We start from the raw sequence: 208,624 nt of genomic DNA, 5'->3' as shown, positions 1-208,624 counted from the left end.
ACAGACTTGAAAAGAAACAGCAAAATAATGACTGTAAAAATCAATCCGATCATGAGCAATTATTATGATTACTAAACTCCTTATTAGTTTGTATAGTGTGTCAGAATTTTGAACTTTTATATCAGGACATCATAAAAATGATCTACTCCATACTCTGTTTTCAAATTATGTAAATATATCCTGAGATGAACAACAACATTCACACTTACATTATTTATTGAAAAAACAAAACCCCAAAATGCACACACAGTGTGCGAAAACAAAGTATACCCCATGATTCAATTCAATTCAGTTTTATTCATATAGCGCCAAATCACAACAGAAATCATATGACCCTCGATGAGCAAGCAACAGTGGGAAGGAAAACCTCCCTTTTAACAGGAAGAAACCTCCTGCACATCCATGCTCATGGCCATCTGCCATGACCTGTTATCAATAATAACTTGAAATAACAATTTTCTGTAATTGATTAAATATTAATATATTTCTTTTTTTAAACACATAATTAAACTTCAGAACATAAATCTAGCATACTTTTGTTTTACTCTGACTGTAAATGCTTCTATTAAAGGCATGTTATACAAGCATTGTTTAAATAAACAATTACAAAATACACATTAATAAAATAAATCAAATAACTTAATTAGATATTTATGGCAATCCAACATGTTATTTCTTACCCTGTGCCATTTGTGCCATGTAAAAATTTTAGTTTAATTTCTTTTTAATACAGAATCAGGACTAAACAAAAGAAAGAAGTTGACACTGTTCACTTTATGGAACTAATGCAGAAGACGACTATTATCACTAAATCCTATTTTTTAACCATGTGGTCTCATTGAGATCGGAGTGATGATGGAAACAGTTGTTAATGTTAATTAAATAACTACTTAGTGGTTCAAGACACCGTCTGTATTGTCTGTGGATATCAGGCTGCTGTGGCTCAGGTGGTATAGTGTTGGCCATTAATCACAGGGACCCTCCACGTGGCCAAGCAACTGGCTTCTTATGACAAGTGATCGCCTTACAGGAAAACTCTGTCTCCATTGCTGCACGACTGTCTGCGTGAATGGGAAACACTTTGGAAAGCTCTTTCCAGATTCAAGCTAAAGATAAAGTGAGCTACATTACTGTGAACTTACCATTATTACGTTTAACCCCCAAAACCATCAAAGAAACCTTTTTACAATGTCTGCTGGTGTAATTACTCGATAATATCATGTGAAATGTTGAAGTATTTTTCAGTAATGACTGAAGTGAAACTACATCATAAAATCACAATGCTTTAATGTTTAATTTTGTGACAGCGTCTCAAAGTGCAGTTATTCTTTGCAGAAACCCTGCCTTTGGCATTTTTCATTACTGGTAATTGGGAGTTGAAGAACCTGGACGGTAATAGGACAGTGTTCAGTTTCCACACAGAGACTAAGAAATGAATGGCGATATTAATGAACTCCTGCATTTTAAAAGAGGTGAAGGCAGGTATTTTTGAACAGCTCCCATTGCAGTAGTTTCTCTGTGCTGGAGTGAGTCCAATTACAATACACTTTGCTGTCTTCAAAATTACTCAGAGGTAAAGCTTAAGATAGTATGAACCGTTGTCTTTGGAGTCTTTTATCTCCGCATAGTGAAGAACGGCTCCTGGGACCTTCTGAGGGGAATAATGCTTAGCACTGCTTAAATGCATACAGAGATTAATTTCATATTCCCGTTGAGGTTTCTGTTTCACTCAGAATTATGACTGTGACCTTGACAACGGCTAACGTTTAGCCTCAACTTAGACAGGAGCTTTAATCATCACAGTGCAGATGCAGCCAAAGCCTTGTGGCATTCATCAAGTTGTTCACGGTAAAGGAAGTGTTTTTACAAGCTTTACTCTGAACACAGGGCATGTCTTTGAAAACTGACAATTACTGTGAAGTGCAAGAGGTCATTTTTAACTAAATAAGGCTTATTGCTACATTAACACTGCATGAAACAAACCTTGGCCTGACAGGATTTTTTCTTTAATTTAGCAGTTAGTTTAAAACAGTACATTCAAAGTTTTTTAATAATTCTTTTGCCTTGGTATGTTGTTATTATTCCCATGCAGTTAGCAGGTGTTGTGTGGGGTGGGGGGTGGGGGGGCCTTCAGCCCACAAAGGCCACCCCACCAGACTTGCTGTAAAACCACCACACCTGGTGCAGGACCTTTTGTTACCTGTGTACCCCCTGTCCCCCACTAATAGCTATTTCCATTCACCTGGGGCCCGTTCTTCGTACGTCGCTCACTACATCCAAGATCAAATGACACATCCAAGACCAAACCATCGCGCTAACCGTGAGCTCGCTAATCCGGTTCCCCGAACACACCTGCTGTTGACGATTAGTACAGCTGGCTGAAGTAATGTGCGATCACTGGGTGTCGTAAAAGGGGATGGGGCAATTGTGGCTCAAGAGTTGGGAGTTCGCCTTGTAATCGGAAGGTTGCCGGTTCGAGCCCCGGCTTGGACAGTCTCGGTTGTAGTGTCCTTGGGTAAGACACTTCACCCATTGCCTCAAGTGCTGCATTATCTTTAGTTACATTGATGTTATTTATTTATGGTGAAACAGTGGTGGAATATCGCTGTTGCTTTCGTATAAATGAAGCGGACATACCTGCGTGGCCGCGATCTAATCCTGTTTACATAAAGTAAACCTGCTCCCGAGCAGGTTTACGCTTACGGCTCTGTTGCTATGACAGCAAGTCCCGGATGAGCTTCGGGGAACCGAACGATCCAGGATCACGCGAAATCGTCAACAATCTAATCCAGCTAACTTACTTAGCGAGGTACGAAGAACAGGCCCCTGGTGTTTATACATGTTGTTTAGCTTTGCAGGTAAGTTTTTTGCAGCACTGTTTTGGTTTGATCACTTTGTTTGATCAAGTTTGATCAAGTGATCAAGTTTCATTTTTCTGCTCCACACTGATTCAATCTCTGCCTTTACTTTTCTACAGTGTTGTTTGTTTTGCAGCACCACTGGATTACTTTATTATACTAATTTCTTAGCACCAACAGTGCTTATTCTGGACACCTTGACTGCTGTGGTTATGTAAGTGGAATGTAGTGGTAACCCTTTTCTGGGTAGTAGCACTTAGACAACAATCAGAATTGCATTAACAGCTCATAATGTTGCATTTCACTGTTGCTCAAAGGAAGAGGTGCAACACAAACATGCAGGTTTGAATACTAAGCTTTGTCTTTTGTAACACATCCCTGTGTCAGCACACGCTTGTAGATTTGAAGTCTCCAGCACGTTGTGAACTCTTGGTCCGATTTCCTCCTACACAAACTTAAAAGTCACATATCTGCTACACACAGGTAAGTACATATACAAATAATTACTCATATGAGCCGAAGTACGAGCTGGTAGGGCTGACAACAACAGGTAGCTCAGGTCAAGTGCTGCTGTTGACCCGCACAGTTTAAAAACACAAAGACATTAAGAATGATAACATGAACATCTGAGTGAACATTCACTGCCTAGATCCAACGGTAAGGTTAAGGACCCGCATTTATTCAGGACTATGCTTCTATTCTCTCTTTTTTTTTTTCATTTTCAGACAAAAAAGAGAACAGTCAGCTCTACTGAGAACCAAACTAAGAAACCCTGCTGTCCCAAATGTGCTTTCAACATTTCTTGATGTGTGCTTTCAGAAATTAATGGCGTCTGAAGGCTTTCCCCAATCGGACACACCTCTCGAACCTCTTGGAGACAGCAGCGTGGGGCTTCTCAATCTCTTTCTGTCTGCACACAACTTTTTAGTCCCTCTGAGAATGGTGTAAACAGTCTCATCAATATAGTGTTCACCACTGTCTACCCACCCACTGCTTCCAGATTATCAGACAGGACTAGAGCACAGGTTTTACGATAAATCATCTCATCCTTTCCCTCCTTGACTTTCCTTTTCACTCACCCTCATTTTTCATCACTCTGAGACTCCCTCCTCATTCATTCACTGATCACTCTTCTACTACAGGGAAATGTTGATCACCTTAGGAGACTAAGGCAACTTCTGTATACACACAGTGCTAGGAAAAAGCATTTTTGCCTGGTTTGATTTCTTTATTTTTTGCATATCGGTCAAACTTACACATTTCAGATTAAGCAAATTTTAATATTAGACAAATCCATCCATCCATTCGCTTCCACTTATCCTTTTTCAGGGTCACGTGGGGTGCTGGAGCCTATCCCAGGTGTCTTAGGGCAAGAGGCAGGGTACACCCTGGGCAGGTCACCGGTCTGTCACAGGTCTAACATAGACAGAGACAACTAATCGCACTCACGTTCACTCCCCCATTCACACATATGGGCAATTTAGTGGTTGCAATTAACCTAACCCCACTAACTGCATCTCTTTGGACCGTGGGAGGAAGCTGGAGTACCCGGGGAGAACCCACGCAAACATGGGGAGAACATGCAAACTCCACACAGAAAGACCCTGGATGGTGGAATTGAATTGTGTAAATTGTGAGTTTCCTTCTCACTTACTTTTATCTTTATATCCACTCTTGGAAACTTGGAAACACACAGTGAATTATTCCAGAGGGTGTAGCACACAACAGACGACTATCCTGTCAAACAATGAGAGGAAATGTGCACTAATTCTTAAAATATGAAAAATTCAGCAAATGCTTATATTAAACCTGACTGCTAAATGCTTTTATGTTGGGTCATAATAATGAATCATTGTCCTAATTTTTTTTTTTCAGTTCATGCAACAGCTTTAGCAATGCTGCCATCGCTTTCAATTTTGAGAGATGAGTTCCATTCTATTTACTGACCCACTTATTATGGCTCACACAAACATGGCTGCCACCGCTAAGACCATCCCTACTACTCCCCATGGGCACTGACCCATTTGCCAGAGAAGCCAACCCTCAAAATTTCACATTTTCAGATCACATACAGTAAGTCATGCTTAAATCCGTTCTCTAATATTTCTCCTCTGCTGCACACCACCATCTAATATCCATCCCTTCCAATTCCCACCCCCTTTTTTTCTCCCCATAGCTTTCCGGTGCAAGGTAGGTGTTCTGCTTAACATTAGCTCCTGACTAAGGTCTGACACATCTCTGCATCCAGGGCAAACCGACTGCCAGTTCCATTTATGACAGAAGTCAATATATTATTCATGCCTCTTAATTAAGCAGTGAAGCAGCAGCTTATATGAATAACATGCAGAACATCGAGTTCTTGGATGGCACTTTGAATGCAACTTTGCCACCACATACACAAGAAGACACGATAAGAAATGGCACTGAGACAGACATCGCAAAGGAGGTGGTGCTTTTATCTACAAGAAATTATGTTATTATGATCATTTGAGGAAACTTACAAATGAGAACAGAGTGCTCATTATCATGATTGCACACAGACTGACTGATATTAAAGACTGTGAATGTTATACAGGACTTTAAGAACGCACGAAACTCCAGAAGATAAACAGCTTCCATTAACCATAAGATTTACCCACACAGCTACCTCTAGGGTTTAAAGAAAATGGTCCACACAAGAGAAAATATCAAATAGCAGCACTTTTGTGGGCAAAATATTTCTTGTTGGAGGGGAATTCAGACTGCTTTGAGCTGAGAGGAATTTCTTAATGTTATAACAAAGGCAAGGAGAAGAGCATCTCGGCACAACTGGTTGAATCTTTAAGCAGATAGATTACAGCAACCCAAGACCACACAGTGTAGTCCCCATCAGCTAAGAACAGGAAACTGAGGTTACAACTCACATGGACTTAACAAAAGTTGGATCACAAATTGTAAAAATCTTACCTGGTATGAGTTTCAGTGTCTGTTGTCACATTCTGATGGTAGGGTCAAAGTTTGGTGCAAACAACATGAAAGCGTGGATGCATCCTGCCTCGGATCAAAGGTTCAGGCAGCTGCTGCCAGTTTAAAAGGGTGTTGGACAAATTCTGTGCACACTTTCAGCCCCTTAGTACTAACTGAGCATCCTTTACACAACACAGCCTACCTGAGTGTTGTTACCGACCAATTCCATCCTACACTGCATCAACCTTCTGATGGATGCTTCAGGACGCTGCTATCATGAAGAGGCATCTGACAAATCTGCAGCAACTGTGTGACGTTATCAAGCCAACATGGGCCAAAATCTCTCAGGATTGTTTCCAGCACCTTGTTGAATCTGTGCCATGAAGAATGAAAGCAGTTCTGAAGGTAAAACCCAAGATGTACTTAATAAAGGTTACTTTTATAGTGATATGGCAACAGATTTCATTATTGATCATACAGTTTTTATGTTTATGCTCTAGTAAACGTTCAGTTCTGTAGTGGAGTAGAAATATAAAGTGATATAAGGTAAGATATAAGGTAAGTACTTTATTTAGTGCAGTGCTTAATATAGCAAACCTTTTTTAAAAAAGCCTACATTGTTTGTTTATGTTTGATTAATGACCTTATGACTAGTTAATTTCCTGCTGTTTAATCAATCCTTGTAGCTCGCATTGTAATCGATATTTGGAATCTGTGGAGAAGAATAAATTCTTGGACTTCTGTTTGACACAGTAATAAAGTTATTATTTATTGTTTATAATGGACAGTCTAATGAATTAAAATGTGGTTACAACCGTTTCTGCACATTTGCGTCTCTGTGAACATCAGTAAGTGTAGACACGTGCTGCAAATGTATATTTAGAGCAGATAAATCCAGGCTGTTTCGGGAAGCCAGGCTGTTTTAGTCTTTGATATTAAACAGAAAAAAAGGAGAAGTGTACTGTACCTGTTGGCTCTAGAGCCATATGCCTCTGACACGGTAGTATGCAGAACCTCACTTCTCGTCTTTCGTTCTTTTTTTTTTCCCCGAGTACAGATCAGTGTGGTGACAAGCCTAACATCCACTGCACTGGCTCACTAGATTCCTCTCTATCTCAAGTCAAGTGGTGGGTCAAAAAGGATAAAACCGTTTTCTTTCTCTTCTCTGATGCATGCTAATGCACAGTCTGTCAGTACTGAGGTGGTAAGGCCCTCAGGGAGGGTTTTCACTGAACTTCTTGCACGGAATTTCTTGTCTGTAGAAAGATCAGGGAGGGTAATCTCTGTCTCTGCTATCCAGGATTGTTCTGCTGTGTAATTCAGTCTTTATCCTAAATCCAGGGAGAGAAAGACAGTGGAGAGAGAGACAAAGACAGAGGGGGAAAGATTTATTTGAAAATGTCTAATGCAAAGGGTTTAGGGCATTGAGAGGAAGACACTTTTTAGGATGATACTAGATGGAAATACATTTCCACAAAAACTCATTATACAGGGAAAACTTGTCCAATAAAGTAGCGGATAGCCAAGATTTTTAATCACTGAACTGCAGCTGTCAATTGAGCATTTCAGAGACAATGTTTATGTTATGGGAATGACCTTGGTGAGTCAGTCTATCACAATATGGAAGCTCCAGTGTTGGTTTGAAATGAAGCATAAACACACAGTGAGTGGGTGCAACACTCTGCATCTGTTCCTATTGGTTTAATGAGTACAACCTACGTGCCAGTGAGCCACAACATTAAAACTACCAACAGAAATGATTGATAATCTTCGTACAAATCAATCTTCTGAGAAATAGCTAGATAACTTCAGCTTTAACTCAGGATTTTCAGGGTTACAAATGTGTTTCACTACCTCTCTCCATGGTAACGTGTTTTGCTGAGATAAGAGTTCAGCACATACTAAACCAACACCTACTGACTAATCAATTCACCATTCGTTAAAGATCCTATGGACCCTGGTGCACAGAAAGTAGGAGGCCCTGCAGTTTATTTGAGATAGTTTGCAGGTTTTTATCTGTCTTTGATCATCAATAAGAAACTTGGAGCAACTTTAGTTTTTGCTTTTCTCTTGCTGGTTGAAGCAATTTTGATCCTTTTAAAAAGAAAAAAAAAATCTATATCTTAATCTAATAATATGATTCTGAAATAGCACCGCAAGTCTTGCACTTGTTGCCCTTTTATAAAACGACCCCATTGTCGATGAGAGTCCCTAAACATGGGGCTGGTGCGTGGTAGAAAAACGTATCCCAACATAGAGCAAAAAAATGTGAGCAGGAATGGCTCGAAGACCACAACAAAGAGCCCAAAGCATCGACACAACCTCCAAAGGTTCAGGGTTATGGGGCACACTGGAACGAGTCCAGTCCCTGGAGGCCTTCACTCTGCAACCCAAAGGACCTGATGCATGCCCCAAAATCCTGTCTACCGTGCCCCGCGTGCTCAAAGACAGTTTTGTTACAAGAGACCTGCACAATATTAAACAAGTGGTTTTAATGGCGTGGCTAATGGGTATATATAAAAATATATTAATATATATGCATACAAAAACTTATTTATGTCTTATTATACAGTACTAGGTTAAACCCATTTAATTGCCCACTCCCATGTGGGAGTGAAAATTGAAAACCAAGGTTTAATTTCATAGGTCTCTATTTTCAAGGGACTTTTTCACTGTCTCTAAAGCCCTCACACAATTACTTGTCATGTAAAAAGCAATTACAATCCGTGCCTGGATGAAATGTGTCATCAGAGAATCCATTAACAATGTCCTCAGACCTTAATATTTACAGTCACCACCCTACTTTCAGAGGCAACACTGAGTTTTATGAGTTGTGAAGGACAGTTAAAAGGCACATAGTCGTTGTTAGATCTGTTGTTTTAGGCAGTCTGTTTGAGGCAAGTAGGATTTCATAAAGGTATTAATTGCAAAGTTATTATATTACATAAAATTATACAAGTGTTCCTGTTGCGTTCCTTTATTTGACATCAACAAAAGCCACTTTCTTTGTACATTGTATTTATTTAATTAAACCAGTGTGAGGATTGTGTAGGTGAACTACAAAAAGTATGTATGCAGAAAACAGTAGATTATCTCCTCTAAGGAGATGAAAAGCGGTATAAATAAAGCTCAAAATTAAAGCCTATTATACCTTAGGAGCTCACTAGTATGTAGTACTCACTATTTTTCTTTCTTTTTACATTTCTGGTGTAGAAATGTTAAATCAGTCCGCTGTAATGCTTGTGTTTCTGTCTAAAACTAGAACCCGCTAACAAGGGTGGCCCATTCTTTCAAAAACTGAAGCAACTACACTTAACACCTGTTCTCACATCACAGTTAGATCATATCGTCTCACAGCACGAAGACCACAGGTAGATTTTAATAGCAGTAATGATGGCTTGGTTGTTCCACTATAGTGAACTGGAATAGATTACTGGTGCAGCAGCTCCTCAAAATGGAATACAGCTATCAAACAAGGCCCTAATGACCAGTTACCATCTTATCTTAAAAACATCATAGTAGCATACTATCCCAATATCAAACCCTACTTTCAGAGGACAGGCTTACTTGTTGTTTCCAGAGCCTTCAGCAATAAGGCTGACTTTCGGTGGAAGAAGAACACCTGTTTTCCTCCCATGATGCATTAAGCATCTTTTCTATACTCTCCTCTCTTTCACGTCACATTGGCTGTCATTAAATTTGCAAAGTGTTTGCTCGAAGGGGAGTTGCTATTTATTGTAAGACCTTGAGTTAGTCGGTGTTAATGTAGAAAGGTTAGGTCCACAATTTGACTAAGGAGTGTCAATTGTGACATGAATTACAATAATTCTGTGTGATATGCAACCATATAATACTGGATTCACATTTAAGTTTATTACAAGATCAAATATTTATCTAAATTTTCACCTAGAAAAAAAAAATGTTAACACAAATTGGGAAAACTGGAAAATTGGCTTCAGACCCTGTGCTTCTTACACATGAAGTATGCAGCTGGGCACTTTTTCTATGTGTTGGTTGCTAACGTTGAGGTTTGGAAGCACAGCCCGTTTTAAAAAATGGTCATCCATGTAGCCACTGTGACATAAGTCACTCGTTAGCGCTGTCCCTTTGTGAAGACTAACTCAGAATTGTAGCTGTTTTTCCCACCTTGCTGTTTGGGAATCAGATGTAATGAAGATGGTAGTGACCTCCAGTTATTCTTTTTATTTTGGCACTAATTTGTTTCTTGTGACTTGTATTTAGTTTTACTTCCTTTTGTCATGACCTTGGTTTGCTTATGTTTGCCTGCTGTTTCCTATCTCCCTGATTGTCTTGTGTCTATTTATGTCCTAATTCTCTCTTTCTCATTTCATGCTTTGAATGATTTTTTTTTAATTGATGAGCTTTGTAGGTTTTGCACCTTGTGAACTTTGACTGCCTACCTTAAAAATGTCAGCTTTATGTTTACCTAATTTGGCTGTGAGTCCTGTTTTTTGCTGAACCTTCAGACATGAAGCATAGAGCAAGTGACTTCATTTATTTCAGCGCCATTTCAACATCATACTGTATTTCGTTTGCACCACAATGAAACAGAATTAATTCTTTTACAGTCACAAGGGTTTTTTTTTCTAAGAACAATTCAAAATTATCAAGTGGATCATGCAGGAAAAACTCAGCTCTGCCTTTGAAATCCATGTATTTTGTATTTCATCTGGAGTTTGGCCCTTTCACACTGCTTTATCCATAATTGAAGCACATAAATAATTGTACAGACAGAAAGCGTGATTGTAATGAATAATTCTGGTTCAGATGTGAAGCTGTTTCGTGTTGTCCCCATTGATACTGTCATGTGAAAATGAATAAATGGATGTTTGGGGGAGCTACTCCGATGTGTTGAATGCAGCAAGGCAGCAGGGTTTTTTAGTTTCTGCCTTTTTTCTCTGTCAGAAACTCTCTGTCAGTTCTGCTGCCTCCACTAACAAAATGTGACACTGACGCAGGTTTGACAACTGATAGATTACAAGTAGCAGTTAGTACATTGATCTCACCTGTAGTCGACGGCGCTTGACGCTACCTGTTTCTTGCCTGTTTCTCCTTTTCTTTCACTTAATCTTTCACCCTCAGAAACAGGAGTGCAGTAAAATTTACACCGTATGGCTCATTATTGGAACAAAGCAAACTTTTGTGTTTTTTATGGACCAAAAACTACATTACTGTTACCAAGCAGCAAAGGGGACATATTTGCACAGCTGCAAATGATATATGACCATCTAACATTTGTACATGTGTATTGTCATCTCATTATGCCTTTCTCCTCCTCCTCCATCACAGCTCCCTCATTTCCACCTCATCCACTTCCTCCTCACCTCAAGCCTCATCTCCAGAAGTGGTCAGAACTCTAATACACAAAAATGTGCATAAACATCATATTTATTCCTGATATTGACGGAATTACTTATTATCAGCAGATTAGACAGGCAACTCTTCCTGTCCCCTTACAGTTGACAGCAAACAGCTAAACAACAACAGCTGGTTATAAGCTAACATAATGGCAGCTAATGTTAGGCTTGAGTGTCCTACAAACCATACTTGCCCTCTGATAAACAGTTTGATTAGATTCCCAAATTTCCTGAGAGGTTGTTGACTAAGTGTCTGAGTCCAACAATGTTAGATAAACTTCAGAGACGGTTTCATTAATGTTAGCTAACAGTGGCTAACAACAGCGGCTAACAACAGCGGCTAACAACAGCAGCTAACAACAGCGGCTAACGACAGCTAACACCATTACAAAAAAGTTCAGAATATCACCAACAACTGCTATCAGGATGAAGTGAGCTTCACTGACTCATCGACTCTTTACACAAAATTTTATAGCATCCTCCAGAATAAATAGACATGACACACATTGACAGCTGAGGTACACAGCAGACTGACAGCCTACGCTGACTACAGATGAACAGCAGCCAGAGCTTTTACTGCATTGGCCACCATAGCTAGGAGTATGCACTTAAACTGGAAGGGGTAAGAAAACAAAATTCAATTGACTGCAACTGATCAATCTACTGAGATCTAGCAGGAATATATAAAACACTGTACCTTTAAAGTTTTCCCAGTTCCTTATTTATATGAGTTAAATGGAAATTTATTATTTGCATTTAATTATTATTATGTTTTAATAGATTCTGAGTAGCTTCATACTGTCTTGTATCTTGTATCAGCAGCATTGTGGTGCAGAGTTTTGCACTTGTTCTCTATCTTTTCTCCAGGTGTTTCACTTTCCTCTTACAGTTCAATTGCTTGAACGTTAAATGGTGATTTCAGGTACCCAGCATACTCGGTTTTCCACCATTTCTAAAAGGTCGATTGTTGTACAAAACCATAAGTTCAATACTGGTCTTCAGTATTGAACCTCTGGTGACAATACAGAAAGGATACAAAGAAGCACCTGCTCTCAAGAGTTCAGCAGCACTAACTTAGAGTGTACTGCCCCATGCTGTCAAAGTCTAAAAGGCACAATAATAAAGTACTTTATTTTCTGAGTGATGATGCTGGTAGAATGAGCATTTGCTTAAATCTCTACCAAATGTGTTTCTGCTATCAATACTTTTTAATATTTGTACTTTTTTCTCCAGTTTTGAATGTTCAACTCACAGTGCCAGAGTAAGTCTCAAAACATATCACAAGTAATTTGTTTTTGTCACATTCCTAGTGTTCAAAGCAATTTGCAAAAGAATGTCACCCCGTCTTAAACAGGTGAGAATAAAGTACATGAGCCAAATGGGTGAGAAAAGTGAGTTAGTGTTAATATGGTACAAATGAAGTGAAAGAAAAGGCAGACCAGACTGTTTTTAAATTGAGCTTGATTTGAATTCATTAGTTTTCATGCAGTAATAATTTTGAAAGGGAATTCATTTTATAAGCATGGGTCTGTAATTTAGCCAGGAACTATAATTGCTCCACCTCTGAACATACTTTCCCCAAAGCATTTACATCCAAAACAAGATCTCCATACTTTAGTGGAAATAAGTTTCTTGTGTTGCAGTCCTGCTTTTAATAACCTGATATGTAAATGTTTTCATACAAATCCTAACACAATCTGCCCTCTGAAAGGTAACCCTAACACGATTATAGCCACGTTAGTTCAACAACAGAAGAAACTGTCGTGCTTGGTTTGAAGGTTTTCCAGTCGGTAGAGATTTAACTGTAACATGCTGTTTTTTGTCATATGTCAGGATAATTATTTCAAATGTTAGCACTGCATTATCATACTGTGTTTAAGACCCCGAGACAAGCTCGAGTTAGTGTGTGTAGATGTTAATTGCTTGGTAATAATGAAATGCCAGTCATGCAAAGCATTCTCATTAGGTTCCCTTTTGGGCTGCTTTACATGACCAGGAGAAGCATGCAACTCTAGAGAAGACAATTTGACATGTCACAGTGAGGAAATTACAGTGCAGATAAAATGCATCACAGCTGATTTCTATTCAGCTGATGCAAGTTTTTTTTTTTAAAGGGATTTTTCCAGTTCAAGCACTGTCATGTTTGAAAGGCAAATAATCTTAATAACGGGTGCTTTTCAAACTTTAACAAGTCAAAATGTCAGCTGTGAAAACTGCCCATAGTTTTAATGAGTTCATTCTTCCTTTGTGTTCTACTGCAGGTTTATCTTATTAACCGTTGAAGATGCTCATTAGATTTTCTAAATAATGCTCAATGCTTAGTATTGAAGCAGTTCTGTATTAGACATAGATACTAGTTGACAAGCAAATGCATAGCTATTGTAACACAGTTTAACTGACACTAGGTAATCTATTTTTCACTCATATTTTCCAATTAACAGTGCTGCCTATACCATTCAAGAGTAACTGACAATAGGTAATCCTATTGTAAAAAAAAGTCTTGTGCATATACAATATATACAGTATATGGACAAAAGTATTGGGGCACATCTCCTAATCTTTGATTTTTTTATTTTTAGTCCCATTGGCAGTGATGTACAAAATCATGCGTCAAGCCCTTTACAAACATGTTAATTTAAAAACACTGCTCATTTGAGCGTGATAGGATACCACCATCGCAACAAGTTCCTCCCCTTCTTGGTATTCCTACTGCAGGTGGTATTATTATAAAATGGAAGCGTTTAACCTCCCGTGTTCATTAACATCAGCACAAAAGCCGTGCACCAGGAGCTACGTTGCATGAGCAGCTCCTGTATCTGTAATAAGTAACTGGCTCAGTACTTATAGTGTATTCATAGCCATATGTCCATGTCCATATAGTGTATTTGTTACAGTTGTCTGGTCAGAAGCCATGAAACTATCACTTCCACCAAAGATATCTGGAAGGTAATCTTCCGTAATTCAAAGGTATTTGCATGAATAAAATGTTTTTGCATTTTTTAAATGGTAATTTATGCTCTGAGAATTGCACCTGTTAATACAGTAGTAATATAAATGTGGAAGCTCTCTATAAATCAGCCTGGGGAAACAAAAAGTAGGGGGAGGTCCTTGTTATATGCAAAGCTGGCTGATTTTCTAGGGAAAAAAAAAAAACATATATTAGCTTAAACACGTCTGAAGCCAATTTAGAAATGCTAAAACTCTGAAGGCAGCATAGAAATAAATGATCTGATTTTTCTTCCTAGTCTCACAAACATTGGAGGCATGGATCCACAGTAAAGCAATAAAAAGAAATACACAGCAGCATGGGAGAAAAACCCCAGAAAACTTTTTTTTTAAATAAATGTTTATTTTTTACCATTGTATTATCTTCTGTATACAAGAATGTGTAACAAAAGCCAAATAAGCAATCCATTTTAGTCTTTTAAAAAATGGTAAGGCATGTCTGCTTGTATAACCATCAACTTCGACCCCCCCCCCCCCCCCAAAAAAAAAAAAACTTTGAACAACGTGCACCAACAGTTCCAAAACGCTTGATGTGCTCCTTATTTATCAGATTTTGCAAATCACAGCAGTACCACACTCACAGCATATGTTTTAGCAAAAGTGCAGCAAATGATTAACATCAAAATGAAGATTCTTGCATAAAACACTCTTTAAAAACCTCACATCACCTTTCCCCCCCTTTTTTTTTTAAATGCCAAAATGAATGAATGAGAGAAAAACAAAAACAAAACAAGTTTAGCACTGAATCGTGTCAAACTGTGAATGCGTGACCGTGGTAACGTATCACGCCAGGAAAGAGAGGAGTACACAAGGCAGTGGAGAATGGCAGACATTCCTCTTGTAATGAGAGAAGACTGTTGTTTAGACAGACACAAGCTCTTTGGAAAAAACTGCACCAAACTTCCAAAACATTCTTTTCTTAATTCACTTTCTTGACTTTGTCTGAAGAACACTGCTAAAGCCCAGCCTCATCTTAGTCATCCAAAAACTCTTGTTGCTGCAGTCACAGATCTTGTAGAGGCTCTAATGGGTGCATTCGACCTTTGTATGGCTGCAGATGCTTTGAGTTTTTACACTTTGGAGAAATAAAACTGAGCTGTTAAGCCCCACTGAGGAGCAGCAGTGCCAAAGCTTAAACAATGCCGTATCTGAAGCCACACGGCTAACTTCCTGCCTTATTATCAAGCACACACCGCACTGATTGTTCCGCCTCACTACCGACCCTGACTCAGAAATATCTGCCTCCACAATGTTTTGGCTGCGTTTGACTCCAAGTAAAACCCACTAACTTGCACTTATAATTGAGTTTTATTCCTGTTGCGCAGCATATTCATTTAATTTGCCAATTATGAAATCACCAAAACACAAAGCGCGTTTAAAAAAAAAAAAAAAAAGACAAGGAAAAAACATTTTTGCCATTACGGTCGAAACGTTCTAGATATTCTTGCTTAAGTGTAAACGTCCAGAGCTAAAATTAATTATCAGTCCACACTTCAACAGCCTCCATGTAACAAACCATGACTTTTACATGAAACCTCCTTCACTTCAATTATCGCGTCCTCAGGGCGGTACTCCTGGGTGAGTAAAGATGAGGAAAACCAGCACTGCACAGGACTGACAGCTAGTTACTTCAACGGCATTTAATTCAACATTCACCATGTTATAAATAGTTACAGCGTGACGTCCTCTCAACTCCCCGTCTGACCCACTGAAACAGCAGCAGCTGATGCTTCTGCTGGTCGTCTGTCTGTGACCACAGGATACGTGAGCAATTCTAAAAAGCTGTTAGTGCAACACAGTGACTCGTATAACTTCTGTATAAAAACGATTTAAACACAGTCGAGTCATCTAACTGTGTTTATGTTTAAAGTTTCCAATGCACCCCTCGTCCCGTCTCATGCAGGCTTTGACCTTGACAGGCTCCAAAGACTTGCTCAGTCATCCGTTTTAGTGTGCACTAAAAATTTCCATGTACCTTTTCAAACCCGGGGCTTTAAAATGTGCATCGCATCCTCTCTCCGGCACCAATGAGTTGCTCAGTTATTACGGCAGTGAAGCGAATGTAGACGGGTCTCCTGCATGCACAGTTTTGGTGGGTATTGGGGAAGTCTTCTCAGTCTCCCAGGGCTGCTTCCAGGCATTGTTGGTGACTAATTAACACAGGTAGAAATCACCCCAGTGTTGACTCACTGCTCCCTTTTTAATGGGTGCTTTGCAGTTTACTCATTAGAGCATTAACTATGATCTCAGACCCTCACTGGACCATAACTGCCAGCTGCAAAATGGTTATTTTGACATGCATGTTGGCATTTAGACATTTTTGAGTGCACAGCATAGAAGGAAAACACAAACGGATTTTATACATACACACACACTTATATATATATATATATGTGTGTGTGTGTAGATAGATAGAGTGAGTGAGTGAGTTCAGGCACACTGTTTCTTTATCGATTTGTCTTAGCAAAGAATGTAGGCGGTAGTTCCATTTTGTATCCAGATGTACAGCACATTTTAAAGAAATTTCTAAAAAAAACAAAAAACAAAACCCAAACAAACCAAAAAAAACAAGCACACAAAACATCTTTTTGTTTTCTATCCCCCTGCTGTCATGTGAATATTAGAAACTAAGCATTAGGGTAAACAGCAGATAGTGCTAAATGTTTAGTCACACATCAGGCTGCATAATGGGATGACATATAGTAATTAAAATAAAAGCGGTACCGTGAAAAGATGGAAAACGCCATTAGATAGTGAGGAAAATGTGTATACGCTTCTTTTATAGAGTAATAGAAAGAAGATTAAAGTCTCTTCATATGTCACACGCTTGTTTTGCATCATGATTTATCCTCCAAATCTGTTTACGATTTACTTGTCAGCTTTTGTTTTGCTCTATGCGCTAACGTTTCACCTCAGTCAGGGTGAACCCTTGTGATTTTCAACCAGTTTTGATGACAGGTGAATGGAACTGCTCTGCCTTCGTGTTTCTGTGCACAATTAGTTATTGGGTGGCCTTTTGTTAATCGCTTCAGTGTTGTCTTTAGTCATGCTTTGGTTAAACACAGTTGCTGTGCTACACATATAAGGTTTGCTGCTCAGTGATTTAATTGCTATGCTGTTGGGGTTTTTGTGTTTTTTTTAAGTAGGAGGCTGCTGTTCAGTCACCTTATCCTAAAACCATTTCGATAAGAAGTGAGGTGAAAGAGGTCAACTGTGGGAGCTTCCTGTGGTGCTCAGTTTCTCTTTCGTGAGTCATATGAGCACACCGAGGGTAGATTTCCCTTATGGTGTTTTCTGTGAAGAGATCCATGACGCTTGCACAAACTTTGTGCTTTTCTATCCCCTCTTCACGCTGTGGAGACGAGGAAAACTCGTGCCCCGAATTTTCTTTATTAAGCTTTTGTACATGAAACACATGATCTCTTTAGCTGCTCATAGCTCCTATTGATTTGTCTATTTGTGTATTTACTGGAAGGTCTCTGTTGAAGTAATGGGCTTGTGTATTGTGAAAACATTTCAGGTACTTATGAGCTGATGAGATTCAATCCTCCAGGCACACTCGTGATGGCTTCAACAATATTCACGCTACATATTGCAAGATATTGTATCCGAAGGCTACATTTCTCTGCGACTAGATGTTAAAGCCATTAGTTGCAGATGAATTGTCAAAAAAAAAAAGTCCCATCTTTTTTTCTAAACCCTTTCCCTTGATCTTAATAGAAAATGTCATAAGGTAAAATGTGGAGGAGAATTAATGAGAACTTAGAACTTAGTGCTAATTGAATCTCACTTGGCAGATTGGTGTTATCAAGTTGTTGCTGAGTACTTTAAAACTATCGTTTCTCTAGTATAACAAAAAAGAAAAAGTCCTTCTTGAATACTTACATAAAGCTTGAGCCTATCTGAGCTGACACAGGGCAAAAGGTGAGGTCATCTGGCATGATGTGATAGACAAAGTGTCAGTTCAATGAAAAAGCGTGCTTTTTAAAAAATCTTTTTTTACCAATGTTGGAACTGAATTTTTTTTTAAAGACTGCAGGCTAACAGTTATTAAACTGAAACAACAGAGTGCTCACATTAATAACGGCTGCGTGCGCTCAAACCCCGAGGAACTGAGAGACAGCATTAACTCATTTCCTTTCATAAAGTATGGTGCAGTGCATCTCATGCTAAAGGAGACAGAACAGGAAGTGCATTACTTTAGCATTCGGCGAATGTGACCAGTTCTTATTATGGCCGCCACTTATAGCCTTTCACTCAGCTATGAACCCTTCTGGTATACAGTTCGACATCAACCACTGTGTTGTGTTTGTGAAGTGCTTTGCTCCCTGAGCCTCTTGAGTCTGCTAAAGGTCAAAGCCTGCAGGACACAGAATGAAAGTTACGAATAGTTACCTTAGTTGTACGAGTACATTTGGAGCCCTCTGGCCTCGGAACTCTTTTTTAAAAGTTGCTGACTTTGTACGCGTCCTCTAAGAGAACACGACCAATTACACCGCATGTAGCCTGTAGGGGGCATAGGTCTGCTCTCATTAACCAAAGAACATGCAAATTTCAGTATGATGCATTGCAAGACATGAGGGGTAACCAGCAGAGGATATCAGAGGTTACGACGGGTAACTTTACATGTATGCAAATAAACAAGTAACATAAAGCAAAATTCATCAGTGTGGCAGCCAAGAAAATTAAGGAAATTAAAATTTCATAAGGATATATCTATTATTACTCTCCTCCAAGTCCTCTGAGAATAACAGAACCAGCGTGAGTGCATGTTAACTACCCAGACAGACGAAAGTAAATTAGATACCTGAACGCTGTTAACAGGCAATTAGTGCTGCTGCAGAACCATTCTTAGTTTTTATTTAACAGATGATCAAATAATTTGTAGAAACAATGACACAGTTGTTAAAAAAAAAGTATCCATTGCCAGTAAGATTACATTACAGTACCTTCCACTGTAACACATACTGTAACTGCTTATAAGTACAATACAATCAATTAAATGATCTGAAAATATAGATCGTTTTCTCTGTGGGGTGGATGTTTTCTGTAGCTGTAGAAACTTATGAAGCCAACAAAAATAATCTGTGCAAAGTAGTTCTCTTAGTGCAGTACGATAGCACTTTCTAAAGAGATAATCAAATGTGCAACAATAATGTGGCTGTAAGACCTGCTGCTTCCTGAAGCCACGTCGATATGACCAAACGGGAAACCAGGCGAACTGCTAGCACTGTACAACCTGCACAATCACTCCAAAAAACTGTGTAGCCTGCATAAAAACGGGAAAAAAAAGAATGTTTTGTCAGTTAACATCATATCCACGCATGCACACAGTAAAACTTTCTCCTTTTGATTTTGTTTTTCCTTTTGGGGGAGAAGACTAATAGGATAAAATAGGTGTCGTCTCGTTTTCTCCATTCATCATACAAAGGAAAAGAAAAATAGATTCCCTTTTATCTGGAACAAAAAATCACTGACAGAACCATCTTTAGAGGGTTTCATTTCTAAAAGATGTTTTGGGCTTTTTTTACCCTCCAAAACTCACTTTAGAATAATGAGAAAACACATTTTCTTTATTTTGATGTGAAAGCTGGTTCACTGATGGCACCAAGCATTCTTTGGGGGACAAGCGGGATGCAGCACTGCACTCACTTTCACTCCTACCACACCATACAGTAAGCCATTCTCAACAGGTTTCCAGGAGGCTCTACATGTCCAGTGAGGGAACAGCAGTACAACTTGCTGTTAAACATACTGTTACGTAACAGTAAAAAAAAGTCAGTGGTAATGCGGGCCACACTGTATTATCTCCACTGAGTCTGCATCGCCCAAAGCGGGAGTGTGAGGGCAACCGTCAGCAGCAGTACGGAGGGTCCGCAGGAAACTGACTTGCCCGCGGCTGCTGCGCGCTCATCGCTTCTGTCAGCTCCGATCACGGGAGCCTCTGTTCCAACAAAAATAAACTCTGTTGTGCAGCCGTCGGAGCAACCGCTGCCGCTGCCGGAGCTGCTGCCCTCGTCACCTGCAGCAACACAAATTAAAAATTAGATGAAAATAACATTATCAGAAGCAGCTACCGAGTGCGGTTCATTGCAGAGGGGAAGAGAAAGCGCACAATCGAGCCCCGGTCACACGAGAATGTGGCAGAAAAAGAAGAAACAAAAAGCTCACCCACACACATCCTACTGATATATTCAACAGTGGGTGTTATAATTTGGTTAGTCGCTTCGGTTGTTTGAAATGTTTTGTTCAGTTCAAATATTCACAATTACTGACTATCTACTATGCTATTATTTTTTTTTTTCTTGGCAAAGCTGTAGCATCATTGTTTAAATAACCCTCAGTATTTAGATTAGTGAGCGACTGAAGGTTGCGACGCTTTCAGCTTTGGCACAGATTCCTGCAGTCTTCAGCTCAACAGCAGGTTTTAAACAGCTGCTTCAACTATTCAATTCAGTTTTGTATGAACGGAAAACTGTTTAATTGGTTAACTGCTCAACAGCAAACTTTAGGCACTGGAGTTGTTACAGTGAACATAAAGATACAAAGTATCCTCTAAACTCTTGCTGATGAACAAGCTTTACCCTACAGTGCCTGAACCATGAAACAAATGCCAGAAAAATCTAAAGTTTTTAAAAATAAATAGCAATTTGCATACTTAATTCGAATCAGTTGTGCTATATCTGACTTTTTTGTCCAATTTATTGCTCACAGCCTAATTATCTTAAATAAACTAAAACATACAAGGGTTTAAGGTTAGGGTTTAAAAAATGACACTGACGGTATAAAAACCGTATCCAATCTAATACACTTGGTGTTATTGTACAGGGTAATTATGCAAATACATAAAGAAAATCTATGAAATCTGAATTTAAATACAGCAGTACAATCCATTCTTGTCAGCGAATGCCTGCTTTCTACCATAAAAACCAGGAGGAGAAATGAGGTTGTAAATTGTTCTAGCACCTCAAAGCAACAGCTTCACACATTAATTACAGTATGTTGGGAAAAGAAGGCTGAAATATGTTATGATTAAAATTTCACAGACTTTCTCAAATGTCCTACAAGCACTTCTTTACTCATTACCCTAATATTGCCTCCACATGCATTTACTTGTTGATTCGGGGGAAGGGGACCCACGGAGTCTGCACATGATTTTTGTCGTTGTGGTAATTCAGGAGGGTTTCTTCGATCTGAGGTGCTGGTGGTTCATAAGCTGAACACCTTATTAATGACTACTTGTATGGCTAAAGCAGCTGTTGAACTAAGACTTTGCCGGCTTGTGTACCTAATGAGACACTGAGTTCAATTTTTTTGTACAACACACGCCGGCTTCTTTTTTTGGAACAGCTTGACAGCGTGAGGTTAAAAATTAAAGTGAACGGTACAACAAAGCTAATGAGTTGGGTTCATTTTGTTCTGTTTGGGACTCTCGGCTCCTTCAAAGGTACTGTCGAGACAGTTCCTATTGTTCAGTGTGGCAAATTTACATGTCAAAGTTAACCACAGACCTCAATTTTAAAAACATACAAAGATTTAGTTAGCAGCCATGAAAAGATCTGCTTCTCAGGGCAATTCTGTTTGATTATCTGATCTCAAGTGCTGGTGTAAAAGTTTCCTTTACAGCTGACAGTGCCAGGCTTTCCTCGCTCAGTTTAAAATGGTGGGAAATGTGATTGTGAACGGCAAAGTGCGGGAGAAAGTCTCACCAACAAATCACGCGTAAACGTCCTTTTTTTTTTACGGTTTTCTTGCCTCCCTTGCCAACCTATGCAATAATTTCGGGCGCTTTAGCGCCGGATCTACAATGCTGAAGTAGACACCGCTCCCAAGAGAAAAACAAACATGACAGCAGCAAAGATGGAGCTGAAGTACAAATTATGGTGGCAGCAGTCATGCAGCCACATGTTTTGTTTGTAGCTCGCCGAATTTCTCCCATCTTGTCAGCTTAAGAGGATCCACAGAATCAGAAAGAATGGTTTCTGTCATAGCAGCATTTGAGATGTGCATCTTCCTAAACATAGGCTTGGTTGTCTGTCATTGTCTGTGTCACCACACCTAGAGCTATTTATTCTCCTAATAAATGTCAGTCTTGCTTCAGTGCAACACTAAACATCCTGCAGAGTTGTATACCGAGTTCCTACATGAATGACAACTGAGATCTTATTTCAGTAGTAACAGTGTATATATTTGTCACAGTGCCGCGTGTGGTGTAATGTAGTCCATATCAAAAGTAACATGCAGTGAGGGAAAGCTTTTCTTGATCTATTTTACTTATTGTTAGATTGCTTCCACCCACAGATTGAGCTGTGAGCGTGTGTGTAATTGATAGAGTGCAAAAATAAGCAAATAAGAAAGCTTACTGGAGTCCTGGAAGTAGATGTCATTTCCGTTGTATGCGTTCTTCAGCTTGTTGGTCATGACACGTAGCGCCATGATCTGTTGCCGAATCAGCGTGTCGGGCCTGGTGATATCCACTTCCACCTCTGGGTTGTTCACCTGGTTGGTTAGACCCTCCTTCACCACTTCAGGAAAATATCTGGACACAGCGACACATCAAAAAACTTGAAAGCATCGTCGAGTATTTGGGGACATATGTTGATGACAGTCAAGTCAGAACTGATGGAAAAAAATAAAAATAAATAATATTAAATAAATAAACTAATGTAAAAAATCTGTACTGACACATCCTTTAGTAAATAATTTATTATCACTATGTTTATGAAAAATATTCATGAATTATGTTGTTCTATGTATGCTTGATAGTTTGGCTGCAACAACAGAAAGCCATCATCACTGACGCTAAATCTACTGTGAGGCGGCTCACAGAGCTTAACACTGTGTAACTTCAGACCATGCACACTGACAGACAAACCGAGAATAAAGCATTCCTATTTATATCACGTGTTTTCGGTGTAACTGGTGAAATGTGATTCTCAGTTTGCTTGTTGTCACACAGAAGAATAAAGAAATCTCTCCAATAATATCCCTAATGTGATATTCATATATACATAAGTCTTGTAGTCTTATACAGTCCTGTGAAAAAGAAAGTTTTCACCAAACTATCTGAAGTCTTGTTAAAAACTAAGTACACTGTTACTGTTTCCAGAGGGTAACCAGAAACCAAATTTACTTACTGATCAACAGCAAGCGTGAGCACCTCTATAAGAGCAGAAGTTTGGCAGTTTGATGGTAGGTTAAAACAATGCCACAATATTCCCAGGAGTGGAAACCCCCAGGAAATTCACCCCAATGTCAGACCGAGCAATTCTCAGAGAAATAAGCAGAAAATCCAAGAGCTACCTCTTTGACTCTACAGGCCTCGATTAGCATGTTAAATGTTAAAGTTATTAACACTGCAGTTAGAAAAGACCGAACATGACTTCTCTTATTTGCCACAGGACCCTGGACACCTTTCAGTCATGGGTCGACCATGAACATACAGAAAACAAGTGCTTTAAAGTACTACGACTGCAGGTAGTTGAATCTTGGTGTATTAGTATTTCAAAGAACTGCACACAGTCCTGTGAAAACTTTCTTTTCCACACGGCTGCTTGTCTCATATAATCATTTATTCGTGAAGGTAACAATCACTCAGTTCTTTTACGCATGTTTTATGACATAAAGGTGAAAATGGCCACTTTAATTAGTAGATCAGCGGTCCCCAACACCCGGGCCTCGGACCGGTCCGTGAGTCGTTTGGTACCGGGCCGCGAGAGTTGAGACTCAGGTGTGAAATGTGTTGTTTTCAGGGTTTTTATCGGTTTTTAGTTATTTTGTTATCGTTTTTAGCGTTAACTCGGTTTTCCTGGGTCTTTTCACGTGTGTTATGATATGTGTTACGGTATCGGTACTAGTTTTATTTTGTTGTATTTATCCACGACACCTTAAAGGCTGGTCCGTGAAAATATTGTCGGGCATAAACCGGTCCGTGGCGCAAAAACGGTTGGGGACCACTGTAGTAGATCATAGCACGAGACACATAATGTGTCGAAAACATAACTATTTACCAAGGATTTTTCTTTTTCTCTTCCATAAGGGTAATTTCCATGCAGCATATCTCTTAAATGCAGCATGTGCGCTCATGATTTGGGACGACAAGCTGAGTCCCAAAGTAGACCAAGTGAAATTAGACAGAATTACAAGAGCTGTTCTTTCTAATGGCAGATGCTTAAATCAGACAAAACACAGGAGTGCAATCAGGCTTAACGGTCTATTTCATGTTGGGAGTGGTTGCACTTCACACAAAGAGCTCTTAACATGCCCGAAGCACACAAATGTCTGTTTTGTCTGTTGTAACTTAGTGAATCAAGAATTATTTAACTGCTTTGCAGCGATGCAATCTGTGCTTCATCATCTTCTCCAATCATTTTGTATTTTATTTAATAACTTAAAGGTGAACAGAGCTGGTCATAGTCCGTTTTCAAATAAGAAGAGAATCCAATGATTTTACACACTTCTAACGCAGTTTGACTGTTACTGATGTTTTATTATCAATTTACTCACCAGATTTAGAGTGGCGTTTAAAAATGTTACTGGCACAAACAATTGTCTTTTATTGCACCATCTGCTGATTTTGTTTCTTGGAGAGGGCTAAAGTGATGAGCTTATATATTTTCTCTGGTTCACGGTTACAGACACGACACAGTGACCAATCAACTGTACGGTTTAGCTTCACACTGCAAACTGAACGCCGGTGACAAGAAGTGTTGGAGCGCTCCTCTGGGTGTTACAGCCTTCAGGGATTATATACTGTACAAGTTCTCCATAAGAGTACTAACCCATTGTACTTACAGAGAGAGAGAGAGCGAGCGATAATCTCTGAACAGAGTGTGGTTATTTTAATCCCTGGCAGGCAATATGTGATAACAGGAGAGATCGTGTGACTTTGCTGTGCTTATAAAGAGTACCAGAAGTCCTCACCTGCCCTTAGTGTGGCTGTTCCAGCACTGCTCCTCATCGGGCTCTGTGAGTTTGCCCTTGGCACAGATGTCATCTGGCAAGTTGGACCAGAACCTTTTGGACTCCTTGAGTTTCTCTTTGATGTCAATCACCTGCCATGGGCCAAAACAGTGAGCAGAATTATATTACATTTCTAATATTTGTTCCACACTGCTTCAGTAATATTAAGGTCTGCTCCCTCACTCCATGACAGACATTACACTGTGTTGTAAAGATGGCTGTAGACACTCGCTGTTGGAGCTCTCACCTGACCTCCTCCATACATATTGACAATGATTTAAAGCAAAATGTTCAAATTTAGATTCATCACTACACAAGACCCTTTGACACTGATTTTCAGTCAGTATTGTGCAATTCAGCACACCTCAGCCTTTTCTCCCCTTTCCCCCTTCTTATAAAGGGCTTCTTGACAGCCAGCCTTCCACTGAGACCATTTCTGATGAGGCTTCAGAGAACAGTAGATGGATCAGCTGAAGGGTCAGATACATCTCTTGGGTCCTGTATCTTTGTTGGTTTTTTTCCCCCTGTTTCTTAAGGGCATGACTTTCAGATACTGTTCATCTGCTGTATATAGTTTTCAGGCTTCTCCCTTCTTTCTTGTCCAATTTAAAAAAAAACAAAAAACACACTGCACATTCGTTGACATGTGCCAAGTTTTCAGCAAATTGATCTTTGGGAATCACCAAAATATTACCCTATATCTGTCAAACTGTACTATTGTTGACATTTTTGTAAATTCAGAAAATGAAAAATCTCTGTTGCTCAAGAGCTCCTTAAAAACTACAGCAAAGTTTGGCTCCTGTGAAGCAAAAATGAGAGAAATGAGCAAACTATAAAGGAAAGACTTTTGCACAGTAGTGTGAATCAAGTTAAGGCTTACTAGTGTGAATGACACCTTGAATTAGGTTAGGTTAGGTTAGTTAGGTTAGAATGAATATCACTTCTGTACAGAACCACAAGTTTAAAAGGTCTCAACAGAGTTTTCAGATTAAAAAAAGTAATTTGAAGAAAACAAAGATCCAAATAAATTTTCATAATAAAACTGTGATAAAAAATATGACTGATATTTTTCTAGAAATGGAAAAAACACACACACACTTAGAAAACACTTCAATATTTCCTTCTTTGCACATGAGTGAGGCACGTCGTGACTTTAAACAGTCATGTTGCACAAGCCTGTTTTTAGTTTATTCCATTAGGACAGTGGTCCCCGACCTTTTTTGCGCCACGGACCGGTTTATGCCCGACAATATTTTCACGGACCGGACTTTAAGGTGTCGCGGATAAATACAACAAAATAAAACTAGTGCCGGTACCGAAAAAAAGAAGATTTATTCATAACACACGTGAAAAGACCCAGGAAAACCGAATTAACGATAAAAATGATAACAACATAACGCTAAAAACCGATAGAAACCCTGAAAACCATGCATTTCACACCCAAGCCTCAAGTCTCGCGGCCCGGTACCAAACGGCCCGGGGGTTGGGGACCGCTGCATTAGGAGACCAGTACTCCAACCAACCCCTTTTTCATTCCATTTAGTTTTGAATCCACTTCCATCCATATTGTGTTCATCTGTGATTCATACAAGGCAGACTTGAGATTTCAAATTTGATATCTGGCATGAGTGTTCACCCCCAACCGATTCCATCTGGGCTCAGCAAGACGTTTGAGCGCGTGATCAGAGAAACGGGGGAAAAAACTCCACAAGGACTCATCATGGACAGAAATCTACTGTGTTGCTTTTGTCATTTTTATAGAATTAGTAACAATCATGAAGACGGAATCAAGTTATTTTAAATCCTAACAGATGGAGTAACATATTGCTTTATTATTTATACTCATATAGAAGTCCATAAACGTCTTCGTGTTTAGCTTGTTGATGAAGCACACAGATCCTTGAGCACATAACAATTAGCTCTAATAAAAAAGCAAGACGATGCACAGTTTGCAGTATGAAATTTAAACCTTTGTGAGCAGCGGAAAATTTGCTTAATTGTCTGTTTTAGAATTAGATAAAAACACTGACGCCACTCTTACTGCTATTCGTTACACTGTGAGATGAAGCATCTTGATCTGATTCCGTCTTTGTGGTCTTAGAGTTGTCAGTTTTCCAATATTGAGAGAAAACTTTGTCCTCAAGACCATCGCTTATTTAAAGAAGAATATCAGAGTGGTTATAACGTTCAGCAGAACAGTGAGATAATTACACTAAACATCAAAGTAAAGCTTCAAGAGAATCTCTTTAAACAAAGAAAAATAATTTTTAGGAGCTCAGACCTCAACTCAGTATGGAGATACTGTGTGACGATCTCCAGAGAGCTGCTCACAGCAGGCGACCTGAGCATTAGTGCTGGGAAATATGGCTAAAAAATGGCAAATGTACGAGAGAAAGAAAACTTTAACAAAGTATAACATTAAAGTGAAGACATGGGCAATTGTGCACAATTAGTTTAAACACATTGTCTATCTACTACAGGCCTGTATTAGACACGTTTGTTCATTGATTCTCTGCGTGTGTGTGTGTGTGTGTGTCTGTCTGTGTGTCTGTCTGTGTGTCTGTGTGCGTTCGTGTTAATATATATTTTATGTATATAAAAAAAAAACATTGTTGATGGGTCACAACCTTCACTTTGAAATTCTATTGCTTTTCACAGTGTTGCAATTTTTTTGAAAATTGTTTTGGACTTGAACCAATTTCAGCTGCTGAATACCTCGAGGCTCTTCAAAGCATAGACTGCAAAATATCTGTCTCATACAATTTACAGCCATATATTTCTAAAAAAAACCCCATCATGTTATCGAATGCAATACCCAAAACGTCTCTTCTTAATCTTAGTTATATTCAAACGGAGTTGCCAAAGTATACAAACGCATATATTTCAACTTTAGAGGTAAACCCTGTGATATTAATAATGACTGCTCAGTCAGGAGGAGTGACTGCCTTCACTGGAACCTTTACATCAGACAGCTGAAACAGTGGTTGATAGACATATTACAGTCCAGGCACAGTAATATGGTAGAAACAAACCAATAAGGAGAATTACTTATTTTGTACTCGTCTATAATTCAGCTCCATGAATCAACTAGTGAACTGTGACTGACACATGCTAACAACTCTCTCTTGGTGGTAAAGCTTCATGAACAGATGGAGTCTGGTCATGTGACAAGTGAATCTACTAACACATGAGCTCAGTAATGATACAACATACAGCATGCGATAAAGGTGAAAGCTCCAGAAAAAGCAAGTGAGTGGGCCTTCTTTACCTTTAGGCCAACTATAGAAATGATGACAAATTGCAAATGAATCCTGGGTGGATGAAATCCTAAACACTGCCAGTGTACTGTATTAGACAGTCCTCCTTCTGTATGTTTTGAGCCAGGCTTGGTGTGATTGTAAGCTGTAGTTCGGCTTTCTTACTTGGACATTGCCTTACTTTTTACTCATTTTCATACCTGGCTATTTTCACAGGGTTTGATTTGTTAAGCCACTTAACAATGACCCATGAATCATTCAGGTATAAAGGTACCTAACTCTAGGGATGAAATGTATGTGTTGATGCATAACAGACAACTTAGCAAAGAACCAATTTTTTTTGTATCTTTAGGCAGCAAAGTATATCATAGTTAGTTGAAAAAAATCCAAACAAAACACTGTTTGACAGGCATAAAATAGTATTTTTGTACCAACAAGCTGATGCCCAAAGAGTTCTTAGCTGAAAACTTGGCATATCTTGGCGTGGTCTGCAGTGTGTCCATAACAAATTGAGAAAACTGCACAAGTGGAGGACAAAAGAAGAAGTGGCAGGCCTAAAAAACAACCTACAGCAGATGAACAGCATCTGAGAGCGATGTTCTTAAGAAAGAGAACAAAATCCTGCAACAACCTAACACAGGACTAGAGAAATGGCCTCTCAACCGATCTGTCTACTGTTCAGTGACGCCTCAGAGATGGTCTCAGAGGAAGTACATGGGAAGAAAAGGTTGAAATACACTAAATTATACAAGAACTTGGTATCAGTGGCAGCAGGTCTTATGGAGTGATGATCCAAATTTGAATTTTTGGGCTCAAATTGTCACCTGGAGGTCAGGAGAGAAGCACAACAGCAAGTTTATAAAGTCATCTGTTAAACACGGTGGTGGCTCTGTCATGGTTCGGGGGTGAACTTTTGTCAGTGGTGTTGGGGATCTTGTCACGAATGCAGAAAGGTAACATTAGATTTTAGATCTACCATCCAATATTAACTGGAAAACGTTTGATTAGCAACAGTTTCACTTTTTAGCATAGCATACTGCCAAAATAAACATATAAAAATTCACTATGAAACACTATCAGTAATGGTTTGGCCTCCACAGAGAACTTTCCATTATTGAAATCATGGGATTAATGATGAGTGTGGTCATCTTGACAAAAAACAGGACAAAAGGCAGCCAACATCCGAAGAAAAGCTTTGAATGTCCTACAAGAAGCCTGGAGAACTATTCCTGAGGACTGTTTGAAGAAAAAACAATGCCTAAATTAACTGCCTGAGAGTTCAGGCTGTGTTGAAGAATAAAGTCGTCATACAAAATATTGACTTTCAGGCTCGTAAAATTGTGCAAACTCTGTTTGTTTGCATTTTGTCTGTGAAGGTTCTCAGTCATCCAGGTCATCTTAGTCTAAGGAGCTTGGAAAGAAAAGCGTCTGGACTTCTTTAAGTTGCTTGAAGACGTTTCACCTCTCGTCCGAGAAGCTTCTTCAGTTCTAGGGTCAAATGGTGGAGAGTCCCAGAATTAAACCCAGTGGGAGTTTCCCCCCAAAGAGGGACAAAAGGACCCCCTTGATGATCCTGTACCTAATCACATGAGCCAAGGTGTGAAAACGGGTGTGGGTCACAATCAGCCAGGGTTTCGGGTGAGCTCATTGTGAAACATATCCCCACCCTAGCATGCAATTTCCTGAGGCCCAGGATGTGAGTGGGCATTAAGACGTCTGGGAAGGGAACTGAAAACTGGATTATAGATGGCAGACAGTTGGTGTCGTAAACCACCGCCTCTGTTCAAAGATGGTCGCTCACAGTGGACGTAATTGGCTTCTTTCACTCCTCTTTCAAACCATCTGTCCTCTCTGTCCAAAATGTGAACATTGGCATCCTCGAAAGAGTGACCTTTGTCCTTTAGATGCAGATGGACTGCTGAGTCTTGTCCTGTGGAGGTGGCTCTTCTGTGTTGTGCCATGCGTTTGTGAAGTGGCTGTTTGGTCTCTCCAATGTAGAGGTCTGAGCATTCCTCGCTGCACTGTACAGCATACACCACATTGTTAAGTTTGTGTTTTGGAGTTTTGTCTTTCGGGTGAACCAGTTTTTGTCTGAGTGTGTTGCTGGGTCTGAAATACACTCGGATGTCATGCTTGGAGAAAAACTCTCCTGAGTTTCTCTGATACACTGGCTACATAGGGGATGACAATGTTGTTGCGTCTGTCTTTCTTATCCTCCCTCGCTGGTGTCTGGTCTTCTTTTCTGTGCCTCTTTGCTGACTTTAAGAATGCCCATTTAGGATAGCCGCACGTTTTGAGTGCTTCCTTTACATGTGTGTGTTCCTTCTTTTTTCCTTCAGGCTTAGAGGGAACATGTTCTGCCCGGTGGTGTAGGGTCCTGATTACTCCAAGTTTGTGTTCCAGAGGGTGATGGGAGTCAAAGAGGAGGTACTGGTCCGTATGTGTGGGCTTCCGGTAAACTTCGATGTTGAGGTTGCCGTTCTCTTCAATGTGCACAGTGCAGTCCAGGAAAGGCAAACAGTTGTCCTTTGTGTCTTCCCTGGTGAACTTGATGTTTTTATCTATGGCGTTGATGTGCGCAGTGAAGGATTCCACTTTTTGTGTCTTGATTTTGACCCAGGTGTCGTCTACATATCTGTACCAGTGGCTGGGTACTCTTCCTTTGAAAGAGCCAAGAGCCTTCCTTTCCACTTCCTCCATGTAAAGGTTGGCTACAATAGGTGACACAGGGGAGCCCATGGCACAGACATGTTTTTGTCTGTAGAAGCCTTCGTTGTATTTGAAGTATGTTGTGTTAAGGCAGAGGTCTAACAGTGTGCAAATCTGATCGGGTGTGAAGTTGGTCCTGTCTTCCAAGGAGCTGTCTTCTTCTAGTCGTTTTCTGACAGTCTCCACGGCCTCCGTGGTGGGTATGCAAGTGAAGAGAGAGACTACATCAAAGGACACCATGGTTTCATCTGGATCCAGGGTAAGTTTCTGGACCTTGTCGGTGAAGTCGGTGGAGTTCTTGATGTGGTGTGCGGTGTTCCCCACGAGAGGTGCAAGGATGGTAGCAAGGTGTTTTGCAATGTTATAAGTGGCTGAGTTTATGCTACTGACTATGGGTCTGAGTGGGATCCCTTCCTTGTGGATTTTAGGAAGTCCGTAAATGCAGGGTAAGGCATCCCCTGGATAAAGGCGGTGATATGTACGGCTGTCAATGATTTTGTCCTTTTCAAGGTCTTGAAGGCAAGCTATAACTTTCTTTTTGTAGCTGCTTGTAGCTTGTAGCTTTGCATTTTGCTTTTTCCCCATATATGTTTACATATGCATCAAGAAACCACTTCATCTATTTCTCATTTTCCAAGCACAATATAAAGAAATGAGTGGTGACTCAGTATTTCCTTTAAAAGACTTTTATCTTCATGACAATTTTGCAAAATCAGTCTGGAGTGGAGATCACATGACATGACTGAAGGGTCTAAAAACAGCTAGAAACAATGTTAGAGCTGCTATTTCCCAGTTTAAATGATGAACTTTGATACAGTCAAAAACACTTTTTAATGTATAAACTATTTATTTGTGAATCCAATTTAATTCTTACATGAAACCTTTTACATTTTTCAGCTAAATGAAAAATACTGCTAGCAGACTTTAGCTTGGTTATAGTCAGTTACATTGCTTCTCTCTGACCAGACTGAAATCTCATAAGAAAAAGAGGCAATGTAGCCTGCAGGCTTAATAAAAAAATTATATTGTATTTAGGGAATTAAATGCTCTGACGCTCTTGAGGCTAGGCAACGCGAGGAAGCTGTTGTATATAGTACACTAGTTATGCCAGGCTCACATAATAGTGTGCTTATATTTGCACTTACGTCAGTGCAGACAAATGAATTTTGGGATCCACAGTTTAAGTTCTGTGAATAATAAAAATAATAGCAATAATCTAAGGTTGTGCAGCAGCTGTTTGTTTCATATGTATACAAAAGAACTGCCTTATATCTTTCAGCTGTCTATCACAGACACACTTTGTGAGTTAGAACTAGAAAATGTTGCTTTTGCAAGATGGGGCTTTTTGTGTGAGACTGGATGAGAAAGAGAGAGAGCTGAGAGACTAGAGCAGCTATCAGGTCATATCTACCGAGCCTGAGGTAATAACCCAGTGAGCAGCAACGTTTCTTTATCTTGGCTTTGGCTCCAGGCCACAGTAACATTCAGCAAAGCCACAGCTGCACAGACTAAATACCTCATACAGTGTAACTCTGATGTTCTTGAGGGAGGTCTAAAATATGATAACTTACTAGTTGTTGTTATGACAGATATTTAATAGTGTAACACATCTGCATCTCACAGCTGCTATTGCTTAAAACGAACCTTCACCGAGACAGATCTTTACACAGATACCTTGATGTCAAATACGCTCTACCCACTGAATTTTCATTAGCATTGTCCGCTATAGTCACACTGCAGAATTCTAATCAGTATTTTGCATTTTTACTAGTTCTACAGTTGTCTATAAGTTCAAGTTTCCCACATACAGTTAACACTGCAGTCCCTCCATTTCTCAGTGGATTTTTTTTGTCCTGTATTTTCATCCTGTTCTCAAAGAAAGACTTTACGCTGTGTTCTGGTGCTGATATATGTTTATTTTCATAAACATATATGATCTGACAGTAAATACACTGAGACTGCTTGAACTTGAATCATGTATACTGCTTCATAGGGTGTGCATGCTGTGAAATGCAACATAAAGGTATGGTCAATTCATTTCCTGTACTACGTATAACTTTTCTACTCTTCTGGATCACTCAAAAACATTTTTCCATGCATATAAGCACTGCATAGTGTTTCTTGGTATGGAACCCAGCACTTTATCCATCACTTACTTGTTCTAGATTTTTTGTTTGACTGAACACATCTGTCTGGTGAGGTTTCACTATTTTTGGGAGGTCTGAATGTGTCAGGGTAGAACATAATGTTGGACCATCTTCTATTTTACCTCTGTGGAGGTCTCAAGGACAGCCTCTGTGATTGTTGTTTAGTATAGGAGATAGTGCTGAGCATCACTGTGTTCCCTTATCTAAAAGGGATGCAGGAACGGGAATAAAGAAAAGCCTCTGTGGAAGGATAACCTTCAGTATGGGCATGACCCTACCTGCTGCAACGTGTGTGCTCATCTCTTCTTAATACGGAGAATTTTCAGTTAGGATGCTAGGTCCACTTTTTTCTTAATAATTTGCCTCTGTACCACATGACAGTGGATTTAAAATAAAAGATAAAGATTCAGTTAAAATGAATTTTTTTAAAACTATTTCGAAATTACAAAAATGCAGTGAGCCATTTTCTGATGCCGAGTCATCAATGTGATATGTACTTATTTATGTTTGACTTCTAACTTCCCATCATCCAAACATGGCTGGTCAGGGACAGCAAATGGGCTGGATGTTGCACGTGGATGAACAATGCCCAGGTCTACTTTCAAGGGAACACTGGTGAGTATTTTTTTTCTTCCCAGAAAACTGACATCAATCAGCAAAACACCAGAGCTGCTTTTAACTGTAGCATCTTTTTTTATGTTGCTCAGCTAGCTTCTGCATGCCTTTTTCTTTTCTTCCGGAATAACACATAATCACCCAAAGTGTATTAAGCATCCAGCGTCCTCGGCATCAGGATTCTGAGAATCAGGAAAAATACTACTCTGAAACACATGTAAACTGTAAGTAACCAAAACACCAGATCTATTTGTCTGGTGACGTGTGTGTTTTCAGTGTGCTAGGTGCTTGTGCATGTTCAGTTCTTTTCATTCGGATAACCCAAAATGTATCTGTCTCAAAACTCGTGAGGGGGCACATGTGTATTCATGTGCAAGTGTGAACACACACACACACACACACACACACACACACACACACACACACACACACACACACACACACACACATAATGTCCTTGTTACACTGGGGATTTGAGAGAAGTGTATACAGTGAAGCCTCGGGTCTTAACAGGACATGAAAGGGCCTGTACCAACAGGATGCCACTGCAGGAGACTGCCCTCATATTTGATGTGGTAATCCTGTCATGGAGACACCAAAGCTGGTTAGGTTTAACACATGCTGGTGTGGCTCTGATTCACAATAGCCCATAGCGTCCTGGCACTAACAAAACAATATGGACCAGATCACAATGTGCTTGGTTATTTTTGCTCAAACTTTAAAATTTAACAACAGTAATGTGATATTGATACGGTCCATTCTGACAGCTAAGCATCTGCAAGCAGGAGCATTTCAGGTGAACTGGAGAAAGGAAGGAAGGATCATTCCAATGTACACATATAAGTAAATAAATCCATTTATGATTCATTGTGAAGTGAAAGCTTATGGAAGTTTAATTCAGAGTTTTCCATCTGTATAACTCGATGTACGGTCTACATAAACAATGTCTAAAGTTCAGTAACAGTTCAGTTCAGTACAGTCATTTCAACTGCACAAATACAGCAGTAAACAAACACTCGTTCATGAATAAATAACTGCAAGCATACACACATAAGCACACAAACACACAGCATACTAAGGGCAAATTGTGAAGACAAAAATCTAAGCATGAGTCTTTATATGAGTACCTAGGGCAGTGAGTTTGACTCCAGCTAGAATAGCTGCTGCTTTCACCACACATCTATGCTGCAGCTGCAAGATTAGATGCTGCTGAACCTTCAGCATTTCTCTCCGTCTCACTGGGAGCCCAGAGGTTACTGCTGCGCTGCTTTAAAAAACCCTTTAAATAACTGATAATATCACTGGTAGGTTCAAAACTATATCACTGACAAGAGTGACGCAGGTTGCTTCTACATGCAGTTATTAGGCATAAACTGATAATAGCTGCAGTCTAACACAATTAGCAATCCTGTAATAATTCATCAGGGTTATTGTGTTTAAGGTTTATTTATTTATTTTTAAATTAACACCTATTTGAGAGGTGTTAATTTAGCTGCACAGAGACCGCACTTCCTGGTGCAACACTGGTTCTTATATTTGACATCTTAAGTTATTACATGTAACAAGTGAAATGTGAATTGGATGTAATTATTTCATAAAGTCACAACCTTTAACTTAAATGAGACCATGCTTAATTTTTAAGAAAATCAGAGAAACTAACTCACATTTGTGATGTTGTGTTGTTAGTCACAGTTAACTCAACACACAACTCAATCTGCAAAATATAACCACATTTGCAAGGATGTAAATTACAGAAGAACACAATGATTTGCAAATCTTGTGAACTGACAATAATCAAAGGAAAACAAATATAAATGTTTAAGATGAGACATCTTAACACATCATGAAAAATATTAGCTAATTATGAACAACACATCTTTAAAAAATTGGGGCGTAGGGAAGCAAAATGCTGGAAAAGAAAGTGGTACTAAAAAGAAGCACCTGCAAAAACATTTTGCAACTAACTACAGTTAATAGGCAGAAGTCAGAAACATGATCGGGTTTAAAAAGAGGATCTTAGAGAGTTTCTCAGGAGTAAAGATGGGCAGGAGTTCATTAACCTGCATTTATCTAGAAATTGTAGAACAATAAAAAAAAAAACCAACTTAAAATTGTCAAAAATATTTCACCATCTACAGCACAGAAAAGCTTCAGAGGATTATGGGAGTCAGGAGAAATCTCTGTGCGCAAGAGACAAGGCCAGAATCAGTATTGGAAGCCTGAGATTTTAAAGCCTTCAGGCCACACTGCATTAAAACCAGGAATGAGCTTATTTAAACTGGGCATGGAAATTCATGCATGGGCTCATAAACTCTTCCAGAAATTGTTGCCTGCAATGCTGTATAGTGCCATCCACAAATGCAGGTTAAAGCTCTATCATGCAAAGAAGAAACAACACTTGAATGCGATCTGGAAACACTATTAACTCCATCATCTTCTCAAAGCTTATTTAAACTGAACTGGACTGAGGCAAAAACTGTTCTGTGGTCCGACGAACTGAAATGTCAAATTGTTTCTGGAAAACATGGACGCCAATGTCCTGCAGACCAAAGAGGAGAGGAACCATCTGACTTGTTATTTGGAAAGGCACCATCGAGGCTCTTTATAGTTCAAGGTAAAGCCCTGTATATTTATTATTAGCCACCAAGCAAAGGTTCCAGTGCCTATATTCACCTTGAAAGTCTGACCTAATCCTACGCTGAGAGGACTGTTTGTCATCATTAATAATCAATGAATTATCCTCTTCACATAGGTCAAATTTGTAGTGCCTCCACAAACGTCTGCCTTAACTGGTAGCTTGTAGAGAGGGACCGATAACCTCAACAACAAACTACCAGGTGTGATGATGCAACATTAAGATGGATAAAATACTTTAATTTTAATGTAAACAGTTTAATTTTTAAAAAACTGGAAATGAGCTTAAAGAGTTAAATATAACTATACTTTAACATTAAGATCTCAGGGTGATTTTTTTCAAAACTACTACTAACAATAATGCCACATCAACATCACAAGGTTACACCAAATGTCAAACAGGACCTCTATTCCATTAAATCGTTTATACAAACAAAGCTTAATTCCAGTCTGCCTTCCTCTGGTTTTGCTGAATCCTGGAAGTGGTGTCAAGTGGCTGATGAGCATTCGGCGCATGCAGCAAGCAGGGCAAACTCCAGCAATGCATGTTAATTCAGGTCCAGTAATTTTAATTAGGGCTTTCACAGGTCAGATCCACCAGCTTCAATTCCAAATTTCAGCCACAGAACTGTCTGTAGATATGAGCAGTACAACCTTCTTAAACAGTTTTTGTTTGTTGTGTTGAGTTTGTTGTCTCAGCATATCACATGCATATAGCCCTGAAATATGATCAGCGCTATAAGTAAGTGCCAATATTTCTGCTAATATGTGCCTGCTTGTCACGATGAAGTGCTGTATACAGACGGGAAGCAGACTTATAGCTCACCGAAGCACAGATTAAACAAAGGGACCGGCCCCTGCTTCCTCCCTGCCTTTTCTGTTAACAAGTGTTATACCCTTCCCAAGCACACACATGCACCATTAACAAAGCCAATCTTAATCGATTTCACAAAAAACCCCCACTGTGATTCATCATGAGTCACTCTGTTTGAGAAGAAAGCATCAATCGCAATCAAAACACACAGCACCAGTTTTTCCCTCATTCCAAATGACTCACACAACAAGCAATTTTATGAGAAATAAATAAGAAAAACCAACAAAGTAATACACGAATGTCTTTTAAAAAAAGAGCCCGTATGAACACTACATGGTAAAACAGTGAAATCAGAGAAAATTGACTACATGACTGTTAAAGATCCCTTTTAATAAAAGAGGATGCTGAGGCACTCCTCTGCTTTCACTTTGCAGCAGCAGTGTCCCTTTATCAGATGCCCAATACGACACATTCATATTGGGCTTTGCAAGATGATCTCATGGTCTGTTTGGGCTCATGTTGATTTATAAGCCCGGAACGTGCTTTAACTAGTTTCAATAGAACTAAAATCAATACAGATTTTCAGAGCGAGCCTGTGTCAAAAGCTAAAATTGGGATAATGTGTTTGCACACTGTAGATGCAGTGAGACGTCTGCACTATAGAGACAATCTAGAAATCCTTAAAATACCACCTTAAAATATCAAAAAGGAAACAGTAATCAGTCCGACTCACACAAAGTCACACATGATGATTTCCTGGATGTTCAAAGTTAAATATAATACCTTCTTCGTCTTCAGAGCACATGTTCTCAACCAGTTCCTTAATTTAGTACAGTTTGAGTTGTATGGGCACACAATCATACCCCAAAATGCGAAAGTTTTAGTTATTTCACCTGAGAGTTTTTCTTAATTTTCCAAGGGTTCACTCATTAAAAAAAAACACGATATCATTTACTTCTATGCACCAACCCAAATTAGGCAATATGAATGTGTGCAAATGTTGTGGTGTTCTGGCTTCCGTCGCCGGGCTTCCCTTAATCAAAACTGATCAACACAACACACGCACAGGTTTGCATGTAATTATCATTATTGCTTATTTTGTCATAAATATTTAACTTTAGAAAACAATCATTTACAACAGGTTTCAAGCCTATGGGCTCCATGCAAACACCGCCTACAAATATTTATTAGGGCTATTTAATAATTCATTTAATTGAATGAATTAGGCATGGTAAATTGAATGTAGCAGTCAGAGTTAATGCTTTGCATTGTTTTGTTTTTTTTTTACTGATAGTGATAATGAAGCTTATGCAGAAGTTCAATGAGTAAGACCTGTGTTTGCTCCTCTGCCTGGATTCCTGGCCGCCCGGACCTCCGGTCTATTATTTAAATCACTTCTGCCTCACTTCTGTCGTCATCACCGTGGCCCAACCATTTTTTCTTCAGTGAGAACTGAGCCTTAGTTTTGCATGCTTTAAATCTATTCTCATTCTGCCTCTCACTCTCTCAGCCTGCCTCCTCCCCATCTCCACCTCATCCTGGTCATTCATCCAAGTTCCCATCTGCTTGATAACCACCACCGCCAGCATCTAGATTCTGGGGGGTCCTGTCCTACTTCCTACCACTGTTGGAACCTGTCAAATTCATCTGAGCCTAATCGCTAAAATGTTTATGACTCAAACACTGTACTTCGATGAATCATCTTGTTCTTTCAAATGGTCATTCCTTATTGAATTACCAGTCAAAAAACTGATTGGCACTAGGGTCCCGAGTAAATGGCCAGAGCAAAAACAAAAATCTTTGGAGTCACTGACAATCAGAACCTATGGCTTGAATAGTGAAGATGCTTGGATACTAGCCAAGGTATGGACAGGCCAACTGGCTCAAGCTATGGCAAGAATTCAACAATTCCACATAGAGATATCTAAGAGCTCAACATCCTATAATGGAGAATTTTAAACATGTTTTGAAGTCGGACCTTGAGAGGGGAACAGAAAGCAGAGGAGAGTCCATCCTTGCTGCTGCAGGACTAAGAGGGCCTAGAAGCATCTGTGTTGTTCATTTTTTAATTTAAACAGAAAGAACAGTTACTACAAACAGATGTCAGGTTGTGTGGAACTGAAGCCTCTGATCAGTAGTGCTTCTTTATGGAAACAGGATTCTAGCAAGATGAGAAGAGCAGCAGTTTTCAGGAATTTAAGACAAGAATTCTCCTTCAGATGTCATCTAAACTTTTAATGCAGCATCTACCTGAAGTGCTGTGCCATCAGAGTTGAAACAACCCTGTATTACCTTACGGCTGTAAACCCAAGGACTTTGATGAATTTAGTATAAATATGGATTTCAGACATAGCTCATCATTAGATGTTTAAAATGTTCCCGTGGCTGTTAAAGTCAGGTCATTTCTAAATAAGCTAAACATCCCAGTTACCAGTGCTGTGACTTTCACAACAGGTGAACTTGTTAATGTAATATTTTGATCCTCTTCCTGATTATGTATACAGCTAATTACACAATTAGCAGAGGCTCTGTAAGCGTAATGAAATCTCCCACACATCTGTTAATTCCTGCAACAGGCAGCAAGCGATAGTTAGCATGCAGTTTGCAACTTATCCCCATGACAACAGCTTTATGCAGTAGCTGTTGTCATTTTCAACAGCCCTGTGCGCGTGTTTATGTACACTTGTTATTTCTGTAATTATATGCGCAATAATTCTCTTACACAAAAATGCTCAGCTTACTTTGTATTAACTGTAACATCTGTTAGATCTTATTGTTGACGTAAATGTTCTCAAACATTTATCTTCAGTGGGAGAAAATACACAAGACAACTTATATAATCCACATGGATGCACAGTTTTCTTTTTTTTTAAAGAAACATTGTGGGTGGCTGCTTTAACAGCTGTAAATATAAAAGTATTGAAATTTCATAGCAGGAAAAAGTCCAGGGAGAAAACCCTGGTGTGTCTAAACAATTAAAGCCATAGCAGATGCAGCAGCAGGAGATTACAGACTAAACGGGCTTGTTCCACCACAATAATACCGGATACGTGTTTACAATGCACCTGTGAACTGCCAGAAGCTTTCTGATTTGTGTTCCTGTATTTCCTTAAAAAAAGACCAGTATAGTATGATATAACACTAAAACAACCCAGATTACATAAATACTTTAAAATAAATAATTTGTTAATTTGTTTTAATGAAGTAAATACGTCTCAATATTACCTGACTCCATAAATCTCATACTGACTGCTTTAATATAAAACTTTAATGTAACCTATTTCTAGGTATATTTGTGATATTTATACTGGAAAGAGCTTAATTCATGTTACTGTGAAACAGAAAAAACAGACCTCAAATGACGCAGATACTGAGCAGCTTTAGTACAGCACATTCATGTTAAACAAACCGTGACCTGACTAATGTAAGCACAGATGGAAGTTTCATACACAGCTGGTTTTGTGTCCCATCCCAAGGGTAAACCTACCATTTGGGGGAGGGGGCTTTATAAACAGATGCTTCTCTGTAGCATAAAGTTACTACACTAACTTCATGGAATAAATTAGTTCAAATCTCTTGCATATTTTAAACTCTCGAGGCAGGAAACGTTAAATAAAAGCAAACACGTTGATGTAGGGGGGGAAAGCCCCTTTATCAATGCACTTCCCACAGAAACTAAGATTAATAAAAAGGAATGAATTTATAATGCGGATTATGCTGGTGCTGACTGATCATCGGGGAAAGCCGGCTCAGCTGTTAAACACCTTGGTTCAAGAGAGGGCGCCTTGATCATTTAAATCATCTATTGGAATTATTCTTATAACGGTTCATGCACGAACCAGAATCTTAAAATCATGTCTCACCTTATTTGTTTATATTTTGTATAAAAAAATGAGAAATATGTGCAGCGGTACTGAAACATATGCAAACATAAATGGAAATGCAGCATTTCAAACTGTTCTAACAAGACTGGAAGTCATTATTTGGCAAGACCGCATTTATTCTTCAATACACCCTGAACTCACTCAAACAAACTTTCTTTTAATTTCTGTAAGCAGCCTTCAGGAATAGTTCTCCAGGCTTCTTGAAGGACTTATTTGGATGTTGGCTGCCTTTTTGTTCTGTTCTCTAGCAAGATGATCCCACACTGCTTCAATGATGTTGAGGTCCCTGCTCTGGAGAGACCTGGAGAACCACTACACACCATGCCGAGATATTCCACGAGTTTACCTAATAGCACTTAGAGGCTTAGGGACTAGTTTATGCCTGTCATACTGTGCTATATTTAAATGTTGCATTTTTTCAAGATTAAAAAAAACCCTATGTGCCTAAAGTTACAATTTAAAACTGAGTCTTTGGAAATTTTCTGCTATGTGTAGATGCAAAACTGGTTCACCCTTGAGTTAGATAACTTTTATATGTTTCATGACTCATAAGTGAGTATTGAGTAGCTTCACAAAGAAAAATAAAAACTTCCTCTAAAAACGGTCAGGTACAAGGACTGGACTGAAAATGAATAAAAAAGCAGGCCATGTCCAAAGAAAAACTTTGAAAGACCTTCAGAAAGTTTGGGCAACTGTTGTTTAAAACCACACCAAGTCTGGATCACTGGAAGCAAAAGAGAGCTGTATACTAGCCTAAAAAGCTATTGTAATGTCATACTTTAACAACTACAAGTACATAAAACAGCCTGTTTGCAGTGGGGCACAAATTTAGAGCGAGATTTAACACACACCCACAAAAAGCCACCATCTAGCTTTAACTGACCAGTTATTAACAAATATCATTGTATCAGTACTTAAACACTATGAACACATTCAGCAAAGAAAATTTGAATCATCTTAGAGTAAACTTCAATCACCAATAAAAAGCATCACATAAAAAGAACAGATACCGCTGGAAAGAATGTGTGCATTGACCAATCTTCACCAAAAATGTGTTATGTAACCTTGATAAATATGCAAAGATATCCTGCAGGATCACTTAAAGTCCTGGAGTTTCTAGGTCACATGGACACCACCAGGAACCGGCTAATGGTATTGTGGCTTGAACCCGTCTGCACCGGGGGATTTAAATTATATAAAGCATAGCAAAGATGGGCTTTGAAAAAGTCGGGAAATCTCCAAAGAGAACCAACACAAATGGTCACTTCCTTGTTATGCTCACAGCAATTGGGTTAGCTTACTTCAAACACAATGGCCCTGCATTTTGTGATTCAGTTCTTTGAATAATGCTCTAAATAGGATTTTCTTGGCCACACTGGTTTATTTCAGTTTGCCTGCCAGCCTATGTAGATGAGTTAAGCTCACAAGGCTCTGCAGTGCTAAATCAAGGTAAACACCTTCTACCTTTAGGCAGGAGTGATAACCACACAATGTCAAGGGAAACAGTAGTGGGCTAAACAGCCTGATGATGAGAAGAGATGCTAGAGCCGAGGCAGATTCCAATAAATGCTGCACCTTTCTGGCGGCATATACACACAAACTGCTCAGAGGGTAAAGCAGCCAGGTTTAGCTGAGCAGTCTGGGCCCAAATTTAGCTCGAGATGGGAAATTCTCATTTACACTGAAACTGAAGATGAAAACAAGAAAGGTTGAGCTTTCTTCATTACTGTGGCGAGATAGTGAATAAATGATGTATGATAGATCACTGTTTACCTCATGGACATTTCGCTTCTTTGACGGCACTGGCCATGAATAATGGGAGGACAGATGTTAGATTACAAGGAAATTTTCCATCACTGTTAAACGACAGAGTATAGTGACTAGTTAATTAATCAGCAGACTGAAAGTGTACAGTATACTTTATGTATATGTAGCAGCATGCTGAATAAGCTGGTTTGTCCATATCCATTTAGATCATATGCAAGGGAGAGATATCAAGAGTTGGACAATGTCTCATCAGTATCACGTATTATCAATTATTGTGTGTTTTTATATCACATTAACTAATCCAAATAACACTAGCATGCCAGACTGACATTTGTTTTTGTCCAAGGAATGCAATCTTGTGATGGCATGCACACATGGGAGGTGAGCTTGATGAAGGATACAGCATGACAAAGAGGCAGAGAAGGAGACAACAGGTTTTATTGTGATTTCCCTCCAGTAAAAAATGCAAAGAACATTGTTGTCAGCTATAAACTTTGTGCCAGCAGCAAAATGTGTTCAACCATGAAAAATACAGCATCAAATGTATTGAAGCATTTGATATAACAGCACACGAGCAATATAGAAAACAAAACCACAGTGGTGATGGAAAGGAGACCTGGATTTTAAAGCCATGCACACTGATGGGTAAACAAAGGAAAGAATCAGAAGAAGCTTGTTGGTGGTTTGCCATTATGCCATTTGGATGATTAACAATAAAATTGGTTAAAAGGGTCTGGATCTCTCTCTCTCTCTCTCTCTCTCTCTCTCTCTTTATCTATCTATCTATCTATCTATCTATCTATCTATCTATCTATCTATCTATCTATCTATCTATCTTACATCTATCTTTCTATCTAGATCATTCATTCATTCATTGTTGAATTGTGGGAAACCTAATATAGTGTTATCCCTGCTTTAAAAATCAGGAATACCAGAAGTAGAAGCAGCCTGTTAACTAAGCACAGCTGTTGTTGTTTGTTTTTTCATTTTGCATTTCTTGTAAGAACTATATTTTTGAAAATGTCACACATTTCACCAATTTTTGCTTGTCTCAGACAGATTTATGAACTCTGAAACAAAGTCCACATATGTCTCATGTCTGGATTTGAAAGAGTGTCACTGATCTCATTCTAGTTCTTGGGTGAAACTTGAAATCTGACAGAAGATTTCACGCCATCTATGTCAAAGAATTTTAAACTCTGCTGGTTTTGTCAGTAGAAAATCATACGGTGCTCTTGCACTGCAGTGAAAGATTTGTAAGGAGCTCCGAGAATAGAGAGCAGAGAAAGCCCAGAAGAGCTTGCAAATAACCCAGGCAGAGTAGCTGGAAACCAGCAAACAACAAAACATCACCATGGTTTTGTAATTTACTGGAGTATCTCCCTGCAGCACGCACCATACTGTGCACATTTCCCAACCAGCTGTCCACCACAATAGGTGTCTAGCTTCGTTCTTTCCTCCTTCGGCGGCAGAACAAGCGCACTGACAGAGAGTCCTGCGAGCTAGTCGTTCTTTCAATATTATAGTGAAATATATTTTTACTCATTTGTGTGTTTCTGTGAAAATGGGAACATTAAAAAGCGCAAAACCACCACAGTGGAAGAAAATATTTCACCGCTTAATACACGATCAGTGATGCATCATTTAGTGTGCGCTCTGCTAAGTTGGCAAAGTGAAAAAGTATTGGAAAAAAAGACTGCTTATTGTGAAGAATGCAGACATCCTTCGGCAATTGCTCAATTGGGCTTAGCATAAGAACGAAGCAAGACATAAAACTAAAAGGATACATGAAATGAAAGAGAAAGCTATACCAAATTAAGCGTGTTGAAGCAAAGGAACTGGTGCAATGGAAAACAAAGTAATGAAGCTGACTTTAAACAGAAAGGAGTTAGAAGGTGGCCACATTGATCTGTTGTGTCTGTCCATGTTCATTAATTCTAATTCATTTTGTGAGACAGGTTTCTGTTGAGCGAGCATGTCTGATTACACATCAGTCACTGTCAGATTTTCATCACTTTTGACAGACAGAATTACCTCTGGACAGTTAAATTCATTGCCCTCTACATAGCCATAGAGGGTAGTCCTGAGACAACCAGTTCATACCATCCCATTATTGTAAATTCTTTGTTAATAATAAGTATTATATGAAGATTTAAAATAGGCCTGGTGAGGTGCTGGACTGGCTAAAAGTTTTCCATCTCAGTCTTTAGTTTAATTTAAACTGAGGAGTGTGTTCTGTACGTGAAAACAGACCCACTAAGACAGAAAATCTTCTGCACTTGTGTGGTTTCACCCCATGTACAAAATAGAGATGAATTATCAGTGAATTTTACTTTTTATCTCTCAGATCCTTTGAGTTAATAACATGTGTGACCATCTGTGTGAAAAAATGCATTAAGTGAACTCAAATTAACTCAAGATATCACCCTACAGACTACAGACATGGATACATAATGTCTCCCTTTAAACACACGTATAGAGAGAATCACACGCTCTTAAGTGGCTAAACTATAGCGCTTTCTGTTCTATTTAAAAAAAGAAACTGAGTCAAGACACTGCTGAGATTCTTTTCCCCAGATTTTTGTCAGCATAATCTAAAATAGAGTTTAGAAACCCCAAAAGCACTCAAGCCCTTTGGTTGTTACTGCTTCTAAAACATTAGCTCAGCATGCCCAGTTTTCCGAATTAGCATGCCAGTGAGATTAACTGGTCTTAACACTTGTTCTTTTTTGCCTGCTGATCTGCACAGGCTATTAAAGAGAAAAACTGTAGAGAACAGATCTGCATTACATGCCAGAATTTCATTAGGGCTGTAACTCGATCCATTTTATGGCATGACTCATGGATTTACCCAATTTGGCTCTGCTACCATCGGTCATAATTGGCAGTTGTGTCTACAATTGCACTGGGCGGAGTGATTTCTATATGACTGATTATTCTGGCAGAAAGAAACTTTCATGTGGGAATAGTGATGCCGGCTGCCATTCAGAAGCTGAGGGATGCTCAGATCAACTCTTTTCATGCATTCAAATTGACAGTGTGTTCAGCTAAATCTCTATAAATCCCTCCATTCTTTCAGTATACTGTGGCTATGTAACAGTTGCACAATAAAGTACATATAGGTTGATGCCTTTCAGCACTGGATTACCATGATTGATTAAGAAATAAAACAGTGATCATTTATTTAACACTTTTTCCTTCCTGAGAAAAATGCCATTTGCCAGATCGTTTCCTGGCCCTGGCACTCTGCTAAAAGAATGTGAAATGGAGCATGGAGAAAGGCCTGGCCACTGCTAATGACTGATTTACTTTCTTTTCAACTGCATCCCCATTTCAACAGTGCACAACAATAAACAACCCATTAGGGAGACTCAAAATAGTTAGAATTTAGTCGAATAAATCAACAACTGAATCATCTAACATCCATCATTGTTTTCTATTTTTTTTTTTTTGTTGAATGGAGGCACCGACATTAATGCCGGGTCAGCAATGCTAAGCAGACAGAGAACAAAGTAATTTCTGTCAGAACTGTGCTATCAGACATCTGTCAAAATAAAAACAGAATAAAAATACTACAAATGCAAGGAACACACCATCAGCATCCTCTTAAATCTGAACATGGAACACATAGTTGATGATATGCTCAAATACTGCTGTGTATACTGAACAAAAGGCTTTAGTGCAACACTAAATGAAGAGGAGTCGGCTGAATGGCAAGAACAACATCCAGGCTATCAACACCTTCACTCTGCCGGTGGTCAGGTATCCTGCTTGGATAATACGCTTGCCAAAGAAGAAGACAGAAGCCACTGATATCAAGAAGAGGAAACTCCTTACAATGCATGAAGGTTTCAACCAAATCCAGCACCCTGAGACTGTATGCTAAGCGGAAGGAAGCCGAGGTCTAGTGAGTGTCAGTACCAAAGTCCAGGATTAGACAACGAACATCCACGAGTACATCAGGAAGATAGGGACAACTGACCATGTGTTTAGTGAATACCTAACGCAGCAGAAACCCAAGAAAGACGAGGAGCGAGAGGAGGAACCGTCATGGAAGGACAGGCCCTTGCACGGTGGTCCTGGGGTCTATCACACCAGGCAAGACCCCAGGTGCAGGCTGTGTAAAGATGCCCCTGATACAATCCAACACATAACAGCATGGTGCAAGATGCTAGCAGGCAGGGCATATATGGAACGCCATAACCAAGTGGCCAGCATAGTTTACAGGATCCTGTGAGACTTCCAGATACAGACGGACAAACTGGTGATGGCTAACCAACCGGAGATAGTAGTAGACAAGCAGAGGAAGACGGCCATAGTGATAGATGTAGCGATAATGAATGACAGCAACATCAAGAAGAACAGTGGTCCTAGTGGTATTCGGAGCACTCAGTAAAGTGACCTCCAAGCTAGGCGAGTGGCTCCAGCAGATCCCAGGAACAACATCTGAGCTCATCCAAGGTCCCTCAAGCTCTCAGGCAGAGGACCCAATATATATATATATGTAAGCAAGACAGTGAAGCTGCCCTTGCTCAGTGTGAGAGGAGACCTTCTTTGAATTACAAAGAGTTCATTCAGTTCCAGTAATGAATGAGTCATACAGGAAGACATATTTCACTGAAAGCACGCTATGGCCACACCATTCATATATATCATGCATTGTCAGTAAATTAGGATTCAGTTAAACCCCAATTAAGCTTCAAAGAAAAAAAAAAGAACACGCTAGCCATCAGCTCAAAAAGGCAGTGTTTTTACCAGTAGCTGTATTTGTATATGTAAGCCAGGACAGATGTGTGCTCAGCTGTTAGGACTTTGACAGTCTGAACCACCGAGTTAGGCTTTCAGCTTAAAATCATTCAGAGTGAGGCAGATGAGATAGTGGAGTACTCAATATATATCGTAGCACTAATTCAGCATTTATAATGCCTTGGGCCTTAACGTCAATATTTTAGTTCTTTAGTGTTTTGGTCTGAGTTTGTAAAGCTCACAGCTTTTACTTCAAATACCACAGACAATTGAAGAAAGACTGCGCCACTAAACTGCACCTTTTGACCATTCCTTGACTTGAATGTGTGCTGAAGTCAGTCCCAGACACTGATTATGTAATCAGCAGCTGCTTTTACAAATCAGACCGTAATCACATCCAGAGTGTGAGAGAGAAGCGAAAAAAGGACTCAGACATTTCACCTTCCAATCGAAAGCACAAAGACCTTCAAATGCTGAATGTTTGAAGACTTCAAGAGTTTGAAGACTTTTGGAAGACATTACCATCACAATTATTTAGAAAGAGTTTACATATTCTTTCTGATTACTCTGGTTTTCTCCTACAGTCCAAAGGCATGCTTGTTAGTTAATTAGGCTACGTTCACACTGCAGGTCTTAATGCTCAATTCCGATTTTTTGATCAAATCCGATTTTTTTGTCTCCTCGTTCACACTACAAATAAAATGCGACAGCAAACGCGCTCTAGTGTGAACGCTCAAAGCGGCCCGCATGCGCAAAAGAAGATGTCACACACAACGCGCTCTGTTTAGACCAAGAACAAACAGTTTGACTGATGGCCGTTAATATAAAGACTTCGGACTTTACGTTTCCCAATTTTTGCTTTAAGTTATTTTGTTATTTACATAATAATGTAAATAACCTAATAATGATCCTTATTGCTGTTTAAGAGAGGAGCGGTGCTTCAAAGGATAGCTGCAGATTTCTGTCAGAATCTGCAGATTATACAGTACAAATAAAATGTTTACGTTGTCTTCCCAACAGTTTCACTGACATCTACACTGGATGGCTAGGAAGCGTTCGCGATGTCTTCTCGGGCGCTGATAATTGGCTTCAGTCTTGTGTCGGTGACGTAAAAGGCGGATTTAATGCGACTTGACCGTTCAAACAGCAGTCGCTTTCTAAAACATCGGATATGTATCGGATTCAGTACCACATACGAAAGTGACCCAGATCGGATTTGAAAATATCGGATTTGCGCCGTTCACACTGTCATAGCATGATCGGATATGGGTCGCATAGGGTCAAAAAAATCGGATTTGATGCGCTTTCGCCTGCAATGTGAACGTAGCCTTAGTGATTCTAAATTGGCCACAGGTCTGTCTCTTTGTGCCCTGCGATAGAACAGAGACCTGTCGGGAGTGCACGCCGCCTGTCACCCTGTGACAGCCAAGGGATAAATAATTAATTCATTACAATCAATGCCTTTCATGCAGTACAGTGTGCACACTAGGGTTGTCATGATACTAGAATTTCAAACTCAGTACCGATCCCCAGAAAAATACTTGCTACGCCAAACCATTTTTCACAATGGAGGAAAAAAAATGATAAAATTGACAGACATATTTTAAAGAATGCATATTTCCTGTGGTTCTTGGCACTATATTTCATTGCTAATTAAATGAGGTTATCAAGGAACTTTACACTGTTTCTGTGTAGATGCTGGTAGACTGCTCTCACCTTCAATCTGCATTATTAGTAAATCAGGACTTTAAGGGAAATATATCACTTTCTATAGACAAATAACTACATTATCCCGTTATGTGAATATTAATATTACAGACCAGTAGAACTGATAACATTTACTGCCGAGCTCCAAGATTAATGTTGTTATGTTATTATTAGCCATTGCCGCTAGCTGCCACCTCAACAATAACAGGAGGGGAATGTCATGCGGCGGCTGTGTGAAGGCAAGAGAGGACCCAAATGCACGGCTCTAGACACACGGGGATGAACTCAAAGGCCGGTCTTTATTAACAGGAACATAAGAAGTCATATAAAACTATACTGGGAGCAACTAAAAGCTGAGGCGCTGGGAAGACACGGAAAATGCACACAACCTAGAGGGACGACGCAACACAGAACAAAGGGACACTCTGACATAAATACACAGAAGGTAACGAGGGGAGTGGGAACACACGGGGAACACAGCTGAAGACAATTACTCATGGCCGAGCAGGGAGGACACGAAACTGACGATACTGACACCAAGATGTGGACCTTAAACAACACAGTACACAGAGATGAGCACGGAGAGAGAGAGGCAGAGAAGAAGGATGAATACGAGGGGATGAGGAGAACACAGAACACATAGGGTGGGAACACGGTACCAGAGCAAACACCACAATAAAAACATGGACACAGAGGGAATCCAAATACCAAACCAAACAATCCAATGGACATAAGAAACAAAATACAAAACTACAGAAAAACTAAGAACACTGGGTCAAAATGACCCAGGACCATGACAGTACCCCCCCCTCAAGGGCTGGCTCCAGACAGCCCAAACACAGGAAAACAAAACCCAAACAGAAAACGACCCAGGGCGGGCGGCGGGGGCCTAGGACGGAGGGCTCGGAACAAAAAACAAAAACGAACAACAGAAAACACAGGAGCACAAGACCAAAGGTCAAAGAAAGTTCAGGGGGCCGACCATGCGGAAGGCAACGGCGGAGACATGGAACCAGTTCAGGGGGCCGACCATGCGGAAGGCAACGGCGGCGATGCGGAAACAGTTCAGGAGGCCGGCCGTGCGCAAGGCAACGGCGGCGACGTGGAAACAGTTCAGGAGGCCGGCCGTGCGCAAGGCAACGGCGGCGGCGAAGGAGACAATGGAGCAGTTCAGGAGGCCGACCGCGCGGAAGGCAGCGGCGGCGGCGAAGGAGACGACGGAGCAGTTCAGGGGGCCGACCGCGCGGAAGGCAGCGGCGGCGGCGAAGGAGACGACGGAGCAGTTCAGGGGGCCGACCGCGCGGAAGGCAGCGGCGGCCCTCCAGTCTCAGGCGTGCTGGCCATGGCCTGGTGGGCACAGGACCAGACGAGGCAGGACCAGACGAGGCAGGACCAGACGGTGGCGATGCGGGGGCCGGACCAGGCGAAGCACAGGCAGAGGCTGGCCCAGGCGTAGCAGAAGCACAGGCAGAGGCTGGCCCAGGCGTAACAGAAGCACAAGCGGATGCAGCTGGACCAGGCGTTGACGAGGCGGTCGCAGGTGGCGGCTGGACAGGCTCCTCGGGCCCTCCAGCTGACGTGGCAGGTGGCTGAACGGGCTCCTTGGGCCCTCCAGCTGACGTGGCAGGTGGCTGAACGGGCTCCTCGGGCCCTCCAGCGGAGACAGGTGGCTGAACGGGCCCCTCGGGCCCTCCAGCGGAGACAGGTGGCTGAACGGGCCCCTCGGACCCTCCAGCGGAGACAGGTGGCTGAACGGGCCCCTCGGACCCTCCAGCGGAGACAGGTGGCTGAACGGGCTCCTCGGGCCCTCCAGCGGAGACAGGAGGCTGAACGGGCCCCTCGGACCCTCCAGCGGAGACAGGAGGCTGAACGGGCCCCTCGGACCCTCCAGCGGAGACAGGAGGCTGAACGGGCCCCTCGGACCCTTCAGCGGAGACGAGGTGCTGGCCGGGCTCAGCGGAACCCCCAGCGGACGAGGTAGATGGCGGCGTGGGAGCCGCGGAGTCCTGGATGAGCTCATCCGAGCTTCCAGCAGGAGCTGATGTAGAGCCAGAGAGGTTTGGGACCCCTGGCTGAATGTTAAGCCGAACAGAAGACCGTATTGCTATCGGGGACTGGGCCAATGGTTCAGGTGCGAGCTGAGCTACTGGAGATGCGGATGAGAGTGGGAGCTGAGCTACTGATGGTGGTGAAGTAGATCACTGCACGGGAGACTGAACTGATGTCTGTTGTAACGGAGGTGGTGAGAGTGGAGTAGGCAGTGGAGTTGATGACTTCACAGGAGAATGAACCAGAGGTGAGTGCACAGGAGACTGAGCTAGAGGTGGTAGTGATAGTTGAGGGGAAAGTGGAGCTGGTGATTGAGTGGATGACTGTGCTAAAGGAGGCTGCACTGGGGACACTGGAGACTGCACTGGGGAAAGCAGAGCTGCAGGAGACTGCGCTAGAGACTGCAGTGATGGTTGTAGTGGAGGTGTGACGGGTGGAGGAGTGGCTGAAGTGGCTGCGGGTCGGGCGGCTAACGGCTCAGCTACAGAGTGTATTAATGGCAGGGTTATGGGTGAATGACTGACTGAGGGGCATCCTGTGCAGCTGAGTGCAATGATGGGTGTGGGAGCGGATGTAGGACAGGTGGCAGTGTCAGTTCCTCTGGGCCTACAACGCAGTTGAAAGGTGCAGGCACCTGCTGGACACCAGTCGCTCCCACCTGAGGAGTAGGTACAGGTGCAGAGACTGGCTGGGTCCTGGCGGGCCCCACCTCAGCGGTTGGCACAGATTTCGGCAGGGACTGGGCGGCTGCTGTCCCCACCCGAGGAGCCGATACGGGTGCAGGGACCAGCAGAGCCTCAGTTGACCCGGAAACCGGAACAGGGACCAGCTGGGCGCCAGCCCCCCTCACCTGGGGAATTGAGACAGGTGCAGGTGAGTGCTGGGCCGCAGTTATCCCTAGAACACAAGGGGCCTGGGAGGCGGGCCTAGAAAGAACAGTCTGCAAGAGATCGATTCCCTGCCCTGAGTGAGCGGATGAGGAACAGCGCTCTGACTTCGTAGCGTTAAGTGTACTAAAGCTGTAGCTTACAGGCACTAATGCATCACCTTCAGTGTGTACAGACTCTAGAGAAATGTGATCAGCTGATGCACCAACAGTCTTAGAGCTTCTTTCTTCGGAGCTAACCGTACTTATACTGACAGAGGAGGGGTTAATAGCCGATGTAAACATAGGTCTGTGCACCGGAGAGGCAGATGAAACAAAGTCTTTTACCACCGGATCGCCGGAAGCAGTAAACCTAGGGTAAACAGTGGTGGGTGTAGAGCCCCCTGACTCAAGAACATTTGAATCAGTACATACGTCAGAATGGACAATCCCCGGGGGTGATGGCTCAGAAGCAACGAGCTGGGGTCGAGCTATCACAGGAACATTTACAGTCTTGGATTTTACTGTTTTACCATCTAAGGGGGCAGGTAGTAAAGCCCCAGGGGTGAGCTTAACTGCAAAACAATCATCCTCAGCAGACACACAGGTAAAGGGCACAGAGACAGGTGTCTCTAACTCAGGAAATGCTGACTTCGAGTTTTTAGACCTAGGAAACACTAGCGAAGGATGATCTTTCTCGAATATGAGTCCAAACGTAGGAGAAACTGTCTCTGAGTTGACCCTCCGGGCAGTACAATGGTTCATAAGAAGTTCGGGTTCAGATTCAACGTTTACAGACCGTGAGCCTTTAGCGTCTACGGCAAGAGTCACAGAGTTTGCATTCCTGCATTCAGAGTAGTGAGACCTAGCCTCAGAGTGAACAGAGAAAGTGTCTTTGTCACTCACCCCAGCCGGCTGCCCAGTAGTCCCGGAATCCGACTGAGGAGAGGACCGGCGACGGCGTCTCCTCCTTAATGAGGGAACGGAGGTGACGGGGAAAACCGGTGATGATGCGGGGGTGACGGTCTCCTCTTCATCATCCGACCACATCGCTGCTAGGAGAGCAGCGGGAGAGCGACGGTCAGAGCTGAGAGGGGATGGAGAAGGGCTCTGCGGCAGCGGCGCCAAAAAACCCTCTCGTTTTAGCAGCTGCTGTTGCGACACCGAGAGCCCCGTCTGCTGCTGCGGTACCGTCGCGGCGAGCTTAGTTTGCTGCTGCTGCGGCGGCTGATGGGCGGAGATCTCCGTCTGCAGTCGCTGTGGCGTGGAATCCCGGGAACGGACATTGTCTGCCAGCTCACGGGCTTGTAATGCCTCCTTAGCTCGGCTCAATTCGTCGATAAAGCCTTCATAGCAGGTGAGCTGCTGAAGGAAAGGGTTTCCCTCGATTATTGCCTTTATGGCGTTAAGTCCGACGGAAATTGTCCGTGAGTCCGAGGCGTGGGTTATTCGTTGCACCAGACTCTGTACACGGAGAATATCTCCCTCACGGGCGGAGCCTGCTGGGTCCATTTCGTGGTTGCGTCGTTCTGTCATGCGGCGGCTGTGTGAAGGCAAGAGAGGACCCAAATGCACGGCTCTAGACACACGGGGATGAACTCAAAGGCCGGTCTTTATTAACAGGAACATAAGAAGTCATATAAAACTATACTGGGAGCAACTAAAAGCTGAGGCGCTGGGAAGACACGGAAAATGCACACAACCTAGAGGGACGACGCAACACAGAACAAAGGGACACTCTGACATAAATACACAGAAGGTAACGAGGGGAGTGGGAACACACGGGGAACACAGCTGAAGACAATTACTCATGGCCGAGCAGGGAGGACACGAAACTGAAAATACTGACACCAAGATGTGGACCTTAAACACAACACAGTACACAGAGATGAGCACGGAGAGAGAGAGGCAGAGAGAGAGGCAGAGAAGAAGGATGAATACGAGGGGATGAGGAGAACACAGAACACATAGGGTGGGAACACGGTACCAGAGCAAACACCACAATAAAAACATGGACACAGAGGGAATCCAAATACCAAACCAAACAATCCAATGGACATAAGAAACAAAATACAAAACTACAGAAAAACTAAGAACACTGGGTCAAAATGACCCAGGACCATGACAGGGAAGGATAATGTGGGTGATATTTCCATCGGCTAACTGCAATGTGTGTGTGAGACAGGTAAGCATTCAAAATAACTCAAATACTTCAACATTGTCTCAAAATTCTTGATAAAGACTGAAATGTCAGCCTTTAAGCTTCGCCAAGCTTGTTCTATTCAGGTGTTTAGCTGCTAGCGTTATGAGGGGCTCTGTGAAGATGGCACTGTTAATATTGCAAATGAGTATCTGATCCAATAGTAATATTTAGCATCAATTAGTATCCAAGGATCAGTTTTTTGACAACTCTACGCGGCACTAATGCTGCCTACGCGGCACTAATGCTGCCTTCTGTACTGAAAAAAAAAAAATCAAGTATTGTTACCTTTCCAGAATTTTGTTACCAAAAGGTGCTATAAGACATACCTAATACATGCATTTTTAACTTCTATATGTAAGTGCTAAAAAAACACAAAGAATATTAAACTTGAACTTATGTAACAGACTGAGTCACTGTTTGCTACAGCAGCTAGACTAAGTACTATACAGTAGCTGTAGCTGTAGCTGCGTATATCAACAATTTTGCAGTTCTTTAAGTCTTTCAGATTTTCCTGGATGATATATGATAGACTCAATTAATTTGCTCAGCTTGTCTACACCTATACAAGGAATACAAAAAGTCATGCACAACACAAGCAAAAACAATGGGGAATACTCATGCATAAAAGGGTCGCAACAGGGTTAATGTGAATAAAACCTACAATACAAACAAATAATTTAAAGCCTCAGATCAAGCAGAGCAGCAGTAGAAACACAATATAGGAAACCCAAAGAGAAAGCCATCCAACGCTGTAGGGCAAGTTCTGACAGCTGAACCATCTTTCTGCCAATGTAACCCATGTTAGACCAAATGTGAGGCAGAAAAACACAGTTGTAAATATTGGTTTCAGCTGTTCATAGTTTCAGTGTAGTTACCAAGTTACCAAGAAACAAAAATACTAAGTAAAAATAAAGCAGACATGCCACAAACAAGCAATCAATATCAGTTCTAAATAATGTGGCAAAGTGAAGCACTATTGGCAGGTTGATTAAAACACCACGAGACACATGACATTGTGAATGTAAGAGGAGGAATGGAAAGCTTACACTGTGTTGCATTGTCCTCCAGACAGCCCTCTGAGAGCAGCAGAGAAATGAAGAAGAAAGAGATTTAATTGGACATCAGAGAAATAGAGAGACTGAGAGAGAGAATAGGGCCAAAATAATGACTAGTTAGTGAAGCAAAAAGTTAAATGATAAATGGTGCTGCTAAAATATTCTATTCACCAGCCTATGAGATTGAGTACCTCAAACCATTTTATTCACAATACATTTTCCAGTGTGAAATCAGCTGCTATCAAGTCTGATCAATGCACAGATCACCACCTGCATACAAACAGCAGCCTAATGTGGGAACGCAGGCTGAAGTGGTCTAATGACAGTGGTTGTTTCAAGCAATGCAATGCAATCAGTTTAGCAAAGTACGCCAACTTTTTAATACTTCAGTGTTTCACATGTATTTGTACTGTAAGTATTACACATAACACACCTAATAAATTTACACAGTGAGATGCAAGTACATTGAAGAACGGGTTAGATATGTTTTCCTGAGCTACCCAGTTCCCACTTCTTGGAACAACTTTTCAAATCTTTTGCAAGCAGCAGGCTGGAGTGCATGTAAGCATACATTATTAAAGATAGTGAAACCAGTGGGTTTTCTCTAAATGCACTTTTGCCTTTTAGATTTTTCCCACACATTTTAATGTGCATGTTATGAATCAGAAAAAAGTGGATTTGGTTCTAATTTTCAAATGAGGCCTGAGTGTAAAGATACGGAGTGTTCAAGAATAACACTTTAAAGGTTCTGGACATCTTTTATACAGTCACTGTGGTATTCCTAACAATTACAGCTATTTTTGGAGTAAAGACTACTTATGGAGACTCTCTGCTGCCTGTAATCACGTCTCTGCTCCTTCCTTTTTTCCATTTTAATCCCATGGAACAACTTGCACAGTTGAAGATTATAAAATGTACCTTTTATTTTAAAAGACAATACTGTGTTTAATAAACAGATTTACTTGTTGGAGTGAGGATTACATAAAAAAAAACATCGTCTAAATGGATTGGCGAGAGGAAAAATTCACAGCATAAGGAGCTATTTTCTAGCCTGTGTGAGTGCACACTTCAGCTGATATTCTGTTAGTATTACTTCACAATTGTCTTTTAACTGAATTTACTTAAAGCAGTAACTGTCGAGAAACATAACATATTCATTAAAGATTTGGTAGAAGGCCATATCGTGTTAAACAGCAGGAATAGTAACAATTTCAGACTTTTATGAGTAAAAAACAATAAAATATATCCACTCATTAGGTACACCTTTTCAACTTGTGTTAAAGAATAACACAACTATCTAATCAGAAGGTCACAAAGCAACAATGCAATGCATTTAGGGATATACAGATGAGTCCAACTGAGCATCAGAATTGGGAAGAAATGTGTTTTGAACGTGGCATGGTTGCTGGTGCCAGACAGGCTAGTCTGAGTATTTCAGAAACTGCTCATCTCCTGGGATCCCCCCCTCCCCAGAACTATCTCTATAGTTTACAGACAACAGTCAAAAACGAGAAAATATCCAGTAAGATGCAGTTCTATGCCTTGTTGATGCCAGAGGTCAGAGTAGAGTGGCTAGACTGCTTCAAGTTGATAGGAAGGCAACAGCAACTCGAATAAATACTCGTTACAGCCAACGTATGGAGAAAGGTGTCTCTGAATGCACAACACATCAAACCTACAGCAGCAGAAAACCACACCTGGTGCCACAGAAGACTGGAAAAATGCCACCTGGTCTGATGAGTCTCCATTTCTGCTGAGACGTTCAGACGGCAGGGCCAGAATTTGGTGTAAACAACATGAAGGAGGATTGTTCCTTAGCATGTCTATCTCTTTATGGCCACAGTGCTTTATGTTAGGCATGCCTACTCATACAAGTGTGTCATATCCATAAGAATAAGTCAGCTTGACATGAAACACACACAGCTTAGTTAATATCAGGTGCATCGCTTTTGCTGCTACATGACAGCAGCACATATTTTGTAGCAACAGGGGAAAAGATGAGGAGTCGTGGGCTGTGAGGCCCGGTTTAACATCGTATCAACTTATGGGCTTCTGCGCAGCTCTATAGCGAAGCTTGACGTTGACAGCCTCCTACACAATGTGCCTCAGTAGCATCAGGGGGCTCCGCAGACCTTTTTTGTAGCCTCAATTAATGTCTTAGCATTTTTTCATCATTCTGACGTTTGGTGGGTGGATGTTGAATCTTTTGTACGCTGTTGTTCAAGATGGCGCCGAGTATGGCAGCCTCGTCGCGAGCTCCCCCAAGCAACGGCTTTCTTCTGTGTTTAATTTTACTTTTCCTTTATTTTTTCACGAGCAGCACTTGTCTCCTTGTGTACGACCGACAAACCTTACTGGACATAAAAGACGGTCTTTCTTGTAACTTTCCGGAGTTCAAGTTTTGCAACACGGACGCTCCGTTTGCAGACCCCCCATTCATCTCACCTGAGACGCCTTTGTTCTCTGGCCCTGGAGGCCGCAAACGCCGACGCAGAGGGAGAAGATCTGGCGTTCTGGTTCGACTGAGACGGCGCACTTACAGACCACCGTTACCCAGTTTATTACTGGCTAATATGCAGTCTCTGGAGAACAAGCTGTGCGAGCTTCGGGCACGGATCTCATTCCAGCGAGAGATGCGGGACTGCTGCGTGATCTGCCTCACAGAAACCTGGCTATCGGACAAAGTACCGGACTCCGCAATACAACTGCCGGGGTTCTCTGTGCACCGCGCGGACAGGTCACAGGATCTTACTGGGAAAAGCAGAGGCGGTGGTGTGTGTTTCATGATCAACAACAGCTGGTGTGATTATGCGAACGTGCACCCGGTCAAATCCTTCTGCTCCCCGGACCTGGAGTACCTGATGATTAAGTGCCGGCCATTCTGGCTACCGAGGGAATTTACAGCAGTGATTATTACGGCTGTTTACATTCCCCCACAAGCCGACACTGACCGTGCACTCAGGGAACTGTACAGCGCGATCAGCAGCGAGGAAACCGCACACCCAGAGGCAGCGTTTATCACAGCCGGAGACTTTAATAAGGGAAACCTGAAGAAAGTCTCACCAAAACTCCATCAACACATCCTTTTCAACACACGTGGAAACCGGCTACTCGACCACTGTTACACCTCTTTCCGGGATGCATACAAAGCCCTCCCCCGCGCCCCATTCGGCCAATCAGATCACTGCTCCATCCTGCTCCTGCCCGCCTACAGGCAGAAGCTGAAACAGGAAGCTCCAACCCGGAGGGCGGTGCACTGTTGGACGGACCAATCGGAGTCTGCGCTGCGGGACTGTTTTGATCACGCGGACTGGGAAATGTTTCACGTGGCCGCCAGAGACATTGATGAATACACAGACTCAGTCTGTGGATTTATCAGGAAATGCGTGGAAGATGTCGTCCCATCCAGAACAGTCAAATCCTTCCCAAATCAAAAACCCTGGATTAACGGAGATGTTCGCGCGGCACTGGCGGCACGGAACACCGCCTTTGCCTCCGCGAACACATCGGACTACAAACACGCACATTACCAACTCCGGAAGACGATCAAAGCAGCCAAACGTGAGTACAGGGACAGGGTGGAGCAACAGTTTGACAACCCTCGGAGTATGTGGCAGGGACTAAACACGATCACAGACTTTAGAGGGAAAACCAGCACACCGCAGACCACGGCCTCTCTGTGTGAGGATCTAAACGTATTCTACGCTAGATTCGACACAGCGAACACCATGAGACCGGACAGTGTGCGCACCGCGGATGACGTCAGTGCGCACACTGTGTCTGAGGAGGATGTGCGGAAGTGCTTCAGGAAGGTGAACGCACGCAAAGCTACTGGTCCGGACGGGATTCCCGGCCGCGTCCTCAGGTCATGCGCGGCTCAGCTGGCTGGAGTGTTCACGCACATCTTCAACCTTTCCCTCTCTCTGTCTGTAGTCCCAGCCTGCTTCAAAATGGCCACCATCGTCCCTGTACCCAAATCCTCCACCATCTCCTCATTGAACGACTGGCGACCTGTAGCCCTGACCCCCATCGTAAGCAAATGCTTCGAGAAGCTGGTCAGGGACTTCATCTGCTCTGCACTACCCGACTCACTGGACCCTCTACAGTTTGCATACCGCCACAACAGGTCCACTGATGATGCCATAGCCCTGACACTACACACTGCCCTGTCACACCTGGAGAAGAGAGACACGTATGTGAGGATGCTGTTTGTAGATTACAGCTCAGCATTCAATACCATCGTTCCCTCGAAGCTGGACAGGAAACTGCAGGATCTAGGACTGAGCAGCTCCCTCTGCAGCTGGATCCTTAGCTTCCTGTCTGACAGACGCCAGGTGGTCAGACTGGGCAGCATCACCTCATCCCCCATCACACTGAACACTGGTGCTCCACAGGGGTGTGTACTGAGCCCTCTCCTGTACTCACTCTACACCTACGACTGCACAGCCACTAACAGCTCCAACATCATTGTGAAGTTTGCGGACGACACTACAGTGGTGGGTCTTATCACCAACGGTGATGAGATGGCTTACAGGGAGGAGGTCAGCGCCCTGACCCACTGGTGTCAAGACAACCATCTCACCCTCAACGTCGCAAAGACAAAGGAGTTGATAGTGGACTTCCGGAGGTGCAGAGAAGTACACACCCCCATCACCATCAACGGCGCTGCTGTGGAGAGAGTGAGCAGCTTCCGGTTCCTTGGAGTACATCTGGCTGAGGATCTTACGTGGTCAGTACACACAAACAAAACAGTGAAGAAGGCGCAGCAGCGCCTCTTCTTTCTCAGGAGACTGAAAAGATTCGGCATGAGCCCCCGCATCCTCAGGACCTTCTATCACTGTGCCATTGAGAGCATCCTCACTGGATGCATCACCACCTGGTATGGCAACAGCACCGCCTACAACTGCAAAGCTCTCCAGCGAGTAGTGCGGTGCTCTGAACGGATAATTGGAGGTGAGCTTCCCTCCCTCCAAGACATCTACAGGAAGCGGTGCCTGAGGAAAGCGGGGAGGATCATCAAGGACTCCAGTCACCCCAGCCATAAACTGTTCAGACTGCTTCCATCAGGAAGGAGGTTCTGCAGCATCCGGTCCCGTACCAGCAGACTGAGAGACAGCTTCTTCCATCAGGCCATCAGACTGCTGAACACGTCATAGACACCTCAGCTTCACTACTGGAACTTCAACATTATGCACTCCACACTGTATATAAATGCCACTTGTTTTGCACATATTCAACTCTGTATATTTTATATATTTTATTATTATTATTATTATTATTATTATTATTTATTTATTTATTTATTTTTTTACTATTTAATTTGTAAAAATGTGTATACACACACACACACACACACACACGTAGGAAAATATTTAGTATACACATCCAGAAATGCATACACTATTATATATTGTACATATATTTATTAGTTTCAGGTTGGCCATTCTTGTATTTTGCTCGTTTGTGTTGTTGTGTTTGCACATCTCTGTTGCTTGTGGGGCTCGCACACAAGAATTTCACTCGCATGTGCTGTGCCAGTGTGCCTGCACATGTGATGTGACAATAAAAGTGATTTGATTTGATTTGATTTTGAACATTTTGCACATTTTGGGATAAGGCTTGGGCTTTACCCTTCTCTCATGCTCACGAGGAATATGTATTAAACAACATGTCCAGCTTGTGTTGAAAAAGCGTGTGCTGTTGTGATTTTTCTCTGTAACCATCAGCAGTGAGTGAAAGAACAGAAATATTTTAAGTCCGAGTACAGCAGCAGTGGAAGTCACACAGCACCTGGGGGCTATATGGACTATATGAACAAGCCTCTATTTTTTCTGGCCTTTTGACATGAGCCCCAGTAAGTCGACCTTAAACTCAGCATGCCACCACCGAGTCTGCCTCTGCCAATAAAATTTCAAAAACACTCCACTTCTGTACAGTGGAAATCAGTTGAGCTTTTGAAAAATATGAGAAAGGAAGCGTGTTCTGCATCCTTTGTTGGCAGAATCCTGACTTCTTTACTGGAAATCATCATGCATTAGCACCGCATGAGTTAGGCTTTAAAGTCAAGGCTTTGTATTCGAGGTTTGCTTTAGGAATGGATCAGTTCTTCCACATAAATTATTTCATCTTTCAGTCATCTCTGGAGCTGTTTATATCACAAAGGTAATTATTATTTCATTTAATTTTTATAACTGCATTTTTCAATCCAGGTTTACAGTACTGGCGAAATTATCTAGTCTCGGTGCATACCAGTCTATCCAGGCTTGTTCCAGCTGCAGTGGTTGGCCTCTCCTCAGGGGTGTAGGGCCTGAAACGCCCACTGAACACATCTGAGATGCCCCGCACAGACCTGCCTATTCCTGATGGCTTTGGTTGGCCACACCCTTGAAAGACCTAAAAACAGAAGAGAGGTACACAAAGTTACCGCAGAGAAAAGGCAGACGCCAGGGAAAAGAGGATAAACTGCCCAGTTTTGTAATAATAATGCAATATTTCCCCATAATAATGACAGCGAACTTTGCAGTGATAAATAATTTAGTTGTCAGCATTCAGAGGATGCACAAAACTGCACTGAGCCAGGGCTGAGTCTGTTACTTTGTAGATTACACATCCATTTTGATCCCACAAAACTTGTACTTTGCTCTACCACTGATATTTCTCCCTCTGTCAATTTGCTCTCAGCACCATTTCTGCTCTGTGATTTGAGACAGCCAAACTGTAGAGAGCCGTCCTGAAACCAATACTGTCTATCAGTGATGAGTCTCTTTTTAAATGAAGTGTGATATTGTTGGGAGAAAAGGAATTAACCCTTGATATGTTGTTACTCAGTCGTCCTAGCGAGATATAAAATTAAGAAAATCTGACATCTGACCAGGATTCTGTGTCGCATCCTTGTTTTGCATCCACGTTATCACAAACTACAACTGAAATGAAGCTGTCAGCGTACAGAAGAGATAAAAGTAATAGGCTAATTTTATTCTAAACTGCAAATAGGAAAACTTTTGGGAGAGGAAAATGCAGAATTGTAGCATTTTGTAATATTTAGTGTTACATGGCTGAGCGATACAGAGAAAGTAACTACCCGGGAACAATGTAAACCCGCACACACATTGGCTTTTTTAAAAGGAAAGTTCTTAAATTTAACAAACAAAAGTTCAGTTGTTTATGCTTTGAGAAGTGCAGATTCACCACTGGAATCTCGCATTAATCAGTGTGTGGCTCATAGAGGTTCATATGAACAGCAGATTGCTTTAAAGGCCCAAACAAGACACCTCCAAACAGCACAGCTCATTAGCATTCATCCCTGGCACGTTTACTGGCCCCTGGCTCAGTAGTGATGGAGCACCCTAATGTATTAGATGGCTGTCATGACAAGAGACTGCTTTTTTCTAATATTTAGCAATTCTTCACCATGATTACGCTTCCAATATCTTGTACATCGCACAAGCAAAATGTTTTTCAACAGGTTTGAGGAGCAGTAAACGAAGAACAAGACAACTCAGGGAAATGGTCAAAATGTGAAAGATTATAATCTGACACCAATCTGTCAGCCAAGCACAGCCTCAGAGAAGTGAGACGTCAAGCGCATTGACAAGGGGTTAAGTTGGACATTGACAGCTGTTTGATATGGGAGACAATGTGACGGCTAATTCACAGTGACTTTTGTAACTCTGGCATGGAGATGGGCCACACGTAACCATCAGAATAACAATGATGAAGTGAAAAAGCTGCCTTTTGACAAGAAAGGCAGTGAAAAACCATCCACTGTGTGATAATATCCTAATTGTGCCACTTCATATTTAAAATGTGCCAAAGACCAATTTACAATATGAAGTCTAAAGAGGACAAAGACAGAATTAGCAGCGAAAACGTTAATATGTCCTGTCCCAAATTTTAGATATGCGAATACAATTGTGATGTTTAGGAGACTGTGTTATGTGTAAAAGCTTGTCACAGGGTTCCAAATATATGTTGCATTTACATTGCACAGATTGACATATTTCTGCTGAATCATGCAGATTCATATGAATAACAAAATAAAAAGGGACAATGAGATGAGAAGTTGAGGACTGCTAATATAGTCCAGTTATTATGCTCATTATTTCCTGGATGAGATATTAGACAAGGCAATTTTTTATGTTACTTGTGGTTTTACACTACTTAAAAATGTACACACTGTTTATCAGGTCAGATATTGTGTGTGTGTGAACACTGTTTTCAGCACAAATTCAACAAAGTCAGCACAGCTTCTTCAGGATACAGTACCTTGGCTGACACTTGCATGCTGTTGTCCTGCATAGTCATGATAGCGTCAGAGATCTTGATGTCAATTGGTTGTATAACTGCTTCAATATTGGAGGGGCCTTGCAGCCTGTCTGCCACCAGCAGCATGGCATCTGTCAAAACACAGAGGACACATGTCAGTTTAGAAATATTTAACACAAATGGATTGGTTCTCCATTATGAGTGAGTATCAGTATGTTAACATTGCATTTGAGTATTATCAGCTTTCAGCACAAAACCCTCAAAGTATTAAGCTCTGCGACTGCAACACTGATTTAAACAACAGGGCAAACAACTGTCTCGAGATTGTCTTGACAACCAAAAATTACAAATCCGAAAAGGAACCTGCAATTTCCATTGTTTTTGTAGGTTGAAATAGTACATCAGGTAGAAAATAAGTAAAACTACTTGCAAATGAATCAGCCTTTTCATGTTCAGCGACATGCGATACAGTTCAGTAGGAAATATTAAAGTCAGAAGTTTTTTTTGTAGAGGAAAGAGGGAAGCATCATCATGGCAACTATGACAACAACGTTTAAAAAGACTGGCAAAGATTTTTACCCAAACAATGATGTTTTTTGATGCCTGACCTTAACCAACTAGCTTTACTTCTCACATATGAATCAAACTTGGTGTAAAAGTCAAAAGAGTTTAATCCAGCACTGCCAAACCAACATCTAAATGTTGACTTTTAATTATAGATTTTTTTTTCCACTTTTTAATTCAATTCAATTCAATTTTATTTATATAGCGCCAAATCACAACAACAGTCAGTTCAAGGTGGTTTATATTGTAAGGTTTAGACCTATGAGACCCTACGAGCAAGCGCTGGGCGACAGTGGAAAGGAAAAACTCCCTTTTAACAGGAAGAAGCCTCCAGCAGAACCAGGGAGGAGCAACCATCTGCCACGACTTTAATCTAGTTTTATGACTAAAAAAGGATGAAAATATAGTAATGACATATACAGCAAAGTAAATAACATATAATTTAAAAAAACAAAACCAAACCCACACATATTCACAAACACTGGCAGGCTCTGTGCCTGTTTTTTCCCCCAGAAAAACATCATACGACATAGGGTATGATCATGAATTTTAAGCAAAAACAAAATACTCAGCTGCCAAAACATGCCGCTTGTCTTAATTTAATTGCTGCATCTTCTTTTCTTTAAATGTGTCAGAATATTTTCAGTGAATAACATCTCTTGAGACTCCGGTGGCTACTGAATGATGCACCAGGAATGATTAATGAACTGATTACCAATCATCTCGGGACCTAAGCCAACACATTCTTCTTCAGTGGATTGTCTCTTTTTAAACAACATGACATCTTGATTCATGGATCCAAACAGTTCCACTTTAGTCTCGTCACTCTGTTAACAGAATCCTTCAATCTACAGGCTGATCTGTTACTTTCGTCCACATTTAAGTCAGCTTGTGTTTTGTTTTACTCGGTAAAATTGTGCAGCAAAAGTGCCGTCATGAAGTCCCTGCTTGCAAACAAAACAAAGAGTCTTAAGGCACTTTAGCAGTGTTTTGATTCTCGCGTGTTTCGCTGTGAAGACAGATACTCTGCTACATCTGGTAGATGTTCACAGTTTTGATTTCCCATGTGAATTTTGTAGCCTGCTCTCTTTTCCAGCAACACACCTATAAATCATCGGTGTCATGGCTTGTGTTACTTAAGTGTCTGTGTTTGTATTTTATTTCAAAACCCCGATGAAACCTTCCAGCTGAAAAATATAGCTATGTAATATTTCCTTGACAAAGTCCTTGCTTGTTTAGTGTTCTTCTTATACTCTGCAGATTCTTTGTTCTTGCTTTCATTAAGTCTTTGGCAGTCGTGTTTATCCAGGGAGGTTTCCTGCTGTACAGTGACTTTAGTATCATGCTGCCAAAACTGTATCTTGGAATTTGAAGTCTTTGAGCAATCTTTAAAAAAAAAATGGTTTAGTTAAATAATTTCTTATCTTAGCTTTTGAGACAGCACCTTTATCTTATCCAGGTTTGCTGCAGAGCTTGGACACCTGCATAGGTGAGAATAATGCCTGTACCACAGGTCGGTCTAGAGTTCCCAGAAGCTTAATTATCTTTTGACAGCCCTATATTACAATTTTTCCTTTTTAAAAGAAGGTGGTGACGCTCTGGAAATATAAATAACAGGGTCAAAACCATAGATCCTTCTCACAACACACCAAAAACACCCAATTTCCCATTTCAGTGTTTTACAAAGGCATAAAAATGTCGCCATCTCTCTTTCTGACATGTCATTGGTTCTTGTGCCGTGCATCTGCGCGCTGTTGTTTTGGACCCTCTACCACCTGTAGGCTCTGGGCAATATTTGCTCATCACTTCCCAATTTTATACATAGACTATTTGTGCAGAGTGATGAGCCTAGATGCCAAGCTCTAACAATATTCTGCTGCTGTAAGAAATGAATCATTAGGTTAATTTGCAAATGTTCAGTGACATAACTGAATATAGGAAGAGCACACCAGAGAGGCTGAGTCATGAAGAAGAAAAGGTAAGGGGAGAGGAGTTAACTGCGAGAAAAGGCAAGGGCAAATAGATCAACAATTTAAGAAGCTGGAGAGCGTTGCTTAAAGAGCTAAATATACCCACTGGTAGGCATGTGCAAGTGTGTGTGTGTGTGTTTTTATGTGCACACACACCTATATACACATACATACATACATACATAAAGCAGGGGCCGTGACCTTGGACGACTCTCGGCACAAATCGATACCTAAAACAGATTACCCACCGAACCTGACACTTTTCATTTTCATTATAAGACTGTGATATTAATATGTTCATACAGAAGAATGGTACTATTGATTGAGTCGGGCTGGGAGATGTCTGAGGTGAAAATAATGTGTTTGATAATACACTGTCCTGTCTCTCAAAAAGTAATTAAAAGTCTCGTCTGTGGGTATAGCACTGGTTAAATGGAAGGGTAGAGATATCAAGGAGACGTCTATCTCTGTGCAGTGACATTTGCAGGGATGTGAACAAATCAGGAAAAGCCTATTTAGCCCAAAGGGCAGAAGAAACACTGTTCTGGCTCCACTGAGTCTTCAGTAATGTTTGAATCAAATGTGTAAGTCATTAAATAGATGTGATTATAACCAGAGTTCTGGCACGGAGTGATAAGTAGCCTCTAGGTCTGAAGCCTGAGGGGGCGAAGCCTGCAACGACGCTGCCAAAAAGCAGAACTTCATCCTCTTGCATGGCCACTTAAATCAGGTCTAAATGACTGTATGCAATATAAAATGCTTAAACAACATCGAAAACTGCTTCTGCTGACAACAAATTATTTAGTGAATATGGCTCCACAGCTTTAGGTTAAAAAAACTGTGCTTTTTGAAAAAGCCGTGTTATCGTTTAACATCAACTAACAGATATGATGCAAACATGTTTACAGTAGCCAGCTGCAGTGTGTGGGCTCCTCTCAAAATTACACACAATGCCCAAGTTTATCATAACTGAGCAACGTATCAGTTGGTGACACAACGACAATGGAAGTCTGCAGAGACAATACTTGTCATTTGAGTATGATGTTGTTTTTTTGGGGTTTTGTGTGGAATCTGTTAACAGTAAGGAAACTGTAATAAAGCATCACTGCATCGGTACATTGTCTGCCACTCTCCCATCACTGCTGATGTTTTGTTGTTGCAGTGCAAGTTTGCAAATGCAGTTTCAAAACAGCTCAGTAGTTTCAAACTACTGAGCACTCCAAAAAAATCAGGGCAAGAGGCTCTTATGTCTAAATGGCAAAGCAGGTCATTTGTCAGCATGATTTTTGAGTGCGTGCTAATCGGACACCCCTGTGGTTCAGGCATGATTATGTTTAGGCAACTGACATTACTTTCTAATGGTCAGAAAGTTGTTATTGTTGTTAAACCAAATCAATAGTCACTGATTGTTGGTAAAAGAAAGAATATAAAACCATTACCCAAGAGTCAAAACTGAGCTCTTTATCCCCCAGTGACTGCTCTAAGGAACTTTTCCTGAGATTGAACTGCATAATCTCGGTTTTAATATTATGCATTTTAGCCTTGTGTGGAAACTTCACCTTGTTCACTAAAGAAAAGCTTAGGGGTCTTGTAAAATTGACAAATAAGATCGTTGGGGTAAGTCAGCTACAGCTCTTGCAATTACAGTGCAGCACAGAGGCACTGAGGAAAGCCAATACCATTCAAGACTGTCCTGACCAGCCATTGTGGAATGTGTTTAGCTCCTGCCTTCAGGCCAGCATTTCCGAGTGGCTATCATGAGATTTAAAAAACTATAAAATCCCCCTTCTCTCAGTGGCAATTGACAGGGCAGGATATTAAGCTCACCCGCTTGACTAAGAGGAGTGATTTCGGAGACAGATGAGTACAGATGAGGGAGTACTAACCTTTTTCGAGAGGGGTCTATTAAAAACAAAGATTAAATCACTAACCTGGTATTAACAATTAACAAATTAAGCTGTAACAGCTCTCAGGTCTAGTAGGGCTGTGCAGCTGCCATGCTGCAACACAGCCTATTCAAAAGAAAAAAGTGTAACATTAATATGTAACATCACTGTTATTATTACATCCTTCATTTAAACTTTTTCTCTGTTTGAGATCGAGAGCTCTTTTTCAGGGGAGACCTGTGTACAAAGACATACAACCACATAATGAAATGAACTTATATGTGATCACAAATTAAGAAACATATATTCAAGAGTTGCTGCAGATAAATATATATGACCTTTTAAAATGCTCCAATGAAATAGGAGAATGTAGCTTTGTAGTTCTTTTGTAGTCTCCATTTGTAGGCAGGAAAATATAAAGTAGTATAAAGTAATTCATTTTCATTTCAAGTACAGCTAATGCTAAAACCTCCTGGGACCTGACATTGACAATCTATGCAGTAGGGCCTTGTAAATAAACCTCATGCAAGGTTGCCTGCTTTTATTCATTAGGGAGGACCATTCCACTTTTTCATGTAAGATACAATGGTGAGTAAGAAATTAATCACCTGTGCTAAATTGCAACGCCCGGTGATACACAGAGTCAAGCGGCTTCAAGGTGGTCGAAGCGTGCATATAAACAATATCCCTGCAATCAAGCACAGACAAAACTGTGGACTACACAGTGATCTGACTATCTGCGAATGACAAAGACCTGAAGAAACAAGATCCCAATCTCTGTCTTTAACTTTGACAGGTTTTCCACATGTTTTTTTTTAAACTGTAAAATCTCTAGTATTTAAATAAAACCAGATACCTTTACAAAATAAAGTCAGAGAAAGATTAACAAAGACATTTATCAACATGACATTATGTTTCTGGTTACTAGTGCTGAACAGTGTTGGTCAAGTTACTTGAAAAAAGTAATCAGTAACTAATTACTGATTACTTCCCCCCAAAAGTAATCCCATTACATTACTGATTACTTATTTTCAAAAGTAATTAATTACTTAGTTACTTAGTTACTTTTTAAAAACACGATTTACAACCTGAATAGGTGATAAAGCGATAGATCTTTCAGCCCAATTCTACTTTTTCTGCATAATCCATCATACAAAATGTAATCCAATGGAAAAGTCTCTTTTTAAAACTTGTTTTATTATTTTTAATCTTTTAACTTTATGCATCAAGCAAAAATTTAATTATATGCACCATTCTCTGACTGGAAGAAATTTGTTTAATATTTAAACCTATTTTCTGCACATTCCAGCACATAAAATATTTTTTTTGTGTGTTTACACTCAGTCTTTCAAATAGATGCAAGTAAAACACAGCAGAAAATAAATAAAGTCAAAGACTCAGCGGTCCTGTTGCTCTATTTTCACCTGTAAAGCAGGACTGGAGCAGGCGGAGGTTTACCCTGGTGCAGGTGTGGAAGAATCCGCGAGTTTCTCTGTGAGTTTCCCATTACGTCGTAGCGCACTCGGTGCTTGCTTGGAAGTTTAGGGGGTGTTTTTCGCTGTAAAAAGAAATTTTCTTCCCACGCACAACGGACACTAATGTTTTTGTCACTTTTTATGGAGTCAAACTCAAATTAAGGTCAGTACTTCCACGCTTTAAACGCTGCACGCTCATACTCTCTCTGCACTCGATATATTATCCACTGTTGATCTGCACACAGCTGTTGTCACAACGTCGCACTTGCTAACGTCATTGTCATGAGACATTCTCGCAAAAAATCACGGTTTTAGTAACGCAGTAACGCAGCGTTCCTATGGGAAAGTAACGGTAATCTAATTACCGTTTTTGCAATAGTATTCCCTTACTTTACTCGTTACTCGGAAAAAGTAATCGGATTACAGTAACGCGTTACAAGTAATGCGTTACAAGTAATGTGTTACAAGTAATGCGTTACAAGTTTCACTTAATATTTCTGTTTTTATGTTACATTTTATATTTTAACCATTGTATGTTAATATTCTTTACATATACTATGTATTCTACGGAGCCCCGCAGGGGACATGGGAGAAAAAAAAATTAAGACGAACTAACTCAGGATCTCACAAAACTTTTGCGAGATCTCGCAAAACTAACTCGGGATCTCGTAAAACAAACTCGGGATCTCGCAAAACAAATTCGGGATCTCGCAAAAGTTTTGCGAGATCTCGCAAAAGTTTCAGCCGCATTCTTCTCCCGTTAGCTTTGAGCTAACGGGAGGTCTCGACCGGGAGGAACACTGCTTTCCCGGCACATCGTGCCTCGACCTCCCGGTCGGCTTCGAGCAGGCGTCCGAAGAATGCGGCTAAAAGTTTTGCGAGATCCCGAGTTTGTTTTGCGAGATCTTGCAAACGTTTTGCGAGATCCCGAGATAGTTTTGCGAGATCTCGCAAAAGTCCGTCTTAATTTTTTTTTCTCCCATGTCCCCTGCGGGGCTCCGTAGTATTCTGCCCTGATTACTATGTAATTGTTTGCTGATGCAATAACTATCTGAAAAGGGCCTCATTAGCTTGAAGAGTTTAACTTATGAAGTTGTTAATAAACGTTTCAGATTGGTTATTTTTTCCTTTGACATTTTGCTTGTTTAAGAAGAGAAATCAGACTCACAGGCAGCACACTCAAAGGGCATTTGCAGCATCTCAGACGCCAAAGTTCAGATTTTGACAGACAATGGGGGATTCATTGAGTATGAGTGTTAAATCTGAATTTATTATGAGTCTTTTAAGGATGCTAAACTTAATGACTAAAATGTTACTTTTCATGGGTAAAACTAGAGCTTTGATTTTGATGGGAAAAGGGGAGGCGTCTATATAAGTCCATATAGTGTATGCATTCAGTTTATAATTTGTACTGGAAATTATTTACCATTCGAACAAACATGTCTGTGTTCTATGTTGTCTACTGTATGCCAGGCCCTCACTTTTAAAGCGTACTGAGTGAATACAGACGCAGATAGTCTCCCTCTTCGCTCTGTTAGTGCCTGTGCCTTTGAAAAGCGCTCCTGTTTGTTTACTCTGTAGTCTCAAATTGGGCGTGATGCTTGGTTAGATTTCCATCAGGAGCTGGCTGGAGGTCATTGCAGGGGACCAGCTTCAGTCCTGTGAAGTCTTCAGCTGCCTATGTTTAGCAGAGTACTTCTCTAATGCTTTTGCAAAAAAAACCCAAAATGCCTCGGTGGAATTCAGTGAGAGTAGATGGGAAATTGGCAGCAATTCTGTTACCCATTCCATAAAAGACTCAAAGACCTAAATGATATCCTCAGTGGAGTTCTGACAGCCTATTTTTCATATAGCTTAATGAATATTTGATGGATTGCGAGTATGAGTCAACCATATGAACTGTTAAGAGGGGGTTAGTTGTACATGCTTAAATGACTTCTGATAAAATATAAAATACAAGAACTTTAGAAAATATATATCTTGAAACCGTGAATGATATTAAAGTTCATGTACTGTTTTAATTGTTTTGTTTAGTTTCTAAGTGATACCATTGACACCACTACCCTTCACTGCCATGCAGTCTAAGTGTTTTGGCTTGCTTCATGTCCTAGACCCAGTTAGTCAGGTTTAAATGGATAACGGGAAGCTTGCTACCTATTCTGTTTGCAATTCTTCTGCATTTCCCAACTTATACAGAGTTTAAGCACAAATACTTTGTGAATCTAATCAATGGAAGTCATTCTGTGACCAGAGTTGGTTGTGTTGAAACAGGACCTTAAATAGAAAAAAAATTATTATAATATATAATTATAATATAGTCTGTAGGTGATCTGCATACATTTAAAGCTAAATATGGGGTCTATTTCTAGTTCTGTTTTCACTGGTACCCCTACTTGGTACATCCTAAACCTGCATCATCATATACTGTAGCAGATTATACACGAGCATGAAGTTGTGAAAGTTGTGGCAAATGGGGGGAAAAGGACTGGGTATAGTGATGGCCACACTTACTGGCTTCACGTATTCACGGCTGCACAACTTAAATAATCAAAACATTAGGTATTTAAAAACCAGATGATGAGTGCAGCCACTGATAAGATAACTCGCCGTCATTGGCTTTTCTTTGAAGCGCACAGGCTTTGGAAGTTATTCTACAATAGTCTGCTTAATGCCTTTCATTTACCAAACAGAGCTGCTGTGTGATTGTGGCAGCACAATCACTGCTGTTAGATCACACATTTAGATGACTGTAAAGAGACACCCTAGAGTAAAGAAAAGGCCTTTAGTATAGTCAACTAATCCATCCAGTGCCATGGTACTGGGTCGTAGAGCTGGTACGAAAATTGTAATATAATGTGACATCCATCCATCCATCCATCCATCCATCCATCCATCCATCCATCCATCCAGGGCATTGTTTGGTTTTAGCACTGTTTATGGTTATGTGAATGATATGAATTTGCACTGAGCTGCTTACCTCATATAATTTGAAAAGTACTATTAGTATCACCACACCATCAAACATACCACTGCGACACAGGGTAGGGTCATCAAGACTGTGCAGCAAAGAAAAGAAAAGAAAAGTCCTGAAAGTTAACTTTAAATGCGGCCAGGATCTGGACTTTATTGAAAATGGTTCAGTAAGTGATTTCTTTCTGGAAATGCAATTTCAAGGCTTCGAGACAACAAAGACAATGTTGACTTTTATGTTATTCAGATTTCATTCGTGGGGACATTTTCCCGTCTACTGACCACCAGATTCACATTATGAACAAATGTTTAAACAAAGTTGTAGAAATATGTGATTTACATCCAAATGTTTTGGCAGGGAACACCTCCCCGGGTAACTTCAAAATGCCTTTGAATGCAAAGGTCCCAAAAGTAGAAACACAAAGAGATTTGCAGTCATTTCTGTTTCTGCTTTACTCTTTTTGATATCCTGAGATTTCTGGCAATGACAAAAACTAATTTTTCTTCATAAATTGCTTTATAAAGGGTTTTTTTTTGCTACTGCAATTATCTGATAGGGATCTTCTGTAATTTGGCCTTAGTTTTAGTAAATAAAAAAATATATAATTTTTCTAACAAATGAACAATTGATTTGTACTACTATTCATCCATCTATCCATTGATAGACACAGTGGGCTGTATTGGCATGGTTATTTATTGCTTCCTGCATGGTGCCAACTTTGCTTCAGGCAGCTTGCTCGGTGATTTTCTAGCAGAAAACTCTCCCTTTTTTGTCACTCTGTGGGATTTGGAAAGACTCCAGCAAACTACCTGCAGAGTCCCTCGGTACACACAGCGGTCGTGGATGAATTTGTGAAAATCAGCCACTATGATGAGAAGCTGAGAATGTTGAGAAGCAAAAAATAAAGAATTGTAGTAATAATTAGCACAATTATTAATAACTTTTAATAACTTTAAAAATGGATTTGGGCGTAAGTTTATTTTTTCACTGGTAGATTAAACTGAATCTTTTTTATTTTTGTTATTTTAAACAAGAAGGGCATTTTTTCCAGACATCATCAATAAGTTTAAGATCTGGTATAATATACACAGCATGTGTTCTCTGGTTTCATTAAAACAAACAAACAAACAAACCACAAATTAATAATTTTAGGACACTGAACTAATAAATGACGAAACACGACACTGTTCCCTTCTACACTGCGTTCACAATTTAATGTGTGAGTTCAGGAAAACACACATTTTGATTTTTCTGTGTTTCTTTACATGTGATACTGTGACATTTTTAAGCCTTTATAGGTAGCAGCACAAATGAGATTCACCTGGGTTAGTTAAATTACTGAAAAAAAATCTATGATAAAATGGGACTTGTTCATAATGATTTCTCTTCTTATTCATTGACTACCCCTTGAATCACACTCTGGTTTAATTGGTGGAACATATTGGACTTTTTCACACCACATAAGCCAGACTGGCCCAAGTGAAAAAAAAAAAGGGACAGCTCACTGGGCTGTGCATGACTGCTCTGGAGTCGGTGGGAGGAGTGTCAAGTCAAATGTACGGAAATGATCCCTTCAGGCCATTCATCCCTTCTATTCATGTGTGACCTACTCCTACTCTATAGGGATTAAAACAATATCACTGTCCCAACTAAGAATGAGATGTAGATTTTATTTTGTAAAGTAAAGATGAGTTTACTAACACATATTAGGGTGCTGCAATAGTTTATAATAAACAAGTAAAGCGGAGATTCTTTACATTTAGTCTACATATTGTTGTAGCCCTTGTTAAATCATAAATTGACTGATTAACTACATATTTTGGAAAGCTGGGGTCAGTTTTATACCCAGGCTTGATTACTTCCACAATGGCTGAATAAAAGACCTCAATAAGCAACACAACATGTTACGATCTAAAGAAACAGCTAAGAAACAAAGTTATTGACATCTATCAGGCTGGAAAGGGTTACAAAGCCATTTCTAAGCTTTGGAGTGAACTATGGTGAGAGCCATTATCCACAAATGGTGAAAACACAGTGGTGAATCTTTCCATGAATGGTCGGCCACAATTACTCCAAGAACACACTGACGACTCAACCAGGAGGTCACAGAAGAACCCTGAACACCCGCCCTCTCACATCATCTATAATTGACTGAGACAGGACTCTCTTCCAGACACTCTAAACCAAGGCACAATGTACATTCCAAATTCCTTTAACTTTAACTTTAATTTTAAATAGGTTTATATTGTCTATCCTGTAAAATAGTCAGATGTCTATTCATACAGGGAGTGCAGAATTATTAGGCAAATGAGTATTTTGTCCACATCATCCTCTTCATGCATGTTGTCTTACTCCAAGCTGTATAGACTCAAAAGCCTACTACCAATTAAGCATATTAGGTGATGTGCATCTCTGTAATGAGAAGGGGTGTGGTCTAATGACATCAACACCCTATATCAGGTGTGCATAATTATTAGGCAACTTCCTTTCCTTTGGCAAAATGGGTCAAAAGAAGGACTTGACAGGCTCAGAAAAGTCAAAAATAGTGAGATATCTTGCAGAGGGATGCAGCAGTCTCAAAATTGCAAAGATTCTGAAGCGTGATCATCGAACAATCAAGCGTTTCATTCAAAATAGTCAACAGGGTCGCAAGAAGCGTGTGGAAAAACCAAGGCACCAAATAACTGCCCATGAACTGAGAAAAGTCAAGCGTGCAGCTGCCAAGATGCCACTTGCCACCAGTTTGGTCATATTTCAGAGCTGCAACATCACTGGAGTGCCCAAAAGCACAAGGTGTGCAGTACTCAGAGACATGGCCAAGGTAATGATGAAAGACGACCACCACTGAACAAGACACACAAGCTGAAACGTCAAGACTGGGCCAAGAAATATCTCAAGACTGGTTTTTCTAAGGTTTTATGGACTGATGAAATGAGAGTGAGTCTTGATGGGCCAGATGGATGGGCCCGTGGCTGGATTGGTAAAGGGCAGAGAGCTCCAGTCCGACTCAGACGCCAGCAAGGTGGAGGTGGAGTACTGGTTTGGGCTGGTATCATCAAAGATGAGCTTGTGGGGCCTTTTCGGGTTGAGGATGGAGTCAAGCTCAACTCCCAGTCCTACTGCCAGTTTCTGGAAGACACCTTCTTCAAGCAGTGGTACAGGAAGAAGTCTGCATCCTTCAAGAAAAACATGATTTTCATGCAGGACAATGCTCCATCACACGCGTCCAAGTACTCCACAGCGTGGCTGGCAAGAAAGGGTATAAAAGAAGAAAAACTAATGACATGGCCTCCTTGTTCACCTGATCTGAACCCCATTGAGAACCTGTGGTCCATCATCAAATGTGAGATTTACAAGGAGGGAAAACAGTACACCTCTCTGAACAGTGTCTGGGAGGCTGTGGTTGCTGCTGCACGTAATGTTGATGGTGAACAGATCAAAACACTGACAGAATCCATGGATGGCAGGCTTTTGAGTGTCCTTGCAAAGAAAGGTGGCTATATTGGTCACTGATTTGTTTTTGTTTTGTTTTTGAATGTCAGAAATGTATATTTGTGAATGTGGAGATGTTATATTGGTGTCACTGGTAAAAATAAATAATTGAAATGGGTATATATTTGTTTTTTGTTAAGTTGCCTAATAATTATGCACAGTAATAGTCACCTGCACACACAGATATCCCCCTAAAATAGCTAAAACTAAAAACAAACTAAAAACTACTTCCAAAAACATTCAGCTTTGATATTAATGAGTTTTTTGGGTTCATTGAGAACATGGTTGTTGTTCAATAATAAAATTATTCCTCAAAAATACAACTTGCCTAATAATTCTGCACTCCCTGTATTAATGTACAGAATTCAGACCCCCCCCCCCCCATTGTACAGAACCCCCCATTTTTGCACATGTCGAGTAGCGTCTCATTTCACTGTGTGTTATACTTGTATAACTATGCATGTGACAAATAGAGAACCTTGAACCCTGAACAAAATGTAAAGAACTTGTGTTACTTTTCCAAGTTAAGGTTCATGATTCAACAATAAGAAAAAGACTGGACAAAAATGGCATCCACTGGTTTCAAAGAGAAAACCACTGTTGCCCAGAACGAACACAAAGGATCATCTTATATTTGAACCACGAGACTTGTGGCAAAATATTCTTTGGACTGTCGAGACAAAAGCTAAAGTTTTTGGAAGGTTTGAGTCTCGTTACATCTGGTGTAAAACTTTGCACAGCATTTAAAAAAAAGAACATCATACCAACAGTTAAACATGGCAGTGGTAGTGTGATAGTGTGTGACTGCTTTGCTGATTTAGGACGTGGACGAACTCCAGAAATCGATGGGACCATAAATTCTGCATTCAGTACGTCCGACCATCAGTTTCTACCCTGAAGCTCATCTGTATTTGAGCTGTGCAATGGGACAATAATGTGAAACACACCAATCCACCTCTCAGTGGCTAAAAAAAAACAAAATAAAGCTGTTTGAGAGGCCGAGTCAAAGTCTGGACTTAAATGAGACTTAGATGCTTTAGTGCAGAGATTCCCAAAGTGGGGGGCATTGTGAGGGCTCCCACACAAATGCAAAGCAGAAGATGAAGCATCGCCAAATATGTTTCCAAACCAACTTCCTTCCAAGCAAAATACAAGAAAATATGATGACTGTGTAGCCTTTGGCTTCACCTGCACAAGTGACAAGGTAGGTCTCCCCGACAGAATTACTTTTCTTTGCAAGATCTCACAAAAGTTCATCTTAATTTTTTTTAATCTCCCATGTCCCTTCCGGGTCTCCATATTAAACAAAGGGGGGCCTAGCAAAAAAAAGTTTGGGAACCGTGGCTTTAGGGTGACCTTAAACAGCCGTTCATGCTTAAAAACCGTACAACGGGGCTGAATTAAAAAAATTTCTCCAAAGAAGAGTGGCCTCATTGCCAGCTATCACAAGTGCTTGATGGCAACTTCTGCTGCCAAGGTTGCTACAACCAGTTATTAAATTTAGGGACAAATTACTTTGTCACACAGGGTCAAGTAGGTAGGTCCTTAATAAGTGAAGTCATCATTTAAAAAACTGCATTTTATATTTACTCAGGTTATCTTTGTGCAATATAAAACTCTGTTTGATGATTTAAAACATTTAAGTGTGACAGATATTCAAAGGTGGTAGACACTTTCTCACAGCGCTGTATGTTTCCAGTGATCATTTGTTAATAGTTTGTTTTTGCAGCAACTGCCCATCAGGAATTAATATGAATTAATGAAGGGACTATTCAGCTGTACTAAAAACGATGAACACAATGCTACACAGTACCCATAAATATATGCCTGCCTAGTGATTCAGGGTTGCAGTGATGAAAATGTAAAGAATAACTTTCACCATCCGCTGGTGCAAACTGCAGAAAGTGTCTGCACACAAACACTCCAAGCTGATGTCGCGAAGCTGTCTTTCTCCACATGCCTGAGCTCATCATGAAAGGTGTCACAAAAACAGCACGTAGATTGTTTACTCTAAATTCTAGTCGACAAATATATCACAAAGTGGTGGCAAACGGATATGATTAACCTAAATTTATTCACAACTTCATGTTTTGGTTGTAATCGTGATGAATGAATGAAGAATTCCCGAGTTAGATCGCTCCCTTTGAACAAGTCTTTTGGTTGACATAGTAAACATGGCCAGTAAACAGTTCCATAATCATAAACAACAATGCTGCCACTTTAATATGGAAAGAAGCGTCAGGGGCAAATCACTGCGTCACTGCACTCGGGGATCGCTGTTTATATGCTTTGCTTTTTTTGACAAACCATGCTGGCTTTGTTCAGTGGCGGAATGGCTCACCTAAATACAACAGTGCACCTGCTGTCTCCTTTCATTTCTTGTTCGATCACAGCACATAATTGCTAGTCAGCACCTGCTAAGCATTCATGATGTGGGAGTGGCTGTGAAAATACAAACATATGTACAGAATTTTTGATCTTCCTGTTTAAACTCTCAGTTCCGCCGTGTTGTAGAGGTGCAATGCTAAATTTTAACATAAAATAAACACGAGGCAGATGACATATGAGGGCCTTACAAGACTGACTGGGAAAAAGCCATGGAATAATCTTTGCCCACAGGGCTCATTGATCTGCCTTTGAAGAGCTGAGAGGATGAGAACATACAGACATGCCAATGATTACACATTAGGGTTCTGCAGTTGTGTTTCACAGTAAAGTGACACATTTGTGCTTTATTTGAAGTATGACAGGATAAACTGACATGCACATGTTATGTAATATTCATCATCCTTCCTTAAAGACATTCATGGTAACACTCGTGTTTGTGACGATAAGCCTCAACCTTCTACTATCACTTCCACAGAACCTATAGGATTGCCTTGAAGAAGTCCAGCTTCAATCATCATTGGACTTTACCAGAACAGCTTTGCATGTTTCACAGCTCCAAAATCATTATTTATCTTATGCTAGCTCTTCATGCAGCACCTCACTTCATCCTGAGTCTGTAACAAGCCATCTCTTTGTAGCTCCATCTCTCTCTTTTCTCTGATTTCCTGCTGCTTTGCCTCGTTACAGCAGCACTGCCTCGTCTGTTGCTTGTGTGCAGGCTCTGAAAACAATCTGCAAAAATACTATAAAATATAAGTTCCTGATTAAAATGGTCACTTCTCAAATCCATCCACTTATGTTTGAGACTGAGTCTGATCCGGAACTTGAAAGCTGACAGCACATGCGCAGCCTAACCGAAAAACCTACTCCATACTCCATATTTCCTGCCTTAATGGACAAGTGCATTGGCTTGAGGCTGAGGCTAAAAACTGACTGACAAAAAGAAACTGCACCCACTGTAGTATAGTGCTTTTTTCCCCAAAAATGGAAAGCAAATGTAATTTTACTTCATAACCAACAAAACTTATAAAGTAGTCCTAAACAGAGCAGCAGAAAAACGTAGGATGCAGCAGGTGGTTGCTGTGTTAAAAAATAAAAACGCATTTAGAGCAGCTTTTGGCTGAAAGAGATAAGATGTACATACACTGACCTTATTTGAAACTATAGGTATCTAACATTGTAACAAACGAAAGAAAGCAAAATCGTTCCACTTTAAAATTGTGCCATCTAAACCAAACAAAAACAAAGCCAAAACGATTACGCTATCACATCATTTTCCTGTAACATTTTTTTCTAATGTGCAGCTGTAAGAGGTGAATCAATTACAAAAGATTCACTACCCTGCCAACATTTCTGTCTGTCTTTTAGCAGCCTGCACAGCCAGTCTCTCAGGCACTTACAGCTGGATTGTAGCTCAGTAGCAACACCAACAAATAATTCTTGATAGGACCTTTTTCAGTTTGTTTGGCTTTCAGCTATTTCTGGTTTACTTTAGCTCATCTGACACCTCAAATACCATGTCTCTTCTTCCACCAACTCTAATGTCTTTTTACATTGGCAATTTTTCTGCTTTTCCAGCTGCAAGAAAATAAAAACCCAATTCTGCTGCCTCTCTGTTAATTTTCCTGTTTTTTGCAGGGAAACAAATGTATACTGGTAAAGGAAACATTAAGAGCAGATGCAATGCTCACTGTGATGGATAACCCAAAAAGTAACTATATTACCAAGGGCTTATGTTCCCCAGTTTCATAATCTGCTTACACACATCAACCTCACTGCACGCCTCACCCACGTGCAGCAAGTTTCAGAGCTGAAATTTTCACACTGGTGAACACAGCACTTTGGGAACATAAGAATGGCCTCTGCATAACAAATTAAACTCAAGCTCAAAGCATGTTGCTGTTAAGTGAAGGAATTGAATATGATACTGCAAATCTGCAGTGCCCCAAAAGTGGTAGGCGTCATCTTTGGGAAATGGCTACTCTGATTAAAATTTCAGTGGAACAACTGGGACGGATCAGTCGATAAGCAGATTGACAGGTGTCGTTAAACAGAACCAGGATGGATTTTTCTTTACTTTCAGTGTTTTTAAGTTAAGCTAACTGACTTTATTTTACCATCTTTATTTTAATGAATTATTCCTGTGGAGTCTGATTTGGCCACAACCTTAATAAATATGCAAAACAATATGCTCCACAGTAAGTAACAATATGTCTTCAGCAAATGTGAAATTGGAGGATAAAAACTTGCAACACTCAATATGCCTGTGTGGATGAAATCAGTTAAATAAATCATACAGCTTAGTTAATTCAGAATATTACAAAAACCACTCGCTGGTTGTAAATATAAAGGGAATTGGTGTTAGCATTCGTGCCAGAGATGCAGGAAAACAGTACTCTGCAGATCCTGCAAAGCCAGTAGCAATTACAAAGAAAAGACATTGTTTTTTGATGATGCTGGGGATATGGAGATCACTTCCACTCGACTAAGTGAGTCATCCAGCCTTTTCAGCTCTTTGACAGGCAAAAAACTCCACCAGCTACCTTGTTTGTTCCTGTCATGTCTGTTACTGAGACTGTAATGCTTGATACTTGTTCGAGTGCCCGTGTGTCTGTATGTGTATGTGTGAGTGTGTGTGTGTGGTTTAATTTAGAGGTACAGTACTTATGGCATACTAGCATGAATCTTAAATCTTCTAGAAAAAACTAACTTTGGTTTGTGCAGAACTGAGCACAGTTACACAGCTATATCATTTAAAGCACCGACACACTGTTCATCTTCATGATCTCAAAGAGATCGCGGAAAGTCTTTCTTGGAGGAAGGAGAAAACATTGGCTTCATGAACTGTGGGTTGTGGGAAGGTACAGTTACATGGGGACCCAATCCTAGCAATTAAAAAGAAATGAGCAAATAAAATCAATGAGGATCACTTACGCTGTGGTGTCAAAGGACTCACCAGAGGACAACACAAGTCTATATCTTAATTAGGAGAAATAATGTGTTTATGGGCCCAGCACAGAGGAAGAAGTTGGCAAACTACAATGGTCTTTACAAATCACACCAAATTTAAAGCTAAAAGAGTTAATTAATTCCACTGGACATGCTTTTAAGTATGTTTACTAATCCCTGTTCAGGCACACATCATCACTGTAACAGTTTTTGTGTAAAGCTCTTCATTATTTAGTGGGGGGTGCAAAAATATGCAAATTTGAACTCTGCTGAACTTTGTGGGTGCAGCCAACTGAAAACTGTTCACAATAACAAACAGAGAGACAGAGAAAAACCCAGCCTTTCTTTGGTTAATTATTTCCATACCTGCATTGTATAGTAATAAGCTTACAATATACAAATATCAGATATAAAACCTCCATAAAAATAAAAATATTTATTTATTAGCTTAATTTAAGCAAGCAGATGGAGGAGGGAAAAAGTTAAAGATGACAGTTTCTAAATGGAGGGACAGTAACTGTGTGTCTATATGTAACTCTAAGTGTATATTTTGTCTATATCCGCCATTGTAGAAATTCATCTCATGTAAACAATAACGTGGTGCACAGGGCGACGTCAACAAGCCCCACACCTTTGGCGTTGCGTGACTAAATCTCAGTTTTCCTCATCCACATGTAAACGCAAAAACAAAGTTTTCGAAAATCTGTGGCAGGAAAATCCCAGTTTTCAGTGATCCAAAATGCCGTTTACATGTGGACGAAAGGCCCAAACGGAAAGAAAAAGCTGCGTTTTCAAAAATACCCATGTACATGTGGACGTAGCCTGTAACTGTAAAATTGTATCAACTCTTAAAAGCTAGCTAACTAAGCTAATATAAGCAGCAGCAGCAGATTGAAAGTTGTGTCTCTAAATGACCCTGATGTTTATAGTTGGTTAGCCGTTGTTTGTTTAGCAGTGTTTTGTGGCCAGGTTTGCAGATTCAGTTGCATTTTTAACATGAAGGAATGAAACAGTAAGTATGTCGAGTGTAACTGGTAATATTAGCTAGGGTTGCTGGGGCATTGAACAAGAACATTAAACTAGAATTAGGCTAATTAGCTGAAAATACTGAAGCCGCCCATCAAACTCTTTTCATGTTAAGACTGTGAAATGTGAAATCCAGTGACAAGCCTGACATTTGGAGTTAGAGCTGCAAAGCAATTTTTAAATCTCCTATTTGAGAAAGAGGTTAACAGTCAATTATTATCTGTCTCTAATTTTAGCCACATGTAGCTGAGACGGTTATGTTACACTGATAACATTTGCTTGTCAAAAATGACGTTGTTCACGATGTAGCCTGAGCCTAAAAAGCTACTGTAGAGTTTGAATAATAGGATGCGTGTCCCTTCCTCTTTCTCTCTCTCGCCGTCTCTCTGAGGGTATTTTAACAAGGTGCTGACAAGAAAAATGATAATGATGTGTCTGTCATGATGCAGAGCCGGGTAAATTTGTCACAATGGCAGGTGACTGATGGTCTAGGATCATCCAACGGCCAAACCCTGAATTCTTTCCCTGAACACACACGCAGACACACACGTGTAGACACACACAAAAATCACTCAGCACGGGTAGCTACAAGCAGGTAAATCACTTTCTTCCTCAGGTTTATCCTCATTGTTCATGAACTGCCTGTCTTTTTTTTTTCAGCCTGCAAGTGACAATGTCATTACAGTAACCTTTACAAAGTGTAAACTACTGTACTGTGACTGTAACTTTATATGTATGAAACCGATGCTGTGATCATTCTTCTTCTGCATAGCAATATGTAGGCTACATCAAAGTATTCACCAAGGTCGTTACTGTTTCAATGCTACACAGATTTCTGCTTTAATGCTCGCATAGATACAATGTGATGCTGACATCTTAACATGCAAACTGCTTTTTTTAATGTATCCAATAAAATCAGCAGTTGGTGTTAATTTGTTTGATTGCCAATATTTTAGTTTCTAATCTCATGGTGAGGCATTGTCAGTGTTAAGAGACATTTTAATGGTTCTGTAAAGCATTTAGAGCAATCTCTCTTCTTTTATTCAAAACGAAGGCATAGGCTATTTTCACAGCAGTTACTCTGATATGAAAGGGTAGGTAAAACCCAACTGTTATAAGGACATTATGAAGGTTATGCGCTGCGTTTATCCGCTATTTAATGTCAAAATGGCTGCTGGGGAAAAAAAAACTTGTGTAATCTAGATAGAACGAAAAATATTTCACCACCTACTCTTACATAGTACCACTGCGATACTGTCTTTTAATACTTACAATATTAATACTTAAATAGGGTTAGGTTAAAAAATATATAACAAGGTGTAAAGAGCATTGCATAGATTTGATATATTTAATCTATGTTATGCTTGACCTATTGGCTTATTTTATAGATTAAATATAATATTGAATTAATTAATTATTCAACAAAAAAACCCCACAACACCAAAACCATCATCTGACAAACAAACAAGAATAAAATTACCAAACCGTGTTTTACATTTTCCACAATTCAAAAGACACAACATATCTTATGGCAGATAAATTGTGATTGTCAGATGTGACACAACTTTTATGTGCCGAGAGAGAAAAGACTGAAGTCACTGTGAGTTTTGTGTTTGGTGACTGAGCAGACATGCAAAGAACATTTCCATAAATATTTAAAGAGAAAGTAGGAAAGCAAAGCTGTTTTCATACAGTGATGGAGTCATGCTTATTAAAATCTGCCTTTCAAGGTTTAGATACACTAAAGTGCAATATAACACGTAGCCAGAACCTGATTGTTGCGACAGGATTTTATTTCTATTAGTCTAAATGACACGTGTATTAAGTTTAATAATGTTAATGTCAGTAAGGTTGCAAATCTACTGGCATTTAGCGAAGTCTGGTTAAGCCAAAGTATTTTCAGTATAAGAAAAATCCTTCTCAGGAAAGAAGATTAAAAAGAAAAAACTTCAAATGATAAATTATTCAAACCCAAAAAACTGAAAACACTTGGCCTGCCAGTTATTACCTGGCAAATAAACCAAAGGTAAAAACAAAATGTTCACAAATTTTGTCCATTATTTCTGTGCTCTTCAATGTAATTACAGATCACATTTCCATGGTGAATATCAGACATACACGGCATGTAAGAAATGACATTATGATTTCATTTTAAGCCACAAAGCCTGTCTTACAGCAGAAGGGCTCTGGCACCAATTCACCTTAATGTTACTAACTACATCTGTGCCTTTTTCTGTCGTGACATGTCAAAATGACCATCATTAAAAATAGATGTTACAGGCGTATTGGTACTATTAAGTATTGTGTGTGAATATATATATATATTTTTATTTTCTTGCTGTGTATTGGAGTGTTAGGAGCACTACGCTTGCAAACACATTAGTAACTATTTTACGTGCCAGAAAAAAAAAATTGTTTTTCTTGGTAGATTTGGTATAGCAAATAAAAATGTAGATTTATTGGTTTGATTTTAATGAAAATAAAGAAACAGCACTTTATACATGCTTTTTTTTCTCCTCTTTTACTTGCTGTGGAATACTAAAACAGCCTTGAGCTTCTCCTGTGGTCATACAACTACTGATAACATCAATGGTATCAATAGTGACATTTAAACATGAGCAAGGTCCACAGGTAAATGCCACTGGGGGTTCTTCAAGGCTTTTAATCTAACCTCCCTTAATAGTTGATGATTTGAAAGGAGGACAATGACAGATTGTGTAGGGGTTCAATCCATAAATTTCTATAATGTAAAGATATGCTTCAGTGGTGAGAACTGACCTGTGATACATTTAGAAGTTGTCTCTGAAAGGCAGATCAATATTTCTTGTGAGCTGCATGGTAAGCAAATTGAAGTACAGTACTTTAGCAACAGATAACAAATACAAAATGTCACCAGACATCAAAAACAAATCTTTTGTAGCAAAAAATAAACATCCCCTGGGTTCTGCATTTCTAATTATAATACAATGAAACACACTGGCTTTCCAAAGCAAAACCCATGTCTGCACAAAAAAAGTGATTTAGAATAAAAAAAAAATACACTTTTTCTGACACCCCAAGGGTGTTTGGGTCTAACTAGATTCATCATTCTGTTGCAACAACAGCTTTTCCCATTACTGTCAAGCACATCATCCCTTTGCGACAATAGATTTTCCTCTTCACAACCAAACAAGACACTAACTTTTTAACACATGTCATAAAGCTGTGAGACATCTCATTCAGTGCATGGGGGCCCATGTTGATCTGAGACTTCAGACATGCCATCGGAGAGAACAAACGGTTCGTCATCTCATGGTTTCTCAAATGACAGGCTTGTCACAAAACAGCGAAAAGCTTAGATGTGCAGTTCACTTGACACACAGTCTTTGGGGATGTCTCTTAAAAAATGGTGCCCCATTTAAAAAAAAAAAAAAAATCTGTTAGTGTGGGTGGGAGGATGGGATTGGGGTACATAACAAATAAAGCACTGGCCTACAAAAGATCCAGAGGGAACACTCTATATGCCTTCTTGGTATCCATTTAACAGGAGGGCTTACAGCAGCCGGCTGCTTACAGCCAAACTGAAGTGCTATATTACTCACCATGCTCAGCTGGAAACACTATAGAAAATGTGTTTGCCTAGGATCTACTCTCCTTTATCAATCCCAAACAGCAGGGACTAGAGCTTTAAGCACTATGCCAGGGCTCCAGCAATAGCAAACAACATTTCAGACAGAAAAAGAAGAAATGGTTTCACAAATAAGATTTCAGTTTTGTCTCTTTAAAATCCTTTAAAGCTGAATCTATCACAGCGCATCCTACTGAATTCCCATCGAGACTATTCAAAGGCACTGCCTTAGAAAAGAAACATGCAGCCTTAGAAGTACAAGCTCAAGTTTGAACACATGTTGACGAACCTACAAAGAAAGAGAAAACGAAAAACAGGTGCAAGGGCACTCGATTCAGATCTTACCAATGAAGAGGTTCCATTCAGAATCTAGGTCTGCCTGGTTTGCTAGACAGCCTCTCATTACGTTGTGACAGTAGTTGGGACAGGGTTTGAGCCCAGGCATTCCACGACAGTATGGACAGTACAGCATCCTGGTCAAGGCTTTAACACATGCTGGAGCTACATTCACCTGCAAAGCAAAGAGATGCTTTTTCAGTTATGTCAGGGATTGAAATGGTGATTATTTCTAATAGAAGTTGAAATGTTTGATGGTAGTCAAAATTTTCCAAGAGGTTTCTACCAGCACCAGTGCATGCCAAAGCATCAGCAGTCAAAAATGCAGTTTTATATGAAACTATAGAGGGGATGGAAGTCGGACGGACACTACACTCTATTGCATCTTCTGAAGCTTGAAATGTGGAAATCCAGCAGATGAAACTGCATGACAAGGTTTACATCTCTGTCCATCTCCATTTATTGTGAAGGCTGTGCCTTTTGTTGTTGGGCCATGTAACTGTGCTGGCTTGAGTAAAAGTGACAGGATTCTCACATCTGCTTCCCCTCAGAGGTGGGGATGCAGAACGGGAAGTACATCTGATAATTGGCCTGTCAGCCTCTGTATTCATGGTTGACTTTAGATTTTGAACAGCACACACTGGAGACTTCTAGTGTGTGTGTGTGTGTGTCTGTGTGTGTGTGTGTGTGGGGGGGGGGGGGGGGGGGGGGATGGTTTCCGATGGGTCAGCAAAGCAGGATAGTTAAAAGTAAAGCTAACTAAGCCAAAAAGGGACGTATCCTTACATTTAAGCAATAAAAAATTATTCAGCAGCACTTTGGTTTAGCAGATATTCAATATATACTAACAATATAAATATGTGGAAAAAATATTGATAAAATATATGCAATTTGGTGCATAAGCAGTGATTTTGCGGACTTTAATTTAAAGTCCGCAAAATCACTGCATTTTTATTCATTTTCTTTCACTAATGTATCACTTTAGTGCTACTTAAACTTCTGTTAATTTTGGTACTGTCAGACAAATAAAGAAATAAAAAGCAAAGACAGACGGCACAAAGACAGACGGCACAAAGCCTGCGACGAAAATAAAGCACAAATAAAAGAAGAATATAAGAAGATAAAAATGAAAAGAGAAGAACGCATTAGTGCACTACTGTAGCTCCATGGCAACATCTGAGGCTTTGCCATGACACTGCATACAGCCTGCGTCTGTTTTTAACATTCCAGCTTGTCTTTGATTTCACTCATACCATGACCAGACCACCTGTGTGTGAAGCGTGAGTGTGAGAGATTGGGGGGAAAAAAAGACAAGAGCGATGTTAGAAAAAAGGCAGAGAGAGAGAGACAGAGAAGCAGAAGGCAGAGATGAGCGCTATTAATGTATTTGCTTCCACTGCTGCTCGGCACCAAGCGACAAGGATCAAATGAACCATCTTTGACATTTGCAATCTGCCAGTGACATCACGCGATGTCTTGTAAGAAGGCCATTAAACCGGGTTGCTAGCTGTCAGTTGTAGCGCTGCGTGTCATCCGCTGGTATGTGTTCTTGTAAATTGTTTATATCTCTCTGGGAGTGTAGCGAACATATGGGAATTTTTCAGGAACAAGGTTCATTTGACAACACATTAGAAAGCTGACATGCATGGGAAACCAGAGTGTTACATTTGAAACCATTAAAAAAATAGGACATCACTGCGTTATAGACAGAATTAGGAGAATATTACTACTGGAGAGCTGGAACACACACACACACACACACACACACACACACACACACACACACACACACACACATATAAATAAATCTGTGTGTGAGTGTTTTGCTATTTTCTACTCACGCACCACAGTCACACACAACACTCATGGTGCCCTGATGAGGAGTGTAGATGTTAAAAATATATTAATAATCAGTTAGAATATGCTTACAGATACATTACTATGTCTTATAGCCCATTTAAAAATGAATAGTGGTGTAAAGTAAAATGCTGCTAATCGACATATTTATAAATAATTCATATATTTATTACGTTGTTTCTTTGTTTTTTAAAGTGACATACTGTACACCGATCAGTGTACTGTTATAGGAGCCTACTATAACGTCTTATCGAACCCTTTGCGAAGGGCAGTTTTGTAATTTAATTTCTACATTTTCTGATTCACAAACTGAGCTCGAGGAAGTTTTTTTTTTTCTAAAAGAAACATTAGAGCAGACTGAGAGTGAACAGGCTGTGGAGAAATCCTAAGATGCTGCCAAGGATGCAGAGCAACAAACACCAAGAAAACAGAGAGACAGATACAGATGAAGCAGACGGAGAGAAAACCGGACAAGACACTAGCAGACAAACAGAAGGAATAGGCAGGTGCCGTCACCACACTTGGAAACAGAAACAGGACCAACTAAATGCCAATCACAGTGTTTGGTTTGGAGAGAACATCCTGTAAAATTCCACAGACTTTCTGCTTCCAAATGTACACTTTATGATTTTCAGGATCCAATACATATCATACTATATATATGTATTTATATATATATTGCCATCTATTTACAGACCTTGAAGAGCAGTCTCCAGTGACAGTGCTCTCATCTTTAGATCTCAGCCTGTTTTCTTCCCTTGCCTTCAGTACTTGCACTTCATAAAAATCCGTATCTCACATAAATTCACAAAGTCTGACTGCTACATGCAATTCACCAATCGACTGCGACTGAGACAGGGATGAGACACTTTTCCGATCCTACTCCCCCCCACATCCCTGTGCTTCTTCAGAAATATCCCCTGCCCTCTCCCTCATCAACGACTCAAATCCCACAGATTAAATACGTTATCCTATCGAGCATTTGAATCATTTTTGTTTCACAAGCTAATTTGCATATAAATATGTTTTGCGTAGTGAGAGAGAGAGAGAGCTCGTCCCTTTTGTTTTCTCTTTTGGCTCACAGTGGCCTAGTCACTGTACCTGAGCAGCAACATGAAATCCAGTTTAAACCACAATTGTAAAACAACAACCAGTTGACAGCATGACTTTGGAGTATCTGTGCTTGATAACTTCCTTGTTTCGCTGTTGTGGTATAAATGATGGCAACATCATAGAGGAGGATAATGAAAATATAGTCCCTGCACCATCTGCAACATCAACATGCAATTTTTTTCCCAACTTGTAAAAAGGATTTCATTATTTATTCAAATATTAAATAATATATCTTTTTTTTTTTTTAAATTGTCAGAATAACTTACTTCAGTCAATTCAATTACACTTGGCCCAGTTTCTCAGCATATAGAGAGAAAACACTGGGATTTTTTTTTTAACCACAGTCCAGTTTCAACTACGTCCTTTATATTCGATGTGGCTTTTTTGTGGCAATAGAAGAAATACAGTTAATACTGCAAATGGGAAAAGTGCTTTAAGCTGCCCTAAAGCTTTGTGAGCCTTTGGAAAATTTGCATTAAAATGATGCCTCCTAACACAATTATCTTAGTGGGATTTTTTTTACATCATCGCTGTTACTGTGCCCAGCAGTCGCCGGGTGCCCTGGATGAAGGGTAATCTGATAATCTTGTTAGCACTTATTTACAGTTGAGTAGATAAAATATTTCACAGCAGGATGAGGGGAGAACTTGGAAGTGAGATGACTCAGATCCAGAGCAAGATTAAAACACTAATCTACTCATCTGATGTTTAAGTGCAACGATAACACCGCATGGAGAGCATGTGCTTGCGCGCAAGTCACTGTGTGTGTTTTGGAGTCGTGGAGGACGAATTCAGATCCTTTAAGCAGAAAAAAAAACCTTAATTAAAGTCCCAAACTGATAAATATGAGTGCCTATTATACTAAAAAATAATGTACTTTAGGCTTTAGTTATTACATTTTTTAAAGTGACTAAAGATAAAACACTGCATAGTTAATATTTTACCTTTTCATAACTTTTAAGTAGATTTTCTTGCAAACGCATACCTTTTTGTACACATATATTGACACAAAACCTATTATAATATTTACATTATGTGATATTGACTTTGTTCTGTAAGTGCATTTACATAAGGACAGTGTGTGAGTAAATAGACTATAAGAATGGGATGAGCCACAAACAGCAGCCAACTCATTAGCCTGCTTGAAGATGTGGTCAGCTCCTTAGGTAAGCGTAAACATTACCAAGAATTTAAAGTGCAAGATTATAAATGCAATGAGCCTTATGGGCAACAGCACAGCCCCATAAGGGGCCACAGTCAGGAGACATTACACACACCTGAATTCAATCAGCAATAAGACACATCAATGATGGGTAAATCATTAGAATACGAATAAAAAGCGTTACCATTAAAATAAGGGATAACTCTGAAAGACACTCGGAAGATATCACCTTGTCTCTCCGACAAGGTGTTGCCATGCTTACACGGTGTGAGCTCCCTTTAGGGGCAACAAAGTAGGAGAAGCAAAGACGATGGAAATTGCTTTGTGCCACCAAGTAATGAAGTTGTGAGAAATGACAATGACTTTGCAAGCTACCAAGGCCAATCAAGGGGAACACTTGTGGGACGGTGAGACTGTTGCCAAAAAATTGTCTCAATAGTTCTGTCATAATTATTGTGACAGGTTGTGTTGCTTCGCACTGATTGGACATGGATGTAAGACTGCATTGCTGCCCCAGTGTCCCCACTCAATTCCACAGCCATTAGTGTCAATGGCAATATGAGTGATTTGTTACTGTGCAAATAAGACTACCATCTGCTACGAAGAGAAACATGTGCTTGGTTGCATAAATCTCCGTGTAAAACTTAACCACTTATTTCTTCCTAACCAAAGGGTAACATTAAGGGATATTGCAATAAACATCTGATATTAATTCCATAAGTCACAGGAAATGCAAATTGTAAGAAGACGATTAGCAATTTCACGCTGCAAGGAAAATCTGATCAAATTGTTTTTATGTTTGTCGAACTCATACTTTTATTTTAAACATACTGTGAGAAAAGCTACTTTAAAATAAACTAATATTTAAAAAAGTCACGCTTATGCACAAGCTACTCCTTGTAGAAACGATCCAATCTGAGAGATAACAAAAAAAAAAAAAAAAGGTTTTTGGGGAGCATAGGAACCATTTTGGTGATGAACAAGCTTCATTGTAATGGCTTGCCAAATTGCCCTCTCCTGAAAAGTATTGCAGTTCATTTAACCATGAAGGTGATCTGACCCCAACCAAGTAGTATTACTTCTCTAAACATAGCCACATCTTAATCACAAGGGTGTCAGAGCAGAAAATACTCATATGGGTCCTTGTGGGAGGTGCCAACAGATGTCCTGAATTGTAGGTAGACATTTTGTATGTATTTTTTATGTATATTTATTACCTGTGTCTATGTATCTTACATGTACCGTATACTCCCGTATCCAGTCAAATTATAAGACGTTGATGTAGCAGTGATGTATAACAATGTTAGAATTGTATCGTATTTGTCACAGCGGCAAATGCCATACATGGTCAGTAACAAATAATTATGCTCTAATTAAAAAATAATCCAATTTACAAACACATGGTAATACAATATAATAGAAATACATTATAGTACAATTTAGAAATACATTTAGAGACTTACATTTACTTAGATTTACATTTTAATGGGGCAGCTAAGGTAAAAAAAAAAAAAAAGGTAACAAAGTAACAAAAACAAAGTAAACTTTATGTTTATAGTACGTTAGTACATACAGACCAGGCAAAATAAATGCACCAAAGTTGTCATTGAAAATAAAACCCGGTATGAAGCTTCACGCCCTGGAGGACGGGGCTGTGCCCCCCCCCCCCCCACACCCTCTAGCAGATTATTACATGAAGGAACCTTTTAAAAAACAAAAAACAAGCGCGTCCATGCTCACAGGTGTACACACGGGTGATCACACCCACAAACTACACCCTTTTTGGCTCCTACCTCAAAGCACACTGTGTTCTGTTGATCTTATGTGCTGCACAATAATGTTTAACATTTAGTATTTACTGTCATATTCCCATATATCATTGTGATGTTGTTTATTCTATTACTCTTGTTCTCTTCTGCTTGCTTTCTTTTTTCTTTCTCAGCAGGTGATCCAGGTGATTGATATATGCATTTTTTTTTTCTCTGCCCGTTCTGTTGGTTTTTGTCTTTTGCCCTTCTCCCCCGTCCCTCTTCTCAGCTGTTTCTCTTTCCCTCTTTCTTTCATCCCTTCTTTCCCCCAGTCAAGTCTGTCCCGTATTCACTAAGTGAAAATAAAATAAACAATAAAAGGTGAATCAAATGGACCATTACGGCAAGGCTGGGATGGTCAGTTTGGTAAAGTAAATCCGTTGGGCATCTTTCTTTGCCTTTAGACAACAATTCTGATGGCAAAAGAGCCAAACGGGACAGGCCAAAAAAAAGAAAAAAAAGAAAGAAAAAAAAAAGAAAATAAAACCCGGTTTTCAGCACTTCATACTAATCACACCTTCTTTCTGTGCTTCTCCATAAACTTCAGTCTCCCTCCACTCCGCATGTTAAATGTAAGCTGGAGCCAAGACAATTCCAGAGGGGCTGCACTAAAATCAGCTGCTGTCAAATCGACGAATGTCTGAAACAGACAGAATAATCCACATGTGAGCATCTGTGCCTCAATGAAACAACACAGTGGTACTTGGGGGACCCCTGTGACCCACTCAAGTCAGCTCAAGTGTCTGTCTTTGTTGAGACGTGGGCACAACCGTTGATCTGTCCTGACATATTCCATGTTATGTAGCATGTCTGGAGCAGCAGTTGGGTCTGTTTCTTTAATTTACAACGACAAGGGAAAACACATTAAAAATCAACCTCACGCTGCTCATTGACTAGGCACGGCGTACCATGAGCGATTCACCATCTCTAGTGAGTACAAAACCTTCATATACTACATTGTTATCCATCTGTCGTGTTGCCTCCTGGATTATAGCGTAGCACTCACCCTCTGTCCAGCTGACTCTAAAGGTCTGCAGCCCAGCCTGAATGTCAGGGGCAGACAAGTCTCTGTGCTGCCAAGAAACCTCTGAACAAATGTCACAACACTGCTGCTGACAACCTTCTCTAAGTGCTTGTTAAATAAAGATGTGGTGCCATACACTTTAAATCAAGGTGCAAAAAGTTGTCATAAGAGTGATGTGGGCTGCTCCAGTCGGATGACATATTTTCACAAGTTGATGAGAGGTGGATAAGAGGTATTTTATAGGACATGTTAAAACTTGATGGATCATTTTTCTAAATTTTTTTGACAAATTGCCACCCTTTTGTATTTTGTTCCAAATTTCCACCCACTCTGTACTTGGCTCACTGTGCCCTTCAGAGTATTCAATGCTGAATGGAAGACGGCACAGACTACTGAAGAGAGGAGGATACAGTATATTTCTTTATTATCCGTTCTTATAATGTTCTTGTATTTCAGACCACATGCTGTCTTTCATTTTTTTCCAACATTCTGCAGTTCACTACAGATCAAAATCTTTTAATTAAAAAGGACATCTTTGGTGCAGCACATTTCCCGATGACGTGCCAACCCTTTTGAGCCAGTTGCCATCTGCCGTCACAGCACTGTGGCTGAGGCCTTATCCCCGGCAAGCTGTGTGAGCTGTGAGCCAGCAAGAGAGAAGGAGACAGACAGAGAGCGAGAGAGGAGGGATCATGCATGAGAGAGAGAGAGTGAGAGAGGAAGTCCGTCTGGTGCATCTGTATCTGTGTGGGCCTCGGCTAAGAAACATGGACACTCGCTCACGAAGCAGGTCACTTAATCTGCCCTGAGCAGAATCTGCTGTCAGACTGCTCTCGTTCACTGTTTGGTTTTGCAACATATTAATTACAAGTAAAGACGCTGAACTACAAAATCACATGAACGCAGTCACATTTTCTTAATCAAATTAAGGCATTTTGTATCTTCAGCTAGAAGTGATACATCTTTAATTGCTAACGCAATCTGTAAAAACACAACCAGCTCCACTGGCATTGTCTGCAGTGTCAAAGCATACTGCAGTTCGCATTATGTGCATCTCTTTTGAGGTGTGATTACATGAACTTATTTCCTCTATGGCAATTTCCTTTTCAATTAAGAATCGGAGTCATTATTGTTTTCTATCAGGCAGTTGTTTTTGTTCTCTTAATTGGCTAATTGTTTTGTCTGCAAATGTGAGAAATGAATGAAAAATGTCCAACCACATTCCCAGGGGGTCCTAGATATAATACACATAATAAAAGTAACTGTTTTGTTCCAGCAAAACAGTTACTTTGTAACATTGTTATATTTCTGTTTTCAGCTTGTTTGATGTGTGTGAATGAATTCTCTTTATATACTTTCGAATGTGAACTAGCTTGCCCTGAAATTGCTATTTGGCCGATGAATATAAAAATGATCATACTAGCATTAAAGTCATTTGTACTTCTACAGCCCATGACCTGTGGGATGAAACATGTCTGAAGTGGTCCAAACTCCAATAGCACGCGTATATACAGAACAACATCATCAAACTACTAAGAGACTACTAACTAAGAGATAACCCAGCGACTTTTTTCACATGATGAGCCAGTCACATGATAGCAACTCGTTTGAAAATAGACATGATGAAGATGACCAATTAAACACCAAAGCCTAACTAAGTATTGTTGCTGACCACGCCCATCCCGCCTATCTGCTGGAAGCAGCCATCTTCTGATGTCAGCTGATGTTCAAATCATCTCAAACTGGTTTCTTGAACATGTATGTTCACTGTACTCAAATGGCCTGAGCATCAGAAAAGGGAAGAAGGTGATTTTTGTGACTATGAATGTGAGATGGTTGGCAGTCCCACACATGCTGGTTTGAGTATTTCAGAAACTGCTGATGTAGTTGTGAGTCTCCTCCACCATCTCTAGTGTTTACAGAGGCTGGTCCAAAAAGAGACAATCTAATGAACGGCAGTTACCTGGAAGAAAATGCTTTGCTGATGTCAGAGGTTAGAAGAAAATGGCCACACTGATTTGAGCTGATAGGAAGGCAAAAGTAACTAAAATAACCGCTCATTAAAATGAGGGTATGCAGAAAAGCATGTCTGAATGCACAACATGTTACATGCTGAAGCAGTCATGCTTGTTAGCTGAGAATTGGACGTTGAGCCTGCAATTCACATGGACCAAAATTGGATCATAAAAATTGGTCTGCACTGATGAGTCTCATTTTGTCCTGTGACATCTTGCTGGTAGGGTCAGAATTTGGATTAAAAAACATGATAGCTTAGGATCATAATACTTTGTATCAACAGTTTAGGGCAGTGGTGTTGGTGGTAGTAGTGGTGTGATGGCGTGTGGGATATTTTCTTGGAGCACTTTGTCCTCGTTAGTACCAAATTTCATTCAAACAACATAGCCTACGTGCATATTCTTGGTGACCGTATCCATTCCTTTATGATTGTAGTGTACTATCTTCTGATGGCTGCTTCCAGCAAGATAACACACCACGTCACAAAGCTCAAATCGCCTCAAACTGGTTTCTTGAACATAACCCAATGAGTTCACTGTGCTCAAATGACCTCGGCAGTCACCAGATCTCAATCCAATAGAGCACCTTTGGGATGTGGTGGAACAGGAAATTTGCATCATAGCTGTGCAGCCGACCAATCTGCAGGAACTGTGTTATGCTATCATGTCAGTATGACATGGACCAAAATCACTGATGAATGTTTCCAGCATTGTGTTGAACCTATGACATGAAGAATTAAGGCATTTCTCCAAGTAAGGCTTAACTAATAAAGTAGACATTAAGTTTATACTCAAAAGTTAGTGTTCATGGTGTGAAAATGGTTTAGTTCTAAAAGTGGCCTGTTTTGCCATTATATATCACACACATCATACAGGCATCAGTCAGAAAAGAAAAACAAATCTCAGGGCTTTATAATGTAGTATGTTATAAAAAGAAACATATCCGTTTGTCTGTGTGCAGATTAAATGACAGTACTGTACTTGACCTTTTTTTCTTAGAACTAACTCTGTTAACACAACTTTGCTGACCACTAGTATGTATAGAAGTACAGCTGGTGCATATTTTAGACACGGCAGTGATTTGCACAACAGCTAAATGAATGTGCTAACTGCGATTAGAACAACAAAAGTGAAAACATGTAAAATGACTGGCATCATTTTCTGTAAGTGAATGAAAATGCTATCTGATTAGTAGGACTGTTTAAATTCAAACAAGCACATATTAACCTGTGTGTCAGCAGTGAATATGTGCTTGTGTTTCTGTCTTTTTTTGCTGAATGTTGAATGCATTCGTTAAAAGTAATGTAGGGCAGCGAGTTCAAAAAGCAGACAAACAAAACATGAGCACGTATGGAAAGCACATGGAACTGATGATGATATTTCTCACGTGTCAGCAAAGAAATCTGGCAGAGGATTAATCTAAGGTAAATGTTGTGTAAAGATTAGAAACTGCCTCGGAGCTTAATGTGAAATTATCTGACAGTTCGTGGTCGGAAATGAGTGTATAATGAGATCACCGTGGCAGCATAAGCCATCAGGGAAAACAAATCCCTCTCTACAAAATACCCTACTTCCTTCCATCATCGTGAGCAAAAGTGCACCACGGACTAGGCCGGCTTCCCATGCGTATGCAGAGTGAGTGATAAGTGCTTTAAATGCCTGAACTTTAAACCGTTCAAAAATTCCAAATCCCTACAATCTTCTTTGAGTAGGTCTTAATGTAGTTGGACTGTGTTTTAAGTACCGCAAGGATAAAACTCCTAATGGTCATCATAAACTGTAATCCAAAGGGATTCTGCTCTTAATCCAGGATCGAGGTCCAGGAAACTGTTCAGTGCAAGTCTAGTGCAATCTCATTTTATGGCGTGATATCTCTCCTGCTCTGACTTTACACCATACAGCACTGTGTATTAGCTGTAAATATTTACGGCTCATCGTATTGGAGCAAAATCCGGATGCAAAGTAACATGGAAAATTAAACAGACAGCTGGTTGAAGGCAGGCATCACATGGACAAAGCGTGTTTTTCCATTCTACAACCTCGAGTTTTAAACATTTAATGATCAGTTTGTATATTTGAATTTAAGCCCCAGTGTTGTTAGAGTTACCCACTAAGCATCATTTGCAGCGTGCGGCACTTTACATATAAATGAGACTCAAAACCTGTAGCAACAGACGATTTATTTCGCCGTTTGTTTGCAATGTCCCTGACAAACCTGTTGGTCTAATGATCTTTCACTAGCAACCTGTAAAGCACATGTGTGAAAAAAAAAGAAAAAAAATCAATGGCAAGTGAAAAGACTCCATCGTCTAAGACCGCCTGTAAATAGAGTTTGTAGTGAGACTCTTGTCAACTGGACAAGCTAGAATGATGAAATTGAGCACAATCTCGATGATGCCAATCCATCAGGGACAATAAAAAGTTTATAAATTTTCATTTCACTAAACTATCTTTATACGTACATATGCACCGATTTATCATTTATTCTGTAAAAAAAGTATTTACTGTAAAGTAATGCTGACTTTTGCTTCTCCTCAGAATAATTTTAAGTAAACTTACAGCAGAATCAGAGCACAGAATTCTACCTTCGTGACAGATGGTGTGTTTGTCACTGCAGTCTAGCTCTGAGGTATTTTTCAACACTATTTGTTCGCAAATGGTCTGCTAATAAAACACACTGCCAAATGACCAAACACTGATTTATGAAGCTGTAGTAATTGCAGTAGTAACTCAAAAAACAAAACTGCATTCTGCCATAAAGCATATAAAAAGTCTCGGATCCTTGTGGATCTACAATTGAACGGGATGCAATAATGTGCTTAAACCCAAGAAGTTTTACATTGCTATTTACTCTAACAGTGTGCGGTAAGGAGATGCATGTGTGCAGTGCCACTGAAAACAGCATGGCACTGAGGGTGAATCTCAGGTCAAGGTGATTTGTCATGTCAAACAACTTTTCACCTCGACTTCTTCGGTTGTTCACTGGCCTGACAGCCTTCAGCAATGCCACAGTGTTTCCAGGCGCCGCTTCATAATTGATGAGGAAGAAGGGAATATGGGATTTGATCCAGAGTGGCGGTGCCATTTGGGCCTAGGACAGATGTATAGATGTGCTCATTTTAACTCTTCCTCTGAAATGGCTATGCCACTAAGGGAATGGTGACTAGCTCAGTAGTAAGCTAAAAGACATTATGAGCATTAAAAATGACCAGCTCTTTAGGGATTATACACGGCAGCAGAATATGACATAGCACTTTAATATGTACATAATACTGAGGTGGAAAATTCACAATCCTGTGAAATAGTGCAAGTATAGGGTGGGGCACTGGGGGAAACTGATTGTACATCACACTGATGGTAGAAGTTCAAAGATAAAATATAAATTAAGGGATGATTTGGTTTTTGATCTAATGAAAAAATATGAAGAAATTAGACAGTGAGTTTCAATGTAACCATTTCTTGTGGTTAAGTATGATGTGACTTCTTATAAGTCGTAATACGGTGTACACTGTAACAAAGCTTCCTGCTGAATTACAGTGAACTGCTGGCAGCTCTATTTGTCAGCATGAAACTCTGCAGTGCATCGACTACAACACTTTTTAAAATTATTTTAAAGAACATTACAGTACTGTGCTGTAATTATCTAAAGTAAGGATTTGAATAAACCTTACAATATATTAGTCCTAGTTTTTGTGAGATGACTGAAATGATGTTGTGGGACTTGAAGCAACATGATTTCACTTATGCAAAGAAAGTCAAACTCCAGCTTAGCTTAACTGCCAAAGAAAAATAGCCTACTGTATTCTAGCTTGCTGTTCACATTGTATTTCCGAAAAGCATCAGCATTTCGAGTATTCACTGTACTTAAGAAACATTAGTGCACCAATTTCCCTGTCATTTTTTGCAGCAGTAGATCTGAGTGTCATCCAAGTTATGAAAAAGATGCAACTAAATACCCTAAAAATTGCTCTTCACAGTGAAACAGATAACTTAGGTGAAATATTACCATAGGTGAAGGTTGACTGTGTAGGCTTTTGTCTAAACATTACTTTTTATGCAGTCACAGACCAAAGTTCTAATATAAATTTAATGCATTCACTTGTGTTCACACTCTATGATCTGTCTCAACTTTACACAGGGAGTTAAGCCTCCAACATAAAAGTGAACTGCACAGATCATTTCTTTTTTTTGCCCTGCCACTCTTGCATCCACTTTCTTCTTCTTTGCTCTTCTTACAGTTTCTCTCCCTTGTCGAATTGAAAGGCACGGCGAGCTTTAAGCTAAAAAGGAAACGAATCGAATCGCTGCTGAACTCTGAAGACATTTTTAAAACTTAATGTTTGAACTTATGAGCATCTAGTTTGATATGATTTATGTCTAAAAGCAGGTGAAGAATATTACTTTTGGAAGGGCGAGCACTTTCCAGACTAAAATTATTGTTATGATTTCTCAGTCATTTAATTAAATCTTTTAAGGCCTCTGCAAAATAGCAGAAACTAAAAATTTAGTTTCTATTTTAAGGACAAATCTGTTTCAGTAAGCCTTAAAGGTGTTACGTGTTTAGAGTATATAAAAAGTATTTTCTTTAGAGCGTGCCTTTTAATCTCATGCTCACAAATCATCCAGAATGTGTTTTTTTGTGTTTTATAAATTGTAAACCAACAGAATCAAAAGCTGATGATGACTATAACTAGAAGAAACTGGCTTCAAAATGAAACAGTTTAATTAAGCTCTCTCAGCCCCCACCTTCCACATCTATTTCCACAGTTTTCAGAAGCCCACTCTCCTTTAAACTGAATGATGGAATCCAAATGTAAATAACTCAAGTCGGATCATTAATACCGGTGTTTGAATCGTGCCAATCTGCAAACAGCTGCGGTTATATCATATCTCATAGTTTTGATGTCCACTAAAAACTGTTGCATAACTTTCTGTGTTAACCGTGGAATTAGAAAACGTATCCTCTAAGACTTTGAAAAAAAACATTTGAAATCTTCAGGATTTGATAACAGTCTTAAATATACAGTACTTATTTTACAATCCAATCTACTAAGATTTCAGACGAAACACTAATTAGTTTTAAATAAACTGTCACATTGAAATGAAGCAAATTTTTACTTATGCACACTGAAAAACAAACAAACAAACAAAAAAAAACATGACAAAATACAAACTGCAAAGACGAACAATGCAAACACAATTCCAACATGAAATCTCAGCTGACCTGTGCTTTAACATTTTCCCTTTTTGCAAAGCTTTGCTCTTTGTGAAGGAGTAAAATAATGAATGCATATCAAACCGTCTGCATCACCACATATATCTATGAAAAATGTCTCAAACTGCCCTCCACATCCGGTCTGTGCATGAACTATTATTCATTTGCAATTGTTTAAGATGCATAATGACAAAACCATAGTAACCATCTGTACATGTATTTTGGCTTTTTTTGTACACTTTTTTTTCTGTTTTTTATTGTTTTTCTAATATATGTATAATCCCCTTTTTCCTTGTGTCCCCTGTGCTGCTGTAACAAGTGGATTTCCCCAGTGTGGGATTAAATAAAGTCTATGCCTATGTCTTAAACAGCTGCAAAGCATTTAAATCTCATGCAACGACCTGGGGATCAAACATATCCACAGAAAGTTGTCATGTTAAAGGATATGTTCTAATGTTTATTGCATTAAAGCTAAAGCCAGCAGTGCTAAACAGTCACAAAGCAACATCACACTCAAAGCAGCCATGAGAAAAAAAATTAAACTCACCTTAGCGACCCTGTTGGCAACCTCCCGGCCCACCATTAACCCCTGGACGAACGTCCTTGCAGCGATGAATGCTCTGGTTACCTGGGCCTTAAGTTTTCTGGGAATGTCTCCAAAAGGCTTTAGCTGATCTGTGTATTTACTGACGCACTCCAGGTAGTCATCTGTAAAGTGGTACTGGGAGTTAAGTAACTGGAACATGCGTTCCAGCAGCCTGGACCAGAAGTCATTTAGCATCTCTTCCAAGTTGACGTTGCCCCCCGTGTAGTAGCGCTTTAGCTCAGTGAACAGGTCCTGGAATACTTCAGAGTTCTGCATATACAGCTTCCCGTATGTCCGTGTGAACATACTGTTGAGTGACTTCTCAGAATTGTCCAGCAGTTCCAAGAAAAACTCTATATTTATGGATGTTTTGGGAGATGGGAGAGAAAAGGGGATAGAAAAGACACAAAGCTGGGTCACCACATGATATTTACCATCTTCTTTCCCGCAGCGTAAACCAAACAAAGGGATGAGAACATCTATCGAAGTATGCCTGTTGTATCTATGGTAATTCAGTGGCTTATTTTATGGCCCTGTCTGCATATACAGGAGCAATGTATAGCAGCCAACAATAGGTACTTGATTATGTGAAGAAAGTCAGCTCAAGGCATTAATAATTTAATAGCAGAAATAATGGGCCACAAGGACTATGAATGATTAATGTAAAGTTTCTGATTGCATACTGTAACAAAATATTCATAAGTTTTAGACACAGACACTAGTATACATTATCATCCTGGGCACCCACCATTATTCCCAGACGCATTAGTTTCTCACTGAAACAATTTATTTGTCCACTGAGGCAGCTGGCCTATGGGCCTATAATTGAATATTGTGTTACGGAGCCTTTATTCCTTTTGAATTATCTGAATAGTGTGTGCCAACATTTTACTGTAACGACCTTTTTTTAATCAGTATAATTGTCACAGAGTTAGTATATGCGCCGTACATTATGTAACGTTATGTCATTTTATAATAAACCTTTACGTTAATTACCTTGTAACATCAATTCTTGCATTTCACAAACATTCTGTAATTACTGAGCACTTCATGCCCATGCAGCGGCCTGTTATTGATTCAGGTTGCTTAAAAATCAGTGTTAACACAAGGAACATCGAAATTCACGAGTGAAATTTTGCAATTCAGATTTAACATTCAAAGCAATTATATTATTGTTTCTTTGTCATCTGTCTAAGTGCCTTTCTTCCATGTGAGCACCTGATCTCTGGAGTACTAACTCAGAGAGAGAAAAAAAAAGCAGAATTAGCTGGGGAGTCTCACTGAAGCCGAGCTAATAGGATCCCATGTTCCTGAGTGCATAGGCGTAAATGTTGGGAAGATTATAACACGTCGCTCCAAGCACAAATGTCAAATATTCCTCCACTCTTCTTTGCAAACAAACACTGCAGACATTTTACGTGTCATGCTTGCTAATAAACCATCGGAGGGCCTCTTCTTCTGGTTGGTATTCTGGGTGGCTGACATTTCTTTGCATTGTTAATGATAGCAGTCGTAACCTTACATGGTGGGCACGTGTTGTTCTAATGATAGTTTCTACTTTGATAATATGACAACCCATAAGGCATGATGAATATGTTCTCATGTAGCCAAGCAGGGTTTAGCTATGAATTATTAAGAAAACAACAAATTCAAAAATCATGTGAACTCTTAAAAATATTATATCTACTATACGTTAGAATACGGTTGTTTCATTTTACAAGATTAACAATAAAATGACCATCATGCCCCACATATTGGAATCATTCTTTCCTGAGTGCATCACAAGAGTCAGTATACATACAAGCTCTTCATGTATAAAAGTAATGTTTAAATAAGCTCCTGGCCATGACATCTGAATAATCCACATATCTGCACCAGTGTCACCATATGTCAACTGCAGCACTTACAGCTGACATATGCCATATGACCAACTTTGTATTCCTTGCATTTTTTTGTGTGTGCAAACGGTACGACGTGTCCACATACCTGAAATTGCTATCAGTCTAATCCCTAGTGACTCATTCTAGTTTCTTTGCAGCTAAATGACCTGCCACTACACCAACATTTGTTTAAATATTAGCAGCCTGCAGGGCCTTTTCCACTCCATTTTTCCAATTAGATCTGAATCAAGGACACATAAGCCCTTGTGTATTGCGCGTGCTATTGTATCCGTACCATTTAAATTGCTCACACACTGAGTGGTAAATGTGGAAACTCATGCGCATTTGCAGCCCAACATGTGGATATTTAACCTAAAATGATTTACACTTAATATATTCTGAAGTATTTCGAAATATATGATTAAGGGTAGTTTGAGCATAAATAGCATATTCTGAGATGGGGGAGGGTCTGTGCTGGCGGACGTCGGTTACTGGCCTGGTAGCCTGGCTGCCCCTGGGTGGGTCCGGGACGGGCGTGGAGGCTTGGGGGTCTGGGGGTGCTCCGCCCCCGGTCTGGGGTGCTGGCTGGGCCTTGGGGCTTGGGTTCTGGTTGTTGTGTCGCCGGGGCTGTGGGCGGGTGGGTGCAGGGGGACTCAGCCCCAGTGCAGGGGACCTCTGGTGCATCGGCCCAACTAGGGGGCTCTCTAACTGGTGGGGAGGCTGTTATATCTTTGCAGGTGGTCTCCTCACTACAGGAGCTCACTCTGCAGGTGGGGGGAGAGATTTAGGAGAGGTGGAGAATGAACTCAACCTAGGCATCTATTGTCTTGTGTAGTTTGGGAGATGATTGGATGATGGGGTGGGTGCAGTTTTCTCTGGGGTGGAGTTGGGTGGGCTGCCCCGGACTCTGTGGGGCTGGGCGGTGCTGCTGCTGCGGGCCCCGGTCCGGATGGGCCTGGGCCCCCTTGCCCTGGTGGGTTCCAGAGTGTGGGGGTGCCTACTGGGGTCAGCGGGCCGCTTGCCCCTCCCTTTCTTCCTTCCCCATCCTCAGCTACCTCCCTCTTCCCGCTCTACCACACCCATCCACACACGCAGGGCTTGGGGTGCAGGTATGTCACCAGGGTGCAGGGGAGGCACTTCCCCTCTGTCCCCTTCTGGCCGCCTGTGCCTCAATTTTATTCTGCAACCTAGACATCCACATTACTCACACTCTCACATAACACATACATATAGGGCCTTGGGGGTGGGCACGTTTTACAGCATCCAATCCAGAGGATGGTCGGTGTACTCCAACCCACCTCTGGCGCTGGTGCCCTACCATCAATTTTAAATGCATTTAGACACTAAGGGTTTTCAGGAGGAGCCGTGCTGCTCTCTGAGAGGAAGCTAGTACCATGCTCTCCTGAGTTTTAAATGCACTTTAGAACAGCACACAGCAACACTATATATGAGCGGGCGTAGGGAGGTTTGAGGTCTTCAGCCGTCAGGGCTGGGGGGCTGGGAGGAGGTGCTGGCCGTCAGACTGGGGTCTGGGATGCGGGGCCTCCCCGCTACTGCAGATAAGGAAGTGGTCCGCTTGCCTCCACCCCAGAGAGAAGGGTTACATCTCCTGGGTCTAGGTGCGGCTTGCCCCTCTGAGGGCAGATGTACCTGGACCTGGGATATAGAGCATGTTTGGGGAGTCTGACTGTCTGTGCAGTGTCTATTTGTGTCTGTCTACACGTTGGGTGAGTGCCGAGTATTTGGTTGTGTATATGGGGGTGGGAATGCACGTTTGTGTCTGCGTGTGCCTGTTCGTCTGTGTCTATATGTCAGGTTGGGTCTTAGACTCAACCTCTCTGGGTACATCTCAGGCCCTCTAAAGTACGGAGGCCTATCTCCCCTCACCACACTCCCTGCCGGTGGCTGATGCCCACAGGCGTTGGTGTGTTGGTGGTTCTTGTCGACTGGGGCTGGGCGCTCATGTATGTACCGGCTCACTCTTGGTGGCCGATTGGCGGGGCCTGGCGCCTGTGGCCCGGCTGGGCCCCTTCCAGGGGGTGGGATGCCCTCAGGCCTCTGGGCCTGAAGCTCAGTCCTCTCTGGCACAGCTGGCTGCCGGCAGAGCCCGCGGGCACGCCACTGCAAACCCCTCTGGCCTCTGCTCCGTGGCTGCTGGGTGACCTCTCGTTTGGGGCTCAACTCAGCTCTTCCCAGGAGGGTGGCACGGTTCCCCCCCTTTGGTGGTCCTCCTCGGGTCCTTGTACTCTGGGGCCTCTGGATATCTGGGGCCTGGATCTCCTCCATACCTGCTTCATACCCTGGTGGACGGGGCTATGGCTCCCCACACTCCCTAGCAGATCGTTACATGGAGAAACCTTTGGAATACAAGCGTGCTGATCCACACAGGTGTACACACAGGTGTACACACAGGTGTTCACAGACGCGGACTACAGCTTTCTTGGCTGCTGCCTCAAAGAACATTATGTGCTGTCTATCTTGCGTGCTGCAGAATAGCGTTTAATATTTAGTATCTACTGTTATCTACTGCTAGCTAGTTTATTGTGATGGTGCTGTATTTATTATGTTGCTCTTTTTTGTTTGTTTTCTCTTCTGTTTTTTTTTCTCCATTCAGGTGATCCAAGTGTTTTGTTTGTTTTTCTTTCTTCCTTCCCCCCCTTTCTCGCCGTCTCTTCTCCCCTCTGTTTTTCTTTCTTTCTCTCCCTCTCTTTCTTTCATTCTTTCTCCCTGTCCTATCCCCCAGTCATGTCTGTCCCGTCTGTATCAACTGAAAATAAAATAAAATAAATACATAATTATAATAAAGGTCAATCAAATGGACCCAAGGCCACGATGATCCACTTGGTAAAGTAAAGCCGCTTGGCATCTTTCTTGGCCTTAAGACAACAATTCTGATGGCTAAAGATCCAAACGGGACAAAAAAAAAAATAGCATATTCTTTTAGTTGGTCGAGGATTCATTTAAAACTACTTGACACTGCAGGGTCCTTCCGAGCAGCATCACCACATGAGCACATGAAGTGCAAACTACTCCAGAAATGCAACATGACCTTCACATGATGAGCTCTGACATTATGAAATGAGTGAAAAGAGCCCATTTATAGTAAATGCCACAAACCTGTGTGATACAGGTTTAGGTAGACTAAGACAGTGCTATAGACAGTAGCGTTCCTTGCATAAAAAATTGTCCACATACCTTTTGAATACTTTGAATATAAAAATAGTGAGGCAGTGAAAGATGAGTACATTGCAGTTAATTCCCTGAAATAAATGGCCAAAGGAATAAGATAAATTTTGCTAAAGAAACTGAACTCACAAATTTAATCAAGTTCTACACGGCCTAACGTGGTCCCCGGCAATGCTATGAGTGGTTAGAAACAGATTACACACTATTCTGCGCAGAAGTGTCAGGTTAAGTAAAGTGACTGCTGAAAGATAATAATTAGATAAGATAACCCGATAAAACGCCCTCAGGACTCGGACTACTTACTGTAAATGACGCTGACAGTGTTTTACATACGCAGGTGAGAGCCAGTGGCACCAGCTAATGACATTCTGGGTTCCTGTGATTATATGCAGCTCACTACACCCAAGCCTAGGAATACTGTATGACTGCATTTATTGATTTCCCAGTTAAAATACTGTTAAATGACACTGAACAGCTGGTTTGGATGGTTTTCTGTTATTCACGCCTTTATGAACTAAAAACCAGAAGTAAATGGGACGTCAGAATTTTTCTTGCTTTTTTAAAACTCAAGTAACAATAGCTCTTTGATGGGAATGTTGTTTTTTGTTAAGCCTATTGTGTGTGAGGTGCAGCACGTTCCTTAACATCCATTCGACTGAGGACAAAGTATTCTTCCCACTGCCCGAGTGCATTTCCAAATTCTGTGCATGTTCAAGCTATTATTTAAATATCTTCGTCTTATTTTTAATCATTATTACAGAAGATGACTGTCTTTACTTTTGCAACCTTGTCTTTCAAAAGGCATTTGTTGCATTTTAGAATAACTATTGTTGAAAGAACAAATGACTTTCAGTTTAAAGTTTTGTATTGTGAGTCCAAGACTTGAAGAACAAGTACGCAGAATAAACTCCACCCTTGTGTTTGCATAACTGTTTGTTTTTTGTGTGATTTCAGGGTCCACTACCTGAAAAATTGGCCGTACTGAGAGTTTCACATAGCAGCTGCAGCCTGCCAACTCATGAAGAGTGAACTGCTCTCCTCTGGCCAAAATACATATTTGACAGAGGATTATCATTGAAAGTTATTGACCTTGGATAACATTCAGCTACCCAGCCGTGATGGTCTTAATACTTGGAAACATTTCAAACATGCTGGAAACATACAGGGGTGTATGCTTACTGACACAAACCATTTAGGAATCATCCAGCATCCAAATTCCTCAAGTGATCGAGGCTCTAAAATTGAGTTTTAGGGTTACGATTCCAGTAATAATATGAGAAAAAAAAACAACAGCGTCTGCTTTTTGAATTATTTTTTAGCTCAATAAATTCAGCACATCTAAAAAATAATGAAGTAAAATGAAAATGGATGAAACATAGCATACCCCCATAATAGCATTGCAGTTGTTTGTTGTACTAGCATGGCCGCATTTAATCAAATGAAAAATTATTGTGTTACAGTATAAAGCATGTTGAGGCGACTGCTGTTATGATATGATCCTATAGAAATAAAACTGAATTTAATTTAAACTAGGGATACTAGGGTGATAAAGAATTACAAGAAAATATAAGAAGGTCTGGCGATGTGGAAATGGAATATGAGGAATGGCTATAGACTTTTGCACACTACTGAATATTTGGACGAAATTTGTAAAAAATATCAGTTTCCTTCTTATTTTACATGTCTCTGTTTTGCCTGGTTGGACTGCATCATTAATGCTAAAAAGAGTCTACAGCCTGCCAGAGACCCGGTATTTCTTTTAACACGATCAATTAAAATGTATCTTCGTGCTCTTTCTCTGTCTTGATAAATTTTGTAAGACTTTTAAATGAAAAATAAAGAAATAAAAAGAGTATCTGCAAAGTTTTTAGAGTATAGTCCAGCCTTCCTAAAGTCTTCAGGCACATAAATCTAATAATATCCCTTTTCTATTTCTCGATTCATTTTTTTATGTAACATCTTAGTTATGTAACATACAATAACTTTAAGTTCTTCAAAGTGCACAAAAAGTCTGTCATATACTGTTGTTATTAGCATTATTATTAATCATCCTGTCAGCCAGAAGCTTTCTTTCCTGTTTTTTTTTTAACTTGGAAAAACACAATAAATAATATGCCGCATAAAAACTATGACAAAGTGAAGCTCCGGTTTACTGCCAGTCAGAACCGAGGATGGACTTGCATACAAAATAAGAAAATGCACATGGTGTTCATACCCTTGAAGCAATTCTGAGTGTGAAGAATCAATTTTCTCTGAGAGCAGAAGTCCTCCTTTGATATCTGGCCTAATTACTGTAAATAATTATTATGATTAATAAAGGTGACCTTTCTGTTGCTCTGATAATAACACATTATCCACAAAAGAAAACGTGTGCTCGCCCATTAATTTTACTTCACACAGTTTGAGAACTCAGTCGCTTAAATGCCTCAAACAATGAAATTCCTCATTCTTTGTATGGTTAATTAAGACAAAATTTCAATTACTGGTCCAACAGACTTGAATGACCAGAGGGTTATAGTACAAAACTTAGCATAAATATTATTACAATTTAGATATTCTGGCCTGGTAATGTAATGCATTTTACATACAGTCAGAGCTGTCTGCATAATACCAGAATGCTCAGTGTTTTACTGCTTCCCTATAAAAAAAGGGACATATTAGAAAATGAGTAAAAGTCAGACAAATATATGTTTTTACCTCATTCACTCACAAATTAACATTTTATGTCACCATAAAATATCCATCACTTGGAGCTTTTTTTTTCTTGATTGGCACAGTATTTAAAGAAGTCATATTATCTACCAAATAGGACTCGTCAGATGCAGACTGTGTACATGAGCCTCCCATTGGCCATAAATTTCTCAAGTTCCACTTGCTCGGTATTGCCCTTTTTTTCAACATCTCCTTTGTTCTGGGAAATAACAATAACCCAAACTAGCAACACGTGTGCAGAAAACAGCCGTAAAACAAGCCTACACAGTTCTTCCGTTAAATTAGCCAAGTTAATAACAGTGCTTACATCTGTAGCACCAAAACAACAACAGCTTGACTCAAGTGAACTACTTCAACCGCAAATAAACACTGTTTAGTATTCCTCTGAACTAATGGAGTTCAGTGTCAGACGGGTGACAAATTGCAGTGAATTGTTTCGTTTCTTGTGAGGATTTTCAAAACCGAATGGCACAGGGGAGCTGCTGTTAGCATTGCTGCCTAGCGGCGACGAGGTCCTGAGATCTGACCAGCTGAGTTTGCATGTTCTCTGCATGCAAATGGGGGGTTTAGTCTGGGTACTCCAGCTTCCTCCCGCAGTGCAAAGACATAACTGGTGATTTTAAGTCAGCCATAGGTGTAAGTGGTTGTCTGTGTCTCTGTGTTAGCCCTGCAATAGGCTAACAAGCTATCCACTAGACTAATGACCTTAGCTGTAGTGCTATAGCAACTGGCATAGCCCCTAATCCTTAATAAGAGAAGCAGTTAAGAAAATAGACAAATTTTCAAAACCCCAGAACACAATGTTTAGTGAATAAGGGAAATAATGTAACATATGTTTTTTTACAAGTTTAAAACATGAAATAGGTTGTAGTCCACACTATTAAAATCCAATGTGTTGTCCCACCCATCCACTCAAAACTCTTCCACTCAAAACTCAGATGAGAAATGTTTTCATCTTACTTTCTATTTTTCTCACATCAAAATAAATGCAATCAGTTGCACTCACTATGCTCAACCAAGCAATAGACCGGGGTAATGTTGTACTGGAAGACAGTCTGTTTAATGGATTTGAATTAAATATGCTACAGTTATTGGTTCCTACTGACTTTACAGTGACAACTTTGTTGAGCATTTACATTTTAGTGTATCCAAATGTTGACAAACTAATCAAATTATTATTAGTACCATCTATACTTTTTTTTTAAACTGCCAACAACATGATGGGCAGCTGTAACTTAAAATAATTTAAATACAGCAATAAAGGGCACAGTCTCTCCCGGAAAACATGCAAAGTGTGGGTTTCAGCCAACACAGACATACTAGTCTGGTCAATTACTGGGTCAGGTAGGCGTGAATGTAAAGGTGTGCAGTTTAGAAAGTGAAGCAATTTTAACATTTGAGTCGCTCCTTGATCAAAATGTCCTAAGACCTGTCAGTAATAACGGCCCAGAAAATATTGTGGTCACCTTCTGGGCTGACCAGTAAATTATGCTGGACAAGCACCTAACAAACCTCTGACCTTGGCAGCTTCTATGATGCAGATCCTCTTACAGCTGTGAAACAGAAGTGCCACATATTCCTGGTTGAAGAAAAAGGTTGTATTTCATCTGCCGTTATCTCCAATGTGTCACTTTACACTGGCACTGACAATGAAGCTATTTTAATGCTTCTTTAATATATTTGTAGCACCTTTTTAAAAAGTTGCGTCTGTGGTTTCTCTTAACATTTGAAGACACACACACTAAAAATAACAGGAGTATTCATAAAGAGACAATGTTTTCATAAAACTGAATGGTCTGTCACTATTCTACGACAACAACAAGCTACATAACAAACAGAACCTAATTCATAAAATCCATGTAATTTCCTGCACATGATATCGGCTGATTAAATATTCAGAAACATCTGTTTTAATTTGTGTTCATGTCCATGTTGATGAATTCCAATCATTCATTTAAGGGCGATACGACAACAGGACCTTAATTATCATGAATTAACATATCCTAATGACACTAGATGAGAAACAACAGATTAGTCAGTGGTGAACACCCATATTTATTTCCAAAAGGACCATGGTGGCATTGATGAAAGTAACAAATAGGAGCTTCTACAATGCTGACTTCCAGGCAGCATAATGGGTGTCAATATTTAAACAATCTAGCAGCAGGAGCAGCAACAGAAGCACTGCTGCCTCACAAAAAGTACACCACAGAGGGAGTGAACCAGCACTTTAGAGAACCAAACATAAAGGTATCCTGATTTTACAAAGTGCAACGTGCAAAACAGCAATGCAGAGGAAAGTTAAAGGCCACAGCAGAAGATACCACTTTGTTTTCCCAAGCTGGTACTGGGCATTTTCTTTCTTTCTTTTTTTTTTAGCTTTGGCTTTGTTTCAGGTTGGAGCGGTGACACTCAGCACTTAAACCATTCACCGACTGATGGACTCAAGAGGACATAAAAAAAGAAAGAAAACGAAGCAAAAACCAACTCAGACTGCTGTCCAAGAGTACAGAAAGTGCCACTCCACAGTGTCACCGTAATCTGTGTTCAGCCCTTAAAGTTACTGCCTCTGATTACTTTTGTATTTCTACAGATATCTATTAAAAAGAAAAAAGAATTCCTCAGTTAAAGAATAAATTAACAAAAATATCATCAACTATAAATGTAATTCCCCAACCTTTGTACTAATTATAGTTCCCAGTTTCCACACATTATACTGAGTTAACTGTAAAATTAGAATCGAACATCGAACATCAGAACAAACTGGGCTGCAGTAAATGTTAATGATAACATTTTTCACACTGTTTTGAATTGCTTACTGTGCAGAATGGATGCAACACTATCCTTCTGTGACTGGCTTTATTTCTAACACGGTACATTCAGGTACACGTTCTACTTTGTAGTTTGGGCCCTTTAACTTTATTTCTGTGTTAATGGTGACTCTACATTTAACACAGTCCGTCTCCTGAGGAAAGCTATGAATAAAACTTGAGTTATTACTTACTATCTATTTAATGTATTTATTTAAAATACTACTAGTCCTTATGTTGAAGTATACGGAGTATGATTTCTTCATGAAATTCATTTTACTCTTATGGCAGTCTGATACATAATAGAAATGTGCCAGCTGTCACACAGTTGTTAAAAATAACTTACCTGTATTGTTACATGTTATCTGGCACAATTGTCAACTCATTATACTCAATTTTCATCTTCAGGCTGACATCGCCTCCACTCTAAATAACATCCATGAGGGAGGGGATTTAAATTTCCAAAATCAGTCACTAATGAACCAATGTGTGATCTTGAGTCCTTTGTAACTACTGACGCACAGCCACATTTCAGAGTGGAGTGGAGCGACCTTAAAGAAAAATTAGTGTCGGGTGATATTGAGGATGCATATCACACAGTCATACAGCTGGCTAGGATTGCTGTTATTACTTCTCCGGATAGATAGAGACCTGAGGGTGAAGCATGTCTCCAAAGAATGAAGTGGTACTTCTTGATCAGAGTGTGATGGATTTGGTGCACATGTCCAATTCCAGAGTAGGCAAAACATCCTCAGACCTGAGGACTATCATATTTCACTTATTTTTGGAGCACGCTGCATGATTCCGTCTTTCCTTTCATCTCCTTGAATACTGCTCTCACACCCACAAATCTCAAACTATTAATTATTAATTGGACTTAAAAAGAAAAAAAAAAAGGATTCGACTGACCAAAATTATTTGGTCTTGTTTCCAATCCTGAGAAGTAGTTTAGAGATCCCACTCATCCTCTGAAACCAGTAGGAGATTGGTCTCTTCTGGCCTTGCTGGCGTTTATTTATCAAAATCTGTATCAGTTGTGAAGCAGTTTTTCCTTTTTGCAGTTACCAAACCTGAAGCATTGATCTTTTTTATGTGGTGTGCTTATTTTTTGTCTGCCAGAGCTGGTTGTTCATGAAGCTGTTTTTTGGAGTGCCACGCTGCACCCCCTTTAGAAACATAAGAAACATTTCTACTCTGTCACTTTTCTTAGAATAAAAAAATTATTTATTTTCCTTTGATATTTCTAATGCCATGTTTTTCACTGTCACAATGATAGTAAGAAATGCTCTGCTACAAGCTTCTGTTGAGTAAAACGAATCCACCTCACCATCATCTGAATACTGCGATACAACTGACTGAAATGTCAGTCTATAATATAATATTTATGTAATATTTCTTTCTTATTTTACACCTTGGAGGTTTCTTTAGGTGTCCATGAAAATATCCAGTGAGCCTCAGCACTGTTTCTGCAGAGCAATATTCACCTTACATGTTCAAATAAATATTTCTTCTATCATCATCAAAACAATATTAAAATACGCTCATTTATTTTAACCTAAAACAGTGACCTAATTTGAGATCTGTACATTTGGCACAACAGATTCAGCACACAGGACATGCCCAGACATAAAGCCTTAGACACTCAAGTTACAACAGTTAAAAATAGCATTTACTGCCTGGCATATTAGAAATGTCAAACTGTAAAGATAAAGGAACAGTTTCACATTTCACAATGGTATCCAAAATTACTTTCTGAATGCTGAAACATTATAGTTTTATGCACAGGGACTTTAAAATTCATTGTTTGTATGAAAAATAGACACACGGAGAGCAGATATTGATCAAATGGTAAGTCGGTTCATGCATGATTGTTCATCGATCAAATTCACTTTAAACTATGAATAAAAGTGAGCACGTGAGTGAATGTATGAATATCAAAGGCCTCGATCCCCAGGCAGTATCACTCCGCAATGATGACAATGCATTTTCAACCGATGACATTGTGTGCAATGAGACTGCAAGCAGCTGGCACCCAGGTGGTAAAATCCATTTTCCTCACACACATGATGCATATCACAGTGGAGCTGACAGCATCGATACAAGGGGCTCGTAATTAAAGCCCTCTGTTGTAGGACACAGATGAACTGGAGGCAAGTTTCTCCCAATCTATCAATCATCGAGTGACAGCTCATTTAAAACATCTTTAAAATTAAAGTTGCACCAGCCACCGCTCTTTACAAAGAACAATTGTTTTCTGACAGCTAAGTGAATCTCTGCTTTAAATCTCAGAGAGAAAGGTTGAGCATAGAATTCTTTTATGCCGCGAGCTGACAGATTGAATTGAGAAGAAGCCCGTTCTCTGCTATCAAAGAAACAACTTTGGCTGTACTTGATGCTCTCTGATAGCAGCAGATAGGGAGGTCACATATTTGCCTTGGATAATGGGCTTTTAGACATAATGGCATACAGCCAGCTAGCCAAAACAGAGATATTTCACAATTCAGCATCTGCTGTATTAAAAGATACTTGATGGTATCCAAACGTACCATCTGGCCCGGCAAATACCGGATGAGTGGATATTCATTCCAGTTCCTTCTACAGATTTGTAAGTTAGTTGAAAGATAATGTGTATCCAGTAAATCTTAATGAAGGATTTTAATCATATTTTGTCAAATGCTGTATACCATCTGAGGAAAATACGGCTATTATTTGAAGTAAACAAATATATTATTGTAGATTAGTCTATACATGATCGTTACAGTCTGCTGTACAAATTCCATCATGTAAAAGTAAAATCTTGATCTGATTTAAATTTGTCCCCGTCAAGACAATCTTCTGCATGTCTTGATCATTCAATTGCAGCTAACGTTTCTTTCTAGAACTCTCTGTGCATCTGTGAAGGGCGATGGAGCTCCTCCACGCCACAAAATTACAGGCAATTTCTTGTCTTCGGGATTGGAAACTGTAGTCTCTTTGATGAAAACTGCTGAAAACTGCACAGTTGTAGCTGGAGACCAGTTATCATCACCAGTGATGATCTGCCACCAAAAATTTGGGTCAGTTAGAAAGAGAAGTTTTCTTTCTGTGCAAGTCCGAGGTTTATGTTGAAATCGCTGAGAGCACAGTGAGAGTGGTCTGAATTCCTACGGTCAGGACTTCCCAGGAGCGATCTAAAAGTAGCAGCCGGACTAAAAACTGTCATTCCGTTTCCAAAATGTCCTTGAACAAGAGATTGACCAAATTTAAATCAGTTAAGGCTTTTGATTTTTATGGACCTGCTCCCAGAATCTCTTAATCACACCTCTTTTCCCCTAACTCAGCATTGGTGCTCATGCTGGTGCCAGTGCAGAGACAGCTTCTGAGAACAAATCCTTATTTAGACAGGTCTGAAAACTAAATTATCCAAAATTAAACTCATGCATGATTACACAGTAGAAGAATTTGTGGGATGCATCGGGATATTTCTTTTCTCCTTCCTTTGCGTTTTTTTTTTTTATTTCCTTCCACGGCACCAGCTCCAACTTTTAGACCAGCAACTTTCTGTGCCAGCTCCTTCTGTTAGACAAAAGCCTTTCTTTCAGTAGACATGCATGGAGCCAGTTCCTATAGAAGAGAGGAAAATATAGAGTTCTAAAGCATGAATTCAAAGCATAATAAATTAGGTTAGTCTACCTGAAAAATTCATGGATAACAACTCATTATTCCTCTTTGAAGATGCTCTCTGAAAACTGGCAGAACACATACTTGAAAAGCGTTAAGATTCACACCCTGGTATAATCACGGAAGAGCCACACGCAGACATTGTCATTTCTCACATGAAGAACTGCTGTCATTAAAGCCTGACGCCTTGTACCTTGAATTTATATTCCAGGATACAACTGTAATGTCCCCACAGCAGAGGAAGGAATACTGTATTATCTCAGTCACAAGATAAATCGCTAAAATGCATAAATAAGACCGTGTTAGCTTTACTGCCTTGTGTTGTTGTTTGAAATGCAGACATGTTTGAAATAACGAGTGTGTTAAGCAAGTTCCATGACGGCGGCTAATAATCAGTGGGTTGGTAACACTGCCAACATCCTTTGCAGGATTTGCATCCATTACATTTTGTTTAGTTGCTCTGCCTTGGCTTCAGTGCATCTGGTGACTTACTGAGATATGTTAGATCTGTTATATGTGTTTTACAAAAGTCTAATACTGGAGACGCAGAGCATGTAAAGAATTGTTGATCAATTGCAGGGTTGACCACCACGCTCAGCCATCAGCAGCTTTAGCCCAGTAATTAGGATTATAAATGTAGATGCGGGTAGATGTAAGATACTGTATACTGGGCACCGACCACGCTTTCTTCTCACTCTCACTTGAGGTATGTTGGGTGTTTGAGTGAAAAGCTTTCAATGGGATTTAATTAGGTGATTCTATTGCAGTGCAACAATAACTTATGCAGTTTTTTTTAACAGCAAATGGTCGAAATGCTTTCTTTCTTTTGTACCTTCCTTGTTGCAATGAAACTATGTACAGTGCTTTCAGTACTTGGTAACTCATGTTAAAGTATATGAGTTTGACATAGACAGTTTTTACTTGAATAATTCAACGTACATAATACCATGGGGGTGACACTAGTACAAGCATTTCTATAAGGATAATAGATGCTACTAATTGAATGCTTGTAATTAGTAGTTATTGCAGTTTGGACAGCAGTTATTTGGCAGCTGTAAACACTTTCTGAAAAATGGTTTTCCATTATTACGCTGGTATTTTTACAGTAAAACACCTGACTACTGTAAAAATTTCACTATTGAGGATTGATAAGCAGAATTTGAGAAAAAAAAAATCTATACACATTTGCTGTTCTCATAAATCGAAAACCAGATCCAAAGAAACATATGGTGTGATGCCGGCTTCAGCTCAAGAGGCACCAGGCGGGCACAAAAAAATGAACAGCTAAATCATTTAAAGAGAAGAGTGATTTGTGATAGCCTCCGGTGTGGGTAAGACAGGGCAATGATTGTTTAAGACATGCTGAATGATGGCATGAACCAGGAGGGAGTTGCCTTTTAAATAACGGATGGTGGTAAATTATACGAGAGGGCTGAAGCTGAAAGGCATGGCTTAGGCATAAAATTGAAAGAAGAAAAAAGGGGAAAAGGAAGCCTGATGGAGCTTTCATTAAACACCAATGCTTAATCAAAGATGTTCTTCTCTTGTAAATTTAACCATATTGACCCACGCAAGATCTACATGACTACTAACAAGTATAATCAAAACAATATTCATTACCATTTGTGCTCGAGGCAAGTCAGCATACTGTATTCATACCTAATTTAACTGCTGTTATTAAATCTTCGTCTGTTGTTATCAGGTTTTAAGGGAACAAGTCTTGGCAGACACATTCATTCTCTAAGTGCAAATGCAGCTGGGTTTCTGTGGCTTCTGTTTTCCTCCTTTGTTCTGTGTAAAAGCAACATCTCTGAAGATTTGCAAACAAATGACCAAGTCAGTCTTCGAAAAACAAAAAGATACTAGTTAACCAAGAAAGTAGGACAAATATTACCAGGAAATTACCTCCCAAAAAGTTGATTTGTTTATTCTTCAGCCTGAAGAAGTCAATTGGACGAGCGACGAAACGTTTCTACCACTGAAAACGCTACGTCCAGATGAACAGAATCAACCTTGTGGAATTTACTTACCTGGGGGATTGAGCATGCATCAATATACCAGGAAAGTGGTTATTATCAACAAGCATGCGAAGAGAAGACGATAGACAGAATGATGAAAGATGGTTTGGTTGGCTGTAAGCAGGCCGTGGTCTATGGTACTCTGAATCTTTCTCTGATCTGTGTCAAAACCAGCAAGTCTCATTTCTTGTAGCATGAAAGTTCTTTTAAAGAGAGAGGCAATCTGTTCCCTGATCCATCACTGCTGCCACCCATCAGCACCCTGTGTGACAGGACTGGAAGCAAAAGAGTGGTTGCTACACGGGCTTTTCATTGGGAATTACAGGAGTTGTGTGATCTATGGACCACAGACATCAAGGCCAACTGGCAGCATCATAGGTTTAGCTTTTCTCTTACATTCAGTGATAATATGAAATATTATTAGATTGTTTAAAAATTCAGTTTTTAAAATAAGTGATTTACAAACATCTTTGTTACCATTGCTGCAATATAATTAGTTATGTTAGTTAGTTATGTGCTATCCCATGTGTTTTTCGTATATGAAAGAAGAAAAAAACTTCAGTGTGTGTGTGTGTGTCTGCTTCCTACTAGTAGTCATCAGATGGGCATAGATTTTACAACATGTGCATTTATATTCATAAATGTTGACAAGGATTTCTTCTGAAAAGTGAGTTTACCTTAAAAGTGGATAATGCCTGCCCTTGGCAGCAAATATGAGGTACTTTATATTTGTGCCTTGCAACTCCCTGACAAGGACATCTGTTTTCTCTTGAGAGAATCCACCCTTTACTTTCAATTGCAAAACTAACAGCACACCATGTAGGGAAAGCTCTGCTTATTAACAGGAAAGAGAGGAACTGATAGTGATAGACAGTGATTGATGCTCGACCTGAACACACCCGCTGATAATGTGTTCTTCCTCATCCCAACTAACTCCTTCCTGCACAGCAGGAGAGATGTATGCCTGTGTTCTAAGACTAGAGCCATAATCACCCAGGCATCACCCTGGTATGTGTGCCTGGATGTCAATCACTACGTGGTGTGTGCAAGTGTTTTAATACGCCAAGACAATAAAGTATCTCAAGTATCAGTTGGCTAAAATCGACACAGTACTATTATCAGTATGTATTTTCAGCCGTCTTCAAACTATCAGCACACTGTACACAGTATTTTGTCTATTTATCTAACCATGGTTAAGAATGGTAGATACAATATTAATAGCACACTTTTGAAACACAAAGAAAGCTGTATTGTGACAGTAGGTCTACACTTCCCATTTACGTCGTGCTTTAACCAAGATTGTCAATATGTAATAACACAGCAGAAAATACTACAACAATAACTGCTCTTGCTGCAGTGTTTCATTGTAAGTCTGAATACAGTTCTCTGAAATAAATATATGCTGCATGGTGTATTAACTTCCCCACCAGGGATGGTGCTATACCGACTCCAGTTTGGGCCTTTGAGGACAATTTTCCTTCAAAACCACCTACTAGATTGAACTTTGAGGAGTTCTTGTCATTATCTTAAAGTACTAAAATAATTGCCCTTGAGGAAATTAATTACCTTTGTGCACTGTTGCACTCTGTGTGGAAAGTGATTTAGTTAATGAAAGCTGAAGTACTGTCATCTCTTCCATTGTCCCTCATTTTTCAAGCTAATAATGTCAGTGGAACCGGTGGGTTATTCCGAGCATCCGAGCGCCCACCTTGTTCACGCACATGACATTTAACACCTTCTTTGCTTTTGTCTTTTTGGGCCATGAAAAAAAAGCACTAAACAAATAAATTAATTTCTGTGCTCTTCTTTCGCAATATGGTCAAAATAGGGTGTAAAATCGCTTCAGTCAGGCACTTGCTTTACCTTATATTTGCAAAACAAGTAGCAGTTTCTACTGCAATGGAAATTAGTAATGTGAGGAGAATAATCAGTGACAGCTAATTGCATTACACTTCAGAGATTGAGATAAGATTATGAAGGATGTGGCAAATCATACTGTTATCGGGTGTAGCTGTAAAAGCAATTAAAATTCCACCATTTTTTGTGTCACAATAGCTTCTGTGGAATCTGAGATTCAGTGTCAGTGAGCATATAAACCATCTGAGAAAGTTAGTGTAAAAAAAATGAAAATGGGTTGTTTATTTCCTGATAAGCTTCAGTCCTACATAACTTAACCTCCTATTAAATCAATGAAAAAAAAACACCTTCACACAATCATACATATGCATCACTGAAACAGGAAATCACACAGCAGGATGCCTCAGATACAAAAACAGTCTAAAAGAACAGCGCTCATACTAACGACCTAAGACGGTAGACTAGTGCTAAACATTTCCAAGTTTGTGAATGTGGTTGATTAAATTTTGTCATCAGAAGGTACGAGGCTTCGTGTGATTATACATGTAATGTTCAGTTTGGTGTGCCACATACATGTAGGGCGACAGCTGGCTGTATCCTTTGAAGGTAAGGAATCAACATTTATCTGTACGAGTCGTTTCATAGACAAGAATCAAAAGGTGCTTTAAAACTGGAAACATGCAGCAAACAAAACCAAAATAGACACAGTTTCACAAACAGGATCATTTCTACCTCTATAATGAATGCACGATTCTTCACTGTGCCTAAACTTTGGCAAAAAAGAAAGCGCTGTTTTGTCAGTGTCAGTCTGCAACTGTGTAAAATGCATTTTCCAAGCACAATTACATGAAAAAGAAATGCAATAAGGCATAAGCAATAAAAACAACTGTGCATCTGTGGTGGTCCACATGCACATCCACGAGGGATTCCCTGCCTTTTAAACACTGCCCCCCCATCCTAATATACTAAGGTATTTCACTGCACCCACACTCACTGCAGTCTGATCCTCTTATTTGCTGTGAATACGTCCCATCAGCCTAAGGCTCAAGAACGGAGGGCAGAAATTATTCTCTTTTAGTGACTATTGTGTCTGGAATCTGAGGGGAACTAAAGGTGAGATATAGCCAAGGTGCCCACAGGCTTGGCAGGGCTGCCAAGGATAAACTAATTAGCATGTGCCATGTTGAATGGGAGAGCATTAGCGGAACTGAAGTCAGTTAGAGCTGAAGGAGCAACTTAGTAGCCCCCAAAACCTTCACAGTTTGTTTGATTTACTTTCTGAAATCTCATTGAACACATTTCTCTGTCCAGCTGCCATACATGCAAGTTTTTTTTCCTAATGTTCATCATTTTTTCATCATCATAACATCAATGAAAATGTTCGTACACTCATCAGAGTTGCCTTCGGCGGTTAAATTTGGACTTTGGACCAGAAAGGTGGGGGGTGGAGTAAGAGTGGGATTGCTTCTACAGACACACAGCTCACAGCTTCTGTTTTTTTAGAGTAGAAAGCACCCCAAGGAAAACTGTGGTCACTGTGCTCTGTGAAATGTCACAGTGGCACAGTTTCTGACAAGAGATGCTTCTTTTGAATTGCCTGTGTGTCTTTTTTTTAACGCAAACCCACAAACTAGTAGCATTCTCTCTCTGAATAATCATATTTTTAAAAAAGGAAAGCTTAACAACATCTCTACGAAAACAGTAGTCTTGAAAATGCATTATTTATCATAAATTATCAATGAATCAATTTACTGCACATAAAACTTTCAGCTGGTGTTATTCAACCCTCAGTCATAAACACCACAACCAATTTCATCATGATTGATCATCATTCACTAGATAAATGTTTGAAAAAAGCTTCACTGCCATGAGTAGGTCATAGTGCACAAAATGAATAAAGAATCCACCTGATGACTAATACTAGGAAACTTAAACCCATGTATAACATTTAATTAAGCATACGTTTTAGCACCTAGCTGCAACATCCCAGCTTCCTTAAGTCACACTTTGGAGTGTGCGTTAGTCATGATGTCATTAATTAGCAAGTCCCACTTAACGATTTCACCTGCATGTAAAATGTATGGATCTTTCAAAAACAAATTACTGTTGTGAGTCATTTAATTTTAGCTCCATGATTTCATTTCTATCAATTTCAAATGATGGTCACATTAAGATGCCTTGTGAAGCATTAATTGCATCCTTTTTTTCTGTTTTAGAAGTCCAGGTTTATTTCGAAATAGATCTCAATCGACCTTTTCAGAAGACCGCACTGCATTTTCACTTATATTCAAGCCACACTGCTGGCACAAAGTTTGATACGATGAAAGAATCGAAAAGGCCAAATCATGTTTAAGTGGCATTTTGATGACATTTCTTTGGCCTGTTTAACCTTTGGTGAGTTTCATTTTTCTTGTGCATTACATCTTATCCATGCAGAGCCATTTCTCATTCCCTCTGCTACAAAAGACTATTTTTTTTCTGACTTTTCACCAATCTCTCCACAAAACCCTCCTGATAAATGAAAAAAAAAATCCTGAATGCATCGATGCAGTTGCAGCAGTGGTGAGAAAACTAGCGTATGAAGAGCGTGAGGTTCAGGGACAGAAATAAAAAGCACGAAAGGCTGTTTGTATCAGACGCTATGGAAGTAAGCAACGAATCCTAATTTTCTCTGTTTACGCAGCGCTCCGGGCTGTAAACATGTTGCTTGCCTGCTAAGTCCATCGAGGAAAGATGAGAAAAAAGTAAAGACACTTTAGCTCAGACCAAGACTGATGTTAGCCTGCCTGCATTGCTTATATTGTCTGTTGTGGTTGTGTTGTTCTTCTGCATAGTTTTCTATCCTTCTTTTCCCATTGGGATGGGCGTTGTGTTTACTGTCTCCTATATCTGTGGAGAGGTCTTATGTACAAGATTTCCAGAGCAACGCTTGTTTTGAAAAAGTGTCTGAAGCAGAGTAAGAATTAATAAGTTGAAATAATGTAGCAACAATTGCAGTTCCTTCAAACATCCATCGAGAGGGCAATTTGCTACTTCTGGCTCTTGAGGTGGGGATGAGATCTGTCAGCATACCTGTACGATATCTGGAATTTTGACATTCATGGTAACCAGAGAAGGAATTATAGTTCAAGTTTGCCTGAATTTTGGCCTATTATTGTTTTTATTAATGGTGTAAGATATCTTAACTTGTTCCCCAGTGAATGTGTCCTAATGAAGCTTGCGATTCACTGACTTCTCCTGTCTTTGCCACTGTTTCGGCACTTGAAGCCAGCTTTCTTGGGAGCCGCTCATCCAAATATCATGAGTGAGTCATTAAAGTTCTTTGTCATATCTCTACCGCTCCACATAAGAAACAAAAAATAACATTTAAAAAAAAAAAGGATTATAAAGATTATATTATATCATCCTTAAACGTCAAACCTTTTTTGCTTTAATTTGAATTATTATGGTTTAGAGCAGGGGTGCCCAATCCCGGTCCTCGAGAGCTACCGTCCTGCAGCTTTTAGATGCATCCCTACTCCAACACAGCTGAATCAAATGGTTTGATTACCTCTTCAGCATGCCATCGTGTTTGGCAAAGGCCTGATAACAAGCCATTCATTTGATTCAGCTGTGTTGGAGTAGGGATGCATCTAAAAGCTGCAGGACGGTAGCTCTCGAGGACCGGGATTGAGCACCCCTGGTTTAGAGAGTTCATAAATATCAGAAATACAATACCTAAGATCAATCAGAAATAATTTATAGTAAGTCTCAAGATGTAATAAGAAGTGTTAAACTCCTGAAAAGTGCATGTTCATTTATACACACAATACATAGGGCTCCTTTACTATAAATTGCTGCATTATTGTTTTTTGGGATTGTGGCCATCAGCTTGCGGTAGTGCCAAGCTGTTATTGAAGTCCAGGCTGCTTTGACAGTGGCCTTTAGCTCACAGATTATGGGGTTCAGGTCTGTTGAGTTTGTTGGCCAGTCAAGCACAATAATAACCTAGTCAGCAAATTCTTTGGTAGTAGTTTTGTCACTGTGGGGAGGTACTAAGTCCTGGTGGAAAAGGAAATCTGCATCGACATAAAGCTTGTCAGCAGATGGAGGCATGAAAGTGCACTAAAATCTCCTGTTGGATAGACTTGATAAAACACAGTGCACCAACACCAGCAGATTTCCCTTGTGGGAGCAATAAAGTATCTATCTATTGATCTGGATGACATGGCACATCAAATGATCATGGACTGTTGAAACTTCACACTGGACTCCAAACACCTACAAACACATACTCAACATTTACTTTCATCTGAAAAAAGAGGGAACACTGAGCAGCAGTCTAGTTCTTTTTCTCATCAGCCCACATAAGGAACATCTGACATTGCATCTGGTTCAGCAGTTGCTTCGTAATAGAAATGTAACATCTGTAAATGGTGATGTAAATGGACTGGCCCTTCACTTTATATAACGTGCCTCATTCAACTACTCACACCCATTTACACAGGCACGTTTTTCTATTGTTAAGTGTTTTCAAGAGCAACTTGCATCAAGGAAATTGCCCAAGGAAGTTTGGCATGCAGACAGGAGCAGCCAGGGATTGAACCGCCTTCTGATTAGTAGATGACATGCTCTACCACCTGAATTGTAGCCGCCCCTCAGCTACGACCATGTAGCTCCTTTTCTGAAGATATCTGTGCATGGTGGCTCTTGATGCACTGATACCAGCCTCAATCCGCTCCTCATGAAGCTCTTCCAAGTTCTCCACTTTACTTCAAATTCAAATTTTATTTGTCACGTACACAGTCATACACAGTACGATATGTAGTGAAATGCTTGGACAACTGCTCGTGACCTAAAGAAAACAAAAAAGGAAAAGGCTATGAATAAGATAGGAAATAAATATGAAAAATTAAAAAGGGTAAATTTAACTAGGAAGGAATAAAATATAAATTAAGGTTAAAAATGAAATAACTGTACAACACAAATTAGAATGAAGGGTAAGGGTACTTGCCTTGACAATCCTCTCATCCTTGTTGCTTGTGTACCTTTTTCTACCACACTCATCTACAGTATCTGTCTGCCTCTCTATTCTAGTCAACTCTGCACTAATACGTTTTGACACAGCACTCTGCAAACAGCCCGTCTTTTCAGCAATGGCCTTCTGCGCCCTGCCTTCCCAGTAGAGGGATGTCAATGATCGTCACCTGGACAACTGTCAAGTCGGCAGCCTTCCCTATTATTGTGGTTGTATTTACTGAAAGTATTCATATTCTTTATTCTAAATAAATATTCTAAAAATTTCAGGAAGTGGATTTCTGATTTTCTATAAGCCACAATCATTACCTCTAAAATAAAAATAAAAATCATTAAGTATTTGGGTTTATAGGAGAGACTACCTGGCAAAACAATGACATTTTAATGAAGCTTATGTGTAAGTTCAATAATGAACATCTGTATTGACTCATCTGTCTGCTCTCCCAGATGTTTGGCTGCTAGTCTAGTGACTTCCACTTTCCCACACTGTAAAACTCAATGCTGACATCACTGCCGTAGTCCAATCAGCCTCCACTCTGTGTACTTTGAATCGTAACTGCTCATCCTTCATTCTGTCATGCAGACTCTACCTCACGCAAGCCTCCTGTGGCGGGGCGTGGCCTGCGGTGCCGTGCAGAGGAGGCGGACGCACCTGCACGGCATCCGCAATCACGCCCCGCCACACCTCCATCTTATTTTCACCATTACTAGCGTGCAGACTGCAGGCGGTCCTGCCCTAATTCCTGTCACCACTGGGATTCAGTTCTGCTGTGATGGGCCATCGGAATCGAATCCCCAAATAGTGTAACTGAATTCTGTATGTCAATAAATCAAGTTCAATTCCTTTTAATGATCTCGCCTTATTGAAACAATATTTTACATATGTGTATGGATGTGTGCCATTTCTCCCACGCAGAGTGGAGCAGACCAGCCAACTCTGGCAACACAAAACAAGAGTACTTATCCGAACAACCTTTAAATGTAACACTGCACTGATTCTTTGATTTATTACAATGATAAAAATCAGAATGTAATATTTCAACGTCCACACTACAGTGAACTTTAAACCTTCCTGCTGGGCACGAGAGACACCGCATAAAACACAAAACTTTTCCCATTATCATCTGCCTCAGTCACAGCCCTCTCCAGCAAGGACTCTGTCTCCCTGCACGAGGTACAGAGCCTTTTCTTGGCTCAAGCAAATGCTACAAAACATTCACAGCAGCTAGTTGGCTTGTTTTCAAAGTTAATGAGGCTTGAAGAGTTTTAGGAATGAGAAAAGTAGAGCACATTCTCGCACTTCAGTTTTCCAGTGAGAAATGGACACTGTTCTTTTTATACACAAGGTCGTACTTCAGATTTAATGAGACACTGCGTGCATATTTGGGTACCGAAATAAATGCTGTAAGGCAGAAACATGAAGCCAAGAGAAATTTAAGATCTACATTTAATATTAATAAAGGGTGTTCCCGACCTTTTGCTCAATGCATGCTGAGATATTCTTCGGTTTGCACAACACTCAGCAGAATAAGAGGATATAGAAAATAAACAATTTGAAAGAATATTTACATTTGGATGCTACACTTGAATTTTGCAATGATCTACTGAATGTTGTTGAAATTGCCATCCGTTTTTTTTTCTTTACATCTATTGTTATATACTGTTATTCATATTTATTTTCAAGTATATATTAAACTGTCATTATGAACTTGGTCACACTAGACAAAGCCCTGACAGCAACCCTCGCAACCTGACGCCGCAATGTGCCTCACATAAACAATTATTTAGCCCTTTACTTTTCCTTGTCAGTTACACTTGCTGAAACACCCGTCTCCTTTAACTGCAGCTTGCCTCTTGTCCTCCACCCAGTCTCTTGGTTATGAGCCCTAGAGAACAAAGAGCTCGTAACCAACCACTGCTTGTCGCTCTTTTGTTACTTGTCTTCATTAAAGGTCTTGTGTTCAGCATTTTCACTGCCTGCTGATTTGCCTTCTGGCACCGTTGACGCTTGAAGAATGTTCTGAACACTGAATTTACGCCAAATGTCTAAATTGTGACAAAAGTGAAAAAGAAAAACAAGGAATTGGTGAAAAAAGACCTAAATGGATAAAAGACAACACTACTTACTATATGACAAATCCTGGATACTGAAAGGTACAAATGACAGGATCAAGAAAAGGTTTGTTAAATCCTGTAACAGAGCCCCATAAATCAGTGCTTGTGTGTTTCTGAAAGCTCAATGAAAAGCCGAGCCTTGCATTGAAACCAAAAGATAAATGTTCTAGGCCTGACTGACACACCTGCAGAGTTGTGGGTTTAAGATTGTTTTCCTGTTGCTGAATCGCTGTTCACCTGACATCCCAGAGCTCAGAGCAAGCTGTCAGCACCAAAAGATAAAAAATGGTTGTTTTGAAAGAAAAGAACTGGAATGGAATTAGTGCTACTTTATCCTGGTAAACACAGTTCTGGGATGGAGAGAGCCAAAAACACAAGGCTCAAGAACCCAGGTTTCAGTGCTCTCAGTGGGAAACAGGAAGAACTGGGAAGAGAAGTCTTAGATGGAGTGTTGTTAGAAAGGCCTGACTTTGGTGAGCCATCTCTGCTGACCATAGTCTCCCGGCTCCTGATCATCCTAAAAACTCGAGTTGAGGCTCGAGAGAGGTGATGCCGTCTGGCAAGTTGTCTAAAGACTGCATATTGGGGGTGCATGGAGTTATTACCCAACTTAGGTAGCTGCTTCTAATCTCTGCTTGAGGCTAACACCTCAAGGTTACATATACAAATCTCACAGTTAACTGTCAGCATTTGGGAACAGGGTGCAAAATGTATAAATCTTATATGCCTTATCATACTGCATACTGCAACTCACTGTTTTAAACTAAAAATGCAAGTAATACAATCCAGAAAGTATTATAAATTTTGATGCTAGCTGAGGTATCCTTCATTTTAGTAAGATAAGGCATCATCACTAAAAAGACAATTCATTACTTTTTCAAGACACTGCAGTACTTTTGAGTGATGAATTTAATGCTATTAATAACTACAATATAAATGTATTTTTAAAAGAAAATAACACCTCATAAGCAGCATTGGACTGCACTGGATCCCAAAGTATAAACTATTATTCTGGGAACATTCTTGTATTTCATTCCTAAAGCAAAAAGTAGTTACTAACTTAAATGCTTTCAGACGCGACTCTATATTTAACCACGATTAGCAAATCCACAGTTGTTTCACAGTTTATCTCCTTTGCTGAGGCTGCCTCTGGATCTTCCAAGATCTGACACAGAGTTCAGCATTGAGAGGCATGGGATGAGTCAATAAGGAAAGCTTTAAAAAGCCTTGATTCTTTTCATGGACGATATTCATGCAATTTGAATAGCAAGGAGAAAATTGGCTGCACACACCATTACATTACTGTGACCCTGTGGATAAGCAGCTTTGTCTCAACCTGGCTGTTGGAGTGCCTCTCCCCATGAAAGCTTGCATGCAGAGCTTTGTCAGACTAATCCATCCTCCGGAGTGTTTCCTGCGCCTGACTGAGAACACTGAGGTTCTCAGACAGGAAAAAAAAAGTATATCATTTTAAAATGAAGGTTAACTTTTCTCTAGGCAAGATCAGGAACTACACGTCCGTTGTGGAATTCCAGTCAATCAACCTTCAGTGACACCGGCAAGTGATGTTATTCAGTGTATTATGTGAATATTACACTTGCAGTATGCAGTACGTCTAACATTTGTATGTATGACATGAGTGACTGCAAATCTTTTAACGCCTTAAGGGCATGCATGTGCAAGAGTGAGTTTTGGGATCTGAGAATGATGCAACATCAGAAAAACTGTACAAATATTTCAGAGGAAACAGACGACAGCTGTCGCACGTAGGACTTCTGTTTTGAGTTTGCCTTCATAGTGTCAATTGTTTGGATATATTAGAATATGTCGCAGGGCTATACAGTCTAGATGGAAACTGATTTTCTTATAATTTCTTTAAGTCTAAATGACTGTTTTGTTCATTTTTTTAAGATGGGAAATATTTCTTTAATATTTCCCAATTGTACCTTTTAGTTGTGCTCAGATTGAAATGAGCCAAGAAACGAGAAATTTTCATTCCATCAGCTGAATCGAACCTAAAGCATTAATTCAGTTAAATCAATAAACAATCACCAAAATAAGCACTTCAGGCAAACAGGCCAAAAGATTCAATTTCAAACAGGTTGGGGTTCACCGTCTGATAATGGAACGTTTTCCATCTTCTAAGGTCAAAGTCTGCAAAAAGATTTTTCTACTCTTCAAACACCTGAATAAGACAAACTGGGAAAAGCCATTTTTACATTTAACAAATAATAACAAATAACAAAGTTTCCATTGTGAAATGATTTCTGAACTACATAAAAACAGCGTGGAAGCAAATGCTTTGGCTACTAGCCTTTCTTTTCGAATAATATCAATTATTATTAATATATTGTTACACCACCACATCAATCACACATTATAGATAAATATAAAAAGTATATAAGGATAATAAAAAATGGTTCAATCAGCAATGCAGAATAAAAATCAGCCTTTCTTTCTAGCTCTGCTGATGTCAACTTGCTCTTACTGCAATCTATGCATATGGCATGACATGCCAATTACTCACTGTCACATCTCAAGTGGATGCTGAACTAAAATTATACCAACCTCAGAGTCCCCATATTCACTAGAATTTAAATGATGCATGGAAATCAAAAGGAGGTGAAACCATAGGAATCTATGAGGGAAGCATATCAGCAACTTTGCAGGAGGGGGGTAACATTTTTCATCTGTCGCTGCAGACGGCATGATCTCAGCTGTAGTCTGAGCAAACTCAATATCCTTAGGATAGGATTTTTCGTAAGTGAGTTTTCACAGCGTATGTGTTTCAATATGTGACACAAAGTTTAAATTTAATAAATATATTGAAGAGAAGAATCACATTGCACCACACCTATGGATTTCCTCCTCTTTTTTGCTACAGCAGCTTGTGGGAAAGGCATTCCTCTCATAGCCTCTCCTTGAAGCTCACCAGTGGGAGAGACTTAACAGTGTCCAGACCGTACAGAGCCATCCATCCTGAAGTGCAAAAGTGACACAGGGCTGCAGCCTGTGCCAGATGATGGAGGCTGCCACCAACTCCCAGCTAAAGCACTGCTGGACAGACCCCATTCACTCAGTCCTCGGAGATTTACCGTCTTCCTGACATTCACGTAGGATAACACAGGGACACCAAAACAGAGGTTATTTATTTATGAATACTTCCAGGAACCGTGTGCCCTCACGGTTTTAGATTTCATTAGAAGTGTGCATGCGATGGAAACAGGGGTTTCAACTTTGGGGTTAAATCAATGTATGGCCTGTCCTCACCAGCGTTCTGCTCTGTGTAATTTAGTGTCATCTCCGGTGTAATGAAGGTCTTGTACCATCCGATGCTTACCAAGTCCTGGAGTGTCCTTTGTGTCCCCTGCATTTTTTTATGTTCTGTTTAGTGTGTGCTCTACTAGGAGATGTCGCGCTCGGAGTACAGACATGGTGTCATTGATTTGTCCATTTTAATCCAAAAAAGTTTTCTTTGGATCAGCTTTTATGTTAATCCAGGGTGTGAGGTGCCAATATGTTCACTAAGTAAAGCTATAATACATCTATATTTTATTATTTAATTTTCTCTGTATTATTTTGGGCTCTAACCTTATAAAATGCATTAAGACGACTGTTGTGATTTAGTGTTATATAAATACAATAGAATTGAATCTTGTAATTGACATTTCATTTGACACTAAATTACAAAGCATCATTATTGTGGATTAACTCCTGTTTACAGTGCATATAGCAACCCCTGTAAAAAGTTTACTTTAAGCCTAGTCATCTGCCATGTCATCTGTAAACAAATTATATATTCAAAATAATTCAAAATAATTATTACATTTTTATCTGTTATCTATTACAAATTGCAAATTCTTTTTATTTTAAAAATATCTGCAAGATGTGCAATTATATATCAAATGATATGTGAATGTATTTTCTGTAAATTTCTTTAGTAAGAGCGTACAGAGAGTTCACACGCTTATGTCTGTTAAATGAACACACAGTTAGCCAAACTCAGCCAGCGTTTAGTGTGAAAATCTGGTGCAAGATCAAAGTGCAAACTCTTACCAGAATTTTGCAGTGTGCATGAAGTATAACCTCCTTTTTAAATTCATTCAGTGTTTAAATTAATAATGCCGGATGTTATATTATGCACAAAGCATAATGGGAATTACAAATCAGTCCACAAACTCAAATACTCAGTTTGCAACAATGGAGCCTATGTAATTACATGTGTTCATGCTATCACTTAAAATTACAGAAGCAACACAGGAGATTATAGCTTGTCAAGCTGTGGATATTAAGGATATTTAGGTAAACTTTTTTTTTAAAAAGCATCATATTTAAAAAAAAAAGATGCTTTTAATGACAAAACTGCGGATTAGAATTCTAGTTCATAACTTCAGAGCTGAAGTGGGGGGATAGCATAATGAGGACCTTTGAGATCCTGTTTTGATGTAACTATTTGATGTCAGCAATGAACGGTGGGCATTTTCAAAGTTTCACTTGCTAAGTACTTCAATGAATGTCAAACATAAATAATAAATGTAAAAGAATCTAAGTTTGTGATGTCTGGGAAAGTTAGCAGAGGTTTTATAAATCCATGAATGGTATCAAACCTATGGTTAGGATACAATGGCGTTAAATTCAGCTCAGAACAGGAGTAGCACTGTGGGGGATTTTTCTCTATAGAGGGGGAACTATGCACTGGAAACTGATGAACCTCCTGAAAAATACTTTGCTGTTAACATTGTGCATTAGCATAGCATAGCATAGCATAGCATCTTTATTTATAACGCACTTTACATCCAACAATGTTGACCAAAGTGCTACAAATATTAAATTAAATGCATACAGATTAAAAAGGCACATTCTTTAAAGAGGAATTAATAGCACTGAGGACCCCAAGTATCCTTTGTTGAAAGGCTTTCTTTAAGAGGGAGATGCAAAGAGAAGACACTGTGAAGAAGTGCAGGATACACCACAGTGCCATTCTCATTGAACAAATCCCCCAGTGTCATAGCAATGCAGTAAATACACAAAAAGTTGTTGACATAAAATCTTATTTAAAGGATAAATAGAGTGTGCTATTTGTTCATTTGAAACCCAACCATTTGTATCTCAAGCTTTCAATCCATTTCTTGACTGGACCCAATTTAAATTTTAATGCATCCCAACATGCATTCAAAAACTTAATTGAAGGTGGATTTGTGTGTGAGACATTACTATTAAAACAAAAAGTTACTATATGTTGGTTCACAGGCCTCCATCTTTCACTCTTATTTTGAAGTGCAGTGACTCATCCTCTAGTTTTGTTAGGATGCCTGGGTTGTTGACCCAGGGTTTTGAGTTTATTGTATTATTTATCATTTCTATTCTGTGGTTCCTTTGTTAGAGTTATGTCTTATGTCTTATCTGGTTTTGCCCCTCCTTGTCTCGTTAGGCCTGATTTGCCCCAGCTGTGTTTCCCTCCTGTTACCCATTCCCTGATTGCTCCCTCTGTGTATTTAAGCCATGTGTTTCTCTGTGTCCATGTCGTGATCTACCCTTATCTAGCTGTGTGTTCTGTCTGCGTAAGTGTATTTTGTATTCCTAGTTTTGTTACCCTTTTGGGTTCAGCATTAAAGCTGTGTTTTGAGTTACTTCCTGTTTCCGGAGTCTGCACTTTGGGTCCTTCTCCTGCCTGCACGCAGCCGTCACATAACAAGTTTCCCATCACAGCTTGTTTTTCTAGTCAGTGTTTCACGGGGGGCCACAACATCATATGCAAGGCTTCTGTGCTGACTACAAGGAACACATTCTATTGTCTCCCACCTCATTCATCCCTGCGTGTGTTCTGTGATCCACGAACAACTCCAATGCACTAAAGAAGTCGTGTAAAAACTATCAAAATTTAACTCAAGTAGCCTAGAAAAACTGTCAGCTGTTCAGCTCATCTGCCTGTTCAAAATGACGGATTTTTGAAATTGATGTTATATCTGAGCAACTTCATGTGTAAATAAAATAAAGAGAATAAAGACAAAATCTCTCAAATTCAAAAAGTCCAGTTGTGCTTTCTTCCTATCTGCCAGCTTACACAGTCTAGCAGAAGCCTGTGAATTGGTAAAGATGACAGATTAGAGAGAATAGGGTGCTGTGTTCAAGTCAGTTTTGGTTTAAGTTGGGTGTGAAAAAGTGATTGTTGAAGAGAATGAGGGACACAAAACCTCTCAGTGTTGAGCAGAGATCTACTGAGGCAGGATCAAAGAACTCAGTCAACCAGGGCACTGCTCAATGCAGACTGTAGTCAACCAACCACACACTCTAATCTCTTGCTCAGGTCTTGTGAGAGAACAGAAACGTATCAACCAAACTGAATTTAATGAGCATCTACCATACAACTAGAGCAAATAGTAAACAGAAAGGTAGAGACAGATATCTCAAACTTCTCTCCAGTTCTGCCTTTTAACCTCCTACAGGACTACCAATCATTATTTTGACATAATGCTCAATTACACATGTATAAAAAGGAGAACAAGAAATCTGAGTTAATGTAATCTTTCAGCGATAAAGCGGTAGCATGCTTTGCAATTTTACCATATGAAAGTTGAAATACTGTAGCTCCAAGCAAAGAACAGGAACAAAATGACAGATTAAATTCTTATGAAGCCAGGAACTTACAGCTGCTGATATGAAAATTTGAGATTAAATTCTTATCATGCCGTTGACCCTCTGAAGTGTTGTGAGTCACCGAGATAGTTGAAACAACCTGGATCTAACCTTAACAAAGAAAATAAATATATTTTTGATGCATGTCAGGTAAAATGATTATTTACTTTGTGATTACTTTGCATAAAGAAATATTTAAAAATAAATAAATAAATACTGTGTTTACCCAGGGTAAGAGGTCATTTAAAGTTAGGGAGTTGGGGTTTAGGTTGTATATTCTATTTGGCATTTGGTAATTGACACTTATAAATAAATAAATTAAAAAAAACAAAGCATAATTACAAATACATACAGAATTAAATCAGGTAAATCTGTTGGTAAGTCACACCACACTACACTGATCTCATTCTCAGTGTCACAATAATCAAATTCACAGATTCCAAATCAGTTTCATTGTCACATTGTTACATCTTCCAATTTTACATGAATCTCTTCAGGCAAAGTAAACACAGCTTCACAAAATAGCTTTATACAGACAAGTGATTTGTGTCCCACAAGTATACTATGTGGGCAGTGCTCTAGAGGGTGTGTGTGTGTGTGTGTTCCTGAAACCTGGATCCTCTACCAAAGGGCTGGGAGTTTGAGGGGTCTGCACAGTATCTTCAATGTTCCCAGGCCTGCAGTGTTCTGCAGAGAAGCTGCCTGGAATCTGTTGGGGTCAATCTTTTGGTTTGGGGGTCTCTATTTTCTTGTGCTCCTCATTCCTGATGTTGCTGTCTTTTGGGATTTCCACGTATCACAGTGGTCCCCTGTATGTGTTGATGATATGAGTTCTTTTATGAGTTCTTCCTTCAGTTCATCATCCACTGTCTGTCTTCAGCTGCCTGAGCAAATCTTGGAATGCCTCATCTCGAGGTGCCATCTACCTGATGTATTCATGGATGTTCCGTGTTTCATCCTGGATTGTGGCTCTGACACTCATTCATACTCGCCATCCTGCTTTCCATTGCTCGTAGAGCCTGAGGGTTCTGGACTTCTGTTGCAGAGCCTGTTTTGTGGAGTTTTCATGTCTTAGCACCTGTGGTATCTGTCTCCTCCTATGGTCAGCTTATTATTCCAGCTGGGTATCTGATGACAGGTAGGACAAATGTATTGATGGCTTGGATCTTATTCCTAATGTTCAACTGGTTCCTCAGTACCTGTCTTACATTCTAGAGGTTGGCCTGTGGGATACCAAAGGTACTGGCCAGCTATCCTCTATATCTGCTATTTTGTTTTGGATCACTTTCCCTCTCTTTCTTTGTGTGTGTGTGTGTGTGTGTGTGTGTGTGTGTGTGTGTGTGTGTGTGTGTGTGTGTGTGAGAGAGAGAGAGAGAGAGAGAGAGAGAGAGAGTGAGTCTGTGGAGCACTTTCAATCTCAAATCACTTGACTGAGCATGAGGCACCTTTTATCATGGTTCATCCTCAGCAATTAATCTTTAACAGATGCGATGCAATTCTCTCCCTCTTTGCCTATTTCATACACAGAGTCTCTTTCTCCGTATTTCAGTGTCTCTCCAGCTTTTGCGCTCACATATAAATACTGCAAATATTTATCACATTTTGTGTGTCTAATTCAAGTTACCTTAGGGCACGTACTAGGCTAAACAGAGAACACTAATAATTTCAGAGAATTATAAAAGTAAATTTTTGTGTGGGGAAAAAAATGGAGATTTGCATTATGCACTGCAAAGCTGGTTGTGAGGTTCCTTTCTTACAGCCTGTTCTTTGTCTTGGACTGGAATATTACTGAACTTCAAATCTCTCTGGGAGAATATATGGCATACTGAGAGATGGGGTAAGAGGGTCCTCGGCCGGATTATTGGACTTGCAGAATACCCAAGCCTAAATTCTAGTGTGCAACAGTCATTCATGGCAGTAGGATTGCTCAATAATGCATCAAAACCCACAGGCCTCCAAGGGAAGCAGTCAGTAATCAAAAAGTAAGTTAAGGTTTTCATAATAGGGCCCTATAAATAACTGAGGACAGAAATGAGGGCATGTAAAATTGATGAGGGATGATTCAAACCCCACGAGGTGGATGGAGCTTAACGCAAGGAGAAGGGATGCGATGTTGAGTGGCCCGGTGATACGGGCATGTGTAGAAGGTGGAATTGCACGAGTGATTTGTGTCCCCAGTGTTACCACATAAACGCACAGATATACAATATGGACACTGCTCTAGAGGCAACGTCACTGAAATGGTGCTATTAATGTAGAAATACGCCCCTGCCTTCAAACTATTCTACTGAACATTTAAAACAACCTAGCAACAATTTCATAACCTGTGGCTACCTATTAAGCTTTTACAGAAGAAGAACTCTGCTACACATTTATATTATTTAATCAAAACCAAGACTGCGGGGTCAGAAATTACATACATTTTCAAAAAAGCTTCAATATGAGCCAACAAAACTGTGAATTACAAGATCTTTTTAATGTGGGAATTCATTTTCATATATTTGTGCTCTCTAGAACTGATGTAAGTGTGTGATTCAAAGAAAACGACATAGTATAACAGTCTGAGATCTTGTCAATATGCAACGGTAAAGAGTGAAGGTTTATCCTAAATGAGCACTTGCAGAAAAAAGACACCACCAGACAACTAATTTATACACATGAGTAGTGTCCTTTATCTAAATTATGCATTTAGGCATTGAAAACAATCTCTTATCAGGCCTTCAGTCTTTGTCTAACAATTATACAAATAAGCTGATTTTACCAGTTAAAACAATAAAAACTGAATTTCTACTGTGCTGTTGTTCCAAGGACATGCAGGTATTGTCCTCAGTTGACTGCCAACCTGTCAGATGGCTCATTTAACATTTGGCAGTAACAAATTTGAAAGAAACTACCATTGATGTTTTTAGCTAGTAGAACACCGATTTCTCGCTTCTTCCAACTATACTCACTACACAGTTTTCAGTTCGTATCACACAGGGAGGATTTTAGACATGTATTCAGCCAAGGATGACAAAAATGCCCTAACTCAAGATTCATTAGTGTCTATATTTTGTACCGAAGGTCCTTCATTTCCTCTTCAACCTGCATAAACAAATTTATTTTAAACTAATTTTTGTTTATATAGTAGAATAATATAAAGTTAAATTAAGCAGTCATTTCATTTAAAAATATTTATATTCAAGGATGTTTATACAGACTAAGACGGAGTGTACACAATAGCTTTTCTTTTTTTTCCAGAAAGCCAGCATAGTTTTTCAATTGTTCACAATTGGATCGCCTCATACTTATACAATGCTAAAAACGGCAGGCACTCGAGGCAGTGAGCTTCTAATCTGCAGTGAGGAATGCGTGGTCGGCTGTTCACTTCACCCCCCAAAGCTAAAGAGGTTCATCTCTGGGTAAAAAACTGTTTGTCACAGTCCCTTCTTTACACAGCCATCCACTTACAGAGGCTGATGGGACCAATAACACACCAGCAACTACCACATTTTACTTGTACAAGTGCTAACAACAGTGGAGAAAGTTAATCCTGCTGGTTTTTGAGTACCCGAGCTAATGGAATTTTAAATACAGTCTAAGAATTGTTTTAATACTTGGATAAAAATCCTTTTCAGTCATTTAATCCCTAAAGTCTAGAGCCCTTGGACACCCATGGTTTCCTCTCTTCAGATGCTCTGTTAGGCCTTTACTGCAGCTGCCTTCAGTTGCTGCTGGTTTGTGGGCCTCTCTGCATTCAGTTTGGTCTTTAGTAACTGAAAAGCATCGTCTGTTGAGTTAAGATCAGCTAACTGGCTTGGCCATTGAAGACTATCCCATTTCACTGCCTTGAGAAAGACAGTGTTGTTTATGCAGTTTGCTTTGGGTCATTCGGGTCATTATCCATTTGCACCATGAAATGCTGTCCACTCAGTTTTGCTGCAATTGGCTGAATCTTAGCAGCGAGTAAAGCTCTGTATATTTTTTACACAATTAATCCTGCTACTTCTATTAGCAATAAACACTAATCACCTGGTTCCAGTATACATGCCCATGTCATAACACTGTCTCCACCATGTTTGACAGATAATGTAGTATGCTTCAGATCATAAGTCTCTCCCTATCCATAATTTTACCAGCTATATCAGACGTTTCCTGACAAAGTCTAGTCTGACCCGCCTATTCTTGTGTGTAAACCCTCTGCACCTCCTCGGGAATGTTCCTGACTTGAATAGAGGTTGTAAAGTTTTTTTTCTTAAACAAGGAAATAATTCTGCGATCATCCACCTTAGTTGTCTTCTGTGGTCATTCAAGTCTTTTGGTGTTGCTGAGCTGGTCAGTGCATTTATTCTTTGATTTGTGTTACTCTGCAAAAACGTATGGACCTAAATGTAGGTAATGCTTGGTCAATTACATTAGCAGCATTCAGCTACAACCAGACTCAAGCAACAGATTACTATTATTAGTTATGGAAAAAACAGTGCACCTACAATTTGTTTTTTCCATCTGACTAGTTCAAAAGAATACATGATATCTTTAGTTAGTGTAAAAAAGCAAGCCTTGGATGGCACAAGCAGAAACACAAGTGTAAATGGCATTAAACACCATGGAGCCTTGGTTTAAAGCCCTGTGAGCTCTAGCAGTTATACAGGGATTAAAGTGGGCCTGAACAACCTGGAACAACGTTCTGACACCTTCGATTAATGAGTAATTAAATAGGCAGTTTAACACTAAATACTATCAGGCAAGTTCATTTTTTATTTGATACAGTCTGGCAGTGCTTTCAACTGTTGTCACAGAGACAGTAAAGTCATGACTCCAGCTGCATGCCTCCTCTTTTCCTTCTTATCCGTGTCATGCACTCATGCTGTCGATGTCAATAAAGTTTCTGTTGCCATATATCAGCATCTATCTACCTCTACTTAAGAGGAGAGAGCATAACTGTGCAACTTTTTCTTTAAGTGGCAGGTTATCTCAGATACAGGATTTGAAACAGCTCAACAAATATCAGTGAACACACAAACTGTTTTTGTGCATCTTGGTGCACAATCTGTCTGCTAGCTTAAGGTACAAAGGCTCTGTTTTCCAGGGAGAAAAAAAAACACTGACATGGGATAATTTTACTCTCAGAGATAGAGAAAGATAGAGGAAATAAATATAACAGCAGAAGCTGACAGATCATATTTAAAGGTAAGGACTGCTCTGCAAGTGACGTTTAATAAAATAAATATTTAAAGGTTAAAAAAATTAATTGAATCAGACAGTGGATCTGTATATGATGAAGTTATCTAGTTATATTAGAAGCACTTTCAAATTTGTTTTTCAATGAGAAAAGGTTACACTCCACATCCATTATATGTCCCAATAATTAACATTTAAGGGAAACTATACATTAGCAATATTTGTTTTACTATCTTACATTACGTTGAATATAATTGCCATCAACATTTAACCAAACATTATCATTGCATTAATTAAAATATTGTTGAAAGCTGAATGTCATTAATAAGGTGAATCTCAATTAATTTTCAGAGAAACAGCTTTATTATCAAAGACAGCTAAGCTGAGCTGTCATATAAATGCTAAATGGCTTGTATTTGTATAGCGCTTTACTAGTCCCTAAGGACCCCAAAGCGCTTTACACATCCAGTCATCCACCCATTCACACACACATTCACACACTGGTGATGGCGAGCTACATTGTAGCCACAGCCACCCTGGGGCGCACTGACAGAGGCGATATGGTCAGGATTTTAAGTTATGCTCATTTTTAGGCTGCCGTTTCCCACCGTAGGTTTTATGGTGGCGACAGAGCACGCTTACGAAGGCTCTGACTCTTGTATTTGCTCATCAACAAATCTTTTGTGAACTATAATTTGAAGATTTGGGTCATCATTCAGCCTGTATAGACACGTATAAACTGTTTACATCTCAGTGCTGTAATATAAAACAACCATAACACCTGTGTTTGATTCATGACATGGTTCTAGGATTTCAATTGTAGGAACAAATTACTTGAAGCTTGCCTTAATAATCTTTTAACATTCAATTACATACAGGCCATTATGATATATCAGTATTATGATACAGTAATACTATCTAAATATGTTAAAGCATCAAACAACATTATGTTATTAGTATGAGGTTGCAACAAGTTTAATGTCAATATCAGTAAAAAATGCAAACATTTTAGTGCTACCATACGTTATCAATATACTGCAGTACTACAGCTACTGGACAGTAATAGAAATCTAGATCTTTATTTCATATTGGGAAATATCTTTGAAAGCAGATTAAATCATAGATTTAATGTTATTCAAATGCCGTATTGGACAGTATGTGCAGAATAAACTGGGTAAACTGGGCTGTTTGCAGTGTTCTTTTACAGTTTACAGTTATGCAGAACTGGTGCAGGGCAAACTGTGGTATCCATGTGTGACACACTAATGTGTGATCCCATCAGAAGTAGTACTTAAAAGAAAGAGAGATTTGTCACCGAAGTGAACTATGTTTAATGAGGTAGTTGCACCCCCCAGCCTCCGGGTGGCGCATTGTTCAGTGAGACAGAATAGCGAGGTCATAGGTCCTCCTCTCCAATATGGCAGAAGCGAGGCAAAGAGAAACTTCACCAGTCGTCTCTGTCTCATCATTTCCCTGTTTTGCAGGTTTGTAACCGGTAAAACTATATTAAAACGGATGTAAAATATTGATAAGAAACACAGCTAAATGTGAGGGTATAAATCAGCGGGTAAACCCTGTTATTTGTTACGTTTTATGAAGTAGAAGGACTGGGAAAAAATGCCAAAGCCTAGCCAGCCGCGGGCGCCATTTTGGTTTCCTTTCTCCACTTATTTCAGGTCGTTTTAGCTGAATGAGCTCCTTGTCGTGTCCTGATTTTGTGAATATGAATGTTAATCTGCTGTTGGCAGTGAAGAACGACTGTTTACTGGTTCTGAAAAGTGATTTTGAGAATGTTAAAGCTAAAGCTAAGCCTGCCAGCATACACATGACTCTTTCATGTATTTGTGAGCTACTAAGCTAAATTGGTTTAAGACCAAGCACTGGTATGTTGGTTAAAACAATCAGAATACATAGGTATTTGGGTTAAGAGTTAAATCGAGGTAAAAATGTATTTGAACATGCATTTCATATTGTTTTGAATTGTCATTCAGAGAGAATAGCCGAGTAAATGATTTGAAGGTCACTACACGTGAAGTACTCTTGTTTCCCATGAAAAGATCGTGGTATTGCAGCTTGAACATACAGACGGTTTTATTGTTATTTCTGTTGTATATAGAGAATGGTGATGCTGCAAGTTAAAAATACATGTGATTGTATAAATAAATATGGCAGAAGCGAGGCAAAGAGAAACTTCACCAGTCGTCTCTGTCTCATCATTTCCCTGTTTTGCAGGAACATTTACCGTAATCTGTTTTACCGGCCCATACTCTGGGTCGGTTACACATGTTCATTACCATGGTCTATACTTATAAGATCAGACCAGAGATTCTTTGCATACAGTTTTTATTTCTTCTTGACTATGAAAATCAAGGTTAATTCAGACACTGCTTTAAAATAACCATCCAAATAAAGCAAAAGATCGCTGCTGAGTAACAGGACTCGGCTAGGAGTCAGTTTGCATTTAGCTGATGATATTCTTTGGTAACACTTGCCAAATTCCACATTTATACCAGCTTCATAGTGGCTAGCAATCAGACATCTGCCTTGATGGCTCATATAACATCTGCTTGTATATTGTAGAATGTAGATGGCTAAAATCAGAATGAGTAGGAAACCTCAAAAGCAGCATCAGACCAGGTCAGCTGATCACAGCCGGTTTAAAAACAAAGCACATGTACTGGAGCTCATATATATATTATTATATGATTTATTGCAGAGTGAGTCATTTCTCCAGACTGCACTGCTTCACCAGAACTTAGTATTCTCTCACCTGCAAAATCCCACTTTAACCCCTGCTTATACAGACAGGCTCATTAGAATGAAAATATTTTTAAAAGCCACATTAGTGCCATCTTTTACTGTCAAAATGTCAGTAGTTCACAGTGTATGTGCATAAGGAAGAACAACATCATAGTGAGCTAGAAAGCCCTGAAGATAAAGAAAATCCAAATAATGCAGAACTGTAGTGAAGAAGTCAAGTGTAATAGCAAGGCTCCAGAATAACCATCTTTAAACCAGATAAGCTCATTTCTTATTAATAACAGTCAAAGTAATAATTAATCATGACATCAGAAGTCTGTAGTTACAAGTTTGACAGTGCTTGTCTCAGTACATTCAGCTTGGAGAGGTGGTGTCTGGGATATAAATTTCTATGAATCACAGTCTCTGCATGTTAAATAGATAAAACAAATCAATCTACTGGAACTTACCATCAAACTTTTTATGCCTGGAGACAAATGTTGTTCTCATTTTGTGGCTGCTCTCCTCAACCAATTTCTCAAACTCCAGTTTGCTCTGCTGGTTAAGTTTGTCCTCCATCTCTGACGTGCAGCAGGTGTATCCCTGAGGACAGACACGCAGGTGCTCACCTGAGGAAGACAGAGAGGTAGAGCGGCAATTTTACACACGTCACCGCTTCGACATTCAGATGCTCGAAAAGGCTGAACCGAGTCTTTGATCAAAATTCTCTTGTTATTTTGTCATTCTCATCACTGAGGCAATCAAAGTGGGCCAGACCGTAACAAACGGGGTAGGAAAACATTTGTCGGTCATTTGGAATCATGAATCAGAGAGTGTCTGTGATAGCAGAGCTCCTACACCTCATGTAGAATCCCCCTTATATCACAAAGCAAAGCGCTGCAATAATGACTGCTTTAATGAATATTATGTACATGAAATGAAAGGCACAGTGCTAAGTCATGTCAAGGAAATTTATTTATATAGCCTAACACCACAAATTGGTCTCAAGGCTCTTATCAGCATGCCCTTAGCTATGACATCAGCCAAACATTTAATTAAACTGCATGGATTAATTTACGATGTCTTGACTTTGGCACAGCAAGCTGTAAATGAACACTGACATATTTTTGCCATGGAAACAATTGCTTATTTACACATTCACCACATACCGAACAACATTAACATTCATTTCAAGTCATGCTATCTGACACATGATGAAGCTAACTCTCCATTCTGTTCTGCTCGTGGTTTTTATCAAAACTGGAATGAAATATTTGTCTTTTTGGCTGCCAAATGCTCCATCATGTTCACCAGCTCGTTACTAACTGTGCGTGTTTGCTCTTTTGTTCAGAGCAGGAAGGCTACAATGAACTTATCATAACTTTTTAGTTTTCCTAAAAACAACTTTGCTGCAAAGATGAGACCAAAACAATATCAAGTTGCTAGACTGAGAGATGAGAATATTGTTTTGCAGATTACGGCGAACAACTGTGTTGCACAGATGCGCTGGTATCCATGGTCACTGTTAGGTGCCGGGGAGCATCAGAGGCATTATAAGAGGCTGGCAAGCCAGCGAAAGATATCAGATGTGACTGTGTATTGTGTGCGTCTGTGCAGTTTTTATTTCCCACAGTCCATTAAAATGAAAGTTAATTTAGGCAGAGCTGAAAAACTCACACCATATTCTACATATCACAAAAATAACATTTAATATAAATGTTTAAATTTCTCAATATTTCTTTTCACACTATATCTCATGCACTCTGGTGCGCTGTTGCTGGCATAAGAACAACATTTAAAAGATTTATTTTAAAGACTGATTCACTCAGATTAAAAAAAATGTTTTGGGCTTATTGTTATTTTACATAGTTGGGTGGTAAAATCACCAGCATTAAGGCTTCACATGCCACCTGACTACAGTGATATTAACTCAAGGATAGCAGCATTTCTTTTTGCCTTGCTCGCTTACTTTTTAACTTTCTACACTGCGAACAAAATTACACAGCAACCTTTAGGTATCAGTGAGAGTTAGTTGTTGTAGTCCCTCTAAGTAGAAAATAAGAGATGCTGTGCGTGCGTTTTGTAATGAGATGTTTTACAGAGCCTTGGACTCTCGTCTTCTTCTACATAATTTGATTTTGAAGCATTAATTTAATAAACTGTGAAGTGTTTGACTATTACATCAGTTAGAGAAAAATTCTCGAGTCCACTCAGACGTCAGTGTATAAAAGTGTATACCAAACCAATGAAATGACTCCAAGATCCACAAAGAGAAATACTGGAACTGAAGGCCTGAAGAATTTTCAAAACTTGGAGAATTCACACTAGATTTTTTTTTTTTTGTAAATGAGTAAAAGTTTTACTTTACTGGGTTTCGAGAAAGGTAACAATCACTTAATTATGCCACACATCTGAAAATCCTTTCACTGAAAAAGTGAGGGGTTTAGTCTCAGATCTGTGGATTATTCATGGTGAATAGAGTAGTTTTCAAAAATACTGATTTACTTAAAGGGATGAGGAAAATTATTCTGATGAAATCAATAAATTATATCTACACCCATAATGCACAACACTATCTGCAAAAGACCATAAAATGAGGTTTATTTATTCCAATAATTAATCATTAAGGAAAATATGTTTAGTATAAACTAAATGTATCAGTCAAGTATATTCAATATCACCAGACTTGAAATTTGACATTTTACTTGCATATCAGACTTACATGAATAATCTACAAGTAAATGGTAAATGGTAAATGGCCTGTATTTATATAGCGCTTTACTAGTCCCTAAGGACCCCAAAGCGCTTTACATATCCAGTCATCCACCCATTCACACACACATTCACACACTGGTGATGGCAAGCTACATTGTAGCCACAGCCACCCTGGGGCGCACTGACAGTAACTATGTTAACTAATGTTAGCATTTTGGGCATAAAAATGACCAAGCCAGAATTAATTTTCCAGTTAATAAATGAAATATAAAACCAGATCCACAGAAAAAACAAAAAAATTGTTTGCCAAAAACCGAAACGAATGCTTAAATGCAAACAGAGGCTTTAATCAGTAAAAGTGACTAAGAGCTCCATGTGAGTGGTGTGTACATACATCTTTTTTGCACAGAAGTTTGTACTTTCATACTACTACCCATTTTAAGAGGTTTTCCCATTATTAATAAACTAAAATGTAAAATAAAACTTAAAAAATGTTGGAAAAGTGTTGCTAAATTCCAAAATCTAGGCTTTTTTTTTATTAAAAACAAAAATACTTATCAAATTGTGGTTTTTGTTTTTGTTACCTATAAAGTTGTTGCTGTGATCTTTGTGCCAGAGCCACACAACCTTATAGGAAAGTTTAAGGGGGGGAAAAGTCCTCCCACACAAGCAAAAGCTCAGCGTCTTAGTTTCTGTCAAACACTTAAACTGGTCCGAATGTGAGTTTTCATCTGGTTGTCTTCCTGCAACAACACACACCAGCAGTTATCATCACATGATTATATTAGTTTTTTTGCCCAAGAAATATTTGGGCAATTTTTTTGGAAAAAAATTACCATAATGCATACTGTATGTAATTGTTTTCTGCATGCATGCAGTATTTTATTTCCTCTTCTGCAGAGAGCATCAGACATCATTATTAGTTTTTTTTTTTTTTTGGTCTGGCCAGCAGTCACATAAAATATTTGTGTTTTTCCCATTCTATCTATTAACATTTGGGAAAGATGAAATGAGTATCGATTTATCAGTGGAGGACAGAACAGAGAGATTGTAGGATTTCCTCTGAGGAACACAATGCAGGCACTGGCAGGCACACTGACGCCCTGCATGCATATACAGTAAGCTGCAGATAAAGGAGCTGTGTATAGATAATGAAACAAGAAGATGCAATATGTACGTGCTGGCACTCTCAAATGTGCTTAATCCTTAATCAGTCCTTAGAGAGGCACCAAGCTACAGTAATGAGGTGCACCATCAACAGTTCAACACAAACTCGTTTCTCCAGAGTAATGCACAAGGCTCCGAGCCACAGCATCCAAACTCTACAACACAAAATAAGCTGAAATGCACCACTCACTTTCTATTAGGCGATTCCTTAAGGCTTTTTTGTTTCTTTACTAAGCAGCAATGTCCTATTTTTTAACAAAGTAACAGCTGCAGATAACGTCCACTACATTGGGATTCAATTAAGCGCATGCATATGGATTGAATCTACAGGCTGGCGACCTGTCCAGGGTGTACTCTGCCTCTTGTCCAATGACAACTGGGACAGGTTCCAGTGAAGTAAATAGTTTTTACACATAAAGTTTTGGTATTTTCGGCTTTTCAGCCAAGACTCATGTCTTTTAGCTTGGGTTGCATTTAAGCTCTCGCTGACAGAAGCACGGGGTATTTAAAGTATCAGTGTAGTTCAACATTGTCAGTCATATTGTTTAAACAGGGACATTATTAAACTGAGGAGCTAAGGAATTATGAAGATGGTATCAGATGGCTGGCTAATGTCCCAAAGAAAGAAAAAGCCATACACCATATTTGGCACCTTAAATTACACGGGCATGAAACACTACTCTAGGATGACTTAGGCACAGAAATATAAACTTTTATTGTCATAAATGATGGATAAGCTGAGGAAAATTGCATTTTCTCCTCACTGTTATGTGAAGCTCTGTGACTCTGAAGTAAGTCAAATTCAATCTGAAGTTTCCGTTGATGCAATAAATGAATTTTACTTGTCGATGCAGGTAGAATACTACTTTTGGCCACTAAAGCGTTTAAAAAAGAAAGAAAAGAAAAAAAAAGAAAAAAAATCAATAACAGACAAAGCTGTCCTTAAGTGTGAATGACAGCTGAAAGGAATCCATGGTGCTTTTAGCTTTCATAGGCTGTGCACCACTCTATTCATCTCTCAGTCGTGTTTTGGTATAAACACATAATTTGACATATCCAACTACTTTCCTGTTTTGAAAACTGTTGTCGTAAACCAACATAAAAAAGTTTGTGAGAAGCAGGCACGGCGTGAGCTGCATGTTTATGATGCTGCTACTTTGAGTTTATCTCACATGTTTTCCCTTCTCTCTTTCATCAAAAGCCCAGTTCAATACTTTTATGCATAAAACTTTGCTGCACATTTTCCTAATGTGTGTGTGTGTGTGTGTGTGTGTGTGTGTGTGTGTGTGTGTGTGTGTGTGTGTGTGTGTGTGTGTGTTCTTTTCCAAAAGAAAAAAAAGCAAACATAAAAGCCTACCTTAGTGAACTTTGGAGGTAATTGTCCCCAAATCTAGATGGGATTTTGGCTCACTAGACCATATCTGTCCTGTTCTAGCTGGTTGCTTTGGACCCGAGATGGAATTTGAAACCATGCTGTCAATATGCTGCACACTTGCGAGATCACACTTGTGCAGTCTCTGTCAGGGAGAGTTAAACTTGTAAGACTCAATACCAGCAGTGCCAACAAAAATGAAGACATGGGGGTGGACACAACAAAAAGACAGGGATGGCAAAAAGCTCAAAGGTTCTTCTTATAAAAGTATATTTACTAGGTGAATAACAGGAACTAATGTGCCTACTTAGCTGGCAACAGCTCACTGACACCCACTTTCCACCTTTCTCAAAGCTGTAAGATACTGTATAGCTTTACAGCGATTATATAAATTAGTCTGGCCATTTGTAGCTGAACAAGAGCACTTCATGCGCTGTGACATTTATAATGAAGCAACATTATGTTTATCTAACATAGCTAATCCATTTAATTCAAAATCATTTGGAGAGATAATAAAAAGTTTTTGTTTTCTCACATAAATAGTGTTACAGATTTTTACAAAGAGCTGCATGAAAGTGGAGCATGAAAGGGGTGGGGAGGGTGACACATAATTTCACTGCAGGTGAAGAGGGGCAAGCGGAAAAGTCGGGAACAATCCCAGCGCATATCTGTGGCATCTGTTAAAGTGGCCTGCCAAATCAGTAACGGCGCCACACCTTTTGCTGCTGCTGAAAGTTTTGGACATTTATTAAAAAGACATTAGTGTCTCCGCATTTTATAAATTCTCGATAAAATGTATTTAAAATGCAGCACTTTGTCTGTAATGCAGCTGCCTGTTCTCTGTCTGTAGCAACCACTCTGTGATCTTAAGTAATGTCACAGCTAAATTGTTAAACTTTTGCCTGAGGAGTACTATTTGATGCAGAGCATGTTTCAAAGGTGAAATAGCCGGTATTATCAAAATAAAAAAAATAATAAATAGAAAAAATAGAATCCTGTGATTTATTTCTTTGATGATCATTGAGCTTAGTTTTGAAGTTGGACTGAATATTTCTGAATAATTAAATGGAATAACACTTTTTCTGGTTTTCCTCACCTCTCACTACAAGCCGCATTCATTTTTCCACATATATAACCATAATGCACTTTAGCATTTTATTTGCCTTGCATACATATCGATAGCCAGTTAGCTTAATCGCTCATTATACTAACACGCATGTCTTTGGACAATAGGTGGAAGTGTCTAGTGTCACAGTCTAATACTGAGTGTCACAGAGAACATCCAGACTCTATACAGAAAGGCCCCAGCCAACCATTAGATTTGAATCATTAGATTTGCAGTGAGACAACAGTGCTAACCACTTTACCACAAAGCCCTCAGCATAAATATTAAAGATTATACAGCATAAACAAACAAATGCATTTCAGCAAACGGTTGGAATTTTTGTTCTTTTCAAGATTTTATTGTACATTTATATTGATTCAAACATCACTTATCCGTCTCTTGGATTACCACTTATTGTGTTTGATATTGGCTTGAATAAAACATATCTGTCAACTCCTAATCTATTTCTGACATCCTAATAGGCAAAGGAAAAAATGAGTGTATAGTTTGACTTTGACGAAGTGAGCAGCAGAGAATTGCATACTGTATAGAAGCCTGTGGTGACAACGCTGACAGAAGTGCTAATACGATGGTGTTCTATCAGATTTTTCATACATAGAGAAAGAAGCCTGCTCCCATGCAAATGTAAAACAACAAAGTTAGCTTTAGGTCTGGCACATGCACTCACCAGCCTGATTCATTATACTCCTAACATGATCAAAACCATGGATGAGCACACACAAGCATACACGCACACACTCTATATGATGCATTTAATCACAGATTACTTGGGAGCAAATAGTTATGTAATCACTGGATAAAAGGAAGATAAAAGCTTTCACTCATATGTTCAACCAGGGGCGGTTTTAGCCATTTTTGAATCAAAGCACCCCCAAAGGTTTCTTACTTTTTTTTGACAATATTTACTGTTTGTGTGACACACTACTAAAAATATAAAAAGCATACAGTACTTGTTTGAGACATAACATTTTAACAACAAAAGTGTGTAAGTGCCTGGCTTAAAACAGGACATGTTAGCTGCATTTAACCTTCAGTTACTCTTTATATAGTTAGGTAGGAGTCAGACCATGTTTCTTTTTAGCTGAAAAACATTACACCCAGGTAACCTGCAGTGTTGGAAACATGTTTTCCGACGATGTTTGCTACCCTACAATCCGTCCTGCTCTGTAGTAAAATCAGCGACATTTGACCGTCCCGTTGCTCCCATTGAAATGTATACAGCCTATTTAAAATCTAAAACTTGAAATTGTCTGTAGCCTGCTGTTGTTACCACTGTCCTGTTTGAAATGGAATGAGAGAAGCTGGTTATTTTGTCATATGTGCCGATATTGTAAAATCAAATGATCTTGATCAGTATTTCAATATTTATATCTTTTATTAGATGTTCATGTGGTTTGGTTATTTGCCTTTTGGTTGAAAGTAGACTGAGAGAGGACTTTTTTTTATTAGTGATCTTAATAGTATTGGTTTTTCATATTAATGTAATTTTTTTCATCCAATTGAATACAATCTATTTGTGTATGATTGTCAGTCCAAAGAGGGAGAGAGGGAAGAGGGGAACGTGAGGAGAAAGTGCAAGGTCAGGAAGAACCAGGTAAAAAAAACACACTGGGAATAGTGACAGGCACAACAGAAACCGTTAAACTGCTTGAGACAGTTGATCACCAGAAAGTGATTTGCCAATCTCAAGGTGAGGCGACATAGGTTAAAATAAAAGAAAAAATCTGCAGAGCCATAGTAGTATCTTCAGTAAAGATCTTTTCATACATTGTACCATAGGCAAAGTTGCCTTCGTTTTTATAATTTTATCTATCAATATTTTGTACATTTGTACATTTCAAGGACTCTATTTTTGGAGTCTATTTTCATATATCTGTATTGTATTATACATACACATTAAAAGTGAATCTCATGCAATCAGTTTACTTCTTACTCACTATGATCATCATTCATCATTTTCCCACAGTAATTAAGGTTACCATATGTATTTTTTTTTATTCCAATCCATTCTTTGTTTGCAGCATTTAAATAACCTTTATCAGATTTGATGGTTTTGTTACAGACTTTAAAAAAAGTGTTTTGCTTTTCTTTCACAAATGTGGGGATTAAATTGTGTTAAAATGTACAAAACAGTGATGTCATGTTTTGTGACGAGGACACAGGCACAGAAAGACTTGATGAATTTAAGAATCGTATCATTTAATAAAGAAATTTACAAACTTACTCAGAGATGGTAAAATTATGATGACTGATAACAGAGACGAAGACAGCAGACGATGAGGACAGGGAGGAACAGGGGTTTAAATGCACCAAGGAGACAGTCACAGGGAACTCGGGACAACTGGAGACGTTTAAGGATGCAGGGACTGACAGACACGGGGAAGACGACTCATCGTGACGAGTAAAGTTTATCTTGCCTGGCTGGGCAGCTCTCTGGGTGCTCAGCACCCTCAAAGCTCTGATCCTAGAATCGCCCCTGTGTTCAACCCAGTCCAGTTTGCTAATGTACCGCTCTGTCCTCGAGCGCAGATGTCAGAAGGCGCCGCAGCACATCTTTCAGAACGAGCTGATTAGAGATTTAAATATATGTAATTACAGAAAGCAAGATAATTAAGGACAAATGGTAATCTTCTTTGGGGATTTTACAGTGAAACGTTCTGGCGTTAACTCAAATGTTTCTTAATCAGAAAGAAATAAGGCAAAAGAAATATTGCTTTGCTTGCATATGCAATCAAACACTCATTGTTTCGTTCAGATTCTTTGATGTGCAGATGTGTTTGGTTGCTCTCGATCACTATCTTCACGATGTCCAAAACACGACTGAGGCGTAGCGTTATAATTAGGTGAAACTGCTGACTAGATTCAGGCAACGGACAGATGGGCCCGTTCGATGCCCATTTAACATGCAATCAACCACACAGACGCTTTCACAGAATTCAAGGTTCCCTGAACCCATTATACATGTTAGTTTAAGATGATTTTTAAATGATATCTATCTTTAACCAACCACACAGACTAACTGCTAACTAGGAATATGTAGGTCAGTGGGAAGAAGTAGATGAGATGACCAGGAGGCATGATCAGACACAGATTAAAGAACTAACTTCATATAGCATGCTTTATTTCAGCGGCCATGTATATGGCCTCGGTTCCCTTTGGCTTCATATCCCTTGATGTTAAAGAAGCATGCACTCAGAGTGTTTGAGGTTTCACATGCAGGCGAGGCATATGCTGCAACCGTGCCTAATGGGCAAGCAAAAAGGATGGCACATTTCTTATCCTTTCTAACAGTGGTTCATTAAAATTGGCAGCAGAGCCTACAGTTTCTTAGGCAGCCGTGTGATGTTAAAAACGCAACAACTGGAGCACATTCCCTGGTGACATGCAACAGATCTGAGTTTAGAAGTGTCTCAGATGCACTAAAGCAGAGGACTGCCACTGAGGTTTAGATTTACAAGACTAAGTAACCATTCCTCACAACAAATACAAAGATTTGTCTTCACACATACAAGTGTTTTCTTGACTAGAGGTATCAAATTATTGACAGCCACACCATTTTATTGAAGTTTTCCACACATCCTACTTTATTATGACAGCTTTTTTCTTTTACTGCCGACATTTTCTGTTATAAATTAGTTATAAAGTTGTTTTTGGATGTCAAGGAAAAAAAGAGATGCGCTCTATAAATTGATAAGTTTATATTTTTTTGCAACGTGTGAAGACGAGTGCTAAATTATTCATAATTATAAGCAGCTGTATCAGCTGGAGGTAAAATGACATGCTTAGCTGATACAAATTCCTGTTTGAACCAGGTTTGCATATTTTAAAGGATGACATGTAATCACACCAAATTCAACAAGTAGCCACCGCTTATTCGGCAGTCACAGTGTCTACTGAAAAGCTTGGTTGGTTTGAGAACACCCCAGTGAGTAGCTGATTACTTATGTTGGATTTTCAGATTAAGGCTTGAAACCTAATACATACTTACATGTTTACATGTAAGTATGTATTTACAAAACCTGGGCTGTAATGCTGAAATATTTTTCTCCTTTTTCTTCATAGACAGAAAGTAAACAAATATCAAGGCCAGTGGGGAAAACTGAAAAGAAATGTTTGGCTCAATGCAAAGCAATGGTGTAAAGTAGATAGTGGACAGAGGCACACATGAGCATGCAACCCTCACTGGTGTTTGCTCAGTAACCGATCTGCTTGGTCTTCCGGTGGGTGAGTTTGTATATTGTGTTGTTGTGCTACAAGGTGGGGGACCTCAATAGTCATAGCCTGCCCAGATGAATTTCGATTAGTCTCAGTCACTTTGCCAACTCATGATAAGCCTTCAAAGGAAAACCTGAGGATAAAGCATCAAAGCTGAAGTTAAGGAGGTCCTGAGGCATCCACTTCAACATAGTAGATCGCATTATGCGAAGAATCTGATGCAACAAAGAAAACGAAACATCGCGGTACTATTCTTCTTTTCCACAGTTTGAGCTGGCCTATTGGGCTGTTTTTTCTCAGCCTCTCCCCTCTGACCTCTACAGTCTGGATTTAAGAGCCCCAACAGGTTCAGTACATGAGTCTGTGTGAGCCTGTGCTCCCAACATCTCCAGTATGCACTGTCGGTTTAATTGTGTCAAGTTGGAGATGTTAGTCGAAAGCACAGCACATTTAAACAGCTCAAACATAAGGCAGCGGAATTAGTTTTACTTTGGCATAATTACATATCATGATTATATTTAGCATAATAAAATTTTTCAACAATTTAAATCCAGAACCATCAATATAGCTCACATCAATGACAGATCCATAAATGTCCATCATAAAGGTGATACTGCATAGGTAACACACTTTTCACCTGTAGTAATTTTAAAATGCTAAAGAGATTTAGCTTATCTCTAAAGCTTAAAAAAAAAAACATCAAGGGAAACACAAAATCTCAAGAATATTTCAGGGCAGCTGTGGGAAAAGTGTGGGTTCTACGCCCACTGAGAGTCTAATGCCAGATTAACTCTCACAAGGATTCATTAGTCTACCTGGCCAAAGGGCAAACTGCATATGGGTGGTGCCATCTGGTACATCTTTTGGCCACCCTTGCCAGCATTTATAAAGTGAGGAGGTTCTTGCCAGAGCTCCATGCCAAACAAGCCAACAGATCATCAAGTCGAGAGAGAGAGAGAGCGAGCATGCAAGAGAGAGAGAGAGAGAGCAGTATTCATTCATCCTGAAAATTCATAAAAAGATGTAGTGAGGCAGTAAGTGAAATTAATGGCTGCTCTATTGTAGCACGAATGGGTGAAATGTATTCTAAATTAACTGGCCAGAAAACAGTTAACAAGAAAGACTCTAGGTCCGCTCTATACAGGAGATACTGTACAAGTAACTCGTACCTAGACTGAAATCTGGATTTGTTTGCAGCAGGTTCCAGCGTGTCTTCGACGCTGCCAGTTACTGCGGTTTTCACGCCACAGCAGAGCCACGCTCGATAACTAGGAAGCACCATCTTGAATGAATCACGTTTATTATCATTGATCTACCACCAGATTCCAGCTCCACTCTCATTGAGGCTGCCTCCAGAATATTGGCTCTTCTCTGCTCTTATAGCCCAGCTGCCATAAAGCACCAACGTGCACAGAGACTTGCTGACTATGAATGAGAGCGCAGGCCTACAGAAACAGGTCCACGCTCTTGACATTTTAATTCACCAACTGAGGTTACTCTGCCTCCATCTCATATGTCATCCATAGCGCAATTTGATTTTAGCGTTGTTTCTTTGCTTTTAGCACAGATGCCATTCATAATCCACCGCTCGCTTTACTATACAGCTTTACATACCAGCAGGTATATTGTTATGCAGTACACACACAGGGCAAAAAGCATTCAGTCAAACCCCAGGAAGCCATTCAACGCACTGGAAATAAAAATATATCACAATGATCTATCTGTTTTAATATCTGTGGATGAAGAATTACTGCACAAAAGTGCAGCCGTTCACTTTTTTACATACTGAACCACTGTCACGTTTGTGTCATGGATGTCCTATTTAAGTTTCTACTTAAAAAAAAGACTAAAATGATATGTTTGCTTTGAATAGTAAATAGTTAGATGATGATTTGATTTTTTTAGAATTTATGACATTTTTACATAGCATCCTTACTTTTCCAATCCTAACTCTAACTTTAGGTAATAAGAATAAGTAACTTTTGTTTTTATTAAACTCAAATTTATTCAAGTCTAGTCATTTAATTTGAAATAACCTGAAACTATATATCCTTTATCTACCTAACATACATATACTCACATACAGTGCAGGTATTATTCCATCACCGTATATTTCTCTATATTACTGAATAATCAAAAGTGTGATTAGAGACTCTTTTGTCTGCTCTTCATGAAAAGGCCTGTAAATGTTAATGTTATGTATTGAACAACCAGACTCCCTTCAAAGTAAAGGTTATTGAAGCTGCAAAGAAAATGCACACTTATATTTATGACAAATCCAGGCACACTGACGTGTCTGTGAATTTCAGTCCCTGCCACTGGTTATACTGCTGGTTATTGTCATTCCACTTCTCTCTCTCTCTCTCCTCTATTTATACTAAATGGCACAGGCCAGGTTCAGCACACTGGGCAGTAATAGCTAAAAGACTGCTTGAGCATGTGAAAGGTTGACACCTCTATCTTTGAGATCTATTGACTCCGGTACAGCTAAGGTCCCCTCTCACATCTGAGCCTTGACTATACTTTCTTTATTCAGGCTGTGGCACATTTTAAAGGCCCTTTATTCATCTGACATGACCTACATTAGAGGGCAAAATAAAGCTCAATCCAACTTGCAAACAGAATTAAAGGTCGTTGAATGATGGAAGACTTTGTGAATCCTCTGTAATGTTCAAAACGAGAAAAAAATAGCTTTGAGCAAACTAACGTACTGTTGTGGGATTAATACTCCAGATAAAATGTTAACTTTTAAAATAAGCATAATGAATGACTGCAATCAAAGGCATTCTGGATGTAATGGGACCGGCTTTATCCCTACACCAATCTAAGAAACATTTAAAATGCAAAGTAAAAGTGGGTTACCAACTGCCTGATGATACACTGGGTCAAGCTCACTTTCTGCAATACGCTACACTACATCATATTTTTCATTACCTTCAGCCATTTTTCAGTTGAAACACTTTAGAAATTCAGAAATTAAAGACACTGAAACACATTGTGCAGTTTGAAGCCTCTCAAAAGTGACATTTTCAAGTGACTGGATATAACTGAACCTTTGTCCTTTAACAGACTTTCACACTGAAGTGTCAAGAAATGTATTCTGTGTTCAAATCTGTTGTATGGGTCACAAAACAGGTGCACTGCAAAATATTGGAAGACTTTATCTTGGAACTGTCAACAGATACTCATATGCTGATATTGAGTAGCATATTTTAATAAAAATATTGCTGTCAATTGAAATTGCTTTTCCCACTGAGCTGACAGACTGTGGTCAGTGTTTCCTGATTCCCACCGCTATTCTCTATCACATGACTTTAGTTTCCTCGATAGTACTGGCAAACTTTGAAAACTCAAATGGTGCAACAGATTGCTACATTCATACTAGGGAAAAACCATGGTATGAACAAAATTACTGCGATCAAGTGCAATGATCTCGTTGCCTTTGAAATTGCTGCTTTGAAGATGGGGACCAGGTGTGTGACCAATCGCAGTCAGTTGCTGTCTTGACTTTAATTTTGTGTTAAGACAGCAATAAAATGGCAATAAGATGGTGAGGATTGGGGAATTACATGCAATTTGGGAATTAACTATGATAAATCAGTAAACATTGCAAATCTGTTGCTATCTACACAGAAATTCACATCAAGTACATAAGGTTTGTGGAGACATTTCTCCACAAGTAGTGATGTAGTTGCTGCAAGATGATGGTTTAACTGCAAAATGACATACAGTAGGCACCAGGCAGTATATAGTATAATAGTGTACACTGAGTCAAAAGGTGTAGAACCAAAATAAAATCACTTAACAACCAGTTGAGTCGAGTCCCCTACTGCAAAGAGACACATCGCAGACAAGTTAGCTAACTCAGACTGATTGCAATGTGTCGGAAATCTGTCTATGTTTATGAATTAGCAATTATTAGCTAACCTTCACTAATCTATGTCTTCAGACAGTACAAGTTGGACCACAATCCTTTGGATATAGGTTGCCTGCCACTTGGTGATCTGTGCAAATGTCTTGTGATCATAAAGTGGTCACTCAACCTTTGGGTCATCAGTTGGTCACTCTGAGTGTTGCAGTCAGGCACTGCTACTTACACTGAAAATGAAACTGTGTATGTAGTAACCTTCAAATAATTAATGAATCTAACAGCTAATCTAATAACAAATTGAATTCCCAACTATTGGGATAGTTATGTGTTGTTTTTCCAGTTTTCTTTCTTTGTACTATACGGCCACAGGATTCATCAGTTTAGTCTTGGCATTAGCAGAAAGGATTCTATATCCTGCAAGTACATCTTTATGTATAAAATGAACTTAACTATAAACAGTTTCTTTTCTGTGGCCTGTTAAACCTGGAAAGATGATGGATGGTAATTTTTTTGGTAGGATGGAATAACACATCAAACAGTGCACACTTAAGAGCTTTTGTGAGCATGTTTGCACATTCTTTTTATGGTGTTATTACTTGTCAAGAGAAATCCACAACCTGGAAGTAAACCCAATTACTGAGTTAACTCACATCTGTCTGCATGTTGAAGTGGGAAAAATGCATCAAGCATGATTGATCTTACTGCTGCTCTGCCATCTGGACCTCCTCTCCATCACCCAAATCACCCACTTTCAACTTTTTTCCACAGGGGCTCGAGACCCAAATTGAATATGTCCAAACAAGATGACACAGATAATTCCCACAATTGCTCCAACCATATGTTACCACACTTGGAGACTACTGAAAGATTTTTTAATTTTCAGATAACTTAAAAAAGTTGGAAAACCGACTGTGTTACAGTAATGTATAGATACATATATGCTTCACAGCGAAATGTCATCATTTCATGATGCCTTTGCCAATCTTTTACCAGTTCTGCCCTTCATTTATCCCCAGCCTGTGTGCTTGATACAACCTCAGAGTGTGTGCTAATAAAAAAAAAAACACTTTGAGTATGAAATAAAAAAGACAATATGCAGATTGTTTTGCTGTGATTATCTCTGCTTCCATTAATGTAAACTGACAGCATAGCAGATAGGCAATAAAAACAGACGAGGTAATTACATCTACAGTCTGTTCAGTACATCTATAATCAAATATGTACTTTTACTGAATGCCCACACAATACAGGTGTTTGTTTGGGTTAAAATCCCAAAGGACACTTTTTTCTTTTCTTATTTTTTCTCCAAAACTCTTTTGCTGAAACAATGATACATGCTGGAGGCATTTCCATTTCACACAATAAAATATCAGTACTAGCCAGTTCTTGTACCTGAAAAAACATTTTAGTTAAATGAGAAGCTACTGCAGATTTGGAAATATGAAAAAGGCTGTATCACAAATTGTAGGAAATTGACATGAACCTTAGATAGCAATTTTTGTGGGAAAAAGAGAAGCAATTTAGCAGCAACGGTAGAACAACTTAAAACTCTCAACTCTCTCTGTGTTTCCTGCAAGAGTGTCCATATATACATACAACAATTTCTTTATATATAAAAGCGTTGCATACTGGTAATTACTGTAAATACCTTTTTCTACAAATTCGATTTATGTACTAACTCATTCTTTTAATTAAGTGTAAATGAGGGAAATAATAACTGTACTATGTTCAAAATCAATAAGAAGGTGATTTGGCTCTTGTTAGGTCACACTTTGACTTTCTATCAACATTTTCTCTCCACCAAGTCCGCAGCCTTTCTCCAACCATAAACCGATGTTCTTAATGCACTGATAGAACCATAAATCAGTTTAATAATGCCCTAGTTACTAGGAGTTGTTATCAGTGTCATGGTGGGCAACTTCAAATACTCTTGCCCAACACAATTTATTCCTTCACATTTACAAGGAGTACTCGCTGAGCTCTTAGCATTCCACCCACCTAGCACCTTCATTCTACACATTTTAACTCCATTTCTTATTCATTATTGCTTAAATTAGCATTTGCATTGCATTGGAGTTCTTCGGCTGCAAACCTGGTATCTGGAACCAGTGTGCATTAGAGGACCTCTCCAATAAATGTCAAAAATATCCCATCATATAAGTCAAGCACTTTTGTGCATATTATGGCTAGTAGTTTCAGTCATGCATTCAGTTTATTAAAGTGGAGCTGCAGTATATTGTATAGCTACATGCCTCTGGCATAGTTAATGGCTGTGACCAATTTTCCAAACAAGATTTACACCAGTCTACAGTGAACACTGTATAAGGAAAAAAGAACACAAGAAGCTATGGATTTGAGAAGAGGTGTTGCAGGATTATGTGTCTGTGAATTTGAAATCGCTTATTTATTTAATTTCAGCTAATGCTCAGATAAATGGTCATCATGTCAGTGTTGTTCTGGAGGACACGAATTAGATGAGAGAAAACTCATAAGGCACATGAAAGCTTGCAGAGGGTTGACAACTCCTTCTGGAGTGAAGTACTGCGTCGTAAAGATTCATTTCAGAACATGAGTATAGCTGCCTGGTCGAGGCTGATGCTTTGTTCACTGTAAACCCAGGTTATAAAAAATTGGTAAATCACTTTGGATATCTGATAGGGAGAAATTGAGGAAGTGGGTATTATCAAGAAAGTAAGCAACAACCATGCATCCACTTATCCAATTCAGCGTTGTGATTGGGCGGGACAAGAGGCAGGTTGCCAGTCTTCCGCGAGGCTAACACAAAAAGAAAGACAACCATTCCCACACACAGTCATAGTTGGTCACCAGATAACCTAATGTGCATGCCTTTGGACTGTAGGAAGAAGCCAGAGTATCTAAAGGAAACCCACACAGGCAGAGGGAGGACTGCACACGGAAAGGCCCCAGCTGGCTGATGGATTCAAACTCAGTTCGCACTCGGTGTGAGGTGATGCTGCTAACCACCATCGTGCCGCCCACTATTTGTAGCTTTGCTCCTGGATTATTTTTATCTGTAAATTTAAATATATTGCATACTAAAGTTGTATTGGCAATATAAGTAGTTCTTCTGGAAACTAGCCGCACTTTTGACTCCGATATCGACAGAAGCTGTCAGCTTCTCACTTCTAATTACTTTATTAAATATTATCAGAGTAACTCATCCATATAAACTGATGCAAGTGCAAATTTAAACAGTATTGTAAACTGACTTCAATTAATGAATTAACTTGATTTAATTTACTGGACCTGCCTTCAAGTCATTTTCTCTGTGTGTATATGTTCTTCTTCGATCAATTTCTTCACAGGGATTAACCAACAATCCTAAAACAAACAAGATCTCACTCAAACCTTGAGGACATTTGGTGGGAACTTTCTACAGCTGTATTTATTTCCCAACGTTTTAGTGCATTTTATCACACTGGTTTAATAGTAAAGGCTAGAAGGGAAGAGGAAGAGGCATACAGTGAGGTTAAAGCCTTGTACTCATTCTCTGGATTCATCATGCTAACTGGTGCATGACTCAGTCCTAAACACAACAGCTGGTGGTCTGAAGAGCCCGCGGTAGAGCCCCGGGGTGTGAGTTGACCAGCCCACTCATTTACCGGCAGCTTACACAGGGGACACAAAACAGCAGGGTTCTGGGAGCAAGAGATGAGCCTGGCATCGTTTCATATTCTAGCACCCTGCAGCTGCCAAAGAACAAAGATGAGCCAAGAAGCATCACAATGGCACCTGTTTCATCTTACGGGTAAAGAAATTAAGGAGTTCAGAAGATTTAAACACTAGACATCGGCTGTTCAGTCCAAATGAGCCTTTCTGAAATGCCTTCTTTCCAACAGCACTTGAATTAGCAGAGCTGAAACTATTAATGCAGATGGTACTGGTAATCAAGCCTTATCAACCTTCTTTGACTGACAAACACTAAGACTACATAAGCTTGTCACATTTGTCATCGCTGGGCTCCCTGAAGCTACACCACGTGGCGCCACTCAAGTCAGCGGCATGAGTCTAGCCAGCCTAGATGGCTTTTCTTGCAAGACGTAGCTGTATATTTGCAACGGCTATGAGGATAGGGGATTTAAATGATCTGTTGGCTCACCCCCCTCTACTTCTTTAGTTCCAGATGAGATCCGATGTCTTTAGCAAGTTGCAACTTGTACATCGAACATGCCTCATTACAATCTAATTTTATGGGAAAAAAAGAAGAAAATGCAATATACAGAGCCATGATACATTCAGGATGATGGCTCCAGAGCTATTAAAACACACTCATCAAACTGCACATGCTTTTTCAGACAAGCAGAATCATTTTAATTAATATATAAATTGCAACACCTCTTTGGAAATCTTCTCTCTCTTGCTATGTTGTCGGCAGTTTAATGTGTAGATTTTTAGCATTTTACCAGAAGTGTATAATAAAAAAATTTGGGGGCAGTTTAATTGCGGCTCTCATATATTTCTGTGTGAAAGGAATACGGCCGAGAAATTATGTAACACGGGGTGAAAGAAGATGGAGCAGACCTCTGACACAAAAACAGTGTCATTATATCCCCCAAGGCATTTCACTGCAAAGCCTATTATTTAATGTTATAATTAAAGCCCACAAATGTGACTGGGAGGGTTAAGATCTGCCCTCTACATATTTGCATTAATATAAAAATAATAACGACCTCCAATTAGTCTCTCCACCTCAAAGCTGCAAACGAGATCACACTAAACTAGGTCGTGAACTCGTGTAATCAGTATAAATTTCCTAATTTATAACTGGAACAGCATGTCTTATGCTGACTAACAACTGCTGCTATTTGAAAATACACTTTACAGCAGATTGTCACGAGTGTTGCAAGGTTGGCACTGTGATATCCTCTTGTGTTGTTGCTTTGTGAGGCAACATCTATTCACTGGAGAGGCACGGGCTTCCAGTTTCACATCTTTTGTTAAGAGTGTCTAAACCAAAGAAATGGACTCAAATAACAGTTTTTGAAACATTACAGCACAGTGACACTGATATGAGGACTTTTTAGATGAACAAATGCAAATGACATTTATTTATTTATTTATTTATTTATTTATTTATTTATTTATTTATTGTATGGTTTGAGAATGAGAGAAGTAGGGGCAGCACACACCTTCACACAGGCAGCTGACTGTGAGCACAAAGCCTTTATTTTTTTGCCACCTAATTCCCCCAAACTGAAACTGACTCTAGGAAAAGACAGCACAAAGTATCAGGACCAAAAACATTTCAATCAAGTCACCAGGCATGTTAAATCAACACTGTATAAACGAAATAAAACAGGCACCTTTACTTGGGGTAATATACAGTGAATCACTCATTGCTTTAAAGCTGAAAGTCAGTTGTTTGCTGACATTCCAGGCTCTGGCTACCTAAAGTCCTAACGTATTTACCACAGATAGTAAAAAACATGGGCGTAGCATCCAGATCAGAAAAATTAAGCCAATCCAGCAGTGCCTTAAGCATGCACTCTATCTGCCACCAGATGGACGCGTGGACTCGTAGTAAAAATCTACAAACATGCTGAAAAAGCATTGAGGACGGGGCTAATGCAGCAGTCCCCAACCTTTTTTGTGCCACAGACCGATTTATGTCTGACAATACTTTCACGGACCGGCCTTTAAGGTGTCTCAGATAAATAAAACAAAATAAAACCAGTACCGGTACCAAAAAAAAGATTTGTTCATAACACAGAGGAAAAGACCCAGGGAAACCGAGTTAACGATAAAAACGATTTTAAAAAATGATGCTAAAAACCAATAAAAACCCTGAAAACCATCAATTTCCCACTCGTGGCCCGGGGGTTGGGGCCCGCTGGGCTAATGTACAATAAATAAAGAGAATTTAAGACTAATTTCAAGACACTTTTTTACTTGACCTGACATAATGATGTGTTTCTTGTTTTTCAATGCTTGTTTTTTTAATTTAATTTTGTTAGAAGAAAGAAAGCGACAGCGATTAAGTGATTATTGTATTGAAATATTTATTTTTCATAATTAATTTGTTCTGCTGTGGCTTTCTTTGTTGTGAAAAACATTTACATGTTGGAGCATCTGCCCTATTGATTTTGATACAACAGCCCCCTGTGGTTTCACTACAGTTAAGCCACCACTGAGGCCTTTGAGGGGTAGACAGCATCTATGTATCTTTAACACAACAAGCGTGTCATTGTCAGCTCTGTGATGCCTGTGACACCATCGCTGTCTGCATTTGTTGACAGCATCTGAAGTTTCCATGACAATTTTTGTACACAATGTTTATTTGTACTTAATGCTTGTTTACTTCCAAGTCTCCGAGGGGTGGCTTTTTTTTTTTTTTTTAACAAATCACCTCAGCCATGTGTACATGTCTGTGTCTGAAAAACACAAATAAAGAGTCCCCAGTGTGAAATGTATTTGCATCCTTGACACCTCGATGTGATATACCCACGTGGCTTTCCCAGAGCACAGTGTGGCTCTCATCTCACTAAGCCCTATCATTGGTGTCAGGCTTGGGACTTCTATTCAGAGACTTCCCTCCAGAGGCAAAGGGCTCTGTGGGTAAAAAGAAAGACCATGGCAATAAAAACAACAGAATGCACTGGTTCTCTAATGTACATAATAAATAATTGTAGGAAAGCCACAAACTCTCTCACAGCGTAGAATAGAAGTGATTAGTGTTTGCCGTGTAATAAACAATGTGTTTGATATGGCTTTAGGTCGAACCTGAAACTAGTAGGGTAGCAGCCATATAATCATGTATAAACACATCTTATTTTTCAATGTTAACCAATTATTTGACAATGTGACACCCACTTATTTTCCCTGCAGCGCCCTCACCCACTGGTAGAGGAATCCTAGAGGGGCACAATTTCCACAGTGGAATAATGCCACGTGTGACGTTGTGTGACAGTTTAGTTTAGAGAATACTTTTCAACAGTGCAAAATGCACACAAATACCACAAAACATCACTAATCCTTCAAGTTCAAACTTCCTTCTTGTATCCCAGAGCCAGTCTCGCTATCATTTCAACACGTGGTTACTCGATAATGCTCTCCATTACAAGGAAAGCTTTATTTCATTAATCATCAATTAATGCTAATTTTCTTTTGTCTCTGCTCCAAACGTTCAATCACACCCCACACTGCTTATTTTCTAGTTCCTCTCAAGGCTTGAGAGGGTAGAGATTCTTAATCCCCCCCTCCATTACTGATTTAGGCCAGCAGTTGATTGAAAACTGGAAAAAGCGCTATAGCAGGCTCCTACGCTACCCGGAGGCTTTTCACACTACTCAGAAAAGAAAAAGCCATACATGGTACAGAGGAAGGTTCCAGAAAGCTTGCAGACCTTGTGCATTTCAGGGATGAATGCCTGCAGAGGGCTGACAGATTCTTCAGGTCAGGACAACTGTCAGACATTCTTTCACCATATCTGAACAGCACCACAGGAGGATTCACAATCAAACTCATTTAACTCTTCCATGCACACAATCTGTCTCACCAAATGAAGAACAAAGCACGTTTTGTCATTTTCTACTACAATAGAGATGCAAAGCGAAAGAAACACCCAGATAGTGAGGCTAAACTGCTGCAAATACACACACAGGCAGATGCACGTCCACATGCGCACAGCCTAATCTCCCTCACATCTAATTAACTGTTCTCTCTGAAGATGTATACAGGCTGGCAAGAGACTTATTTCCAATTTGGCAGAGCCAAGAGTATCTTAATGGGCTTTGGAAAAAAATTGCCCCTCAGAATTTTTATATGGATATTTGCTGGGCAAGGGCTTTTACAGCAGTATTCCCACACTTTCAGCAGAGGTCTGATGTGTTTCCATTACTTAGTGATTAGGCATGCAGACACACACAAAAAACAAATAAATACATTAAAAAATGATAGATAGATAGATAGATAGATAGATAGATAGATAGATAGATAGATAGATAGATAGATAGATAGATAGATAGATAGATAGATAGATAGATAGATAGATGAAGCCATTTCCAATCACACTATCCAGGTGGTATTGCAAGGTGGATCAAAATCTGATGGTATTTTTCTACATTTTCCCATCAATTTTGACAAAATCTCCTACACCACTGGCTGAACTGCAGCTCCAAACCATGACAGAGCCTCCACCGTGTTTTACAGATGACACATGGCGCAGACACTCACTGTTGCACCTCTTTCCAGACCTCCTCTGTGAATATTGTTGAAAATCTGTACAAAAGATTTCAAATTTGGATGCAGACCTGTCACCCCTGATTTACGGTCCAGTTCTTGTGTAATTTGGCACACCTCCGCCTTTTTGCCTTGTTTCTCTACCTTAAGAACAGCTTCTTGACAGCCAGAAATCCACTAAAACCATTTCTGATGAGGCTTCAGTGAACAGCAGATGGATCAACTGAAGGGTCAGATGCATCTCAGGTCCTGTGTCAGGTCTTCGCTGGATTTTTTCCTGTTTCTTAAAAACATGACCTTCAAATACTGTGCATCTGTTGTAGATCGTTTTTAGGCCTCCCATTTCTTCTTTCCTCCACTTCAGTGTCTCCAAATTTTCTCAGTTTTCTATGGACACACTGCACATCATGCTGAAATATGTAGGATGTTATACTAATCGCTCTTCGGGAATCACCAATACAATTTTTAATACTGAGTTATCTTTGGCATTTTCTTAGATTCAACTAAAGAAAGTGAGTTAATGTGGATAAAGATACAATTTAAAACTGGAACTGCTGTGATGTGTCATGCCCCTTGAGTAAGATGTGTTATGCTTTAATAATACATAGGGCTGTATTAAATGGCTTAATAAGCAAACACAAAAGTTCCTGTGAAAATGATGAAATGATGAGGTACAAGGACTGGAATAAAAAAGCAGGATGTCCAAAGAAGAGTTTTGAAAGACCTCCACAAAGCCTGTAGAATTTCTCATCGAAACAACTTAAAAAAATTACAAGAAAGTCTGGCTCCTTGGAAGAATAAAAAGAAATTAGACGTGGGCTTAAACTTTTGCACAGTATCTCTCTCCAAACACACGCACACATGTATACATACATAAATAAAGAGTGAAAGAGCCAAAGAGACTTTAGTACTGACAATAATATTAATAACTGTGCTATATACTTAAGCTTCACAAGCGTCCTAACATTCAATCAAGTACAAAAAGCAATGTTATCCGATATCTGGGTTGTGTTTATAGGAATTTGGCATCTGCAACAGCCGAGCACAGATCACAGCGATAAACAGAGTTGGAGCATCAGGAACTCACACGAGGGAAGACGATGCTGTATTGTGTAACAGCTAATAACTGTTTTGCTCAGACAAATCAAATAATATTCTTTAAATTTGCTATGGATGAACCCCAAAGGTAATTGTTATTCTTGAAAAGGGAAACATAAGACTCTGCGCAGCACTAACAGGAACTGCAGCACATCGAGCGATTTTGTTTGAAAGCCATAGCAAAGAGTCGAATCCACCCATGAGAATCCCAACTGCTCTGTGTAAGTAGATGTTGATATTAACAGCAAAGCCTCAGAGAAAGAGCTCCGTGGCAGGGCCTTACTGAAGCATTCACAAGCAGATGTGCTTTTGAACAAAGGGCTGACAATCAAGCAGTAATGTGTGTGATGCTATAAAGGCTGACACATGAGCACAGGGGTGATCCTCACAGGCTAGCTGTACTGCTGGCTGACTGCTGTATAACCAAGCATTGGATGGCATATCAATAGCATGGACACTACAGTAGAGGAATCACAAGTTCAACCTGGTGGAGTTTAATGAAGTTGTCCAAGAGCCTGTTTTAGACATTTTTCAGATCCAACAGTGTATTTCACTACCTCCACTCTGTCCTACCCACCTGCTCTTGGCACTCTTCCAAGAGACCTCTTACTGTATGAAAACTAAAGCTGGTAGGATTTTTTTTCTTACTGCCATCTACATCTCACTGCTCCTGTACTGTAAACCAACCAGAGCACTTAAGAATCCTTGAGCAAAACAATATCAGTCTTCAAACACCAAAGTGTCTGACCTCCATCTAAATGAGTTCATTCTGTCAATTCACCCAATGTTTGCCTTAGTGCAACAGATATTAAATTGCACACGCACACACACACACACACACACACACACACACACACACACACACACACACACACACACATATATGTATATTTATATGTATAGCACAAATTGTCACTTGTGTACTTCTTTTGCTAAATGTTTCAAAGTCAAGTGTTATTGGTATTATAACAGAGAGGAAGTGATTGAGAACAAACAGCAACTCAGCCACAAAGTGGTATGTAACGTATAATCACGGAGCAGTCAGGTGCCGGTTTAGCTCCCTGAGATGAGCAGGCGATCATACGCTGTATAGCTGAGAGCGGCCAGCCCAGGTTTGAATTCGGCCCTTTGCCTGCATGTCTTCATGTCTCTCTCTCTCTCCACTTTCCTGTCACTCTTCACTGCATCTATATAATAAAGGCTGAAAAAAGTCAACTAAAAAAATTAGAGAGAAGCAGCACACTAAGGAGCACAGTGTGCAGAGGTCACCAACTTCTTGCAGAGTCAGTCACTACAGACATCTAAACCTCATGTAGCCTTCAGATTATGTCAAGAACAGCGTGTAGAGAGCTTTGTGGAATGGGTTTCCAAGCAGCTGCATCCAAGCCTGACATCACCAAGCACAATGCTTCATTACAGCGGTGCCACTGGACTCAAGAGCAGTGGAGAAGTGTGCTTTGGAGTTATGAATTACACTTCTACTTCTGGTGATCCGGCGGACGAGTTTGTCTGACTGCACTGTGCCAAGTGTAAAGTTTGGTGGAGGGGAGGTGGGTAATGATGTGGCGCTGTTTTTCAGGAGTTGGGCTTGGCAGTTTGGTTCCAGCTTAGGAAACCAAGACATGTTGGACAATTTCATGTGCACAACTCTGTAGGAAGAGCTTGGGTATGGGCCCTTCCTGTTCCAACACCAGCGCACAAAGTAAGATCCATGGATTAGAGAGTTTGGTGTTAAAGAACTTGGCGGCCTACACAGAGTCCTGACTCGAACTCGATAGAACACTTTTGGGATGAAATTGTGAATTTGACTGTGAGCCAGCATCTCGTTCAACATTAGTGTCTCACAAAAGCATTTCTGAAAAAACAGTCCAAATGCCCTGTGAACACTCCTAAACTTCATGGAAAACCTTCTCAGAACAGCAGCAAAGGGTGGGCCAACATATCATATTAAACCTAATCGGTTAAAAAATGGATGTCACTGAAGTTCATATGTGTGTGTGAAGGCAGACGAGTGAATACTTATGGCAATATCTATCTATCTATCTATCTATCTATCTATCTATCTATCTATCTATCTATCTATCTATCTATCTATCTATCTATCTATCTATCTATCTATCTATCTATCTATATATATTACATCTGTTCACAGTTCAGTAAATGTGATTGTCCAAAAAGCAGCAGGATAGTTTCCACCAAATGTGCTGATTTTATATCACAGTTAAAATTCGTAACCATTATTACCGGAAGCCCTTGTACCATTAAAAAATGTAAAAGTTAGTTATGAAATACATGGCAAGTACAAAAGCAATTTTTTTCAACTGCTTACAGATTTTTAAAAATGATGTATCAGTCAGCTGTAAATCCATGGAACATTAATTTGAGGTCTCTCTGTTGCACTGAAGGTTTACCGGGTTCTTTACTTTCTGGATAAGTTTTATGACCCCACAGCCCATGAGACTCATTCAGACTCTTTCTTTACTGTAGGTAACACTGTGTGGGTGGAAGAGAGCTTCCACTTAGAATTCAATCAACAAACACAAATAAATAACCAACGGAAAGGTCTGTTTTTTCAATCTTTGTTCCTCTTCATTTCATTATGATTAATTGTTTAATACTAATTAAAATAAAGCTAAAAGTGTAGATTCAATAATTATCACCCTGTTATATTTCATAACAGATAAACATGTGGGTTTGTCACCTCTGAAATAATGCAGCTCAGCTTGTCAGTGGCAGAAAGCTGTCAAAAATAATTAGCTTATGCAAATGGGAGCTTAGAACCTGAGGAAGCCACCTCTGCAGAAATAATAAACCTGTGTGTTTTGTATCTAGAGGCATAGCAGTAGCATGACATAGCAAATGATGGAGGGATGAGCGCTAACGCTGCTCATGCTGCTTACCACACGTTTGTATTGGCATAGCTAATTAAGCATAATTGAGTGCTTTCTACTATCCCTTCTCCGGAGGCCCATATCTACCCTCTGTTGTATTTATGCAAAGGTTATTTGGAGACAAAAACAATCCAATTACACGTAGAGTACTGGCTTTGCAAAAAATGCAACAAGGACTTGGTCACAGGCCCTCAAAACATCTTGCTCTATAATAAAACCAACAGTCTTTGACTTTAACATGTGGTCAAATGCCAAGAAAATTTAGTCCTTTAAGAGCTGTCAACCAAAAAAAAAAACTTTGAACATGAACTTAAGCTTTGAACCGCAGTTCACTCGAGCATCCTTGCAATGCCAAAGTATTTTAATGCTATTTTACTTTTTTGCACACCCTAAGTTTAATCACAAACCATCAAAAAAGGAAAGACAAAGACATCAGAAATCACCATGCACCCCTGGACTCATTTAGTTCTAACTATGAAATACGATAAATTTCTAATACACGTTCACACATGCAAGATACAGACGCTGGCTAAGATTTAAACACACATTCAGTCATTAACAAAGCCATCATATTCCCCATCATGCCAAAACCATGTTAAGACCATATAAGAGGGCTCTGTGATCATTATGAGATGACACTGCCAATTACCAATACAGCATTTCCGTTTTGTCTGTAAGAGGCAATAGAGGGATTAACTTCAGGACTCTCTGCCTCTCCTCTTCCCTCTCATGAAGCAGGCTATGTTTACTGACTAATCTCTTTTCTTGCTTTAACCATAAATGTGATTACCACTACACAAGAGATAATAAAACCCCATATCTTAGCAGTACCAAAGAGCATGAATTAAAACCTAAGCTGTAGCCTTGAGGAATATCTAAACCAAATAAAATCCACAGCATAAGAACTATTTCATGTTGGGTGCATACAGCCCCCTGCTGGCAAACACTACTCACTATTTAGCCAAATCCAACACAACAAGCTCCATGATCATCTTCTGTTGAATATGAGCAACAGGTATGCAGACACTTTCCAAAGGTATGTTCTAGTGTCACTGTTCCAAAGTCAGTCCTTTACTTGCTCCGATTTACAGACATGAGGGAATCTCAAATGTGTGTTTCAGCAGATTACACATGATGCACTCACATATGAGTCTCACTGTTACTTTGATTCTTACTGTCACCTCCGCCAACTCTTTAAGGAGAGGAAAACCTGCCTTTAATTGTCAATGAAGTTAAGTGTTTGTGCATTAACCAAATATTTAAATTGGTTCATAAAATGTAAAAAACACACACACACACACACACACATAGGCGATGAAACTACACGTTGAGATTTTTACATAAAGAGCAACATGACTAATGCTTTTACGCATGCGGCTCACTCCTGGTGTCTGTTTGATTGTGGATAAGAAATGAAAGGCAGCTCAATGTGATTCACCACTGAGCAAGTTGGAAATGGAGAGGACCTTCAAAGAGCAAATTAAAAAAAAAAGACAGAGAGAGAGAGAGAGAGAGGATATATAGATATAGACCGATTCAGTCGCAATGGCATCCACTGAACACTTTTCAAATACCGACGAATAAGTTCAGATGAAAGCTTGGACAAAGTCAACCTCATGGAATATATTAGGAGAAAAGGCTGATACTTTTCATGAAACCGCGGAGGACTCTACATGAATCCGCTATTAAAAGCGGGGTTGAAATGCAGCATGTTAGTGACGGGACATATTAAATGGTTAAAGGTCTGAGGGAGATCACAGAGATTATTGCAAAATTGTTTGATTTAAGGGGAAGAAACGAGACGTGACACGTGGTGAAGGGGGCCAAACGCCTCGTTGATTTGTCAGTTTCGCCTACCTGATATTTCCTGATGAGGTACATTGACGAGGCTGAATCCTTTCGCGTTATAAGCTTGTCTAACCTCGCTACAGCTCCGCGCTTTGCTTTCACCACCGGATGACAGGGACAGCACCGACAGAGTACATAAGGCGACTTGCAGTCTCCACATCGCATACATCAGTGAAATCCTTGATAATGTTTCACAGAGAAATAAGAGATCCGATAGAATAAGAGAAATCCCAAAAAACAAAGCCTGATTGAACGATTTCTCCAGTCTGCGCGTTCAGATTTTCATTTTTTTAAAAGAGAGAGAGGGAGAGAGACTCCTCACTTTAGATGCTGGTGCTTCCACCTCATTTTCACCTCGAAAAAGAAAAGAAATAGCCAACGAGTCAGATCGGTCCCAGTTTGAACAAAATCCTCGTGAAGAAGATACCTGGTGCTCAGTGTGCCAACAACTTCTCCAGCGCACGCACACACCGCTGCCCCGTGTTTATGTCAGTGTGAGGAAAGCGAAATGCAACGGAGACGCACGCTGCACAGCGAGCAGAGCGCACAGGGCAGGGCAAAACATGGAGTGGAGTGGCTGCGACTTCAGCAGCTCACATCCAGGGGCGCGTACTGTCCTCTGCCATTTATGCATTCTCGGTAACGCACACTATCGCACATTAGAGTGGAGACACATGTTGGAGACGCGGGGAGTGTGGGCGGAGTACAACGACACACTGGCCACACACTTGAGGTTATTTCCTTTTAATGTCATCAATCTGATGTTGGCGCACGAAATAGAAGAACCCTCTGTGACCATTCCGTGTCTTTTAATGAATCCAATCGATGGGAGTAATAAGAAGGAAGGCTAGAAAACTCATCGAAAAGATAAGGCACAATATGATCTTAGCAGCTATGAACATTTGTAACGCACCAAATCCTGTTTGGAGCACCTCAGAGGACTGCGCGTTAACTTACTGTAATTTCCTGGACACATAACCCCAACACGACCTTTGGTTAATGGTATACCAAGTATTCATGAAATGCAATGTTTCAGGCAACAAAACAAATACTAGTGGCACAAACAGCCACAACATTTGTCAAATATATAATAGAGCACATCACACATTTTATCTCTAACCTTTTTTTCCCTTAGTTTAAGATGATGCTTTAAGTCAGGACTGTTTGTCTGTCTTATATTCACGAAGATGATTTGACCCAATTTAAATGCACTACCCACAAATGGCAACATTGAGCTGACTTATCACACTATAGCATCAAAGTGATTTCCAACATCTTTTAGCAATGAGGTAACTTTGTTAGACGAGGAGGGAAAAGTTTTACAGTTATAATGAAGAAAATCTGCGAGGAAAAGTATCTCGTTATATTGTGAAATATTTCCTCCTGAGAGTAAAAAACAAAAAAAAGTAGAGTGAATCTCATAATATTCAGTATAAACACTCCCTCGGTGTGTTTTTGTGTTTCGGGAGCTGCTTGCTTGTTAAAATCAGCTTTAAAATACACCGCATAAGTGCAATTAGACATAACTCAGGGCTGTGAAATGTAAAGGAGAAAACCAGGAAAGCAGGGTTGCACTAGACCATAGAAAGCATAAAAATTTGAGAGAATGATCGTGTCTTAATTCGTTTGGGGCTAATGCAACATGAAATTATGCATTTACTAAGCAATGTAGATGGACTCATCATTTCAGACTGTGAATACTAAGGGATGCTCTCTGCGATGTTTGATTATCGCTTCAGGATGTACAGAAAGACCCATCTGCCCCAGTGAAAAGTCTACCTCATTTTTAATATTAGATTATTAGGATCTTTGCGCCCTGAAGCAACAGGGCAGCCCAGTATCTTTCAGTAACAGGCTGGCACATTTTTTCTTGCAAATACAAAATGCATGGTCTTAAAAATATTTCAGACTTCAGTTGTAGTAAGGACTGATCATTTAAAACTATTAGTCTGGTTTGAAGATAAATATTCAGTTGCGGATATATTTCTCAGCTCATTTGAAATCAGCTCCCTTTATCCACACCTTTGCTCTGAATCCGTTGCACGTCCCTTGAAGTTACATAACATAATAATCCTGAGTAATAAACATCCTGTAAATAATCAAGCTTTATTGAATTTTTGTTGATACTGGAATGAAGGTGTGTCAGATTAGCCTGCAGGCCAATGAAATTGCTGTGTACTCAGCTAATGCTGGTAATGATTAAATACTGAGCAGGTCAGATTTGGATGTTAGTCAGGCACTTTGATATTTTACAGAATAACACGATACTACATTAGCTACTGCAGAAATGATTAAATGTGCAAATTTGAAGGGAAAAACTGAACTAGGGTGAACTTTAACCTTAGACTGCAGAGGTCAGCCAAGCATTCACAGTAAAATAAGGAGCATCAATTTCTGCCTAAAAGTCTTTTAACTGAAGCAAATACAGAGTAAAATCTGTACAGTCGTACATGACTGAACATCCAGATGTTTTTAACAGCTGATGGACCTCCTCCTATAGGTCGGTGTATGTCATCATGCTCTTAATCTCTATGTGTTGGTCAAAATACCCAGCAGGCTCATTGGCAGATACAGGGGAATGGGTCTAAATGAGAGCTAGCTTTTAGCTAATCTCTGTTACCTAAAATAGTAGATGATTACAGTATCTATAGCTGTAACATCCACAGGCATAACAGCCCTGTGAGAGCTGTTGTCTCTCTCTCTCTCTCTCTCTCTCTCTCTCTCTCTCTCTCTCTCTTTCTCTCTTTCTCTCTCACTCTCTCGCCCACACACACACACACACACACACACTGCAAAAATAATATAGCATCATTCCAGCTTTTGATCAGCACTATGGACAGCAACTACACTACAAAAAAACACAAAAGAGTTCAGCGCCTTGGAAAAGTAACATAAAGACAGATGTAATGTCTATAGCATGAAACAAATGAGAGAGGCCCATTAACCACAGGTTACTTTACCAAACAAGCACACTTATTCAACCAGCTTCTACATATATCACACACACACACACACACACACACACACACACACACACACACACACACACACACACACACACACACACACACATTACAGTATGAGTGCATATTTTTAACATATAAACGGTAGCAATGTTTCAGCCCTTTTACAAAAACAGAACTTTTTCTTTTGGGCCTGGAGTTCAGCAGAGTCACTGACAGCACTGCTCAGATCCAAAGTCCTGGTGGTATGCTCGCCATGTTCTCTTCTCATCACTTTTTTGTTTTTATACTTTGGCTTGCTAAACATATTTTATAATGCCTCTGCACCAACAAACTGCTCCTTTAGACACTTGCCGAAAAACAAATTGTTGCATAGCTGATGTCAGCAGGTTCGCAGGCAAAAACAAGGTCAGGAAGTACAAGTAATATATTTCCCAGCATGCCCATCTGCCATCAAAACCTTTCAGAAAAAGGGTGCCTGCTTTAATCAATGGAGGGTAAAGGACTGAATAAATATTTGCAGAGCTAACATTTGTATAGCCTGTTCACTTTAACGTAATTATGTAAATATGTGCTTTCCGTGTAATGTTGAGGGGCCCATTGGCTAGTGCTGTCGAGTGGTCCTATCTGAGCTTTAAGATCATGGGACATTCCTCCTGTTACCCCATTAGACATAATGCCTGTGGTAACAGTGGCGTGCAATATTGCAAATTTAGGTATTATATTCTCATCTCCAACAAAAGCAATTTATTGAACACACTTCAGTGGACTACACACTGTACTGAACCTAGATGATAGAAAGTATCAATCCTATCACGCTGGTACTGATCCGATAGCAAACCACTGTTGATAGCGATACCATCAATATTTGGATTGATCCGCCCACCTCTAGTAACGGCCATGGAGATTCAAAGCAAGACAAAATATTGGATTCAAAACTCAAGTTGAGATTAAAAAAAAAACTATTTCCTAAATCCACCAATTAGCTAGCTGTCCATCCGTGAAACAGCACTCTCAGCATTTTGCAGAAAAGCTCACTCTCCAGATCAGAAGCCAAACTGAAAATGTGCTAAAGACGTTTCTTGTTGGTTTCGCTGTGGCTGTGAAATATGACTGGCTGATATAGACAGGAGACCCTTCATGCATTACAGGCATCACCACTGTTTCTCCTCGCAAAGTGTTTACTCTGTGTATGCAAGCATGCACACACCATAACAAGCTAACAAGTGAGTGTGACAGCTGCAGAAAGGATGAAAGGGCGAAGAGCAACATACATGTTTGAACATGTACATTATTAAGCTGGATATTTTGCCACCAAATTCACATTCAGTTAAACTTTATTTTCACACGAAATCTGTAGATAGGCTGTGACCATCCCCTCCCCTTGACCCTGAAATGAATAAGTTGGAGAGAATGGGTGGATAGATGGATGGATAAAATCTGTACATCGGCATGTATTACTCTGCTGCCTGCCAGATACACAAATAAAATGATCTCCCTGAGAAAATAACATTTCTTATTAAAAACGAGTCATTTCCTGCTCTGAATTGCTTTTAAAAGAGATGTGGGGCGCATCATCATACCTAACCACTAAAACAGTAAAGCAGTATAGCTGCAAAATGTTGAGTAAAAAAAAGTAAAATCTGACGTCACCATTGAGGGAATTCTGTCACGTGTAAAAATGATTGCTGTTGGAAAATTACAAGGACACCAAAAAGAAAAGATCTTCACTGACCTAAATGAGCCACAATATATTAGTTCTCTGTGTCAGCGCTGGACATTATCTTGACACCGCCGAATAAGACAGACTCGGCCATTTGTGAGATCTAAATGAAATGGAAAATGAAATTAATTTTCTTTCATTCTGTTCCTTTTATACAAGGCTTTTGTTTCATAAGTTTAAGAAGTAAATCAGTTTTTGTCTGCAGAATATTGTAAAAAGTGACTGTGACTGAAAAAGGAAACATCTGGTGACCATTCAGGAACTTCTCTCACAACTGTGAGTAAATGAATTTCTGTCTTAATTGCATTTCACTACACGCCACCCATTTGGGAAGTTCATGCTTTAAATAGCAGAAATCCGATAAATATAAACACCAATATGGACATGGTAGGCTGACATGTGCTTATACTTCCAGTGAGCTGACTCTGGCATTACAAATATTCATCAGTGAGAATTTTATAAATTTGTTGCTGCTGACAACATTGGTCAATGGGTCTAAAGTCTAAGCTATTATAATATAATATGATATAACATAACTCATCAAAATTGTGTGATTTTATCAGCTTTTTGTTCAAACGATCAGCCCACCTTAGATCATGCTAAAGTGTTTTATCTTCAGCCTAAATTCAGTTATCGATTCTATTTAGCAAGAATTTGCCAGTTAGCCATAAACCAAGTCCTCCGTGTTCACCGTGGGTTTCCTCCGCACAGCACTCTAATGCCCCTACTCACGTAATAAGTCCTTGTTAATGATGCCTAAAGACGATGGCCAGAAGGTGATCCTGGTAGTGGATCGATAACTCACCACGAGGAGTCAGCCCATAGTTCATCGTGCACCACAGGGAAAACTGAGCTTTCCCTCTCCAGGCGTACTGTTTCATACTAGAGTGTTCATTTCAGAAATTTGATTTCCCCTTTTCACGAGATATGAAAGGTTTTTTATTTTTTATTTCTTTATGTGTAAATCCATCAATCCTGACTTAAACAGTTGCACTGACTGACATACTTAAAGGCAGATAAACCAATCAATCAGAATCAATAGACAGAGAATCTACCCATAAGCCAGCTAGAAGAAAAACGGACTGACACGATCATTTATACTGTGTGTGTTATATATGCCTCACTGATGGATCTCCACGCATCCCACAGTAAAAAGAAATATTCAAATCATCCATAAAGGTCAAAGATTAAATGGGGCAAACCCCACTTGTTCATTTTCCTCTCCAAACTCGAACTACCAGTTAGAAATATTGATTAAAACCACAATCACTGCATCCCAGTTTGCTGCATCTCTGCTTAGAATTTGCTTTTTATCTTTTAAACAGTGTGGCGTGCAATGTCATAGCTGAGATACACAGTAAGCAGATGAAGAATAAGGTCATTTTGTTCACATTAGCACAGCAAGCAAGGACATGAATAATTGATCGCATATTTATAATTCATGAATGTTTAAGACAAATATGTGCAATCACCGTATATAGGTAAAACTTTTTGAGATGGATGGCCACAGCTTTTTGATGGCTGCACTGTGAATAAAAATGCCAAAATATTACATTTATTTATTTATTTTTAATTTTCATTAAAAATACAATAGCTGTCATTCTTCGAAGAGTCATAACACATCTATAACACTTAAGAATATGCTGTACTAAAACGATTCTGTATCTTCTTCTTCCTGTTCAGAATGCCCAGAATATCTGCACATGGAGGAATTATTGAGTAATCGAAAGTGAAATTATCATATAACAGATCCTTTCCAGCCGTGTCCTCAGCTGAACCAAGTCAGGAGAATCCTGCTTGTTTAGCCCCTATCAAAAGACACCAATTAAACCATAGTTTAAGGAAACAACACAAGCTTAGCGTTACAACTTTCACATATAAAGTATTGTTATATCATCCTGTGTAGCTTACAATATTTTAATTGGTTTGGAGATGAGTTTCCTCCTGTGTTGGTGAAATCTGGTCCTAAATCACTCACACTTTCAGAATATTACGCTTGTATGTAACAATCCCTTCAACAATACAAGTTTGTTTCACATTAGAGTCCTTAAAGGCTTATCTTCTTCATTCATACTTGATTCATAACTAGGTAAAATGAATTGTATGAGACATATGTAAGTCTCATGAGGCATACAATACATACAAAATAGCAATTCCATTATATGCTGCACCCTTCAGTGCAAAGCAAAACAGACTTGAGAATATAATGTGATCCGATAAAATCGAATATATTCCAAGCAGTCTGCACTCTCTAATGATTTTGGATGTGAAGACACAATCAATAAACTGCATGGTTTCTCAAATGTTAAATCACAGTAGGCCTTGTCCTTAATCATTTTCACTCAACATGGGAAAGGTCATGTCAGAATAGCATCAATCTGTTGCTGACATGCATTAAGTGGACTAAACAGGCAGACTTGATCAATTTTCTTTTTTCTGATTAGGCCTTGGTTGAGACTGCCAGCCGATTATGTAAGAAACAACAGAAATGTAAACCCTCTCAAAACCATGTATAATATGATACTGGTTAATACAGTTTAAATCATTTAATGTATTTAGTTAGCCTCTCTTAGCCTGGGACAGGCTCCACAGCGACCCTCAGTGACCCTCTACAAGAAAAAGCAGTATAGCTGATGGATCAAATAAATCAGATGTGCCAACATGACATGCAGTGATGCAAATGCAAAAGTGTTTTCCTTAATTCTTAACACAACACTTCATTTTCTCTGATATGCATTTAAACCTTGATAATTTATTCAAATGATTGCAGCACGAGCCATTTCTATGTATCATGCATAATTCAAAATAGTTTCAGGTGGTTGTTTTCACGGAGTAAAAACTGTTTTGAGTTAATGATTAATGATGTCCTAAGGCTTGGTAATTAGGGATCTGAAACTTTTTGTAAATACGGTCTGACGACTTATGGAGTGTTGGAAGAAAGATAATTATTCTTGAGCTAAAGTTTTGTTTTGCAGAATGTTTGATATTTCACAAGACTTGTTGATTACAAGTAGAGAAAATCGTACTTTTCGGTGTATAATATGCACATTTCATGATGTGATTTGAAGCTACCAAGAACTTTAATCACATAAGAAAGGAGGTACTCCAGAAATTTCACACAACAAGATTGTGTTTTGAAAATGTGGTGATTGTTTGAAGACCATCAGCGTTTATGAAGCGGAGAGGCTTTGCTGTTATCCATTTTTTCTACAGAACATTTAAACTTCCATGTTTCAGCATCTTTTGCCTGGCAACCCCTCACAGTCTGGAAACAATCAGCCCAGCAGTGCGCACTGGAGGGCTGAACCACAAATAAAAATGCTTTTAGCTTACTAAAAACATTATAATTCTCTATAACAAATGCTTATTTTAGCAAACTACTATATTTTCTCATGCACTTGCATGCAATTGTACACAAATTTTAGCCTTTTGGTGACAAATCCCACCACAAAAGCATTTAGTCTTTTTTTGTAGGTGGAATTTACAAGGATGTGTCTTTACAAAGGCACAAAAAGGCAATAAAGAGCTAGGAATTGTTTCTCCCCTCTGTAAGGACAAGAGGCCTGTGCCAGTTGGTGATCGGATCAGGTTTCAGAAAACTAAGGTGAGGCATTAAAATATGTTTACCCACAAAAGGGGTTTGTGCTCTTGAAAAGGTTACAAACCACAAGGCCAAGTGTCTGAAACAGTAAAACCACTTAAGTACAGGCATGTGAAAAAGAAAGTTCTCTGTGGACTCTTTGCTGTCTTGTAAAATACTGAGGCAGACTGTGATTCCACAGAACCACCTTTAGCAGCAATAACTTGAAGCAATTGTTTTCTGTGTGACTTTATAAGTTTCTCACATCATTGTAGAGGAATTTTGGCCCACTCCTCCTTACAAAGTTGCTCAAGTTCTTTGAGTTTTGCAGGTGTTCATTTGTGCACAGCTCTCTTAAGGTACTGCCACAGCATTTCAATCAAGTTGAAGTCTGGACTTTGTCTGGATCATTGCAGGAACTTAATTCTTTTCTTTTGCAGTCATTCTGTTGTAAATTGGCTGCTGTGTTTGGGATCATTGTCCCGTTGCGTGACTTAGTTTCAGCCAAGCTTTAGCTGTTGGACAAATGCCCTCACCTTTGACTCTAGAATACTTTGGTATATAGAGCAAGCCCAGATATCCTGGGTTGGGTTTTTCTCCAAATGTGTGTCAAAAATCTTGAGGTTTGTTCGGATGTCATGTTCTTTTCAGAGAGAGAGAGAGAGACTGCTTTCTGTGGCAACCCTTTCAAACAAGCCATACTCGTTCAGTCTTTTTTAACTGTACTGTCATGAACTTTAACATTTAACATGTTAACTGAGGCCTTAAATAGAGTCTGAGATGCAGCTCTTCTGAGCACAGTCTTAAACACCAGAATGCTCGGGACCATCCAACTGCCAAAACTCCTGCTTTTATCGAGGTGCTCACACTTGCTGATGATCGGTTAATCAAGCACACTTGATTATCAGCACCTCGTTGTTATTTATCTTCTTAATTCCTCTGAAAGCAATAAGGGTACTTAGTTTATCTTAAGATGACATAGATGTTCAATCAGTTGTGTTTGTTTCAGTTTACTGCGAAATGTAATGGATACATTTAAAAATGCAATATTTTGGAAAGTCAGATTTTAAATGTATTTTTGCACAAAAAATGCATCTGCATTCATTTTGTCGTTATAGAAGCACTTTATTGGAAAAAGTAGATCTGCAAGTGTTTTTTTTTTTTACTGTGTATCACATATGTTTTAAGTTATGTATGTACCAGTAACCTACACACATAAATATATTCATTTGTTCCTGTCAACTTGTCAAACAGATAGATGAATCCATGCTCAAAAAGCAGGTTTTATGGACTCGGCTATGGTATATCCTTATGCAGCTTAAATGTACATAGGTGTGACAGAGCTTAACTGCAGTGCATTCATCATCAATGATTTTCTGTCTGCACATTTATTTATATGTTTTAATAATGGATAAAGGAAAGTATGTCAGGATGAGATATGGTTCTAGGTACCAAATATTTAAGCTGCAGCATGTACTTTGGGCTTTATAGAGAGCCCGAGCTGAAGCTGAATAAACCTCTGTCCTAAGTTTGTAAAAGAGGATGCACAGCCTCCTGCGAGGCTCGTTTGATATTTATCACTTCAACCCATCAGTTGATGAATAGGATGACTCCCCTCATTAATGACACGCCTGGGGGTGACACTGATCAAAGATACAATCTCAGAATGAAGTGATAACTTGAGAACTATATATCCATGATAATAAATGACTCAGGTGTGAAAGTATCTTTTGGGATACCCTGCGTACCCAGGATTGAAGGTGCCTGAGGGTGGTGTAACTTCTCTTTGAGTAAGCAACACGTTGGGAAAAAGCTGAGTCTTTTGGATTCTCTTTTTGTATCTTCAAACAGAGCTCTAGTGCGAGTTTCCAAAGGCGTGAGGCAACCTCTGGTAATGTCTTACTCGTGGAAGTGTGTCCTCTAATACATCTCCCAATAAAGTTGGTCTGTCTAAGTTTGTAAGATAGACAGATTCACTTGATGCTTTGGCCCCGGGTTTTTTTTTTTTCCTCCAAGAAAATTACAGTTACTCCTGAATAAATGTCCTGGAAATGCTTGACTGAAGCAAACTCTGATCTTTATATACAGTAATTCAGCTTTCTGTCGCACTTTAATGTTTACCTGTACTAAACACCAGAAACAGATTTTTCTATCTGTTCTGGGTGCCAGTTGTCATGTCATTTTTAGTTAATACGTGCTGGTATGTAAAACATTGTTGGATTCCTGTGACAGAAGCTGAAGTCATCTGAAAAAGTAATTACGCCCTGTGGAATCTGTTGTGCAAAAAGAGGACTTCATGGAATGTTTCTCTGGTGTCAATGTGGGCTGATAAGTTTGTTTTTAGTGAGTATGTTGACAACTGTCAGACAGACTGCCAAAAAATATCATGTGAACATTCTTGCAATTCTTTGCTTTATAACCTGCAGCTCCCCTTTAGCGCTATGAGCCCTATATTGCAATAAAGCAGAATCTTCAAAGGCTGAAAATATAAGCCAACAAATAGTGCCAAAATCTACTCTTCCAGGTATGGCTACTTGAGGTTTGGCACTGAAAGCTAATTAATCCCCAGTGCCTTCCATATTAAGATCCTCAGGTTAACTACAAAAATAAAACAAATGTTGTTTTTCTCTTCACCAACTCATCAGAGTTATAGCAGACATTTTATAGGTTAATTTCAAACAAAAGCCCAAGGGCACATGTATTACATCGAATCAGTCATGATCTTAAAGGCAGTCGTGCCCACAATGGTGCTGATGCACACAACTCAAACTTTCTTTTGCACCTGCTGCTGTCTTTGATATCGTGGATAATGCCATCGACTGCAGATGACAGGAAAGCTCAGTACAGCTTTTAAAGGAAACCAAGAAACACAAGTTGTGGTGCCTACCTACATCTTACAAAAGTTGGGGATGTTTTTTTTAAACAGCAGACTTAAATAGTTAAAAGTTTCAGTATATACTATATAAGTGGGTTGCTTGCGCATGTGCCTGAGTGCACAGAATCTAATTTGTGTATCTGCAAAATGGAGCACAGATGTGCATGGTTTGTTATGTAGGTGGCAATTGTTTGTGGCTATGAAGCTGGCGGTGATGCACAACTGTCCGCCTTCCAACTGGCAGCAAGAACAGCAGAAGGGTGCTCCTCTCTTTCAATGCATGCATGCCTGTTGATTCGTTTGTTGATTCGGTCGTTCTTATGTGCAATCAGCTGCTGATTTTGCTCTTGTGTTTTGTTCTTGAATATGATGCAGAACAATGATGATTAAACTCAGCTAAATTTAAAATAATAGATATTTCACGTGGTTTTCTGCACACATTGGAAGTTTTGAATAGGTTTTAAGCTGGCTGCACTGCTGCTAGGGTTTGTTTCAGTTATTGATCCTGACCGCTCCGTTGTGTTTGGGCTGTTGGTTTGTTTTTTTGATAGAATGCTACTCACATGTGGTACAGCACACCCAAGATGTCTGTACTTCAGCACTAACTAGCAGGTAAGTTTATCTGTGCATTGCTTCTACACTGTGTGAATGCAGCGTAAACAAGTTCAGTAGCCTTAGTTAATCACTTAGCATGTCTTATCTCATTCTCCAAATATGCTAACACTGCCCACCACATACACCATGTGTGATCATGCTAGCATAACAAAGTACAACATTTTCTTTTCTTGTGAATGTGATACCTTTGGACTCTACAGCCACTCAGGCAGAGTTTGAGCGCATGATCTAAGCTGGCAGATCAGGGTTATTGTGACAGTGTGACAAACACTTTACCGTAACATAATTTCTCTGTTTCTCTACTTGCATCTTTGGTGATTTGTTTTGTCTATAGCTAGAGCTATAACTCCTTTCCTTCAGTTTTTTAAAGAAAGTATGTCATTACGCTGGTGATGACAGCACAAAAAGATGCATCTGTCATTATCAATGACAAGAAGGCCTTTTTTAAACTTTGCCTTGTGTTTTTTTTCTCTCCAGTCAGACTTCACAGTACTTTTCTTTCTGTCTTTCGGGAGCTGGCATCCTGTCATTCCACCTTTTAGAAAAAAAAAATCTTTGGGACATCCACCTAAGAATTTTTTTTTTTCTTTGTTTAGTTTCTCTTCCTGTCTTTCCTTAAAAACACACACCCACTCACCCACACACACACAACTATTTACTGTAACCAAACAAAACCCATTCAATTTTTACAACAGCACAATTTGTAATAATGTCAGTTTCCTGGTTTAAATGAGCACATTTGCTGGCAGTTAGTTAAAACAGCGACTGTCTCACTCAAAGTTTTGAGACTGACTTTTTTACAAGAGTGCGCTCAGATGTTTTAATTATTTGTGTAGCAACGGCAGCAAAACAGTTTGGGAAAATAAAATAAAATAAACAGCTTGCCAAGTCTACAACTGACCCACTTAGCTGCAGTGTAATATACTGCAAGTTGCCTGACAGGGGAACAACAATAGCAAAACACCCAATAACAGAAAAAAATACAGCATCTTTCCAGCTTATTCACAGAATTAACTTTTTCTCAAAATTTTCTGGCTAAGGTAACGCAAACATTGTGCTAATATATAGTGTGCACAATCACCTACAATGTTTGCCATGCCATAGGCAAGCTCTGCTACTGATGGATTCGGTCACACAGGGCTAGAAACTCGTCCGCAACCTCGTGTCAACCACTAGGGTCACTTGGGAGAGATGTGTACTTCCCTACTGGTGGTAAGAGGTTGCTTGCTGGGTGAAACTGGTCAAAAAGAGGATATAGCACCAAAAACCTTCTAATTGCTTTAGTCAGCCAGTGGTTGCTAGGCAGTCACTAACCAGTCTGTAGACCAGTGTGACTGGGAACTAAATCGATTTAACAAACAACAAATGATGTAAGTTTTCCAGCTCTTTCAGTCATGATTAACGCCACAAAAGGTCCCTCAAGGTTTGGAAATGCAAATGTGTTAAGTGTGTGGCACTGCGTAGACTCTTACATGAACCTAAATGCTGCTGACATGAACAAAGGTGGTGTTCGATACATGGAAAAACAACATGAAAGCTGCATCGTGTGACCTGTATTTCAACAAGGGATCCATTTTTAGTTTCTCACCCATCACAAGACGTTTTCTCTTTCAATATTTAGTCTGATCTGAAAGACACCATTCTTGTATCTCTTTCCAAAGACAAGCTTGGCCTTTTTTACTCTGTGAAACTTGGAGGCGAGGGTTACACATCATATCAGCTCCAGGACTATGGATATTTCACTGACCTTTACAGCTGCAACAGGGGAAGCAAAGAACTCTGTCTTTAACTTCAAATGCATCATTTTGAGCTCTTGGGCAGTTGAAGACTGGTTGTCAGAAGAGTTAAATTGGCTCTGTAACAGCCAATGTAAATCTACTGTAGCCTCACTACGCAATAATAGATTAGCATTTCAATGCAGAAATAACATCAAATATTTAAGTGGAAAAAGATTATTCTTTGCTTTGTTCTGCAAAGAGGAAAACTGAAATGTGTTCAGGAACAAGAATGTTTTTCACTACAATTACAAAATAATCGAACTCCTGAAGGACCAGGCAAAACACTCCAGGGAGTACAGAGCATCCTGTCCTGTGCTATTTGAAAAGTCTAACTTTTCACAGCAAAGCGTGCAAATGAGGTAATTGAAATACTCTTGTTTCCAGCAACATATGAGAGGGTGTGATTGCCTACTTGTTGTATAATAGCAAGACTAAAACAAGGAAGCACAGAAATTGCGTGCTCTCAGGGAATTTTTGTTAAAGCTGTATTATTCTGGATCAACCATGCACTTCAGCTTTCAGGGAATCTGCACTGGGAAAAACAAGGCAACTTCTGCTGAAGAAGCTGGGCTTAAGGACAAGATTATGCCATGGCTGTTAATGCTGAGAATGCTGCTGTAAGCAATTAAAATAACCCAAAAAGGACAGATAAGAGTTTTACAACATTGCAAGAAAGATCCACAGAGGTACAGTAAGAATTACAATTTGAAAAGATTCATTTAGAATAAACTGTGTGGGTGTTTCTGTTTTTATTTTTTGTTTTGTTTTTTACTAGAAACTGCTACAAAAACACAGACAACATGAGGAGCCTAGAACACAAAAAGAACCCTGTGGTCCAGGGAGATGTAAACATGATGGGAAATTAAGGGGGCGGACTAAATATGTCTTGTCTGCCAATTATGTCCCTGCAAGGCAATGATTACTTTAGAAAAAGAAGGAGAGAAAAAAACATAATGGTCCAAAAGATGACAACGCTTGCTGGAAAAATGTATTAGTATTACTCTGGATTGTGTTACAGTAACAAAGGACATCAGAGCCATGAATCTACAGAACCATCAGCATGAAGGATCATTCATGAGCCAGCTAATCCAATTTCTCTGGTGGTTAATGTTTTGCATGTCACCACAGTTATCAGTGGACACCATTTAGTCTACTTAGAGTGAAGAGACACATAAAACAAACAACTGTAATAAGAAATTCGTCATTCGAATACACGTAGGCCCCATGGCTTTGCAAAAGACACTTCCAAGCAGAAAGATCACAAAATTATGTGGCGTTATGTAGAATTAAATAATGTTGCTTTCAAGTTACTGACATATTTGCAGCTCACATGTTCATATACTTCACTGCAGTGGAGGTAATGTTTGTAAAGTCTATATAGTCATACATCTCCTATCTATATCTATAGACAACAAAAATAATCTGTATAAGTGAAAAATCCCGAGATTTTACATGTTTTTTCACATGTTTTAATGACAGACATTTTTTTAAGGACATAACTGATACAGCTATTTGATGATTTAAAAAGTCGATCTGTCACCAATCAGCCGATATGTTTCATTTGTGGTCTGGTCGACTCTGCTTTGATCAGCGTTACGTGTGTTGTCAACAAGGAAGTTTTAGAGCGTCCTCTGGTGGACAAACTCTGCAATGTCATCACTTGTAACTTGGGTTATGAAGGGTGTTTCTCACATGTCATTCTTTTCATTTAGGGGTCATTCTGAATGACGATGTTGATATATTGGCAAGTAGCTAATATTGGCCAATATATCAGTCGGTCTTTGCTTAAAAGTTTGAGACATAGACACAGTTTTTGTAATTCTGTCTCTGCACACCATCACAGTGAGATTTTAAAATCAATCGAGATATTAATAAATGGCATGGACCTGCATTTATAGAGATTCAAACGTAAGTGGACAAATTGAGATAATTTTAATTGTTCTTCGTCTCAATACTTGGATGACAATATGGATGAAATTTGGATGAAATCCTTTGTGGTTACCGGCTGCCTGAATTCTAGAACTCATAGAATTTATACAATCAAATGCTGTTAATGCTGCTTATTATCATTAATAAACACTAATGACCTTTTTCCATTGCCATGCCTACACCACGAATCATAGACCCATGTGCAACCATACCACCCTGCCCAAAGAAGCACTAAACAGACAACCTATCCTCTATAACTCACACTAAGCTATGCAGAGTTAGTTACTCTCTGCAGATAAGTGCTACTCGTTGGTATTGAGTGTTTCGCTGAAATAAATTAACAGTTATTACAGCAGAAGAACTGTTATGATGATGTACAAAGAGGGGGGAATAAAAAAGCAGAGGCAGAGACCAGCATATATTAAAACTTTTACAGCATTGTCTTCTGTAACACAGAAATATTAAGTCATAACTTGACATAAATTAAAGCAGCTCTTTTAGTTTGCAAAGGGGCGAATGTAACTTTAGGGAATGTTTTTTAGTTTCCTCCTAAGAAGCTGCCTGACAAAGTGACTCAAACACCACACAAACAACAGTAGTGATTTTTACCATTTGTGGCTGGGGTTTGTACACAGTTTTAGCATATGGATTTTAACAGAACAAAAGATCTGATACAAATACATCTACATAGTTCTCAGTGGTAAAAAGTATTCCTTTAATATTTATAATACAGTCGATTCTTGTCTGGTATTTCAGGAAGAATCTAGACACTTTATATAAGTTTGCCAGCAAATGATATGACACCTATACAGTTATTATTATTAATGTGTCACATAAGACACTGCATAGAAGTTTTCATGACTTGTGGGTTACATCATGAATAGGATGAGCAGATCCCATAATCTAAATGCAGGACAAAGAGTATTTTCATGTAGGCCTGTGTTGGGAAAATTACTAAAAAATAGCCTGAAATGATGATGTATCCAATTTAAGTAAAAAACAAAAGAACACACTATGCAGAGGCAAGCATATATTTATTAATTCATTTTTCCCAGCTGCTTAGGAGCATAAATCAAAGCTCATGTTCGTTTTCATGGGCTTACGAAAGTCTTTGTGCACTTATTTTATTTTGTAAGCCACAGCCAATGAAAATGTGGGACATTGGCTCTGTGGGACAAGAGAAGAAATTGCTGTACTGTCCCAGTGGACACCTGGTCACTGTGGTCATGAGTGTACAACAGTGTGTCACCAAGTAAATGTCTTATCTTAGGTTACTTATACATAGATATTGTATGTTTAGACCTGCACATATGTGTATGCAAATGTATTACTTATTTGTAGTGTGCAGTATTGTGCAAAAGTCTTGAGCCACTGTTGATTTCTTCATATTTTTTGTACAATGCGAAACAGGTATAGGGCTTTATTGAAACATGCACAAAATGAAACTGAGATACAAGGGAAGACTAAAATGCATCTCCACACCATGGCAGAGCCTACATCGTGTTTTACAGAGCTCCAAACATTCACATTGTTCCTCTCTACTTCTCCATACATGCTGACAATGATTTAAAACAACCATTTCTAATTTAGATTTAGCAGGTCATAAGACCTTTCATATATTTCACCAAATATAATAATAATAATAACAAAGTGCAAAATATGCAATTAAAGGATGCATCCCCAAAGCACATTTCACTTCCATTTCTTTTAGCGCTCTTCTTTTCCTTTTGAGTCCAGTTCTTGTGTGATTTGGCACACCTCAGCCTTTTCTCTCTTCCCATTCCTTAAGAATAGCGTGTTGACAGCCACCCTCCATTGAGACCATTTCTGATGAGGCTTCAGTGAACAGTAGATGGATCAACTGAAGGGTTAGATGAATCTCTCAGGTCCTGTGTCAGGGGTTTGCTGATTTGTTGTTGTTGCTGTTTGATTTTTTTTAGTTTTTTGTTTGTTTCTTTGTTAGGGCATGACTTTCAGATGCTGTTCATACATTTTTTTGTAGACCCTGCTGAAATATGTTCTTTGCTGATAGGTCTCATAGGAATCACCTTGTTGGTGTAAAAATACTATTTTATACTCATACAGAAAAAGAGTAAAAAAATACACATTACAAACAATTTTTTTGCTAAATTGTTTTAATGTATAGACAAAAGACTGGTCCATCTGGTGCAATACTGGTGCCTTTCCTAGGTTCCCTAGCAGTTCAACAAATAGAAAAAGAAGAAAAACGTCTGACCTGAAAATCAGTGAAAGAACAGCCAAAGTACAACTTCAGAAAGCCTGGAAAACTGTTGCTCAACACCACTTTAAAAATGACAAGAATGTCTGGCTCCTTGAAAGCACAATATGGTGAAATGAGGAGTGACTTAACACTGCACAGCACTGCCCACTGTACTTAAACAAATGCAGTATTATAGTATGAAGTCAAGTTTAATACTTCTTTAACATTCAAAATTGTTTTAGAAGGGAGATGACCTTACATTCAGATTGCAAACTCACTGAGTGATATTGACAGGGGATTTTATTTAGCCCTAGAACGGACGGGCAGCCTGTCCAGAATATACCCTGCCTGTCATTCTATGACAGCTGGGATAGACTCCAGCCCTCCCTGTGACACTGATAAGTAGTTAATGCATTTCTGTGTATATTTAAACTCATTATAGAACTACAAATATGAAAAAATGTTCACATGCTAGTAGCATTTACTGCAATTTTTTTGTGTATCTAATAAACTGTAACTTGCATCTGAAATCAACAAAAGAAAAAAAAGTGGGTGAATAAAACAAAAACAAATATTAAGGTGAACACAGAATCTGTACTTGGAAGCTTTAGCTGCACAAAATATTTAACTGTGCTTCAATGCACCTTCTTGCATATGCATATAGACGCATTTGTGTGCTAAGTGTAGTTTAGCATTACCACATCTTGGGAAGCACATGCTGCTAAAGAGGATGCAGTTTCGAACAATACAAGTGTAATTAATGGAATTGGCTCCGATCACCCAAATCCCCTGAACTCTTTGCCTTCAGTTAATTCTGCTGTGGCCTCTTGGAGACTCTTCTCTACCTGATGATGAGCGAGAGACTCCCGCTGTTGTCGTAAATAATCCTCAGCTCTCTTGGATGACATCCAAGGCAACTTCATATCAACAATAGTTCCAGAAACCTCCCGCCTTGGCAAACAGCTGGGCCAGATTCATCATTTTCTGGTGCTCTTTTTCCCCATCCTGCTGTTTTTCTGCTTCCCACCATTAGCCTCTGTCACACCATGAACACTGAGTTTGAGCATTATCAATCAAAAAAAATATATCTCTTAATCCAACAAAATCTCATTCTGATGTTATACTATGATGAAAAATCATAAATATCATTTTTTTATTATGGGTTTTAATCATTTATGTAACCAATCAAGTCTTTTGGAGTTTGTGTGTGTCCAGTAAGACGGTGTAAGATGAGTATACACTGTGTCATTTTGGGCTGTTCCAAACAAAAGATGGCAAATGGGAAGAAATGGTGATAATGATCTCAAGTTGTGACTGCTGCTCTATGATCTACGCCTGCTAACCAACCAGTAAGATCAGGAAGAAAATGGGAAAAATGAAACTACACTGTGCAGAGTAAAATTTCTCAGTTCCCCACAAAGACAAAAAGTGTAGCTGAGTTGTGGCAGCAAAGACCTGGTTTTTAGCAACTCCAATTCCAAAAGAGTTCAGAAGCTGCATAAAAGGGAAATACAAACAGAATCCAATGATTTGCAAATCTCATAAATGCATATTTTATTCAACAAAACATAGAAAAAATAATCAAATGCTTAAACTGAGAAAATGTACCATTCAAAAGACTAAAATGTGTGTTTATGATGTCTGCAAAAAAGTACTTTCTGTATTCACATTTACACAGTGTCCCAACTTTTGTACGATGCCTTGCTATGCTGTTATTACTGCACCAAAAAGAAGGAAAAATAGTGAAGGAATTACAAGCATAAATCTGAGCCCAGGATTCAGGTATTATCATCATATAGTCCACTGTACTGTACGTACATCAAACCTGATGTTCCACCAAGGTTTATTGTGTCACAGAGTGTGGTTTGCAATCAATCTATAAGACTGCTGAAACCTCAGAGTGTGTAGATCCCAGAGTACCACCTTAATGAAAAAAAAGTGATTTTCCTGCTTTATTATTTTTGAACTGGGCTTCGTAACAAGTACAAAACCAGACAGTGAGACTCCATAAAGACGGGAGTAGTGGAGTAAATGAGATACTTGAGTGTTAGTGGGCTATAAGCTGAAACACAACTGCAGCAGTGGTTAGAAGACACGATACCACCAAAAAGAGAAGGTCCAGTGGCCATCTTCAGAAAATGACTCTGCTTTGCATTCACAAGCAGACGGATAAGTGCTTCTGAGTTGGCACAAGTAGTATTCGTGGAAAATGCCATTTCAGTGGTGACTGGACAGGGCAAAAAAACTAAAATAAATGCTTAAACGCTGCCAAAAAATGTTTTGAAAAGGCCAGTTGAATTTTGGCAGGCCATTCCAAAATACATTTGTTTGGTTTAGATGGGGAGAAGCTTGTTACCTGACTGCCTGGAGTACTTTAAAATGAAAGATATAACAACACAACCCATCTAGCCAAACAAAGTTCATGAGAATTATCCATGAGAAAGGATAAAATATCAGTCCAAACAGAGATATTATCTTATTCTCTTATCTGGCAACATTAATTCCTGGGAAATTATATCAAGTATATCAAGATATTAAAAAATAAACTAAAATGCCATACTTTTTTAAATAAAGAGTGCACTGTTGGGGTTTTAAGTCTTAAGTTTTATATAAGCTCAAATATTCATCAATGCATCATTTTAACTTCTTCAGCTTGCGCACTGGGAGGGCTGCGGTCTATGCGAGCATAGTTTTGCTGAGATCAACACACTCCACGCCACAAAAACTGCTCAGGAATGGGTTGTGGAGCAAGACCAACAGCAGCAATAATCATGCACCTGCAGGATGTGCTGGAACAAGCTCAATCCAGGAAGCCCATGTGATAACCTGCAGGACACCCCAGGAGGTCCTGTGTCAACGGGTCGATGAGTCAGAGGCGTTCTGAGGAAAGCAGATGTTTTCAGTGATGCGGCTGGCTGCTGGATATGACTAAACCCATGAATGTATTCAACTTCAAATAACATATGATATTTATTATTATTGATTATTGGCACAAAAATGTATTCGGTTTCATATACTTAATGGATTTCTACTCAAGACTTAAAATTATCAGAATAAATCATTTCTAGAGTAGAAATAATTGCAATGAACTGTTGTGTCATTATTTTCAACAGTACATTTATGAGGATTTCACTCTATAATCACTATTTATTTTGTCAAGCCAATATATTTTGCGATGTTTTTGTACTGTTTGTTTGTGATTGTGCTACATCTGCACAGTGTTGTTTATCTAAAATATGACAAATTCACAAAAAAATTGTGAAATATATATATATATATATATATATATATATATATATATATATATATATATATATATATATATATATACACTTGGGGGGAATTATAATTTCCAAAGATTACGTGTTAAGGTGTTACCAGCAGCAATTTGTTTGCCTGAGTTGGTGTTGCCCTTAAGGACAAGAAAGTGCATTTAAGACCTTTAGAAGTACCTATGTTCCTTAGGCTTATGGAAAGCAATTATTACTTGGTCGCTGTGAATCACACTGTGCAGACAGAAATAATGGATTTCACTGATTAATTATGGTGGGGGGAATTTAATTGCCAAAGTGCTTCCTTTCAGACGAGTCCTTTGAAAGAAGTCAGGATCTCTCTTTTCTTTTTTTTTCATATCGCAAATGGACTAGTATAAAGATTCATATATTGATTTAAATAATAAAAGATGTAGTGAACAGAAGTCTTTACAAGGTGAGTCATGTAGCGTATTGGAAAAACCATCTGTTTACATTCTGTTCATTTTGTCACGTTACGGTCAGTGCACAGCATCTCAAACAAGATATCCAATATCCTCAGTAGTTTGTGTAGCTTGTCCCTTACAAGATACACACTAAACCACAAATAAACTTTTTGCAATTGTTCCCATTTGTCAGACACTCTTGTTTTAATCAGTGAAGTATTAAGTAAAGGTTAATAACAGAAACAGGTGACTGATGCGCAAACCAACATCTGGTTCATCCAGTGCTCTGATCTGTTCCCCCGAGCTGCTCTGCTCACTGACAGATTTCCTCCAGAGAGGAGTGCTGCATGTATGAGCCGCTGCTGAAGGATCAGAGTGTGGCCTGAAATTAACTGGATATTGATTCAGTGCAGAGGAGTCCCCCAGACAACTATCTGAAGGTACGGCACATAGACAGCCCATTTCTCTGAGCTTTAGACTGTCTTCATTTGGTCAGAGAGCCTGGGATTTCTGTCTAAGAGGAGACCTACAACACAACAGTGACATAAAACAAAACAGAGATGCCACTAATATGACATTATACCATGTACAGAAATTGCTCCCACTACTTCCATATACTTAATATTGCAGGAGGACTGTGTTTCAATATATACAATGTTGTTTGTTCACTGAAAGTCTGTTTTTCCTTCAATATCCAGTAAAAACTGAAGCATGATAAATCATTTATTGAGCTTATGTTTAGGCACCCAACACTGCGGGGTAAAAGTGTCCTGTAAGAGTTCTTATAATCAATAATAATTATGTTCAAATTTACAATCTATAAGAGCTTTGAGGTCACTTGTTGTAATTTGGCACTAGATAAATAAATAAAAAACGCAATACTATGAACTCTGGGTCGTTCATATCCGTGTTTGCTTAGATTACAACCAAAGACACAAAACAAAACAGAGATGTCATATAATCAGTGAAATAATGGGTTAATAACAGTATCCAAATGGTACAGCCACTCTACAAAGCATTGCTCGTTGGCATTATCAGTGGTCAAAAATTCCAACTTAGAGTTTCTCCTTAACCCAGTGTTATGAGCACAGTTCCTGATTATGGGTGCCTATTCAACTTCCTGCAATAATAGCTGAATTACAGTATGTTTATCCAGGCTGCACGTAGGCCTATTGTGGCAAAACAAATATTTAACTAAACAAAAGGCTAAATGTGTCCTTTACAAAGAAACGGCAATTCATTAGGAGAACTCTGGATAATCTGAGCAAGCACGTCACAGTTCAAAGGTTGTCCAGGAGAGGATAAAGAAAGTTTATGATCTCTGATTCAGTCTGGATCTGTCTGAAACCTTTTTTTTTTTTTTTTTTGGGGGGGGGGGGGGGGGGGGGGGTGTTAATTTTAATCTGAGTGCCTTTCTCCTGTTGTTCATGAGATATTTAAACAGTCTCTGTGAAGAAATAACGAAGCAAGAAATGTGTTGTGACAATTGACAAATAGGTCACCAGTAACTAATGGATGTTTTTTGTCTTGCAATTCTATTTATGATTTCACACTTTTTTTCTTAAACAGTTGAATACTGTCTCACAGAATGTGAGTAAGGTGTTAGAGTGAGGATAAAGTCAGCTAATGCTGCAAATACAGTTTCTGTTGAAAGAAGAGACAAGATGTGAAGGCTCAAGATTTCTGCCTGTTTTATTTTTCTCCTGGAAAACATAGGTGGTGTTTATTGAGTTAAGTTAATGAATGTACAGCACAGTGTGCCACACTCTCTGTGTTGATATAGGTCAACACAGCTATAAGACAGTTTCTTTCTTTCTTTCTTTCTTTAATTACTCTTTGGATCTCAGTATTTAAGTGAATGGGGAGCCTATAGTGGTCTTTACAGCTTACAGCAAAAATAATAATGATAGCTTGAGCACCGTTTCATTCATTTATACACTACCTGCCTTTAATAAATAGAAGAGGTGGCATTAAAAACATTAACTTCTGCAATTACAAGGTCCAACCAAGATTACATCTAAAATCAGAATCTTGAATATATGAATTTTAAGTGCCATGTTTTTTATATTATGTAGGAAGATTATTTTTGCTCTTCAAATGCACCCTTGAAAAGGCTCTTCTCTGGCCTCATGTCTGATTCAAGAACTTATTTTACTAGAAACAAAAAGAACTTATTCCAGGCGGCTAAAACTGCTGTCAGCAGGTAATCAGGAATGCACAGACTGTAAAATTTGGGTTGTTTGTGTGTTTATGATGGGCTCATTTTGTGTGCCAGGGAAATAAAGTAATTTCCACTAGTAAAATAATAAGTAGTTTAAAAGTCGTTTAGCTTTTCATCACCCAGATCTTTGAAAATTGAGAAAAAATAAGTGTGGATACCATTAGGCGTAAATGTCAGTTGAATAAACACGACTAACATCGATTGAATTATCAGGCAATGCGATGCTCCAACTCTTGACTCTGTCTTTGAACACAAACGGCAAAGTCATGACAGTCTTTGTTTAATAATACCACAGTGTAACATGTATATCAAAACTGTCTCCAAAATCTAGTAATTGGGGTGCCGCTGAGCAGGCTATCATGGATGAGTTGCGCAGTGACAGCAGCCATTAAGTTGTGTACAGAGAGCACCAAGCTGGCTGTAGGCCTCCAGGGAGATATGTCAGAGCCTTTTAGTGGAAGAGGAGAAGAGTGATGGAGCACCCCACCCCTCATGTATCTCCCACTCAATGAGCAGCCCGACCACTTAAAGAATGCCAATGATTGGCAACCCGAAATCTACAAACTGCTTATTGTGCTGCTAAAACGTATGAATAATACATGCCCGGCAAAGGGTATGTTCCAGTGTCTTAAAATGAAACAGTGTATCACAAGCTACTGTATACACCTTTGAGGTTAATAAATATTCTGCTGGTGCTGCCTTTATAGCGATTTTTTATAGATCTGTGGTTTGCCTTTGTGTGGTTGGCCACTTTTGTTTGTGGCTGCGGTAATAAAATAGCAGTTAGGGTAGCTGGCTTTTGCACCAAAGTGATGCTCTAAAATGCTGAATAAAGAAAGAACCCCGTGCGTTTACAAAAGGTGAAGTAGTGTCCACTTTGAAATTGCTGATAGTTCAGTAGCTACGTGTGAAAAGGTTCCTGAAATTACTTATGCCTTTTACCGTACATATAAAATAGCAGGTTGCAATCGAAAAGATAAATCAAGAAACAGAGTGAAATCACCTTTATGAAGTACAAAGGAAATTACAGACCAAGATTTCACTTTTCTTCTTTTGGCAACAAGTATCTTCTATAAATTCGGTGGGAAAATAGACTTAAATGGGCCTTGCTTGCTTGAATATTGTTGTGCGGCTACAGCTAATGTTTTTCATCTTAAGTACATCCACCGAATGACAGCATCCCAGTCTGTAGGCTTTGCAATTGCCTTGCAGCGTGTGTGAGTCATATTTTTGTCACCCACAAGATTTTACTGAAAAGCACTCACATGACACTTTAATTGCTGCAAATCAACTTAATTGTACCCCGTTTCAGAGTTTCAGCTCACTGAACATCTTTATTACCCCATCATTGTTGTAATTCCTCTCCCATTTGTAGCCTAGTGTATTAGATTCCATTTAAACAGATAAAGGTGAAAAGTTTAAACTAAACAAACATCCAAAACAAACATTTTTTTTAGATAGTTTTGCCTCCACGTATGTTGTCCCTGACAAGCCATTTGAATGCAAAGTAGCAGCACAGCACACACAGGTGATTAGTATGCTGGTAAAAGCCATACTCTTAAGGTCATTAGAACAGATAAACACATGCAGCACATTTGCAGAATGCTTAATGCCAAATTGTCTGCTTTCTCTCAGGGCAGAGACAGCTGTGAAATGTTCCTCAACAGGCCCAAGTCTCATAATATTTCCATTTAAATGCCAGGACAAAGAATACCAAACTGCAGCGTTATTCAGAAAGAGGAGCAGGCTTTAGGCTGACAAGATTAGCTTCTTTATCCTCTGCCTCCTACTCCACTCCCTGTGTCATGGTGCCTAAATAAGCCCATCCTCAAGCTTTTTTGAGAGACATACTAAACTGTGGATTCTACTCAGCACCCTGAGGCGACATCAAAGCCAATCTAACTCCAACTGCACGACATCAAACAAGTTAACCATTTTGATTTATCCCTGCAGAGCGCAAATTATCTGAATGTGATCTTACGCTTAACAGGTTATGACTTAATGAGAGCCCAATTGATCCGATGTTTGCCTCAGATTCCTGGTTTTCATAGCACTCGTGTCATTTCTCGGGTGTGCTGGGTATGGAATAAGTTATCGCTAATGCTGATAAGCATAAATATAAATGCAACACCTGCTGAGACTCTGCATTAGTCGTGAATGAGCAGCACGGAGAAAACTGTGCATAGATTGCATCAGAATTCAAGGAACAAATGGACTTATCCTGTTGAATTGCATAAACATTAACCTGCTGCTTTATGATACTACTTAAAGTTTTTTTTATTCTATGATTAACCTGTGTTTCCAGAAAATGTACGCTTTATTTACTTGTTGCTAACAGTGGAAAGTAACATAGAATCACATGTAATGTACGGTTGGTAAGCAGCCAAATAATGTTCTCCCAGCTTTGAATTGCACTGCTGTGTGGACCAGCACTGTAGCCTCTGACTCGCATCTCCAGCTTGCTTCCAGACCTCTGACATGCCACCCACGTTTAAAAGGGTTTTGCTAAACAACTAAGATAGACCATATTACAGCTTAAATAAATAACAACCTTTAAATCAATATACTTTTTCATTTATTAAAAAACATAAAAACACAACCAAAGAAGAGCATCATGTAAGGAGAGTGACCAGGAGAACACCTGTGTTATACGATCAAATGAATGAATATAATGTGTTTAACATGATTATTTAGAATATCAGACATCGTCGTTTCCTGTTGACGTCAGCTTTGCAGCTCATGCTGTTTTTCTTTGATTAAAAGTCCGTTTGAAGTCTTGTGTCCCCACCAATACCTGAGCTTGTGCAACAAGGTGTGCTTTATTTTGCTAGCATAACATGACATAGCTTTTCACAGCAATAATTTCACACCTTAAAATATAAAAATCACCATAGCCCTGACCTGGGATATCCACCTTTATAAACCCTTTACTGGGGAGTGGATCACACATCGGTTCCACTATGCAAGAACTGTGCAAACGTCAGTTTAGGATACCAGTCATCACAAAAAACTACTGTATGTAACTCTCGGACACAAAATTTTATAATTATACTAACAATAGTAAAAAATCACCACTATTTACACATAGTTAAATTAGTTTGGTTATTTTTTTGTTTGACTGTTGAAGGCCAGATATTAGCCTACATGCTACATGAATTTCAACATAGGTTTACATAAAACACATTTGGAACAGAAAAATTAATTGTACAGTTTCTTTAACGTTTTCCTTAAACTAAAGTGTTCATTTCACTTGATCCCATTACTGCCCACTACTACCTCACATGGAAAAGAAATAGTAAAAACTTATATGTGATTACTCATGAAAGTGGCCACTTTCTCATTACTTTCATACATTGTTTTAGTAAGGATCCAAAACATACAAGTTTCATTATATAATTTTTCAAGGGATCTTATATCTGTTTTCACTCTTATATGCTTTTCATACAAGTTTCACACAAGACAGATACAAACTTTATAAGATTTATATATATCTTTTCCATATGGGACATTTCAATAGAGACGATAACGTATCTGACCTCCAGTTGTTCTCAAGTCAAATTAGCAGAGAAGGCAAAAGACCGCAGTCGCTCCACATGCTTCTATCAAGCCAGTTTGTTTAGAGAATACGTGCATAAAAAGTTGTGCCCTTAAGGAATGGAACAACTTGTTCTCAGAGTTGTTTTTTTTTTTTTTTTTAATTGGCCTCAACTCAATTTTATCTCACAGTATGGTCAGTCTGGTCAAATTAGTACACATATTATGGGGTCTATTTTAAACGCGCAAGTGCAACAACAAGCAGCAGGTTTTCTTGTTAAAGATTAGTCCAACACTGTTAGCATGAGCATAGGGTGTTTTGTTATATGGCAGAAGAAGGAAGCAAAAAAGGCAGAGAATGCCATTATAGAGCATTCTCACCTTGGACTGTGGTGTGCTAATGGAAGCCTGAGCTTCATACACAGAATACTAAACAAAACAATCCCAATAACCTTTGGAGTTGGATTTTATATTATCGTATCAACGATGGGCATAAAACAAGGTTTATTTAAAATTAATAATTTCTTAAGGCTAAAGGCTCATGCTTTCTATTGCAGTTACATTTCTAAATGTGAAACTGTACACAAGTGTGTGTTTAGTTTCATATTATAGACAATCCTTCATTTTCAAAAGTAGTATGACCAAGATTTTTAAATAGACTGAAATCTTTGTTCATTATGACACAAAATGATGGACTGAACCTATGAACGTTTTCTTGTAGACTTCTATAAGATTGCAACACCAAGTGTCGCCATTAGCCGCCTTCAGATAGAATCCAAGTTAGTAGGTGTTTGTGTTTATACTGTGTTTGTTTTTCATCAAATCTGGAAGTGTGCATTGTACTGAAACATCTCCACTTTGGTCTCATCTGTCCAAAGGTCATTGTTCCAGAGGTCTTGTGGTTTTCTCATATGCAAGGTTGCAAAGTTAAGCTGTGCTGGCGTGCTCTTTTCAGAGAGAAGACTAAGTACCGTAAGCAACAAGGCTCTTTTTCTGTTCAGTCATTGTCTAACTATATTCTATATCTTGATCATATCCTGATATGGGGTGCAACTTCTGCTGCTAATGGGTCTGCTCTTAAAAACTAAACCAAACCGAACCCTGTACAATTTGCTCTTTGTCTTTTGAATCAATTTTGGTATGTTTGAAACCAAAATCAAAATATGTAATGATGTTGAAACAAGATAAGTGTGAAGGAGTTTAAATAACAACCAACAAAGGATTTGAACATTAATCAACACAGACTCATAAATGGTCTCATCATTCGGAAACAGCTGAGTCAGTCAGAGGAATGCATGACAACAACGGCTCAACAAACGGTCACATTAACGTGCAAATAATGATATTTGTTTTTGACGTGATTCAAAATGCAATGTAAATGCACCTTGTTGTCTTCTCCTCTACACATTTGTTTTAAAGTAAATATGGAGCACCCTCCCTCAGCAGTGCCTCTGATGTCTGCATAGCTTTCTTCTCTTGTATACATCTGTATCTGCCTCAGACATCTTCATGGAGAAAAAAAAAATTTAAGGGAACACAACTTAAATGAGGAAATCAAATATTGATTCCACTTCACATGAGAGCTGTGATTCTGGAGAGGATAGACCACAGGCATCGGATCTTAATCAAGTGTCAGGAGAGATGCAGAGATGCCATCTGGTGGTCCAATTTCAGCCAAGCTGGGAAGAGAAACGTGTTCTCTCTGCAAGAAGCACAGACCCTGTGAGCACCGTGAATCTCTCATCACAGCTCCATAGGCAGCGCTCCCTTGGTAAATGTTGGCAAGCTGCTTTGGTGACTGAAAAACTCCAGAGTTCAAATCACATCAGTTTCAAAAGTTTTCCAGTTTGTTTGCCATGCAAATAATGTGGTGGCTCTTTGGCCTCAAGACAGACTCCCCAAGAGAGTGAAATCAGCCAGCAACAGCTTTCATATTAGAAAACTGTTCTGTACTATATCTAGGGGTCAGCGAAGAATGTTTGCTAGTTGCAGATCATGTGGCTTGTGTGTCTTTCCTACTGTGTCCTTATTTCATAAGCCTTTAACCCTTGAAGCAAAAACAGAAAAACAAGATTTTTTAAAAACTGAAGCGTCTGAGGCTGAAACAACCCACTTGCATGCCACGTGCAACCCACCATCAGGCCCAATTTTATGCAAAGAGATTACAAAAAAACAAAACAAAGGGTGGGACTACAATTGTGTTTTTATATTTGGAGCACTTAAAAAAACAGCATTTAAAGAAGAAAACACATACTCGCAGAACTAGAAACAACATCCAGAATGTATGGATTGCATTAAGATAATAGAGAAATATGCAAATATGATATATTCATGCACATGGTCACTACCCCTTAGAACCATAAAATAAGAAAGAAAAAGATCACATTTCTTAAACACTGTTCAGATTCTGTGATCTTTTCTCTTTACGACTGAGTCATACTTGAGTAATTGTTGATTGTAAATCATTTTTTCACATTCGGTGACCGATTAGTAATTGTGTGGTGACCAACTGGTGGCCCAGAGGTTAAGCATGCAACACCCTCAACATCTGGGTAATCCTACAAAGTCTCCAAATAATAATAGTTTGACTCACAATAACTGCAATCGTTCTCAGACAGGGTGGCGAATATTTGCGAATAATTGCCATCTAATTTCTACACAAAGACAGATTGTCAACACATTGCCATCAATCTGAGTCACTCTGTGCCAATAAGCGTAAGTTGTCTGTGACACATCTCTTTCCCACAGGGGACTCGACTCAACCGGGTGCCAGCTGGTTGTATTCTGGTTATATTTGTATATAAAAGCACGGTTGCTGAGTGCTCATGTCATTTTGCAGTTAAATCATTGTCCTAGAGCAACCAAGTCGCTATTTTTTGAGAAATTTCTGTTTCAGATATGTGACATTCTGGCTGGATGATGAATGGACTGCCTATGGCTGTCGCTGTCTCTATAGATGGCAACAGATTCTTGATTTTCAACAATAAGTCGCTGAATTATAACAACTAAATTGCATGTAATTACCAACTTGACCCCATTCAATCACAAACTGACTGATTCTGTCTTATTGCGCTCTTGATGCACCACTTGATGCAAGTCACTTTGAAGATGCTAACTGACTGCAAGAGATCACAGGTTGGTTCCTGTCTTGCGTCACTGAAATCAGTTGAATATTTTTGCTCATGGAGTGGTCTCTAACCACTGTTCTCCTTAGAGTGGCTGCAGGATTATGGAAGGGAAATATATGCCAAAGAACATAACAGTTAAAAAGAAACCTCTGATCTTTGGACAACATGTCCATATATAACACCATATTTACTTAGCCATGTCAGGTTGGTTCAGTCAAATCTGGATGCTTTATACATCACGCTCATGCAGTATTATACTTCTAACTTAAGATTGTCAGCAACTGTAAACCATATTTATATTCAGTAAATGTATTTGTACATTCCTGAGTCAATGGGGATATTTAGCTATTGGCTGACATCATGCTCTCCCAAGGGCAGATCCAGTTTGTTCTCTGGGATGCTCAAGTTGATGAACAGAATTATGCTCCACAGATTCGTCACAGATTGCACACTCCTGCATTGTAATTTTCTTGACCTGAGCACACCAGGCTGCTGTCCTGGGGTGGCAGGCTGCTGTTTTGCTGATGAGTTACTTTACAGCGTTCACACTGAGCAATTGCCCTCAGTTCGCCTCTGTGTTGGGAGCTCTCTGTCGAGCTCTCACATGCCAAGCATCTGTGAATGAGAGGTTCAGGCTGACGTCCAGGAAGCACTCCGTTGCAGAAGTTTAAGAAACCCTGCATGTATCGGGCTGCATGTATTATCTCGTAAAAATAAATAGAAAAGGGGCTTTTAGATTTTATCGCTGCCATTAAGGATTTATTGAGTATGCATGCAGGTTTTGAATATCCCTTATACACCTTCATAGAGCATTACATGCTTGGTTGGTTTTATTCTGATCTTCAAAATGTATTATTTGATCATTTGGAGAGTTTGTTGTTGATTGTATCAACCCGTGTGCTGTAAGTATTGCAATAAACATCTCTGCATGCTCTAAATATGGCCAATATGGCTTTCCAAGCCCATTTTGGATGAACATATATGGATTTTGATTCATCTTTAGGAAGTTAATCCATTTCTCAGCACATAATTTTAATCTCTTAAAGAAAAAAACATATTCTGTGGGAAGCATTTGAAGGACGATAAAACTCAAATCAAAATGTGATTAATTGAACATTTTCCCATGATTGCAATTAATGAGCGATGTCGTCTTTGCGATTGCCAAACAGAACGTCAGACACAGCAACTTTATTTGCCACAAGCTGTTTGAGTCATGCAGTCGGCTCCATGTTCGAGTTTTCCTCCAGGATGCTTCCAGGTTGCAGACCGCATGCAACAGAGTCGCATGACAACACACTCAGATGTACACACTAGGAGGAGTAATTAACAGACTTTTAAAACAAAATAAAATAAACAAATAACAGACATGGACAAGATTACCTTGATTAGACCTTCTGATTGTTATTTTGATTCTTTTTCGATTAAATGTAAAGCCCTAATCTGCAATTTATTTGCCAAATTCTAATTAATTTAACTGTACACTCTCCAGCTGCCTCCCTCTTCCCGCTCCACCACAGTCACCCACACATGCAGGGCCTTGGGGTGTGTCACCAGGGTGCAGGGGAGGCACCCCCCCCCCCCCCCCCCTCTGTCCCCTTCTGGCTGCCTGTGCCTCAATTTTATCCCACAACTTAGACATTCACATTATTCACACTCTCATAACACATATATATAGGATCTTGGGGGTGGGCACGCTACACGGAATCCAAATTACCATCAGGGTGTACACCTCACCCCTGGCGTCGTTGCCCACCTCTCAATTTTAAATACATGTAGACATTGAGGGCTAGCAGGAGGGACTATGCGCTTACCTGCTGCTCTCTGGCAGGTAGCTCCATGCCCTCCTGGGTTTTAAAGGCACCTTAGAACACACATGCATCAATACTACAATGAGCGGGCGGAGGGAGGTTTGGAGTCTTCTCTCACCCCCATTCTCTGCGGCCTGCTGGAGCGGGGGAGCTAGGAGGAGGAGTTGGCCGTCTGGAGTGTGGGGCCTCCCTGCTGCTGCGGAGTCAGGGCGGTCTGCTTCTCCCCACCGCAGGGAAAAGGGTAACACCACCTGGGTCTGGGTGCAGTTCCCCCCTCCAGGGGCAAGGGTACCTAGACCCGGTTCGTAGAGTACGCTTGGGGAGTGTGATCGTGTGTACAGCGTCTCTTTATGTCTGTCTCCAGGTTGGTTGAGTGTGGAGTAAGTGCATATGAGAGCATGAGGGTGGGAATGGATGTTTGTGTCTGTGTGTGCCTGTATGTCTGTGTCTATATGTCAGGTTGGGTATCAGACGCCACCTCTCTGGGGACATCTCAGGCCCTCCAAGGTATGGAGGCCTATCTCCCCCCACCACTTCCCCTACCAGTGGCAGACGCCCTCAGACATCGGTGGTTCTTTGTGTCTGGGGATGGGCGTCCAGGTACACACCGGCTCACTCCTTGGTGGCTGCTTGTCGGGGCCTGGAGCCTGGGGCTTGCTCGGGCCCCTTCGGAGGTGGGGTGCCCTCAGCCTCTCGGCCTGGAGCTCGGTCACTCAGGCACAGCTGGCTGCCGGCGGAGCTCACGGGCGCGTCACTGCAACCCCCCCCCCCCTGGCTTCTGCTCCGCGGCTGCTGAGTGAACCCTCATCTGGGACTCTCCTCAGCTCTTTCTGGGACAGTGGCGCGGCTGCCCCTCTGTTGGTCTTCCTTGGTCTCTTGTGTTCTGGGGGCCTCTGGATGTCTGGAGTTTTGATCTCCTCCATACCTGCTTCATGCCCTGGAGGACGGAGCTGTGGCCCCCCCACACCCTCTAGCAGATCATTACATGAAGGAACCTTTTAAATACAAGCGCGCTCATGCTCACAGGTATACACACGGGTGCTCACACACACAAACGACACCCTTTTTGGCTCCTACCTCAAAGCACACTGTGCGCTGTTGATCTTACACGCTGCACAATAATGTTTAATATTTAGTATTTACTGTCATATTCCCATATATCATCGTGATGTTGTTTATTGTATTGCTCTTGTTTTCTTCTGCTTGTTTTCTTTTTTCATTCTCAACAGGTGAAATTAAAAAAGTATCTACTGTAAATGCCGGCAAAGCCACTTTACTTTGCACTTTTATTTTGAAGAGTACCTTAGCACTTCCTCTTTTATTGTGTCAGACTTCCTGTTCTGTTCTCGGTGAGGCGACGCAAACACGTTGCTTCAGAGTGAGTAAAAGCGTTTGTTTTTGAGGGTACTCATGCAAAACTATGTGTTTTATTTATCTGTCACATGCTATAACTTTGAAAGTTTACTCAATGTGGTTGAATTCGTTTTTTATTGTGTATGCATGTCATTTGTTTGTGGTGTGGAAAGACTGGCTAAGAGATGCGCATGGAGGAGGTTGGCTAGCTGATTCAGCATGATTAGCACCCTTGGAAGCAGAAAGAGGTTGGTTAATGATTGCAAACGATTGTTTATGTATTTAAGACACAGAAAGGTTGTTGTTAATTCATTTTATTAAATGCTGTAACATAAATAGTTTAAAAACTATTGATTTATGTCAATATCACTATTTGGGTTAATCAAAATAATTTTCTATAGTAAAATGCGAACATTTCTGCACTTTCTACTTGAATGTTTAATGGTATTTGTTTGTGCATCTTTATAGTTTTCACGGTGCCATATTGTCGGTGGTTTAAAAGAGGAGAGAATAAAGTTGCATCAGTCGAAGCTCTCTGCGTCACGAGTGGTAATTCCAAGTGGGCAGCTACAGTGAAAACTCCTTGACTGCAAGAGACCTGCCATCCCTGCAGAGATCCTGACACCATTTCATCAGAGATCCAGCTACCAACCTGTTACCAGCCAGCTGATTCCACTCGCAAGGTTAGAAAGAACAGCATACTAAAGCTCAAGACTCCAGATACTAAAAGAGACATTGACTACCAAGAAGAAACACGGGACTGCTTACACACATGCACAAGCTTAATGCATAACTAGAAACTCTTTAAATAATGTTACGAGGCCAAATTAATTCATGGACTGCCAACACATAATATTCCTGAATCTGGTTAATGTTTCTTGGTGAGCGAAATGTGTTTTTTGTGGAATAATAATTCACAGGATGTCTGTTTATGAAAAGGTTTAAAAGGTGAAGCTCATTAGCTAATTTATGAACATTTGTTGTTGCTGTCTTACGCTAAACATACCTTTGAATGTCCATAATCAGTAAATGTTTGACACAGCGTTACTCTGTGGTAAAGATTAACTACAGCTTTAAAGTATAGTCAGGCAGTAAGGCAATCAAAGCTACAATCAACTTAAGGCAGCTACGGAAACAAAATGTCACTACCAGAAGAGCAAACAGACAACCCCACAAGCGCACCATGCGAATCCAGCTCATCAGAAGAAGAAACAGGCAACCCTATGAACGCACCATGCAAATCTTGCTCACGTGAGAGAAAATTAACAGAGAAAGGCCTAGAGATGCAAAAGCACGATATCAGAAAGCGTGAAAAATCATTCAACAAGACTTATGACTCTTGGAAGCTCGTAGCAAGGGAAACTAGAACAAAACTAAAATCCCTCTGCTCAGCAGAAGACCTGAATAAACTGCAGCAAGACATTGAAGCAAAGCACGACGCTGTAAGTTCACAGTATGAACCTATCCTGCGTAACAGTAACACCACACCTGACATTGTCAACAAAATGGACGCCTGTGTTACGCTAACAAAGGAGGTATGTAACCTCATAAGTGACCGTCTAAAGACTGTTCATGAGGAATATAATAACCATCTTGAGAAAGAAAGAGTAAGAGAAGTGTTAAGCAAGAACGAATATAGGTCTGTTTTTGGCGACAGCATAACGGAAACTGCAAGCTCTATAGTTATCAGAGCAATTGAGCCGTCACTCTGGCTCATCCTGTATCCGCAGCAGTAGAGTAGATGCAGAAGCAGAGCTTGCTGCCAAGCTGGAGCAATCAAAGGCTATGGAAGAAATTCAAGCACAACAAGCACATCTTCACAAGTTAGAAAGTGAATGGAAACTCAAAGAGGCAAAAATGTTGTCAGAAATTAAACTAAAAGAGGTGGAAATGCAACAACAGTTGGAACAAGAAAGAGCAAAACTACAGCAGTTACAAGCAGACAAAGAAGTTGCTATAGCAATAGCTCGCGTGAAGGCGTACAACAGCCTTGAAGGGTTTGAGAACCACAACGGGGAAATTGATAGTAAAATTAGCTCTGCTTGCTACAGAAGGCAAATTGAACCTCAGCTGAATCCAAATGCCGCATCATTCCAACCCCACCAAGCAATTCCAGAAATGACAACGACCCAGGAGTCTGTCAGCTTAGCACAAGCAATCGCTAGCTCATTAAGTATGAATCGCTTGCCAGTTCCTGAGCCTGCCACATTCAGTGGGGACCCTTTGCAGTTCACCGATTGGAAAATGTCATTCATTAATCTGATTGACCGAAAACCCCTTCCAGCAAGCGAGAAGATGTTTTATCTGAAAAATTATCTTGCAGGAGAAGCACGCAAAGCGGTAGAAGGTTTCTTTTACCAAAATTCAGAAAATGCATACAAGGGAGCATGGAAGGTCTTAGAGGACAGATATGGGAACCCATTCATTATACAGAAAGCATTTCGTGATAAACTCATGAGATGGCCGAAAATCAGCGCAAATGACCCACTAGCGCTACGAGAGTTTGCTGATTTCCTCAAAGGATGCTCTGAAGCAATCCCACACGTCAAAGGACTAGCTATCCTAAACGATTGTGAAGAAAATCACAAATTGCTCAAAAAACTGCCAGAATGGATCGTGCGCAAGTGGAGTCGAATTGTTGTAGATGAACTTGACGAATCTGGCACCTATCCAAATCTTGCATGCTTCACAGACTTCCTGAGTAGAGAAGCACGGATAGCTTGCAACCCGATAGCTTCTCCACTGTTGATGAATTTCAAACCTGTAGATGATCGAATCCCAAAGAGAGCCAAAGTCTTCAACACAAACATGCAACCAAAGAGTTCTGCTCAGGAGAAACAAGACACAAACATTAGTAAACCAAAATCACCTTGTTCTGTTTGTAAAAGTGAAACTCATGGAATCTCAAAGTGTCCCATCTTTACAGCTAAGAGTGTTGAAGATAAAAGGGCATTCATCCATGAAAACCGGCTCTGCTTTGGATGTTTAAGAAAAGGTCATATCACCAAAGATTGCAAAAGGCGACACACGTGCAACATTTGTGAACGTCGTCATCCAACCTGCTTGCACGAAAACAGAAAGCGAAACCCTGCAGAAGCAGTAACAAATAGCTCCACTCCCAAGGAAGAACCTGTAAACCAGGAAACACACAAGGTCATGTCTCATACATCAACACAACGCGTTTCGGCTACCTCAAGTATTGTCCCAGTCTTTGTGTCTTCTGTACAAGAACCACAGAGAGAAATACTCACCTATGCATTGCTAGACACACAAAGTGACTCAACATTTGTCTTGGAGGACATACTTGATAAGCTGAATGTGGATGTCCAACCAGTAAAACTGAAACTCAGTACCATGACGGCTATTGACACAGTCATCTCGAGTAAGAGTGTTCATGGTTTACAAGTTAGAGGACTCCACTCTGAGAGTTGTATCCAACTACAACAGGCTTATAGCCGCGACTTTATCCCAGTGGACAAGTCGTACATCCCAACAAAGGAAACAGCATTACTGTGGCCTCATCTCAGAAGCTTGGCGGAAAAGTTGCCGCCTCTCCAAGATTGTGATGTAGGGCTCCTGATTGGATATGACTGTCCATCTGCGCTGGCTCCTCTTGAAGTCATCATAGGTGACAAGCATGAACCCTTCGCACAAAGGTCAGAACTAGGATGGAGTATAATTGGCTCATCAAACCCCCACCTAGACAGACAAGGAAACCAAAGCTTTGTGCATCGGCTCACAGTAAAAGAGTTGCCTGTTCCATCAGCGACAGATGTTCTAAAAGCCCTGGAATCAGATTTTGCTGAGAGAACCTATGAGAACAAATATGTGTCCCAAGAAGATGTCCATTTCATACAGTTCCTCAGTAATCACATCACACAAAGGAAAGATGGACATTACGAAATGCCTCTCCCTTTCAAAGGGAACAGCCCACCCAACCTGCCAAACAACAAGAGGTTAGCCACGGTACGTCTACAGTGTCTCAAGAAAAAACTAAAGGCCAACAAACAATACTACGATCAGTACCGAACATTCATGGAAGAAACCATCAACAGGGGTGATGCAGAGCCTGCTCCAACAGCATCTCAGGGGCAGACCGAGTGGTACCTACCACATCATGGAATCTATCATCCCAGGAAGCCGGACAAACTAAGAGTTGTTTTTGATTGTTCGGCCAAATCCCATGGTGTCTCTCTGAATGATACCCTATTAACTGGACCTGATCTTATCAACCCTCTGGTTGGAGTGCTTTGCAGATTTCGGAAAGAAGCCGTGGCCGTAATCTGTGACATTGAAAGAATGTTCTATCAATTCGCTGTCACCCCTGAATCCAGAAACTATCTGAAATTCCTCTGGTGGAAAGAAGGTGATTTGGAGAAAGAACCTCAGGAGTACAGAATGGCAGTTCATCTGTTTGGAGCTGCATCATCTCCAGGATGCGCCAATTTCGGTTTAAAGCATCTTGCACGACAACATCAAACCGACTATCCTCTAACATCAGCCTTTGTGGAGAAAAACTTCTACGTTGATGATGGATTAGCCAGCGTTTCATCAGGTGAGGAAGCCAAAGAACTGATCATTCAGTCACAAGAGTTGTGCAGAAAAGGAGGCCTGCGCCTTCACAAATTCAACTCAAATGAAGAAGCTGCTCTCTCCAACTTAGACCCTTCTGAAAGAGCAGCAACCATTGAACCTCGTGGGTTTGACCCATCCCCTTCAGAACGCGCTCTTGGCATTCAGTGGTCGATAGAGGACGACACCTTCAGTTTTAACATCAGCCTGAAAGATCAGTCTTCGACTCGCCGTGGTTGTTTGTCCGTCATTGCCTCACTCTACGATCCACTTGGATTTATCGCTCCATTCAGCCTAAGTGGAAAACTTATCCTACAAGAGCTTTGTCACAGAGGCATTGGATGGGACGACCCACTCCCAGAAGATGTGAAGCCACGATGGGAGAAATGGATAAATGGTCTTTCCAAGTTGAATGAGGTCTCAATTCCAAGATGTTACCACCCACACGACTTCCAAAACATTGTCAGAGTAGAGCTACACCATTTTTCGGACGCCAGCTGCGTAGGATATGGTGCATGTTCTTACCTGAGATATAAAAATGACAAGGATGAGGTTCACTGCAGCCTTGTGATGGGAAAAGCAAGGGTGGCACCCTCAAAGGTCACAAGTATCCCGAGGCTTGAACTCGCAGCAGCGGTGGTTTCTGCAAAAGTAAGCGTCCTGTTAAAGGCTGAGCTTGACATGAAAATTGATGATGAGTTCTTCTGGACCGATTCCCAAGTGGTACTTGGTTACATCAACAATGACGCTCGCAGGTTCCACATATTTGTCGCAAACCGTGTTCAACTCATTAGAGACAACAGCAATCCCAATCAATGGTATTATGTGGACACCTCAGAAAACCCAGCGGATCATGCATCCAGAGGGCTTCATGTTTCAGACATCCACTCTACAAACTGGCTGCAAGGACCAAAGTTTCTCTGGGAACGTGAGTTACGTCTAACACCTAGCACTCCAGCTGAGTTACTTGTTGGTGATCCCGAAGTCAAGACAATTCAGGTGCTCGCAACTGACGTCAGTACCTT

The 208,624-nt window shown here is 39.7% G+C and overlaps 1 protein-coding gene across 3 annotated transcripts; it reads right to left on the bottom strand.

Moving 5' to 3' along the window:
* Positions 1-6,624: 6,624 nt before the first annotated feature.
* LOC146583435 (glypican-6-like) lies at positions 6,625-170,186 on the bottom strand. Of its 3 annotated transcripts, none has more exons than XM_085271570.1 (10): positions 169,612-170,186; positions 141,571-141,729; positions 101,273-101,664; positions 86,541-86,706; positions 63,868-63,998; positions 61,852-61,995; positions 55,594-55,623; positions 25,112-25,242; positions 22,552-22,727; positions 6,625-7,135 (listed from the first exon to the last, which is right to left on the bottom strand). In XM_085271570.1, the coding sequence occupies exons 1-10, from the start codon at positions 169,769-169,771 to the stop codon at positions 7,131-7,133; spliced, it is 1,494 nt and encodes a 497-aa protein (XP_085127696.1). In that variant the 5' UTR covers positions 169,772-170,186; the 3' UTR covers positions 6,625-7,130. The 3 variants fall into 3 exon arrangements, with proteins under 3 accessions (XP_085127696.1, XP_085127677.1, XP_085127686.1); XM_085271551.1 differs by lacking the exon at positions 6,625-7,135 and adding an exon at positions 14,433-20,210; XM_085271560.1 differs by lacking the exons at positions 6,625-7,135; positions 55,594-55,623 and adding an exon at positions 14,433-20,210.
* Between the last annotated feature and the right edge of the window lie 38,438 nt (positions 170,187-208,624).

This window comes from Mchenga conophoros, linkage group LG1, assembly GCF_057382185.1.
Source record: "Mchenga conophoros isolate Kocher_MC1m ecotype Shallow Benthic linkage group LG1, M_conophoros_male_GT1.1, whole genome shotgun sequence".
Lineage (NCBI taxonomy): Eukaryota > Metazoa > Chordata > Actinopteri > Cichliformes > Cichlidae > Mchenga > Mchenga conophoros.
Note: the sequence above shows the minus strand (reverse complement) of the source record. Positions and strands in the feature narration are given on the sequence as shown.

Coding starts and splice junctions, on each gene's coding strand:
- LOC146583435 (XM_085271551.1), bottom strand. CDS start 169,771: ATGTATGCGATGTGGAGACTGCAAGTCGCCTTATGTACTCTGTCGGTG. Junction 61,996..63,867: donor GCATGCAAGTGTCAGCCAAG/GTACTGTATCCT, acceptor TTCTGTTTTTAG/GTCTTTCAAGGGTGTGGCCA. Junction 25,243..55,593: donor GGAGGACAATGCAACACAGT/GTAAGCTTTCCA, acceptor GGCCCATGGCAG/GTGATTGACATCAAAGAGAA.